The 243,793-nt window shown below is 38.5% G+C and overlaps 3 protein-coding genes and 2 long non-coding RNA genes across 12 annotated transcripts; 3 read left to right on the top strand and 2 right to left on the bottom strand.

The window, feature by feature from the left end:
• Window positions 1-317: 317 nt before the first annotated feature.
• On the top strand, window positions 318-27,942 carry LOC133206673 (uncharacterized). Its single transcript, XR_009723831.1, has 3 exons — window positions 318-1,829; window positions 17,581-17,716; window positions 27,865-27,942. It is a non-coding gene; the product is annotated as an uncharacterized LOC133206673 (long non-coding RNA).
• LOC133206674 (uncharacterized) lies at window positions 8,096-28,306 on the bottom strand. The gene is made up of 3 exons (XR_009723832.1): window positions 28,201-28,306; window positions 17,579-17,714; window positions 8,096-8,540 (listed from the first exon to the last, which is right to left on the bottom strand). It is a non-coding gene; the product is annotated as an uncharacterized LOC133206674 (long non-coding RNA).
• ASPH (aspartate beta-hydroxylase) lies at window positions 28,204-139,269 on the top strand. Of its 8 annotated transcripts, none has more exons than XM_061342822.1 (28): window positions 28,204-28,598; window positions 47,029-47,178; window positions 47,878-47,922; window positions 49,151-49,219; window positions 70,144-70,233; window positions 71,634-71,708; window positions 72,199-72,354; window positions 73,299-73,358; window positions 74,910-74,966; window positions 75,474-75,518; window positions 76,368-76,403; window positions 77,897-77,935; window positions 79,678-79,722; window positions 79,870-79,911; window positions 80,500-80,547; window positions 81,426-81,470; window positions 90,968-91,009; window positions 104,561-104,649; window positions 106,656-106,742; window positions 108,346-108,496; window positions 109,561-109,697; window positions 115,127-115,225; window positions 115,787-115,876; window positions 119,047-119,184; window positions 124,312-124,447; window positions 125,429-125,520; window positions 130,170-130,303; window positions 135,068-139,269. In XM_061342822.1, exons 1-28 carry the CDS (start codon window positions 28,538-28,540, stop codon window positions 135,216-135,218), a joined length of 2,409 nt encoding a protein of 802 aa, XP_061198806.1. In that variant the 5' UTR covers window positions 28,204-28,537; the 3' UTR covers window positions 135,219-139,269. The 8 variants fall into 8 exon arrangements, with proteins under 8 accessions (XP_061198806.1, XP_061198808.1, XP_061198810.1 ...); XM_061342825.1 differs by lacking the exon at window positions 28,204-28,598 and adding an exon at window positions 43,695-44,011; XM_061342824.1 differs by lacking the exon at window positions 47,878-47,922.
• Window positions 62,719-66,165, top strand: LOC133206672 (uncharacterized). Its single transcript, XM_061342832.1, has 2 exons — window positions 62,719-63,146; window positions 65,584-66,165. The coding sequence occupies exons 1-2, from the start codon at window positions 63,044-63,046 to the stop codon at window positions 65,925-65,927; spliced, it is 447 nt and encodes a 148-aa protein (XP_061198816.1). The 5' UTR covers window positions 62,719-63,043; the 3' UTR covers window positions 65,928-66,165.
• Window positions 139,270-139,733: 464 nt separating the features above from the next.
• Window positions 139,734-238,839, bottom strand: CLVS1 (clavesin 1). The gene is made up of 6 exons (XM_061342831.1): window positions 238,701-238,839; window positions 228,535-229,160; window positions 202,758-202,932; window positions 156,630-156,740; window positions 155,297-155,532; window positions 139,734-140,496 (listed from the first exon to the last, which is right to left on the bottom strand). Exons 2-6 carry the CDS (start codon window positions 228,921-228,923, stop codon window positions 140,409-140,411), a joined length of 999 nt encoding a protein of 332 aa, XP_061198815.1. The 5' UTR covers window positions 228,924-229,160; window positions 238,701-238,839; the 3' UTR covers window positions 139,734-140,408.
• Window positions 238,840-243,793: the final 4,954 nt, after the last annotated feature.

The raw sequence follows: 243,793 nt of genomic DNA, 5'->3' as shown, positions 1-243,793 counted from the left end.
CTCACTAAACAAATTCAGAAAGAAAGATAATACAGCGATTGTAAGGTGATTTTCAGAATGTTAAATTGTCTTCAAAATCAAGTTAGTGACATCTCAAGAAAGGTGTGGAAAAATGCCTCTGAAATGATTTTTCACATCAGCAGTTCAGGAAAGCCATTAATTCTTAACAGTAATTACAATTGATTATTAACCAAGGTCTGGCACTTTTAGGCCTAGATATACTATAAATATGATTTGTTACCATAATTATGCTGACAGGTTACCTTTTTACCTTACTCTTTCTGCTTTAAGTTCCACAGCTTTACTGATGCTCAGACTCAGGGCATACCAGTCTGAAAATGCGCTTCATCACTGCTGGTGACTTATAACCAATTTGTGGTAAATGCAGGCTAAATACAAAAGGAAGTATAAGTTGTGAGCCAAATTTTTGCAAACTGAAGGCAAATCTTGAAGTCAGGAATGTGGAAGTTGACTGACAGCTGGATTTCCTGACTCAGCAAACTGCAAACTTTTATTCCAAGGAGCAAATTTCTAACTTTTTCTTCACGTAGGAATGATGCTTTGAGCAGGCACAGTGACATTCCCTGCCATCTCCTGGAAATGCCTTGAAGGTTCTCATGCTGGAGGTATTCAGAGCACTGTTGGTAACATACCAAAGTGTTAAACCTACAGGGGAATCACTGATCTAATGCCAGTTCTTTTATAGAACCAAAACTTCCTTCCAAAATAGGAATTTTCTCAAAGCTTCCACTTTTATAAAATAAATTTTCCCACAAAAGATGACTGCAATGACAAGTCCCTGTGTACTTATTCACGTGTTGGCCCAATTGCTGAACAACTGTACAGAAAGCTCTTACAACAGCAAACTTTGACCTATTAATAAAAGTTCTATTGATAAAAGAACCTGTACAAAGCTCATTGCTGTGATTATATTGATCTGACCATTTTATTTTATGTACAAATGTAGTTAGAATGCAGCAAAAGCAGCACTCCCCTACAGTACTGCTAACAAGCATCATACAAAAAGAAAGAAGCAAAATATATATATAATTTGTAAGTTGCATACATTAAATGCATATATATATGAAAGTGGATATTTTTAGCTTCCTCATCATCAGGTCATTATTTCCTCATTAGCTGACTAAGTTCTTGTAGGGATCACGATTTAAAAAGGCCTGGAGGAGTAAGTTCAAGGAAGCTGTTCTGGACACGAAAGTCAAGGCTGCTATTAAAAGTCCTAGTACAAAGGAGCCTATGGACATAAAATCTATCTGCCCAATGTATTAAAAATGGCAAGAGCAAAAGAAAATCTCGTGTCCTGGAAACTGCATAGAGCTCATCTCTCTTGCACTAAGGTAAACAGATAGACACCACATGAGACCATGTTACCCTTCTGCTAGGGTCCTTTACCACACAACACCCAGATCCTCCTCATGGATGTGGGTGCCTACAGCTAAGAAGAGCAAACCAAAATCAGGGTGTAAAATGTCCACACCATCTACTGCTGCCAGCCTGTGAGGAGTCCACCAAAATAATAAACCAGCCACAGAATCTATGGCTTTTCAGTATACCTTAGCATGAAATTGTGCTTTCCCTCTGTAGAACCACATGGGTTAGGGAAGCCATGCTGGTTGCGTGTCCCAGGAGTCTTATTTCCAAGGGCTGGAGAGAAGACCAAGAAGGTGGAACAGGTGTTGGGTATCTTCACAAATAATGCTGATCCCCCAACACTGACAGAGCTTTCCATTGCTATATCAAAGTGGGGATGTGAGAACTTTTGCCTCCTTCCCTGCTCTCATCACTTCAGTGTTAAACAGGTACGGAAATTTGTAAAGTAGAGGCATAAAGAGATATATTTTTACTTGTTGCTCCCAACAGGTCTTACTTCAGGAGGCTGTGATTCCAGCCAAAACCTTTTATATAACTGTAAGAGAACCACACATATTTGGTTGTGGAAGTTGATTTTATTTTAAGGCAATTTTAATCGGAAGTGACTTTGAAAAAGAACTCTAAAAATATTTTCAGTAGGTTTAAACTTACCTCTGCATGTGAGGATGCCCAGCAGAAACTCATTATTTCAATTTATCAGGAAACTGCTGGTAATCAATAATGTGTTTTATGCCCATTTACATTTAATGCCCACTTAAACGTACCAGTTACATTTAATGCCCACTGCCTAGGCAGTGTGGAACACATGTGCTCTTTAATTATGGTTACAAGAGATTTATTCTGCTGCAACATTGAGTAATCAGTCATCTGTTACCTTCATGAATTTGAAAGATTTCTACGGCTAGTAATGAAATCACAGAGCAGAAAAATAAGTTTGCAAAAGGGTTTGTATTTTCTCTATAAGTTTGTTATCAAGATTGTGAAAGGTAAATGAATCCTGACTTGAAAATTTTCTCTCAACTAATTCCATAGGTGTCATCTAACAGAGCACAGTCAATGCAGGTTTTGAATGCTTAGATGCAAACCTAAAGCACAAACAGCTCAAATTTCACTTCAAAATCTACTTTACGATAGATAGATAGTATTTAAAACAGAATATTTCTTTTAAGAGGGCTTCTTCTTGGAGAAAACAAGGAGATTCCCAAAAGAAAGGGTTCAGTCATAGAGGGTTTACGTCAGCAATGTGAAGGAGGAAGTTATTTAGAAAGCATACATGCATTGGTAGTGAGTAACCACTTATACTGCTTAGTATATACAATGACACACATCAAACCCCTTACTCATGAACTCAGTCTAACACAGGCTGAGATATTTTCATATTTTTGATATATTTCACTTATTAAAATCAATGCCAAAGCTCTAACCAAATAAAGATGCTGCATCAGGTGCCTAAACCATATGCTTAGTTGTAAGAGCTGTTTAAATCTCCCAAAGCATTCTTTAGAACCCACAGTGTGGGTGCAGAGTTCAGCCCACTGATTGAAATATAAATATTCCTGATATTCTTCCTGATATAAATATTGTCAGGAAGAATTGAATATATATTTTACTTTTCCATATAGGAATTCAGGAAAAGTGTTTATACAAAAACACCATTCTGAGAAATGGCCTAAAAGTTCTGTACTTTCCAAAATTAACTTTTTAACTTTTAAAAGCATTTTAGTTATTCTTTCCAGATACTCCTATTCCCCAAACCTGGTACTCATCATGAACAATTTTGTCCCTTCCTAAACAGATTTTTCCAGTTAATTTACTTTTAAATGGAAACAGTTTTCCAGTTCTATTGGTGTTCTAAACAGGCACCAGTATGACCTTTCAAAATACAGAGGTTGATTCCCAAAAAGTTTGAAGTACAACTTTCAAGAGCAGAGCTCAGAACCTGTAAATAAGAGCTAAGAACTATAACTTTGTCCAGATCACTACAGGAAACATGGCATAAGGCTGACTAATGTCATATGTGTATTGCTTAATAAAAAGATTTTGTTGATTTAATAGTATGGAGTTACTTTAGTACTGCTATCATGTGTTTGTACTTCCTACTTATGACCAAGGATGCTGTCAGCATCCATGATTCAACATAGTTTCCCTCTGAAGGTTCGAATTCTGAGTTTGTGAAATGTTCCTCTGATAGCACTACTTCCTTCTTCCTCAATCTCAGAAAAATCATTTTCTAGAAAACTCTGTGATGCCCCAGGATTAAGAAGAAACAGCTTAAATGGAAATCGGCAAAAACATTAGCATTCTCTAATTTCTTGCTTCCTCAAACACATGGAGTTAAACTGCATACCACTATTCCACACATAAATGTGGAACAGTTCAAGAGGAAAACCTCAAAGGACTTCCAACTGTTTCTTTTCCTGTATGGACCATTTTTGTTGGATGTTTTGGTACATCTGGATTAACATCAGCAGCTTGGTAGTAATAGGATTTTAGTCTATCCCTGCTTGATGAGTCAAATGCTGCTTCTTTTTGCACTGCTGAAACTATGAAACCACCCAACAATTACATTTCCCCAGGACACATCAGAAACTGCCCATCTGGTTTGCTGGTTAACACTGGTGTGTGTCCTGCAACAAGATACTTTAAAAAAAACCTGACTTAAATTCCAATTGTCAATTTGGGCAAGGATACAGTCAGAACTGTTCTGCTCCAGTACTAGTCCCAGGATAGTGTGCCAGATGCATCTACATTACTCTATGGGCAGCAGTCTTTGCTCACCAAAATGCTGTCCAGCTTTTGCTGCATGGCCTGTAATGAATGCTTCAACAGTACTATGTACTTTCTGTCTTTTCTTTCTTTGAGGCAAGGGTGAACAAGTAATTTTTCAGCTGTCAGAGGTAGTCATACAACAGCCATAGAAGAGAGACTTTTTACATATTATGGATCTGTGAAAGGACTATTCACAGTTTAGCCCAAAATAGCTCCATATTGATTACTTGCGATTTTCAAGCTACTATTTAGTACACTAGTTTTGCCCCACTTTTGTACAACCTGTCTCTACCACAAAGATAAGAATACGCAAAACATCTTTAATCCTATACCAGAAGATTAAATCGATCAGGAGCATCCCCCTCAGACTTGTCTCAATGCTAGAGCCAGCCACCTGTCCTTCACAGAAACAATTATTCATAAAAGAAAAATTAAATGGATGCTGACTGAGAGTTTGCTTAAGCTAATGGTGCGATTGGACATTAGTGTAACTAATGGTAATAGGCCCTCTACATAAGTTACGTGTTAATATTGCTCCAGCTGCTTTGGCTTTCCAGAAACCAGTCAGCTAGCTAAGAATTACTTTTCTAGTCTTTCTACAATTAATCTCTGTTGAATGAAATGACAAATGAAAATTATGAGCAGTTCTGAAACTTGGTGGGGGGAAAGGGTATTACTATCTTTGGGTTAAGCACTAAAGGATGCTTATAATCACCTTGTCTGTTTAGAATTCAAATGATCACTTAGCAGCTTCTGAAGACTTACACTTAACATTGCATTCACTTGAAACAAAGGCCTGATATGGCAGTTCTTATTCAGCAAAAGGCCACTGTAACACACAAGTTGTATAATGAACATGGCAAATAAACATGACTATGACCCAAACTCCTTTGCAGTTATTAGCAATGTAAATGCTACAAATAAAACTTGTAATACTATTAAACTACATTGACATTATATTTCTAGTATGTTCACAATCATTTTCTAACAAAGGATTTTGAACCAAAACTGCCTCCTCTTTTTTCACTGCCCTATATATCTGACTGGTATGGGTTCTCAGCACCCCTGAGTTTCATTTTCAAAAAGCCTTTGCCCCCACATCCCTGAGTAAAGACTCCAGGAGTAGAACTACTTTTCAGATATTTAGGGAACAACGATATTTGGTCTAACTCTAGTGATCGTACAGATGAGCAAGAAAAATACTCTGCTTCAAAGATAACATAAACAATTTTCTTCAGGGCTACAGTGTAAATGACTGACAAGTAATGGTGTGAAGTCAGTATCTTTCAAAATAAAAATACTGATTAAAAAAAGCTGAAATAATTAGTGGAACAAATTCCACTGTAGTGTGGAAAAGGTATCTTGTCCCCAAAATGCTCTTACTGAGTGCCTGAGTATAGTCTGATTGCATATACAAGGGAAATTACCTCTGTGTTCAGTATAGTGATTTTGAAAAGACCATTTTATCATCTGCCCAGAAGTATTCATTTGTATTTTATCCCAACTCCCTTCCTTCCTGAAAACAGATGAAAAAGTGGCAAGGGAATTAGGACAGCTCTGGACAGGTTTTTAGATATATAACTAAACACAGAAACAATATTTGATAAACCTGGAGTGTCTTACAAATCTGAAAGTGTTGAGGTTTCCATTTTCCCATCAGTTAGGTGCTGAAAATATAAAAATATTCATGCAAGAATGTAGAGTGGAAAAAACGTTCAATGGTCTTTTATTCAGACATCTTATCATGACACAGATAGTTACATGATATTGCGAATAGGAACAAACCTAAACAGATTTTCTGGTTTCTTTCCATTACTGTTGTGCATGAGGTCTGTTTTGCCTCTAGGTTTACACTGTGAAACCACTTGGGAAAAATTACCCTGTAATTGGTGCAGAGGGTGTTCAGATCAGAACTTCCAACACATTGGCCTGTTTTGCATCATTTTACATAGATGAAAGTGCCAACAAAAATATAACAAAATACAAGGTCTGCAATACACTTGCTATGTTACACCATCACTGGAACATTTCCTGAAGAGAACAGCAGCACAATCACACTGAGCCAAACACAGACTGCCTGGGAAGGCAGAATTGTTTTTAGTGCAACCTACAGCAGTACCTGAAAGTTCAAATTCTCTTGACAGACCAGTATATTTCCCTGCTGCTTCACTGAAAGAGAAATAAGGATAAAAGACAAGTTATATTGTAAAATGCTGAAATTTGAAATCTAGTGTAGAAAAAAAAATTCACTGTGTTTCAAACTAAGAAATAAGGGTAGATACAGAATATGTCCTCCACAATTAAAACGAATGCAGCTCCAAGCTGCCACAGCCATGTGCTAGGAGTGCCCTTACTAGCTAGACCAGTGCAATGTTGCAAATCTCTGCACTACACTGTAGTCACTCTTGCATGTGCAATAGAAGCATAACATGATAAAGACTGGGGAATGATATTAAACTACTTTTGTGCCTTTTTGCTCCTTTTTCTAAGTACTAATGAGAAGAAGAAAGAAAAAGAAAAGAAATAAAAGACTCATTCAGAGGCTGATGAGCAGAACACCTACTCTGCTATACCTGCTGTTCTCCTTTCTCTTCCTTGCAGCAGCCCTGGACAAGGGGAACCCAAATGCCAATTTAAACCAATTTAGATCTAGCTGGCTACACAGGTCATATCTAGAGGAGCACAAAACCTGGCCTTCTATTTGCTGAATTAACCAAGATACAGACTGCGTAGCCGAAGCAGCCCAGAATCAGAACACAATGCCACATCATCTCTTCCCGTGCACCACATAGAGGTTCTGCCCACAAAATCGTAGACATGCTGGGGATAATCACGTATTTAGATACCTATACAACATTGTGCCCAAATGTACCAAGAGACTGATGAGAAGGGCAGATTAAGGCCTCTCAGTATCTAAATGCACTTCCTGTATGTCATGCAGTTCAGGAATAACCAGCTAGTCAAAGTCTACAAAGTCTCACAACTATGCTATTACTCACCTGAAAGGAAGAGAAGACAGAATCACACGATAACTATAAGGATTTCTTTTCTTACTGCCTCAGAATTCATGTTATGATTGCATTACATACAGTAGAAAAATAAGGAATTTTATTCTAGCTAGTTTTCCTGGGGAGGGGGCTGTGCGTCTGCTTCTCTAGAAACACTGCAGTTAATTCACACCTTTAAGGCCCATCTATTGGGTCAAATCCCAAATACTTTTATTTGTTTTATTTAGCTAGCTCCCTGATAGGATGCTTCCATAATTAAACCTTCATCTTGGGCCATCTTCTGCTGAGTAGGACCAACTCCAGCATCCAAATATACATAGACAGTCTCTGAGATTCTTTCAAAACTGTATTGAACTTGACTTACCTCACTGACATTCACCATTTCACTTTAAAAATGGAATGTCCCTGGGACTGGTAAACAAAACTTTCTCCTATGGGAATGGTCAACAGAATATGCTAATGGATTTCCAGGTATTTCAGTAAACAATTAACTCTGTCCTACCCATTGGAGCAAGTTTCAGTTTTGAGTGTCTGATTTCTTCAGCACATGTTTGTGCTGACTGTGACTTTTATTCTTATGTGTAAAGGCTGAAATGTTCAGTTGTGTCTTTGAGCAAAACCTAAAGGGAAGGCAGAGAAAGAGGATGCTCAACTGCAGAGGCCTATGGGAGCAGTTTACAGGGAACTGCCTTGGCAGCAGTTCACAGTAGCCTGAATGCTGAAAAACTGTGCTTTAAAAAAATTGCCTCAGTCCATGTTGAGAAAGCACCAGAATGTAGTAAATGCTTCTATTGATTATGCATTATTAAATCCTGAAAAATAACCCAGCTCTGCATGATATCTAATTTACTTGATTTAGCACGTTAATAATTCTGTCCCCAAGACTGAAGTGAAAACTGCAGCTATTCTTCACTCCAGAATTAGGTGTCTGCAGAGGAATTAATTGTTTTTTCAGATATGTAAATTATTCAAGAATATTAAAAAGCACTGGTTTAAAACTGTTAAACTGCTTCACCATCTCTACTGATGCTAGTCTCTTGGAGACTACTATTTAGGGTCTTGAACAAAAAGTCGGTAGGAGGCACTGGCATCTTAATGATAGTGAGGCCATAATGGATCTTAGAGGAGATGGGTCTTAATGATGCATATTGAAACATTTGTGACACTGATGACCAAGTGTGTGTTATATTGTGTGCGTTTGCACATTTGGCATCCACATTAAAACACAACTGCTGTCATAAAATCTAAAACTTTCAGACTATACTCATGATATCTCTGCAGAGCTGATTTGTCAGATCTGAAGATGACAGTCACACCTTAATATTTTCATATAGTTTATCTTGGTTTGGAGGTATTGTGAGATAATTATGACACCTGTAATTTGTAATTTAAATAGGCTGATTTTTCCTGCAGAATCATCTAAATTGCATCAAGTGATTGATACTCTACTATCAGATAAAATATGTATTACCAAAGAATTAATGACTTACATGTTCAATCCAAAGTTCAGTAACCATATTCTCAAGCAATGCAAACTGAAATCTCTTTTAAGAGAATTCATTTAAACTCCACTTCTGGAAACCAGATTTTTATTTTTTTTTTTTGGTCTCAAATACAGCAAAATAACTTTGGAACAGAAGAGAACTGAGTTCTGTGAACGACTGCTAAAATCTTCCTTTCCGTCATGCTTCACTACTGACCTCTAATGAGCAGTAAGCGCATTGCCTAAATTCTTATCCCTTTATAGAGAAGAAATGTGGTAGTAATGTAAGTTCTTCCTCATAAGGGTTTATCTTTTCAGAGTAAGCTTGCAGGCATTGCTGGGTTATTCTTCCTAAGAAGTTGCTTTTTAGAGGGACATATACTACAACTAGGACATGGTATTTTTAAACTCTGTTTGTTAACTAGTAAAATTTCAAATATACTAGCAGATTAAAGCCAAATTTGAAAACATAGTGCATAACACTCAAAGACCACAGCACTCCTGTAATCAGGCTTGAAAAACTTATGTGAATACAGTAAAACCTGAGTGTTTGTGAGAAGCAGCTGTGTAGTTCAGTGCAAAAATAGTACACTGTTGAAATAGCCTGACACATCTCTCCCTTGGTATGTGCTTGACTGGTCAGGAATTTTCCTCCTGAGGAATGCCAGACACCTGACATTGAAAACCATAGTACATTTGCAAAGTGCTACATAGCCTTCAGATGGTTAAGGTATTTTCAGTTTTAGTATTTATTTTAAATGCATGCCATGGAATCCTAGAAGGATTAGGGTTGGAAGGAGTCTTAAAGATCATCTAGATCCTACCCCCCTGCCATGGGCAGGGATACCTTCCATTAGATCAGGCTGCTCAAAGTCTCATCCAGCCTGGCCTTGAACTCTTCCTGGGATGGGGCAGCCACAGCTTCTCTGGGCAACCTGTGCCAGTGTCTCAGCCCCTACACAGTGAAGAATTTTTCCTAATGTCTTAGCTAAATCTCCCCTCTTTCAGTTTAAAGCCATTCCCCCTTGTCCTGTCACTACATGCCTTTGTAAAAAGTTGCTCTCCAGATTTCTTGTAGGCCACCCTTTTTAGGTACTGGAAGCTGCCATAAAGTCTCCCTGGAGCCTTCTCTTCCCTAGGCTGAAAAAGCCCAACTCTCCCAGCCTGTCTTCACAGGAGAGGTGCTCCAGCCCCCAGTCATCTTTGTGGCTGTTTACCTCTCATCCTAGTTCATAACATAGTTGCTATTGTATAACCTGACAGTCTTGTAAAAATGTATAGGTTAACAGCTCTCAGGTCTTCTAACAGTCTATTAAGGTTATCATATTTTTGAACTATGCAGCTATCTTTACATGGTATTGAAAGAACCTCCATTTAAGGGTAAGAATAAAACAGAAATGTTTCCATGTCCCAGACAACTTACAGTGCTAATTTCTCCAGGACTCCCACATCCTTTCACCCACAGTTCCAGAAGCCAGGAGAGTTTCACTAGCTTTAGTCCTTTATAGTCAGTGTAATACAATTTCCCTCTTTCTAATGACTAAGTAATTAAATCCCCAGGAAATATACCTGAAAATTACTATATTTCCTAAATTGCTGTTTTCATCTGTGTCAAAAATGACATTCCCAGGATTAAGAAATAAAAGTAAAAATAATTACAAAAAAAAAAACCCCAGAAAACATAGAGAAAGTTTTAACAGTTTCAGCTGTCATGGAAAAGGTCAAATGAGGACATAATATTTCCCCAAATACAATGGTAATAATTAGTAGAACAAGAAGCTGTTTTTAAGGCTGGACAGGAGAATACCAGCACAAGTGAATCACAGGGTCAGTTGGGCACTATGAATTTTCAAAGAAAATATTGTGAAATGTGGGTAAAGCTGCACTCCCTCCCAGAGAGCTGTGGCTACAGTCCCTTTGGACCAGCAACACACAACAGTCTTGACCAAAAGCAGATGCTGCATTAAAAGTCATTTTGCAACAGCTAGCACAGAACAGCTCTGCTTGCCCTTTTCTGGAGTAACCAAACACTGTACTGGAGAAAACATTTGTATTCTGGAGTAAGCAATCCTAACAGGGTATTATCTCAGAAGTGCTACTGAGTTTTATTTCACTATGTCACTGCATAATAATTTCTCCCTATTGAGGAGGCCATAGGCAGTTTGAATTTATGCATAGATTGAGGATTGGTAAAAGTTATAGAAAAAGGAGCCAGTTACTTATACTACGGGGAAAAGGACAAACAATACCACAGACACATATTAATGAGCTCTCTGCCTACACAGCAGACACTGAAAAAAGCTGAATCATTCAGCAGGAGCCAGGAGCACTCCTTTCCCTTGGTGCTGTCTGTTCAGGAGAGGTAGAAAGACTTGGACAGAGATTTTTGTCAGACCTATCACTCAAATTAACGCTTCCCAATTAATGCTGCAGTGCTGCACTACACAGCTGCAGCAGTACACCACTGTTACAGTCACAGTGTTATGGTCTCTGTGTTTCAACAACCACACATTACCAACACTTCACCACGGCAGTCATGTTTATAATTTTGGAGCCAACTTTGGGAGCTACCAAGTCTGCAACCTCACTGTACTCAGCAGGAGCTTAAACTACCAAAACCGGAATCACACCTTTCCTGAACCTCAAATTGAGTATTACTTCTGGGTAGAAATCTCTTCAGAGAATCTTCAGGAAGGGTTTTTACTCTGGAATTACTTTTTACTCTGGAATTACTCAGTCTTACTCTGCAATATTTTAGATAGAAAACAAATGAGTGGGTTTATGGAATTGTAATTGCAAATGTGCAGCTTCAAAAATTTGAATTATTTTTCTCCATTAGCAATAAAATCCATAGTCATAGCACAAAACCATCATTGTTAAAATTAAGTAAGTACAAAATCAATAGTAGATTAAAATCAAGTAAGTAGCATGAATTAAAAAGTTAACCCAAAAGAATGTTGGATATGTCCAACATATCTAATAACTAGGACACAAAGAGGATAATAACTTCTAATATATTTCTGAAAATAACAAAATAATAATTTTGCTCCTACTACAAATAACAGCTCTTTATGGAGAAAGATGCAACTTACATTACAGTGTTTTGACATTTTCCTAAAGAGACCATGAAAAACAAAACAGTTAATTCCCCTTTTGTTTTTAGAGACTGTTTAATAGCAATGTAATGTTTTTATGTATTTCTCCAAAACTCCACATTTTGTCAGCAGTAAGGGTGAATATTTATATTAACCAATCCTAAAGGCACTCAATATATTGAAAAAGCTCTTGATCAAGATACTTTTCCCCAAATAAATAACATTTCAACCTTACTCTTTATTAAAACATAAGCAGTACTATGTAGGTGTCCTATAACTTAAACACATGTCAGTTAGAATAAATAGGACTCATTTGTTGCCACAGAGTCAGCAGACTAATTTCACCAGGTAGTGACTTAGGTCTCAGCGAGGTGCTAAAGAGTAGATGAGATGTTGAAATTCCTTGGAGGTAAAAAAAAAAAAAAAATGATAGATTAAACACTGTTTCATATTACATATAGATTTTTATTACACAATGACAAGTGTTAATGCAAACGTGGCTTTGGGATTTCAGTGCCCTGTGAAGAATACATGCAGTCTCCTAAAGTTCTTCGTTACATACACCAGATCTAAGCTCAAACTAACTCATGTTCTTAATTTTGGGAACTGAAACCACTAATCACGTAAAGGAAAGTTCTACCCTAGGACAGAGTTATTGGGTGCAAGCTGGACACTGTCAACAGTCTCCTATGTAGCGAGGTAGTATGCCATTCCCTAGAGAAGCTGTTGCAAAACCCACTTCTGTTCTCAGTCTGTAATAGATACAAGTCTGTCTCCATTTCTGAGGTATGAAAGCTATCTTTTTGGCTCATGCTTTTTCTTTTAGTAGTCTCTAGTACAGGTTCCAAAACACTAGACTAAAGGACTGCCATTGCACAAAACAGAAATAATTCTGGAAGTATTGCTTTGGGAAAAGAGTTAATGTTTAATTAACAGCAGTGACAGAACACTCTTAGGATCAAAAGAAAATGTAAGACATCCTCTAACTTTGAGAGCCAGAAGTGATCACTCAGACTGATAAATACCTTCCTCTACCAGAGCCTCCCCACTGACAGCCCATGGAGGTAACCAGCTCCACTCATCATCATCTCAGGTAAAACCTTCTCCCTTCTGGCAAGAGTCTTTTTCTGATCTTTGAATGTAAGCAGCTCAGATCAAAGTTAGACAAAATGAATCCAAGCCTCCTTCTTTTTCTAATCCCCAGGAAGTCCAAGAATATCTTCCATGTTTCTTAAGAGAGCCATTCTTAAGCAGGAGCTTGAACGTGACAGCATAGCATCTTCAGTAACACCAGAATTCTTCAGGACTCTGCTGTGGGTCAGGTTGTGTACACTAGAACCTGGGCATCAGAGCACTAGCACTAGCAACCTAGCCACTCCTAGCAAAGAAACCATTGTCAAAATCTGGACTGAAGCAAAATGGAAGCCTCTATTAAACATTCATTTGCCCCATTATGATTTTTTTTTCCTACAAAAGCATTATGAATGGCCACAACTGCAAAGAAGAAAAAGTATATCCAGCACAAATGTTCAGTACATGGTAATTTATTCATCTCATTATTTTATTTTGTCTCCCTTAATGTTATGTTCTAACATAAGGATAATTTCTTGAAAGATGAATTATGTAAACAGTGATTTGAAAAATTTCACATCTCTCATTAAATTGCACTTACCCAATTACCCGTTAAAGCGATTCATAATGCAAATACACATTTTTCACATGGCATTCCAAAGCAATGAACTGGAAAACGACACCTTGTCAAAATGGCACATCCATATATGTGTTAATAGTGTTGAAAGACCAAAAAAAAAAAAAAAAAACAAACCAATCCAGACACCCCCCCCCGAAACCTCCACAAAACCAAAACAACCCCCAGAGTAACCCCAGTAGTTTAAACCAGCTTTTGCACTGGTTCAGAATCCAGTAAGGTGTATTCAATTCAACTTTCTCTAGAACAAAGCAATTTTATTCTTTATCAAATGCTGCTAAATCACAAGCCTGAAGAACATTCCACTTATTGTCCAAAAAGTTACTAGAGGAGCTCTACGGAGCAGAACAGCCAGACTCACCCAGAACTCATCTAAAGGATATTGAGAACAATGTCCTAAAATCACTCTGCACTGACTCCAAAAGGCTGTCACTGTTGAACATGATGCAGGGCCTAGAACGATGCATAGAAATTTAAGAACCATAAGTCCACTCCAGGCCGTGGAGCAACAAAGCTGAATTAGTGCAGCGCTGTGCTTCAGTTATTGTGCAGTAGCAGGAGTCAGAGCTCATTAGTTCAGGAACTATGCTAAGCTCATTTGTACACACACTGTCTTGAAAACTGAGCTGCTAAATCCTGTGAAATGCTGAACTGTATTTGTGAACCTACTAGATCAGACTGCAACTCTGCACTTTATGCCCCTTCTCAGTAATTGGATGTCCCCTTTGATCTCAGCCAAGGTCTGAGGAAGTGCAAAACAACTCTCCCATCTAAGCATCACATAGACAGTTGTACCTCAGAAAACAACCTGACCTTTTATCCCTATTCATACAAAAGCTCCATATAAAAACTTTCTACTAATACAAAGTATGTGACTACAAGAAGTCTCTTTTTTTTGGTCTTTTTTTTGCGCCACAGAGTTACTTGAAATAATCTCTCAAAGAAGACTATCAGACTAAAGTATAGCCTTTCGAAAAATATGAGACATTTTTAATACAGTGGCTGAGTGTGCAGGGGTATGTGCAGGTATTACTGTACAGATCTTCTGTGATGAGTGCCTTTTATAGATGTTTCACATTCCCTTGCGTGATCTGAATCCGTATCTGCTTTATCTTGGCACAAATCAAGAGAACTAAGCTCTTTGGTGCTTAGTTACATTGACAGTCAGCTAAGAACTGTTCTCATTTATGACAGTCTTCGAGTACTGACTATATGTCACTTTTACAGGTCTGAGCAGCCCCAAATCTCCAAGATGCTGCAGTAGCTGTCTTCCCAGAGCTACTTTTTGTTTATATGGGTGCTACGGTCACATAACACTTAAGAAAGTCTATCCTACTGGGATGTCACGTTCTCTATAACACTACTGTGTCACATCTTACACAACGATCAAACTGGGTACTTGAGTGAAAAGATAAGGCATATAAATATTGCTCATACAAGTGCTAGAACAATAAAGATGAAGTGCAATCTGCCAGAGGCTCTCTTCAAAAAGAAAAGATAATTAAATGCCCACTCAGAATTGTGCTTCTGGATTTGAAAAGCTAAATCACCTCCCCTACTGACCTTTACTCACAAATCCTGAGAATCTTTGTAAGCATGGACCCACACATTTGCTTGATAGTTCACTATGTCTCTGGTGACTTTATCTAGGTTGTGAGTCACTGATGTTCTTGGAAACAGTCATCTGAAGTGTCTTGAGCAGGACAGCTTTAGTCTAAAAGCAATACAGGCCACTTTCACTATGCACACCTACCAGTTTGGCTCTGCTAGAACATCTCTGTATTACATTGCCAATTAAGTTTTCTCTTTTTCCCAATCACATCTTGTGTCACAGGTTGCTAGGTTAGCTTCTCTATTAATGACATTTACCATGTTTCTGCTTTATCCAGCCCCCAGAAAATTGGAAGCTGGTACTACTTAACAAAAAGAGGAGTGAGGAAAGAAGGCACACAATCATATTTCTATGAAATGTGCACTTTTATGAGCCATACACGTAATAAAAGGAGCAAGATCTATGGCTCAACAGAAGTATGGTCATAATAGCATTCCTAATGCTATCTGGTTTAATGAGTTACAATCTAGCCATGAAACAGTTGTGCCTGTGGGTCCACTGAGTCATTATGTCAAGTTGGCTCTATTTTTTCACATCTGTTTCAGTCCAGCAACATATGTATCACACAGATTTACTCCAGTATGCTCTGACACGATTAATTTCTGTGACATAAACCCTGCCATTGCTACCTAGTTTGTAGTGTTCAGGTCTGTACTGCCTGTTCACATAAGAGAAACCATTAACTCCCTGCACTGCAGCACAACTACACTTCAGACCACCTACCCTTCCTGCAAACCAGCTCAGTATTACCATCAGGCAACTACAACTCATCTTCCTGGGCCTGACAGTGAAAATCCCTTCTGTGCTGCAGTAACTGCTCCTAGGCCCCTTGTCAGTGCAAGCCTGTAAGATCCCAGGGATCAAGACAGATCCTCCAGACCCATGGATCACAACTGCTGTGCTCCAGATGAAGGATTCAGAGCAAGAATGCTAGACTAGACTGCTATCATTGGGTTGCCCTGTGTTTTTTCAGAGAAGCTTTCATGGTTTCTTGGACACAACTCCCACCTTTCCCTAAAAATGAAAGAAAAATTATGTCTCAAAGAGAACTCTGGCAGTCATCCTTTCAAATTTAAATACCATTCTCCATTCACAATTCCCTGTCTGATTAGTCAGGATGACTCTCTAACCCTGAAACAAAACACAAAATTTGTATCTGTCCTGTCATTAGCACAAAATATTAACCTAGCCAGATCATCTAAAGCAGCAACAAAACAGTACTGTGTGAAATTAGGAATAAATAACACAATGATTTATGTAAATTATGCTAGACACAGTAGGATATTCCCCTTTTCCTTTGGTGCCAAACAGTTAATCTTCCCTCCCTGCTTTGATGTTTCTGTTCAGAGGATTAAACATATTAATATACAAGTCTGTTGAAAACATTTAGAGTCCTTTCAGTTATTTTAGTTTTAAATAAGTAAAGGCTTGACAGAAGACCAAAAATAAAGCCAGTGGAATAACAAGATTTTCCTACAGTAAAAATAATGAACTGCAGAATTTCTCGGGGGGGGGGGGGGGGGGGGGGGGGGGGGGAGAAGAAGGAAGCTACATTTCCAGAAAAATCATGACGTTCCTAATGAAAACAGACTTCTGTTTTGTGGCATTAGAAGTAATGAAGTTACTTTTCAAATGAAAGGATATCCAATTTACCATATGAGGGATTTATATTAGTAACATCACATTCTCTACAACATGAATACATCACATATGGATTGTAAGACCTTTTTAAGGTGTTGGATGATTAGTCGGCAACTCAAGAACAGTCACTTGCTGAGCCAGCTTAAGGTAATATGAGCACTCCAGGGTCCCATGTCAGGGCATAACCTGATCATCTACAGAGGTTAGAAAGGAATGTTCTTCATGCGTGTAGTCCTGACTAGCTGGCTCTGTTTATCAGGGATCATGATGCTTGCTTTTTAACCTTTTCCTTGAATACTTAATCAGCATTTCTAGATTAGGTATACAACAGAACTGACCCTGTATACTAAATCCTATTCTCTTTTCTTTTTTTTGTATCATATGCTGCTTTGGTGAAAAAGAAAATGGTCCCATTATATACTTCAATATGCAGATGTCTTCCAAGGTAATTTCATTTACATTAAATGTTTTGCTTCCAATTTATTTTTATCATCCACCAGACACTGTAAATGAGCATGTTATACAAAGTAAAAATACAAGCTTTACACTCAGGCAAATAAGCTCAGCATTATAAAGCTATTCAAATACATAAAAATACAAAATACTTTCTTGGCTATAATTTGTGTGTATATATGCTTCTTATATAATGTAATTAAATTTTACCTACTAGATAACAGGATTTAAGTGCTACCCTTTAAAGCTGTAGGCAGCATTGCTAATATTTTTAAAGCTACCTGTAATACATAAACAAGATACTAAACACTCCTTGGACCAAATCAGATAGTTCAGTAAAAACAAAGTAAACAGACCCTCCTAGCCCCTGTGGCTTCAATATTGCCACTGGTAACCCCCACTAAAAATCCAGCTACTCACAGTCATGGGGTTAAGCAGAAGGGCCAGCTTTGCAATCAGTCCAGGACTGTATATTTTATATGTCTTAGGTCAGGTTCCTCCTTCAGCAATATATGTTAGCATGAGACAGGAAACATTCCCAGACACACTTTGGAATCTGTAGGTCAAAATGAATACTTTACCATCAGTTTAAAAACTTGTAAAGATCTATGAGAAAAGGCTTATCTACAGGCTGTTTATAGAAAGACCAATATAGGATATAAATATAAATATAAATCCACACACATATACATACACACAAAACCACCATATACAATAAACAAATGGTATTTATATAGTGTCTTTTGAATGTTGTGAACAAAATAGCTATGGAAAGATAGAGAAAGAATAATTTTTAAAGTTCTGCTCCAAACAATGCTGAGCTCCCTGACAACAAAGCAGATGTATCAGTGACAAGTTTTCCCTCCTTTATCCTTTTTCCTCAGTAGGACATTTAAATCAAATTATAAACAGAACCTGAAATTAACAAACAGATGCCCTGTTTTGGAAAGAGAAAGTGACCACAACTAATGGTGAATCAATTTTGGTACAGAAAGATGACGATTCTTACAGCCAAGGAAACATTAAAATAGGAAGGAGCCGAATTGAAAAGGCATACTCCTAGACTCCTCTCCCAACAGGTACAGTGGTACTCATACAACAGGGCTAAAATACACTGGAAATGCAACAATACTTATCAGTAACAGTAGTTTTACAAAGGTAAGCTCATAACCACTTATTTGAACAAATAAAAGGTCAAAAGTTTAAGTGTATCAGCATTTTTGGCAACTTGTGTCACCTCACTGTCAATCAGACAGGTTAACTTCCAAATAGACTGATTCATTTAAACTGTATCAGTCAGCTTTTATCTGCTTATTTAGCAGAAGAGTAACTGCATTTTGCAATAACAGAAAATATTGATAGAACTCAGGCAAGAGGGCAGAGGAGGATTTAAGTGAAGCCTGGAGTGGGCTGCATTGAAAGATGTGAATCACTTTAAAAATGCTGGGAATCATTAAGCATTTGATCTCTGAAGGCAGAGCTTGTTAAGTCTTAAGCTATCTCTCATTCATCACAGGATTCAAGGATGAAGCAAAGATAAAAGTGGGCAGACCCATCTGAAGAAAGACACTCCAAGCATGCAAGGGAGTTTTTTGTTTGATGTGACCTCTGTGCAGTTTTCCTCCATGGGGCAAGAAAGGAATGATCTTCCAGGTAGACATGCAAACAATTCCCCTTCTTTCAGAAATAAAACTTCAAAGCCTTACTTGCTTCTACAGAGGCTGAGCTCCTACACCTTCCCTGGTGGGATCCCCCAGCCCATTTCTGTCTCTGCATTACAGTCATGCTGCTCCATCCTCCTCTTTTTCATTAATCCAAGTGGAAACGGCAGCCTACTATGAAGAAAATGAACTTAGCTGATCTGTGCTTGGATACTAGAAGTGGAGAACCTACAAATATAGGGATTTTAAAATACGGACTCAGTTCTGCTTGTGTGGTTAACCCACCACCTCTAGACTGCTCTAATTTGTGATGTGAAATTACGGTAAGAAAGAAACACCATGGACTTCTGGAACAGGCAGAAAACGTATCTATCTTACATTTTTGTCATAGCAAAACCCTCCAGCCAGGTCACTGATAGACTTGATGGGTCTATTTGTCTAATGGGATGTTAAATGTTTATTAATACTTTTGTTTGGATTAACTAAGAACAGTGTCATCAGTATAAGTTTCTCCTCAGCTTCACTTCATGTGAACTTGTCAGATGCCACTTCCTTGGTTCTCACACTCCCTTCACTGTCTCACTATTTTCCCTTTCAAACAGGAACCAACTCTCTCCCAAGATCCAGTTGAACACACCATGTTTGCTAGCATCACATTAATCTTGTATGTGGGTATGTTCTACTTATTTTCTTAGTTCTTACCACCTGTCCTCCCCATGTATAAGTTCTTGGAGTTAGGAACTCTCTGCTACCTTATATTCTTCTGGAAACTTCCACGTATGACATAGCCTCAGATTTTGTAAGAAAACCCCCCCAAACAAACAAAAAAACCCTAATTAAATCCACTTAGTAATGTATAATTGGGTTTGAGCAAATAAAATTGCTTGGACTATGTTCACCTGCCTAAACACATAAAATTGTCTTACTATCTTTCTTTACCTATTTGATCCCTACACCCCACCCTTCTACATTCTATTCCAAAATTCAAATACCTTTCAATTACTAAAATATTTTATTAAAAATATACCAGCATGCAAAACGTTCACAGGCTATTTTTCTAAATTAGCATTCATGTCGTTTTAATAACCAGTCATGAGTAAAGCAAACAAGCTCCTAAAATAAGATATTTTCTTTTCAATACTAGGCTTAACACTTCACTAATTCAGTTAATGTGTTGTGATAGGTGTTGTAGGTTCATATTACCATCTTGTACATCTGCATTTAAATCTTATAGTGCAGTGTAAATGGACCTTCACAACATTGTCTTCCACCTCTTGGCAACAGGTAAAAGGTGCAATTTGTAAAACAGCTTTTTACAAAGAAAGAAATGGCCTGATAAAATCAGAAATTTAAAGAATGACTGTGCAAATGGAAGTCAGTGGAAATTTTACTTCTCAGAAATAAGTTTGAGCTTGCATCAGAGAAATACATAATAAGAACTTTGAGGAAAAAGTATCAGAATTATCTTTATCCTAAGTGAAAATGGTAGTTTTCTCTTTGGTTCCACAGGATAGTTCATTCTAAAACAGTTAACATAATTTGAAGGCTGCTAGAGACTTTGCAGGGGTAGATCAGTAAGATTTCACTGAAACCAAGAAAGTTACAGTTGGTGTAATCCAGCTTTATATGCCACTTGATACCTTCTTGAAGCCATTTCAGGAACCATGCTTCTGAATTTCAGAGAAGAAACAACATAGGCCAAATTCTGTTGCTGGCATTATTCTATTATTTCTCACTCCTACTTACAGCTGAGAATGACAGTAATTATACAATCACAATAAAAGATGGAACTCATACTGTAAGGCAGCATAGAGGACCACATACTGACAGACAAGGAGTACTAGGAAACAGTTTCATCCCATTAATTACAGTGCACCAGTCCTTACTGTGGGCTTTTTTTTTTTTTTTTTTCTTCTTTGTGGACAAAAGTGGCTTAAGTTTGAATATGAAGAACAAAGGAGATCATGGAAGAAAGTACACCAGTGCTTATTATAAATTTCAACATATGGGCAAATGAAGTCAGCATGAGAAACAGAACTTTAATCCTGACATGGAAAGTCAGATGTCAGACAAATGACAGGCATCTGTCAGCTTGTGGAGGTGGGACCCACTCACGCTTTGAATATCAGTCTTCTGTTCTTGACTGTATAATATACAGAACTTGGCATCCTTCCTCCCTTCCACACAAAGCTAGTGAAGTAAAGCTGAAGGCCCTTGAAAAATGAAGTAACTTTGGCGTGTGTAATGCTGGTAGATTCTGCCTGAAGTCCTTCTTGATTTTATTTTTACTTTCTATTTTAAATGCCAGTCTTCTGGATTTAGTCTTGAACTTGGCCAGCTTGACTAATTGGATAAAAAAAGAACAGTTTTGAAGTTCATGATCACATGAATTATTAAAAGTGAATGACAACCTGTCAATGCAAACTTATTTTCTATATCCACAAACCAGAAAACTTTTCGTTAGGATGATGGTGTGCTTCCACTGCAAAGCAAACTCTCTTCTCATAATCTACAGGATAGACTATCATGACCAGTACACCTACCAGATACCTAAATTGTAAGGTGAATTATTACCACCTGCTCTCAAGAGGTAGGCACTTACTCATACCTGCCAGATAGAACTGACAGCTGGCAATTCAACACCCCATGAAGGCCTTCTGCAACTAGACTATAAACACGCATATTCTGGCTTCTTGTTCCCATTCCATTCAAACCAAACACCTCGGTCTCCCACTGCCCACCCTGGCTGGCTTTAGAACTTAGCCTTTGTTCCTGGCCCAGTTCGGACTGCTTAATACACACCCCCATGGTATTTTTCATATTTATATATTTCATCAAAGCAAATATTAACTACATTGGTTTAGCCAAAGACCTTGCTTCCCGTTTGTTCAATGGCAGCAACAAATGTCCTGTCCGGAAATATTATTACCCAGAATAAGAGAGAAATAAAGCACCTTTTTTCTAGAAAAAAAAAAGAAAAGGTGCCTACTTTTCTTGCTTTGGCTGTGTCACATCAAGCAAAAGAAATCACACATTTCTATGTCACAGACTCCATTCTTTTGATTACCAAATTTGTATACTCATTCCATCAATAAGGGAAGACAAGATTAATAAATAATACAGTAAGTGTAGATACTGGGGCACTGAATGTTCAGTACAGTCGAGGGTTTTTTCTTAAGTCAGTCTGCACCTAAACAAGAGCTAGCATGCCTAACTACTTCAAATAAATGAAGCAATAGCTCTTTTAATTTGAAAAGTTTGGCAACAAATCGAGTTTTACTTGTCAGTAAGTGCAACCAGGTATAAATCTTATCAGTCCAGTATAATTTTTAGTAGGAACTTCAGCAACTACTAAAGTTGCTACTACACACAAAAAAACAAAAACAAAAAGCAACAAACCAAACCAAACAACAACAACAAAAAACAATAAAAAAGGGTTATTCAAACAAATTATAAAATGAACCATTCTTGAAAGTGTTCTGCTCCAGTAGGAGAGAAAGACATACCTGTGAGAAGTCAAAGTAGAGCTAATGGAGGAATGCATCTGGGAGAAAATGCTTACTGCAGAATACTTAAAAAGCCCACAACTTAAAAAAGAAGTATTCAAATACACTATTTACAGTAATACACAGAAAGTTAACTAGCCAGGATACACCCAGGAGAACATTCGTTTTCTGTCTCAAAGGAGTCTTGAAATACCATGAGTTTTAAGACAGCTCCTGTCAGATATGCCCATATCCCCACTCATATCATCAAGCTCCAAAGATTAACGAATAAGACTCAGAACATTTTAACTCTGAAATTTACTTGCCTAATGCATATGGGTAAGATGCCAAGATCGTCTGATTAAGCTACATTACTTCAACTGCTATGTGTATCACTGGAAAGGGAAACAGGCTTTAAAGGCTTAGAAACAAACAAAGTTTACTTCAGGCAAACAGTAACCTAAAGGTACATTCTTTCACCTTGTAAAATTAAGGAGCAGGTGAAGGTCCTGGAAATGCCAGCTAACCTACCTAGGAATTTGGCTCAATTCCAAGTCACATTGTGTGTGTGCGCATGTGCACATGTGTGCGTGAAAGCCTCTGAAGGCTGCAGTGTATTTCACATGTTAAATAAGCATCAGTATTTTTTTTTAACTGAAGATTTTTAATGAAAGCATTAGGGAGCACTTGGTTCTTTAATTTGCCAACAGAATGACTAATCAGCAAGTATGTACTTGGCCAGCCATGCCAGAACATGCCAGCCTTGCAACTTTGCACTAACCAGACAGCACATGGTATCTAAACATCCCATGGGGATGATCAGAGTACTCAGTGAAAATGGGAGGGTGTTGAAGCAAAGGTGGGAGAGAGTTTTGAGAAACAAATCTCTAGAAATTTGGGCATCATGCATTCTGCTTCTCTTTAGGCAATTTATTTTCTCTTCTAAGATGAAATATCTACAAAATTATTATATTATGAAAAGTGAAGGCAAAGCAAGGCTAGTTCAGATGAGGCATCTGGGGTAAGCAGCAACGTGTGGTGGCTGATTTGATAAGAAGATTGGAGACTGATTCTGGAAAGCTGCTCAGTCGGTTACAGTAAAGTACAACCCATCAGGACAACCTGTTGAGTGCATTGCTATCTCTGCTCAGATCTGCACATTCTCCAAGTTTAAGAACATCCTAATTTATAACCTGTGCACATTCTTCTTTTATAAACAAACAAATCTAAGAATCATTATCTTGCTGCCACTTTAATGAGTTTTTTTTAGTCGAAGATAACTGAAGTAATACTGATCCTGGTTTGTTGTAGTATTCATCTGTAGCCAACCTGTGCTTTGCTCTATTTAAGCTCTCAGTTGCTCTCAATCCATCTAGAAGTTATGACTTACAGTTCAAAGATCTTTCAAGGCTTGTTTCTGATTGTCCTTTGAAGAATACACATTACAAGTAACTGTTAGAGGTGCACAAAGAAAGGTTTGCTCTTTTCTTCTGAGCCTCTCATGCTGCAGGAGACAAATCCACACATCCCTGTGTTGGTGCACAGTGACATGACAAAAGGCCTCACTTAAATTCCGAATAATCTTTGCAGTTTAGATCTGCAAAATCTAATCCCCAGAAAGAGAAATCTTGCTTGGAGAGGCTCACTTCATTCTCAGCTGTAATTACACTCACATGGATCAATTTAGCTGAATCAGGCCTGGCAAAATCTTCAGTAAGACCCACAGAATCCAAGCAATGCTGCAACAAATCCCAGACTACCAGGCCATACTACTCATCCAAAGGCCAAATGCTATGTGAGTTCCATGTTTGGGAAGGTCAATGCAAATCAGCTGAGAGCAAGGAGAACAAGCTTTTTTACCTAGACTTTATAATAGATAGCCTACATGTTACCTTAGCACTTTTAAACCAAACTTCAGCTTCAGCTTTGCCTGAACGAGACACGCTTCACCTGGATCAAGTTGTGTTCCTTATAGTTGGGGTAATTTCATGCTTCTGAATGTCTCCCCCAACAAACAGCTGCTTTCCATTTGTTACTACCATCAGTGATATGTTCTAAGTTTATATAAGAATGCACAAATCTAATAAGAGATGTACTGCCATAAAAGTATAATTAAAATAAATGGAGGGAATTCTTCCTTAAGAATAACTAACTCAAATACACCTTTCTTTGCTGCAAATTCATCTAGCTGTAAGTGGAACACCACCACAGACAATGCCATTGTTTAGGTTTCAATAACTGAGACACTCTTTACCTTCTTTCCCCCCCCCTCTCTTCCCAAAATATCTCTGCTTTTCCCTAAGTGATTGCTGAATTTTGGCTGAAAAATGCAATTGGCTGGATGTTGGTTCTTTGTACTGCCTGTAACCCCATTAGAAACCAGAAAGCTCACCATCAAGTGTCAACTTGATAATTCAGGAAACAAACAGCAAAGCCTGTTCATCACCCTCTTTGCCCTGAGTTCACCCAAGGCACATTTTTTATAACACAGTCAACTATCTTAGAGTTTTTAACATATTATGTTTACCACATCCTGCGAATTCCCTACATCTTTTCATTGCAATGTGTTAAGTCATAAAAACACTTTTCTCCTCTAGTTGGAGAATGGGCTTTCCCTTATTGATGAAATTGAAACTCACTTAAGGGAAATGTACATAATCTAATAGACAGCTGTAATTACATTAGAATAATAAACACAGGAACAACTTAGCTCAGGAACACCACCAGAATAAGTCTGAGTGCTCTAAGCCTTCAATTATTCTTTATACTTTTTTCATACAAGGAATTTCATGGCCTATTAGCAGTATAACAGATGACTTTATGGCTATTTCAGATAAAAACTGTGAAAGGAAATAAATTTGTCAATAGAATACACATCTTGAACTCAGGAAACTGTAATACAGAATTTGGCACAGGTGAAGGGGAATTTTAAATGGCTTATTCAGTTATGATATAGGAAGTGAAAAATAAAGGGCTAAATTAATAGCTGCTTTAAGTAGATGTCACTGATTCTTTCCTATTAATAATGCCTCTTTTACTCAGCATCTCTTCTCCCTGATACAGACAGGTCATATATTTGCAGGTTTTTTAGATATTAGAAGACTAGAGACTGAATCCTCTTCATTGGATTCATTCCTGTTTCATTGCTGCTTCTGCTTATCACCTTGGATGTGGGGTTGTTCTTTTTCTGTCAAATAGCAGAGTCACTGTGATATTGAATGAATAAGGCCAGCAAAACAGCTGTGACTGCATTAATGGTCACATTAAGGTATTTATAGAAGCAAAAAAAGGCACAGTAAAACCATGCATTTATTTTCCAACTAGGGCTCATTAATTGATGGTATTCTTCTAATACAGTTATTTATGATATGCAGTATTAATTCAAATTTAGCATAGCTGCAGTCTCAAGAAGCAATTAGGAAAGTTTGCAGTGGGGGTAAATGTGATTCTTGCCAATAGAGGTATTTTTTATTTTCTGTTTTAAATAAGCTTGGTCTAAGTCAAAAGACTCCAACAGACTGCTGTGGGCTCTCATACCTCGTGCCCTTATTGTCTAACTTCTGCTTTATTCCTCCTGTTTTTTCTTGCTCTTTTTCTTTGCCTGACAAACTTGCCCCTTTCTCACTGTTACATTATTTTTCTGCTCTGTTTCTTTTCCTCCTACAAACAAAACCAATGATATGTATCTTCTTGTGGATTATAATGTACCAAACAAGTAGCTCTCAAACAACTGAGTGGATTAAAACATGACAAGCTATTTCCATGAACATTCACCTACCCATGTTGTTTGCTTTCCTCTCCATCATCTTTCCCACAAGCACATTTAAAAAATTTGCTGCAGTTTTCATTACATTTCAGATCAGAAGGGATCATCAGATTGTTTGCTGCAATAGTCACCTTGCAAATCTAAATCAAATTAAGCATTACTATCACTTTTATAAGACACATCAAACTGTCCCAAGCTTCTTCAATGGTACAACATGGATCACAGAGCCTGTGAGGATTATCTTTAGGTGATCCCAGTAGGAAAATCTGATCTACTGCTTTCTGCTAAATTTGTCTGAAAGGCTGCTTACTCCAAAAACCATGCACAATCAAATTTTAAACATGTGATCAGACAGGAATATAAGACTTTCTGAGCAGTAGAAGACAACAGCCCCTTTTATTTAATGTTCCTCTTCAGTTTAGAGTTATCTTTGGATTGGGAGGAAGAAGTCTTCCTAATGCTACAGGAGATCAACAGAAACCTTTGAATAACAAGATCATGCAGAAGGCTAGCGATCAGCATAAGGTACAACACTGCTGTGAGCATTTGCACCTGTGTGTATAGTTTAATCCTGCAAGAGTCTGCTTGGACAGAAGAGCATACAAGCAGGTACTGAATACACCAAAACCGAAATGCTGGCAGCTGTGTGCCAATGAAAACAGAGGTAAGGGACTTTACAGTCTGTTTACAGCTGTAAATTTTGTTCACAGTAAATCATTAGCAATATCCTTTGCAAATGTCACTGTTCACCCAGTTGCCTCAATGTTCTTAAGATCTTTTTTAATCAAACTGCCACCTCCCATAGTGGTTGCAGGAAACTGTATCCCACATTAACCACTTGACAGCAGTCACGACTCGCAAGAATATAGCCACACAGGCAGTTATTCTCTACTAATTCTTATGTATACGGTAATCCCAGGTACAAATTATCTGTTTTTTTCTTGCTTTCCTTAGGACAATTTGTTCCTTCCATTGTACTTTCCGATTTGATGAAATGTTAATAATTTATCCTGTTAGCTTTTCTGTGATAAATTGTACATGGTTATGAGTGCATCTGCTCCTCCCTCCCAGGTTTTGAATTTGTTTGGCAGTTTCAGCCTCACTAGACAAAAGGAGAGAGTCTCAAAAATATTAAGTACTTATACATCATTTGGACACTCAATACTAATAAGTAGGCTTTATTTATTACAGTGTTCACAAAACTAATAGCTTTTACTTCTACTGGCTAAAGCACCCACACTGCCATCCCTGTTACCTGACTAAGCACTTCAGTTCAAATCTCATTCAAAGTTACTGATTAATGCTCTTCAGTAAATTATTATTTCTGGTTAGCTCCATTACCCTACTCAGCTCAAAACACAGTGCCACCTTTGTTTGGGAGAAAGCCCTCTCTCCCCACACATCCATTTGCAACGGTGCAAATTTCCAAACCTCTTTATTTTGATCTGAATAATAAATACAGGTATTTACGGTCAAGACTCAAAGGTGGGGTTTCTTTTTTTGTTTCATTTTTACTGTTACGACAAACTACTATTTTAAAAGCCTCAATCTAAGTAAGTAAAAAGCAGCATCCTGAATTCCTGTGCTAAAGAGGTTTATTTTGTCACAGACTATTTTAAAGCCTCAAAAAGCTTAAGGATTCACCCGTTGGCAGTAAAGCACTTCAAAGTCACCGCGCTGACAGAAAACCTCTCTCTGAAAGGGTTAACGAGCCGTTTCACATAAATTGGGCATTTAACCGAATGAGTTATGAACGCCTGAACACAGAGGAGGGCGACTTAAGAAACAGTACAGGATGCTGTAAGCGGAATCTCCATAGAAACAAACACCTCCCGCTCAGGCACACGGCCACCCCAGCACACTCCCACTTCCCACTGTTCTTTTCCTCATAGACCTAGAAGCACCCGGGTCCGCACAACCCCTTGCCGCAAGACGGCAGCCACCACCTCGCCCACCTCTGCTCCCTTCTCTCGCGCTCGGAACCCGATCCCCTTTCCCTACGAGCTGGGAACGAAGTGAGGCGCCTACCTCCCTCCACTCAAAACTAATGCAACCAGTGAGTGTGGCCCCGAACCGGCCATCATAAGGGGGGCCCTCAGCAGCAGCCCCACCTCCCGCGCGCGGCCGAACCCTCGCGAGAGGTCGTCGCTCGCTCCCGCGTTGCCACGTTCAAAGTCGCCGGCGGCGGGGAACGGGTCGGACACGCGCGCCCGGCACACGGCCGCCCCGCCCTCCCGCGCTGCCCGCCAATCGGAGCAGAGAGACGCCCCGCCTCTTTCTCGGGGCCGGTCCGCTATTGGCTGGTGTCGGGCGGGCTGGTCCGCGGTACGTTTGGTGCTGCGCTGCCGTGGCCGCGGGCGCTCCCGCACGCGGCGCTCAGGTGGTGGCAGCGGTTCCTGGCTCGCTGTCGCTGCATTCGTACGGGCTCCGCCCCGCCGTCTCGTGGCGGTGCGTGACAGGAGCTGCTATGGCCTCACGCAAGGGTTCCAGAGGCGCTGGCGGCAGCCCTAGCCCAGGCTCTAAGAGAGGTGAGCGGGGTCGCTGCGCCGTATCTCGGCGGGAAGGGGCGGGGGCTCCCACGGACCCTGAGGGGCGGCCGCCGGCGTGTAGCGCGGCGGGGCGGTGGCTGGGGACCCCGGAGCTGGGGGAGGGGAAGTGGTTGATGCCGCCCCTCACTGCGGGCAGGGGGAGCTCCCGGGAGAACCGAGAAGGTACTGTGCCTTTCCCTGTGTCTGTACTTCCCTTCGGGCTGAGGTGCAGTCTCCCCCACCTGTCCCTTCCCCCGGCCCTGAGCTCCTCCGGCGCTGCGGGGGCTGGAGAGCGGGCGATGGCCGCGGACTGTCTGTCCCTTGCTTTCCCGTCGTTCCCCGCATCGGGAGTTCACGTGGAGAAGAAACTTGGGCGGCCGGGCCTAAGCGGTAGGGACGCCCCTCGAAAGCTCACCAGAATGGCTGGGCTGGCTCCGGGAGAGTCCCGACATTTGTTGGTATCTCCGGAGAGTCCGCTCAGACCTTTTCCTCCAGAACCCTATGACAGAACCGTAATACCCAACGTCTGATGCTGGTGAAGTCATTGTTATTCTTGTGTTGAACTTGGATACTGGAGTATGTCCTTAGGCTGACCTGTTTAACAACACTGGTCTAAAGTTATTAGTTTTCTTGTAGATGTAGCATCTAGGATGATGGTTTTTGTAGGGATAGAAGAGAAATAATCTTAAAAAAATTGCAAGTGTAAGGTTTTTTGAGACAGCACCCCCAAGTAAAGGGCATCTTAAGACATCTGACTATTCGTAAAATACCGTGTGTGGACAGCTTAGCTAGGGAAAACTATGTGTAGTAGCTTTTATAAGCATAGCAGAAAGAGGAAAAAAATATATACTTCTGAAGTCACTGTGCAACCACGCACCACACTGCGCTGCACTGAAGAAAGGAAGTGATCTTATCAGAGACTGAATGTTTGCTGATTATATGTAATTTCTTTGGGTTTGAGCTTCATATGCACAGAGCTCCAGTGGTGAGATGTGGTGGTAACACTGAAATAATATCCGTTGATATTCTTTGACTATAGCAGTAATACGGAGAACAGTGTCAATTAGGAGAGGGACTTCTTACAAGGACATCTAGTGATTGGACAAGGGGCAATGGCTTTGAGATGAAAGAAGGTAGATGTAGATTAGATATAAGGAAGAAATTTACTGTGAGCGTGATGAGGCACTGGCACAGGTTGCCCAGAGAAGCTGTGACAGCCCCATCCTTGGCAGCGTTCAAAGCCGATCAGACAGCTTTGAGCAGCCTGGTGTAGTAGGAGGTGTCCCTGCCCATGAGGGGGTGGGGATAGGTGTTGGAATTAGATGATCTGTAAGGCCTCTTCTAACCCAAACCATACTGTGATTCTAATGAAAGGATGAATCATACAGGCTTAGTTTACCTATCACGTGATGAATTTAGGAGAAAAAGATTTCAAACATACTTAAGCATAAAAGAGTTTAGAGATTGTATTTCAATTATATTACAATATTCATAGAAATGTTTTTTTTATTTTTCATTTTTTAAAAGTAGCTTCTGTTATTGCTGGCCTATGCTGCAGAGTCTGTATTATACTTTTCTTGCTTGGACTGGAGGTGCTTTCATCCTCATCCAGTATTAAGCATCTAAGTACAAATTTTCAGTTACAGTGCATTGAGAACATGCATCCCTGGTATGATTTTAAATACTGAATGCAGGTCTGTTAATTCAAATATCACTGTAAAGGTTCATCAACATTTGAAAAATAACTTTATCAGGAAACTGAATCTCTGACTGAGTAAAAAAGTATTCTGTTGGCTTTCATTTTAAATCTGAGTAAAATTTTATCTCTCTGTATTGAAAGATGTCTGGTTTGTGTAATTGCACAGGGGATTCTGTTTACTGTTATCGAGGAGAGGATGGAGCAGTATGAGTAATGGCTTAGGCACTCCCCTAAGATGCAACTGCTTTACACAAATGTTTTGTTAGTATCAGCAACTCCTAGTTAGAATCCCTTGGACAACTGTAAAAATGACAGTGTGAAGCTGATGCTGTTTTCATAGTTGCAGCTGCAGAAGGGGGTAACAGATGATTACTCGTGTGCGAATAAAGGAACAGCTAGGGGAAGAGAGTCTTTAGAGCAGCCAGTAAGCCTTCCACAGCTGGGGGAAGTGAAAATGAGATAAGGAAGTAATTTTGAGACAGCTTTTAATTGAGACTGTGAAGTATAGAAACCTGAAGTTTGAGACTGTTCCTGATAATGTTGTAGTATTCACTTTCACAGCAGTCTGGGAGAGGATGTGGCTTCTTGCCAAGGCATTGCTCATAGCTCTGAAACCACTGAGGTTGACAGCACATCTAAAAATCTGTTTGCTGAAGACAATGCCTGCATCTGATTGTGATCATCTGCTTTTAGGTTTCTGCATCGGAAAATGTTGACAGTAATCTTACAAATAGATGAAGTCTGAGATAGATCTAACTCTAGTGTATATAGGGTTTGGGTGTTTTCTGTTGTTTTTTTGCAGATTCTTTGAAATGTCAGAACTGGAACTAAATATTTTTTAGAAATAGAACTCTACCATTTACTTTAAAAAATCATATTCTAGAAGCTGTCAAACCAGTCCTAACTAAAAATACTCAAACTTGTATATAAGCTTTGTATTGCTTATGATGGATACTTCTTTGAAAGTGACACAGAATTAAATAAATATGGCAATGATTATATTTGGAGTACAAAAGTGAAAACCAGGTCAAAATTTGACAGTTTGAGGATACTTGGAGAGGGAAACATGTTTGTTATTTACTGGAAAGTTTGGCTTCTTATCATTAGCCTACAGAATCTGTTGTAAAAACTGTGGCCTCTCTAAAGGAAGAAAATCAATTTTAGACATCTAGATGAAATAACAGATACTTGCTGGAATATTACTCAAAGCGTCATTAGATGAGGGACAGTTTTGGTACAGGAACAAATGCATGTCACCTGGTCATGAATTAACTCCCTCAAATCTCATGGGAGATTTGGAAATGTCTTGGGTATTAGCACTTGTAGAAAAGCCTTCCAGTAAGAGTGAGGATCAGCAGCCCAGCTGCTTTTGAAACACAGTGTCACGTGTTTCAAACCGAGGACACACAGATAGCCCAAAAAAATATGAATTACTTTGTAAGCTATCCTAACCTGTAGGAGTACTGATGATAAGGCATCTGTCATTATGTTGCTGTCTTTTATCTTACAGTATGTAAGCAAAGACTTACTTAAACATGATTATCACCGATTATATAGTTGGGCAACAATTGCTGTCTGTTTTCTTTGTGTTTCTAACAAGTGGGTGAGTGGTTCTCCAGTAAAGTAACACTACACAAACCACATTTCCAACACAAGGCATTGTCTGTATTCACAGACAACTGTATTTTATATTAAAAGAAAGAAAAAGAAGTCCTAGCTCTGCTAGTTCTGAGGCTGTGTTGTCATGATGCAGATAGACATCAAGGAACTCTACTGTTGCTTTGATAAGTTTTCTTTAATCTCTGTAGTAATGACTGAGATCATCTTCTGACATTCCTTACTTTACTCTGCAAGATCCCAGGTGTTTAACTTTTTCTGGTTTTAACATTGTAGCTTCCTTATATATCCAAATACAAAGGTACTGCCAAGCTTTTAACTCCTTTTACTCATCTTTTCGACCTTCTAATGTTCCTTAATCCAGAACTTTCACTAATTTCTGGCTTTTCAACTTTCTTAAAATTTGAATTGTATATTTATTTTGTATACATTAAAATTGACCTGATAATAATATTACTTCTTTTTTTTAGTTAACAGGATCAGTTCTAGAAAGATAGCTGTCTGTTAATTTGCATGAACTTTGACATTTTAGCTCATCTCTATTTTAAAGACTACTTTATAGTGTATTCTGTCTGGGTGAGACTCTCTTATTAGTGGGTGTTTTTGTTGTTGTTTTTTATTTACCCAAAGAGCAGAGAAAGTTCATTGGCTAAACAGGTTGCTCTTTTGTTGACTCTTGGGAGTGTCAAACTTTGCATCACTGCTTCCAATGCAGGTGGGACTGCTTGTGCCTTCTCTGGTTTCTCAGCTACCCAGCTGTGCTGTGATATAACATATCATCTTTTTGTGCTGTGGATTCTATGTAAATATGATGCTCCTATCTATCTAAAAATTCTGTCTTATCTAATTTCTGACCTGAGCTAGTGGGCTTGTTTTTATGCTCTTGGCTTTGCAATTGTGTAGTGTATTCTCTGATTTCTTGTACTACAGTTTATCCATTATATCCTTCTTGATTTTAATTGTAATCCTTAGGAAGAAGGATATTAAGGTTTTGGAGTACGTAAGTGAAGTGTAAATTTGAGTTGCTCTGTGGGGCTTCACAAATGTTTTGACTGGTCTGTCCAAGTCTAACTCATAGCGTTTGCTAGACTAATTCAGATCATTATGAATTCAGCTAGTACAATGCTCAGTACTTTGATTTGTCTATTTAAACTCAGTGTTACAGTGTTTTTATGTCGCATCTTTGGTGTTCAGGTGTATGCAACAGAATGTTATTACTTTGTTAGAGTTGCTATAGGCTATTGCAGACAGATGAGAAATTCTTTGTGTCTTACAGGTAGAATCTTTACATACTGTTCTAGAAATGTTGCTGTGATTTCTTCACTGAGCTTATCCTATTGCCTAATTTAGTTGCTTACAACTAGTTGAAGATCTTGAATTATTATTAGTGTCAGATATTGCTGGTTTTGTTTAACAGTTTGTCACAGACTGGTAAAAACCACCTCTGTATTTGAAACCAGATGGATTTAATCAGGAAAATTGATTATGATTTGTGGGACTAATACTAGATCTCTGAATTTTATGGCATCTAAGTGCAAAACCATGAAATGCAGGCAGCCACCTATTTGTGATTCATCTGTCTGCTTTGCATCTTGCTCAGGATGGCAGTTCTGGAAAACATGTTGACATATTGTAAAATAATCTGCCAAATTAAGTAGTGGTAGCGACAGTAATGATCCAAGCATCTGTAATTTACATGGTATGCTGCTGCAGTGTCATGCTTGAAATTACTGGTTCTCCTGAACAGGAAGTACCGTTTCAAATAAGTAAGTTTTCTTATCTCTGACTAAATAAAAGTGATGTAGATAACATTCTTACAATTGTAAGCACATGTATTCGCCTGTATACTTGAGCAGATTTGCATTGGAATAGTAAGTCCTTGATAAACCTCTTCGTTCATTCATCTAGAACTAGAGTTAAATGACTTCCATATTGCCTGATATTTGTTCTCTTTGATTTTTCTCAAAATATTGTTTTGGGTTTTAAGATTGATACCTAAGTATAGCAGGATTGGCTAAAAACAAAATAAGCCTGAACCTTTCCCCTCAATCAGCACTTTTTCTTCTTGGGAATTTTGGAGCGATGGGAAATGCTTCTAGAGATGCTGCTGCTTGATAAAAACATCAAGGAAAGCTCTCCTGTCCCTTGCGATCTAGTGTGGTCTGAAATCCTGGGCCTGCTCTGTTGTCTAATATATGTTACCTGCATGCAAGAAGTCATTGTGGGCTAAAGGGTATTATTGCTCATGGTGCTTCAATAAGGAGGAGCCTTATACTTGACATCTGCAAGGTTATCTGTGTTCATATATTTTTTTTAAGTATATCATCAAGAGTTTAAATGTTATGCAAGAGAAGTAACCTTTTCAATTGCCTTTGGAGGATAGGACTTGTTTAAAATGCTAGGAGGAGAACCTAAAGTACTAAAGTAATCTCCGGGAGACAGATGTTGGCAATTACTCAGAGAATGCACGTGAAAATTCCCCATCTGAGCTATATTAGGTTCAGACTCCAGGGATGTATATTAGACTGGGGGATTAAGGCGTTAAATTTTTTACAGTTCAATGCTATATGTCTGCATTCAGCTTAATCCAGTCAGAGGTTGTTTTGCAGTCTTCCTTTTTTCAATTCCCCTTCTCTGTACCTGAATTAGTAGTTGTGCAGTTCATAGGTGAACCACACAGGGAACTGGTAACCTGAAAGCCAGCTCTCCTTCCCCCAGACTGGCTGAGCACACAGCTTTATGGAAAGTCATTTAGGTAGAAGGGAAGATATGACAATGGGTGGCTGGGCACTGGGGCAAGGTAAGGTTGAATCTGGATTATGTTTGATTATGTCATCATGGAGCCATAGTGTGAACATAGAAGGTGAATGGTTTGGTTGGATATGTAAGGACTTCAGTAAAAACAACAAAAATTACCAGGAGTAAAAGATTTTTTCTAATTACAGAGTGCATAAAGAGGTGAGATTCCAATATTGCTGGTTTTTTTAAACTCAAAACCCTTTTAGTGATCATCTGTCTGAAAAAAATAACCCTTCATTTTCAGCTGGACATTTCTGAATCACTTTGAAACATGTAATAACTGTTCTTGTGCTAATTCTTATGTTGAATTCTTCATTATAGAGAACTTGAGCAGAGAAGTTCTGATTTACTCCAAGTGGTTCTTTCCTGATGAAGAGCACAAACTGGTAATTTGTGTGCATAGCCTGCAGCAACCTTTTTTCCTAACTGCATCCTACGGGCTAGCTCTTTGCATGGAAGAGTTTTGAGCTATGCTTTGAAGTGGAAACTATATTATGTGTCTTTAAACACACTGGAAATAAGTATGCAGATAAGCATATACTGAGTTTGAACAGACTGTGTGGTTCAGCTTTGTTAGAACTTTTAAAATGAAACAAATTTTAGTCTCCTTAATGTGTAGTTGCACTGTTATTATGCATGTGCTTAACCAGTGTAACAAATGCTTCCAAGTAGTTTGTTTGAAGATTTTCTTTATAAAATATTTAATAGCTAGGAGTTTTGTAACTACTGCATAGCAGTTTTCTTATTTTACATTTTTATTTCCTGAGGTTCTGTTGAATGACAGTTAATTACTAATGTAACAAATCTCACTTTTTGCACTAGTGTTTTATTAAGTTTGAATTGTGTTGTGCTTTTTATTTAATACTAAAAGAAAAAGGTTCGTGTAGTAATTTGTAACAGTGGTACTATTTCTTTCCATAGTAACTGGAGGGGACAGCTATATGTTTTGAAACTATCTTTGCAACTGGGATTTCCTAGCAATGTATTTTAACAAACATTTTTAAAACTGTAGGTGTGAGACTCTTGAACTCTGTAGAAGTTGCAGATGCATAGTACCTCTATGAATTAACACCTAGTTACCTTGATGTAGGGTATTGTTGGTTTGTTGCTTTTTGTTTTGTTTTTTGGGTTTGTTTTTTTTGTGAGCAAAAAACTGCAAATATCAAGAGTTGTAGGTACCCGCATGGCAGCTAGAGTTTTAGTTGCTTCTATTTGAAACTCCCTCAAACTATGCGAAAAATTGAAACAATATATCTGTTTTCTTTCTTTTGTAGCATAATTGGGACTTGTTGCTAAAACAAATTGATATTTGTCAATACAGTCAACTTGTCCCATATTACAAGATAGGAAAATAGAACAAGGAAAAATACTCTAAAATTAATTCCAGTGTGCTCCACACAATGAGGATTTTCAACCTTATGGAATATAAACTCTTTTAAAGGTCACTACCAACAGAATTTGCATGTTCTGGGCTTAAGCATTTCTTGTTTCTTTTCCACATTTACTTTTCATGATCTTTGCTCTGACCTAAATACCACCAAATATTTAATTAGCCTAGTAATTATGAAGGACTGTCGGCTGGCTTAAATCATTCAAATACAAGATGGGTAGATTGTGTAATTTTAGACCTTCTTATTTCCAAATATTCTGTGGGAGAGAGTTGGCTAATCAAAATAGCACCTATTAAAAATCTTTGTCATCTACACAGTTAAAATCGGTATTAATTTTGTCTCATCAGTTTTGTAGCTGATACATGTATGTTGATCCTGTAGCAGAAAGCAAACTAAATTTTTTTTTATAAGCTTGTAGTCTTACCCTGTAACTTCTTGGCTTCATGTTTAACTCAAGGAAGTTTGTAACAGCCAAGTTCTGCATTCAATTTGAATGTGAATTCTTTTTTCTTTTCTTTGTGTTTGTATACCCGTACAATAACACTTCAGAAAATTGACTGAAGTGTTTGGGACAAATATCAGACTGTAGGAAAGTGTACTTAATCTAAATAGATCTGTGTGGAAGAGTAAATAGGTAACACACAATATTTTTATTCTGTCTAAGACTTAATGCGTATCTCCTGAAGTGCTGAATCTTTAAGCCTGTTATTATACTATCTTTAAGTTTGTGGAGAAAAGGTTTTATAAAAAATAATAGAATTAATCCAAACTATGATACCTGAATAGTAATGGGGCATGAGGCCCTGGCACAGGTTGCCCAGAGAAGCTGTGGCTGCTCCATCCCTGGTAGTGTTCAGGGACAGGCTGGATGGGGTTTTGAGCAACCTGATCTAGTAGAAGGTGTTCCTGCCCTTGCAGGGGGGTTGGAACTGGGTAAGCTTTAAAGTCCCTTCCAACCCGATCCATTCTGTGATGGATGCATTAAATACTGCTGTAAATACATTCCTGTTGATAGTATTCATTATAAAACTCTTTGAAGTTGTAAGCAGTGTTGGTTTTATCCATTTAAACTATGTGCACATCTGTGTGTAGTTTTCCTTGTAATAAATCCTAATTAAAGAACTAATCAAAAAAGATGTTCATCTGGATAATTAAAGAGAAAAACCCCAAACATGGCTTGGACAAAATTTGACTGGCTTTTGAAAGCAGTCATATTTCTAGCATGTTTAGAAAAGAAGCAGGTGCAGGTTCAGGATTTTCTCTTATTAACATGTATCTGTGCATTCATTTTTACCTCATCTGACTTCAGCAGTTATGCTTAGATAAACAGAACTCCAGAGGAAAGTAACAGCAGCAGCTCATATGGTAGCAAACAGCTGGTCTCTCCAAACCTCACTGAAAAGTGCAGAGCTAGCATCACAAGTAGAATTCAGTGTTGTGATGTATTTAGATGAAGTGCCTTTGACAAGTGTTATGAAACTATGCAACCTTTCAGGGCAGAATTTCTCATTAAGTTTCTTTTTGTCTTTAATTTCTGTCTGTGTTTTAGAGACAAAAACTTCTGTTCCTTTAAAAAAATAAAACAACAGAGGTAGTAATTTTTCTGATGTTTCTTTTATGAGTAGATTACTTGTGGATAAATTTTCTTTTCTGTTTTCTGTTGTGGATGTAGTAGAAGAATCACTTGAATGGAAAGCAATCAGGATTTGTTCACTCTTTATAAGACAGAATGCATGTAATTGCATCAAAATAATGATTAAAACAAACGCTATCCTTGGAATGATCCTTGACATCAGTCAGCCTGATGCCAATCTTATTCTTGATGTGTGCTGGATTTTTTCTGACGAATAATTAACTCCATCTTGGTAACAAATCACCTTAGTTTACAACTAAAAAACTCTTCCCAATGTTGTGGTGCTTCCTGTGAACCAGAAAGGTATCTATAGGCTTAAAAATACTTGACTTACAACAGCACATATTCAGAAATAGGCTAACTTTTAAAAAGTATTGACCATCTCTCTTTATAAATTGAATATAAAAAAGAAAACTTGACATATATCAGCTATTTTACCTGAAGTGTATTTTCAGATAATAGGTTTGAGGAGCTGATGCTGTGTTGGAAAAGAGTGCCTTCGTACTTCTCAGAAAATATACTTAGATAATCGGAGCTCTTACTCAGGATAGAGTAGAAAAAGTTTTAATTTCATTTTCTTCTTGAAGAAAAGGTTTGGCTGTCTTCCAGTTTTGCAGCTGCTGTTTATGTGGTATACTTGAACAGAAGTGAGAGTGTATACTTTAAATTCTTGTTGTTGAAACTGTTCCTATCCAATGTGAAACGAAAGATTCAGCCTGCTGAGGGTGAGCATGGGGACAGGCCAGTTATGTCTGGAGTCCCCTTCTTTACCTAGAAAGGAGGGAATGAAATGTGCTTTAATCTCTGCTTTGCAGAGCTCCTCTCTTACAAATTCCTGTTGTGGCCACTTAAGATAATGACTGTGCATGAATAAATACCTTCATCATGAAGGACTAAAATGGCTTTGTTCTCATACCCTTGGGCATGCTTAAATATGTGGTTTAGACCTCCAAAGAAATTCAAACCCTGTTCCTCATAGGAGTAACTGAATCTCTGATTTTTCACATTCTGATTAAGTGCTGAATTCAAGGGGGTCGTTCAGTGGAATCACTTCATCTTTTGAAGGAAGGAGCTTCCTTTCACTAGGGAAGTTCAGCAAGGCACTTATGATCCTACAGTTCCTTTACATAATTTTTGGTGCATATCTTTTTCTTTTTTGTCTCTTTCAGTTGGCCACTAGCAGCATCTCTACAGTCAGCCTGCTTAGTTGTCACATCCTGAGTTTATGACTTTGCTTGTTTTCAATATTTATGTTCTTTGATTGTTTGCATAGTAGGATACTTCACTGTGAGAAATCTGACTGAAAATTAAGCACCTTAAAGGCTTATGTGAGGATTGATTATATGTGGAATAAAGAAAAATTTCTCAAAAACTAAAGTAAAAATCAGTCAAGTTGGCAGCAGGAAAGACAAAATTGCCTTTCACTTGGTTAACTTACTATTTTGACTTTAAGTTCTGGTCTTTGTGTTTTCTTTGATCTTTCTGTTCCATCCATTTTCCTGTTCTTCACTAGAAAGTTTCAGGTTTAGTTTATTAAAGTCCTTTGATAATGTGCACAGGTATATTTATAACCTTATAGACTATATTATAGTCTATAGTCTATTAGAGAAGAGATTTGGAGCAGCCCTGTGGAAAAGGACTTGGGGGTGATGGTTGATGAGAAACTGAACATGAGCTGGCAGTGTGCACTCACAGCCCAGAAAGCCAGCTGTATCCTGGGCTTCATCAAAAGGAGCGTGACCAGCAGGTCGAAGGAGGTGATCCTACCCCTCTACTCTGTTCTCATGAGACCTCACTTGGAGTATTGGGTGCAGTTCTGGTGTCCTCAACATAAAAAGGACATGGAACTGTTGGAACAAGTCCAGAGGAGGGCCACAAGAATGATCAGGGGACTGGAGCACCTCCCGTATGAAGATAGGCTGAGAAAGTTGGGGCTGTTCGGCATGGAGAAGAGAAGGATGCATAGAGACCTCACAGCAGCCTTCCAGTATCTGAAGGGGGCTATAGGGATGCGGGGGATGGACTATGCATTAGGAACTATAGTGATAGGACAGGGGTAATGGGTTAAAACTTAAACAGGGGAAGTTTAGATTGGATATAAGGAAGAAATTCTTTACTGTGAGGGTGGTGAAGCACTGGAATGGGTTGCCCAGGGAAGTTGTGAATGCTTTTTCCCTGGCAGTGTTCAAGGCCAGGTTGGACAGAGCCTTGGGTGACATGGTTTAGTGTGAGGTGTCCCTGCCTGTGGCAGGGGGGTTAGAACTAGATGATCTTAAGGTCCTTTCCAACCCTAACTATTCTACGATTCTATATAAAGTGCAGAGCAGTTATCTAGTTTTTAATGAGAATAATGATAATAAAAAGGCCAGGTTTGGGTTCTCCCACTCCCCCCCCCCCAATTTCCATTAAGGTTGCAGTGGTGAAGAAGATGTTTTGGATAGCAAAAGGAAGAATCAATTTCATATCACAAAGAATTTATATCGAATTTATTAAAAGTAAACCTTTACCTTAAACTTCAGATCTTGAAGCACCCTGCTGTCATGATTGTTTGTAAAAAAAACTCAAAAATTTCTGAGTATGGATATTTGTGAAAATTTTAGATTGGAATATTTTATATGTGAAACAGCAATTATTTCATTAGAAGTTGATGTCTTATCTGTAAAAACAGAGAGAAAACGATAATCCTGTCTTCCTTAAAAATGAAAGAGATTTTGTAAAAGCTCATCAAAAGTGTAGATTTGGCCATTAAAATTGTATTATTCCACTGCTGGTACACTGAATGAAAATAAAACATGAAAATCAGGAAAACCTCAGGATAGTACTTGCAATCATTGTGGTGTTTAGACTTCTCAGAATAGAGCAGTTAAACATAAATGCATGTTGACTCTAGATTTTAAAATCTGTCACAAACCTATGTGTGTATATATATGCATACGCATATGCGACAGTAGTGAGAGGGGAACAAAGAAGCTCCTTTTTTTAATAGGCAGGGGGAAAATAGTATCAACAGAGAATGCTGTATAATTCCCTTAGTAGATATTTTACTCAAAATACTTGTTACTGTAACCCTACCTCAAAAAACTTGTGAACTCCAATTTTATTACTGAGAATGACTTGCAGAAGTTGTTTTATTGTTAATCATATTGGAAAAGATAATTTGGCAAAAATGTCAAGACGTAGTTGGCCATGCTCATACATAAGCCAAAATAACGGAGAGGTTGTTTTCTGTCTTTGCACTGGTATTAGTTCAGCTCTGTTGGTGATAGGATGGTGCTACTGTAACTTTAATTTTTTAGTTCTCTCTTGTGTTTTTGTTTTATCACTTTGCATTTTGCTTTTAAAACAAGCTTGTTCTGAAGTCTCCATATGATCTGTCTGGTTGATAATTTTTACTTCTGATTTGCAACTTTTAGATATTTCTCTGAGATTGGTGGTTTGTTTGGTTTTGTTTTCTTTTAGTGTGCGTTTCTAAATTCTAGTAGATGCCTGTTGTTGTGCATCCTTCCCTTTATGTGATAATCCGTAATTGCTTCTGTATTAATACCTAATGTACCTTTGTGGGGCATAATTATACACATTACAAAGTTCAGCTTGATGTTTTGAAGCCTGCCTTTAGTTTTGTATTCGTAGTTGACATTTTTTTCCCCTCTAAGCTTCTTTGCGTGCATATTGGTGATGTTCTACATCTGGAATTAGTATTGCTAGTCTTGATTGTCAATTTTGATTTTCTAAAAATACCCTGGAGTGAATAGTTGTACCAAAGCTAACTCGAAAGTAGTTTTTAAATTTGAAACAGTTATGCAAGTGAGCTGAAAAAATAATAATTTTGAGTGTTAATGAAGCAATTTGAGATGCTTCAAAAACAAACTGACAAACCAGTAGTCATGGCATTTGAATGCAGTAGAATGAGACCTTTCAAGAAGTCCACTCTGTCTTGAATTGTATTTTAACTATATATGTATTCAGTTTAACCTTTTGTCTTCCACCAAACTAACCAAAATTCTATTGTTTGGTATTTAGTACCCTAGCATTCAGAAGAATATATGTGGAAGCTGTATTTTTCAAGGTGTGCATTAATGTATGGTGTGCATTTGATGTGTAGTCAATTTTGAGTCCCGTGGGTCTATCTTCCTTTTGGTTCATCTTATATTCAGTGAGGCTGAAGAGTTTCCCTGTTTTAGCTGTAGTCTGCCCTTTCAGGAGGAAAGGTGTTTGCCATTTCTTGAGAGGACATATTCTTGTGATCAGTTGATTTTTTTAAAGGGCACAAGATGGCTGTGGGTATTTGGTTAAAGGTCAACATTATGAGTGTTAGTTTAGATTGGGAGTCTATATTTGAACTGAATTTCTTTCCTGTCTCCCCTCACTTTGTTTTTATGTGATGCGCTGTTGTCCCTTAATATACCTACTTAGGTTTGAGTGAAATAAAACAGAAAGATACGCTGCAACCACTTACGGGCATTCAGCCAGGTAAGATCTAGTTTGGGGCAGTCCCCCCAGAATATGTGTTATGCGGACTTCAGGTTCTCAGCATCATTTGACTGCTTTATGAATCCACTTGTTCTGCAGACCTGGTATCTGCAAATGCAGGTGCCCCTGAGGTAAAGTTGCAACAAATTGCCTAACCAAACCCTGCCTGTGGAAACACTGTAGGTTTTATATTCAATAGACTACATATCATTGCATGTAGAATTACTTCATTAATGAGCTGTTGATTTCTCTCTGTATTAGGTGACTTTCACTCTTTGCTTAAATTTTCTTCCTATCTTGCTTTAAATTGCTTGCACATCACGTAAGTTGCTGCAGTGTACTCATTAGGAGGTCTTTCTTAAAGCATCTGTTCTGTTTGATGTATTCAAGTGGCTTTAAAGATAGTTAAAAGATACACTAGTTATAGAATCAGCTGTCTGCGGTTTGTTTGCATCCATTTTATAACTTTAAAACTCAGGTTTTATTTAATTTTTTCTCCCTTGAGCTATTGGGAATTGCATTTGGTAATTAGTTGCTGGGTGTTAACCATGGGGGGGGTATATGTTGTTTTTCAAAGTAGCCATGAGATCTTGCTGTTCACTCCACCTACCTGATGGTTATGTTATTTAAAGAAGCATGGGGGAAGAAGGGCATAGTACTAGATCCTAAAGTTTTTATTAGGGTTGCTGTTAATGACAGATGAGTTTGTTTCTGTCTTCTTCCCACCCAAAAGGAGCTTGCTTTTGTTTGAAATGCAGTGGGAAAATAATTGTTAAATAGTGTATTAGTGTTTTTTTTTTCCTCCTTTTCTGGCTCTTAAGAAGAGAGTATGTTGATCATTAATAATATGTGTTAGCTTTAAATTGCACAGGTTAGGTGTGTATTGTCAGAATTAAAAGGGGGGGTGAGTGAGAAGAGTTAGTGTTGCTCCTTTCTGGAAAGGGAGGGCAGCAAACCAAATTCAACAACTCTGCTCCTCTTAACAAGCAATAGAAAAATTTCCTGGTTTAGCTTTATGGGATTTGCTTTGGCAAAAACCATCAGTAACCCTTCTTTGGGTCTGCTACAAGCAAATATGAGGTGTACCGGGGGAATGGTTCTGATCTGAAAAATCTTTAACGAGAATGTGTATGGTTGTTTTTAAGAAAATTTTTGGAAGACTCAAAACTTATCTTAGTATCTTAGAAATTAATTGTCTTTTGCTCTTAAAGTAGTTTAAAAGTTTCAAATGATCAGTCTCTACAGAATACGTGGGAAGCCTGGTAGAGCAGTGCCAACATGGAGAAAGTTCCTTGGGTGAGGGCCAACTTAACAAATGCAAGCAGGCAAGCTTTGTGTTTAGACTTGTGTTTCAGCTTCCGCTGATGGATTTAATGTCCTTAGTGCTCAGGCACTGTGGCATATGTTGCAGGAGAAATACTACAGTGCAGTGTGTTCAGTTTCATTTGCTGCTGTGTTTGATGTTGGAGGGTTAAGGGGAGGGGAAAGGATCAGCTACCCAGGATGCCCTGTTTAGAGGAGTAAATGAATTTTATTGTCGTCAGAACTACATTGCCATATGAGTTCTGAAAAGCATTTGGCTCCTGAGGATAACTGCTCTAAAAATAGATTTGGAGGAGAGGTTTCTCTTGGGTCCAGTTTCAGGTTCCCGCTGAGCTGGCTTTAGGAAACTTGTTTGCTCCTGTTGCAAGACTAGTGAGGATAATTTTTTTCTTATTTTGCCTTCAACATTAATTTTTGGAGATATCAACATACTTGCTCTGTCCGTGGAAATCAAGAGCTATTGTTATGGCCGACGACACAGGTATAACCCTAATCTTTTTGTGAACAAATGGAAAATGTGTGATTGCAAATACTGGCTATGTCTGATTTTATAATCAGCAAGATAACTGTGGTATGTTTCATATTCTGTTTGCTGTTTTAGTCTGTGTTACAAGCTGCCTCTGTTCTTTGATTAAATGTTCTGTGGAGTAGTGGGATTTAATTAGTTTATGGCAGGCGGTCAGTAGTAACTTTAGTTTTAGCTTGAGTAGGGTACATGTTAACGGAAGAGATGTTTTGTTGTCAGATACCTGACTTTCAAGTTATTTTGGGAGTATGTGAAATTAATAGGTGTCCTTTTAATGTAAGGTAAAGTAAAAGGAATTAATTTCATACATATTTATCTAGGTGTGACTCTTAATGCAGTGTAGGTGGGTTATAGGACTTTTAGAGATTTGCCGTTGAGACATAGAGTGCACTTTAAGACTTCTGATGTCTGCATAAAGACATCTGGTGGTGTAAGCACAGGCTTACCAGATATGGCAAGTGACCTACTTCTGACATGGCTGGCAGCATGTTCAGGGAAAGGGCTTGAATTGAGAATTAACTGTCTGGAATGAGTGCTGAGCCAGCTTCAGTCCTTGCAATGTTTTGTTCTAACCCTGTGTGTAGGGTTATGCAGACAATGGGTAAATGTTAAGTTATGTAACTTCCATTTATATTAAAGCATGGCCTGATCAAACTGCCGTGCTTGAATTCGTAGGAGAAGTTTTCAAGAGTTTTGAAAGTAATGTTCCTATAAGATAGGAAGCCACAGCATAAAAATGCATCTTTGTGACTGTTGTGAATGGTATCTTTATAGCAAGATCTGGTTTTGAGGGGTTTCCATGAGCAGTCTTGTAGACTGGAAAAAATGTGGAAGACCATGCTTGATTACTGAAGTTGTATCTTCCTTCATTTTCCTGTTTTTTTCCTCTGATAAATGAAGCCCCTTTCTTCAGAGGTAACTAGCAGTAAACTGTAGAAAACAGTAAGGTAAATGAGTAAGTGAAACAAAACAAGGTTCTGTTTTCTGTTTCTAGCTTGCATAGGACAAAGTTGTAACCTGGAATAATGTAAAATGTTTTCAGCCTTAAGGTTTAATTTTAAATACACACAAAGCTTCCATTGACTGCATTAGAACACAAGAGTAACAAAGTTCTGCTTTTACAAAGTATAATTGTTTATTTCTGAATATTAACATCTCCAGCTCAGAGTACTTGAAAGAGTTTTCATATACAGTTGATCCTATTTCTGAGTGTAGTGGCACATGCTGCATGACTTTGCCTCTATTTTCAGGCTGTCTGTACATCTTTCTAAGAGAGATGTTATGATGGATTATGTATGTGAGCCTTGCACACATGTAATTAGGGTACTAATATAGGGTACATCAGGTATATATCACTTGTGCAGCAGCAAGTGATACATACTTGACGTGAGGCTAAGTTGTCTTGCTTTCTCTCTGAGTATTCTTGGACAGCCCATATACCAAGGTGATTTTGTGTTTAATGTAGAAAGGAAACTAAATAGTTGGTATTTCATCTTTGTACAAAGTATGCAATAAAAATATGTTCGTTTAAATTTTCTCTTTTTATAAAATGCTGAGCTGAATAAGAGCTGATGTGAGTCATTTTATTGGTCTGAACTCTGTGTAGCACAGTGAATGTAATGAAAGGCTGGTTTATTACAGCTGTGAACCTGATGGCAAGCAGGGTCTGAAAGTACTTGTGGTAATATCTATTACAGAAATAAGTAAATCACTCACCAGTGTCTCATTACTCATCTTTCAGAGCAATGTTAATATTTCAGGGCATTTTTCATCTTTTTCTATGATTAGTGTTGATAAAGGCATCAAACATTACTTGCAAGAAGTATAATAAATTTCTCTCCCTACTTTATTATATTATCACAATATTCATGGCAAAGTTCCTCAAGTATTTAAAAATCTGTAAGAAATAGTTTTACTTCAATAACTAGGACTGGATAGGGCTGAACAAGCAAAGGCTAGTGTTTGGGAGGAAATGGATTGAAATAGGCTGGTATCCGTGGAACTGTGGCCAAATGCCAGCCTTGCAGCACTAGTACCTGGAGGCAGAAGAGCAGACCTTGAGCTCTGCAGAAAACCACAGGCATTTTTTTGGATGCATGTTTATTTGCTACATGTATCATCCCTCTTTCATGTAAATGATCCTAAAGGAATGGACCAAGCAGTTTATTTTCTAGTCGTGATGTCCATTTTAATCCCCCTACCTATATGCTAGGTTGAGATCTTTCCCAGTGGTTTTTTTGTAACTACTGTATTTTTTTGGTACACATTTACTTTTCATATGTGCAGTTATAAATTAAGCTGGGATTTGCATTAAGTCTCTGTGTCATCCTTTTACTTGTATTTTTCCATCAGACTGGGAGTCTAAAGGCATGTAGCAAATCTGTTCTTGATTTTTGCAGCTTGATTCTTGCAGCAGGGGAGATATTTTTAGCTGGTACAGTATCTGAACATGAAGCCTTACCCTTAACATTGTTTAAGGTTTAGATCCTTCTTAGGCTATTTGAACTTTTCATGTTGTTTCTGTGAGTTTATTCAACTAGCTTTGAAACTTGCTTCCGAAGAAAAGCTTTTTTTGCAAACTGTTTCTGCTGGTCATGTTGCCCTCTGGTGGCAGTTTGAGAACTGTTGGCATAAATGTAAAGCATTTCAGAAATGTTAAGCTCTATATAAATATACACTAAAGAGGAGCAAGGGGGGATTTTCAACTAAGTTGTTAAGACAAATTGCATCTGGCATTTTGGTGTTCGGTTGATTATAGGGCTTTTGCTTAGACAATCATCAGGCTTTCTACTGTAATTCAGAGTGATATGAAAAGCAAGCAACTAGCGAAGTTTAAAAACAGCACAAAAATGTTACTTAAATGCTGTGTTCTGTGTAGTCAGAAGAAACAATATTTCTTATTGTATCATAAATCATATTTTTTCTAAAGTATACAAATCCACCTTTCCTATTTGTTTGCCTTAATTTTACAGAGACCAAACATGGAGGAGGTAAAAATGGAAAGAAAGAAGGCTTTTCTGGAAGCTCATTTTTCACCTGGTTTATGGTAATTGCTTTGCTGGGAGTTTGGACATCAGTAGCAGTTGTCTGGTTTGAACTTGTAGATTATGAAGAAGTTCTAGGTAAGAATTTTAAATATTAAAATGCTTCTAATATAATTATGATAAAGCCTTAAATGGAGGCCATTTTAAATAGCTGATTTGATTACTGGGGTGTTTGCAAATGGCCTACATGATAAAAATAGGCAATGTAGTTCAAGAAGTGTATTTTAATGCTGAACTCTATTATGATGTTAAAATGGGATTCTCGTAAGAGTGAAAAAGGTTATTAACATACTGCATTTATTAAAGAATTGAAGAAGTCTCGGAGGATAAATCTGGATCTCTTTGTAACATCTGTAAAACAGTTCATCTGGAAGGCTGGTGTTGCCAGTTCTGTGATGGATTGTGTTGCCTATAAAGTCAGGACAACTGATCAGTCATCCTCCCATAAGTGACTTGTTGAGTGACCTCGGTTTTAAGCTTATAAAGATGATTATTGTATCTCAATATGTCAATGTTAAAATCGTATTGCTAATATAATATCTAAGGGTGAAAATTAGTATCTCAGATTTCAGTATCTGTGTCCATAGGTAGGGCTATTGACCCCGATGTTGTAGGACTCAATGTGTGCTTTTGCAACTGCAGGTTTTACAAGCTTTACAAATCTGTTGGTACATGCTTCTTTTGATCTGGACTGATTTTAAGAGAAACTTCTGGTTTGGAACTTAATCGGGTCTAGTAATGCAATTAATGGTTTCTGTATTTTTACCATGCATGCAGCCAAAGCAAAGGATTTCCGTTATAACTTGTCAGAGGTCCTACAAGGTAGGATATTGGAGAAATAAGCTTGTTTTGCAGTCTCCTGGCTGAAAAATTTGTTGTTTTTTTATGTTTTGAATTTTTTAGAGAATTAATATTCTGCATTGACATGAAACAGTCATTTCTCATCTGTCTCATTCGTCATGGTTTTGAAGATGATACAATTCTTATTTCTGGAGAATTACATTTATTCCACCAGTCTGCGTGTTTATCCATAAGCTGATAAAGAACCTTTCTAATTGATTGTTTCTATACAGTGGTGATGACCTTATTTTTTGTCCATTCTAGACCCAAGTCTGAACTTTTCTTCCACAAAACTGTTTTATAATTTTCTAAGTACCCTATTATGAATTGTATTTATTTTAATTGTAATCAAGTTCTGCCTCCATTTTGAGCCTGCCAAGTGTTAATAATATACTGCAAACTGTAAGGACTTAGAGTTTTTTTTGCCAAGAGTGCAGAGTTTCAATCCTATTAAAAGTTATGTCTGAAGTTTGTCAGAACTAATTAGAAAGCTTACTACTCAAATGGTGATCCCAGGACACTTCTAATCCTGGATACCATGATTCTGTGCTAAAAATTCTTTTTGGGTGGAAGCTGGGTTCTCCTGTGTGTGCTTAGGGCTGGTAGAGTTGCAGTTTAAGAAAAAAGTAAGAAGTCTGATGTATTAGTTGCCTATAAGAGGATTGACAACTTTTTTTGTCTGCAGTAAACACCATACAGTTATTGATTAAAAATTACGAATGTTTTTTCTTTGTCCAAGAAGTATGTCACTTATGTAATTTTTCATGCCAAGTTAGTAGAAGGTATCTGTTTTTTTTCCTCCCAAGAATTGAGACAGGCAGGAAACCAACCTGAAAACAAATGGTGATTATTTGATTAGTTGTTATTTCTTTTCCATCAAACACGTTGGAAGTTCCTTGTGAGCTGAGATTTTATTCTGAGCACAGTATGTTCAAACGAAGTGCAGTACTTGATTATGGATTTGTTTTAAATCTGTGAGTACCATAATAATGTGTTGAAAAAAGACTAACTTGTGTTCAGTCTAAAGTCTAGAAATTGCAGAAGGGAACTTTCCAGGAAATTTAAAATGTAGATAAGAAGAGTATGGCTAAATGATTTTTAAAATACATGGCAACAACCTACCATCAGCAGTCAACCACTGCACATCGAAAACACTGTGCTGGGAACAAACTGCTGAATCCCTAATTCTCTCTTCTTTTTGCGTTTCTAGGCAAGCTTGGGATATATGATGCTGATGGAGATGGAGATTTTGATGTTGAAGATGCTAAATTATTGCTAGGCAAGTACAAACACAGGTGGAAAAATATATACAACTGTCATTTATGTTTGGTTTGTTTTTTTTTTTTTTTAAATGTCGAAACAGTATTTCTGGATTCTTTTTTTCCCAATTAGAGAACTTAAAATGATTTAATTGTGGTTGGGGTTTTTCTTAATGCAAGTTGTGGGATTGTGTGAGCAACTTGTAGCAAGTTGTGGGTTTTTTTTTACTAATATAGCAATGTAAGTGGGAAGCATTTAATTAAAGGATAATTTTGATGCTGCTGTATCAACTGTTGAAAAATGTTTGTGGTTATTAATAAATTAATTTATTAATTAATAAGAGTTTAAGATGTTTCAAGAGTTAAAACTTTGTAACATGTTAAGCCAGATCAATTTTCGAGTTACTTCCAACAGGCCTTTGTACTTCTTCGATGACTGTTTAGCATATTTTGTACTGTCTTTCCTCTATTCTGAGTTCTCCACAAGTCTGTTCATTTTCTTTGCCTTTCAGAAATCGTACGTGACATAAATTTATCTTTTTTGATGTTGAAACGCTGGTTTTAGGTTTCTGTTACTTGTAGTGTGGGAGAATGTCTCTCTGTTCACTATGTATCTTCAGAGAGAAATTTCAGTTATCAGACACGCTTTGTGATACTGCCCTTCTGCCTACATCTTCTAGCAGTTAAAGCCCTACCATCTTCAATCTCACAGTCAAGCATTGGATAGATACTTCTTGCATACATGATGTTAGAAAGTTTACTTCAATTTGTTCAAGTGTAAACTTACTCTGGGCACGCAAACCTAACAAGTTAAATAAATGAACAAAACAACAAAAATCCCGAGCATAGTAAATAGAAGCTTGAGCAGAGGGCAAAGTGGAATGTCTCAAACTAGTCAAGATTGTCAGTTACGGCTTGCTATTCAAAACTTGTATTACATTTAAAAAAAAAAAGTTTATAGTCAGTTTATTTTTCTCCACTTATGCTTGCAGAAATAAGCAACTCTTTGGGGGAGGGGGGGCTCATTTGTTTAATTTCTTTATGGTTTAAAGAAACCCTATGCAATCAGAATTATTGAGCCACTTTGCAGTGGTGTGAAAGCAAGAGTCACTCCAAAGAATCTCCAGTGTCTACTCCAGAATCTACAGATTGGATGTTAATTATAAATGGTGGATAAGATAACACTTCATATATTTTTTTATATATATTTGTATATATATAAAGTGTTATAACTAATTATAAAATCCTAATATTATATATTCCTAGTATTATAATCCTAATTTTTCTGTCTGCTGTGTAGTGTATAGAAAGCAGATATCAGTTTCTTGTGAGTCATATTAGTTGGAGTCAGATTGCCAAGGTGGTAGTTAGAAATATGCTGCAGCTTTGTGACATCTCTGTCACTTGATACAGCTGGGAATTCTGCCAATATATGACAGCGTTTCTATTACAAGCTTGTCTTATCACGCATTTAAACCTTGTACTTCAAATGTGACATTAAAAGGTCACAGATCAAAAGTTATCTTTATTAATTTTTGAATACTTGCTCAGGTCACAATTTTATCTCATTTCAGAATATTTGATGCAGTACAAAGGAAATGGTAATTTTTGAAAAGCTTCACAACATTGGTTAAAATTGAGTATAAAAATATTGTTTCTAATACCTAGCATATAATATTATGAACCGAAGTTCCCAGAAAAATATTTTGCTTGTTTGTATTTAGCTTTTAACATGAGCTAAAAATGAACACCACTATGCAGACCAAAATTATTTTATTGCTGCAGAAACTGGAAGATTAGACATTTGTCTTGCAAAATTAAGGATTTTGAGAAAGAAAGCCATATAGTAGGTCTATATTCAATTGCACTAGGGTATCATTGAATGCATAACTCCTTTTGTATTTTATTTTTGAGGATTTTTGTTAGCATATATGATGTGTGTGAAGACTTGCTATTTTCTGGGGTATTTCTCTGCGTCAGACTGCGATAACAGCAAGTGGTTTCTTTGCTGATTTAATATTGTCTTGAAAAGGAGATGCCACTGTTTGATGTTTAACACTAGGAAGTCATACGCTTTTTTCTTCTCTGCTCTTTAGCTATTAGTAAACTACTGTGTGTTGGGGTTGTGGCAGGTACAATAGTTTAATGTTGTCCCCTTCTGTAATCTTTAGGTTTTGCTACAGATTTTATGATTTAATTTACATATTGATGATAAATATATTTTTAAGTCAATTGAATTTTGGAAAACACTTCTACCAGCTTAAGTTAGTTTTGTATTTCAAAGAATGGTTTAGTAGCTGATAACTTAGTAGTTTTCTCTACTTGGGCACACCTAAATAGAAGGATTACAGTTTATTGTTTATTTCTTCTATGTATAAGGTGTGATAGGGTCTGTTTGTTTTTTTTAATTTCTTGAACTCAAAGGAGGTTAGATGGTTAAGTTCTCTAGGGATATTAGTATAATTCTAAAAATGGTGTACAAGAAATGTGTTCTTCCCCTCTTCCCTGCTCCCCCACTCTCAAGTAAGAGAGAGAGGACAAAACCCCACCTAAAACCCAGCCAGCTACTCAACCTAACTGTATTTGTTGGTTAGTTTTATATCTGTTTATATAAAAATTATCCAGGGTGGAAATGCAAACTTGTTGAAGGTAGCCTGCAGTTATCTTGGAGATTTTTTTCCAGAGACATTTGTGAGGTCTGTTTATGGAATTCCATTTGGTAATGAGAAAAGAGGTTTAATCTACTCGTTTGAGGGTTCCTGTTATTGATAACTCTCTTTGCACTTTTTGCCCTCTTCACTCATAATTGTTCTTTGAAGGAACTTGCTGTTCTTCTTAGGAAGAGTGTTGCATCTCTCTACTTGCTTTGCTCAGTACAGAGAAACAGTGGGTGTAGTAGTATTACCCCCAAAATCCTGTATAGAGACTACTAGTGTCTGTTGTAATAGAACCTTTGGAGCCGAGCCATTTTTTTGTGTTTCAGACCTTTTTTAACAAGCAACAATATCCTGAGAAATTCTACTGAAACGCTTGCAGTGTTAGTATAATTGTGGAACTGCAGCTACAGAAAGTTGTCAAAATACTGTTCTTGTGTGTTTAGTTCAGAGTAGTTTGCCTAAGCAAAAATGGGGGAAAAACCCTGCCTAAACAACCTGGTGTATTAGCAAACCAACGGGAGTGAACAGTAGAATTCAAACTTTTGTAAACCAACTTTTTTCCCCTGGTTCACCTATGGCAGAAAAATATGTTTTCAAGCAGTTGTCCTAAGATTTCACATTCAGGAAATCTGCAGCGAGATAATGGGAGTTCTGAAAAACACTTTTGTATGGCTCAGCTGTTTCGGAGAAGTTTCATACTCTTCTCTGTTTTTCTCATGTTCTACTGTAGCACCTTCAAATATTAAGGGACGTATATGCTCATTCTCATAAAAGATGTTTCAGGAGAAGAAATGCTTTGACTTGTTAAATGAATGTAGGCAAGCCCTATGCCCCATTGATTGTGGCTACACTGTGAATAGATAAGGATTTTGACTCCCTTGATCACTCTTGGGTTTAAATAGTAACATTTAGAGATCTCTTGAAATAAAGTAGTTATTTCCTCTGGGTCACTGATTTAGCATGGTATTCATTGGACAGTTCCATTTTAATCACCGTTTTTAGGCACTTCTTACCATGCTTATTTGTGCTTATCGGTACCTGAGTTTTACATTGAAAAGCAGTTCTTCTTGGTCATAGGAATGACTGAATAGGAAAAGCAGTTTGACTGTTAATTACTTTGGGGTTTTTTTTTATTGTAAGTCTCTCTAAGAAAGAAAAAAAGGTAAGTTTATGAAATAGTGTGTTGATTTGGGTAACTCAAGCTGAAGTGTTTTGTGTTCTTAACCCTTAGATTCAAAGGCCATTAATACAATCTTTGGTAGTTTTTGTAAAGAATTTGAAAGAAAAGGTCTGGGGGGTGGTTGTTTGGTGGGGTATTTTTTATGGTAAAGACTGTAAGACACATTCTTCCAGTTTGTCTTTCCCTTTGGTTACCTAATATTTTCAAGGAAAATACACTGGTGTAGTCCATATTACATTTTACAAAGATAATTGCCCAAGGGTCTTATTCTTGATTTAGTGAAAGGACATCTATATAGTTCTTCACAGTGCTTACAGAAATACTATCTGAAGTATGGAGTCTTTTTTTGAGTGGCATTTTGTTTATTGATTTATTTTTAATGCCAGTTTCCAGCAGAATATAATGATAAAAATATTTATAAATCTGTTTATAACTTAGGTTTTTTTAACTTATTATTTTTAGATTAATATTTCAATTCTTAAATTGAGATTTCATTCTTCAGTGAACGTACTTACTTTGTTTTACGTCTTTACATCTCACTTGGGCCAAAATCCGGAAAGAACTTAGAATGATGATTGTCTACCATGCATAAAGTGAAGTCTAAAAATTTAATTTTTGTAGAACTAAGCCATGGAAGAAGTTGGAGAGGGATATTTGTAATACCTTGATTGCCTCCTGGATTCAGTCTCTCATTTTTAAAACTTTGAGCTATCCTGTGAAAAAATTAAGGAGAATGGCTGATCACTCAAGTAGAGGTTCTGGACATCCAGATAAAGGATGTGGAACAGCATGGACTTGGAAGTTTCCTCAGAATTATCATTGATACTTTCACTATGTGCTGTAAGAAAAATGTGTTGAAATGTGCTAAATGTCTCTGCCATGAACTCCTCTATCTTGAATGTTTCATTAACCTACACCTAATATTGCTTTGCAGTCTGCATGTGCAACGTTTTCACTTAATCTTATGTCTCAACAATTTGTTTTCACCCTTAGCCTACTGTTCTGCTTCTCCTTCCAACACAAACCAAGGTTTGTTCTGGTTAGTAGTAGGGGAAGCTCCTCCCTCTCCTGTTTTGACATTTGTCATTGCTTGGTCATTCTGTTGTGCTTTTCTCAGAATGGAAATGTTGAATTATTATTTAGTACTGACTGTAAACCAGTGGATTTCAATTAAAAAACAACAACAAAAAAACCCAAACAAAAAACACCAGACAGGAAAAAAAGCGTAATTATGGCTTATTGGTATTTTGCGAGCACCACTTAAATCAGTGAATTTCATAGTCCAGGGTAGCAACTGCTGGTATCTGAGAGTTTAGAAGTGACAAGCTCTTTCTTTGCTGCTCTGACCATCTCTTCATCTGATTTTAGCCTGCTTTAGATCTTCTGTGTAACAATACACACTTTCATATTGGCTACATACTCATTTTCATCTAGTGTTCTGCATGTCCTCAGGTTTGAAAGTAATTCCTGGGGAGCAAGTATATAATGCAGAATACATACCATAGAAAAAAAACAACAACTGAGAAACATCTTAAAAAAACCCAAACAAGCAAACAAACTGCAGAACACTACCCCCCAGCAACTGAGAGTCCACACTTCTAATCAAAATTGAAATTCTGCATGGTGGAATAACTTGTATCTTTAATGGTATGTCTGTGACAAGATTTTTAAATACTGTTTGCTTTTGGATGTTATTTTCAGCTATCAGTTGCAAGCTCTCAAATTTGAACATGATGGGTTTAAAAAGAACAGGGCAAATTGGGTGATTGTAAGTAGTGTGAGGATAAATGTTAAAGAACTGCCTGCATTAAGGTAAATGCCATGGCAAGAAAACTGAATATAAAGGAATTTGGTTTTAGGGCTAGGAGCAAAGGAAAGCAAAGCTGCTGCAGTTTTATTTTTTTTTTAAGATTTTGGCATAATATTCTGCATGTTTATTGTCCAAATTGTAGTTTGTACTTCGAAAGGTTCAGCTTTCTTAACGTCTTTCTATTTTCCTGATTAGCATTCCTGTAAAGACTGCTGTCTGTGACATGAGATGTCTTTCACAGATCCTCCTTCTACAGTTTCCTCTTTCCACCTAACTGCTGTCTTTTTTTTTTTTTCTTTCCTTCCCTCTTTCTCCCTCTCTTTCCTCTGTTCTTGTGTAGGCCTGACCAAAGATGGCAGTAATGAAAATATTGATTCCCTTGAGGAAGTCCTTAATATTTTAGCAGAGGAAAGCTCTGATTGGTTTTATGGCTTTCTCTCATTTCTCTATGATGTATTGACTCCTTTTGAAATACTAGAAGAAGAAGAGAGCGAAGCTGCAGATGATGTTGATGGTACGTCACAGAATGAAGGGGTTCAGGGAAAAAAGACTTGTGTTATTTTGGATTTACAGAACCAGTGACTGAGAGACTAATTTGATTGGCTTTCAGAAATGTCCATGAAATCATCAGTCTTAATGTAACAAGAATTCATGGCATTGAGGGGCAACTCCCAACGGGACGCTATAAATATTGAACTTGAAGTCAGCTACACAATGTAGTTTTACTAGTTGAAAGCCTTCAGTTACCTTTCCATTTTTGTGACAGGATGGCATACTACACAGTTGTGTAAATATGTAGAATAAAACATATGTATCTGTGGTTGTGTAGTTGGTTTCTGTATGTGCTTCAATTTGTGCATTTTGTGCACAAAGCTTACAAAGCTGAGTGTAATAACCTCTATTAACACTGTAACATTTGTCTTTCTAGCAAACGTTAACTGAAACGTTTTGTAACAGCTTTAACTGTATTCTAGCATGACTGCGTTATGTAAATACATATTTATATGTTGATCCTTAATATAGACATGACAATGATAATTCTCTTGTGAAATATGATTTTAATAAATAACTTATTTTGTGGTTCACTGATTTCTCAGACAGATTCTTTTTACTTGTTTGAATAAAAGCACTCCATTTAAAAGTGCTTGAAAATTTTACAGAAGCATTTATTTCTAAGTGAGCTGTTATCTATTGTGTTCAGAAGATACGATGTCATCATATGGTTTGTTCCCATTGATTTTACTATTTTCAAGCTAAGTTTTCAGTCATTTTTTCAGTATAACAATTGCATCAGAAAGGCTGTTCTAAATTTGAGGTTTTCTTAAAGTGAGCCTTTTATGGAAGTGGGAGGCCGTGATTGTGTGTTTCTCATGTAATGCTGAATCTATTAAAGACAAATTGGAAATAAGATTGTCTTCTATTCCTTGCTAAATTCAAGAGCTTAATGCAGTTTAGAAAATTTTAAGCCTTTTCCTATGAAATTGTTTCATGATAGTTGTTCTAAAAATATTTTCAGTGTACATGAATTCTGTCCACTATCATAAAGATACTGGTCTAGAAAGGAGAGTTTATAATTGTGTTTTACAGTTTTTTTATCTGATACTAAAAGCTGAAACCAGGCTGTCATTTTAATAAATGAATACTGTACTCAATCAGATTATTATTAGAATTATTGTTTATTGTGATGCCTTAAGTTCATATGAGTTTCCCATATAAAGTTTATACTCAAGTTTTAACACTGGTGGATGCAGGATGAAATTTTAATCTTTTTAAATTAAATTAATTTTCACTTGCTCTGGCATGGCAATTTAACATGCCTGATTAAAGACAAAAACCCCCAACTTCCAGTAAGTCATCCAACTCAGGGTTTTACTTACTCTTTTAAAGGTAGTAAAAGAGAAGTGTTAGTGTTAAGCAAGAGAAATGCTTTAAAAAAAACTGCAACAGCACTGGGACATGTTAATACTGTTGCTTAAGATTTATGAATGGAATAGAGCCATAAGAACATTAGTCACATTTTCTTCCAAGTATTTTAGGATTTGGATATAAGAAAGTACTATGCAAATTTAGTATTTTTGTAGGATGATGTATGTGAAGCATAAAGCAAAGTGGGGGGAGCCCTGTACATTATGAAAATAAGTGGTAGTAGATCTATGGAATATTAGTGTCTTAGCAAGTGGAAGAAACTTGTGGAGTATCTGACACATAGGAAATAAGCAAGCTTGTTTTGTTTGGTTTCTCTTTTAATTTTAGAAGCACATTTGAATTAGAAATAAGAGTTTCATCACTATTGTGGGATAATAATAACAGTATGAATTAGAAATACTGTCATCGAATGTGGAATTCTTTTGTAGATGCCTCAGTAACGGAGCTAGATATCCTAGAAGAAGAGTAAAACATCTATGAGGATTCTGTGTCATGAACTTTATACCAAATAGTTAAAATATACATGATAATCTGGTGAAGTTTCAAGTGAAATAAACAGATTGCAGCTTTCAAGTAGTTGAAGCAGGCACTGAAATTGGTAATGGTTATATCAGTAAACTGTAAATAAATTTAACTTGGGCTGGGGAGATAAAATGCAGACCAGGAAAGTTCTACTTTGATATCATGGAAGTTCCTTGTTTTTATTGAGTGGAAATCCACAATTATAATGGTAATAAAGAATTTGTAGGAGTAAAAGGGGTGGAGAGTGGGAAGTGGATAGGATGCACCTAGGGGAAATATTAACAGTAAATAACTTCCTAGAGTGTTATTTCTGGAATGTAGGAGGTTGTTTTTTGTCTTTGTTTTTCCAGAAGTGTTCATTCTTGCCTCGTGTTGCTCCTGTTGAGGTGACAGTTAAATCCTCATGAATGGTTTTGACAGAGCAGAACTGTCAAAGCTCTCAAAGTTTAGGATAAAGTGTTTGATTTTAATGTATTGGATTAATTGTTGCTACTGCAAGCAGGAGGACTTGGCTAGTGAGGATAATAATAAGATTTAAATGAGTCTTTGTTTTATAATAGCGTGGCAGAGGTTTCTTTTGTGTGTTTGGTTTTTTTTGTTTGGCTTTTATTTGGTGGTGTTTGGGTGTTTTTAAAAGCAATTTAACAGCAAAAAGCTTACCCTGAGTATGACATGCACATGAAGAAGGAAGACTGAATCTGTATCTCAACCCTTGCTTCTAAGTCCACACAAAGTGTTTGAAATCAATTGAGGAATTTGAAAACTAATTTTTTAGTTTGACTTGTGACTGTCAGTTATATAAAATACAGTCAGAATATTAATGCTTTAAAAGAAGTCCAGGAAACTTTGAATGTGCTTTTAAACTGCAGTTAGAAAGCCGTAGCAGCTTTGCCTTCTGATATATTTCCAGAATAATCATTTTTAGAGGCAAAGCTGCTGCTTTCTACCTGCAGTTTTTTTGTTTGAGAATTTAAAATGGAGCAAATTAGTAGGAAACAGTGTTTTTAATGAAGAAAGTACGTTGTTTAAATCACAGGAACTTTGTAGCTAGTTAAGAATGAGAATTTAGTGATTTTATGTTAAATTGGACATGGAGTTTTCATTAGCTACTTTTGTTTCCCTTACAGGCTATTTATATTAAATTTTAGAGAGCTCCAGAAGTAAAAGTCTGTCTAAAGGAGTAGTCTTCCAGTTTGGACAGCATTTTTAGAAATAAGTGGGATGTTTTACTTTCTCATTTTCTCATGTTGGTAAATGTTTGATATTTTAACTGAACAGTCTTTAGCGGAAGTTTACAAACTTTAAACAAAATACTGCATGAACCTTTGTAGCTCTGCCTTCCTTTGTTGTGGTACTAATGTAAAGAAATTGTTGGGAAAAAACTTAATACCCTTATATCTGAAATGGTTGAGAATTTATGGAAGGTTTGAACCCCAGACTTCTGTGGCCACCTTCAACAATATGTGAAAGTAAGACAGTGTTTTGGGGGGGTGGGTGGGGGGATCACAGTGCTCATAATTTATAGAATTAACTTAGAATTGAAGAAAATAAACTCATAACTGTTTGCATATCTGTTGAAATTCTTACTGCAACAACTTCTTGCCAGTACTTCCCCCACCCCCTCCTCAGCCCCACACGCATAATGATCTTTGAGAAGGTGTTCAATCTTTTGCTCCTGACATTTGTTTCAAGGTCAGTCAGTGAATAAGGCTTACCACCTGTAGGTTTTGGGTTATGGTGATTTACATGATTTAGATAGTCTCAATTGACTGGCCTTAGAAGAAACTGAATTTTTATTGCAGTTACTCATGTAGGTTATGGTTGGATTGGGGGGTAGAAGAAGAATGCATTGAAGCATTAGGTTTTTCATTTCATTTCATGGTCAGGTGGAGTGGGGGAACCACCTATACTGTAAAAATTGCTTAGTATTTGAGAGCTGGAGAAAGCTGTTGTGTACAGTGTAGTAATTTGGGATGTTTTTCCTATTCACTTGCCATAAACAGCTATCATAATCGCACAACAGCATGAAATATGCTAAAAACTGTCTTTCTGGTCATAACAGATTTCTTGAGGCTAATAAAGGCAAGTCATGCCTATTGGTTTCTTGTATGTTCTCATACAAAATGCAACATACTTATTTGTGACTTCAAAAAAGAAAATGCTTTCTACCCTATGTCTTCAATTCAGGTTTTTCTTCTAAAATTATGCAATTACAAATAAGCAAGAGATATTAAAGCAACTTACGGAGAATGTATTGAGAGTAATTTTATTATTTTTAATGCTTCTGTGAATTAAAAAAAGCTGCATAGCATTTGCCCTTGCATTTGGGACAGTTACAGGCTTTGGTATGCATACAGGTAACGAGTTAAGGTAAGTGGGGTAAGATACTTTGTTTAGCAGAAGACCTTGTATATCCAATGTAGAATACTGTAAATGCAGAATAATAGTAATAGTTACGTGCAGGTGCATATGCAAACAATCATAGCTTTTTCTGACTTGCACTTCCAGAGAAAGAAAACAGGAGAGAAAAAAGGTTAATAAGGGTTTTGGCTTACAGATTTGTATTTCTGTTTTTAGTTGTGCAGTTTTAACATCTTTGCTAATTTTCTGTACCATGAAGAAAGTTTTCTATGGGAACTTGCTATTTAAAGCAAGAGTCCAAAAATAAGCCCTACTTTTTAAAGCTTGACACTTTGTTACCAAGGCTTCCCACAAATCCCGGAAGGGTAGCAAGTTCTGTCAGCTGCATAGTGTCAACCTTGACCGTATGCTTTCTATGGTAAATGTGAAGTAGCCTCTTCCCTTTTCACATGTAAGTGGGTAAGACACAATAATTAGCTCACATTTGTTGCGTGATGCTGTAGGTTAAGAGGACTTATGCTGGGAGATGATGTGGTGAAGTTGATTTATAGGATTTTTATTTCGTGTCAAAACCTGTTTTATAGGAAGGCTATCGAAGTTTTCAGTATTACTAAATGAATAATATGAAATTTATATATGCAAGAAGAAATGTCAGGTTTCTCAATATATTGCTAAATATGCAAATGTTACCTATCGACATCTATGAAACTGGTCAAAAAGACCTGAGTGCTTTGTATTATCTTTTGGTTTTGTTTTGCAGTGCTTTTGTATTTCCAAATAAAAGTAGTATTAATGTTTTTCTCTTGATGCTGAAATTCTAAAGCTGTGCTCTCACTTGGGGGTTCTTTTTGTGGAGGTTATTCTTGAAGATTTTTATGTGGTAAAAATAGAGGAAATGACTGGATTTTGTTGCAGAATCAGAATGCTTTGTAATGTTCTAAGTTTCAAAGAATCAGTTAAGATCTTATGTACCATTAAGCATTAGGTAAAAAATAACCACTTAGACATGAATAATTAATTTTTAGTGTGACTGCTTTAAACAGTTCTGTGGAAAATACTGGAAACCTATCCAGCTATGTTAACTTCGAATTCTACTTTTTTTACAATTCTATATTTCCTTTCATATTGCCAGCTCTGGTCATTTATAATGTAGTAAAAAAATAGTTCAAAAAGAAGTTTGAAGACACTTGAAATGAAACTTAGAATAAACGTTCACAAGCTCAGCTACATGATTCATAAAATTCTGGATGTTGATTTCTGTCTCCCAAGGCTGCAAGAGCCTTTGTCTTTGCCAGATTTTATCACATGCCCCAGGACATTGCTGTCTTGGGAAAGTGAAGTGATTTTGCACTCATGTCTGCTTCAGGCTCTTTGGGCTTCACAAATGAGACTTCCCTGTGTTGTAGTTTCTGTAGGGACCCAGTCCAAGTGGAAATCAAGATGCAGCAGGATTTCTGTCTTGTGATTATTACATAATATTGGGATTTTGAAATATTAATTTCAAAATGAATACTTTTCCTGTAAATTAGTCTTTTCATGGTATGTTAATATATGCATGATTTACAGAGTTAATTCATGCATTGATAATTTACTGAGAATCTTAAAACTCTTCATTGTATAAAAGCAGATTGAAAGAAATTACTGCTTGCCTGAATATTTAACAAGTGGAGTATCAATAATCAGCAAACAAGGTATTTCTTAAGCTTTCAGTGTAGTACATTTACTTTTATTTAAAATTTCAAACATAATGTATTACAATTTTTATGTGTACAGGTATTTGTAAAATTTTCTGTTTTCCCTGACAAGACGTGCTTTTAAGAGTATGTCTTAAAACACTCAGTAACATTTAGTTTTACTAGGAAAAGAGGGGAGGAGCTGGGAACTTAAATATGGCTTTGTGCAGCTTTGCTGTGTATCTATTATTTATAGTTTCATTAATGCTGTACTATAACAAATTTGAAATCTATTCTTTTATATGAGAAAATTACCTGTTATTTTTCCATGCACTGCCTATAAGTAATAAGATTGAGTAATGAATTTAGCTATATTAGAACTCTGGACTTAAGCAGTGATTGTAATCTGTGAGGGGAAAAAAAAGGCTTTTATATCCCAGGTATGAGCTTGTAAGGAAATTATTGTAAAAATTGTATTTTTACCTGGCTAACCCATTTTAAAGAAATATTGCCCATAATGTCAATGCTTGGTACTTTCAATACCAGGCAAGATAGAAATTTAGATGCAAGTTTATTACAATGACTTTAGTGGCTACATTCTTAAATTTATGTATGCATGTATTTATTTATTTATTTTAATTTTAGAATGTGGGGGGGTTTGTATTGGTTTTTAAGAGTAACTTTTGACGTATATTGTTACTGGAAACCTAAGACTGAGGTTCAGATGTCTGGCATAGGTGCTTTATATATCTGATTGAGAAGCCTAATTATGTGACATGGGAATATCTCTTCTAGTTTAGTAAGCTTATGTATGAGTTTTAAAAATATATTTAACATAACTTTTGTTAACTTTCTAGTTGTTTTTTAGGTAGCAATGCACAAGATTTTTGTTGTCAGGGTAGTTCTGGTATGATTTAGGTCTTAATCCTCAGCAGCATGATGATGATAGTCCTATATATTTTGACGGTGTTAGAAGATAAGGCTAATTTGGTTGACTTTTTTTTGGATGGGGTGGGTAGAAGGCTTTTGCCTCCAAGCCTTTTGTCGATCTACGTGTAAAGCACAATCAAGGTGTTGAATAACCTGTTTCTGTTAGTTACGGTGGGGAAATAGAGCAGCTCCTGACTTTGGAGAGTGAGGTTGGCTTTTTTTTTTTTTTTTTAATGAAAGTCTCAATAGCCTTAAATAGCCTTAAGCAAAACAGTATTTTAGCTGAAATGCTGAAATGAAATGGCCATGAAATATGAGCACTACCTTTGCCAAAACACACATTCTGCAACTGATAAAGAAACAAATAGAAATTCATTGTAAGAAAATACTCAATTTATATAACCTACATTACATATGTGCTTTCAGATCTTTATGTTAATGTTTATTAAATATTTATAAAATCATATTGAAACATAAGTTAGTGGGTTTGTGAGAGAGCTCAATACCTGGCAGAGAAATCAGCTGGGATATTGGTCATAATTATGTGGCATCACACTGGAGTGAACTGAGCTAGCTCTACGAAGTTAGAGAAGCATCTTAAGTAGCATGAATCTACTAATGTGATATTTTCTTGAATTATTAGTCTTCCATCTCAGTACTTGTGGTGGTCTTGCTACTGAAGATGCTTTATTCTTAATGAGTTAACATCATCTCTCCATTGCACTGCAGTGAGCTGTGTAAAGATAACTTTTTACATAGCATAGTAAAGTCGAAAATTTTATGTCATGTTTGTTGAACAGCACAGATGTGTTCATAACCTATTTCCATTTTGCAACGAATCAGGTGAGGAACCAGGAGGGGTAGCCAAGAAAAAAACTAGAGTCAAAGGTATTCTTAAAGTTCTTTTTCTTGTGGAACTTCATGCAGATAATGTCTGAAATGCATGCACATTGCAAATACAAACTGCAGATTATAATAATGTTTACTAATACTATCTATGTTGGCTAAGTGTTGTCTAATGGTACAGCAAACTGTTATCCTTCCCATTTTTCATTGTTTTGGTGGCTTTTTTTTTAATACTGATTATAATTTAATGGCAATGTGAGTGCTTTCCTAACTAGAGATTTTGTTTGTCAATTTTTTTTTTTACAAGGGTTGTTTTGTTTGGATTACAAGTAGTTTATGGTAACTTCATATTATGCATGTGTTTAAAAAGAAAAACAAAAGAAAAAACTGTTCTGATTTATGTGCATTTTTTACTTTGTGAAATTCTCCTTTAGTTATCTTATATGAATTCTTAATGCTATTACTATATCATAGTTGGACTTGAGCACCTTAATTTCTACTCAAGTCTGTACTTAAAAACTTTAATCTGTTTCTTTCTTATGGAAGGAAACTTTTAGGTAAAATTCAATAACTTCCCTTTTAATATCATTGCAGAATTGATTGCAGTGATGAAACTTATAATTTTTTTTCAAAAGCTTAAAGTAGGATACCTTGCAACCAATTTATACCATATATTTAGTTATAATTACATTTCTTCATGAGCAGGATATCATGGTCTAGATGTTTCACTGTAGCAGAGAGACTAAGAAATCTAATTAGCCTTAGCAAAACACCAAGGTACCAGATGTAGTTCAGGTACTTAATTTCTTAGATATGCTCAGCTATTTCCACACAGCATGGAATTATGTAAAGAACACAGTCTCTTTGTTTCACTAAAGGCATTTAGACTTTAATGTGATTTTTCTAGCAGTATGTGAAAAATGCACACTCTTTATAATATAAAATCTCACTGGGGAAAAAGTGCATTTCCTGAGGGAAGCTCTCATGCTCATGTATGAATGTGACTTCTCTTGGCATCTTCTGTGCAAGCTGAAATTTTCAGCCTTTGTTCCACACCGTGCTTGGTATGACTTGGTTGCAAATTGCTTCTTTCTAAGAATGTAATAAATGTAATTTAGCAAATCATTACTGAATTTTTCATTATTTGTATTTGATATAAGGATGAAGAAATGGCATGATGCAGTTTGCTTATTGTCAGAAAAAAATTTGGAAGAATAAATGGTGTTATTCCTTTTAGTTTGAGCTGTGTGACTGAATTGTTCATTCCACAGAAATGTTACATAGCTGTTAGAGGCAGATGTTACAGGAGAAATGTCACTTGCCTGCTTTTTACCTTCCAGACTGTGATTTCTCTCAGAAGTTTGAATAAAAACAGAGCTGTTGTATTTTATATATGAAATTGTGATTGCTTTTTCACTAATATGAGAGTATTCATTTTAAAATTAAATGTAAATACTGTATTTAAATTAAGTGCAAATGCTGCTGGTGGAATCCAGGACAGCTGCATACAGAGATTTTATGGAAAAAATAGTAAATTTTATTGAGTTAAAAATTATTTTGGAGAATGCTGCTGATGCTGGCACGTATTTTTGGAACTGTGGGCAAATTCCAAGGATGTTGTTCTGACTGTTCTTCAGATGTATTACCTAGATACTGTGTCACAGCCAAATGTGATTTGAAAGAGAGAAAATAAGCACAAAGAATACAACTCCAAAAGTAAAGCAAGCAAAAAAAAACCAGTATTACGAATAACATTACATATGGAAAATGTAGGAATTAATTTACAGTTGCTACTTTGATTTCACTGCATTATGTGTGAACCAAGTAAAACTTTTTGGAGTTCATTTAATTCAGCAGGACATTGCTGTTTCTTCTTACTTACGGTGTACTTATTTCTTGTTTTTGTAAAATATATACTTCAGATACATTTTTAAGTTTTGCTTAATCAGAGGTTACAATGTCAGTAGAACATAATACGCATTTGTGTTGTTATAACACTTGCATTTGTAGTTTTAGAAAGTTGAGAAAATTGGAAGAATAATTTTTTTGGTGATGCTCTTGACTGCTATAGATCCTACCATTGTATGATCTGTAGAATTTCTTGCCAAAGATTCAAAATCTACTGTGATTTTCATACCTACAGCGAAAACTGATTTTAGCATTCTGCACAAGTTAGTTAACAGTAAGCTAATAGAGGCATGGTTTTTAATGGATTAATGCTTTATTTGGATGCAGTTGCAGTAAGCTGAGGTTATTTATTGGCTGGCTGCATGGTGTGAGATACTGCTGAAAGTCAAAACTAATTGTTCAAATTGCTTAAAGCTCAAACAGTTAATTATGCAAGTTTAAATTGGTGCCTAACAAACACTAAGTAATAAATCAATTGAAGCTTTTAGATGGTTGTTCATAAGATGTTTTCTGATCTAAGAATGGTTTTCTTATTGAACATTTCCTCTTTTTTAAATGAAAAACTAAAAAGTAAAAGAAGCTGTTAAAGAACCACTCAAGAAATTAAGGGAGAAGCAGGAATCCAAAAAGGAGGATAACAAAGATGAGGAAGAAAAAAAGAAAGCCAGGAAAAGAAAAGATGCTGTTGATCGAAAGGACAAGAAAGCTGTTGATACGAATAAATTAAAGAAAGATTCTGACAAGGCTAAAAGAGACAGAGAAAAGGAAAAAAGCTTAGACAAAAATGTAAAATCCAAGGAGGCTACAAAAAAATCAGCCAGTGAAAAGGATGGTACTAATCAGGTGGGAAAAGAGAAAGAAACAAAAAAGGTAGCTAAAAACCCATCCAAGGAAGACAAGAAAGAGAAGAACTAAACAGAGTATCAGTTCTGCTACCGAGGAACAGACCTGAAGAATGAGAAATTCATCATATTTATGTGAATGTGGTAAATATGGCAATAAGAACATAATATTTTCTGGAAATAAGTATGAACAAAGGCTATCTATAATATTTAAAAAAATAACTGTTAAGTATGTTCTTGCAGTGTAAACACAAAGCAAAAAATGTCTTCTGTGAATCTCAAATACATATATATGTGAATATGCCTGTGTAACTGTGCATTGAAAACAATCAAATGTGGAATAATGCAAATTACTTCAGACATACTCTGAATCTCTTGGGTTGTTTTGCTCTTTCATTGTTTCCTCATATTAAAATGCTTTTTTCTTGATGTGGGAATGAATATGGGATGTTGTATATTAAATGCAAGTTTAAAAGCAGCAGTAAGAGGATTTTCTGGACACCTAAAATGGAAACTAAGAGGAAGATAGATTTCTGTTTCATAAAAACAACCAAGAGGAGTATTAATAGAATGTTTTGTCATAGGAACCTAGCAAATAAATGTAAGTTATTCCCTGCTAAACTTTTTTTTCCTAAGTATGCTGAGAAAACTATTTAATACACATTCAATCCAACTTTAGTGTTGTGTTAATTTGAGACTTCAGTGTCTACTCAACCAGAATGTTGCAATACTTTTGCTTATTGATCCTGTGACAATATGTTCTGCTTTCTTCTTTCATTTATTGATTTATTTATTTATTATTTAGGTCTGAAAACTTGATTCATTGGATTCATTGTCAGTGTTCAGTTAACTGTGTCCTGATTTTTCTGAGTTTCCTAAGCTTCTGGTAATGAACATTTCTAAAAATTAGGCCACCTATTTAACTATTGATGGATATCGTTGGATTCCAGTCACATTTTAAGTGATGCACTGCTTACTACTAGTGTATTCTGGTTGAACTTGATTGGAGAACACCTTACTGATTTTTGCAATTACTATTTTCTACAAACACCACTTTTCAAGTACATGATACTTCTGTAAGCAAGCTCCTGTGTTAATTTGCTCTTATAGTTACTGTATTTTTAGCACAAAAGAATGATTTATCCAGTAGTCTCATTAAAAGAGACAAAGTTACAAAACATTTCTGCAGAGGTATTTTAGTATGTTATTGAATCTATACTTGCTTTTATGTTTATATGGGAAAGCAGTATATTCTAATTTTACCAGACAAATAATATTGCTTGGTATATTGAAATACTGATTGCATTATAAAATTACACAAGATTCAGAATGAAATTTGTAATTAAAATTGAAGTTTTATTATTATTGTTATATTGCAGTATCATTTTAAAGAAAACAAAACTAAGTGAGAGTGAGCATGTCTGTGTGGGTGGTGGTGTAAGATTAGAGGCCTGGTGTTTGCTTCTTTTCCTAGTTTTGCTTAAATTTTGTCTATAGCAGTTGGCAGTACACTTACCTCAGACTTCCAATAAAGAACATACATGTCTGTGTAAGATGCTTTGATCCCTACAGGTAGAAAAAGTGATAGGGTAAGATCTAATCTGTTGGAGTTTTTTAGAGGAAACTTACTCGTTTAAATGAAAACTGGAGAAAATAGTGCTGTAGATTAAGATTCTAGCTGTGATATTTAACAGATTATATACTGAGCTATTTTCTAAATATTTATATATGTGTGAAGGAGGAATTAAAAGATGTGTGTTATTAACATTGTAATGCTTAGCAAAAACCGACAGAATTAAGATCTAATAAATGTACTTGCACAATGAACATTCTATTTTAGGTTGTGAACATGATAGACGTGTTTATTAATCTTTGGTCTGATAAGTGCTAAGATAGATATTTAACAGAGGAGCACTTAAATCTCACTTAAATAACTGTCTGGGAGTGTATTTGGAATGAGATGCCTTTCTGATTAACATATTGTTTTATCTATGACCCAAAGTTTAGGTGTTCCTAAAAGAAGTTTTGTTGTGGGTTTTTGGGTTGTTGGGTTGTTTTTAACTCCCCTCTTAATTTTTGTTTCATTTTGTTTAAGCAGCACACCAGGCTGTATGGATAGCCACACAATAAAATGAGGTTTTGCCCCAGGCGTCTGTTGTGCTGTTGTGTATATCCGTGAAATAGTACTGTCATTTAACTTACCATAGCAGGTTACCACATAAGCTCAAAGAATGCACCACACAAGTAAAAACTGAGTGTAACTTTATTTCAATAAAAATGTGAGACAAAATAGTATCTCACAAAAAGTAAATGACTTAACATATTACATACTTGACATGGTTGAATAAGAACTGTTAATAAACACATCATAGATGTGCCTGATAGCAAAGTTGAGAAACGTGCAAGCAAAACAACAAAAATACTCTTTCTAGTCTCTTTCCTTTCACAACACTCTGATGGCTGTGAAATATTGAGTATCTTTTGAAATACTTTGAATCCATTTATTTATGAAGCAAAGCAAGTGGTTGTCTGGAATTAGAGATGCAGGTTGTCAGAGAATATGAAGACTTATTTAAAGAGGTGTGTATGTGAGGGAACTATTTTTGAAAACAAGTGGCAGTTTCTATGCTTAGAGATTCTAAAGTGTGAGGCAGCAGCTTATGAAAGTAACTGAGTTTATCTCAATATGTAGTTAAAGATGACTGTGGAAGTAAGTAACTTCTTAATCTTGTAGCCCTTAATATTAATGCAGTAAAAGATTAATGTAAGTCTTCATAATATTTTTTAATGTTAAAGGGTCTTAATGGTGCAGAAAAAAACTGGCAAAAAATGGAGTCTAAATTTGGTGCTTTTTTTTCTAGCTTCTTACCTTGATTCCATAGTAGTGGACTCTTGATTACAGTACTTTTAGCTACAGCCTAACTACTTATCTTCATGTAACTTGAATAATATAAAAAGGTGTAAGTAGAATTAAGCCTGTTACTTCTGTTCCCACTGTTTACATAGAGCAGTAGAATAAATATGTATTTTTCTCATGATGCATAAAATATATAATAAAATCTCTCTAGTTTACATAAGTCATTTTGTGACATACTAGTCCTATTGATATTGAGATATGTTTGACTCCAGCATGACATGGCAATTAAAACGAAAACCCAAACAAAAAAAAAAACAAGCTTTACTGACTTGAAATATAGTTACTTTTCCAAGACTTAGCAGTCAGGGGTGCTCATTATAGTGTAGCCTCTGCTTTCTTAAATACTATTTTTCTACTGATTTCTGTGATACAGGCCTTGACAAACTACTTTGTGTGCTTAAGGTAGTTTTATCTTCATCTTTATTGACCTTGGAACTTAAATGTGAGCCTTAGAAAAATGGCCTAAGATAATAGGAGAATTCCATTTGGAAGGGACTTCAGGAGATCCTTATTCCAACATCCTGCTCAAAATGTGATCATCTCGGAGATATGACTAGTTTACAGTAGCTATTATCTAGTGTGGCCTTTAAAACCTCCAAGAATGGGAATGCACAACCTTTCTGTGCTGTTTTTTTTTCCACTGATTTGACTGTCCTCATGGGGGGTGTGTGTGTAAGTTTGCGTTTGTTTTGGTTATGTTTTTGTTTTTCTTACACCTGGTCTGAACATCCCTTGTTTAAGTCTTGCTTGAAACCTTCCTGAAGAATAGTTTAGGCTAATACCAATACATTCTTTCTTGAGGATGTATCTTAAAATGGGGCATAATCATTCAAGGCTATAAGTTATCTCTTACAAGGATGTTGATTATTGCTGTTACTGGTTCCTGTCTTTTCACTGTGTTTTGATCTAGAAAGGCTGTGGTATAAATAGTAAGTATCTTAGTGGTAAAATGCTGTCAGTCATATTTTTTTCTTTACTAATTTGGTTGTCAAAAGAAATTGGAGATTGAGATAACCTTATTTGACTTTCTGTCCAAAGAGAAAACAGTGAGAAAAGCCTGTTGTCTATTTTTCTTCTGGATACTGAATTGGTGTTGGGAATAGCATAATCATTTGTTCAATTACTTTTAAATAAAGGCATATGCTTAAATTTCTGTTCCTTTTTTCTCCTCATTATATGTTAGTCTTTAAAACCTATTTGTTTATTATCTGAATAATCTTTGAATAAATCACTGTGTATCAGGACAGCTGTGTAATTGAATACATTTTGGAGAGTTTTGGCATCAGTTAATTTAATTGAAACAGCTTTCTTAGTTTATAATTGAATGAGATCAAAAAGAGCATGAAGTTAACTTTATAACTGAAAAATGCAGGCCTTAAAGAAACATCTGTCCCAGCACAGCCAATATCACCAGCATCTGAGGAGACCAGCCAGCCTGCTGAGAAATCGTATGTTGAATCAGGTAAGGCCTTTTGTAAACTAAACTAATACATTGTGTTATTTCTTTGAGTAGAAAAACAACTCTTTTGTTGATTTTTATGTGTTGCTTATCCACTTCAATTGATTTAACGGGAATCACTGTTGATAACTTTATATAAATCATTGACCATGAAAAGCTTATAATTTAAATGTATAGAAGGTACTCTTGTCAGCTCTCGTGGTTATCACTGGAATCATATCCCATCAGAATAACTTTCTGTTGATGCACTGTTGTGGTTTTGATGTATATGCAACAGCAGATTCTCTACCTCAGAAAGCCCAAAACCAGCCAACCAAACATAAAACTAACAGTCAACTTCATAAGGTTAATCAAATACTAACTTTTCCACTAAAATGAGTAGTATATCATAAACACAGTAAATAGAAAAAAAAATCATTTAAACATTTTAAAAGCTCCATAGAATTAGTAAAATTCATTAGGTTTAAGAAGAATTCAAGAAAAAATACTTTTATATGTAAGATTTCATATATGTGATTGGCATTTTTGTGTTACTCAGAGACTGTGTTTTCTCCTATTCCTTGAAAAGGCTAATCCTGCTTCATGTTTATGTGAACGTAGCACAACCCACAAATGTTGAACATATGGTCAATAAAATAGAATACAGAATTTGTTTTTAAAAGACTCACATTACTTTTTTTTAAGTTATAATTTATAAAGTATGCAAAGTTAAAAATTTTCTTTCTTTCCACCCCATAACTTGGTACCATTTTGGGTCTTTATTTGAACAATTCAATTATTTGGTTTTATGCTGTTGGGTTTCTCAGTGTTAATTTCAGGACATTTATACAAAGGCAACACTTCATACAAATTCCTGTTGTGTCCTGGGCTGGTGTGTTAGCTGGTAATAGTTTGTTCCTGAAATCAGTTTGTGATTAATTCTGGTGTGACTTGATACTGTAATGTTAGTATGTATTTTAAGAAGCCAACAAAATCCTACTTCTGCAAGTGACATTTTGTTGACTAACGTGACATCCTAGTGCTGCTGCCTAAATTGTAGGAAAGTAATGGATGAAAATTACTTTGAAAAAGAATTCTTGGTTTGACTAGTTACCTAAAGTTATCAATGTTACTGCCACTGAGAAAAATGTATGTGCAGAGAATGCAGTGTAGATAAATTCTTCCGATTCATCTTCAGAATTAATTTAGTGTGATTAAGGCAATACTTCCCATACTGGAGAGTAAGCAAACCCAAATTGTTTTTTGTTATTGTGAGAGTTGCAGAGGTTCACCAAGTCTGACTCTGCAGAACTTTATGGAATGGAATAAGAACTTAATGGAGGCTACTGAAAGCTCAAGCCTTGACCTAATGGTTAGACTTTGCCTTTTGCACTTACCTTCACTGTAATTTATAATCCTTTTAGAGCACAAGAATGCTGAGGTAGAATTGGAAGAAGAATTTCAGTCTGTTCTTCGTGAAGCTCTCCACTCCCAGCCTGGTAATGCATTAATGCTTAGAAATTACTGAACAATTTATAAATACCACTGTAGGCTAGACTGTAGAATCTCCAGAGTCTGGTTTTGGTACGTACTTTAAGTACTTATGCCTGCACAAAACATTCTAATCAGCTAATTTGTTACTTACAAGAGAATACAGGAAGTTTAGTCACCAAATCCTAAAACTGTGGCCTCTTCCCCAGGGGGTAGCAGTAGCTCAAATCAGTCACTTGACAAAAACTTCTTCAAAATACTGGGTGGAATGCAAGAGTAGGTAAGCACAGATGGTTTTTACTGTTGGACGAAGAAGGCACTGGCAGGTCAGTGGAGACACTTTAGGTTTATACTGCTGCAAGGTGCAAACAAGTCATCTGTCCTCATCCCCTTTGGAAACCAGTTGAAAAACATGAAGGGTGTGCTGAAGGCAGAATGCTTGCTGGTGATAGAATTTGCCAGGGTATGTATTCTCTAACAATCTGTATGATTGATTAGGAGAGAGACATGAAGATGTAGATGAAAGTGTAAATGACCAAGCGAAGGAAGAAATACATGGAGAAACACTTGAAGCTACAACAACAGATGACTTGCTCACAGAATTAGAGAATGAACTGCCAGAAGCATATGAGACACCAGATTCAGTTCAGAAAGGTATCCGAATAATTAAATATAATGAAAATTAGATTCTGTCGAAAATAAGAACAGGCAAATGGAAGTGTCTCACTAAAAATTTGATTAATAATTTCTGCTTGCAGTATAGACTTAACTAATTATATATTATTGTTTAATTACTGCTATACTGGCTTTCAACCAACCAAATTCTCTTCCCAGTAAGAGAGACTTTTTTAATATCTGCATGGAGTCTGCTTTTGGGCTTCCTGGTTTACCAAACTAATTATGAGTTTATTAGCACAGCCTTTTATAGACACTTATTCTCATTCTACTTCTGTCATGGCCTAAGCGACTCTAATACAGCGCTCTAAAAGAATGTTATTCATGGACTGTATTGTAAGTCCTGCTGGGAACATAACATTTTATAGGAAGATGCTCATACTCTGCTGCTGTGGGGCACTGACAGGATGATACAACTTGTTTGTAATCAAAATATTAAAGAAGAATCATATGATCTAAATCCAATTGAGGAAAAAAATGTTTCTGAATGCTTTTTTAGATGTACTACTGAAAGTTTTACATATATCTTAATAACTTTTTTTTTTGAAAAATTCATGTCATTGATCATCTAAAAGTTTTGATTGCTAGAAATACACTGGGATTTTTTCTTTGCAACTGAAGTAATTAATTTCACTTTGTGTCTATTATATGACTTTGTTTCTGTATCTCTTTTATTCGTCCACAAGTTAAAATAGGGGAATAGAGGAGAAATTAAAATCCCAATTATTTTAAACCTTTAAAATGACTAGTAGGAAGGCAGAATGAATGTTCTGCTTTCTTTACATTTATACAGAAATTTCTGTGGAGAGTCATTTTTTGAGCAAATGTATGTAGTTTATATGTGTATACATATTCTCAGTTATGTGAGTACCATATATTGATTTAAAATTTTTAAATTTTGTAAATACATGTTTCTTTCTTAGATGCTGATCTTTTGGAAGATGACCTTGGAGCAATGGAGCCTGAACCGTATGAAGCACCAGGTATAATTCTGTTTTTCGAAACTTGGCAATATTGGTTTTCAGTCTCAAAGTAGCAAATTATATGAGAAAGCAAAACAGAAAAGGTTAGACTGGTTTAGGGATAGATAATTTTTTATTTTTTTATTTCTCCAAACAGCTATTCTTGATATTTTCAGCATATTTTCTTGGATATTTTCACTTTGAATGAGATGACAGTAGCATATTTGGTATTGCAAATGGTTCTTAAAAAGAATGATGGCAGGTATGGAAACTGTCTTCATTGGTGCAAAAACTTAATTTTACTTTTCTGTGTGTATGATTGGGATGTGGATAGGCAAGAGATCTGTGGTTGTACAATCTAAGAAAGTGAGAATGAGATTTATTGCTTATCTTACTATTTTCATACAGCCTACAACGCTAAGGGCTTTATAGCCTGTTATTTTTGGCATTAGAAACTTCTGTTCTCACGTGGATCCTCTCACCTTTCAGAGGCATCCAGTTTCTAACCTTTCCTTCAGGACCTTTTCTTTCTTTATTGCCAATTCTACTATCAGAGAGTGAGTCAGCACCAAGGACTTTGTTCTGAACTAGCCTTGCGTTGTCTTTCTGCACACCTTAATTAATCTTTAAAGCTTTTTGGAATTTTGCCTGGACTAATACAGTTAGATAATTCACCTTTGTATTGTGCTTGATATTGCACAGTGGTATTAGTGTTTCCCATTATAAAGAAACATAAGGTGGATCTTACAGTTTCCCTGCTACCTGCCAAGTATTTTCTTCTGGATGTTAATAATGCTTGTTTATGGTACAGGCAGCTTCTTCCATTTACATTAGACATTGATTTCTGTTTGCTACAGGCTTCTTATCTTTGGCTTAATGTTAGTTCTGGACTTTACAGTCCTGTTTAATGCCAAATAAGACAGAATAATTTTGTTAGATGCATCTAAAACTACTTATCCCTGTCTTTGTGGGAGACTGCTGCTTTCCAGTTACCAATTTAGAATCCAAGCTGCGGTGGCTCCAAGTGAAATAATAGTTACTTTACCTTCAGTAGTGTGTGTTGAGTGTATTAATAACATTGCAAAGAATTGTAGTGACAGAGGAAAATAATCCATGTATTTAGCTAGGCAGCAACAAAAAAAAAAGGTAAATTGCTGTAGATCTGTGATGCCAGAAGTGAACGTATATGTTTCCCAAGGTCTGATTTCTGGCTTTTGTCTTCTGTAGATCATCACCAATAGGTCCTCCTGGGCATCAGTAAAGAAGCTCCTTTAGAACTTTGAGGATAGGGGAAGATTACATTTTTTTTCTTCTTAAAGTAATTATTAAAAAATTGAGGGAGGGTAATGGTTTCTGTGGATCTAGTTTTCATAGAGAGAGTATAACAGATGACTAAAAGAGAGTGGCCCAACACCTTCCATTAGGTTTCAGTGTGTTAAGTTGCAAGTGTTTGTAAGTTTTTGTCAGTTTTCAGCTAAGGAGCTGCATTTAGCTATTGACAGACACATTATGGATGCAAGTTAAAATAATTTATTTTATTTTAACAATACTTCTTTCATATTTAATTTACAGTTTCATATGAATATAGTACGGATGTGGAAAATACATTAAGTGATCCAGAAGCTCCAGGTTTGTAAATTTTTATGGCTTCAGGTGACAACGTAATGACTTGTGCTTATATTTTTAAACATGCTTTGAAGTAATGTCATATTGACTGTTTCATCACAGTTTTATTTTCAAATGATTTTTGTTAGTTTCAAATAAGCCTGATTTTTTTTTTTTTCTGCTATGTTACTGTTACATTTGTGAGCTCACCACTCCACAAATCCAATCCAGAAATACATAAATATCTTGTTCTGTCAGGAATCTTACTGTCTAACCAATGCATTATCAAAGACCTTCTTATAAATACAGATATCGTGGACCTTACTATATTGTGTGACTTACAGTGTAGCTTCTTGAACGTGTTTTACAGTCCAGTTGTCACTTTCAAGTAAACCACTGTAATATTAACTCATTACATTTAGTTCTGTTATTCTTGAGATAAATATGTGATCTTTTAAACTTCTCTTGTGCTATTTAGTTGTTGCATGAAAATTTGATCGGAATATGAAATATTAAATATTTTTATTTAAGGTCACTCTGAATTAATGCTAGAAGATGCTGTGGAACATTATGCAGGTACACTCCAAAGTCTTACTTCTTCTTATTGAAGTTTCATTGAATATGGTCCCCAGACCAAGAGAAACAAAAAACCAAACCAAAATTAAAAAAAAACCCAAACCCCACAAAACAAAAAGCCCCAAAAAATATTAAAAAGGGCCCCTAAAACCCCAAACAAAGAAAACCAAACTCCTGGAGCTCATAGATAGCATCAGTTCCATAGTGAGTTACTACATCTGCATTTCTATTTCTGTTCTGAAAAAAATACAAAGACCTACATGAATATTACTGTAATGTCATCCAAATGGGCAGAATTGTATTTTGAGGGGTAGATTTCCAGTTTCTAATTTAAATTGCATAGAAATGTTTCTGTGGGTAAAGAATAATTTGAATTTACCAATGATGTTGAAGTTGGTATGATAAATGTCAGGGAAAAGGTAGTATCTGAAGAAAAAAAAAAATTGTAAAAAAAAAAAAGTGAGTCATAACAGGAGGATTCTAAAATTGTAGAAGTTTTCTGTATATAGATACAGTCTTACGAGTATTTCCATTATGAATTCTAGGTAATTTGTAGATGAGTTCATGAACTGCGTAAGAAAAGCCTACTCATAGTGTTTTATCTTTTTTAAGTCTGTCTCATGATGTCAGAAAAAGATTCAGTTCTTCCTACAAGATCTTTTAGAAATCTTCACCTTTGTTGGACGCTTAATAACTTTAATACAGTATAAAATACTGTAGTTTTGATTATCACATGTGGTCTGAAAAAAAACATAGATTATTATTTGTGTGTGTTTAACGTCTTAAAATTCAATGAATTTTTACATTTATTTTTTGGGGGGGTTGTTTTGTGTTTTTTTGTTTAAACAGAAGATAAAGTGCACGGCAATTATAATGAAGACCATGGTAAGACAACTGCTATATTTAGTGAAAAGATAGTATCAAGTCTTTCATTAATATGAAAGTGAAATTGCTTTGTCTTTAAATTTTCTATGCTGTCACATTTACTTTGCAAGTTCGAAGTTTAGGCTTTAGGGTTTTTTATGTTAAAATCCCCTGTGTATGTAAACAATTCACAGCACTAAATCAAGTGTAGAGTATGTGTATAGACTATATTACCATTTTGGTCCTCTTTTAACATACACAGACATGTCAAGTCTTCAACGTAGAATGGTAATACTCTTGTTTCTTTTCTATGTTTATGTTACCTGAGCAAAGGACAGAGATTCTTAACTTCAGAATATTTCAGACAGAAAACCTTCAGGTTTATTCTTTGCCATCAGGAAGGAAATTCTGTCATCCACCTTTCGGTTAGAAGTCAAAATCCCACTGCACGACTTTGAATGGCCCAAAGGTGTATTTAAGCCCTTAGTGCAAGTTTTTCTCAGTCTACAGAAAAGAATTATTTGCCTCTGCTATGGTGGCCTTGGTGAAATGCGTCAGCTTCAATAGAATGGAAAAGTAAAACAGACCTAGCTTTTTCCCTGGGCTAATGGTTTACTCTCCTTTCCACGAGATACTTACTTTACAGTTGGTTCCTAATCAGGAATCACTTCTCTTGTTTCTCACACCTATATGTGAATGAGAAATGCAACTTCTAATCTTTACTTTCCATGCTCCTTCATATGGAGTGACATGAACAGAGAACACTTACATGGTTCCTGCCCTTAAGAAGAGTTACCTATACCTGCTTTAATAGTAGGATGTTCATGGAGGTTCCCAAAGTAATCTGCATCAGTTTTTCATAGAATTAGTTCCAAAATCATTGCCTATTCTGCAGCTTCTTGTGGTGGTCCCGCACAATAACAGTGAATCACTCTATTTTGTAATTCATAATTTTTTAGTATTTAAAAAAAACTCATGTAAATAATTTTTTCATATGAGAGTTAGTACCTTTTGTAATAATGAAATTGTCCAAAACATTGGACGAACATTGAACATCTTCAGTTCTAAAATTCACAATATCTATATTGAAAATTCAGACAGTTAATGGATAGCATTTGTATATTTTCAGATACTAGCCGAAGTAAAACAATGCATATTCTTAACTTATTTCTTCAGAGTTACAAAAATTAGCCTGGCTCATTACTCAAAGATTAGGAGTGTGGGTGGATTTTATAACTGTACAGAATTATAGCTTTCTTTCTTTTTCCATATTTCAACTGTGTAGATGGAAATGCTTCAAATTTCAGCATTATGATCAAATTCGATATTTGGGTTTTGTATAGAGTTTCTACTCCAATCTCCAGTAAGGGTTTGTGTATCTATTCAGGCCCCCAAGCTAAAGAAAGTCTTTGGGAGCTTTGCATTAGCAGTAATGAACGGGATGCTTAAAGAACAAATTTGTAAGATACTCTGCACAGCGGCCACTCATAAACTCGATTCTTCTTTCCTTTCAGAACCAAAACATGAAGAGCAGACTGAGGCTCAAGGTACAGGTATATAAATGTATATATGTGTGTGTATGTATATGTGTGTGGGCAGGGTGTGTGTTTATTCCAACACGCATCCACCATCTCTATATATTTATATATAAGGAGCATATTAGAAAAATTTTTGTTTCCTATGTAGTTAAAGTAGAAAAACCTCCTAAAGAAAAGTTAGTGGAATATAAATTGGTTTTGAAGTCAGAGAAATATTTTAGTTGAGTTAGCATAAAAATCATTTAAATAATCCTGTTTTATATATATATATATGTATGTATATATATATATATATATATAAAATCTGTGTGATCTTCAATCACGATATATTGCCAGTTATACCAAAGGTTCATTGCAGTCTGTGTAGGTACAAAGTTAGGGTTTTAACTATGAACTTAGACACCTTCTTTTAATAGGCCATTCTTAAGGACTCATCTCTAAGGTCTCAAATGAAACGAAGTTCATATGTTAGGCTTTTTATGGACATTTAGAACACAGTAGTTCTGCTTAGACACTCAACCTGCTGCCTGCCATGAGCTTTGCTCGTAACCCTGTAACTGGTACTTAAGGTGATTCGAAATTTGCAGGCTGTCAATAGTAGGTCTGCTTTGATGCATACTTTTTGCTACTACCTTTGTGTAATAAGCAGAAACAATTTAAAAATTAGTTGTCTGCAGTGCTCTCCCTGGGTCCTGTATGCTTTGTGGTCTTGAAATAACAGCTCTTTTTTTTTTAAGGCAGTCTTAGAATCATAAAATCATAGAATAGTTAGGGTTAGAAAAGACCTAAAGATCATCAAGTTCAAACCCCCCTGCCCTGGGCAGGGACACCTCACACTAAACTGTCACCCAAGGCTGTGTCTAACCTGGCCTTGAACACTGCCAGGGATGGAGCATTCACAGCTTTCTTGGGCAACCCATTCCAGTGCTTTACTACCCTTACAGTAAAGGACTTCTTCCTTATATCCACTCTGAACTTCCCATTTGAAGTTTTAACCCGTTACTCCTTGTCCTATCACTACAGTCTCAGTCAAACTGATTGAAAAAGATATGATTGTTTAGTTTAGAATGAAGTCAAGAAATTCTTTAGTGTAAGTAAATTTTGCATACTGACAAAAACCTGTTTTGTCACCTTTGGGCTCAGAAGTTTAAGAGGACAGTCAAATGAGTTAGAAGGTGCCATATTCAAATAAAAATTAAAACGATTTATTTTTCCATGGAATCCATAACTTTAAGTTGAAGAACTTGCTCATTGTCCTTCGGGAAGTAAAGTAGGACTTACCAGAGAATTGCATGTTTATTAAATAAAAGAAAGCCTTTTAAAGGGAAAGTTTACAGAGGGCTTTTGTTTTTTTAATGGTTTTTAATGTGTAGCAGATGGAGTTCATGCTGCAAAAGGTAAAATTTGGAGTACTGATCATGCTTAGAAAGATGGAAGTGTTAAAAATTTCAGGTTTTAAAGTTACTGTGTCTTAATACAAACAACATTTGTTCAGAGGGTACAATTTTGAAATACTTACCTTCTTCAGTGAAAGTAACTTCACTTCACAGTTCTTCAGTGAAACAGGAAAGGAAATTTAAAAAGCAACTTGTTTGGGTTTTTTTTCACCTCAGATTCATTGAAGATCCTGTTTGTTTATAGCAGTTTATTGTTCATAGTTAAACATGCCTGTTTGCTACTCTGTTTTTCTGTTGTATGAAAGTTTCATCAGTTGAGGGTTTGAATTCATTATTGCTCTGAATTGAATGTGTTCTTAGCTGTTGAGGACCTTCTGGAGGAGCTGAATGATGCCACAGAGCCAGGTATGTATTTTGCAATTGTTATCTTAAAAGTTTTTTGATGAAACAATTTTGAAATAATTTTGAAATCTGTAAATGTAAAACTAAACAAACAAAACCCACATTATGTAATTTTTCTTTTTTGTTTTCTTTTTATACTGTCTTTTATAGACGAAATATCAGAAGATTTTGATATTGGTAAAGACCTGTCAGGTATGAGGTTTTAGTTTATGGAAAAAAAAAGAGTTCTTCCACTTATTTATTAATAAAATTTTAAAAAACAAGCAAATGAAAAAGCAGAAAAATGTGCTATATAGGTTCACAGAATGGTTTGGGTTGGAAAGGACATTTAAAGATCATCTGGTCTAACTCCCTCACCATGGGTAACCACCTTTCCCTAGACCTAGTTGCTCAAAGCCCCATCCAACCTGACTTTGAACACTTCCAGGGATGGGGCAGGGATGGATACTATATTTATGAGGTTATCCATTTGAAAAATGTGCACTACTATAATTCAGTGGGTGAAAAAAAAAATTGTTTCACACAACCAAGAATTTTAGCCAGAATCCCTTTTGGGTTTTGGGGGTGTAATAAGAATGGATGTTAATAACAAAGAGTAGCTAAACTTATGGACATGAAATGCATTCAATACTTTCTTTCTACTCTTATCATAGTTAGATGTTCTGCAGTTTAAGTATTTTGGTTTGATATTAAATTGATTGGGTGGCTGGTGGGAAATAAAAACAAAACTGTAGATATACTGTGTGTAGCTTTCAACACTTGTTTTCTTTCTAACCGTAGAAAGTGAGCATACAGAAGATCTTGTGGCCACTGAACCAGAGGCATCAGGTTTGTGTATTATCTTTTGCATCAGTTTGTTACTTAAAAAAAAAGTTAATTTAGAGTAATAGGTGTGATAGAGTGGAAGTCTGTGCTGCAATAAAAATATTTTTATTGCACTTATGATAAAAATATCACAAGTTTTCCTGCAATTTCTTTTTTTTAAGGGAACCATAACTGTGATGTTGGAATCTAAGATCTTGGGAAAAAAAACCACACAACACCCACAAAAAACCCCAACAAAAAACAACACAAAAAACCAAACACAAAAACAAACCACCCCACCACTAGTCAGTACTACATACTCATGGAAGACAGTATATGTTAGAAATAAAATGGAATGTCTCTCCAGTTTTGAGCACTTAATTTATGGGCTTATAAAGCCAGAGAATATATTTTCCTCTCTTTGATTCTTATTAACTACAGCCAGCCTCCTGGCTACTGCAAATTCTTTTCTCTGACTCCCTCTATGCATGAACAGGGAGCTATGTTTAAACTTTAGTTTATCAGCAGTAATGGCACTCAGTGACATATAACATGTCTAATTTAAACATACATATGGAAAGAAAGAACTGAATTTTGAAGTCAAGTATTTCACAGTTACAGTTGAGGACATAATAAGTATATGAATGTTTTCTAAGCCCTTACTGTGATAGCATGTTAAACTGTGGGAGATTTGTGCTTCAAATAGTTTACTTTCAGAATTTTAAAGTATCTTTTTTGAAACTCGTTGGCTTACTTAAGTATTAATCTGCAAAAGTATTACAGAGTAGTCTTGATAGGTCAGTGTTTTGAGCATAAGGGAGAAAATGATCGTTTTGTAAATTTACCTATTACCTATTTAGTGAATGTCTGGTTTGAATTGTTTTTATGCTTTTGACTTGCAGAAGTTCCTGTTCAAGCTGAGGATTATTCAAATGACAATCTAGTGGGTAAGTTTATCTTAAATGCTTGTTGTTTTCCCCAAAGAAATGTAGCTATAACTATATAGAAAGTTTGTAAATAAATTACATCTTGGAAGGGAGTGGAAGAACATCAGTATTGTCATTTAAAGTTGCTTCCTGTTTTTGAGGCAATAGTTTTTATCTTATACTGGATAAATGATGATAGTTCCAGGTTATATGGAAGCATTCCAAATGAAACTTCAGGCAGAGCTGCGTACTCTTTCTGTGTAGGGAAACAGAAAATTTTGGGTCTCAAAATATGTGTGTATTTCCTTTCCAGAGTAACTGATCATGGGTGGTGATACTGTCACTTCTCTGTGTACCAGTCAGATCCAGTGAAGTCTGACTGTGGCACATTCTGTGGGCACTGATCTGGAAACAGGACTGTTTTGTCATGCCATCACATTTTTCTTGACATAACTGATTTTAAGAACAAGAGTACTTCCAGCTTTTCCATCTGTGCCTTGACAGTAGTAAGCACATAGTTTACCAAACCATTTTAGATTAGACAAATTGCTTCTAAATTTGAAGATTGTATTGCTACATTTTATCCGCTTTTTGGAGATAATTGTTGCAAGTTGCTAGTTCTTCAAATTAGAGCAGTTCTGTTGAGTGGAACACTGAGTTGTATCTCTGGGCTGAGATATCACAGAAGCTGCAATACAAGAGCCCTGACAAGTATATTTCTGTTTTGTTCTGATTATCTTGAGCACCTTTCTGGCTTAGTCGATCTTTGCAATGCAGAAGCTCTCGTGTGGTGTGGTGCCAGGTAGTTCTGTGGAGTTTCGCTTTTCCTTGCAGGAAAGGAAATTTATATTTGGTTCTTGGGCATGTCAAAAATAGCCAGAGAAGTGAATAAACATAGGAGGCCTTTGTGTTTGCCCAGAACAGATTTGAGGCATGGTTTAATTCATGTTTTAATTTACATGCTGAACCTTAACTGAGGTGATTTGAAATGCTCATATCAGTACATAACTGTGTTGTCTGTGAGGCCTTTCTAACCTTTTTATCTTAACATGGTGTGTGTTGAAATGTTTGAAGCCACAGGTATTAATAGATACCCTGTCTAAAAAATGTTTTGTTTCATAATTAATAAACATTTTTAATCAAAGCTTATATTCGGCATGGGAGCAAGCTGTAGTTACCTGTGACAGCAAAGGCAAAAAGTTCAGGTCATTTGTTGTGCTTTAAGTTGAAAGTGTAGAAGAAAAAAAAGATGGTTTTGGCAGGAAATGGTGCTGCTTAAAGTTAAAATAACAAGTTCTTCACGGGATGATTGCAAAGTTTCAATAGTAGGTTGCTCTGCACAGTGTCAGTTGTATTGATATGAGGATGTTGAAATGATCTCTTGACTTACATACACTATTTTAAAACTAAATTCAGAATCTAGGTATCAACTTGAAATCTTTAATATGTGGCTTTGTGGACCATGTTCCTACCACTTCTTATGCTACAATTTACGGCTCGGTCTTGCATCAGTAAATACATTTCCTACCTTCACCATAAAAACTTCAGTGTATTGTACAGCAGTGGATGGTTTTCAAAATATTCCGTTTAGCTTCATAGAGTCATTTAGGCTGGAAAAGACCCCAAAGATCATTCAGTCCAACCATAAACCTAACACTGCCAAGTCCACCAATAAACCATGTCCTTAAGCATTGTGTGTACATGTCTATTGAATACCTCCAGACATGGTGACTCAACCAGCTACCACCTTACTACAGCCTCCTTTCAGGTAGTTGTAGAAAGTGATATGGTTTCCCCTGAGCCTCCTTTTCTCCAGGCTAAACAACCCCAGTTCCCTCAGCTGCTCCTTGTAAGACTTGTGCTCTAGACCCTTCACCAGCTCCGTTGCCCTTCTCTGAACCTGCTCCAGCACCAAAATGTCTTTCTTGTAGTGAGGGGCCCAAAACTGAATACAGCGTCCAAGGTGCAGCCTCACCAGTGCAGAGTACAAGAGGAAAGTCACTCCTTTAATTGTAGATGGACTTTCAAATAAGGTGGTGGAATTGAACCTAATTATCCACTCTCCTTTTATTGTATTGTGGTACAAAGAGAGTCCTTACTGTTTTCAGACACGATTAGAATAAAAAGTAACTTGTATTACTCTGAAATAGTATATATTTCTGATCCTTTTGAAAGGGTTTTTTAGATTTTATTTTTTTTTTCCTTTTCTTCCCTTCATGAGGAAGAAGTGAAAGAATCAATCACAGAATCATAGAATGGTTTTGGTTGGCAGGTACCATGTCGATCATTTAGTTACGACTGCCCCTGCCATGGGCAGGGACACCTCTCACTAGATCAGGTTGCCCAAAGCCCCGTTCAGCCTGCCCTTGAGCACTTCCATAGACGGGGCATCCACAACTTCTCTGAGCAACCTGTTCTGGTATCTCTCCACCCTCACAGTAGAGAATTTCTTCCTAATGTCATCTAAGTCTCCCCTCTATCAGCTTAAAGCCATTCCTACTTGTTCTGTCATTAAATGCCCTTGTAAGAAGTCCCTCTCCAGATTACTTGTAGGTCCCATTTTAGGTACTGGAAGGCGCTATAAGATCTTCCCTGAGCCTTCTCTTCTGCAGGCTGTTTATTCAGTTGTTAAACACAAAATAACTACTAGATGTAGTATCGTGTACGTGATTCTTAGTTTAGCAAGTAGAAAACGAAAATAATTCGATCAGCACAAAATCTGCGACAGTGTGCTGACATACTCAAGAATCTAGTAATTTGTGTAGTTATGTGGGAACCACTTTGAAGGCAGAAGAATCATTGTTTATCAGTTCATGTCAAAAGCTTATTGTTTTGGCACATAAAGTAAAATTCAAATAGCATCTCTGAAAATTAAGAGAAGAAGCAGGAGATGTAATTAAACTATTAATCAGGAATAAAAATTGTACTACTATTATTATGTTTTCCTGCTATTAGTTGTTTACCTGCCTTTTTTGGATGTGAAGAATTCAGTTTGAAGGCAACATTATTCTCACATATTCCTCTTAGGCTACAAAATTCATATTTATTACTTTGGGATTTTCATTATCATTTGTGTTGGAGGATTCGGTATGAGAAGTTTTTGTTAACAGAAGTCTTTTCTTTGTTCATATGATTTCATTTCTCAGGTATTCAAAGCTAGTATTTCCTGTTATGTCAGCAATAATACTAGTAAAGTTCATTGTACTAGAGACAGTTGAGAACTCTCTTCTGGATGAAGAAAATATCTATATGCATATATATATATGCTTTTTGCATATATGAAAGGTTTTAACTGTTTATATAATAAACATATCTTCAGGCAGCATAAAGGTTATTCAGAAATACCACTATAGAGTCCTTATTCTTCAGTAATATAAATGCATACAACTTTCTTTGAAGCATAATGGCACTAGTTTTTATCAGGTTAGAAGCTGTTGTTTGATTTTATCTGAAACATAGGATCTTAGTTGTCTTGGAAAGAAAACAGGAGATAGGATGAATATAGTTATGAGGAACATTCTCATATCCCCAGTGAGGAGATTGGATGTGGGACTTGAATATGCCAGAAAGCAATTGAAATTTTTTGCTGACTTCAGGGCATAGCACTAAATAAATACAGTAGGCAACTGCATCCTTAGGTATCTGTAGGTATGGTTTTCCAATTCTTTTGAGTTTACTTCTAGAACAATTACCAGTATTTCTTTTCAGCAGGAGGCTATTTCAAGTAGTTATAGACTGTATTCTTTTAAACTAATGCACTTAAGTGGTATGAGAGGTCAGCTTGAAATACTTCCTATTTAAGATTTTTTACTCATCCTGTTTTACGCTGGCAGGAAGAGTTACTTGCTGGAGACCTATTTTAGGGGAGTCATACTATAGGTTTGGGGATATTTGTACTCTCTCTTAGTATTTTGGTGTCCCTCTCATAAATGTTCAGGTTTAAAATATCTAAGGTTTGTTCCACCACCCCCTTCCCACTTCATCTACATTTATTTTACTGCTGAAATCCTTTACCTGTAGAGAAGTTTCCACTTTAGAACTTTGACCCTTCCTCATTCCCTGGCTCCTTTTTTCCTATTTTGAGTGTCCTTGACATAAAAAAAACCCTAGTGAGTTTAATGTATTTGTGCCATGGCCTAGATTTCCTTCACAAGGTAAATGAAATGCCATATACTGAGGAAAAACGTTACTGCTTAGGTAAATATTTAAAAGTTTACATTTCCCACCTTACCCAGCAACTTTGTGCATATTCATTATGATAGCTCCTAGAAATGGTAGTTTTTTCAAATTAACTAGTCTGATACAAAGTTGCATTTTTTAGCATTTAAGATTTTTTTTTCTGTGGTTGTTCTAGAGTAAGTTGTGTTTTGGTTGGTCCTTTAATATAGATTTCCCCTTATTTTTTCAGATACTTAAAGCTTCAAAAGAAAAGTCCCTACATCAGGAGGACCAGCCCTAACCATACGCTACAAAAGGGGAGCAGATGGTTGTAATAGATCTGATGATGTAATTACCAAGCAGTTCAGGGTTTGGAGAATGAACACTAAGATACTGTAAATGGGTTTTAGCCAACTGTCATTTTAGTAAGGTTTTTTTAACACTTGAATGTTTAATTTACATTCCTGTCTGATTGCTCCCCTCTCCCCCCTTAGTGAATTCATTATTTTTCTTCTGTGTTTGTGATGGAGTTGCAACTTTGAGCTACATTTCTGATGTGCTGTTCAAGCAATTGTTAATAATCTATTTATAATGCAGCAGCAAGTACATTTATTTTTTTTTTTTCAGATTTTAGGATATATCTTTCGTTGTGGATTCATACAGTATGTACAGAGCAGTTTGGTAACATGAGACATATAATATTATGAATTCTTAGATGTCTTATAACTGCTGATATAGCATACAGCCTAACTACATTTTAGTGAAAATACAAATCAGGCACACACTAGGCTGTGAAGTTTGGCTTGTATCTCTTTGCACTGATGTTATGTCAACAGTTACACTACATGAATTTCAGGCATTTTTAAAATAGTCTAACAAGGTACAAAATGTGTGTATTTAATTCATGGTAGTAAAAGGACAGTTTACGAAATTAGTTTTTTCAGAAAACTTTTATGTGTGAATTTGAACCTTTTATTTATTCACATTTGATTTTTAAAGCGAAAATGCATAGAAACTGCATAATAGCTTGGCAGGGAGTCTGTACATTGCAGTGAAACTGAGTTGCTGGAATCAAGTTGAATTCAGTAAAATAATAAAAATAATAAGAAATAATGCAGAATTTAGTAAGCTTTATATAATTTAGTAAGCTTTATATACAGGGAATTATTTGAAGTCAAATTTGCTTAAACACGACTTGTAAATTGTATTTTAAAAAATTGAAAATTCAACCTTAAGAAAACAGCATATCAAAATTTAAGACCTAACATCATAAATGCTCTTGTAAATGGCACATCTGATATTTAGACTTCAAGTTATTTAGAATTTTAATATAACAGGTATACTTTTTACCTGTTCTGTGCTGCTGTTCCACAATTACGAAGACTTTTTTGTTGTTGATGTTGGCATTTTGCATGTGTTCCTTTTTGGCTCAGGAATGACTGCTATAATTTTAGGAAATTGCTAAGCTTGAAATGGGAGGTTAGAAGAAATAAGATAAATTTTGAAGGATAAAATAAAAATCAGTTTGGTAACCCTAACAGTGGTTGCCTTTTGGTTGACAGGGAAATTTTAAATTTCTGTAGTACTGTTTTGAAGTCAGGTTTTTAGTTGCTTACATTTAAAGTGAAAGGGGCATCATATATGCTTGCCTTTTTTTGTTTGGCGTTTCAGTAAGACTCCACTTAAGTGAGTGGTACATCTGATCAACAAAGAGATGTCCCAAAGTGGTTTCTTTAGACTTTTCAGGAAAGCAATAAAACTCTTAGACTGTGATGTGGTTTGGGATGGGATATTCTAGTAAAATTACCTGTGATTGTGAATTGCAGAGCAATAATTTTTACAAAGCCATATTCTGTCAGGAAGCTTGGGAATAATTTTAGAATGGTATATGGAGGACTTTTCATATAACAGTGGCAGCCTATTTGTAGAATTATGGGACTGTGAGAATATATTATGCTGTGATCAACTTCTAAGTATTTTGTAACTGGGTATGTGATTTTATGTGCTTCATGTTTACAAAAATATGCCAAGCTGAGCAAGGTCAAGTGAACTATTAAAAAAACGTATATTTAATCTGTTTTAATGTTTGGCTGCAATAAAACACAGAAGAATATAATTGTCTTTCTAGTGTCATTCTTTTTTCTAAAAATGTTGTAGATATTAATTATGGGGATAAATACTTGCCCCATCTACTAATGAACATTATTATTTTTCAAAGTTACAATTTGGAGAAAGAAATGTAGCAAATGGAAGAATTTTTTTTCTGGATGGTATTATGTGAAGGAAACGGGCATTTCTTTAACGGCTCTGTCTTCAGTAATTGCATTGTGTTTCTTCTTTTTGCAACCAGTTTGGCCTGAGTTTTGCCCATAATGTCTATTTGTAACTAAAAAGGATGAGATATCAGTCTTTAACAGCCATAAATGTGTGCGGGAAGTATGATATCTACCTCTCATAGAGAAATATTTTGGGTTATGGTTCAAAGTTTAAACCAGAAATCTGGCAAGGACATTATGTCTTTGCAGTTCTCTGGTTTAAAGCAAAAGTATTCCCTAATCTTTTCAGTTTTCAAACACCTCCATATTTTTATGATGAAATGCTGCTGAATAAAGAACTGTTCAAGAAAAGTAAAAAGATTACATCTTTATATTTTCACATTGCTACATTGCTTCTTGCTATATCTCACTGAATCTGTGAAATCTTGGATTCAGTTGCTTTTTTGAAAATTGCAGGAAGAAATAGCAATATGGAAATCAAATTTAAATAAAATACTAAAGTTTGATTTTAATATTGAAAATTTAAGTGACTTTCACATTCTTAGTGATAGGAAAGGTATCGTATGATGACCCTATTCTTTCTAAGAAGTAAATTGATAAGGTTAAATATAGGAAAGAGACTGGAAAACGTCATGTTTTTACTGAATATCTTTATGTAATTTTGAGTTTCAAGAATTATGTACATTTAAATAACAAATTGTATTGTACACTTACAGTGTTGATTTGGTTTCTTACTACAAGGTCTGAAACTATTTTTAGTTGGCTAATCATTTGGGTCATGGTTACATGTACTCACAAATATTTATAGACATACTGTTATATGAAAGATAAATTTATTCTTTATAATATAAACCTTCTTAGGAATATCTGGTTATACGTTACACAGTGATAGCAGTCTTAGACTGTAGAGACTGGTTAAAACAATTTTGTCTGATCTTGAACTAGATTTATTTTGCTGGAAACAGAAGTTGAGTAAAGGGTGAGAGTGGTTTGAAGAGCTAAGAATTTTTTTTTGTTGAAGTTAATGACAAAATAGTCTCAAGATTTACTATCATATCCCTGTATCAAGATTATATATGATATTTGCTATCATATCCTCTTTGAGAGAGCATATTTTTAAACCTTTGTTAGAAATAGCAGATGCTAATTTAGGAGAATACAGGTTGAAAAAGGTCTGAGAATGTGGAGAATAGATCCTAGTACATAAATAGGTGCAGAGGTTATATGTTGCGTGAGCCTCAGTAAGGAAATGTGAAGCTAGGCAGGAAATGGGAAATAGGAGCAGGCTATAGAGTGATGAGCTCATACCTTGTTCTTCCTGTGATGGAAGAGAAGTTGCAGAAATAACATGGATGTCCAAGATGGGTGGAAGATGGTCGCTGAGTAGCAGGAATTAAAGAGGAGAGGTCAGGTGAGAATATCAACTGTTGCTGATAAAGATTCAGAGAAAATGGGTGGCTACGTAGCATGTTATATAACGGTTTACTGCCCTGTCATGAGTTGTTCATGGGCTTTTAGTTGGTAAAAATAGTAGAAATATGAGTATATAAGCTATTGTGTTTCATCTGGACCTGCATTATTGCTCTTTTTAAAAATACTGTATTTCTGATGCCATACAGATGGACATGAACATTTTATGTATTGTGTGGTATATGAGGAAAAAAACAACCCAAACAAACCAAAACCAAAAAACAAAACAAGCAAAAATAACCAAGCCAGTATTTTAGCAAGTACTGAAACATGGTTTCTTTAATACACCTTTATAGTAATAATATTCCTTCTCCAGGTTATCGCATAGTATGTAACTGAGTCTATAGATCTTTTTGTCATTTCTTTCACTTTAATTTACAATCTGGTTTCTATGATGCAATTGAAGAGGTGAATGACTTCCAATGTGGCTATATTTATTTAATTTACCATACCATAATCAAGTCAATACTTATTCTGCTTTGTGCTGAATATAAAAATCATTTGTACTGTCTGCACATTTTGTCGTAGTAGTTGTCACCTTGTAGTAAAGGGTCAAATTTAGAATGTGAAATCGTTTGATTTTTTGTGTGCGTATAACTCAATTTCTCCAGGAAAAAAAGCAAAGGTTCTCAGTGTTTATATCTGGTGTATTCACAATATAAAGCTTCTGAGTAGTCAGTTTAAAAAGCTCTGAAGATTGAATATCCTGACAAGCTGTCTTTAACTGACTTAGGAATGAAATAAAATGTTTTTTTTTAGGTATACGTATACCTCAAAATTAAAGAGTATATGTTAGAGAGGAAAAATAACTAACTGAAAAGTCAGTTGGCCTCTTGTTTTAGTGTTTTCACTTGAGCTTATTGGAAGGAAATATTGGAAGCTTATTGGGATGAAACTGGAAATAATAATAATGTTAGAATTGTGTGGAAGGATGCTTAAATTTTATAGAGTAGGGCAGGATCAAAAAATGCTCAGAGAGGAGAAAAAGAGGAGAACAAGCCTGTGTCTACGTACTGCCTTCAGAATATAAGTGTATGTGATTTTGGAACAGTATGTAGTCTATCTTTTGCTTAGTTAATGTTTACCTTAGACTCTTGTGCTTAGTTAATATTTACCTGTGCATTCAGATGCTTAGAGTATTCATGGGTTAAATTATTTTAAAAGGTGAAGAAAGACCAAAGCTTCTAAATTCCCAAGTCATTTCTGAAAATGAGACCTGGGTTCCCAATTGAGGTTAATATTTTGTGCATTTTAATCATATATATATGTAGTAAACTAGTGGTCCCAAGAGTTTTTAATTATTGAACGGGGTTTTTTTTTATTCTTGCAAAATAGCTTGCATTGTAAATGCATATCATCGAAATCTGCCAAATAGCTAAGGGGAAAAAGTTTATCAGATCTTTTGTGACAAGAGCAACAAGGTAATATTTGAAGTATCTGTAGAGAAAGAGCTTTTATGTAACTATGTAGTTCAGACAGTAATCTATGGTTACTTCAAAAAATAAAAGTTTTTGGCCAGTGATATTTTGCGTGTAAGCTGAATTTTATTGTATGTCTTATCATAAACAGTTAACATAAATTTATTTCAATGAAATAATATTTTTAATATTCTAGGGAAAAGTGAAAAAGAAACTGAACAAGACAAAACAGAAAAAGGTAAGCCTGAACCTAACATTCGGTTCTTCTGAAATTCAAAAGCATGCTTTCTGGGAGGATTGATTTAAATCATATTAAATAGGAGTGAAGCTTTGTTCCTGGACAATGTAGATAAACTGGAGATGAATAAACATCCAAAGCGTGTTTGCTTTTGTAAGTGAATAGACATTTCCAAAGCTGATATCAAGATATTCCCCTCTTACATTGTCACAGGCTGCTGTTAAAAACTTATACTGTTTCAGGAGTCAAATGTTCAGTGTTATACTCCTAGATTAGGACTCAGGAGGCCACCAACCTCCTCCTGCATCTGTAGGTGAGAGGCAACCTGGGCTGCCCAGCCAAAAAAAGCTGGGTCCAGCACTGTCTGCTGTATTAAGCCTGGGGAGAGAGGTGGCACTAAAATCAGTCCTTGTCAACCCGGGAAGGCTTAGGAACACGCAGAAGCAGGTTTGTTGGAAAAGTGAGGTTTTGCTAAGAGTATTTGTGAATTTGTTCTCCTTACAATCACATTGGTGATGCCACCATGCGTTCCCTGTAACTGCATGGAGCTCGCACGATCTCTTTCATTGGGGTCAGAGTCTATCTGACTTTTGCTTATATTGGCATATATTGAATCTTCATTTATATTGGTAAAGAATTTGTATAATAATAGGAAGAATCATTCTTTTGCAATGAGTATGTTTCTTTCATGCACTGAATATCAGCATAGGTAGTTACAATAATTTTCACTTTTCAGAACTGATAAAACATGAAAGTGAAAATGGAGTTGCATCACACAGTTGTGTTGTATCAGGGACAGAGGTATACATAAGGCAGGCTTAGAATGATGTCATTCCACAGTTAGCCCCACAAGTGTCATTCTGATACCAGGGTCAATATTCACCTCAGTTTACTATAGGTCTTTATCTTTTCATACAATATGTAGGATTTCCAAAGTGGTACCTGTAACCTGCATAACCTGTGGAGGCTATATGCAGTTCTGGCTAAATGTAGGGCTTTTTTGCTGTAGGGTGAGATGAATTGCCACCTAAACTTGACTGAGAACCTTATCTAGAGCTCCATTGGCTATGGGGAGAGCTTACATGCTTAGCTCACCTCCAGCATTATCAAGTTGGACGGGCTGAGTTCCACCCTTGTAAGCTCTACTTTTAAGGGTATACATACTACCTGTTGATATACTTAAGCATTTAGTTGTAGCCTGCATCAAAAATGAGCTCTGAGCAAAATGGCCAATGTTGTACTTCATAGAAATGTAGTTCTCAAAGCCAAAAACTGCTGCATAACATCATCCTAAACTAAATGTGTAGGACTTCAGAATATTAGCATGTATTTTTGTACAGAAAGTCAATGAAAAAATTTATTCCTGGCCTTGTCAACTGGTTGCTTGATTCTAACCTTTGAATGAAGCCAAAGGATTTCATGATGAAAGGGAGAAGTGAATGATGGAAATGCATGCCAAAAATAAAATTATCATACCACAATTGTTTCTTGCAATCAGCATCTAACCAACCAATAGTAATTTCAGAAGAAAACCCTGTAGAATACTTTTTACTGCAAGGGAAATTGTTCTGGAATAACTGCAGCTAAAGATTTATTATAGTCATTAGATTCCACAGCCTTATTAGTCCCTAAAATGCCTCAGTTTTTATTGTCTGATTGCTTCCCCAGATAAGCTGATTATAGAGGTATTGCCTGTTCTGCCAGTACAATTTAGAAGGATCTTTTAATTATTGTAGTGCTACTGGCTTTAAATTGTTGAGATGCGGTTACTTGTTTTTATACCTTCTAAGTTATCATTTATAGAAGCCCATAAACCAAGTGGATCACTTACACTATCTGTATCTCACCTAATGAGCTTCCCAAACAACAAGACAGTGACAGGAGTTTTTCATCATCATCAAATTCTCATTTGAGCACCCACTGAGAGGCAGTACAATTTCAGAAGCTAATTTGGATGACTATATGAGCCTAGTATGAGGAGAGAGGACAATTACTAGGGTAAATTTTGAATTGCGGGTAGAAGTGGTTGGTCAGCTAATGTGTAGATACATGTTTTTAAGCCCATAACTGAAACTGGAACTTGGAAGGTTGGAGTATTTGGGGGAGGGTTTGGGGGGAATTAGTAAAACAGAAGGTCACAAAATTAATTGGAAGTATTACAGTGACCATCTTTATCTAGTTATCTTTGTCTTCTAAGGCACCCATTCACAGGTTGCCAAGAGCATTATTACTAAATTTGTATCACAGCAGGGATAGGAGGGTGTTTAGAAAACCAAGCTCCCCTGGAAATGGCTTCCTTAGAATTTGATGGTTTAAGGAGAACTGGCAGGAGGAGCCTTTGTTAAGAAAGAGAACTGGCAGGAGGAGCCTTTGCTGTGAGTGGCTATGAGACCACATCACATTAAGAAGATTTTTATCTCAGATCAGGCTTTGAGATGGCACCCCCCACTTGTCTACTTCTGTCAATGTGAGAGAGAAACAGAGACATCGTTATATGGTTATGACCCCTACAGTTTAGAACTTAAGTGCTAGTCATAAGCACAGCTTACAGTTAGTGCAGCAGGATTGTTTCAGTGTATTGTTCAATGCAAAAACTAGAAACCATGTGGCCTCAAGGTGGCTGTGAAGACTGTGGTTTATCTTGAATCCTTATGCCTATGAAGTAATTAACTAAAAGCCAGAGTTGTAGCTGCTTTCTGTTTTGAATGCCAGTAGTCACAGATGCAAGATAGAGGAAGCTGCCAGGAAAGCTCCCTTACCATACTATAATGACAAGTGGAATAAAAAAACTAATCACAAGAGCTAAATCCCACTTATGTTAGAAAAGAAGCAGTGTCATTCTATCCTCATTTTCTCTCCCCCCACCCTCAGAGACTGTGACATTATGGCCTTGCTGTTTCTGAGGAACTAGAAGTTTAATTAAAGGCATGTTTAAGAAGAAATACTCATGCCAATTGTGTAATAGGGACTCATAATCACTGAGGAGTCTACTGCCCCTCTCTATTGACTATGAATCCTACAGCATTAGTTTCCAAACATTAAAGCAGTACAGTTTAGCTGATGTGGAAGGCACCCTTTTTCTCAGACCTCCGAGTTGAACCAACCAGGATGTCAGTCATCACTACCAATGTATGCGACAGGTCCAAGTTGCCAGCTCCAGTGCAGTAGATAAAGCCTGCCCTCCCACTCCACCACTTTCCTGTGCTCTGAACATAAGAAAGGGAGCAGAGGACTTAGGAAAGGTATTAGTGCTGAGAGCAAAAGATGGAGGAAGAGCAGAAAAGGGCAGCAAAAATGGGTGGAAAATGGCCTTAGCAAGTCCCAGTTGGGATTTTTTCCTGGCCATAGTTGCACATCAGCTAACAAGCTCATTGTTTGTGGTGTCCTTCTTCCTGGCAGTGCTTATCATGTCAGAATCAAATCACAGAATTGTAGAATATCTCCTCCCAAATTTTTACAAGGCACAAGAGCGAGAGATGATTTGTGTGAAGCGTATGGAAGTCCTTACTGTTTTTCAGAGATAAGCACTAATTGTTCTGAGATTTTTAGTAGCAGTGTGATATTGCCTCCCACTTACTTTGCTCAGGAGCAAAAATGTGCATGTGGCCTTTAATCAGAGGTTTGGAGGATGTCAGTGAGGAAAAATCAATTCATGCTGTGTGTTGTGTTCAAGGTATCCCATCCCTTAAATGATCTTTTCAGAAAACAACTAATTGAAGTCTTTAAGTGTAGACAATATCTGAGACCCAGTTAAAAATAACTTGCTTTTAAAATGCCAAATGCATGGTGTAACTTTAGGACATAAAGAAAGTGTATTGATCATGAAAGGTAATTATGATAGTATTCAATATTTTTGTTCTGTGCTTGTTAATGAAATTATTAACTCTTTTGAGCTATCGGGCTGATGTCTGATCAGTTTGGTCAGAGGTGTTTCCTCTTTTAGGAGAATGAGGTTTTCCTTAGCCTTCCTTTCAGGATAGGCTAGAAAGGGTTCATTTACTCCATTACAGAAATATTATTACAAGTTATTTCAGATACAATATTTCTACAACTTTGTTACAATTTTTATACCAGTTTGTTCTGTATTGTTTTGGAGTTATGATCAGATGTAATTAATTTTTTGCCACGTACGTGTACCAGTCACTGTTACTTTCCATACATTTTTTGCCCCTGGTACTTCATGTAATTGGTTTTAATGCACTTACCACATTAACATAATTGGCTTACCTGGCATTTTACACTGACTTCAAACCTTGTGTTCTGCTCAGTTCTACAGGAACATACAGACATTTGATCATTTGAAGACATTTGTCTAGAAATTTTGGAAAAGTTTCATTTCTCGACTGTTATTTCCTTAAGTATCTTTTTGTATTATAAGTTGTAAAGCATCCCAAAATCATGTTTGCTTTATAATTATGTGAATAAAATCAACATAAAAGTTGCAAAATTATTTGCCTGATGCTGTTTGTCTGGACAGTTACTTAAAAGAAAATACAGATCTGCTTCAGATGAAGATTTACAGAACTTGATTGTTAATGTTACTAGCCTTTTGGTTTTAGAGCAAAAGTTAATAATAGAGCCAGTAATTCATAGTGCTTTCACAAGGCATTGTTTTAATCACTTGTAGCTTTTCTGAAATTATATTTTGCCCTGGGAAAGCTCATCTTGAAAATGCCTTTCTAAAAATTGGGTTTTTTTGAAGGTTTCAAGGAAGAGATTCAGTAGCTTCACAAGATGTACTTTGCCCTGGTTGATTTGATATTTTCTTCCTCCCCCCCCCAGTGTTCAAATGAAAAAAAAAAAAAATAAGAGAAAAAGCTTTTCTTGTGAACTTAGTGTATGTTTTTTCCTTTGTAAGAATATGTAGTATTAACAGTTATAAAATACTAGCTCACACATGCACATGACAGCTAGTAATCAGTGGAGACACATTTGTGTTTGGCCTCTATATTTCATTATCCATCCCCTGCCCACTCCCTGTTTGCTGCTGTATCTCCATGTGTCTCAAAGCGGACGGCATATTCTGATCTAGATTTTCAGACCTGAGCAAGATTTCCTCTGATGCCATTCCTTGCAGCTCTGAACTTTCTACAAGATCAGGTCCTGAAAGGAAGGAATGAACTGTTTCCTCAGTCACACTTTTGGCTTCCAAACAGTCTGTGGAGTAAGTTAGTATCTAACAGTAATGTCAGTGAATGAGGAGAACAACCTGGATGGGTCTCAGTTCAAGATCAAGACATGTGCATGTGGATGCATGTGCTGGTGTGGTGTCCAAACTGCGTTATATACAGTGGCCATCTGTACAGTCAGTAGAACATTCAGCTAATCACCTAGTAGGTGTTTACTTCATGCTCAACTCACTTTTTAGACTCCATGGGCTGTAACGACTAGATTTTTCAAGGTTGCAGCAATGTATATGTGTCTACATAGAGAAACCTAAATTTAGCTGCCTTAATTTTCAGCTGTCGGAGCACAGGCAACAAGCTCAACTGATGACTAAATGAATGACCTTTTACCTAGAGAGCAAAGAGCTGCACCATCAGGTACTACAGCAGAGCTGAGTGGTTGTGCTGCTTCTTGCTCAGGGTATGATAATTTGCAGGTAATTAACACAGTCCTGCATCATATGTAGAAATAGGTGAAGTGTTTCTCAAAAAGGGATACTTAAGCTTGTCAGCACCATTTGGTATGGGGCACATATAATTATGGGACAGCAGAGAGGCTTTGTCACTTGCATTCATCTTTCCTTGAGTCACTCTCTTGACTGCTTGTAGACCTAATTGTTTTCTGAAGTACACAGCAGAGACTGAGAGTAGCAGCATAATAGGTGGTGAATAACCGGGATTTGGGGCAAAAGAGTTTAGGGGAAAAGGCCCTTGAAGAAGGGCATGAGCAACACATGTGGAAGAAGACAGTTCTCTTAGAACAAGTTGGGGATAATAGGAAGAGCTGGACTGAGGAACAAACTGAGAGCAAGTGTAGAAGAAAGAGAAGAAATTCAGTAGGGCATCGAGGTTGAGAAGGGAGAGGTTCAACAAGAGGATGACAGGAGAAGGAAAGAGAAAGGAGATGAACAATAGAAGCTTAGTGCATGAGTAGAAGCTGTAGAACATAAACACATGATTGTTAGCCAAATCGGATAATCTGTAACTGATCCATTTAGTTTTGAACTTCGATATTCTGTTGCTGGTATAAGGCTAAGAGGAATCTCCGTCACAGTGATGACCGGCACAGTGAGCTTCTGGGGGAATTTCTTTAATTAACAAACGAGAGAATGGAAGTTCCCTATGTAATTATAACCTTAGCACGAAAGCGCATTGATGTACAGTAGTATATTACAGAAATGGTAGAAAATAAGATTGGGTGGGACTTACTTTGGCTTACTTTGTCCGTTCTGTTGACCAAAGATCTTATCAACTGACTACATTGTTCCTGGCAAATACTTATTTGGATTTTTCATACAAATTTCTGGGAGTTAGAATCCCATCACTACCCTCAGCAATCTGTTCTGCCGTGCTTTCTCAGAGATACTCGTTCTGGATGCTCAATCCAAATTTTCTGCTCTAGCAATTTTAAGCCTTTTATTGTTTGTCCTGAGTATGGTGGTAGAGAATAATTTACTCTTCTAATCTCTGTAGCTACTTTTTACAGAGTGCCCCTCTTCCAGTAGCAAGCTCTTTACTACTACGTTTTCCCCCTTTGTTGTTGCTTACTCAGATGTAAATGTTGTCCCCCCACCCCTAACAAAATGTTTTTAAACCATTCTTCAAAAGTACGTGCTTTTATCACCTTTAATCATTTGGTTACTTTCTCATGTGATTTCAGACTTGGAGTCTGAAAGGTAGCTAGCAGTGCATTCATTATTTTTTCGAAAGGTTTTTCTCTGTCCTTTGTAGAAAAGACCATCACTGCCTTTGGTGATGACAAGGTGCCTTTCAACATAAAAGCATAAAATATGCCTTGTATTTTAGTTTTCATGCTCCAAAATAGGTATATAAAACAGCTATTTCATCATCTTTCATTGGATATGTGGGAGGCTGTTAACTTTATTGCACATTTAATACGCAACTACTTCAAAACTATTTTTCTTCTTGGGTTTGCTTTGTTGGTTTAGGTGGGTTTTTTTTCCTTCTCTTCTATATCTTAATACAGAGGAAGGTATGAAACAGCTTGTTTATTCTCCAACAGAAAAAAAATAGTGTGGAGTTCTTATAATACTTGTAGTTTGCTGCTGTGACAGTGGAAACTGTTTTCTGTGAGGTGGTCTCCAGCTAGAAAGCCTATCCTTACGTACAAAGCCATTATTGAAAATTCTCAGTATTACTCTTGCAAGATCATAGTATGATATATAAAAGAATTATTACCATTTTAATGCTCAACCAGATTTGGACTACAAATCACCCTAGCAGTTGTGTAATCATGCATTGCTTCAGCTACATGGTGAAATCTGTAAGTCATTAAAGGAAAACTGCATGTTTTTTTCTTCTGAAAACGTAACTTCTTTGTAACATTTAATGTAATATATTGGGTCACATCTGCTAAAAGATTATTACACTGGAAGGAGGCAATGGATAATTTATTAAAATACCCCTGCAGAGACATAGCAAGCTATCTGGTTAATATAGAGGAATACTTGATGGTTACACTGAAAGCTCCCTGGTGAATCCTTTAACATAGGAGTAGAATGGAAGATGAAAATGATTGCTCATTATATAATGTTTGTTGTGTTATATTGGTGCCTAGCAGCTGAATAATATTTATGTTAACAGCTCCTTTCCAGCTTTTCATATTGATCTCCTGCTGCTCTAGAGCTGATATATAATTGCACTGAAAATGGGAAAATAATACATTTTTTTGTAATGGAGGGTTGCAAAAAGGTTCTTCCAATGCATCACTGAAATTAGATATGAAGGGAAAGATGTCATAGCTTTGTGCCACAGACTTGTAAAATTTTCATTCTCTTTTTCTTCTGTTTCTGTCTCATTTCCTTGTAATGTCAAAGGAATTGTGGAAACAGTGTCCCATAGGCAGTAGGAGTTTCTTGGTGGGTGGAAAAAACATCTTTCCTTTGCCTCAGGGGAACCTCACTGGTGCTGTGCTTACTGAGTTTGAGAAGGACCAAATGACTCTTTGTCTTTCCATGAATAGTGGAAGTTAGAAAACTGACAGATAGCTTTCCTATATTACTGAATGCACAGCTTCTTAGCTAAAGATTTTCATTCATGCCATAAAAACTGAGAATTGACATATTAATTGTGACATCTTTTCTTTTATGTACGGCCTCCTACTTGGAGAACAGGAACAAACCAAGTGTTTTGTGCTGATGTCCAGCTGGAAGCTCCCCAGATCATGTATCCACAGGAACTGACATGCCTTAGTTTTCCTGCTAACAAGAAATGACACTTTCACAGTGTCAGCAGCTGTGAACTCAACCAACCTAAAAGTCCTCAGGGATAATTGGTTTTTGTTCACTCTCTGGGCTGATGCCTCTGTGTTCATCCACACCTACTGTTGAGCAAGCTGGACCTTAGAAGTAGCAATGGTTTCTTGTAAAACTGAGCTGGCATATTTTTAGCAAAAGACAAAAAAGAAAAATAAATCACAAAACCACATAAACAGATTTTATTTTTCAGGCCCATTGCCGTTATGTTAGAAACTTCCGACCATACCTGTCAGTTACTGTGGACTCAAGGTCTGGGGTGAAGGGATACTTGCTATCATGATAAGAGATGTTTCTATGGATTTTGCTGGATTCAAGGGGTATGAACACTTGGAACAGAGCCAGTGAAGTACTCCATAGTCATTGTCAGTGACTTTAATGAAGGGTTAGGACGCCTCCTCAGCAAGCTTGCTGGCAATATGAAACTGGAATGAGTGGCTGATACCCAGAGTGCTGTGCTGTTGTTCAGAAGGATCTAGACTGGCTGGAGAGATGGGCAGAGAGGAACCTTTTGAAATTCAACAAAGGCAAGTGCAGGGTCCTGCACCTGGGCAGGACAAACCCCATGTACCAGTACAGGCTAGGTGCTGACCTGCTGGAAAGTAGCTCTGCAGAGAGAGACCTGGGGGTCATGGTAGACAACAAGTAGTCTATGAGCCAGCAATGCACCCCTGTGGCCAAGAAGGCCAATGGGCTACTTCAGGAAGAGATTGCCAGCAGGTCAAGGGAGGTGATCCTCCCTCTACTCAGCCCTGGTGAGGCCTCATCTGGAGTGCTGTGTCCAGTTCTGGGCTACCCAGTACAATGTTGCTCCTGGAGCAAGTCCAGTGAAGGGCTGCTAGAATGGTGAAGATTTTGGAATATCACTCCAATGAAGAAAGGCTGCAGGAGCTGGGCCTGTTCAGCCTGGAGAAGAGAAGGCTTGGGAGGGGATCTGGTCAATGTATTTGAGTATCTGAAAGGAGGGTGTCAAGATGACAGGGCCAGACTCTTCCTAGTGGTGCCAGGTGACAGGACCAGAGACAACAGGTAAAAGTAAAACATGGGAAGTTCCAGCTGAACATGAGGAAGAAATTCTTTACTGTGAGGATGACTGAGCACTGGAATAGATTGCCCAGAATAGGTTGTCATGTCTTCTTCTCTGGAGACATTCAAGAGCTGTTTTGACACAATCTTGAGTACTGTGCTCTCGGTGTCCCTGCTTGAACAGGGAGATTGGACTAGGTGACCCCCAGTGGTCCCTTCCAGCCTCAACCACTCTGTGATTCTCATCAACTGCGTGAAAATGCAGTAAAGACATCAATTTCCTATGAAATAGATGAAATTAAAGTAAGATACAGCAAGACTGGAATCAACCACAGATTGAAAAGCATTTCTACTGTATTATCTGTGGAGAATGAATAAAGGACATTAAAGCCATCTATATTATTAAATTGGGGGGAAAAAATGAAAAAAAAAGAAGGATCAAAGAAAGCATCTCTTTGATCAGTTCAGCTTTATGATAACTAAATTTCTAAAGTATTTAGGGAAGCAAACCCAATATATTAAAGTGTGCTATTTGGCAGTTTATCTTGAAAAAAGAGTAAAGCCCTGTATGCCAGGAGGTTTTTTTCCTTCTAAACTTCTTGGTAGCTAATGCCTTGGAAAATTACAGTAATTTCTGCTATAAGAAGGATCAACAGGGATATAATAATCTTAATGCACTGCTTCTTTAGTACCTTTCCTTTATAGATCTTAATACATTTTTATATTTAATGCTTCATACGACCTTTGTGAATAAGTAAATGGAATTTAGTAGGATAACTTCAATCCTGCTTCAATTGTATTTATCCCCTACCCCTGAACAGCAATAGCATCTATATAACTGCATACCAGTGATGCAGAGTAGTTTATGCAGGTAATGTAAAAACCTCTCTTCATGCAGAGCTGTCTGAATCCAGTGTTGATAATGACAGTAAAGTCTTACACAGAAAGAACCACAGGTGCCCACGCTGATGGTTGTTTTTGTTTTGGAGGTTTTTTTTTCATCTGGTATGGAAGCATCTCAGATTTGTGAGATCACAAGATCCTCTAGTCTTGGATGGGATTAGCATTGGTTTAGCAGTAACTAAGTGCCATGGTTTAAGCCCGGCCAGTAACTCAGAACCATGCAACCACTTGCTCACTCCCTCCGTTCTTCCTCCTTCTGCTCCCAGAGGGATGGGGAGGAGAATCGAAAGAATGTAACTCCCATGGGTTGAGATAGGAACAGTCCAGTAACTAAGGTATAACACAAATCACTACTGCTACCACCAATAATAATAATGATAAAGGAAATAACAGGGGAAGAGAATACAACCACTCACCACCCACTGACCGATACCCAGCCTGACCCAACCAGTGATCTGGGTCTTCCAGGTAACTGCCCCCAGTTTATATATCGGACATGATGTGCTGTGGTATGTAATACCTCTCTGGCTAGTTTGCGTCAGGTGTCCTGTCTCTGCTTCCTTCCAACTTCCCCTCCACCCTGGCAGAGCATGAGACTCAGAAAGTCCTTGGTCAGAGTAAACATTACTGAGCAGTAACTAAAAACATCGGTGTTATCAGCACTGTTCCCAGGCTGAAAGTCAAAACCACAGCACTGCACCAGCTACTAAGAAGGAGAAAAATGACTGCTACTGCTGAACACAGGACAGTATCCACCCCTTATTCTGTACCATTCAGGCCATGCTCAGATCTCACATTTTTCAATATACCATCACTCTTGTCTCATATATATATATATATACATTCACACACACAAAGTGAGAGAGATATCATTCCTTAGTGCATGGACCAGTCCCTATAAAGCTGTTGAGTTCATCCGGTCTATGATGTTGGGCTCCATCTCTTGTAACAGTCTTTCAGAGCAGGAGAGATGGTGTGCAGTATTGGACTGTTGCTTGCAGATAACACCATGGAACTCATCTGGTCACTGCTGAGGTTGTTTGGTTTCGTCAAAGTTCATTCTTTGTTGGGATGGTGGTCTGAGGGAAGTCAGGGCCAGTGGCTGGTGACCTGAAGACATCTAGTTGGTGGGCTATGAAAGTGCTACATAGCAGGCAACAGCATACAGTTGAGTTCAATCTGTTTTCCCCTAAAATCAGATCCCATTGAGGTATGCATCAGACTTCCCCATCTTCCCGCATTACCCACCAAGTATATCCAGGTCCCTAAGCAAAAGCAATCCCATGAGTGGGTTTGCCTTTGCCTGAAGCAGGAATAACCCAGACCATCTTCCATTCTTTATGTGCACCACATCTTTGAAAGTAACATTTCTGCTCTTCTGTCCTGGTGTCTGAATAAGAGTGGTGTTGGGAGGGATGGGGAGGAGAATGGAAACAATGTAACTCCCATGGGTTGAAATAGGAACAGTCCAGTAACTAAGGGATAACACAAACCACTACTGCTACCACCAATAATAATAATGATAAAGGAAATAACAGGGGAAAAGTATACAACCGCTCACCACTCGCTGACTGATATCCAGCCTGACCCAAGCAGCGATCTGGGTCTTCCAGGTAACTGCCCCCAGTTTATATAGTGGGCATAACATGCTGTGGTATGGAATACCTCTTTGGCTAGTTTGCGTCAAGTGTCCTGTCTCTGCTTCCTCCCAGCTTCCCCTCCTCCCTGGTAGAGCATGAGACTGAGAAAGTCCTTGATCGGAGTAATCATTACTTTGCAGCAGCTGAAAACATTGGTGTTATCAGCATTGTTCCCAGGCTGAAAGTCAACACAGCAGTGCACCAGCTACTAAGGAGAAAAATGACTGCTATTGCTGAACCCAGGACATTAAGGCATTGTTTTTTCTCTAGGGTTTGAAGTAGCTGAAATGATTTGTCTGCTTCAAGTTCTGTGTAGCATCAGAGTCTCAGAGAGAAAGTACCATTTAATGAGTCATGAGCACAGCTTCCAGTAGCATGTGGGTGGCTCTTGTCATTCCTGAAGCATGCACCGAAGGAGTTAGGAAGCAGAATAAAACATGGCTAGTTACAACACCTTGTTATCCAAAATACTTGCTTACAGCACTGGAGCAGTCTTGTGATGTGAAGCTGTATGGTGTCTGGGTTCAACTTTACACATGTCAGTTAAAGCATTCCCTGTTTAAAGTTCTGCAAAGAAAATAATTTTACTTGTTTTCATGCTGTTAATGACTTCTTTTCCGTACAGGGGAAAAAAGCAGTAACGCATAAGTTAAACAACAATATGTGCTACTAATTACAGATATACATAATTAGTAGTCACTTGAATCAGGCAATATGTGTTTTCCTTACTTATGTCAGAAAAGGTTGGGTTTTTTTTCTAATGAAACCGGGTTTAGCTACAGCAAATGTGGAGAAAAGCACTTATGTACTGTCATATCCTTCAGTAGGTGTATTTGCATCTTTTAACCAAATAGACATTGTTTAAGAGTCAACTGCTATGAAGTAAATGGCTGTTTAAATTGACACAATTTACTTCAATTTGCTTCAAAACAATTTACTTCAAGGCTGGCTTGCTACATACTGCTACTGCTCTGCTACTGTGTGGTAGCATGCTAAACTGTGGAAACTTGATCACTTTAAGAGGTCTTGATCAGGCGTTTCAGCATTGAACATGTTTTCAGCAGGAATTTGGTCTACGTGACTTTTTGAGTCCCTCCTACCCTAAGTAACTGTGATTTCTATAAACTCTTTTAATTGCTTTAGATGAGGAAGTAGACATATATAGGCACAACTTTAGAAACTGATAACACGTTTTGGTAATGATATTTTTCATAATACCATATAAATATGAAAAAAATGCTTATTCTCTTTATTTTTCCATTTCAATTGTACTCATTGAAAAAAAAAATCCTTCGATATATGAGATGAAAAATCCTTTATCAAAACCTCAACTGCAAAGTTACTCAGTTGAAATCACTGAAGATTGCTTTTTCATACAGGAGTTTGTGATTGTAATAGGTAAAAAAATCAATTTCAATTGCCTTACTTGAAAATCACACACTTTACCAGCGCAGTACTAGTCAGTAATTAAGCATTATTCTAAACAACTGATGTGAAATATGAAAAAGGTAATAAACTGTGTGGTTGTTAAATCTCTTCTAGCTAAGAAGAAGAAGAAGCCAAAGCTCTTTAACAAGTTTGATAAGACCATTAAGGCTGAACTAGATGCTGCAGAAAAACTACGTAAAAAAGTAAGTTTTGAAATGTTTCGGTCAGGACTGTAGACAAAAATAAATAAAATAAAAAAAACTTAGAAAAAGGGAAAATTACTTTCAGGTTAGTTTCTGCGAAATTAACTTTTTAAAATTAAACTTTCAGTGCATATTTGTCCTTTAAATTTCATTTCTGCTGCATATTTTAGTTTAATTTTTTTGAAGTAAAAAATGCATGTCTGTTCATGCATGTTTGCACACCTTTAACCTTGAAAGTATTTAGCTTAACTGTTGAGTTCCTTTCATCAAAAAATGCTTAAATTAATCACATGGAACAGGGTTAATTTTGTCCTATCACTGTTGTCCTTTTGACTAGTCAACTATTATCAGAGAACTTAAATAATATAAGCATGTTAATCTCTCAGTGTTCATATTCTTCATGAGCATTAGGTGCACATCTTTGTAGTAGGCGCTGTGTTTCTGTTGCAATTCTGTGTGTGTCCTGTGTGTCTCAGCTCCTTAGAGCATGAAGCAGATCTTCCTGCCTGTCACCAGAGGCAGCAAGACATTAACATCAGTCAGTTTTGGTAGTTATGAATTTAAAAACTTGACTATGAAAAACAAATAAAAACCCCCAACAATAAATACTCTTCAGTCATCTCCTCTGATAACTTCCAATGTTATTCATTATTTGAGTGTTTCGGAAAACAAGACCTTTGCAGAGATGTCTCTTTTACAGATTTGAGGTTAAATAGTGGAGTAAGGCTATGTGACTGTTTGTTAGAAATGAGAGACCTTAAGTCTTTTGGATATAAATCTTGTAAAAGCTGATATGCCTCACAGACAGTCCTATCACATGGAGAACACCTGCAGGTCTGTACCCTGGGTTTGACATGGCTCAAACTCATTTCCAGTACAGTACAATAAAAACTATTCTGCCTACTGCAGATGCAGGAGTAGTCTTGATTTTCAGAAGACTGACTATGCATTTTTAGCTTTACTTTGCTGTCTGTGCAGCCCTGGAGTCTGTGATGAGGCTGAAGGGCTACTACATAGAGAGCACTAACCTCAGCCTGCCACTGCTGCTGCTCTTCACTAGGAGCCTTGTTTATGTGTTAGAATACAAAAATAAAAAGCAGTTTCATGCTTCTTGTGGCTTAAACAGTTCGTTGATCAGAGAAAGGCACAACAGAAATTTCTGATGAGCCTGTAGGGTCAGTTGGCTGACTCTGTTTTCCTGCCTGTGTCTCTTAGTGAGTTGCAGGCAGTCATGCTTGTCTTGTAGGAAGCAGGATAAATTTAGTAGCAAATAAGAGATATGGAATATTTTAAGATATCAAGACAGTTGTTTATGATAGTCTAATCATACTTATACAGCTATAAGTGTTGGAAATGGCAGCAAGACATGATGCCAAATTTTGCCAAGCAGTGCGTAGCTCCCATTTAAACAGCACAGCTGGTTCTTCTCAACTTCCATCCTTAGTTTGTTAGTCAGCATCAGTCATGAGAATATCATAGTTACATTTGGAGTTTATATGAGTCAGGAAAGAGACACAGAGCACATTGAGGTGTCCTGAGGAACACTGTTCTGCAAAACACTATTTCCTCTAAAAGAACTGTAGTTACAATACTGTTCATCATGTAAGGTATGCAGAGGAAATTTCCACATATGTCTAGAATTTCTGTTTTATTCTTTGTTACATTCTGTTTGGAATTTGTTCTTAACAACAGAACCTTTACACTGTTATATACACAGGTTATTGTCATTTCAGCTCTCTTTCCAGCCAACAAAGGGAAAACGAGTAAAATAAAAACAAAGCAATTCATTTTAACCATGGAAAATAGATAATATTGTTTCATAAATAATAATAACAAATTTGTCTTAAATAAGCAGGAATCCCAACAAAAATATGAATGAAAACTGTTGATTGTGTCCATCTCTTTGTTTTTATTCTGTATTTAAGTGGGGGAACTGTGCTGTTATGCTATACATCCTTCAGCGTTTTTCTTAGATAAAAGTGCTGATAAATATCTTTACTTTCCAGGGGAAAGTTGAAGAAGCTCTAAGGGCCTTTGAGGCTTTAGTGAATCAATACCCCCAGAGTCCTCGAGCAAGATATGGGAAAGCACAGGTACTAAAAAAAAAAAAAGCTATAATATTAAAAATGATAAACCTTTTCTAACAATGGAGTTCTAAACCCCAGTCAGACTTCATTTATAATGTTATAGATGTTCCTAGGGAAAACCAGAATTATGTGATCTGTCATATGGTATCTATTTCAGGCCTCTATCCTTCTCCAATTACTTTGGGAGCTTTTGTCTAACTTTAGTGGAAAGTATTGTAAATAACACAAAAATAAGATACAACCAGTACATTCCATGAAAACTGCAGGGGGGTTGGAACTTGATGATCTTAAGGTCCTTTCCAACCCTAACTATTCTATGATTCTATAATGGTAAGCGATAGATCCCAGCTAATGTCCCAGTGCAGGAACAACAGACAGAACTTAGCTGTTACATACTGTTTGCTGCATCTGGTAAATCAACATGCCATCTGTGGGCTAAATGCTGCTTTTTGCTTAGTGGGAGTAGAGAAGGAGACTTGGAGTTTTCATAGAGTGTTAAAAGGATAAAGAACATCAGTTGATCGACTGTTTGGCTGAGTAACCATGCTGTTTGTTTTTTCATGTATTCAGTTTCAAAGTAGATCAAGGATAAAAAGTAAAGGACAGAAGTACAAAAAGATTCCAGATGATACTTATTACAGCAGATGCAGCTCACACAGTTGAAGCTGTTTCATTAAAGTCTATGACTGATACAAGAGTGAACTTAAACAGACCAATAAGACCTTCTGCACCTGCAGTCCTTGCGGTGCATCTATACCTTGCTCTGCTAATTGACATAAGAAGGAATGTAAACCAAAAAGTGAAAGTATTTGGGAAAAATGCATTGAACATATGAAAATGCCTGCATTTGTATAAACAATTCAAACTAGAGCTTTAAAAAATTAGCGTTTGAGATACAGTCTTACTTTTTTCAGCTACAGAAACAAATTATGAAAATGCCATACCACAGGTGAAAACAGCTGTAGCTTCCATTAGCTTCACCAAAGCTGTAATTTCACAGTAGAGTTCTCATATACCCTTCGGTCTGCTCCTGAACTTGAACAAATCTAAAAGTTCTGAAAGACTTGTAGGGTAGATACTCTGTCAACATATGCGAAAGTAAAGTCAACTCCTAATTAGTTTTCTAAGGAATGGTGTAAATAAATTAGTGTCAGAATATATGAAAGAAATATTTGTTGGTGTGTTTTGATCTTTGTCTTGTTGCCAGTGTGAGGCTTAGCATACGAATAATCTGTAGTCACCAATTTGCATGTCTTCTATATTATTAAAACAGATTACTTCATCTGTTTTCAAAATCAGAAATTATGAATTCTATGAACAATAACCAAATTCCATGTTAATATGTGTTTTAGGTGCAAAATTCCTCATACTTATGATTTGAAGCAGTCCATAGGAAACAAGAAATAACAGTAATTCTGATCTAACATACCATAAAGCACAATCAATAAAGTTTTTCATTGTTATGCCAAAATTAGAAAGATTAAAGGCAATTCTGAGATTATTCCCATAATCTTAACAATTGTATAGTTTGCCTTTTAAGAAAGCAAAGTTATTTTTAAGCCTAATGGATTATTCTGTCTTCTAATAATGGTTTTGTGATTCTTTCTAGTCTGAGGATGACTTAGCTGAGAAAATGAGAAGTAATGAGATGCTGCAAAAAGCTATCAACACCTATGATGAAGTGGTTAGTCTGCCAAATGTCCCTTCAGATCTGATAAAACTCAGCTTGAAAAGAGAAGCAGACAGGCAGCAGTTTCTTGGTAAGATTCAAGAGTGGTGTGAATGTTTTGGTAGTTGTGTCAGCAAGACTTTTGGAAGATAACCAAGGATTTATAAGTGCCAATTACACTGAAATTTTGGTAGGATTTGTGATCCTAAGCTCTTAAATGCTTACAAAAAATATTTTAAGATTCTTTAAATGTTTTCTAGGGAAGTAATGTCTGTAGTTGCTTGTGTGGTGATAGTGCCTGTGAACAGCAGTTCACTGGGTGCTCTGAGAAGCTGTGATGGGAGGTGGTCAAAAAACTTTTATTGACGGAGAAAGAAGAAAATAATCTTTTTTTCCTACTGAAGCTGAGAGAACTCATGAGGAAATTAGTGGCTTACACAGAGTAAACATACCCAGAGTAAACTTTCATTGAACAGGAAGACTAATGAAATTGAACTCAGGGGATAACATCTGGAAGTTTGTATCTCAGTTCTGGGATGCACGAGAAGTGCTGAATAGACTATGAGACACAGTCAACTTTGCAGAAAAGAGTTCTGTTCCAGTCCGTGGGATTTTGTTATCAACTTGTTTTGATCTTGCTGTTCCTCAGAAAGACCTTATCTGGGAAGTCAAGGAGCATACTTGATTTTAAGCGTGTAAAACATAGTTAATGTCATAATGGAAATATGCTAGAGCTATTGCATAACACTAGAAATGCTTTTAATTGTGTAATCAATTAAGATTACATTTATTTTCATATGTTTACCTACTTTTTTGAGCACTCTGAAATCTGTGTGTGAAAGAGCAGCCAAAGCTTCAGTGATGTTGTTACTGCTACACTGTGAACAGTTCTCCACTAGAGGTTACCATAACACTGCCTGATACGCATTTGCACTGCTTTCCTGAAATACTCGGTGTTATGACTACACCCGCAATGACAACCAAGCAGCTGAATCTGCTCCTATCTGCACAAGGGTTTTTTCAAGTTCCGCTTCTTGATCATTACTGAAAATGCAACACCTGGCTCTGATTTGTGTTTTCTTAGATGTTGTGTAAGCATCTTGCTACTGTTACCTGAGTATGTAATTGTAATTGAGTCTTGTTCAATCAAATTAGGTCGCATGAGGGGTTCCTTGGTTACTCTGCAGAAATTAGTTCAGCTGTTTCCCAGTGATACTTCGTTCAAGAATGATCTTGGTGTTGGTTACCTCTTGATAGGAGATAACAGCAATGCCAAGAAAGTATATGAAGAGGTGAGTTTCTATTCTAGCCAAGGAAAAATATTATTTACATTTATATGTTCATTCTAAAGACTGCTTGCTTTTAACTTTTTCAGTTGTTAGACATTTTGCATGTCAGGTTTTGAAAGGTTAATATAGATATATGGTTTGTTGGTTTTCTGGGGTTTTATTTAGTGCCATTTTAAAATGTCTTCTAATTTTAATTCAGATTTCCTGATACTGTCATGCTGCATGTTTTTCCTCATAGAGAAATGCAGATGATTTTCATATGCTTAATAATATTTGATTTCTTATACCTTGTGGTAGGAAGGTTTGGAATATATTGACAACGCAGGTGTAATGTATAGTATTAAAAAAATATCTTAGATGTGGAAAGCAGAAGAAAGTGTGTTTCATTACAGAAACATTCTGTCTAATTACATGATGCAGGATTTCAGAGCTCACACAGCATTTAACCTTTGTTTTTTCACGAGTTTTGTAGGGAGCCTAAATTCTGTTTTTCTTTCCTGATGCTTGTAGTTTGGACAGCTCATTGGATTTGTATTCCCATCTTACACTATGGTTTTTGGGCTGGGGAAACTTCACTGCCAGGAAGGGCCACCCTGCTCCTGTTATCTGGAAACTCTGTTAACATCTGGAAACTTTGACAGATGTGGAGCTTGATGTCACTGGTAGAGCACAAGCCGTCAATGGCTTGATCAGAGATGATCTTCTTGATGTTGGCATGCTTGCTGCAGCACTCATTATTACAGGCATGGTACTGTAATTGACTGGTTATCTAGACCAAAGATAAGTCAGCGTCATTAGTACCACCTGCTGAGAATATAAGCCCAGTTTTCCATCCCCTACATCAAGTCTCAGGGGATTCTCATCTCAGGTGGTTCCTCAAAGAGGAAGAGGATGTTTGGCCACATGGTTGGAAGCAGAAGCCAAACTCTGATAATGCCTTTTTTTTTTTTTTCCTTGAGCTTCTCTGGTAGTCTCAGATTTTGCCAAAATAGTGTTTGCTTTGCTCCTTTGGCTACTTTGTAGGTCCCTCTGTAAAACTTTCCTGTGTGATAATCTTTGGCCTGCTGTCAGAATTTCTCAGAGGATTGGAAGCATCAGCTTTTAAAGGTAGACTGTATTAACAGAACCTGCTTCTTAAGCTGCAAAGAACTTGAAAACAATCCCATACTCCTTTTGAGCAAGATTTTCCTTTGCAAGTTTCCGCTATTTTGCTGCAAACAATAAAGTTATTAGAATTTCTCAGTATAGATAAACACAGGACTTTTTATAAGTGTAAGAATGTAATGAGTTTGATATATAATTACTTTGATAGCAAGTTTTATATACTTCAGAACTGCTCTGATTAAGAACAGATATGCGAAATAAGAACTAGTCTGCTTTTAATATGTTCTTTTCCATGCTTCCATGGTCTTTATCCAACGTAATTACTCTGTTTTGCAGTTTGCTAACCACAGAAATAGTATAGATCATAGTGATGTTCTGTCCTTGTAAAAGAGAAACAAATAAATACCTTTTAAAAGGAGCTGGATTTATTGCATTTAAAAATCATTCTGGCTATTCATCAGGCTGAATTCCAACACAGGAATGTCTTTTTTTTTTTCTTTCTTGTAGTTCAGGATCATAGAATAGTTAGGGTTAGAAAGGACCTTAAGACCCTGAATTTCCCCTGTTTAAGTTTTAACCCGTTACCCCTTGTCCTATCACTACAGTCCCCAATGAAGAGTCCTTCCCCAGCATCCTTATAGGCCCCCTTCAGATACTGAAAGGCTGCTATGAGCTCTCCACGCAGCCTTCTCTTCTCCAGGCTGAACAGCCCCAGCTTTCTCAGCCGATCTTCATATGGGAGGTGCTCCAGTCCCCTGATCATCCTCGTGGCTCTCCTCTGGACTTGTTCCAACACTTCCATGTCCTTTTTATGTTGAGGACACCAGAACTGCACACAATACTCCAAGTGAGGTCTCACGAGAGCAGAGCAAAGGGATAAATTTACATGAAGAATTTACGTGAAGAATTTTAAGAAGGGAGACATAGCCAAGGAAACAGAGAGAAGCTCATGTGTACCTGCTTTTATTCTTGTTTATGCTGAAGGCTTCTTACATGATTTTGGGCAGATTGCTCAGGGGCTGTATGGTCTTCTCTTGACAGCTTTGCTTAGCTGTTGCAATACACGTTTAGAAAGTGATAGATATGTTGTTTGGAGCTCCAACCGTAGTTACTCAAGTTCTCTGTATAGTCAGTAAAGAGAAGGACAAGCTGTGAAGGGTGGTTATGGAGGCTTTCAGGAGACATGTTCCTCTTCACATGATATTTTTAAAATCCAGAGCGATTTCTGTAGTGTAGCTGAATCCTTCTCACTAGTGTAGGACAAGTTAGACTCTTGATAGAAAAACATAAGAGCACAGATGAAAGCAGGAATTCAGTGTTGCACAGTAGATGACTCCAATATTTATAAATCCTGGGTTCTGGTGCCCACTGTAAGGATGTTTGTACATTTTATGCAAGTGTTCTTTAATGCAGAAGGCATGGACATCTAGAAAGAGAGAGCAGAGCACAGGATTCATCATCAAGAAAACACATCCCTTGTTTGACTAAAGGATCAGCTTTCTGTTGATTTCCCTCTGATTCCATTCCTCATGGATGTCTAACTTCTTGTGCACGTGGTACTTGTTTCTGCACCTCAGGCAAGTTCCCAAGTAGTTTGACACTCTTCTGTGCAGGAGAATCTGGACTCCAAATTTCCCATTTCCTGGGAAACTGCTAGATTCCTGGGCAAAACGTACCAGTTTCATCCTTTGCTTCCTGCTGTAACATTTTGATCTTAATTCAGTGTAAGCATGGGCTGAGCACACACAACTAGCTGGACCCTTCACGAGCACTGTCCCCTACATTAGGATATACCATTTCAGACCAGACTAACTCCAGCTTGCATCATCTCCAAGGAACTGGAATAGATGTGCAACAACTCCTACTGAATGAAACTTTCTTTACATTTAATAGCCAGTTTACTTGTTTTCCATTCAGTTGTTATTTTCCATTCCAAATCTGTTATGTTTTAGCAGATGTTGAAGTATTGTAATCACATTTTTATTTCAAAACTCTAAATATGTGCCTTCTTTTATCTGCTGAAGTGATGTGTATAAACACTGCACCTCAGATCAAGAGAGTTTCGTACTTAGAGCTATAATGTGGTACAGTCTAACACAAATACACTTTTCTAGTATGCATTTGCCAGAATTTATGCTGAACCACAGATGGAAAATGGTGTCCAGCTGGAAACAATTTCAGTTTTGCCTCTAATATTAGAGCATTTTCTTTCAAACATTACACTTAGGGACACAAAAACATAATGTTAAAAGTAGTCCTCCTAGAATTCAGAGCTATTTTTATTTTCAAAGAAAACATACTATTTAAAGTAGCCCTCATGGAATTTAGAGCTATTTTTGTTTTCAAGGATCTACAGATAATGATAAAATATAATGGAAGAGAATTTTATAAGACCAGTTACTCTGCTAATAGCACTTTTTCTGCCTGCCATGCTGAGGCATGTCTGCATGGCTCAGTGCAGCATTATTCTGACGTACACAAGCCAGCTCTGACTGAGCTATCTCAGGTACCAAAAGCAGAATACCCACATTAACATAGTACTTTGCCCTGGCTAATTAGCCATTGGTAGCCCCAGAGGTTAATTTCTATATTCATGATTAATATTTAATGAGCTATGAGCAGTTTAGTAAAACTTATTTCTAAACATAATTAATATTGCATGCAGCAACAGCAACAGAGTAATACAATTTACATTAAATACTTCCAGTGTAATTTCTGCTGATTGTATCTCTTCACTTCTCTTTAGGGGCTCTGAATGTAGATCATGCCTTAATGCAACTCGGCAGAGTTTAAATGAACCGTAATACAGAAAATTCTATTCTGTCTTAATTAATCGCGTAGCTTTATCCTATAGTTAAGTAAACTGCAACAAAATTATATGGCTAATAAATATTTCTGTCAGTCATTTTATTTCACCCTGCAGGTACAGATTCTTGGATCAAAATAGTTATGCACAGAATGCTATAGTCAAAAGGCAGGAGATGTGTAAGGTGGTATGCTATTCTTATACTAGGGGTCAAGCTCATCCTTACTCTGACCTGCCAGGTTCATTATTTTGCAAATAATGTGTCATATTATGGACTTCAGATAGATTCCCAAATTGATAGATCCTTCATAGTATCTCTTTTCTGTAAAAAAAAGAAAGTTAAATGCTGCTATTTTTAACTCAACATTTTATACCCACATTGTGCTGATTTTGGTTTTGCTTAGATGTGGTAGTAAGGTTTGAGAAAGCACAGAATTTGGCCCAGAGAACTTCTTGTTGTTTTCAATCAATTACTTTGATTGAAAGATTAGGTTAGACAGTGACTGGAAAAGGCAGAGGGAAATAGCTATAATGCATGCAGGCATTTTATCCATGGCATAAGTTTAGCAGCTTCAAAAATGGATTCAGGCAAGAGCAATTGCTCATCTGTCTGTTTTGTATTTAGCAGCTGTGCTAGACATTCAGCAGGTATTAGCCTCTGTAATTCCCCCAACTGCCAGGCTCTTTTGATGATCCTCACAGATCCCGATAAGACCATCCACCCTTATTTTAAGAAGAAGTGTAACAGCAGATTAACTTGACCTTGTAATTGATATCACATAGAACTACAAATGTTATTGAATATATACATCATAGAAATGTGAACCTGGAAAGTAGATCAAGACATTCTCTAATTTCGGCCTTGGATGAGGCAGACCAAATGCACTTAAACTATCTCAGTAATGTTGGGAGTACATGTTTTCAGAGCTCAGGCCACCTAGCTTCACACCTTTCCCTGAAACGCTCCCTCATACATTGATCCTTTCCTACAGCTGTCCCTCTACTCACAAATCTCTCTTGCATAGTCCCCATGAAATATCCTTTTCTGGATGTTTGCCTATGCATTTTCCTTTCTTGCAAAACTAAGCTGGGTTATAACTCCAATAGTGTCTAAATCTTGTTCAGGGTACAAAATCTTTTAGCTTAATTTAGCTTATGAGGTCTTGGTTTTGGTCAAAGAGCATAGCACACAACTATCATGAATGGTGTAAATTGTGTAATGTAGCATGCTGTACACCAAAAGAGAGGGTGGAGAAGGACAGACAACTTAACCAAAAAGCAGTTCAGAGACTCTGGTTGTAATACCTTTACTTCTGAGACTTTAAAGTGTGGTTTGTCGTAGATTTTTCTGGAGAAGCACAAAAGTGAATGGGGAAAAAAAGTACAGCCAAGCTAAGAATTCATCTGAGAGTCAATGGTGGAAGAAAATGTCATTGCATTACTAAATAGTAATATGTGCACAGGTGTGTTAATTTGCATAGATCCATACATGTGTGAATTTAATTGATTTGCTCTCATGCAGGTTCTAAGCCTGGCTCCAAATGATGGCTTTGCCAAAGTACATTATGGCTTCATCCTAAAGGCAGAAAACAAGATAGCAGAGAGCATACCCTATCTAAAGGTATTTTTCTTTTCTTGCCCACAGTAAATGTTTTACTAGTAAAAAAATATAATTGAAATGTATAAAACATGTCAAGCTAGGAGCATACGAATTACAAATCACAGTGTAAGCTACATTGCTGGATCTCTGGAGCAAGATTGTACACTGAGACTCATCAATTCTTGAATATCATGTATTTGTTTTATTAGTTGTTAACCGAAAGTACACAGCTGTGAGCTGTGATTGTGCTGAGGTTGGCAGTATGCTGCAAACTTAAGGTTCCTGAAAGATCCCGAGAGGGTTTGTGTATACTTCTGGGTGTTTGGGAAGAAAGTACTACAAAAATAAAGCCTTAATTCAGCTTTCTAAAACACTTGTGTATATGTTTATAGGGTGTGGGGTAAGTGTCCATCTTTGAATACACCTCTGTCTTGGAGGGACTGAGCGGAGGGGCCATGGAATTTGGAAAACATTTCTCAATAGCTTTTTACTGAAATGTTGTATTCATACATCCTAAGTTCCAGGTTACTTTTAGAGGTCCTATTGAAGTTTCTGTAACACATTTTTTGTTTCTATTAATAGGAAGGACTAGAGTCTGGTGATCCTGGCACAGATGATGGACGCTTTTATTTTCATCTGGGTGATGCCTTGCAGAGAATGGGAGACAAAGACGTACGTATTTAATGTGTTCTTGCTTGAAAGTCTAAACATCTGAGAGACTGCAGAATCCAGAAGAACCTTCAGCGATGGGCTCAATGTTGAAAACATGAGTAGTCTGTTGCAACAACTATGTGATATATGTGTATAGAGGTCAAGATGAGCAACAGCAAAAAATCTGCCATTGATGTGGCAATAAGACCTCTTAGCATTACTTGCTTTAGAACTAACCCAAACTTTTGAAGCTTGCATGGAACAGTTTGAACTGAGGGAACAGAAGTCTTTTGGAAATTCAGTGACGGTGTTTTTAGAGACTGTTTTATGCTCCTACCACTTAAAGATTTTAACCAGACTTCAAAAAATACAGTTATGTGTATATCACTGGATGGAAGTTCTGTCATAGCTCTGGTGTAAGAGTGTTTCGCAAACCTTTCTTCTTTCCTGAAGTGACCTTGAGCACCATCAAGTATGTGATAAAATACCATGAGAGGACTGAATGTGTGGGCTGAGTTATGGTATATGTTCATTAAGGAAATTAGCAAAGAGATCAGAAAAGCAGAAATTTGTGAACAAATCTGTTGTGTGCCCAGTGAAAACAAACATATGCCACTGGAAGCCATATGAATTTCTAATTTGTTAATTTAAAACAGTATTTCATTTTAAAGCCAAATTTGAATGTGTGAATTAGTCCTCCTAGGTAGGGGATCAAAGGGTTTTGCTAAAGAATGTTATTAGTAATGAACTTTACTACGGGTGTGAATTTAAAAACAAAACAACAAAAAAAAACCAAAACAAAACAAAAACAAACCCATTCAGGCTCCTCAATGGGAAATGTGGACAGAATAAGCATAAAAAAGCATAATGGAAAAGAGCCATGAAATGCACTTCTTTTTAATTAGTTATCTTGTAATAGTGTATACAGGGATTTCCCTTTTGGTTTTCTGTTGAGAGAAGGACAGTCAGACAGAGAGAGAGAACATGTGCAAGCAGACTCTGTGTATAAGTGTAAAACGAAGCCTACTGATTCTCACTTGTAAATGAACTTTTAAATTAAAAAAAATCCCAACTTAATTGGAAGAATATTTCAGAGAAAGCACTCTAACTTACAAAATTCAGATATTACTACATTTCAGTGTTATAAATCTACTGTACGTATAGGTTACTGCAATAAAAATTCCATGATTTATAAAAAAAAAAAGCTAACCTGATGGACTAGGCTTGAGAAAGATCACATACATAGACTTCGTTATAGCCCATCTATCTACACAGTTCATACTGGAGAACTTTCTGCTGACTCAAGAGGTCAACATTCTTTACAGTACTTTAGTATCTGTACTTTAGTATGGGGATGGGCTATAGTCATTAGGGACTGTAGTGACAGGACAAGGGGTAACAGGTTAAAAATTACACAGTGGAAGTTTAGGTTGGATATAAGGAGGAAGTTCTTTACTGTAAGGGTGGTGAGGCAGTGGCATGGGTTGCCCAAAGAAGTTGTGAATGCTCCATCCCTGGCAGTGTTCAAGGCCAGGTTGGACAGTGCCTTGGGTGGCATGGTTTAGTGCGAGGTGTCCCTTCCCATGGCTGAGAGGTTGGAACCAGATGATCTTAAGGTCCTTTGGAACCCAAACTATTCTATGATGCTATAATTTCTTACCTTACACCTGTGAAATAAAAGATCTCTGAGATGACACGTGGACATTTTTAGAAATGATCCATTACATGAAGAATTTCCAATAGCTTTTATTATGTCTTAGTAAGTCACAAACTGTTCCCATAGTTAACCTGTATCCAAAAAAATTTGTCCTTCCTTCTAGTTTACTGGCTTCAAGGTAAACATTAATAATAAGCTGACATGAATTGTTGCTTGGGAGATGTGTTTATTTGTTTATATAGTTTGCTTTCTGTTAGACACCATACATAAAATGTTTCTTATCTTAAGAGTTAGCAATGTGGTGTTTGTCTCAGCAAGGCACTTGGTTTAGATTTAATGTCAAATGTGGGCAGATAGATGGACAGCTGTCATATGCTTATGAGCTATAGGAGAAGAAATGACTCTCTTTGAAAAAACAAAACCCAATTTAAATAGTCATGCAGGGAAACTACCATACCAGAATACTTCTGGGGACAGTGTTCATCTTCAGATTTTTCTGTACTCCTGCTGGAAACAAAAGTGGAAGGTTTGGTTTGTTGAGGAGAACTTGGCAAGCACTGCCAGGGAAAGAAGCTAATGGTAAGAGGTGAGGAAAGTGTTATTAACTGGAAGCACAAGGGTGAAATGATAAGCTATTTTAAGTAGTGTGAGGTAAGAACAGGTATTAGGCTGGGTAAAGGAGTGTGAGAAAATGGTCCAAGTTTGGATGAGTGATGCTTAGGTGGAAGTGAATTTGATATATTGCAGGCTTGGTAGAGAGTGAATTTCAAGCACTGTAGCTAGAGAGGGACTCTGTGCATGACTCCAAGTAAAGAGGATTTTGGACTGTTTGTGTTCGAGGCAGGAATTGCTGCCTGCTTCAGTCCCCCTGCTCTGGACTTATCTTCATATCTCCCCACTTAGCTGTCCTGACATATCCTTTTTGTTTTTTGTGTTGTCTAAAATATTTCAGTTGTAGCAGTAGTGCTGGACAGGAAGAAGGCAGCTATACATATCTTCTCTGTATGTTTCATCACAGTGCTACTCATGTTGGACCTTTTCTTTCCAACCATCTCATTTTTTTTCTTTGCCGAACCTTGTTTTGCTGCTGTACAGGGGTAAAGCAACCTGTGGAAAGGCAGAGTAAGACAAAGGAAGATGCAGTATTTACCTCAGTAGTTTTCTACCGTGTGATCAGTTCTAGTGTGGCAACAAACATTTGAAGAAAGTCAAGTGCATATATGTATTAAATAATTAAGTAACAGTTTAGATCCAGAAAGTCAGCAGTGTTTTCATCATCACAGCATCTCTACTGGCAGCAGAAGGCAGTCATCTTTAATTCATAGATTGATAATTGAGAAACAATTGGATGTCCCAAATCCAAGGGGAGCAGCTAGATTACTGACCTGTGTTTGGTGTGAATGGTTGTGAGAAGATTATCCTATTTTGCTTATGGATTGGACAGCCTTGGCCAATGAATCTACTTTGGGAATGTTAGTTGGGTCTGGGAGCTTGGCTGATATGAATTTGGTTGTTAACAATTGTAATCTTTTAGGCATACAAGTGGTATGAGCTTGGATACCAAAGAGGTCACTTTGCATCAGTGTGGCAGCGCTCCCTCTACAATGTCAAGGGACTGAAAGCTCAGCCTTGGTGGACAGCAAGAGAAACTGGTTATACGGAACTGGTGAAGGTAAGGCAGTTTGTTTTTGTATACTTTGAATTTATTTATTTTTTTAATAATGACAACTATTATCCAAGGTATTAAACAGAGAAAATGCTAATCTGTAAGGTAAGCAAAGCAAGTGTAGATGCCCAGAGGTGGATTTAACAAAAGATAACAACATAGAATTTCAGTTCTTTAAAGTTCTTTTTCTATTTAGTGCAAAGCAAGTAGTCTGGTTGTTATTCATAATAACAGTTTTCATTTCCCAAGTTTCATAATTTTTAATATTTTAATAATGGTTATAACAATACTTAAAAAGTAAGAATTAAAATGGGGGAAGAACTTTTTTTCCCTGTATGTTTTAATTATTAGTATGTGGCTTAGCAAAATTATTCTACACAAATAATTTATTTGCAAGAGATGTTCTTTCAGTGGTTGTTTTTTCTTTTATACTTAGTTACGTAACATGATCAAAAACCTACTATAAAAGGATGATTTTATTAGAAAGAAATTACAAAAGGAAGATTGTTCTTTATTATGATTTTGATGGCAGCATAAATAAGACTAGGAAATTTATATTAAAGTGTGATTCTCCAGTGTTATCTTAGTCGCACAAAAAAAGCAATTACCTTTATGGACTGGTGTTTGGGAAGATCTGAAATGGTCATCTAGTGAACTCATTCTTGAGGTATGTGTAGGAATAGATACTTCCTGCCATAAAAGGGAGGGAGAAACAGGGAACTTCTTATCATACTTTTGCCAAACTAAAAGGAAAGAATATATATTATTTTATTGATGTTTTAGAGCTATCTGCAGTGATGTTTTACAGTAAACCATTCCAATTCTTAAATCACAGAAGGTAATGGTTTCCTTACCCTTGGCATGAGGAGACAAGTCAGCTTTGAAGGCTGAAAGAATTCAATTTCCTGTTATAAAATGGCCAGGGCTCCACCTACAAGGGATTTTTTTTTGATGGATCAGTCAATATATGGAGCTCTTGATTTGAGTCAACATCCTGTGTGGCTCCTAGAAGAGCTGTTCAGAAGACCAACAAGGGTGGAAATTCACCCCTGACCTCCACAGCACAGCTGGCTCTCTGAAATCCAGTCATACCTCTTCAATCCAGGCATTCTGTGATATATATTTTTAGCTATGTTACTAGCAATATGTCATTGAATCTGGTTGAAATTGTGACTGTAAATTTACTTATATACATGTCATAACTTGGGGGTGGTAAGGTTTGCATTCTGCAAGATAACATTCGCAGTTGAAAGTATAAACCTAGAAAGTAAGTTAAATGCATCAGGAAAAAAATATTTGTATTGTTGCGTTTCCCCCATAACTCAAGAAAGTTCCGAAAGAAAGCAGGCTTGACTCTAGTAACATACAATGCTGAAAGCAGAATTTGAAGCAGTGTTCTCCAGAAAATGGCAAAAGATCATTGAAGACATTGGGTTTATTAATTTCTGAAATAGTCCAACTTCTGTACATGTTTTAATAGAGAAAAAACAACAACAACAACAAAAACCAAAACCAAACCAACATTATTTCTTACCTCTTCATCTCATTACGTTCCTCTTACTTCTGTGTGGGAAATGCTACCAAATCCCAGTGATAAAATTTGACATGGAAAGTTGTTGTATGAAGTATTGGAGGCCCTGACCATCTCTCCCTGTGTTTCACTGATGCTTGTTAAATGTGAAGGGACAATTCTCAATATCGTGGTAGTCCAACAATGCTAACTGAAGATTTGTTTGTGGTTAACTGAGACAGCTCCAAAACCAGACTCTCTGTCATCTTTCTTTGGTTCATTCTATTAAGCAGCATGCCTGTGGTCAGTGGCATCTTACAGCACAGACCTGGCTTGATTTTGTTATAAAGGGTCATGTAGTTTCTTTGCAGTAGAGACAGAGATGTGAATTTTGACAATGCTTTTTCCACCAAGCCTGAAGATTGTCCTTTTTCAGTATTCTCAGTTTAATAAATTCCTTCTGAGGGGCATTCAGCTGACTTAAGTGTAGTCATACAGATGCAAGGCATACTGTCTGCTAGTGATCTAGTTTACAGATACCAAAGTATTACTAGAGGATGATTAATTTTTACTACGTTAAATAACTGTCTGAGGATGGCATGTCTCCCTTCCTGGTGTTAAGTTTCCTACTGATTTACTAAAAAACAAAGCCTAGGCAATTAATTTAGGCTTGATGTTTAACTGTCTGATGGGTAAGATTAAAGATGACAGTCTCATACTTTATTCCTTCTCCATGACTTACTTGCCTGGATGTCTGGGGAGACTGGGAATATGTCAGTAATACTTACCAGGATATTTATGATGGTGGTAAATCTTGCTTAGTGGTACTTTGCTTCTCTCTAGCTATGACCCATTAAGGCTTAATTTTATTTTTTTGCTTCTCTCTATCTGTGACCCATTAAGGCTTAATTTTTTGTAGTTTCCTTGAAAGAGTAAGAAGGGTTTCTCCCTGGTTTCACAGAGAGCAGAAAATATAAACCTTGAGTTTAGTATCAAGTGATGGATGTAGAAATGTTCTGCTGATGTTTCTGATCTATGGTATTTCAGGCCTTTGGATCTGGAGAGTCAAGAAAATTTCTTGTTTGAGATCAGCTAAAAGAAAACCTTTCTTTTACCTTTGAAAACCTGTCCTATTCCCTTGGAACAATTAGCTTTCCTCTCTTACCAAGTCATTGCATCGTTCCCTGGTACCTTTTGTAGAACCTCAGCATTACTCTTCTATTCTGGTGCTCATTTTAAAAAATAATGAAAGGGGTAAAATGCTATTGGATCCTAGAGCCTTTTCACCAGCCTGAAATTAATACATAGGTAATGACCTAGGTAACTTTGTCCTTTCCTCATGCTGTGTCCTTTGACTTTTAAAAAGGACCTGGAAGATGCTTTGCCAATAATGTACTACAGTAAACAGATGATTGATTAAAGTAGATCTTGTATCGTCAGTTTTCTCTGATGGCTTAGGTTTTGTTAATTGAAAGTTTCAAGTGCAGCAAGAAAAGCCCGAAAGAGAATTAAGCTACTCGCAACACCACATATCAATAATATTTTCTGTAGAGTGACAGCTAGGGCTTAATGGTTTATCTAATAATAGCTAAACATTCATATTTAATAGAGAAATTAAATTGAAATGTGCATTTAAAGTGTGGCTGGATGCTTTAAGGGGAGCCTTGTGTTGGAAAGAGCAGAGATGATGCTTACAAGTGCTGATGCTTAAGCATTGTGATTGACCCAATGTGTGCAATGAATCTATTTTGAAAGGTTTAAAATACTGCTCCTTACTTGGAGTTCATCAGCATTTCTCCAGCAGAGGCACAGTAACTGATCATTAATACTCTCCTCCTCTCTTTCAGTAACAAAGAGAAGTAAAGTCTACACCATGTTTTAATTTTATAGTCCAATGGATTAAAATGGACGTGCAGTCAGTAGTTATGCATTGAAAGGGTTTGACAGCACAGAGTAAGGATTCTTTTAATATAATAGTCACTCATAAAAATAAACAGATATTAAGAAATCCCTATTTAAATATAGTAATGCCTTTGCCAATAAAATCTACACTGTTTCCAGATGTAAAGCAACTATAAACTTCCATTATTGTTAGGAACTGTATTTAAAAAGCCATATGGAGGTTTATGGGAATCAGCTGCTAGGTAACGAGCACATATGTTCTCAATGCTGGTTGCCACCTAGTTCTTCACTTGGAATCAGGATATTGCACCAGATACAACACAGATTTGTTGCTCTAACCTGAGGCATGTATCCCTACATACCATGAAGCATAAGCATATTTAACTTTTTGCTGTAGGTAACGGCTCTCAGGTCAAGAGCTGTAAGTCCAAGGCATGGACTTAGTCATTATGTTTTAATGGTGTTTTGCATTCTTACCTGTCCAAGGTACGTTTAAGAGTCTGTAAAATCAGGGAGATTGAGGCTAAGCTGCGTTTGACCTTCCCGCTTCATTTCTACCTAGGAGCTACCTATTACTCATAGTAAAGCACTATCAGTGTGTTTTATAGATGGGATCAGGTTTTCAGGAGTACAGAGATGTTGTTGATCTCAGGGGAAGTTATGTCTAAAACCATTGAGGAGTTAGTTCAAAATCAATGATGTGATCAAATCCCTTTGTAGCCAGTAAGTTGGGGAAGAAGCTCTGAAGTGCAAGGACAAATACCCATCTCTGCAGTTTAATTTTCAGCCTGGGCATTAGTGAAAGATTAGAGGAGACAAAGCAGCAGAAATGCTTTGTTCAAGAGCACAAAGAGAAAATGAAAATTATTCAGACAAATAAGGTTTAGTAAACAAAGTAAGTAGCTGGGAAATTGAAGTTACTTTTATCCAGATCTGTTGTTACACTGTGGATTTTTCATTCATATTGCTATAACATTAAAATGATTTATAATTGGTAGAATAAAAGATTTTCTAATCTGTTTGATTTTTACAAATGTAATGTCCTAAGGCAGCAGAGAACAGAAATTCTAATTGTACTATTTTGTGGGTTTGGTATGTATGAAGTACAAGGCAGCTTACACATTTTGAATGGTTGTGTCCATTAATCATTACCTGGCATTTCAAGTCCTATTTGATCTTCTTCAATAGCATCAGCATGTGCAAGTGAATCTCTGCAAACCTTTCTGAAGGTTTAAATCATAGCTTTCAGCTTAAGTGGTGTGTTTACCTTTGTCCTCTTTGAACTAGAATGTTCTGCCAAAGCCTGGAGTTCCAGGTTATGACTGGTTTTGTAGTTGCAGGAGTGCTTCCAGGTAAGGTGTGTAGTGTTTAAGAAGATTAATACACTTGTTAGCTTACAATACAAAATGAGCTGTTAAAGAGCCCTTAGGCTAGTCAAAAAGCAAGTAAAAGTGAGGCCTAGCCTGCAAAGAGGCTGAGGATTATTGAAATTTTACAATCTAAATGTAATTGAATCCAAGGAATGCTGTGACAGTTGGGTTTACTGCTTTAATACGTCAAGAGGGAAATGAGGATAAAGAAACTTGATAATGATGATGAGCACTTTTTTTTTTAGTGCTTTTAAATTAAAAAAAAAAGTTAGTAATGGCAGGGAAAAATTAAAACAGTACTAAAACTGAATGCAGTAAGTTCTCAGTGCAGTAACTTGGATTTCACAACAGTCCTTAGAGAAAAATTGGAAGCTCATTCGGGATGAGGGGCTTGCTGTGATGGATAAGAAAAGAAGCCTTTTCCTGCCTGAAGATGAGAATCTACGAGAAAAAGGAGACTGGAGCCAGTTTACCTTATGGCAACAAGGTAAAACGTTTTGTATTTCTTCTCTTTCCCCTCATTTCTTTTCATTTACTCATTAATACAGTGTAATAAGGAGTAGCAACACAGTTTTTTCTAGAACCTTTTATATAATCACTGAATCTGCAGAAGAAGGGAACTAATAAAATAGCATCTGGGATCTCTGTGGCAGTGAACAAGAGTTCTTTATTCTAAACCATGTTGTCTTGAAGCACTTCTAAGAATCGCTTGAAGGTAATACTCCTTCAAGTGGTAAAAGGCTGCCAACATTTTGCATGGTGATGCATAGTAAAGAGCAGCCTGAGGGAAGACGGAAGTGTGGGAGAAGACACATCCTCAATATTGTATTGTCAGCGGGGTGAGGAATTGTATGAGCAAAAGAATATGACTTACAAGCTTGCTGCCCTATCCCTGAGCTGTGCAGAGGGAGGCCCATGACTTGTCTCTTCTAAGAGACTTATTTTTATAATCATAATGTTATATAAGACTGCATATGAAAGAGTTCTGTAAAATAAAATATTAAAAGCAATTTATATCAAAATATAATCTGGTGTTGAAACAGAATGATGTTGGTGACTTTTTCCATAATTTTTTTTTCTATGCAGTCTCATTATTGTTGATACTTTTAGAATCATGCTTAATATATTAGAAGCAACTTATATCCAAATATCATCTGTTTTCAAAAATGTATGATGTTGGTGGCATTTTCTTTTTCTATGCAGTCTCATTATTTATACTTTTAGAGTAATGTTTAAAAAATTATGGACATTCTAGTCTTCACAAATAACTTAAAAACAAGGATGTGCAGGCTGCTCTGATATTACAATGTTCAACTACTCTGTTTCACAATCTGTAAAATGGGAATAATAATCTTTACCTGTCTTTCAGTGTCAGCTTTTTGATAGCTTTGCTGTTTTCTGCAAAGCAGGAAACAAGGAAATATTTGGTTATTGCCCTTACCAATGCTCTGGCTGTTATTTTCACTAGGAAGAAAAAATGAGAATGCTTGTAAAAGTGTTCCAAAAACATGTGCTTTATTGGAAAGATTCCCGGAAGCTACTGGCTGCAGAAGGGGGCAGGTACCTGGCAAATTTCTTCTTTTTTACTAATTCTTAATACTGGGAGCAGGGGATTTTGAGGAATGTGTATGGAGAGATGTATGACTTTGGTATATTTAATTATGCCTCAAGCACACAATGGGGTTAACAGTAAAAATATGCCTAGCTTTAGCCCTCAGTAAATGTAGGATGATGTTAGTTGAAACTTTTCTGTGGACTCTAGCTGAGGCATTTTGCCTTGTAGCTCTTGAGAGCTCATGGTAGTTAAGTAGTTGTTTGCCATGGGTCAACCAATTAGTAATGATCCACTAAACCCCAGCCCTAAGTGACCTGATCTGGCTCATGGCTAATCCTGCTTTGAGCAGAGGTTGGATTACATCTTTTCTAACCTTAATTCTTTTTTTTTTTCTGATCTGAACCTAACTTTACAAAACTCATTCAGTGAGCCAGATGCTCACTGTCTACCCTAGCCTTGTTGCATTAGACAGGAGAATCACCTCATAGAAGCCAAACAAGAGTACTGCTGTCACATGCTTCTTTCCTAAAGGTAAAGAAATTTCACACCCATGGGATGTGGTCTTGGGTGCTAACCTAAGTGCCTGGTCTACTTGGCTACAAATTAACCTTGTTAAATCATGCAGTAGACTTACATGGTCTGGATTAATACATATGTGGTGGAATGAATGGCCCAGCACAGATACATGAATCTGTAGGACAGAATTTTTCATAATTTTTTTCCAAATTGTTATATTTTATATGTAATAACTACATGAGAACAACCATCACGTTGCAAAATTAAGGATGCAAAAGTTGGAATACACAGTGCTAGCATAATCCTAGTTCAGAGCCTTGGGAGTAGGTGTTTGCCAGGCGAGTACCTTTGATGTGCAGAAGAGCACTAGATGGCAGCTGTTGTGGGAATGAAGAAGGCTATTGTTTCATTGATTTGTTGCAAAGTCTGATTATAGGGAATATAACTAATGAGAGAGGTCCTCACACCATGTAGCTGACAGCAGGAAAACTGCTTTCTGTGGCATCCATAGCCAAAATTGACCTATCTGAGGGAGCAAAGTCTCTCTGAGAGCTACTATTTTGTTCATCCTTTTTTAGCACCCCACGTGTTATCACCAGGATTTGATTTTCAGAGACATTGTGTACTTGCAGTTATAGCTGTAGTCATGTGTTTTGAACATATAAAATGTACGATAATATGAAAAATGGTGCTCTAGAAGTCTTGAGTTCATACACTATTGGGGGATGCGTAGGACAATTTTGATCTTATGGTATCCATGCCTCAGATTCTTACTGGTAAATTAAGTTTAAAATATCACCTAGTCTGTACTCCCATACAGAAACAATGGGAACAAATCAGGAAATTGGGAGTTGTCTGGTGGATTGACTGTTAGGATGCTTTGGGCATGTCATGTACTGACAGAGGTTAACAAAATGTAAAATCACTTGCTTAGTGCTGCTGAGGAATGTGTAGAACAATAACAAGTGATTGTATTATTAAAAATTATGTCATTCTTAAAAATAACAGTAAAATAAAAGTAGCAGAGGGAGTTTTAATTCTGGGTGTTTCTTCATCTCTTTAGAGTTTTAAATTACAACCATAGTGCACTCTATTGGTAGATTGGCAAATAGTCCTATAAATAGGACTATTTATATGTAGTACTTTATACTACATATACTACATATAAATAGGACTATTTATATGTAGTACTTGAGGACAGTGCATACATTTAATTCATGGGCATATCCAGGCTGATCTATGTGGACAGATGAAATACATGACAGTAATCATTCTGCAGTGCTGGTATATTAGCATTAAAAAAATGTTTTTTTCTGGGATATTAGTAACTATCCTGCCTAGCCAGTTATTTGCATTTCATCTGGGTCTGACAGGGCAATTGAGTTAATGCACCTCAGTGTGTAGCAGAGGTGAAATCAGATTCAGGTAAGCTGAAGTCTCAGATGGTGGGAACAGCTAAGGCATTAGGCACACACTGTCTTCTACTGATTTTGTCACAGTTGAAGAGCAAGTAACACCTTAAACCCTAAGATTTATCAGTGTTACCCTGTCCCAGCCAGATGTGCGGATTTCTCAGTTGAAAAGGTGCTTCTCACCACTGCTGTACATTATTCACACTTCCTCCTGATCCAGTTGTAGAATTACAGAAAGAAGGAATGAGAAGGGGCGTCTGGAGATTACCTAGTCCAACTGCTTGCTCACAGCTTGATGAACTAGAGCAGGTTACTTAGGACTGTGTCCAGTCAGGTTTTGAATGCCTCTGGGGATACTCTATAGCCTCTCTGGGCAACCTGTTCCAGTGCACAGAAAATAAATTTGTTTTTAATGTTTAAATGGAGTTTCCTGTTTTTCAATATCTGTCCATTGCCTCTTTGCCTGTCACTGGGTACCACTGAAAGGAGCCTGCTTCCGTCATCTTTGCTCCTCCCATCAGGTATTTATATGCATAGATAAGATCTCCCCTTTGTGCTTTCTGTTCTCTAGGCTGAGTAGTCCCAGCTTTCTCCGCTTCCCCTTGTACGTCAGATGCTTCAATCCGTTGATCATCTTTATAGCCATTAACTAGACTTGCCCTGGTATATCCATGACTGTCTCATAGTAAGTAGCATAGAACTGGACCTAGCACTCAATAAATCTCACCACATCTGAGCAGAGGGGAAGGATAACCTCCTTCTGCTGACTGCTGCCAGAGCTCTCCTTAACTGCAGCCCTGGTGGCTGTTGGTCAGCTTTGCCGCAAGGGCATATTTCTGGCTCATGTTCAGATTGCTGTCTATGATGACCCCACAGTCTGTTTATGGGAAGTTGCTTTCCAGGCAGTTGTGCACCAGCTTGTATTGGTACTTGGGATTATTCCTCCCCAGTGCCAAACTTTACCTTTCTTTTTGTTGAACATCATAAGATTCCTGTTTGCTCCTTTCTCCAGCCTGACAAGTTCCATATGAATGGCTGCAGGAAAACCATTAGTGTATCAGCATTTTCTATCATCTGGAAACTTGCTGAAGGAAATGCACTCTTTCCCATCATCTGAGTCATTTGTGTAGCAATGAAACAGTGTTGTACCCAGCACTGAGCCCTGTGACCTCTGATGAGTGGCCTCCAGCTGGACTTTGTGCATCTGTTCACAACTCTTTGAGCCTGGCTTAACTGATAGTTTTCAATACACTTCATTGTCACCTTACCAAGTTTGTATTTCATCGGTTTGTCAATAAGGATGTTCATGGCAGGCTGTTGAAAGGCTTACTAAAGATGAGATTAAAAATATCCACCAATCTCTCCTCATCCACCAAGCTAGTAAAGTATAATTTCCCCTTCATAAATCCATGCTGACTGGTCCCAGTCGAATTATTTTCCTTTATGTGTTTGGAAATGGTTTCCAAGATTGTTTGCTCCATCACCATCCCAGGGATTCAGGTGTGGCTGACTAGCCTGTAGTTCCCCAGATTCTCCTCCTTGACCTTCTTGAAGATAGGAACATTACCAGTCCTCAGGAACTTCTGCTGGTTTCAGTGACCTTTAAAGATGATCAAGTGTGGATTCACAACATTGTCCAACTCCCTCAACACTCAAGTGTGGATCCTATCAGGACCCATGGACCAGTTCGTTTAAACGTGCCCTAACCTGATCTTTCTTCACAGAAGATAAGCTGTCTCCTCCAGTCTTTTCCACTGGTCTCAGTTGCCTGGGATTCCTGAAAGTCAGTCATGCTAGTAAAGACCGAAGCAAAGAAGGCATGTAGTGCCTTAGCCTTTCCCATGTCCTCTATCATCAGATCTCCTGATGTATTTGTAGAACACGTGTTGCCCTTCACTTCCATCTCCAGATTTAACATCAGGAGAGCTTTGACTTACCTATTGTCATCCCTGCATGCTCAGAGAATGTTTCTACAGTCTTCCTGGGTGACCTGACCCTGCTTCCACCTCTTGTATGCTTCCTTTTTGTGCACAATTTTGTCTGAGTTTCTATGACTCCTGCACATGGGGTGAACCATTCTTGAGCTTGGACAATGTGATACTTAAACAGTTGTCCTAGACCCCTTTTTTCTCCAGCACTATATCTCATGGGATTTTTCCCAGCAGATCACTGAATAAGTCCAAGTCTGCTCTTCAGAAGCTGCAGGTGGTAATCCTGTTTTTGCCTTTCTCCCTTGTCTCAAGATCCTGAATTCTGCCGTCTCATGGTTCCTCCAGACAAGGCTTACAGTCACTTTCACGTCACTTTTGTCATCCGAGAAAGACTGGCCAGTCTGGCTAAGACAGGCCTTTTCTCCTGTAGTCCATCCTTTTAAACAACAAAAGTGGCTGTAATCTTTTCTATAGTAAAAAAAAAATAATAATTCTGATTGTAGATAGGAGATAAGTATTTCAGATTGAAATATGAATACTGTTTATTTTAAGCAAAATGAAAAATATAGACTTTCACACACACGCCTGTATGCGTAAACATACCACAAGACACGTTTTCTATAATATTGAATATGGTTAGGATATGAGAATGAGCAGTTGTTGCTAAGACCATAACAAAAGATCACATTGCACTTTCGGCCCGTCATCAAGGATGAGATGCAATGAAGTCCTGAATTTCTAGCAGTATGGCTGTGAAGCTGAATGTGTTGAAGGCCTGCCTTTCTCTTCTTGCAGATCAAATATTCTATCATGCACCCGGGAACTCATGTCTGGCCCCACACAGGGCCCACCAATTGTCGACTAAGGATGCATTTGGGCTTGGTGATACCTAAGGAAGGCTGCAGGATTCGATGCGCCCAGGAGAACAGGTATGGTTGGATGTTTGGGGTTGTTTCTTTCTACCTCTCTCAAGGCTGAAAAAGGGATGGGATTGCATGTAATTAAAAAAAATAAAGTAGGGGATATTTTACTGTTCAGGAGGGGTAATGTGTTTCCTTAAACCAGCAACTTGCACACTAACTCTTGGTACAAACACATAAATATCAGTACTCAAACAATGCCAGAAGACTCTTCAGAGACAAAGCTGCTCCTCTTTGCTATGGCATGGGAATAACCGTGGGTTTAGTCCACAGATTCTCTATGTTTGCTTTTACAGTGCCAATGCCAGTCTAATAGAGTGTCAGCAGAGTTCCTCTATTTGTTTTGATTTGGGGGAGGCTTAGATTTCATTGTATGTACCTCCGTTCTCACCACCATGATGGAATACTCTTGTATTTTTGGCAGAAGCCTCCTTCTTAGCTGGTATTATTTGTTTTAATTTGGTTAAAAATATTCCAGTTGAAGTTGATTTCAGTCTGAAGACATCTGTATAGTTTTTGGCCCAATTACTTGCAGAAGTAGCAAATTTCTTTAAAGTGCATTTCAAGTAAGAATTCTTACCTCTTAGGGAAAAGTCATGTTGACTTGAAGGCCAGTTGTGTCTCTGTTTGCTTGGCACAAAAACCAAAATAAGATTCAACAGCTTATACATTTACAATCAGGATATATGCTCGCCTGGGAAATATGAGGAGATGTAAGAAAGGATAAAACATTCAAGCCTGTGCTGTAATGTGTTAACTTTAGCTGCTTTTGGCAAGAGCTATACATTCAGAATCAAAGGCAGGATTTTCCCTGAAAGCACTGAAAGTATGTCTACTGCTGGCAATGAAAGGGGTTTTTTTTACATCACTTCCCCCATAAAAGAAGAGTGGGGTGAAGTACTGTGGAAAAGAGCAGTGCCAGGAGGAAATCCTACCTTAGGCATTTTTTGTTCATTCCTCTCCTCCTGGTGGTTCAGAGCCATGGTAAACTGGTGGTTTCAAATAGGAGTGCTGATTCTAATATGAAGCTTATTGTAGGTCATGCCTTTTCTGGCCTTCTATTCCACTGCTGTGTGTGTGAGAACACAGAAACAATGAGAATTTTGTGCTTGGTCACCTTTGTGTCATCCAGTGTGGGTGTTTATAGGGGCAGTGTTACAATGCTACTCATACTTTGATGACAGGCAACTCAGCTCTGTCTAGTACTGCGTTCTACTCTTTCACCTGCAGAACAGTCTTTCTGCAGCTGCTAGGAGCCGTATACCTCACTATTATTCAGTACAGCTATGGTAATTTTAGGTTGTTGGGCCATTTTGAAGTCTCAGCACTGTAAAGTATAGGGTAAAATGCACAAAAATAGTAGGTAAATAATATCTAGTACTCAAAATCAAACATGTCTGTCAGACAAGGTAATCATGTTTTAAAATGAAAGTGCAGAATTACAGCCTTATGCAAAAGCCAGTCCAAGATCTCACCTGTAACAGGTCACACTAGAGCCCTGCAGGTGATATAAACTACTCCCAAAGTGGCTTAACACCAGGCCAGAAGAATATCGTCCCTGTGGTCCCACTGTGAAGTGTTTCTCACATCATGAAGGCTTCTAGAAAATATTTATTTGCATGCTAATGGTGGGGCTTGTAATCTATTCAAAAGGGGTGTCATGATTTAAGCCCAGCCAGTAACTCAGAACTATGCAGCTGTTCACTCACTTTCCCTTTATCGCTAATAAACACAAGTGATAAACTGGGCATGACATGCTGCGGTATGGAATACCCCTTTGGTTAGTTTGGGTTAGGTGTCCTGGCTCTGCTCCCTCCCGACTTCTTGTGCCTATCCTCACTGGCAGAGCATGAGAGACTGAAAGTCCTTGATCAGGGTAAGCATTACTAACAACTAAAAACATCCGTGTGTTATGAGCACTATTCTCAGACTGAAGCCAAAACACAGCAAACAAAAACCCCAAAACCCAGCAACCCCCATCAAAAGTAAAAAAGCTGCCAATACGAAACACCAACAAAACCACAAAAAAACCTCCACACACCTCCCCCCAAAAAAACCAAAGTCAACTTGATTTTCTTACTGCATTACAGTATTGAAAGTGGTTGATTCCCATTGAGTTGAATAATACCAATGTAACTTTAGTGCAGTAGCAGAGACTCAGAATCTGTAAGGCATAAAATGTTTTTGTTATCAGGTAATTGATATGGTAGCAGAAAAACGACATCATTATAGCTGGAGCCTGCAAAACGCTCATGATCTGAGCCTTCAAGGCTGATGTCTATGTGCAAGCCAGTGTGAATATTTTACTATATTATGCTTTATGGTTTGTGTACTCTTGCTTAAAATATGTTTAGATGATCATTTCAGTTGAAACGATCCAATTTCTGTTTCTACTTCTCTTCAGAACATTACAGCACAACCCTATAAATTTTGATGGTTAATTTTTGCTTTTGTGGAATTAAAAATACTGAGATTACTTGGGATACTAAATTTCATTTGCACCCTGTTTTTGAAGAAGAAAATTGTTTTCTCTGTGAGTGAACACTGTTGAATAAGCTAAGCAATGCATTTCCATGTTTGATGGCAAGACTTTTGTTTCATAGTTCTTAATTCCCTTTAAGAGCATCTGTCTTCTTGCGCTGCTTCAGCTCCTAAGGAATCCTGTTTAAAAACTTGGTTATGTGGTCATTGTAGAGAAGCTTCATCAGTCTCAACTGAGGGGGATAATGAGAGGTGTGCTTTTGTCCTCCTGCAATGCAAAATAAATTTGCTTTGCTCATACCACTACCTGACTCTACAATAGACAAGCCATGTAACACAATCAGCTGCAGTGTCTAAATGCTGTGGGTAAGATTGAGATCTGAGGGGCAGTGACAAATGATTAGCACAGTGACTTTTTCACATGTTGTGGCATTATCACTAGTGGTCACTGATGAGCTGCTTATTTTTTGCAGCGTCAGGAATACATTTAATCAGACACTAAACCTCTTTTCAAAACTAGAAATCCAGACCTCAGCAGGCTGGAGAAACTTCGTGAAATTCAACAGAGGCAAATGCAAAGCCCTGCAACTGATAACAACAGATCAACACCTTGCAATAGTACAGACTGGGTGATGATTGCATAGGAAGCAGCTTTGCAGCAAAGGACTTGAGGGTTCTAGGGGACAAATTGAACATGAGTCCTAATGTGCTGCTGTCTTGATGAAGGCTAGCTGTGCACAGGAAGCAGTTTGAGGGGAGCAATTGTTTTCCCTTTCTTTTGCACTCAAGATGCTACCTCTGCAGTGTTGTTTCCTGTATTGGGCTCTTCAGTACAAAAAAAAGTCATTGATAAACTAGAGGGCCTCCAGTGGAGGATGGAAAAAGATATTTAGAAGACTGGAATATGTGACACATGAGGAGAATCTCAAAAAGCTGGTTTGGAGTCTGTCAAAGAGAAAGCTAAAGAGGAGCCTAGTTACTGTCTTCAGCTACTAGTGAGTGACTGTGCAGAAGACAAAGCCAGGCTCCTCTGAGGTGTCCAGTTATAGCATCAAAGGTAATGGACACAAGTGACAGTGAAGAAAATTCCATCTAGGTAAAAGGAAATTTTTACAATGGGATTCGTGAAACACAGGAAGAGATGGTGGAATGTCTGTGGCTGCAGATATTCAAAAATCTACTAGTCAAGAATCTGAGAGATCTCATCTAACTTCAAAGTTGGATCTAACTTTGCAGTGAGTCTTGCTCTGAGCAGAGGCTTGGACCACATGCCCTGCCAAGGTTTCTTCTGACCTAGATTATTCTGTGGTTCTATACTTACAGTAAGTAAAATTGACAGAAACACTGATTCTTCCAATAAGCAATATCTCCCTTCTAAACTGCCTCTTGCCGTTTCTCTTAATTTTGTTGGCCAGTAATTTTGTTATTTTATCATAAGATGGAAGTGCTCAAAACCGAGCCATGTTCAATAAATTATGTGTATTCCTTTTTGTGCCTAACAAAGATACAGATCTTGGAAGAGTATCACTGTTTAAACTTAGCTCTTCCATGCTGTAGTGAACAATCACCCAGGGTATTTACATCTTTTCAGTGATCTGCTCTGCTAAGCAGTACTTAGCAAGCAGAAGGGCTTGCTAAGTTACATGGTCTCATGCTTCCAGTTTAGTTTTGACAGTGTAGTTAACCCAGTGTGCACCATGGCATGGCAACCTCCCTCTGAAGAAAAATCTTTGGGCTCAGTGCTTTGAATGGATTTATGGGACAAGACTGTTAAAATCTCTGGAATACTAAGCACGATCAGGGCCTGATTTTGTTGCTCTGGTTTTCGGAAAAAGCAGATTGATTCAACATAATTTGGTTTTGGACCATAAAATCAGATTACTGGTCATTCCCTCAGTTTCCATCGCTCATTATGTATGTATCTGATTTGAAAAGGAAAAAAGTCGATTACTACACTAGTTATTAATACTTGCTTCCTGCTTATTGGACTCAACTCATTAAAAGTATGTAAATAACAAATACTATAAACGTCTGAATGTGTATGTGGGCAGAGTGAGGGGAAACAATCCCTCAGTAATAAGAAGGCCCGTTAGACTGATCTTTCTGTAGTTTCTTTTAATTAAAACCCTGATACTTCAGTCTTTATATTAGCTAGTAAAGTCCTGACTGTGCAATATATACTGTATAAATCATTCTGGTATGTGAAAGAGCATCCTCAGAGCTGATATATAGCTTGTCTGCTCCATAGCACTTCCAATACTACACCAAGTCATGTTCTTTTTTGTGTTGCAGATCCTGGGAAGAAGGGAAAGTTCTTATTTTTGATGACTCTTTTGAACATGAAGTATGGCAGGATGCCGAAGATTATCGCCTGATATTCATTGTGGATGTGTGGCACCCTGAGTTAACAGCACAACAGAGACACACCCTTCCTGCTATTTAAGGGGCTCCTTCTGATATGCAGAGCAGAGGAGCTTTAACCCCCTTGGAGAGGGTGTCCTATGCGAATAGGATTAATTTATCCAGCATACAAAGAATACAGGTATTGTAAGGGTTAGCAGAGATAAGGACTACATCCTGCAGTCATGAAGGACTTGATTTAAAAAAAAAAAAAAAAAAAAAAGCCATGTTTTGTTTCATACTGGTACAGCACTGATGGAAATTTGAAAATATGAATCTTGTCAGCCAAAGAACAATAGGTCTGGATTTTCAAATTAAGGAATGTGCAGATGTTTTTTGCCATGACTGTATTATGCACGATAAACCAGTCAGCTATTTGCCCAGCCATGTTCAGGCACAATATTTGCAATTCTCTATCTGGGAAATATTTCCCAGGCTTTTATACATGTAAGATATTTACAAACATATGCACACAACCAACTTTGAAAATCAGTATGCAGTTTTAACGTTAGCTGCTTTAGGCCTAGAGCATGTCCCGATGTTATCAACTGTAGATAATGTGAATGGGTTATATGTGTTTGTATTTTTTTCTAAATAATGACTGTATTTTTCTAGCATAATTATGAACAAATCTTCTTTACTCAACCACTGTTTTTTAAAATGAACAACATATATGTAAGTGCATCTCTAGCTATTAGCAGAAGGAAAACACTACATATGATCATATTTAATGTTTGTCCTGTGTAGCCTTCTCTTGCCTTCCTGGAAATGCAAACTGAAACTTGCATAAGCAGCTGCTTAGTGAAGATTTGTTCTTCTAAAACAAAATCGTTCTCTTATTTAGCAGCAACCTTCAGTTTGATAATGTGACTTTGGATGATACCAAGCAAATGTGACATCCATAGGTTCAGACCTTAAACTTCTTAGGCTTATGTGGTGAACTGCTGTTTCTCCTATCCTTAGAAAAGTTTGTGTTATGATATCTGTTTTCTACCCAGCAGGGGTCTGGGACACCTCCTTCCAGGGGATCTTTCTAGGCTGTTCTTAGGTGTTCATTCAGCAGAAAAAAAATATACATAAAAAACTTCCTGTGCTTTGGGCAGGAGGACAAGGTCTGGCTTGGTTTTCTGCCAGAATGCAGAGCAGACAAAGAGCTTCAGGTTATTAACTTTTATTAACTTCTGCTGCCAGCATCGTACAGAGTGATAGAAAGATCCTTTAAATGACCTAATGGTGTTTTCCTTGTCTTGAAGTGTATGACATACCGCTGAAGTAGTCTTATCCCAGTACTGTTCACTGTATGTTCTATACTTGCCATACAGAATTGACGCTATGGTAAAAGGCTTGTTTTCAAGAAAGAAAACTGTTTGGATATTTAAGCAGTTAGCTGGTTTTGGGGGGATCTGTACTATTTAAATGGGAGATGGAGGGTGCAGCACCCTGCACTATTAATTTCTAAGAACACTAACAGGAAAGAGACCTGAGGTTGCACAGTTGATGCTTATGACTGGCTGTTACCTACTCTCCCACAAAACTAGCTGGGTGTGGATAGGTGTGCTAGGATGCTCAGGGCTTGTCATGAGCAGTGGCAACATTACTGAGGGTTTTGAGAGACAAACACTAAGGGAGGAGACACTGAGGTTACTTAGTCTCCACAGCTTCAGCTTTGCTGCCCAAAAGACACTGAACAGTCATCATACTTGTGAATGCTTAGTGGTTTTGTACTACCGAGGCTACATAACGGTACCCAAATATCACGACGAGAATGCCGCATTTGAGGGAGCAAAATACAGATAAGAGCTTTGTGTTGCCATAAAGTGAATGCTTTTCAGATTTTGTATTTTGCTAGGTAATTAAATCTTGTAATGCGATGTATCACATGATGATTGCACCATAAATTAGTGTAACCGGTTTCTGGAGGTGTGCACTTTAATTTCCTTTTTGAATATTAAACTGAAAAATCCTCTCTGGTCTAAGTCAGTTTTAGACCGCTGTGATAATTAAGCTTTAACAAGTTGTCTGTGTCAAAAATAACTCTGAGACTATGCACAATATACAAGAAAGTAACAGTTATCATTTAATCATAATGAAAATATAAAATATTTGGAGATATTTTTGCAGAGCTTTAGGAGAATCAAGTGCTAAGCTGGGAACAAGGTGCTTGTTATTGTGGGGGGTAAAGTAGTAAAAAGATCATAAGAAATTAAATCTGGTAGTTGTATAGTTGCGAGGTGTATCTTTGTAAGGTGATCAAGCAGTACAAATTATAAAGGATTTTGTAATTCTCTATAATAAAGACATAGTTTGTAAAGAAAGAATCAAGAACTGTTTAAATCAAAATTAGTGGTTTAGGAACATTTTTATTAATGTTGCATTTTAGTTTCTATAGCTTAGAGGAAATACTAAATGAGTGGTAAAAGCCTTGGGACTTTCTTTATGAAAATCCATGCCATCCTTCACATTGTTTCGTTGTTCCTTTGAAGGGTTATACTTTATCTTTTCCTATTGCAAATGGCGAAAAGATAAAATTGGCAAATAGATAAAAGTAATCTACCTGAGATGTGTGTGTGCTGCAGTAGCACTGTTTATTAAATTGTGTAGTGATATATTGGCCATTTAAAATCATAAGTGCCTTGAATATAGCAAAATATATTATGAATAGCTCCTGCAACACTGAAGTGAATCTCCTCAATGCCTGCCTGTCAAGGAGCTGAAAGCATATCTATTTGTTAGTTACAGTTACAGGATTAGTTATATACATGGAGGACAATACAGTAAACTACAGAAATCATGCCCTGAATAAGTCATATATTATTTAAGTATTCCTGTTTGCCAAATAATATTTCATCTTGAAAAAGCTTTTCAACATTGGAAATGCCAATGGAAGAGTGAATAGAAATGTTTTTAAAACTGGAGAACCATTGCATTTTAAATATTTTTTCCTTTAGATTTATTTGCAGAGGGAAATGCCAGAAAAGGGCAATATAGTATCTTCTTTAAAAGCAGTACATATTCATTACAATGATAGGAGCTAGATTCCTCCCTGTCTGTAGTTACCTTGCTTGGAAGCAGAGTCTGTACAAGATCCTACAGTTAAATACAGGCATCATACAGTTATATACAAGGCATCATATGTATGTATTCATGTCACAGCTAAAGAAAATAAATAATCCTCTGCAAGGTTTAATCCTCAAGGACAAGATTTCAGTGATATTTGCACTTCCTGGGCAGAACAAGTCCCACTTGAACGAACAATGATTGTAACAGTTCATCACAAAGATTCAGTGGTGAGTGTATTAACAGAGCAAAATTGTAACCCAAAGTGTTCTTCATTAACGCTGCAGTATAATAATCAGTGCCTGCCTTTTATTGTCTGTTTGTTTTTTTACTGCCTGCTTTAGGCAAGTTCTCTATGACAAATCCACATGCTTGTGAGACTTCATGAGCCAGGGGAGGCAGAGCTGTGTCCTTTTACCAGGAGCTGACATCTAGTTTTCTGTAATAGGTGGTAATGCCAGGGGAGGGTAAATGGAAGAAATCCCAAAGATAAATGGGCTCAGTTGTCTTATTTATTTAATGTTCCCACAAGCCTCTGCTGCTTTTTTCTGACTCCTGTGTTGCCTTACTGGGACCATTCACTGCCTTACAGATTCGCTGTCTACTGTGGAGGCCAGGCTTTGTGTCAATGACATGCTGCTGCAGAAGAAGGGTTAGCCTGGATGAGGCTATCCAGTACAAATACTACAGTGTGTGTTGATAGGATCTGGCAGGATGTCCTTTCTGCCCTGTACAGACATAAAATGTAGATAAAGGCAGTATTTTGTTAATCCATCTCTTAGGGTTATGTCCAGTTGAACTATATGATCACTTCAGTGTGTCACTTAGGAATTCAATGGATGTTCCAGAGGCACATTAAAAACTCTTGTGCCCATTATCATCTCATTGATATATATGTTTTACACTGCTACCTTTGATATGTTGTTGTTATCAACCGCTTGTTCTTGTAAATTGTCAAAGTATGGCAATTTAATTGGAGACTAAAGGTGTGTACAGTGGTTGTAACTGTTTTAGGAAATAAAGTCACTGCACATACAATTTGATAATGATTTTTTCTTTTATTTCTTTAATCTGTTTTCCATTTCAACGAAGAGATGGGGCTCTCTTTGCAGCTAGAGCAAACAGAGAAATAACAAACTGATCTTTGGCATTTCAGTTCTTCTATTCGCCCACATTTCCTTCTGGCAGAAGCTTGTACTGAATAACGAATTCAAAGTTTTCCTTTTTCATTTTAATAATGGCCCGCATCTGCAATAAGCATACCCTTCTGGCTACACTTTTCACTACACTGCATGAGGGAAGGGGGTAAATGGCTCTGCTGAGCTTATATTTGCTGTTGTGACCTAAATGAAAAAATCTGGATTGAACCATTAATCACTGTTGAATGTGTCCAATGGGTCTCCCTAGCAGCCCCCTTCCGCATATGCACACACGTGCACACATACACTCCTCTAATAGGCTCCCAAGTTGCCTGTGGAAAAACACATCGTTAAATTAAATAATTGCATTTCAGATTGTGTGTGTCTGCTGCCCACACAGCTCATTCCACTTAGCCGACAGTTTCATATGGGCTTTGAAAGTTAAGAGTAATTTTTGCTAGATGCTGAAATGTGACCCCCAGTAAGCAGCATGGTTGAGGTGGTCACAAAGTGTCATGTTGAATGGCATTATGCTCTCACTGATTTACGTTGTTTTCTTAATGTAAAATCTTCCTGTAAAACTTGAGTACTCTGTAGGTGCTGCTGTTTCTGCCCTCTGTGCCAGATTAAACTGATGATTACAGTGCAGAGTTTAAGTTTTAATTGTTTCTCTTTAAAACACACTTAACCTTTGCTTCTGTAAAAGTGAGCATCCCTGATGGAGTCTTCAGGAAAGCTACTGACACACCCTGGTTTCTTTGAACAGAGAATGCAGTCCCATAATTTCCAATGCTTTAATGTCATAAGTCAAAAGAGAAACATTTTTTTCCTATGGACAGACTCCTGTGTCAATAGAAACTTCTCAGTTTTTGTTCAGTGTTGGTTTCACAGACAGATGGCTGGTGACAGTTGTTACTTGTCAAGAAACATGAAGGACTTGTTCTCAAGCAAAACACGGGCACGAGTATGTGTGTTGTGTGCTCTGTGGGTTGGTGGAAGTCTGTTGATGTATATGTACATGTTGAGCACATGGGAGCTCAGTCCAGAGCCAGCAGTGGTTGGGTGTTCTCGCTTTCTCCTTGGTCTTCATGTTTCAGCGTGCCAGCTTCCACCACAGACTGGGACCTGAAAGCAAGAAGATATGCATGCTAACGAAGGGTGCTGCAGAAGCACTCACCTTCCTGGCGTCCCTTTGCTTCATTTTATGGTTTTTGCTTTTGTCCATTTTCATCTTAATGGCCTTTTAATTCTTTCTTTTCTGTGGAAGTCATGTGGAATTTGAGAAACATTCCTTTAAATATGAACAGGGATATGACTCATTGCAGATCTCAAATGCTTATAATTTAGCGCTTAGCTACCATCCATAATGCTGGACAGACCTAAGAATTTAAAGGCCTGATTCTGAGATACCATGAGATTGTTGGTGCTTAATGTCTTCCTAGGCAAAACTGCTTGTGCAACTGCTTGTTAGAAAGCAAAGTCATCTGTACAAGTGCTTGCAGAAGTGAGTCTCAGCTCATGCTTGTTACAGACCTAAAGTAGATAAATCACATTTTACTGATGCAGAGGTTTAAGGAACAAAACATCTATGAGTTACCCAAGATCAATGAAGAAGCTAACGTTAATACAACAATAGAGGAGCTTCTAGTGTGCCCAGTCCTGTGTTTTATCCATCTCCCTGTCTATGCCCTTGAGAAACTTTATTCAGGGGTAGTCTATTTAAAGTTCATTTCTGTCTTCAAGATGGGAAGCATTATTTACCCTTTGTTGTTACTGGCTGAAAAAATATAAACCAGACCCAACATATAAATGAATAAACACTAGAGAAAGTGGAGCATGGTGATTTTTTGTAGTGACAAATGCTTAACAGGTTTAAACTAGTGGGAAAATTAAAGACTTTCATTTTCTGAGGTCTCTGTGCTCCAGTGTTTGCTCATTGTGCTGTGGAAGGAGGAACTGTTGAGTTTATTGCGAAAGAGATTTTTTATCCTCCATTTTCTATGGCTTAGGCTAGGAGCTGCCTCCCAGTTTGGAGTGGGCAATAAGCTTTAGAGCAAAATTGCTATGTATATCTGGAAGATTTAAAAAAGGAACTTTTTCAAACATAGGGGTAGCATTTTCAAGAGCATGCATTTGCATAGTGCATAATATATTTCTAAAGAGCCAGTTTTCTCATGGATAGCTTTTAGAATTAGGGGTAGCTCTCATTCCCTATAGGATATGTTTGTACTTCCCAGTTGTTCATTATGGTAACCTCAGTTTAAGCCTTAGCTATTTCATGAGATTAGTTATCACCTCCCTTTTGATAAGAATCATTAATAAATTGCATCCTTTGGTAACTGCAGCATTTGGTCAGGAATGAATACCATGACTGTGAATAACTTGTGTAATTATTTTTCTTATTCTTATGCCTGGAGCTTTCATTAAAGCATAATAAAAAAATTTCATTTAAAAAGATGTCTCCGAAGAGAGATAACAAAAACCGGATGCTCAATGGGAAGATTTTATGCCAAAGTTTTCAAAGAAAATATGTTTGCTCAAGCATTTTTGCTGTGTATCTTTACAGTAACATGACATGCATGATGTTTATGACTGCATTTTAATATAGAAAGGCAGCTGGTTCAGGAGATTAGGCAAAATGGCAATTTACATATTTCTAGTATGTGGCAGCAAAAACATCCTGTGGCTTTGAAACTGGTACAGAATGGATACAAATTGCAACATCAACACCTCCTTATTTTCTTTTCTGAACAACCAGTTTATTATTAAATAGTACCTTATTAATACTTGTCACCAATATATTGTTCCTGTCTGATCCACTGCTCTACAATGCAGATCCATTGAAGCATTTGCCAGAATAGAATCACGGAATGGTTTGGGTTGAAAAGGACCTTAAGATCACATATTTACAAGCCCCCTTCCACTAGACCAGATTGCTCAAAGCCCCATCCAACCTGGACTTGAACACAGCCAGGGATGGGGCAGCCACAGCTTCTCTGGTCAAACTGTGCCAGTTTCTCACCATCCTCACAGTAAAGAGCTTCTTCCTAATGTCTAATCTAAATCTACCCTCTTTCAGCTTGAAGCCCTTTTCCTATTGATACTTCTTCTTATAAAAAGTCCCTCCCCAACATCCCTATAGGCCCCCTTCAGATACTGGAAGGCTGCTATGAGGTCTCCATACAACCTTCCCTTCTCCAGGCTGAACAGCAGAATGTTTTGCTCTAAGACACATGTGACAAATCTCACAATTTTGTGGTTCTATGTTCACTGCTGATTATCTATCTCATCTCATTACACACAAAAAAAAATATATTATTGCATCTATAATAGCAAGATACCAGTTTTCTCTCCATACTGGTACTCAGATGCACATCAGGTTGGGAACAACAGAGTCCCAAACCCTCTATGCAGGTCCTATGCTGTTCCTTTTCAGACAGAGCCAAAATATCTGGAGCATCAAACAAATGTATTGCAGCCCACCTGACCTCCAAGATCAAGATGCCAAATGATTCAAATGCAGTGTCCAGCCCTTCTGAATAATACAGTCTAGCAGAGATTTTAGTCATCTCCCAAGTTCTGCAGCAACAATCTTTTTTACTTTTCTGCTAGAAGCTTCTTAGACCCCTGTCCTAAAGCAAACAGTTCAGACATCTATCTGAGGGGCACAATTGTGATTTAAACAATCATCGGTAGTTTCTAAGACCTCACAATAAAAGACTTACTGTTGTGTTTGGATTTCCATTTTCCAAATGCATCAGGTTTTGGTCTGCTGAAATATGTTCTCGGTTTTGCTTTTAACTTTAGTTTTATATAGGAAAAAAAGAGAAAATTACTTAATTCTGAACAAGATTCTAATATAATTTTTCCATATTCATTTATGGTAAGTATTAAAAATGTAGATGCTCAGAAAAGTTTTTGGCAATATATATCAATGCAGCTCACAATCTACTGTAATAACTCAGTATGAAAGATATGTTTTATGGGCCTAGAACATCCATTAAGTATAACTTAATGGATGATATACTTAATGACAGAGAAAAGATGATTTGCAATAGGCTGCTGTTGCAGAAACCATTTTCACCTGACCGGTAACTGTATCTTGTGGTTGTAGAAATTAATGTAAGACAAATACTATTTGAAAGAATGCACCCTATATGTTGGTGTCATCTTGCCTCTCTGTATCTCACACATTTGGTTCAAGGAAAGCGGTCATATTCTAGGTATGTGCAAGTTTACACAATATTTAGTGGGATTTGTATGCTGACTCCAGTATTGAACCTAAGACTAAGACTAGTTTCTGTTTTAAAAGCACTGCTACCTGGTTTAACTGCATTAACATTTTCTTCAGAGAACTTTACAATCATGTTTCTAATTATTAAGTAGAATCTGATCATGGTACTTGAAAGGTCTTCAGGTATCTAATTCCAACGTAATTTCCCATAGAAAAATAAACTGTAGTCAGGCTCCTAAGCACCTTTCCCCTGACTAGTCCTTTTAATTTGCAACCATCTTTGCATTAAAGACCCCAAAGCACCCTCTTCTACTACAGTTTAAGCCATTTTGATCTAAAATCGTAAATATCAATGTGTAAAAATACCTGATGGGGTGTAGTAGAGAACCTGAAGCCAGACTCTTCTCGGTGATACCCAGTAATACTTCATTAGAGTGTATCTGCAATACATACATGGTATGTGGCACATTCCCTGTGTTTTCTGCAACTTTGGAATCCTAAATGAGTATATTTGACTTCAAAGCTTTCTGGTTGTCCTCCTTTCTCAGCTAAAAGTTCTCAGTAACCAGTTTGGAAGATGCTTGGGTGTGGAAGGTGTGGTTGGGTTAAAGTTTAACACAAGTAGATAATTCTATCACATACGATACTGTCACTGTGCGAGGCCCTGAGCTGGCTAATTCTGAAGTAATAAATAGACAAGTCAATGCCCACAGATTTTCCTCGTGTAGTTTCCAAGGCTAGGTAACCTTGCTTAGGAGAGCAAAATGAAAACGCAAAGAGAAATGAATTCTCAGTCTCATTTCTGAAGCCTTAGATACCATTTGAGTGCACTCCATTTAAAGTGTCAATCAAACCCCCCATGGTTGTTTTACTGTTCAGCAAGAGTATTTGGAAGTCTGGAAAATCAACACTACCCAGCTGTTCCTCCAGCAGATCAGCCATATATTTCAAATGACAGCACTGCATAGGTATGTACATCAATACCTAAGAGAGCAGATGGCTTTATGTGTGTGGTCATTTGAATGTAACTATCTCAAATTCAGTCAGAAAACATGTAAGAAGACTGGATGCATGCCTTCTAGCTGCACTGATTTCAGAAGGCTCCTGTCAAAGTACAGCTGGAGCAAATCAGCTCACAGGAATTGATGTCTGTTGGATATCAGTTTTGTTTCCCATAAAAAAATCAAATACTGAAATTGTGCACTGAGCTAACAGTAACTGCCAGCGTACCATGCCATGCTTGCCTTAGGACATTTTCCTGTTCTCTGATTCCTCATTTTATGCTTTTCATCACAACAATGCTGATGTGCTGCAGCCCACAGGAGCAAGAACATATTACATTGTGCTAGGATTCCTTTGGAGGGTCTTCTGGAGGAAAGAGGAGGGTGGCATGTCTTTTTACCCATGTGCAGGAGGCTTCAAGCTGTCAGAGTGACGCACTGAAGCCAATCAATCAGACCACATTGTGTGACTATTCATCCACTTCTCACCTCCCATCTGCTCATTTCCCTCTAGTTCCTTTCCCATTTCACCAGCAACTCAGGGCTGTTCATCTCCAAATTATTCATTGCCTTTATAGAACATAATAAGCATTTTTTTAGATAACACCTGTAAATGCTTGTATTGACAAGGCCTGACTGGCATTTCTTTCTCATCTTCCTCACTCCCCATCAGCCTAAAGAAGTGGGTGCAGCACCCCAGGGTGTGCTCTGCATCATACCTCAAGACTATGCCTTCATCAGGTGGCAAAACCAAGGATTTCCCCCCAGTATTACAGAAACAATGCAGATGTGCATGTGTGTAATAATTGTGCTAAAGATACTCTTTTATTATTGAAAGCACTTGAAAATGAAATGCATGGGCAAGGCATCTTGAAAGACATGTATGCTCCTGCGAGTGGTGCAGGCAGATGTAGGCAAGCTCTGCTCAGCAGTGCACAACTCCAGCCCAGAAGCCATGAAGTGTGGCTCTCTGCCCAGGCTAATAAGCCCTGCTGAAATCTCTTGCTAATGCAGCTGTGCAGCTTCTGCACTTGCACTGCCTCACAGCTCGGTATCAAGGCAGCGTGGCATTGTGCAGCAGGAGACCTGCCTGGAGGGGCAGCTTTGGTATACAAACCACAGCACTTCAAGGAGATGAAGCAGCATCTGTGTCTAGGGGCACAGCTGAGCTGGTTAAGTGATCCACCAACGTGGTGAGTCAGTGTGAAAACTCTGGCTTAACCTTATGCCAGCCTAGTGCTTAGCCCGCAGGACAATGGTGACAAGCTGCTGCACTTCCCAAATGGGAGCTGGTTTTGTGGGCACCATGGCAGTAGTGACAGTCTTTGTGCTGACAGTTAGCACATTCTAGGGAGAGGTCTCTGTCCGCCTTGGCACATCACAGCCAGGGGTGGCCATGGTCCAGATCTCTGTTTAACTGTGTGTGGTAAAGTCTGTGTGAGTGCATCTGCACTGCTACAGATGTGACTGCTTCAGAGTGAAGCTCATCATGAGCCCCCTCATGCTGTCTGTGCCCTTCAGCTCTCTCCACACCCTTCCTTTCCCAATAGCTGGCCCCAGCTGCTTCTCCTGATCACAAACCCTGGGCATACCTCACTGCAGGGTGTGCACCAAATAGTGGTAAGGATGATATTGCACCACATTTGGCTCTAACAGCCAGCTCTGTACCCTGTCCTCTGAGACCCAGAGGAGAGCAAGAGCAGGCACTATGCAGGCCAAATGCAGCCAGGCTACTCTGTCAGATGCTAATCCTGATCAATACAGACAGGAGCTGTCAGTCTGTGCCACCGACCTTGGAACTAGTGTGCACACTGGTTTTCTTCATCAGTGTGGTTGTACCTGATATCTCTCACTCCTAAATGCTCTGAAATTCTGTGTCAAGATATTGACTTGGTCACATCCCAAGACCAGGAGAGGGGAAAGACATGGGTGGGAGCTTGTTTTTTCTGCTGTAGTATCACTCATCCATATGCTTTCTTTTGCATAGAAGGAACAGGAGCACATGCTTCAGACAGAAGTTCCTGGAAGACCCTTAATCCCCCCAGGGTGCAGTATGTAAGCCTAGTTATGAGGCCAAATAAAGACAACACTGCAGAAGCAGTCAGCACCAATTTACAGCAGATTCAGTGAGAACTGCTAAAAGCTGTGCAGAATATGACACCCAAACAAAAGAAATTCAGGCCCACTAATGAAGAGAATTTTCTTCTCCCACGTTATCAGTATTACTCACACACATGCACTTTTCATCACCATTCCTGCTTTTCCTGATCATTCCAGTTTCCTTGCTCACCAAGCACTCTTTCTAGCCTAACATCTTCCTGTCTTTCTGCTCAGACACTCCAGATGTTTACACCTGCCTCATCTTTTTTCTGCCTTTTTTTGATCCCATTCCAGTGACTCGAGTTCCCAGTACCTCAACCGGATTTGTCACTGAATCACAGTCTCCTTGCTTCTGCAATAAAAGGGAAGAAGAAACCCCAAGAGCAAACAATGTCAGTATTCTTACCCTCCTGTGCTACATCAGAAATTTCCTGTCCTTAACAAGAACAGCAGTGCATCACGAAAGCAACCCTGCAGATCTACAATTTAGGCTGGAAAGCAAGCACCAACACAGTTGAAAGAGCCAAAATGGCTGGGTATGTGGGGGTGTTGTGACCCCCAGAGTGTGCCCTAGCCCTAGGAGCACTCCTTGTTCTTTCTTGGAGGACTCTTTCCTCCCTCAGTGCTCAGAGTATTCAGTACCAAGCTGGCAAGTGGCTATTTATTTTGCTTTCTTCTATCAGTTCAGCATGTGGCTCTGTGACACATTTGCTGCCTATTATTCCAAGCCTCAATCTGAAGATAGCCTTTGTTAATTCCCTCCTGAGCTTTTCTGTGGAGTTCATCAACACGGTACTTGTGTGCCTCTTAAATGCAAATTCATTTACTGCCATAGCATGACTGTGAGCATTTTTTTTCATTTCCATTTCACATGTGGAGAGCTGAAGCACAGTTAGATTAGGATGGAAGTATTCCTCTAATGTGGGGTGCCCATTTCCCAGCGCCGAGAGGGTCTCATTTTGCAGAGTGCTCAGCATTATGTGGCAGCTTGTGTGTTCAAAGCACATGTCCCTTTGATTTGTGTTGCAGGTGAGCGCTGAGTATTTCTGGAAATTAGACCCCAGAGTCTCTAGCTTGGCAAGCTGAAAATGAGCAACGTTCAATCTCACCATCTGTGTGAAGGTTGGTTTAAGTGACTCGCCAGGCCAATGCAGGGGCTCAGGGAGAGGAGGAGAGCAGGATCTGCCTCTCCAGGCCTGCACCCAACAGGCTTAACCAAAGCTCCGTTCCTGGCCTCCATCAGCCCTCCCCCTGCCATCCTTGTCTGCTGGTCCATCAAGCGCGCTTCCTAGCCCAGCTGCTTCCATTCCTTTATGCCTGCCTTATCTTTCAGTCTGCCTTGTGGCTCCCATCCCAGTGACCCAAATTCCCAATATCCCAGCTGGATTCAGTACTAAATCCTCTCCAATTCTCCTGCCAATGGTGAAGAAATGCAGCCCCCAGAGCATGGGCTGTCAGTCTTTCAAATCCTAGCTCCTTGTCTTGCTACAGCCTGGGCTAGTGCAGGGAAGGTTGTGATCACAAGTAGAAGTTGTAATTTCAAAACCCCTCTGTACCCTATGGCCTAGGCTGGAGACGCACGCTGTGGGCATTGAGCCATCAGCCCAAGCTGAGCAAGTTTATTTATGCTGGGAGGCCGAGCTAAAACACGAGGCAGTCCTTGAGGTCATTAAATGCTGAAATTAAATATGCTCCTACAGAGCATGTGTGAATTGCCTTTTCAAAGGCTTGTAACTCAGCCAGATGTAGGTGGGTTTTTCACAGGACAGCAAAAGACATAAGCATTGTAAAACCATTTGTTTTATTAAGTGTCATGTCTCTAATCTAAACTACAAAACTTTTGGCAAATTTATAGCCAGCTGAAGACATAATTTACAATGCAATATTTTAGGCAGCCTGAGCAGCACTGGTTCTACCATTCCCACCTCCAGCCTGTGTTTGTGCACCCATGCACTGGTAATTGAGTGCTGTGAGCAGATGAAACCTATGCTGTTAATTCCCTCAGAGAGCAACTGATTTCCTGCCTTGTCCCAGGGGACACCAACACCAAGCTGCCTGTCCTTCCTGTAACTGGATCAGCTGTGGCTTTGCAACTCATCTCCTCTTCAGCTTCTCTCGCTTCTGACTCCTGAGGATATTCTGCACCGTCTCCCCTGCAGCCTCCCTGGGACCTGCTAACATGCCAGATCCACTGGTTCCCTTCCATTTCTCTCTGATGTATTAGCAAAACTCCAATCAAAAAGTATAAACCCATTCAACAGCTAATGATCTATATTACTAGATAATGCATCCATTACGTGATATGCATGTCCCCAGGACACCTGCTTTACTATCAAGACATGTCTCATTCATAATCAGTGTATGGGGGAAGCATTTCTGCAGAAGCATTCAGGAGTTCTCTGTTTTTCCAAATAAATAGGTCATAATAAAACAGTGAATATAAGCCTTGCACCATAGGTCTCATGTACTACAGTGGGATATTTTAACTGAAAGCTTACAGGGAGTATTTCCCTTTTCCCCCAACACATGTGGAAATGCACCCCAGCTGCAAGCAGAACAATGCAGATGCCATCCACAGGCAGTGAGAAGTTTTCACACATTTTCATATTGATTTTTATTTGCTGGTATTTTACTACTTCTGCAGTAAATTGGTGCTGACTGTGAACCAGCATAAAACATGACCCATAAAAGCAGAAACATATGGTGAAGAAACGTTAAGGTCACACCAAGGATAACAACTAGAAAGTTCTGCCTTGCACAGCCCAGCCGGGAATATGGAGGAATCAGTCTGAATAAATAAAACCCTTGCATAAGTCACCCCAGTGAATGGCCCCTTTTGGATCTAAAGCTGTTCCAGTCAGCATCACTGTGTATCAGTTGGGATACCCTTCCTGTTGGGAGCAGGATCCCATTTCTGAGAACCAACAATTAGTTTCAGCAGGCAAGTTCACTCGAAGATCAATCCTTTTGAAAGCACACACATCAGGAGGCAATAATGGCAAACCCTAACCTGTACTTTAAAATCCTCACTCTAATCGAGGGCGTAAAATTCCACATGCTCTGGCTCAACAACATGAGGCAACTCATTCCAACAGTTTTTTTCACTGCATTTTCAAAATGCATAAATACAGGGGCTTTTGATAAACCTCTAGGCAAGTCACTGCATCTTTAGGTGCTCAAGTCCTTTGAGGTGAGAGCAGATGGCCTCAGGTTGTGCTAGGAAAGGTTTAGACTGGATATGAGGAAAGATTTTTTCACCATAAAGGTTGTCAAGCATTGGAACAGGCTGCCCAGGGAAGTGGTTGTGCCACCATCCATAGAGGTATTTGAAAGACGTGTAGATGTATAGCTTAGGGACGTGGTTTATTGATGGACTTGGTTAATGGTTGGACTCAATGATCTTAAAGGTCTTTTCCAACCTAAATGATTCAATGATTCTGTAAGTTTTCTACTTCACAGCAGGAAAAGGTAATGGTGTCTTGATGCATAAGTTGTACATTTTCACAATTACCTTTCTTGACTCTACTTTAAGTTTTACTCTAACTGAATTTCCTGAGTCTCTAATGAGCCCAACCTGGTGACAACAATTCTCTTCAGTCCATATTATCCTAAAAGTAATTTTGAACCCTAAATTTGATTAAAGTTACTCTTATTTAAACTTTGATTAAATAGAATTTATTAAACAGCACAGGTGGTTTGGCCAGAACATATGCGTAACTGTTGAGTAAAATCTCCTTTCTCTGCAGGGAAATTTTAAATTGCACTAGGTTTTCAGATCTGTTTGCACCAGCAGCAACTTAAAAGCAAGCACTCTTTTGATACCTGGGAGGGCAGAGAAGGAACATTCAGCTCCTAGGCTGTGCTTGGTGACTGCACAGGGAGCAAGCGAAGGCAGAGAACAGTTTTGTCGCTTGAACTGCAAGTTCAGATCTCAAAAAGTGACCCATATGCAGCTGCAGAAGGGCAGATATTCTAAGGGAAAGCAAGTCACAGGGAGGGAATGTGCTACTGCAGGTTACTTGCTGCTGCTGGACCCAAGTGTAGGAGTAGGGTGATACTAGGGAAAAAGGAAACTCTTCAAAGAGCTGAGCTCCTTCTTATCTTCTCTAGTCACTAAATTCATCCCTCCTATCAGGGATGCTCTCTCACTGAGGTTAGGTACCCAAATAGCTACAGTCATGCTTCTCCCACTGTGGCTGGCCAAAAGATTATGCCCTGTTGCACAGTGATATGTTGAGAGCAGTCCCTGACTCTTTAACTGCTATGCTCAACCATCCACCATAGCTATTCATTACACTGCACATCCAGATAAAACCTCCAGCTGTTCCAAAAAAAACAGCTTGTCAACAAAAGCCTGCATGAGTGCCTCAGGCAAATGTTTTGCTTTTATGTCAGCTCCCTCTTGACTAAAGCAACCCAAGGCCCCTTTCTGACCATCAGGGCTCCCTGAAGGTTTGGCCACAGCTGAAAGGAGGTGATTTTCTTCCCTGTGCTCTGAATTTTTCACACCATCTACATTGCTCTCAAATCCCACAGCTCGTAAGTGACAGGCTCCCTGCATGGATGCAGACCGTTCAGAAGACATGGCCTAAGAAGAGAAAGTGCATTGACGCTCTTATGAATATCAAATGGATGTGGCCAATCTCCTGGATTGAACCAGCTTTACTATTAGCGTGTTAATGCTGGTTTGCATGTTTATTACCTGGCCCATTTCAAACTTCACTGAGCTGAATCTTAATAAACAGATACATTCTGAATGGATTTTTGTTACTGTTGTTTTTGTGTTTTGGTTTTTTTTCCCCTGGCCATTAAGACTCATTATGTGGAGTCATCAGCTGGTTTGCTTTGTTTCCCATCTGTTCATACAGTACCTGGGTTCTGGGATTTTTCCCAGGGTGTGTGATAATACTGCAGATGGGAGTACAATTTCCACTGTTTTGATTTTGCCTCAGTGGAGCTTCATGTGGCCACTGGTGGGAAAATGCCAGTTGCAATGGTTTTGATTACAGATTTTCCATATTATAGAAACTTGTCAAATCTCAAGATTTTCAGGATCACGTTGCTAACTAGAGTCAGTGCCAGTTTTTTTCTGAGAGAATTTTCAATCTGTTCCCTATCTACAATGCCTCCATTTTTTGAAGTAAACAAGGACTCTTTTTTGAGAACAAATCTTGTGCAATTTCAAGTCACAGGGAAAAACCACCCCTGCCTGTAGTTGGGGAGAAGATAACGTTTTGATTCCATTGCTGTTAAGGGAAGCAGAAATTGGAATCTAATGAGAATTTGAGGGTTAAAGTCTCCTGTGGCTTCCCGTGATCACTGGTAGCCACCTCATATCAGACCTTTCACTCATGTATCAGTTAGGTTGTCAAATAACTGTTCTCTCTCCCCAGTTTTTATTCCTCCCTGTATTTGTAGAAAATTATCATATCCATTTCAGCCTTTGCTCTGTGAGACTGAATAAACCACTATGTCCTATAGCTTCTTGCTGGAAAAATAAGCTCTCCGCTCTTCTCCGCCTCCTCACAACTCTCAGGTGAAGCTGTTTCAGTTTATATGCATCTGCCCTGATGACAGGAGCCAAAGCGCTGCTGTCAGTCCTGAAGCCAAAGTGTGGGCACATACTGGTTCCAGCTTGACTCCCTCCCACTGCTGCTGGGTGCTGCATTTTCTCCTGATTTTCATTTGGAGACTTTTAACTTTCAGGTGATGACTTCAGTTTGGTCTCAGGTGCATCTTTAAAATGCCCTTTTTCTCCCTTCTGCATTCCTTTTCTAACATAGATTAAGTGGCCACAAAAGTCGTCCTTTTCCTGGCATTTTTCTTCCAGATCTGTAATACCTGTCTTGATTTCTCAACATCTCCACTACTAAAATCACTAGACACTGTATTTGTGCACATGGTGAACTTGTCTCTGAGTGTAGGATGGCAGTACTGCATTTAACAAGGGCATTTCTCTGTGGTCTTAGGGCAAGACTCTAAGCTGTTTTAGCAGCACTGAGCTCCAGCATTAAGAAAGCTTTAACACAGCACTGGTGCAGTGGCAGTTCTAGGAAGGACATGCTTGTATGGCTGTACAGCAAGTGGATGCAGAGCCAGGAGGGGCAACCCACAACCCTGCACCTTGTCACACAGCAGGATGGTGCTTCAAGTCGGGGAGTAGAACTACTACTGTCCCCCCCAACCTCTCAGGCAAATTCACCTCTCATAAGCATTCCCTGCCTCTGCAGCTAATTACTGGGCAGGTAAACCTTCAGTGATACCTGGGAAGTCAGAGAGAGGAAGACCCACAATTGTTCAGCAAGCCTTTTCGTCCTTAAATTACAGAAACCCAAGAAGGCTCAGTCTTCATATATTACCTCTTTCAGAGGAACATAAATGCCAAAGAAAAGGTCAGACACCTTTTTTTTGTTAAACCAAACATTTCAACATAGAAGCGCAAAATTACCACTTTTACTCAAGCATGTAAAGATTTTTACGCTGTGAGTGGAGGATGAGAGATTTTTAATGAAACTATAAAATCACATTAATAAGGGAAAAAATCATAGGGCATTTGTGAGGGAATTATACTTGAGATGACAACTAATGCTAGGAAATCACCTATGCCTAGTGCAAACCTTCCTGGAGTATCCAGGAACCTCAGCCATGGCCTGAGACTCTTGTTGTTGTGATGTCTAAAGAGGCAAGGAGGGTGATACATAAAGACAGGTAATGCTGTTAGAAATCTGTGGACTTTTCAATAGGCCTTAGAGATAAATCTTGTCTAATAAATCTAATAAAGCACACAATTATGCTTCTTAAGCATAGGCTTTTACCTCGTTAGGCCAAACTGTAATTTCAGGGGAAGGAGAATCAAAGCAAATACTCATAGGAGAAAATCTGTTGAACCAGTGAACTTTTCACCTCTAAGAGCTAGTAATGACCATAGGGTGCAAGATCAGATGGTTCACTTAACTGATGAGTAACGAAATTAGGCTAAAAGTTAGACCTAGTCTGCCCAGAGGCAACATGACAAATTAGATTCATCCGCTTGCCATATTTGTATTAATGCACTTTTGTACTAGTGAGCGGATTATAAAAGAAGGCTTTGCCTCAAGGCAGGGCTTTCTGGCCCTGAACTCAATTTCAAGCTGAGCTTCTCTCCTGAGGATACGATAAGATCGTCCCTTCTTTACAGCCAAGGATCTGATGCTCAGCAAGGATTTACGTGTGGATACTTGTGTTAAGAACAGTTTGGAGATTTAGAAACTGCAGATTTCTTTCTATAAGACTATATAAAATGTCCGATTTTGATACACGTTTTAGTAACAATGGAATATTTAATTTGCATCTTTCTAAAATCATTCAGTGTGTTCCACTGTTAATATTTAAAGAATTAAAAACAAACTTGTTTTAAAACCAGCTCTCTGAGATCGGCTCTGTAAATTCAGCCTGGCCTGTCTTGGCTGGCAGTCAGTAGTGAAAACTGCTATGTAGATGAGCACCTCTCTTTGTGCCATGGCTGCAACCCTGCAAAGGGCCATAGCCATGCAGTTGCATGGCCCTGTTGGTCCTGTGAGCTTTTCCAGTACAAGACTTCACTCTGCAGCTCCAGCAGCGTGGCATCCCTCTGACCTGAGAAGGAGCTGTGAATCAGGAGGGTATTTCTTTTTCCTCTGAAGATGAAAGACTTTTAAAATTAATTGCATGGCATTATGGCTTGTCTGTGTTGTCAGCTTTGATTTTGCTGTGTCAAAATGATGGCCGTTCCCTGTCACACAGAGTGACGCTGTGTCTGTGAGCACCACACTCATCAAGTGGCAGCAGTGAGGGAAAGCATCACTGCAATCTGCATGATGAGCAGTTTTGCAGAATGGGGCACAGAGGGTGAGGTGAGTGCAGATGTTACACTCCTGCAGAGAAGGCAACGCAGCCATCACTCACTGCAGGTGGTGCACATGGTGCTCTGCCATACCACCCACAAACCTGTGCCAGGTATGCAACTCTCCTCCCTCCATCCCTGCAAGTAATGCAAATTACTGGGGGTGATACTCTCGAGAAGCTTAATTTTAAACATTCAGAGCTGAATGCACAACCACTAGATCTAAATCCAGAGATCTTAAGAGAACAGCTCTGCTGCTTTAGCAGGGCTGGAGTGAGGAAGCAGGAGCAGAAGCTGAGGGAGGAGACTAACCCATTTTCCCTTTAGAGGGCAGTGGTGTTCATCGCACAAAAGCTGCATTTCCGATGAGGTAAACCCCTTCTCGTTAACTGGGATCATCATCAGCAAGCAATAGGGTGGTGCTGCCTGCCACACTATACCGGACCGAAGAACATCTCACTCTGATATACTTTCTGTAATTCGCTGTGCAGGGGCTCATTAATTTCCCCTCATTGTCATGCACAGTAATCAGAGAAATAATTATGGATCCACAGAGAGGTTTCCCTTCTCCCACCACACCATGAACAAAGTTCAGGGTGAAGTGCTCCTTACCGGCAACACTTGCCAAATCACAGCCTCTCTCTGAGTCAGATGAGCCCTTCCTGCTAGACTCATGCCAGATCTGCTCAGAAAGCCAATGTAGGAGGTGATTTCAAAGGCAGTACTGACCTTTTCATGGGTTTGGGGGAGGCCTCCCGCTCCAGGTTGGAGGATGCATGCTTCACATGCATGGCGTTGTAGGAAGTGTGGGTATACTCGTTTTCATCACTGTAGTCAGGACCGAGTAACGTTCGAGCCCATGTCCCCATGTCGTATGGAGGAAGAGTGCCCCCAAACTCAGAGGGCAGGCATTCAGGGTGTATTAGCTGGTGAAGGCTGTTCAGGTTGTTACCATGAAGAAAGATCTTAGATAAAAGAAAATTCAAAGTCATCATTGATTCCTTACTCTGTTAAGTACAGTAACAACAGTACTAATGAGGTGTGGAGCATCATTAGTTGACACTGGAATTTCAGGTGGGAATGCCTGAAGTGCTCAGGGCTGGCTTGGGTGGGGAGCAGGGTGGAGATTAGGTTTGGGGTGTGCAGCTGGCGAATTAGGCTGGCATTATAAACACTTCTGAAAACCCTGATCTACTTGCTTTTGGCACATGACACTTTCACTTTCTTAAGTACCAGATCAGGGAAAGTGAAAGTCAGTAATAATGACCATACTGCTACTGTAAGAAGATAGAGGCTTGTACCAAGAACAGTGAGAAGAAAAGGGATATAGTGCAGCTCACTGAAAGATGTGAAGAGAAGGCATTCAGTGTCCAGAGGGCAATCCAGCCCTGCTCCCCAGGACTGACATTTCCCAGGGGTGTACCAGGCTGTGTTGCCACTTTGCACTGCTTCAGCAACATTTGTCTCTCTGATTCATCTTTTCTTTTGGACTGATACGACCCTTGTCCTGCCTGGTCAATCAGACCCCAGGGCAGGCTCTGGGCTTCCTGAGGGATGACCCACTGCTTGGCTGATATACTGCTGAGGTCAAATGGCTAAGGTGACTGCATGGGTTTCAGTGGGTAAGCCCTACCTCTTCGGCAGTGTGAGCAAACAGCCTTCAGGTGGCTTTTTGCCATGTGAAAACAGCCAGCTTGCTGAAGGAATGAAATAAGAAATTTTACCCTCACAAAAAAAACTGAGCTGAAGGTTGCTTCACTGCAAGTGACCTCAGCCAGGCCTGATAATTTCTCCACATTGCCTATTCTCTATCCCTGAGCATGTCCCATTAAAATGTATCTACACTTTGCTAGTGGTAACAGGTTTCTGTTCTCTGACTGAGTTATTGATTCAATCCAGACTACTGCAAACTCCAAGTTTTAATAACAGCAGCAATTCTCTTAGGCCATATGAAAAATGCAGAGAGAAAAAAGGTGAAGAAAAGAAAGGCAGTTACAAGGCTACTTTGCCTCTGCAGCTTCCTACCCCCTCCCCCCCCCCCCCCCCATCCCTGTCTAATTACCCTTTTCCTTGTCTTGTCTTTGAGGAACGGCTTGATTAACGTGTACAGGGCATGGATGTACCAGGGCTGGTTGACAAAATGGACTCCTCCAAAACGGGCAGGAAAGCTGTCCTACAGGAAGAAAGAAAGAAAAGGAAGGCAGTTAATAGATGCAGTGCTTTAGTCCAGCAGTCAACAGGATGGGAGTCAGAGGAAGAAGCCTGCCTCTTTCCATCTGCAAACAAGAACTGGGCTTACTGGGAGGAGGCCAGGAGGGAAATGGAAAAAGAAAGATGCCTGGAAATGTTTGTATCAGTCTCCTCTGTTAGCAGAGGCAGTCTCTTCTCCCCTTCACACAGTAACACATGAGATGCTGATGATTTAAAGCAGGCTTTCCAGCCACTTCGCTTGAACATCTTTTAACTCCATCAAGGGCATCTGACTTGGCTGGGATGGGAAGAGAGAGGGGGTTGATGAGCCCCGCTCCCTTGAGGGGAAGCTTTCTAATTTCTCATTGTGCAGCGTAAGGCAAGCCCCGGTTCCCACGCACATAGCTGCACACAGCTCACCTTTTCACCCCTCAGCCTCCCTGCCTCCCCCCTGCTAAAATCATCATTACAATGGCTGACCTTTCAGGGTGAGCAAGCAGCATATTATGGGGAGGAGGATGGGTGGGAAATGCTGATAAGTGAAGGTGTGGGGAGAGCACACCATGACAGCACCATGGAAACTGCCGTCGCCCAGCTCTCGCTGCCGGGCTGTGCACAAACACCCTCGGCATTAGCATGCAGGTAGTGTCCCGCGGGGTGGTGTTTGCAATAGTGTCCTACTCCGCTCAGCCAGCCTGGCACACTTTAATAAAAGAGGAGGTTGCTGGCGTGTCTTCAAAGGTTATTGTATACTGTGATGGGTATTTTGTACCTACACTCTCATCTAACACATGTCAGGCAGGCAGGGACGGGCCCAGGATTTTTTCACATTGCATAAACGGGGGACGACCGCTGCTCCTGTGTGCAAATCTGCTTCCAGTGAGAGGAGAGGTACCTGTCTCTCCCTCGTGAAGGGAGATCCTGATGAGGCTGTCCTCGTCCTGCGTGTGCTTCTAACCCCTATGGCTCAGCATGGAAAGACAGGGCATAATCAGGTCTTGTCCTTCAGGGCTTTGGCTTTGGGACTCAGGCAGGTTCATTTCCCCCCACAATTAGCATAGGGCATCCTGGGGCTTTCTCTTACCTTCCTCTGGAGCATCAGAGATTGAACACAGCTGGTGAGGGTATGAAGTGGATTTGTGAGATGATACGGAGAATCCCCCTATACACTTGCTTGGTATATATCCTGCTCTGATTCAAGGTCATTTTTCCCCCCAGATTTCACACCTATGTAGGTTTCCCACCACCTCCTACCACCCTGCACAGTTTAGCAGGCACTGGCCATGGATTGCCCTGGCAGTCACCTTAAACCATACTTAGGTAATACTTGGGAGTGGCCACAGGCATTGATACTTTTTTCTTTTGCTATACAGTAGTATAAGACACACCTCAGATACATCAGCTGACCTGAAATAATTACAAATCTTAATATTGGGTGCTCTGTGCAAGACTAGTGGGTAGCCGAGCCAGCAGGTAGAGTGCCGAAGAGTGCAACAAGTGATCGCAGTTTAAATTTCAGTAAACAATGAATGTACCTTTTTAAAGGTGGTACATGCTCTGTTGAGGTGTTCACTCACAATAAAGATGACTGTATTTCCATTGCTGCTGCAATATTCATTAGAGTTTAGGGATGCAACTCTGACTGTCACAGACTGCTGCAGTGCTGCAGGTTGCAGTGACTTCAGCTGGGCTGTGCTGAGAAACAGCTGGAGGAAGTCTGAGACTACCTAGAAATAACCATTGACCAACAGAAGTGTGGAGCCCAAAGTGATTTTCTACCCTGTGATAACCTAGAATTGGGGTTTAGAGCAGACTACAGCCAAAAATGCCCAAGTCATGCAAAATTTACATCTTTCCTCCTACACGGGAATGAAAATCTGAAGATCTGAAGCTTCTTACAGAAAATTAAAAAAAAAAAAGAATTAAGAACTATTGGAATGTTCCATATTTGCCTTTTTTAATTTTCAATTCTATATTTGTCAAGCTGGCTGCCATCCCACAAGCTGTATTGCTAAGGGAGTTCTGGACTCCATTTTGGGGCTGAGCTGCCACAGCTGTCCCAAGCTGTACCATAGCAGTTTAGGTCAGTGAGGAAGACAAAAGTCTGAGTCTGAAACAAAGGATAGTAAAGAAGTGGGAGATGGGAAGCAGGGGGGAAAAATTAAGACAAAGAGATTTATACCTGGGAAAGAAAGAAAAGTTGTTTTGCATTCTCACTGGAATGCACAGGTGATACTAATCACAGTCTTCAGTTAGAAGTGTCAGTCAAACTTCATTTCCAAGGGGGAATGTGGGGATTGTCTTTAGAACATGTAGACCAGCCTAATGATAGCACATTACCCAGAAAGGTCTGAATGCTGAGAATTATAGGAAACAGCCAGAGGTTTAAACTGTCATACAGCCTCTGGAAAAGGTCAACTAAGGAGCAGGATGTACTTTCCTATATAGAAAATTAATTTTATGTCCACCCAACATAGATTGTTTAGTCCATAAACTAGATTCCGTCTGGTACATCAGTAGATTAATTGTTACATGGAAGTCCTTCATATAACCATTTTATTTAAAGGCAATTACTTTCATTCTGAAGGCACACCCGAAAATGCACAAATACCCTTGAAAAGGGAACATGATGGCCAGGGAAAAAAACAACCACCAAATAACAGGGTTTTTTTTGTGTGCAGCTTTCTGCTGATTTTTGTTCCCTGCCCTATTAGGCACAATAAGCTCAATTTGACCTTCATCCCTCAGTCCACCTGCATCTGTAAGGCTGTCAATTAGAACAAGGACAAAGACAATTTTTTTCTCTTTTTTTTTTAACCAAAGAAATTTGATCTGGGAATCATCCAGACACTGTTTGGAACTGCAACACACCAATTTTGCACAAGTCCCTAATTAGAGCAGAGCTGTCTTGGAAAGAAAAGCTCCCGTCTGGAGGTCTGCCTTGTGCAGTTCCAGGAAGATGTATGAGACATTTCCCACACCCCACTTAGTGTCTTTGCTGCTTTCCCTGGGGCAAGGTGAAAGTAGCTGAAATTGATTTTCTGCTGGAGAGCTTTTGCTTTTAGGAATTCTCTTTTGATTTTTCATGTCTTGTGATTCCTTGGGAAGGTGTATTTTATAATGAGGTACATTTTTTGGAGCCTACTGTGAAAAGGAGCCTGGGATCATGGAGCCTTCCCTTAACCTGATTCCTTGTTAAAAATACCCAATCCTGAGGATATATTTACATTTTATTCCAATGGCATAAATAAAATATAGCACGCAGGAATTGCTCTAATTATTTGTGGGCATTACTGTCATTTTCTCTGAAAAACAGGCTGGACATACGAGCGTGGTAATGGTTGGGCTTGATGATCTTAAAGGTCTTTTCCAACCTAGTTGATTCTATGATTTGATGTTGCTCAGAGATGAAATGGCAGCATGAAGAAATACATTCAACCCAGTGCTAATCTAGCCAACTTCTAATCAGCAGTAGAAGAGAAGAAACAGTGAAAGGGCTCCAAACACCTCCTTGGGCAGCTAGATCATGCCAGTATCAGATCTGTTCTTCTCCACTGGGACCTGAAATGAACTAAAGCAAGGACTGTATCTAACTATGCTGCAGTGGCACCTTCCCAAAGCAGTGTAGGCTAACATTGAGATTGAAAATTGTCCAAACACAGGGTTTTAGTTGTTCCTGTTGATTTAATGTAACTTGTGCAGTAGATGGGACTATTCTTTTGCCTGATTTGTCTTTTTTTGACTTTATATATTTGTTTCTTTACTGTTTTCAGTAATTCCCTTCCTATGCTCAAAGAAATGAACACCTGAGTGCCACAGTGGAGCTGTCACAGGCATCCCTAAACCCAGTACAGGCCTCAATACATCTTTTATTTCAGACTGGAGAACCCTCAAGCTTGCAGATCCAAGCAAAATGTTACAGAGATCATAGTTTCCCTTCTCTGCTCAGTCATCCTGTGCAAGGGAATTTCTGAACTGAGTCTGGGACTGAAGCCTCCCAGTACACAAAGTCCTGTTAAACAGCTCAGAAGCAATAGCTTAGGAGGTGAATGAGAGACAATTTTTCATTATTTCTTCCTGTTCTTGCCTTTATGACATCTATTTCTTTTGGCATGAGTAAGCATAAGAAACCTTTTACAGTAGTGTTGTTCTGAACTGCCTGAAAACTAAAAATCAAGATGATCTTCCAACATCTCCTCACACTGAGATGTGTGAGAAAAGCAAAGCTACGTGTGGAATACCAAAATTAGGAATAAATCCAACCTGATGACCATGGTTAGTTGTATTTCTGAACTGCATAAATTTGCCTCATAGACCAATGACCTAAGAGCAAAAACTAAATTATAGTATATTTCTAGGTTATGGCATGTCTAAATTTTGTGGCACAGATTTAAAAATCCTTTCACAAATCAAGAGAGCAAACACACATCTTGCCAATCAAATGCATTTTAACCTCAACCCGACTTGCCAGTTTACTGCAAATCAAAACATAGTTCCCTTTGAAAGAAAATAATTTCCCTTAGATTCAGGAAGACTTCATTCAGAAACAAAACTATTGAAAATGAAAGGTCATTTAAACTGAGGATAAAAACAGCATCTTTGTGCCTGTGCACTTACATAATCAGTCCCTGTGGTGGATTAAAGCTCCCACAGACTGTATTAATAGTTCAGGAAGATTTTATTAATAGTTCAGTGATAGTTTTTCCACAGAGAGTTTACGTGAGTGTGTGACTTTAATGGGTTGGCACCATAAATGAAGAGTGGCAGTGACTGAAAGTTGTTCTCCCCAGATTTTACAACTTTGTCATATTTTAGATAGGTTGTGCCTATCAAAAACACATTCCTGAGAATGTGAATACCAAATAATGCCCTTGATGTGGACAGAGCAGGCTGTCATACAGTGTGTGCTAGGAGAGAAGGTAAAGTGTCTCCCCCATCGCTACAGCTTCAGCTTCTAATTTTAATGCAGCTCCTAAGAGATGAATGCTTAGTTCTGGAAATCCCACAGGCAGGAGGAGGTGGGAGGCAGCAGCAGGCCTGGGAACCGTGGGGACTGCGGGACTGGGATGTTCCCGCACCTCTCCGAGGAGTCCGTGGGGCTGCGGGAGTCAGGGCTGCTCCTGCTTACCTGCTGTGGTCCCTGCTCTGAGCACAGGCACGTTTCAAACCTCCATGCGGGCGAGTTGCTCATCTTTCTGTTCTCTTCCTGCTCCCCCGTGGTTTTGTAAAGATGGGCATGCAAAATTAATGTTGCCGGTGGCAATAATTGCAAACGCGTTTGCTTCTACCTTGGCATGCCCTCAGAGTACACAGGGCTTGGAAATAACTGCAGAGTAGTGGAAAACCATTTAAAGAAAAGACATTAGTGCTAGGAATATGGCAGTCCTGACCTGCTCAAATACGACCTTAAAAATGATTTTTTGCAGTCGGGAAGAATTCATTAATTTGGGTAAGCTGTGACTGTAACTGCTCACACCAAAATGCTCTCTTTTCTTTGAAGCATACAGTAGCAAAGGATTGGAGCAAAATCATAGGAAAATATGAGTGCTTGGTTTATTTTTGCACCACATACCCACATATGTAGATGAGTACACTCTGAAGTACTGCTGTCAGGGAAGGTGGAACTGTAAAATGAACACTGGGATGCATTCTCCTAGATATTTTTCATTATGTTTGTTATCGCTCCTGCTACACTCGATAACTTTTAAAATTCAGCCATTTACAGTGGGTTCCTCCCAGTCATTACTGCACATTAGTGAGGTCCTACAGAGAATCTGCTCATGGGTGTTGGCAGATGGCACCAATAAATCAGGTTATAGAACAGATTTGCACAGTAAACTTTGATTTGTCCTGATAGAATCATGCTGTCATATCATCTGGTCTAACAAAGTAACTTATAACCTTCAGGAAAAAGGGGGATTTCTTCACTACCTTTTTACAAGAAACCCTTTGCCAAACCAGCTTGGAATAATTGAGGAACAGAAAATTTCCCATAAGCAGTGACTCTGTTGAATACACGCCATACCATGGTGCTGCTTTTTTGTTTGGAATGTGCCCCTGTTGATTTCAAAGTATTTCTCACACTTAAGATACAGACTGAGGCTCCCTCTAAAGCAAAAGGTTAATAAATTATATTGATGGAGAAACAGCAGGCTCATTCAGGGGCTTGCTTGAGGATGTATGCAGAGAAGAGAGGAATTCAAGACATGATTAAAAAATAATAATACAAGGAGCACTGATACACTGATTTGGAAGTAACCCACACATGTGTGTGACTGAGGTGCCACAGTCTGCTCTAGATTAGGTCAGATTAGGCAAGGACAGTTCAAGCTTCTGGTGGAGCAGGAAGAGTGAGTCAAACACTAAACTAAGAAGGGGCAGGTTGGGCCACGGGAACAAGCAGAGCCATGGGAAGGAACATGAATTAGCTGAAGGCTAATTTTCAGTTAGTTTAGGAACTTGATCTTTGTAGCCAGCTCTAGCAAAGTGGGCTAATTTGTCTCTAGTGTCCTGATTTTGGTGTAAACCATAGCTCAGTAACACATTTATATCCAGCTTCCCGAAGTGAGGGTGACTGCAAGCTGAGTCGCTTCTATTCCTGTATCTCACTGAACATGAATGTTTGAAATTAGTTGTGGGGGAAGAAAAAGAAGCAGGAAGATCACCAAAGCTGAAAGCAGTTTAGGGTTTAATTAGAAATGCGAAATGTGATGGGCATAGTACAAGCTTGGCTTGGAAGCTTGCTGGATGAACACAGGTGCTCCTGCCTGAAGTGTATGACCACAGGTCAACTGTGGTGCTTCACTCTCCCTTGGCTGGCTGTGACCTATGAGCTTTGGTTGCTCATTCAAAATCATCATGAGAAGAAAGTCTCCATGCAAATGTCAGGATTCCAGAAGAAGTAACCTCTCTCCAGTTCTTTCCCTAACACCAAAAAAAGCAACGCTGTTTGTCTCTGCTTGAGCCATTGGTGGGTTGTGTGGTGGGAGTTGCTCTCAGTTTTGGGGGTGTGATAAAGAAGTGGGGCATTTTTGTAGTCAGATTTTAATGCAAAGTGATCACCAGCAGAGTGAACATGTCAGAAATTGAAGTAAAATTAAGGCAGCTTTAAGGAAAGACTACCCTGATTCCCTTGCACCTGTGTCCCCCAGACACACTGGGGTTAAAAAGTTTGGCACGGAAAACTTGACCCCCCAGATGTTCAATTTTTTAATATGCACTTTTTGAAAAAGATCAACTTAAAGATTTTTAAGTGTTTTTTCAAAGCTAAGCTCTAAACAAAATTAATTAGGGTTATTAACCCCTGTATCCAAAATCTGCTATTTTCCTTAGCTGACCTGACTTAAACCTCTCCCTGGTAATTTCTATTTCCATAGACAGGTCTTGCACCCATCCTGAAGGATACTAGATCTGTGGGACGCTGTGGTGGAAAGCACAGGGACTGAAGGAGGTAGGAGAGAAGAAAATCACACTGAGGCAAACCCACTAGGATTTAAAAGGCTATTGAAAGGAGACACTCAAGTGCACACAAAAAGCCGGTCCTGAAGACGAAGAAGTATAGCACCTTATTTCCTGTTAGATATCAGGATTTTAAACAAAAAAACTCTGTACAAAGACTGCCTCTTTTGGTATTCATTGTTATGCATACACCATGTATGTAAGACATTTATTCTATATTTTCTTCACATCACCACTTGCTGTATCTGTGTATCTGCTCTCTGCCAAAATAACCCTGTATCTGAGTGAAGGGGCAATAAAGGCCAAACTGCCATGGTGAGGACAAATGCCCACAGCATTAGTTAAAGTCAACCAAAGAAAAGCAATCAAAAAAGGTCTTGTGGCACTTGCCTTTCTTCCCAGGAGACTTACTGACTTTGCAGAAAAGCGTTTCATCTTGCCTATGAAAGTTCCAAGGTGTCACACAGAAATCATATGGTCTTACTACACTTGCATTGTGATTGAAAGCTGATGGTGGAGAAAAAGAGGTTTTGTTATTTATAGTGCTAGGCAACCTATCTGGCGCTGAACACAAGTCTGCTGTAGCTTGGCTTGAACAAAGCATGGAATCATCTTAAAGCTTTTGCATGTGCATTCACATGCAGAGCAGCATGTAAAGGAGATTATAAACTGTTATTGTGATGAGGATCAGAAAAAAATGATCAAGCAATTTTTTTATAGGCATTTGTTGACTGACTGAAATAAGCTATTTGGCAAAGATTATTCCTTTTCCAGTAAATTTCTCTGCATTTAGCAAGAAGTTAAGAAAATCCTATGTGTTGACTTTTCCATACATCTCCTTGAAGGTATCATAGGCTTTTCACACCCATTTTCTCAAGGCTATTGGCTAAGCAGAAGCTATGTTCTCACCTTATTTCACTAAGAATTTAAGTTTTTCCCCTAATCTGTTCGGGATCGAATCCTCATTTTAAAATGGAAGGATGCCCTTCACCTAGCTCTTGCACAACACAGATGTGCTCTGATATATGTCCCCATGGTAAAGATATTTTTTCAGTTATTTTTAGTCTTGTGTGTATGTGAAAGTGGGTGAGGAAACCCTGTGACCTACTTTGTTTTAAAGAGTCAAAATGCTGCTGACTGTGCAATGGTGGAAAACCAAGTCTGGGGGATTCAGTATGAGGCAACTCGGGATGTATTAGATAAACACCTGACAGCAGCAGCACCTTTGCTTCATGTACAACCTCTTATTCTGCAAAAGAATAGAAGCCTGGGGAAAAAATAATACCTTTCATTAGTCACGTGATTCAGTCTCTGTCCTTGTTACAATCTCAGCAAGACTGCTTATCTTTCTTATCCCTCCATGCTGAAGGGAAAATTGTTTAATATATTTGTCCCACATAGTCACAAGGCTGATTTGGCAGGAGCAAACCGCAGTGCTAGGTCTACAACAGAATATAATCTCTTAAGTGTCTGCCCTTTTGTGATCCCTTTCCCTATTTTCATTTCTTTTTAGCAATGAAGGAGTACCTTAGTAATGATAAACCTGACCATAATTGAATGTGCTTGAAATAAGTTCTGAGAGCAAATAAAATTATGAGTAATGCTAAAGATATAAGGAAAGATATAAAGACACATTGTAGAAAATATATCTTTAGGAAAGCTGTTTTTACAGTGACAGAAGCATTTTAATTTTCATGACATTTCTGATGCTCCATTTGCAATTTGTTATAATTTTGCCAAAGGTTTACAGTTTCGGCACAAAAGTTTCAACAGGGAGCTAGACATTTCCATGGGGACACTTTTGGGGGCTGCAGGGTGGTGGTAAGGACACGATTTGAGTGTTTCTCAATGGGTTTGGGAGGAAAAAGTATTGTTTTCTGCACTTCAAAATATTTCTATGATTACTGGAGGCTGGAGATTTAAAGCTTGGAGACAGTGGCGCATGGACCCAACCTTTCACATAAAGTTTTGCTAGTGCACATGATTTTACTGGCACAGTGTGAATTTGCAGCTCCATGTGTGAGTATGCCTGAACTCATTCAAGGAAGTTTGGAGGTTGAGATGCTTAATAAAATGGATTAGTCATAGTGATACCCTCTTGTATTAAAACCTACAATCAGCCAAAATTCTGAGATCACTAGCTATGTTTTGGTTAGATATCAGGAAGAAGCTCGTTACTGTGAGGATGGTGAGGCACTGGAACAGGTTGCCCAAACAAGTGGTAAATGCTCCATCCCTGGCAGTGTTCAAGGCCAGGTTGGACGGGGTCTTGGGTGACATGGTTTAGTGTGAGGTGTCCCTGACCATGGTAGGGGGCTGGAACTTGATGATCTTCAGGTCTTTTCCAATTCTAACTATTCTATGATTCTATATTCTCCCACCAGAGCATCTGCAGCCCTGACACACGGATGGGAGGCAGAATTTTCCCTGCAGTGGCTGCTCCTAGAAGTATGGTAGAGTCAGGGCTCCCCAAAGCTGTAATTTGATTCTGGGATTTCTCCTTTTCCAAGTGCGTGACTTTGCCATTTTAATGTTCTTTTTGTTCTGTATTCACCACCTAAAACAATGCTGGGTGACAGCCAGTGCTGCTCATCACATAATCACTCAGAATCAGGGCTTTTATCAGTCTGGCAGCGTTAAATGCTGCATAAACTTTGTACTCATTGCTGCACAAAATACATGCTTATACTCTGCAACAGCTCTCTCACTTCTATGACACAACTTGCCTTCAGTTCACACTTCTCATTTCTGAGTACCTTGCTTTACTGTAAATTTAAATCTGATTTCAGTACAACTTTAACAGGTAGTGGTAGAAAAAGTATTTCTGCTGTCTGTGTAAGCTCAAGGAAAGCAGGGAACTAATCAGTGTAGCTTCCCAGCCTTTTCCTTATCATCAGCCAAGCACTGATATCAGACTATGGGGATAATTCCAGGGCAATGTTTCAGACCTTTGACCTCTTCTATGTTATCACCTGCTCCCACTACAGTCCCTGAACAAGAGGAGTCTGAGGGTCACTGGTTAAGAATACTGCCCAACTAGTGCTTATGCTGCCTGCTCAGAAAGGTTATTCTTAATTGTGTTTTCAGGCAGCACAGCATCAATCTACAAGCTAATGATTCCTCCATTCTCCTGTTATACTCTAAAAATTTGTTCTGATTTTTTTTTCTAAGGCCAAGAGCAGAAATGATAAAGACTTCACCGAACTTGCTAAAACTACAGCTAGCAGGAAGGTGTGACCCTCTATCTCACCCACCTCAGGTTAAAAAGGCATACAAATCTCCCTCTTCCTCTTTCTTCGTGTATTGGGTTAAAGTCACACTTTAAGTGCTGCTACACAGAATCTTAAATGACTTGGTTTTTCAACCCCAAGGCTTGGAGTATGCGGTATCATATCCCTGGAGGTCATTCAATTTCCTAGGTAGCTGCAGTCAGTCTGTACCTTCTCCTTTGAAGGCTTCCCATCGAGAACTGTTTCCACCTGAAGGCATGCAGCAGCATATCCTCCTCTTTAGAATCCAAGCACTTTATTGCTGTTCCCTGCTTCACTACCAGGGCAGTTGCAAATCAGTGGGTGTCATTAAGTTTGATTTTAACAAGGCTTTAGGCACATTGGCTCATATTGGCTATCCCGCTAGTGAACTGGAGAGATTTTGTTTGGAGAGGTGGTATACAGTGCAGGTGAAAAATCGATAAAGATGCCAAGATTCAAGTGTTGAGATAAGAGGTACAAAGTCTCCCTTGTGGTCATTGACTTAAATATTTTCTCTAGGGTTGATACTGGATCCAGTACAGCTTAATGTCTTTATAAATAACCTGGGTGATGCTAGGGATTAACTAACCCTCAGAAGCTTTGCTGATGGTAGCAGGATGCAGAGCACAGATGACATGCTGGCTGGAGAGATGAGTTGATGGGAAACCCCATCTGTGGAGATGTTCATATCTCAGTTGGAGTAGACCTTGAGTAACCTAATTTAAACTCAAACCTTGATCTAACTCCAAAGTTTGCCCTGCTTTAAACAATGAATGGGATTAGATAACTTTCAGAGGTAGCCTTCCAACCTTAATTATCCCTGGATTCTACTGCATTTTCTATATGTGCATCTGAACTTGTCAGACTGTTCCTGCCCTGTAATTTACTTAGTCATGTTCCACACTTACCACTGACTGATCTCTGGTTACTCCAGGGCTTCAAGTTGCAGTTTCCATTTAAAACTACAGCTTTTATCATCTTTAAAATATGCCTTAGACTTTATTACAGACTAATGGACAGGAGGGTAAGTCTTATTTATGATATGCTTTGTCACAAAACCAGTATTATGAGCATAAATGGCAGCAATAAACAAAATAAAATCATCTGTTCAGACCAGAAGAAAATCTATACCACTAACTCCCTGCATTCAACTGTTGTTCCAAGAATGAAGGATTTCCTTGTTATCAGGAATATGCTGGGTGAACAGAAGTCATCAGAAAAGCTGCATTGTCTATTAATTGCTACAGTATTTTGCACATCCCCCAATGCTTATTAATCTTATTTATGTCTATCAGTTTAATTAAAGCCTCTCTGCCATTGAAATCTATAACTAACACAAAAAGGTGTCACAGCTTAGGAAATGGTGTTCATTTATGCTGTCTGCTGGTGGACAGTAGAAATAGGTTATTTCTGGCAGGAAATAAACAGTTTCTGCTGGAAATCCAGCAATTTGGCAAATATTTGGAGGCTGCAACCAAAGACGACATTTGTCTGCACATGTTAATGGCAAGTTAATAATACTGCTGAATGTTTTACAGGCACTTGACCTGGGATTCCTTTTCTCCTTTTCTTTTGGCACTGACTGACACAACTTTGTCATGTATATGCAGGAGTGTGCCTGTACAGTACATCTTTGCCCAAAAATTCAGGACAAGGCCACTGACAACACACTTTTAATGCAGAGGTTGCACTAATACCCTGTTTCCCCGCTTCAATTAGGGGTTTGTCTGGGAAAATCAGTTCGCTGCTTATTGGCACCATCCTCTCCCATAACTTTTAGCAAACTTTCTTGGTTTTTCTCCATAATTCTCTAAACCAGGCTCAATATTGTTTCAATACTGAGGTTAAAACAAATCTTAGGCACACTGTGCTGCACAACCTGGGAGAGACTGCTTTGTTAAATAGGCCCTGTTGTTTGAACTATCTGAGTTGTGAAGGGGTTCAGGTTATGAAAGCCTGCTCCGTGTGAAATCCATGACTGAACACAGTGAATTCTTTACTCGAGGTGTTTTTTGATCAACTAATTTTTCCAAGAATAAACAACAAGAAAATATGCTGAACAGAAAAGTAGAGATGTTAAATGCCTTTCCAGCACCAAAAATTCTTTCAGACTACAGAACATAAATAATTTTCCTAGTACTTCAGTCTGTATCCACAAGCCAGAAGTGTCACTGGAAAAGTAACTTAATTTCTGACAGAGAAGTTCTGAAGCACCTTGACTGTTAAAAATACTTTTCCATTAACTTAGGCAGAGGAGGCTAATTATCACTGCAATTTGAGCAGCACTCTCAAGCTAAAGTGAAACATGTCAGATATATGTTTTCAAACCAAAATTACAAACAAGACTGGCAAGAATAAAAGCATGTTCAAGGCCAGGTTGGACGAGGCCTTGGGTGGTATGGTTTAGTGTGAGGTTTCCCTGCCCATGGCAGAGGGGTTGGAACTTGATGATCTTAAGGTCCTTCCCAACCCTAACTATTCTATGATTCTATGTTTGCGATTGATCAAAAGCAAAAATATTTTTTCAGTTTTTGAAATCAAATTCAGTTTGTGATAAGATCACAGTTAGATTCTGAGAATAATTCAAGGAAGTGTCTACTGAAATACCCAGAATCAACTTACAGCAAAGAAATAGCATTGCTAAAGCAGTGAAGGTCTTGCGAGAAGTTTGAGGAGGTTAGATGTTCTGATGTTGTGGACATGGAAATAAACTCACAGTGTTTCTTTGACTGAGACTGAGGCAGGAAAGCATAACACTGTCAGTGCAGGAGTCCACAGAGTCCAAGACTCTGAGAAATCCAGAGTGGACAAACAACTCACACAAGGTAATACCTGTAATTTGTAAAAGGATCACAACACTGAACAAGCTTTTACAAGCATCAGCAGAGATCTGTAAAGGAAGAAAGCAGACTTCTTCATAGTAGTCATGCAAAACAGCACAGTAGAAGCTGAGGGGACTGTCCACCTGAAGGCCCATAGAACACAAACTGATTTTCCATGGTGTTTAGATTCATCAGGGACAACAATATCAGTAGGCAAATCACTGATGGTAGGAGTCAATAAAACTCTTGTCTTACAGAGGTAAAATTTATTCCATTATAGGTTGATGCCAGTAAGTGTTAACGAAAGGATAACGAAAAATATGGAAGGGTTAAAATTTATAACAGTATCAGAAGGAAAAAAGGTGCATATTATTGAGATAAAAGATATCAGCTTCTGGACTTAAGAGAGTCAATTCATTCAGTGTTCAGACAATTGTTGACAGCAACCCAAGAGGATACTAAAGCTGCTTTTAGAAAACAGAGGAACCCTCAACAGAGTACGGAATAGAGATAAAAGGGTCAAGACGATACATGGTTCATCTACCCAGGAACGTTCTTCTTCCATAATCTAGGCTACAATAAGAGGAGGTTTTGCTCTAGGGAGAAAAATATAACTAAGAAGAACAAGTGAGAGTAGTGCTCTTAGAGATCAGTTAAAAATCAAGCAAAAACATTGAAATATTACATTTGCATATGAATGACCTAAAAAATGGCATCTATTGCAATGTCTGTAATGAGAAACTGAAAGGACAGTAACACTCTGGGAGGTGACCTCTATGAAACTGGGACAACCATTTGTGCATGATCATTATCTCTTTAGGAAACCATTTTCTCAGAATGCCATTGGGTTGTGCTTGGAGCCAGAAAATTTGTGCTTGGAAATACAGCACATTTGACAGTGTAGACAGTACTAAGTTATGCATAAATTATGCTGTTATGCATAAGTTATGCTAGATATAAGGGGAAAGTATAAAAAATCCTGTCTGGAGGCTTCAGGAAACTCAGAAAGCACAACAAATTCTGACATAAGCTAAACAAATTTGGATGTAAAGTGTACAGAATATTTCAGAGAACCCAGTGGGAAAGCCTCCCCCAGCAAACCCTTCAAATGGGGGAGATATAAGAAAATTTGCACCTAATCAAGCTGCCTGCATTAGCAACTGGAGGATACTGAAAAGATACATGCAGGAAGGGTAGGTCACAGCCAGGTCTGTGTTTAGCATTGTGGCACCAGTGATGCATTGGAGGTCACATGAATCCTGTAGACAAGACACCTGTGCTTTTCAGCCAGCTGTCAGAGTCGCTTTGGCCTCAGAAGTGTTTTGAGACAGATAAAGCAAAGCAGCAAGTCCAGTGTGGCTTGTGAAATGATGTTAAGAGTAATGAAGGTGGGAAGCAGTCATGCCAATGTGCAGTGGACTCATCCCAAATGCAAGAGACACTGCTGCACCAAATGGACACAAGCAAAGGTGGAGTGGGCTTTCTCAGCTGAGGCAGCTGAGCCCCAGACATGTGAAAGCAGGAACTGAGGGGCCTGGCAATGGCAGAAATGGGAACATGGATAGTACAGCTGAGGCCAAGGCTCCATGCCACAGTACAGCGCACCTCAGTAGTTAATCGAGCACTGATAACTGATGGTCTTTGAGATTCTGAATTGCATTAAAAATCAGTGATGGTGTGCCTAGAAATAGAAGTTGTTGGAAAATGAAGAACTTGCAGGAGGACTTTAAAATATCCACTTGGTAATAAAAGATTATTGATCCCTTCCCTTCTTTCATCAGTCTAGCTCTGACCACTTTATTACCCACACAGTTGCTATGCTCACAACTTGGAGTGGAAACGTGAAACACCACTTTCTTTGCATATCCTTTAAAAGTAGCAGAAGCAGTCTCTTTTCCCTTTCAGGGTATAGTATAAGGTCTCCCACGCTGTTTATAGAGACCAGGTTGATAGGAAGCAGGAGTAAGGAAGAGACGACAAGAAAGAGGAAGAAGGAGGTAGGAAATGTGTTCTCCCCAATGGAATTCTCACAACTGGATAATTTTTCTGGCTTCACATTTCCTGGTTATAATAGGAAACCATCTGCTCATGGAAAGAGCACACTTCAGGAAAAGATAGATGGTTTAGTCATCCAGTCACATCACAGCTCTGCAGGTTTTCTTTTCTTTTAGTAAACAGGGTTTCATTTTTAATCCTGTTTCTCCATTCTTTAAGAATATTTTGATGAAATTTGTATAGTTTAACCTGTCCATTCTTATAAAAAAAACAAAACAACAAAAAAAAAGACACACAAGACAAATAGTCAAGCATCCTACAAAAGTTTAAAGCTACCAGCAATAGCAGGAACAATAAAGCACAACTGAAATTTCAGTATTCTGTAATCAGATACGATACAAGACAGTTTAAAGTACTCATGCGGTCTTTGCTGTAAGAGTATCAGCCATGTTTAAAACCAGTAACAGGGGTATGCAGAACCCTGGTGCTTATACCAGGACTCAGCTCCCTGCAGCGGGTCTGACCCCTCTGCAAGACACATCCTATGTTGTGGACTCATGTGGGTTAAAACCAGGCCCAGCTCCAGCTGTGTGGCTGGACTTGTCCTGTGCTCATGGATGCGTACATGTGCATGTTACAATCCTACAGTTTCTCTCTGACCTTCCCCCTTGGCCTCTTCTGGCCTTTTGTCTCTGAGCTGCCCCTGTGATGTGGATGAGCAGGAGGCAGAGGTGCAGGTTAGTGGGACACTAATGTTTCATTACTCTGCTTTCTGCTGCCTTTTTCTGCTCCTCCAAGAAAGCCCCTGTATACTAGATAAGGAATATTTGTTTCTGTTGTGCTGCAAGTCTTGTCAGAAATTTCAGATTCGGACTGCAAACCATGACCTGATGCTAATGTTCTCAAACTGCCTTTTTGTGCCTTCCCCCCCCCGCAGTTGTTGCAATTCCTTCACTCTTCCCATCATCCATAGTCCTCTCCTGGCTCAGACAAGTTTGAAGCAAAATCCTGGACAATAAGCAGTTTCTCTTTCATTTTGATTGACTTCTAATGTATTTTTAGAGCCATAGGTCAAAAGCTTCATTGCTCCCTGCTGTTTATAAAGTATTCTAAATAAATAGTACATACCACAGAAGTATCTGGTTGTTCTAGCAAAACATGAAACTAACAATGCCAGCTGGAAGCTGAAGAAAACAGCACCTGCCTGCACACAGCAATTCTGAGTAATCCTAAAGACACAGAGGCTAAATGAAGAGCCTTGCCTCTGCTGAGACACAGGAAAATTTACTGTGGACTGAAACTCAATACGTGAGAACAGGAGTGTAGTTCTGAAAAAGCAAGAGAGGTTATTGTTCAATCACTGCTAATAATGTCCTTCAAGCTGCTGGTTGCCAACCTTTTGGGAACTGGGCCTTTTGAGAGTCCCTGTAGTATTCATTACAAATAAAACTTTCAAGGATGCCTTAAGTAAACCTGACATATTCACCTTGAGACATCAAAGAGTATTTCTGGTCCACAGCTGCAAAAAACTACAAGATGAGAGCTGGATACTACTATCAGCCCATTTTGGGTACTCCTCCAAGTGTATGCTCATGAGGTTTGAGTTTCTTAAATTAATCCCTGCTGGATTGTGTTGGGTTAACAACAGGTACACTGCCATTTTTTACCTCCACAATTAAAACATGGTAACATGTAAAGTCTTATTAATATACACCCTTTCAATCATATGTTTAGTCTCTAAGTTGTTTAGAAAATACCTTTTCGTGTGTTTGAACTTTTTAGAAGCCACATAATTAAAGACAAGGTTAAAATCTATCACTTGTGCATTCTATGCATAAAAGTATGGACGATGCTTTCTCTATTTAAAAGAAACACTGAATATAACACTTGTGAGTGTCTGCAGCAGTGAAATTTGCTGTGTGGTGGGTTTTCCTGCCTGATCAGTGTCTTGGCTTTACAGCAGATTTTAATGTCAGTAGAAAATGTAGCTCCAAAGTACAGTCCCAGCTCCAATGGCTTCAGATTACAGAACTGTGTCACAACAACAAAGTTCTGAATGACGCCGGCCTCAAGGGTCTGATTCCACTGAGGAGAATTGGGAACTTTCCCATGAATTCTAATTTTCCACACTAGTCTTTGTTTCAACTTTTTGCCACACTTGTTTTGTAATACCTAATACAACTGAGGTTTGTTTTCTGTGGAACTGGCAGCACAAGAGGGAAAATTTCAGCCGTCCACTTTTGCTGTGCCAGGCAGCATTGTGTGCATTGACTCCAGACATGCTGACACATGCAGCCAGCAAGTAAGATGGGTTTGCAATGGTGGAGGGACAGCAGATATTACTTGTGCTTTAAACATATTGCACTGGCTGTGTCTGCAAAAGCTTCACACACACACACACACACACACACACACACACACACACACATCCTAAAGAACCCGAAGCTTCTTTTCATACTCTGTGGTATCAGACTTTGAGGAAACAACTGCAGTATCATGGCAGTGTATTTTAAAAGCTGCCTTCACTGTCATGGGTTTGAGATGATGAAACAATCTGACATTTAAATGGAAGTAATACTGAATGCTGATTGTGTGTTATCTTGAAGGACCTTGTTTATAAGTGGAAGCCCACAAAGGGGAGCTGGCAGTTCACCTTAATGTGAGGTCTCTAGGGGGAATATTCATCAGACAACATGAAAGGGCATCAAACATGCCTGACAGGTGAGTCTCACAGTGGCTTGACAGCTTGGACATTGGCATGAGAATCTGCTCACCCTTTGCCTTGCTTTCCATTGAATAAAATTGTACATTGAACATTGACTTGCCATTTTAGCAATCTCAAACCCTCTCCATTGCACTCAGTGGTCTCATGTGAGGTGTCATGTGAGGCTATGTTCTCGAAGACACCTCAGGGTGTCTTCCTCTGTAAGGTTCCTCTCTAAGCCTACCAGCTTCTTCTCCCCTCATATTTCCTCCCCTGCTCTTCAAAGAAGATATTCTTCAGAGGACATGCTGCTCTGACAACACTTTAAGGTGGGCCTCCATATCTGATTGATAATCCAGGTGCCCTCAGGTTTGGTACCTGGTATTTTTGTATCAGTGAAAGCAGGAAATGGGGGAGCAGGAAATTCCCCCAATCCCATAGCTGGACCTGAACATCACTTCCTTCTCTTCCATCCTTTGACCTCACTTGCTTGTGTTAATAACTGGCTGCTGACACCAGTGTGATCTCTGATTGCCTTTTCCTTGCATCTAAATTATTAACAACAAGACAAATATTCAGGAACTTAACACTTCCTTGCTCAAATTCCATTTTTGAAGAAACCTTTCTTGAAAGCATAGGAAGATCCTTACAGAGTCAGATCCAGCTAGCCCAGTATTCTGTCTCTGGCAATGGTCACAGATGGACAGCCAGGAAGGAGCAGAAAAACAGGATAAAATCTGGTATGTTCCCAGAGCACTATCTCCAGTTAACAGTTTCCTGAATTTGCTCTTTTTCTGAAAGATCTTTCTGTCTCCAAAGACATCTCTTTTCTAATGAAAATTCAATCATGATTCTCCAATCTATAGGTAAAAAAAGCAAAGAATGAACTAAAGTGATGGGAACTTTGATGACTATCAATATCTCGGATGTCCAACTTGCTTGCCTGCGAATAGATTGCAAAGTTTAGCTTTCTCCTTTCAAAACATTCCTTACTAAAACAGGAGGGAGCCTGCCAGATGCAAAGCTATCCCTAAAAATCAGGGTTTATTATAAGAAGAGGATACCATAATGATTTCTGTTTCTCTCGTTTTGCCTTTTCAGCATATTTTAGCATTGTCAGTCAATAGCTCATTACTTGCTTCACTGAAAGACTATTTGGGGACTGTCTGTGTCTTGCAGGAGAATTTCTTATTGGGAAAAATAGCTAAAAGTATTGCTGTAGGAGGGGTCACGCCTATTATTTTATCCTGAGACCATGAATCAGGATAGCAAAGATTGCAGCAAAATGTCCTTCCAGCTGCTTCCTTTCCATGTCTCGGGTCAGGTACCATCCTGTGTGTATAACTCCATGTGTGCTATAGGAACATTTCAGTGCTAGCCAGGAAGGTTTTACATGCACTCCTCAGATACTAGGGAATCCGTGGGAGCTTTACTTTCCCATGCAGTGCTTAAGCAACAAGGCTTAAAGACTTGTAAAATGAACAAACAAACAAAAGCAGGATCTTTTTGATCATGTTGGTTACATTGCTTTATACAATAGAAAACTTTGCAAGTCATTCTTAGAGCTGAGACCTGCTGAGCGTATTTTGCAGTGTGATGATGACCTAAGGACCCCTATGTTAGCAGATTTCCTTGGCCTACCTGAGAACCTGACCTGGCTCAGCACTCTCTCATGTTGAATACTTCCAAGTACAAATTCCTGACTTTCCAAAACACTTGCTTTTTTTTCATTAGGTTGACATTTACTTTTTAGCTTCACCTCTAAGCCTGAGGCATGTGGGCTTTCTAAAGTGGAAAAGGGCTGAATAAAAGGTGATGATTGATAATAACAAAACAATTTGCAATGAAAGTGAGAACAACAGCACTTCATACAGAAGCTTTGGCTATTCTGTGACATTCTGCAGCAGTACTTCTGGATCTCCTGATATTGCCAAGTGTTTAGCAGTTCCTAGTGTAGAGTATAAGGGATAAAAAGGGTATTAAAGCTATCTTGGTTTACCAAAATATGACATATTTAAGAATCCCTTACAATTTGTTATACTTATCTGTCTAGATTGCTAGAGTAAAACACTGACTCTGAAGAGGTCACAAGGACTAAAGTGTTTTCTCGCAGGTATAATAGATCCCTCATTCCTGTGCTTTTTATTTTTGTAACTGTCTTTACTCCTGGGAATGCCATAGAGCCTATGTTCTAGAACTTCCACAGCATCAAACTAATAAACACTCAACATATCTTCCAGACAGTACTAAAACAGGTGAAGACAGAAACAAGCAGTCATTAAAAAGAATCTGTGCATGTAAAACAGAATGTCTCATCCATAAAGCCTTCTGGTTTTAAGAAAAAAACTACAACTCACAAAATCTGTGAAGCCTAATTCAGCCTGTTAGTGGAAGCAACTCACTGCAGCTACCCAGAATACTGGAAGGTCTCAATGCTTGCAAAAGTCCCTGACAAAAAAAGTGGCTAAAAGCAGGGAAGAAGTTTAGTCTGCTCTGCTTGCATAGGGTATACAGACCTGTGCACAGCCTTCCCTTAGAATCAAGATGTGAATATCCTCACCATAGGCCAACCCGCTGCCTAGGGATTTCTCTCTGTTGCCTGGCCTGCAGGAAGCACTTAAATACTCTTCCTTGTCTCTGGGAACACCATCTGTTCTGTGAAGTAAACAAGCTCCAGACTGGGAAACCACAGGAAGCCCTTTATAAACACTTAAGCATTCTTACATGACCATTTAATTGTTTAGATAGGTAAACAAGAAATTATTTTGCTGACAACATGACCAAATTGAAACCCTACGTCTCCCGGTGAGGGACGTCCACTCTTCCCTCCAGTGCTATGTAGTTTTTAACACTGCAATATAAGACAATTTGGTATCAGTTTGTTTCAGGTAGTAACAGGTGGACCACAGCAGAAAAAGTATTTCTATTGGAGGACAATTTCTGGAAATATCAGAAATTTGGCCATGAGGCCAAAAATTATTAAGAAAGCAATTTATTCACTGAAGAAGCAAAAGATTGACTGAAATTACTTGTATTTGTTTGATGAAGCATCTTGCCAAAATAGAATGAAGGAAAAAATAAAGCAAATGCACAAACTGAAGTATTTCCAGCTTTTATTTTGAACTCTGATTTTGTTTTGATATATAACTTCAGTGTGATATGGAAAGAAAGAAATAAACATTTCAAAATTACACAAAGCCTTTCTGAATGAACTGGATGTTTTCTGTTTTGGTTTGACCCACAGTGATTGGTGTTCCAACTTTAATACTGGAACAAAGACTTACAAAATCAGTTTCTGTCTCCAGTTGTTCAGTGGGTAATGGGGCTATTATTCACACCTGTATGGCTGATATATATTTGCAATCCAGCCAGAAACCAGAAACCCTTAGCAGAGTTAAGGCATATGACTTGAATGCATGTCAAAGAGTAAGTGCTGTTCCGGACATTTAACACAGAGGTGCCATGGGCTGTGAACTGCTGATTCTAAGCAGACATGCATAACTGAACACCTCTGAAACTGGAAAGCAATCCTGTTCCTCCTTTTGTTTTCAGTGTCGTAAAATATAGTCTTAAACAAGAGTTGGCCCATATGAAGTGAATGTGAACAGAAATTGAATACAAAACACTTCTGAAGTTTGAAAACTAATCTGCAAACATGTGAAGATGCAGCCTGGGTGTGACTGAGAAGGCAGAGCCACGGTCAGGTGTCAGTCATTGACCCAAATCTTTTGGCTGAGGGTTGAAATAAACAGCTTTTCCAAACTATTTCCTCCCTCCTCACATGACCAGGCTAAAGTCTCTCAAGCCCATTTGTAAACCACCACTGGAAACTGTATTTGCTATGAAGAGGAGCCAGATCCTCTTACTTGAATAAAAAATATAAAACTCTCTTTATACCATACACCCAGGCAGAGAGAGACCATAATGGAATGTGGGAAGGCTGTAAGGCTGGGGAAGACTCAACACTCAAATGCTGCATCTTAAGAAATTAGCTCTTACTGAAGAATTCATTACCATGTTCCAAATTATCAGAACAAAAGTGTATGTCATGTAACCTCTATGGAGACCTTAGAAGGGTATAAGACCTACCCTTGTGTGGGTTTCATGTGACCAAATGCCACATCCTCTTCTCATTCAGAGATGTAATAAAGGCAGCTTCAGTATGCTCATATAACAGGGACATACTGAGTCATACAAGGGGAGAGGGAGACATCAGAACCTAGGGAACTGGGAAGCCAGATAGATAAGAAATTGTCAGAAGATTTTTATCCCTGTTTCCCTCATTTATCTGAGAAGGCTATTGCACAGATTGGTCTGAAGTTAGGGTTTTTCGTGTCTGAAAAGTCCTACTTTTGTTTTAACATACAGTAGTCCCATTTGTAGAAGCAGCACAGCTTTGCTGTGTTACCTGGACAAACTAATTGTGAAATAAATGGATATTCTTAAATTGGTCTAAGTTTCTAAATTGTTATTTTAGAGTTGCTTGGTTGAATTGACTTGAGCAATCACATAATCCCATTTGCAAATAACCTTGATTGGAAATGAATGCAAACTTGCTCTTAAAAATCTTAAATGTTCTCTGTTGATACCAGAATCAGCTGCCCAGACATGGGCAGAAATTTTGCCTTTGTTATCACTATTATTATAAGACTTTAAATTAATTGTGCTAGTTATTATAATTTAAAAACTGTACCATCCCCTGTTGAGTTCAATTTCTGTTATAATGAACACATGTCTAAACATCTTCATTTTCCTTCTTGTCATGGCTGTTTTGCTTTAAAAACTATTTTGCCTGGGAAACTTCATACATTCATAATATTTTTCCATGTGTCTTTACTTAAGACACGAGGATCTAAAAATCCTGAGAAAAAGGTAACAGAGGTACTGGTTAAATTAATTATTTGTGTCTGAGTGTTTTATAATTTGCCATTCTCAAAGACAGCTCAAAAAGGAAGGTTTTCCTCAAACCTCACTAGTAAAAGCATGACACATGCCCGGGACAGTACCATATGCTTGATATTTAAAGAAACAATTTAACTTTTTAAAGGAAGGAAATGAGTCAATACAAGTCTAAGGGTACCAAAGTCATACCCACACCTCACCACAGAGTGCATGCCTTGCACACAAGTAAGTCCACTTGATGCAGATTGGATGTGCCACATCACACCTGAAGCAGTATTACTTCCTTCACGTCTCTCTTAGCTCCTTACTAGTTCTTGAATTGATTTTCTCAGACAGCTTCTGCCCTTTCTCTTGCAGTATACGTAAGCTATACCATGCACCTCCTCTGACTCAGACTCCAATTTCAAAGTACTTGTTTGTTCCTCCCAGCATCTGAAGCCCCTTAAACTGTGCCCTGCACAGGGATGGGAGGACCTCTGCATGAGAGAAGTGCTGATCGCTTTCACTCTACATCATTATTTTCTGTGTCAGTTTAGTCACCTTCATGCTAGAATAATGAGGATTTTAATTACATGTTGTTAAACCTCTTACTCTGATGTAGCCATGTATTGGAAGGCTCGTCATCAGTTCAGCAGTCGATTGAGGAAACCTTGGATAATGAGGGTTTATTAACCCAGGTTAATGAGCCTCAGGAAAAAATGAGGGATTTTGTCCAGCTGAAGAGGAGGACTGAACACAAAAGAGACTGCATGAGCAGAACTCAGCTCTCTTGAGGTCTGCCCGGGACATGACAAAGCATTTGGTAGAAATATCAACAAATGGTGCTGAAAGCAGAGCATTGGTGTTCTCAGGAGTTACAATTTTTAATCATGTCCTCCCAATCTCTGAGGAGAGGTAAATACCCCAGCAAGTGCACCGGAAAACAAGGGAAAAGGCTGAGAGGCAGTGAGCATGGTGGGTGTCGCTTAAGAAGTGCCCTAGAAACTTCCTTCAGGGTTTCCCTAATGGGTTTCTTTCTGTTTTCCACTCTGGAACTGGTAACACCTCTGATCCAGCAAGATGCTCTCAGTCCTCATCAGACCTCACTCTGTGTCCAGTTTGTGGTGCTGAACATAAGCAACAAGCTACCTGCCTCCCCTGGAAGACAGCCCTCAGATAAAACACTGGCCCTATCACATAAATTCACAGGCACATGCTACTACAGGATGACTCAATAGAGACAGGGAAAAGGGAAAATCTGATCTCTGAAACAACTATTTACAGCCATACAGCTCCCCTTTTACTCTGGTCTCTCACACACATCTCCACCCCTTCTATTCTACCGTGCCCTGATAAGACATCAATAGGTAAGGAGGTGAAAAACAGAACATTATAGCAAAAAGGACACTTATCTGATTAGGGTAAAGGACTCTTAATTAATAAAAAAGTTTGGCTATGGAATTGCTTTGAGTTTGCTTTTTTTTTCCTGCTCCTTTTTGAATAGCTGTAAACGTAGCTAAAATAACAATAATATTTCAGAGGCATTTACTTATTTGCAAGTTGCTGTGTCATTTACAGCTGGAAAGAAAGGCAGGTGTTAACTAACAAAGGAAAAAATGCATGAACTTCATGAACTCCAGGGATGTGAAATATTCCTCTTGTAATAAATGCATCACTCAATGAAATTATGAGTACCTGCAGTTCAAAACCACAGTAGCAGTAGTTTTCTGGATTCCCACTTTTGCGTTCAATCCATTGCGATTACAAACTCTGAGAAGAGCAAATACTTCAATATGACTCACTAAGATGAAATTCTTGGTTCTTAAGTCAGCAAAAGGTTTGCCCTTGTTGTCAGTTCTGGGAATTCATGTAAGCAGTACACTCACTCGTCAGATGTTGCTGTTGGCAAAATCAAATAGATGCAAAATCTTTAAGCTAGTGGAAATAAGACAAAATGGCCCAGGAGAAAATGGCCCTTGATTTTCGGAACTAAAAAATAGGAAGTTTCTATTTCATATTTCTGCGTCTATCACAAAATATAGCTCATGAATTAAAGTATATTGCTTCCTTCCCTATAGGGTATCTTTCCAAAGAAGGAGAAAAGGGCTGCCTAAAATATCAAGTGTAATGGAGTACCTGTAACTTTTAAAATGAAAACAACTGGGAAATGACTGAATGAATTATATATGGCCTGAAGAAAATTGGGTGCATATTGTTCTTATTTTCAATATATACATAAAATCGCAAAGCTGTGATTCAATGAAAATTATGTCAGCTGTGCCAAAACTGTATTTGAGACAAATTTGTGTAAGTACTGTAAAGTCTATTGCAAAATTTCCACTGTGCTGCTTCTTCAGAAGGCAAAACATTGCAGTTCTTATTAAACAAAACATACATACATAGAAATGATCTGAGGGTTTTGTCCCAAAATTAAGACCTTACTCAGCTGGGAAAAAAAAGAAGGAGCAGTGCTGGAAGAGACCTCCATTTAGCCACCATCAACTTATGTATATGCCTATATATGTACACATGCTTATATTTGCAAAAATATCTAAACAGAAATATCTAAACAATACCTACTGCTGTCAGGAAGGTTATTGCTATAGTGTCATCTCATGAGCCATGTGGGAAGGTTTAAAAATGCATGGGAGATTAATACTAAATTTGCAGTAGGGTTCCTGCAGCAGGAAATGGATCTTGAGTTTTACCCCTCATATTATTAATTCACAAGGTGGAAAATATAATCTCTTTCCAGTGTTGTAAGGCAAATCAAAACTTCACAAGCCTATGTGGTGACCATATTTTCTGCAGTCTGGGGTATGTGTGTAGCTTAGAAAGTCATGTTCTAGCTCCCTGTGAAAGACCCCTGCAGTGAGTACTGCTGGGAGGGAGGGAAGAAGAGAGGGATGAAGAGAGACTTCAGAGCTTTGACTTGAAGGATAGGAGGAGAAAAATAAATCATAGAGTTATAGAATGGTTAGGGTTGGAAAGAACCTTAAGGTCATAGTGGGCCTTAGCTCCACTCCCCCTACCATGGGCAGGGATGCCTCACACTAGACCATGTCGCCTAAAGCTCTGTCCAATACAGTACTTGTTTGTAACACAAGTGGTATTAACTAGTTTAGACTAAAATAGCCACTTGTGGCTTCAAATCTTCTGATGAACTTAAAGAAACATAGCTGCACCAAAGTACTGACAGTTCTAAAATTCAAAGGCAGATAAAGAGCTAAGGGTACTGATTAAAACAATGAACCAGAATACTGTTCCTGTATATTACAGCTGCAGCTACCAATAAACATGTCAGATGAAAGTTTCAACCTGTATATTGCCACAACCTGGAGAAGGCTCCAGACCAGCAAGTGAGGAAAACTAATAACTTAAGAATAGAGAAGCATATATAGCCTATTACTGCAGGATTTGAGATTTCAAAGGGGAATTCTTTCAATCTGATTAAGCAAAAAGGAAAATACAAAGAAATACCAGTTCCTTGGTGTCTACATTTAGTGGCTTGCAAAGTTGTGGGCTTTTTAATGGAAAGAGGCATTCACATTGTTATCCTCGGAACTTACTCTGGAGCTGACACTGCCTTCAACTCCAATTAGCTAACTCAAAATCATAGCCCTGACATTTCTTAAAAAGAACTGTCATGTCTGAATACACACAAACTGTACTAAAAATGATGATTCAGTAAAATACGATCCTCTAAGCTTTTGGTACTAGAAAGAGACTCCCAGAAGTGACCAGCTGGTGCTAAGCACTCTTGCCAGAACAAGCTTTGGGGAATGAGAAAACATGACTTTTGATATGGATGCTACCTACTTAAAATACTACTGGTATTTTCCTTTGGATGTAGTGATAAGATCCATCTGGCCTCACATATTAACAGAGAGTGAGAAAGGGAGGCTAACCACCCTTGTTTTATAAAACACTACTTTCCAAATTTTGGCCTATCAACAAGGCATAGATACAGCCCTTGTATAGTGTTATGAATTATTAAACCTGACTAAATGCTTAATTGAACTTGCAGACTTCTTGCAGGCCCCGGTGGTATGGAAAAAGACAGGTTCCTTTGCTGAAGGATATAGGGTGGTGTTATAGACATCTGTGTATGCTCCCCATCCCAAACAAGTATCACCACAAAAATGCCTAAGTAATGCCCCATAGCTATCCCCTCACAACCTCTAAAGCTTCATCCTTTTTGGCCTTGAAGACCTCTTGTCCTTCTCCAACAGCCACAGCTCTTGTCACTCCAAAAATCCCATTCATGGTTATTTCTAATTCCACTTATCTGTCTCAGATCAGAGCTTCCCAAAACTTCACAGTGTATAACAGACCATCCATCACCTGTCCCCAAAAGCTATCCAGAGCACCACCCAACTCCAAATCTCATCAGTTTTTCCAGTGTTCTGCCCATCCTTCTGCCCAAACTCCCCATTTTTCCTGCTCTTCTGTCACAGGCTCTCTTCTGCCACCTCTCACTGTTCCATGATCAGGATCCCCAAACGCTAATCTCCCAGCAGTGATGGGTGCTCAGCTCTACATCTCTTGACCCATCACACTTGCTTGAAGAATCTGTCAACATCTTGCAGTGGGCAAGGAGCTGAGCCCACCTTCCTTCATCACAGCACCTCCTCCCTCATCACCCTCCCTTTCCCTAAGGGAAAGACCCAGCTCCTGCATCTCACAAGGATTTCTAAAACCTAGATACAGGCTGCAGTTCCCAGCAATGCATTTTAAAAGGATGTAAAGAACAAAAAAATAACCAGATATATTTAGACCATTTATTTCTTTACTTTTTACTCTGCAATTAGATCTGCAGCTTCCATTTTTATAGGCTTTGGCAAATAAAACCAGAGAAAATGCACATGTAATTTTTTTCCTCTTTTTTAAATCTTTCCTTTAACTCTCTTTGTCAGAGGTTAACCCCAGACAGCATTTTTACCTTTATTTCCCTCTCTAGCCCTGCATTTGAAATGAAGGTGGGGGAGGTAAAAAGGAACCAAGATCCAAAGAATTAGAGGTTACTTGATCTTCTTTGTAAATAATTGCAGTACCATTGACTGAGTGCCCTGAAGCCCAGCTGCCTGCTGACAGACTGCTGCATCAGCAAAACTTCATCTCCTTTTGCAGCAGTCTTTAAAATCATCATCGGTTGAATACAAAGCATAGTACAAAAAAACCTCGCTACCAATCCTTGATGACACACAGTCACTTTCCACCAAATTCAAACTTTTTTTTTACTCTCCACTTGCACCAGGGTTGTTGCCTCTAGTGTGCTTATCCGTTCTTCCCTTCTCTTGGAGGGAGCAGTGTTAGTTGCTTCATTCTCACTGAACCACTCTCTTTCCATTGAGCTTTCTCATTGCAATCGAAATGTAGAAGGCTATTTAATTAATCACTTTATTAAACCTGTTTTCACCTTTGAAAAAAAACCACTTCATTCTCCTTCATTTATAGCGCACTAATTCCTGCAAGGCTCTGTGAAGATACAGCTATGGATCATCACTCTCTGTTCATCCATTTTTTGTGATTAAATAGCTGGGTGAAGAGGCACAAGGACAACCTGAATAACAAAACCCTGCTAGATGCCTTATTTAGACCTCTTCCCATTCAAACCTCCTTGTTTCAGTACAGGAACATGTGTGCTTCCTTGTAAACTGTACGTGTTAATCTGCTTCCCAGCCTCACTCTGCTGCCAGTGTTAAAAATACGAACAAAAATCAATGTACAAGGGAACTTAGAGCAGTAAAAGTACATTGTGAGTTTGAAAAGGTACTGAGTGGAATGAGACAAATAGGAGTCCCCATTTTTCAGTCATGCAGAACTTTAAAGGCTAGAATGAAGCAAGCTGGAAATCTGGTTTGGGCTATTGTTTAGCAAAAGCCACTAAATCTTCAGCAGGTGATTGCTGCAAACTGTCCCAGTAAATGCAGCTAGGGATAGCTCACAATGTGAAAAAAGCAATCAAGCCTTCACTAACATATCTCAGATAGTGGAAGATCTACTGCAGTCCTAGATGAGATACTGTAGCTGTTGATAGCACACATCACTAAGTAGAGACCTGTTTCCTGGTCAGAACTGGTCTTCCAACAACTTGATTAAGGGCTCTCTAATATCACTGAAATAATTTTCTGAATTTATGATCTCCAAATCAAACTGTGGCCATTTTGCAATGGACAAGATGGGGAGGTGGAGGGAGGTGTGTTTCTACCTAAAATGTGGAATCAGCAATAATGTGAGGCTTTTCCTCACTCATCCCCACTTCATGGGAGTTCAGGGGTGTGAAGTGGTAGTAAAATCAAGTTTGCTGTCTCCTTTCTGGCTTGATCCTACAGTGCTAGTGGGAACAAATGGCAACATAGCACTTCAGCCTCAAGTTGAACCTCATTACTCTGATTTGAAGGGGAAGAATGTGATTTCTCAAATATCATCCTTTCACTCTGAGCGAAAAAGGATCCCACATTGTTACTGTGCAAAATTAAGTAGAGTCTCTCTCTGTGCATCTTGTACACCACAATGAATTCTTTTGACTGCACCCAAAGGAAGAGGGAGGTGGTCTTTTGTAATTAATCATTTTAGCTGAAAATAAACAACATTTCCATGGGAAACATTTAGATGTGGACTTGGTGAGGAGGGAGGTGTTGGAGCTGCTCACCAAACCTTGCTTAGTGCAACAGATGCTATGTGTCATTTGGCTCAGAGAGGTTGTACTTTTTCGTTCATCCCTCCTTCTCCATCCAGCCAACCCATTCTACTGCCATCACAAACATATTCAACACAGCTGTCTATTCTGTAAGGGCAGCAGCAGCAGCCAGGTCACAAGTGAGTCTTGCAAGGGAGTGAGAGCATATGTAAACCTCCTGTTTTGTGGAGACACAGAAGGAGCACTGGCAATCAATCACATTGTGACATTCAAAGATTCCCTTAAAGCCCAGGCTGCTGCTCCTGTGGTATTGCTTTAAAGCTGAGTTTTCATTAAAATGAAAATTAAGATGAAAAGAAAATGGTTCTAGCCTTCATGGCAGCAGAGAAAATCCTGAAGACATTAACTGAATACCTCAGAGGCTCAAAACCTGGACTGCAAATGCAAAGGAAGAGTCTTAAATTTTCAGTTTGCACTTACATCTCCATTAAAAAAAATAAATCATGACGTTAAGGAGATAAAAGAGAGGAGGAATGTGGGGATTTTGGATGTTTCCAGAGGAAGGCTGTAGAAGTACTATGGAGCAGCTGCCCTGACTGACAGTCTCTTGCCCACCTGGAGGAGAGGACCTGCTGTGAGGTTTCCATGCACTCCTCAAAGGGAATGTCCTGGGTTCAGCAGTAGCAGTCATTTTTTCTCCTTCTTGGTAGCTGGTGCAGTGCTGTGGTTTTGACTTTCAGCCTGGGAACAGCGCTGACAGCACCAATGTTTTTAGTTACTGCTCAAATGTTTGGTCTGACCAAGGACTTTGTGAGCCTCATGCTCTGCCAGGGAGGAGGAGAAGCCGGGAGGAAGCAGAGACAGGACACCTGACCCAAGCTGACCAAAGAGGTATTCCATACCACAGCACGTCATGCCTTGGATGTAACTGGGAGTTACCCAGAAGGGCTAGAGCACTGCGGGGTTGGATGAGGTATCGGTCGGTGCTTGGTTGGGTGGGGTGGGGTGAGTTATCAGCCGGCTGGTGCTGAGATGTTGTATTCTCTTTCCTTGTTATTTCCTTTATCATTATAATCACTGGTGGTAGCAGTAGTGATTTGTGTTATACCTTAGTTACTAAACTGTTCTTATCTCAAAGTTGCATTATTTTGATTCTTCTCTCCATCCCTCTGGGAGTAGTGGGAAAGCAAGAAGGGGGAGAGTGAGTGAACGAGCTGTGTGGCTGGGTTTAAACCACGACAGGGAACCAGGTAGAACACCAGAATTTTGAATGAAACTCTCACCCCTTTTAGTCCTATGGTTTGTACAAAACTCCTGCAAAGAAGCTGAAAACCACTGCATGGTTTTGTGCCAGAGCACAGCTGGGGAATTCAGGGTTCCTTTACTCCTGCTGTGCTTTGACTGCTCCGTGGGACACTGGAGTCATAGCTGGGGAATTCGGGGGTCCTTTACTCCTGCTGTGCTTTGAGTGCTCTGTGGGACACTGGAGTCATAGTACCACAGTCCAGCTTCCACCTCATCCTCACAGTCACTGCTTCACCTGTCCCCAGCACAGTACGAGGAGTGGTTTCCTTCAGAGGGTGGAGAAAGAGGCTCTGTGGTTCTCTGCTCTTCCCACCAGCAATGCTCACTTCAGCATCATGAGAAGGGAAACAGACTTTCAACTCAGCACCTCCTGCCCTCACCCACCTTAGTCGGCCCACCAGGAGGGCAACAGTACTGGTTAGGAGCAGGTGATGGATCAATGGGAACAGCTGAATGTTCTGTGCTTCTGATCCACCAAACACTGCTGAGGTCATGCTTAGATAAGCACAGGGAGACATACAATCAGCTTTCCATTAAATTTCATAATTCACTGCAGTTTTACTAGCATCTTTTTTGCTTGAATATGTTTATTTTTATCCTTCAGGCAAATATTTCTTCCTCCTGTGAACCTTTTATGTAAATCAACGGAGGCATTTGGCAAGCCATATCAGAACTGCAGCTTTACATATCACTGAAGTGGAAAATAAATGGAAATAGTTACCGATGCCTCCAAGTACAGATTTGTTTCAAAATGAAACTTGTAGCTTGGAGGGTGAGGGAGAAAGAGTGGGCAGTACATATCTAATGATTTCCTGTTGTATTACATGACATTGGCTCAGACATTTTTATTTCATTCTGGGATGTGGTTTTTCCCTCTTTTTGGGATGTTCAGGGAGAGGTGGTGGTTGGTTGGTTGCTCATTTTAATCATATTGAACAAAACCAGATCTTCACATACTGGTTGTATGCCAGCGGAGAATTTGGGCCATTTTTGCTTAGTGTCTTTGGACTCTTGGAGGCATTTTTTTAAAAACAGTTACCATAACTAGGCAGTACTTGAAGGAATCACTGAGGACAGATGCAAAATTTTCTGCTTCTGGAGCAGTAGGCAGCCATGCAGCCAGGCCAAAGACCCTTCTGGGCTTGTATCCTTCCTCCAGACCACCTATCTTATACAGCTGCTGAGGGAGAGGAGGAATATGTAAGTCTGACTGACAGGGAAGCATGTCTTCATTCAACATGGTCTCAGCATTCAGTTATTCTCAGCTTCTAGATTCAGATATGATTTCTGTCCTCTTAGTCACCCTGACTGGATTTCTCTCAAAATAACCTGTCCAGTGTCTCCTGAAGCCATGTGGCATCCATATATCCTTCAAGACAAGGACATGAATGGGGTTTTGTGGATCTCTACTTATTCATTCCTATAGCATCTCATCATGTGCTGGTAGTACACCAGTCCCGGAAAAGTGTCTAGTATGAAAAAATGACCACCCCTTCTACCCCTCCACACATTACAACTCTTATAAAGCTTTTAAAGATAGTAAAAGTATTAAATACAATCTGAGCTTTGTTTACTGTAGATAGAAACATCTCCAAAGAGACAGTACCTTAAAGTTCAGTCAGAAATTACATGAGAAAGGGCATAACGCAAAGAATGTGGGAGATACGGCAACAAAAGAAACAGTGAAACGGCATGTTTTTTGGTATATTTAACAAAGCAAACGATTGTAAATATGCTTCCAGTACTACCTCCTGAATAGAAGCTTTTCAATGTGTAACATGTGGTGCTGAGATCATTTACATAATTCTGATACAGGGGGGGGGGTATAAAAAGATAGAAGGCAAAAGAAAAGAGAGATACAGCACTAGCTGTTCTGCCATCATGGCAGTGTAAAAGTTCTTCAGCTTTTAAAGCACTGCTGTGCATTAGCAATTGGAGAAATGCAAGGGAAATGCCAGCTCTTGACAGAAAGGGCAGAAAAATAGATCAAAACAAAAAGATAAATTAATTTAAAGTTGTTGGTTTGCTACATGTAGCATGTACAAACAGTATTTTGAAATATTTAAAGGATGCAAGATTTGCTTCACATGCTACAACAGTTGAATAGCAAAGAAAATCAGAAGGGTTTACCTTTGTCACATCTTCCAAGGCTGCTCCCTATTGAGGTGGCAGGTTTCTCAAAAGGATGAAATATACACAAAAATCAACAGATGTTTCATCTTTAGTGATATGTTCCTGCCAAGACTTACTTCACATCTTCTTTTAGTATGCCAACCAGCCCAGATTCAAAGAGGTTTTTGCCTTGAAAGCGCAGCCTCCAGGGTTTAGGGAGTCGTGGCAATAAGTTACTCTCTGGGCTTGGATACAACCTCCCAAATACACACAAAACAAGGGAGACATTGATTTTCGCTTGTGGTTACACAGACACGCTAATAATAGTGGTAGCATACTTGGAGATTCACTACACTGAAATCTTTGATCAGTTGCCCCTGTCCATGTCAGTGGCATGGATACTTCCTGAGGAAGTATCTGAGGAGACCCAGTATCTGAGATTACTGCTGCTGAGGGAAAACTGCAGCCTGACAACTAACTGTATAGATGCACACTGAAGTTAGGTACTTATTTCCAATCGTGTGCAAGCTCAACAAAACGCTCTGCTGTTAAAAGCATATTTCTGAAAATCATGTTCTGATGTTATTACAGAATTTGTGCTGTAATTTAATTGTAATTAAATTAATTTTAATTTCAAATTTAAGGAAAACCAGCACAGGGGACAAATTCTAAATCTCCTATAAGCATACAAGATTATTTATCTTCTTTTTTTTTCTTTTTTTTTCTTTTAGCCTATATCTGGAATCCTACAAGTGTACTTTCTGCATTAGCTTCAAAGAAAAGGAAAGCAGTACTACAAAGGTTTGTGGGGTTTTTGTTTTGGTTTTTTTTTTTTTCCTGTGCACAAAGCTGGGCAGTCCTTAGAAGTAGATACCAAATAAATCTACTCAAGCTAATCACAACACTCAATTATTTTGGTGGGGTTTTTTTTGTTGTTGTTGTTTTTGTCTAGAATATATTTGAAAAAAAACCCAAAATCAACCAAAAGAAAACCTCAAACAAATAAAAAATCCAAACAAAACTCAAAATTGTGTAAGCAGTAAAAGTAAAATATTTCAAAGATTTAAATTAATTTTATCACAGATGGCAGGAATTTGTTAAGGTTATTTCTACATTCCCAGGCAATATTGTTCAGGCATAACTTCCCTCTAGAGCAGAGACAAATCTAAGTTATTTTCATTGTCTCTTAAGACAATTCAAATGGAATTTATTCATTTCTTTACTCAGCAAACTGGATAAGAAGTCTAGCCCTTTAAATGCTGTTGTTTCAGTTTTTAAGGAGAAAGGTTATAAAATGGGGTGCTTCATTAAAATACCAGAGCTGGCACCTCTCAGAGGCACAGGAAAAAGAATATTCACTGAGTAAGTAACACATTATAAATTATAATTGAGATTCAATTCTCCCAGGGAGAAGAGAAGGCAACTTGTCATTTGAAGTGTTGTGAGTTTCTGAGAGTGGACCAGGAGTTTAGAGTGTATAATGATATCATTAAGAAATGCCCTTGCAAAGCAAGCAAAATTATACCATGCTGTTTCTTGAAAACCACAGGAACTCTTTATTGTTCTGTCAGCAGCAGTTCAAAGAGCTATGTGACCCCATTAACATTCACTCAGGCATGTATAACAAATTGAAAGAGGGAAATTTCTTGAATAGTTAATTAAATTTTGTGTGTTTGAACATCTAATGGTGTAAACCATGTGGGCTCAGCACCACAAAATGCACACCTTGCACACCTGGTTTACCTCTAAGCTTTATGCATCTTTTAATATTCAGAGGAGAAAGCAATATCAAACACAGAGAAAGAGCATGGAGTTTGGGAAGTGGAAAAACCTAGACAACTGCCAGCTGATCTGATGACTGTGGTTGAACAAATCTAATTTTTGCAGTAGTTCTGCTATGAACAGCAATTATTATTAGATGACCAGAGCTCCATTTGAACCCACATATCCATGGCAGAGGCTGGGTAGGAATATGTGGGGTGATACAACTATTAAGTGTAAGGTAGAATCTTGCAGAGAAACCAAGTTTCTCTCAGTTTCAACAAGAGACAGCTCTTCCAGCCAAACTATTTATTTATTTCTGTGTGAAAAGTTGTGGCCTTCTTATTGAAAATGTTGACTTTTTGTAAAGAAATCTTAGTTGCAGAGATTCTGCTGCAGCAGGACCAGGACTGCAGCTTGGCTGTTTTCTGCTTCCTTAGTCCTTTCTAAATCTGGTTGTCCAAGTGGCTCTTTCACACATGATGCCAAATGACTACTCCGTGCTGCAGTGATCGTTGACTCAGATTAGGCATAGTGCCCAACAACAGAAACTGAGGTTTGCCTGACTGGTTTTGAGTGCAAAAGTTCTCTTTCTGATACAAAATTTCAGAATTTTTCTGAAAAAATGGAAGGTAATTTTTTTGGCATAGTTAGAAAAACATTTTTTTCTTTTTTTTTTTTTTTCCAGAGAGAATTAGTAGATATTGTTTCCAGTGTTAGCAGAAACCCACTTACATAGATTAAGTCAGAATCTTTACCTGTACCAATTCATTAATTTCAGTTAGAGTACAGATTCAGGAATCCTTATGTCTTTAGGAGTGTCCACTTGCAACTTTTCTCACACAGTTTGATAACTGATATCAAATGATGTGATAAAGGAAAGGACCATCACAAAACGGTTAATGCTTTCTGTGCTATGCTGAGGAGATGTTATTTCCAGACAAACTTTTAAATTCAGGTTCTCTGTATTTCTAAATGAAATCAAATAAAGTTAGGATTGTCGGAGGTACTCTTCATGAAACTTCACACAGAACTTAGAGTAGAACTCCTTGTAACTACTGCAGATGTCCATTTATGTAAATATTCCCACCAACCCACCAGAAACCATCCCTTCCAGGCACTGAGCACACGTGCTACTGAGAACACTTCTACTGATCCAAAGATGTTCCTAAATTCTCTTGGAAAACAGAAAAATAAGATTTATATTAACCTATAAGCCTAGGCAAGCCTGAACTATATTTTTGGTTTATTGAAAGTTCTATTGTTATCATTCATAATTCTTAAACACCAACCAAGTATTCACTTATCACATATATATTCATGCTTCTGCCTTTGTTCTGAAAACCTGTCAGTTTGATGACATTCCAAATGCACCTGTTATTTGTAGAATATTTGCATATTAATTATTTGTGTTAGCTATGCTTTTTTCCTAGCTGCATTTTCATTGCATATAGATTGGAGTTGATCAGAAAGCCTCTTCTGAAATGGAAACTATTTTTATTACACCTCAGCTATGCTTTAGGCTGGTTCTTCTGCAAACAGTTTGAAACAGTGGGAATGTGCTCAGAATGAAAAGCAGAATGCACATTCAAATGGGCTAATACATGTCTACCAGAAAGAGATGTAAAACACATCCTGAAAGAATCATAGAAAGGTTTGAATTACCGGGCAGTACAGCCTCTGGAGGAATTTCCACTGAAATTCTTTTTTCCTCTGAAAATGCCCATTTGCTGGAATCAAAGCTTAGGAGGGGCAAGGGGTGAGAGGAGGGGAGAAGGAAGTAGGATGAATTATTCACTCAATGTTTTCATCTTGCCTTGGAAGACTGAGATGTTTCATGTTGACATTTTTGCATCAAGGAACCCCTGTTATTCAGGAATGCTTGTTTCAAGTGTTAGGCTCTACACAGTTAAGAAGAGACATAAAAATGCTTGAGAACAAAATGTTTGAATGCTTCAAGATCACCAGATGAAAAGTTCAAGTCGATGTGCAAAATTTCCAGAAAGTGCTTGGATGTTGAGGACGATTTTCTGCAAGCCTGGAAAACTTATAAAGTGGAAAATCACTTTCTACCATGGTGTAATAAGGTTGGAATTACAGGCTCCATCAAGGCAATGGCAAGATCCTATTCACATCAGTTGGAATTTTACCTCAAACTTTGTAAACATTGTACTCCTCTTTGACCATACTGATCATAAACCTACTGACCATAGGAATACGTTTGACCATACAAAGTATTAAGGAATTTATAAGTTACTTTGTTTAGGAGGAAATAATAATAATAGAGGTTTTCAAGAGAATTGCTGTGGTAGAAAAGTCCTGGTTTTCTGCACATAACAGGATTCAAAACATAAGGCAGACATTTCTCAAAGTCACTGTCTTTATTCACAATTTAAAAATGTTACTGTCTTTAGCTCTGTTAAAAACTTGTATCAGAAATTATGACCTTGCCTAGAGCAGCAAAGTGGACAGTGTGAACCCAGAGTCCTGGCCAGAGCCCTGTCCTGCATCCACACAAGCTGAGCTGCTTTCTCTTGCACAGCAGAGACCCACAGGCAGTTCCACTGATGCAGCACACCCTTGAAGGTGTGTGCTAAAAAGGGGACTGTGTAAAGGGACAACTGGTCTTACCCTTTCACAGCTGTTTTCCCAGCGGGCATGAATTTCACTGCTTCAGCATGAGCCCTCTCTCAGACAGTGCCAAGACCTTACCCGCCTGTGCTCAGGAGATAATCCATGCTGCATAGCACAGTGTACAGGGATATCATCACTCCTACTCTTGCTGTGACTGCCTTCATCTCCCTAGCCACACGTACCTCCAGCACTACCTCACATCACAAACAAAATAGTGCCCATTCCACCTCTGTTGACACATAACTCACTGAAAAGTCACCACTGTATATTTTCGGTCTAGTCTTGTAAATACAGTCTTTTTAATATTTTTACATAATTATACGTTTCTCATAGCAAGAATGTATCTGTAGTACACACACTTCAGGAAGCTTTCACTCAGTTTCTGTGCTAAAAAGGAAAAGGCTCTTGGGGTTGTAAAAGAAAGTACATAGTTATTGCAGATGCATCACTCCTGAAGTTCTGCAAAATTAAAGAGGATAGGAATAATGTAAATTAATGCACGTACATTTGGCCACGCTCACATTTTATGACACAACATGAGCTATTTACACATCTGCTGGTGGGAGAGTTCAAGGATGACTGGTTTTAGCTATAGCTGCCTTTTTGCTGGCTACCAGCAAGAAACAGCTGCTTTCTGTTCTAAGAAGACTTATTGCGATAAACTTTTTCCATTTCTTTTCTTCCTGTCTAACTCAGCAACTCAATGAGATCTTTACTGAAATACAATAACTGGCATTAAAAAGAGACTTTCCATTTAACATATCCAGCCTCTCATGCTGTCCACATTGCAGCTTATCCTTTACTCACAGCCAAAAACCCCAAAGCCTCCAACAGGCAAACATGACTGTGCTGATCAATTCTACTATGCAGCTAATTCCAATTTTCAAGTGACAAATGCAAGTCTACAGCTACTATGCTTTTCTTTTTCTTTGTTCCAGTCAAATCCCTAGAGATGATAGGCACACAATGAGCATAGGCCTTCTCTTGCAGAGAGCAAAGTCTGTTTATCTACTTTTATTTTATATATATTGAGCCAATCCCTTTTCTTGTCTCCTATAATTTCAAAGGCACCCTCACTGGCAGCTCAAAGTGCTCACTCTACATATCACAACAGCTGTTGGAGACAGATAGCATGAGCATTTATGGAATGATTCAAACTGACCTTCTTCCAGTGGATACTAAGTGCTCATCTTTAGCTGTGACTTCGTGTTCAGCAGTTCAACAGGGGTCTCTAACATGAAGCACATTACAATATTGAGGAAACGAATAACTACAGGACAGATTTGGGAACTTTTGTGACAACCTGTAATGGAAAAAAAATTGGTACAATTTTTCTGTATATATCCTGCCAATGGTTTAATCCCAATATCTGTGTAAATGTTCGGACTTACATCTCTTACAAGTAATGGACTTGAAATCAAGGAAGTTTTTTTGCTGAAGACATTTGGGGATAAGAGTATCCCGTTGCATTTTACAGCATCTGCTAAATTCTGATCCATAACCATTTTCAGATGCTGAACATCATTAGATCTTGAGGCTATCTCTTTCTAGAAACACTTAGATCATTCTTATTGGAAGGAGTTCTCTATTTTCTTCACAGACCTGATTTGTCCCCCTCTGCAAGTAAACCCATGTTTTCCATATAATCTTGCCTCTATGAACATAAACTTGAGTTATTAGCAGATCTTCTATAGTTATTAGCAGGGACTCTAGTTTGGGAAGCTATAATGCACCTTTTGGTCTTATCAACACACAATGATTATGACACAGGACAGCAACGCACATGCTTTTATATTCTGAGGAAATTGCCTGTCTTCTGGTAGGCCAGTACTAAAGAAACAGTTATCTACCCTCAAGAACCCAGCCTAAGCTATCCCTTTCTCTTCAGTTTCCCTATTTTGGGAAAGATAGTGGAAAGGCTTTTGCACAAATTTCAAAACTTATTCTCTTAATCTTTTACATATCTTTAAATTCTAGACATAAAATTTGCCTTCAAGTAGGTTTCTTTCAAACAGGGGAAGGGAAAGTGGGAACAATTCTCAGTTGTCATATATCAGTATTACTCTGCAGATGTGCACAGAGCCCCAGCCAGTTATACCACTTCAGCAACTGGCCTCAGCTGTCTGCTGATTCTGCATTTCAAGATTTTCAACATGAAAGACTGAGGAGCACTCAAAGCAATGAATGACTTTTGAGTCTACATTTAGTCTCCCAGAGATTAACAGCTGTAGGGTCTACATTGAGGGGCTTTTTACGCAAGGTGTTAGGGTTTTTTCACTTGTCCTTGTCCAGATCAGTGTATAGATGTGCCTATATATGGTTTTACCTGCCTTAGCTTCTGTTTCTAAAAATTTGATCTGTTCTCCCTTCTGTAGGCAATGAAAGAGCTCTCTTTCTGTTAATATGACCTGTTATAAATACCTAATGAGACATAACAGCATCATAGGATGTTTATAGTACAGACAGAATTCTCCCTATACTACAGGCTTCTACAGAAAGGCTGAGCTAGAATAGTGCCCTTTAGAGTGTTCTTCAGTTTGTTATAAAGTGGATTTTTACTCACTTTACATTTTCAAGTAATGATAGTATTATGTTCAGAAATTCTATGTAAAGAATGGTTGTATCTTATTCTACTGCATCTTATATCCTGCATCCTTCACATGACTAATAAAGAGTTCAACTGGAAGTACTAAGTCAAAGAGATCACATCTGCCTCAGGTTTCAGAGTACAAATGTGTTTAAACAAGGAAAGAAGGGTCAGTTCCTTGCCCCATGGTCCAGGCTGGTGAAGGAAAGACCAAGTTTGCAAAGTCTTCAGATGCACAAGGACTGTCTGGGCTCTGTACGAATCCACAGTTTGACCATAACAAAGATTTGATCATACCAATTAACCCAGCTTATGCTGATCTGAAATGTCTTCCATTATCTCAGCTTGTTTTCAACTTTGAAAAAGCAAGAAATTCTAACAATTAAGACAGAAGTCAAGTGCTTCTTACTAACTATAATAGAATGGAATATTAAGTATTTAGATTTCCAGATGAATATTTTGGAAACAAGCATATTTCCAGACTTCTTTTTTTTTTTTTTTCCCAAGGAAATTTTGGAAGTATATTTCGCCATAATACTTTTATTCTAAAAAAAAAAAAAACATGCCATTGTTCCAGAAAAAGATATTTTCTACTGAAAAACTTTATTAGCTCTGAAAGCTCATCTTTCATTTAAGATTTGGAAAAAGAAACAGCCCCAGAAAATTACACTTTGATATAATATTGAATTACACTTTGATATAATATTGAATTACACTTTTTTCCTTCAAGCCTTACATTATAGCCTGCATTTTGAGCATAATCTTTATATTAGGTCTCTCTTCTGAAGCACAAGAAGAAAAATATTTGATTGCATAATACAGTGTCAAGAGACAAATAATCTGCTGCTATAATTTAACTGATGTTAAGTTTCTCAATCCCACATAATTACAGTCAAAAGAAAAAAAATATATAAAAGCAAAACTAAGAAGAATAAAAACCCCAACTTTTAAACCTATTGCTCATATTAAAGATTGAAGAGCTTCTTATAAGTCTAAGCAGGCTGAGTTTTCTCTAATGTGGTATCTCATTTCAGATTTTGAAATGGGATAACCTCCAATAATGTCAAAAGACCCTGTTAGCTTGATTAGCTGGCTTGATCTCAGCATCGGAGCTATTCTGGACAAATGTACCTTGAACAATTTTCTAAGAGAAGCTTATACAAGTTTCCTTTATTTGATTTTTTTTTTCTCATAAGAATTTTATCAGTAGCAGTATCTGATTAAGGTGTTTTTAAGTCAAAAATAATTGATTTCTTTCCATTTTCCTTTCCTTCGAGAAATACCAGTTTCAGATTTTCACTGGATGATGATAAACTGAAGGCAATTGAAAAAAAAATAAAATAACTTTAATGGATCTCCTAATGGACATTGCTGGTCATAAATTATGTCAAGTTATTCACAGTGGAAATCTAGGGACAAATTCCTGTTTGCAGATCTTGGTTATTCCGTGTTGTTACTGCTATTTGCTGCAATAATTGTGAAATTTGAATCAAAGCCCTGTTGAACCCTGAAGATCACTCCTGCAGTGATTCATCATTGTTACAAAGAAGGCACAGGGCTTTTTTTTTAAGACTCACTGTCCTTGCATATGTGAGTACAACTACATGTTACAGAATTATCAGAGAAAGAAAGGATATAACCATTCACCCTACTTCTTGTTTTAGTACCTTGAGAAAGCCCTGGGGCAAGTTAGACTTTATGTAGGTACTCCTAGGTATGCTGCAGTGCAAACCTGATCTTCAGGTCAGTTTCGAAACCAGCTTTCTGATTTGGGCCATAAGCCACTCAGCTGGGTCTTGGTAGACAGTGGCCTTCTGGCTTTGTTTTCACCGAAGCAATGGCAGGAGAGATCATCCCTCTGGATGTTTTGAAAGTTTTGCACTATTTCTGGATGCTGTTGGGAGAAGTTGTTGCATTTCAACCCATAGTGCTAGCTGGGAGAATTTCTAAATTGATACATGCATGCATGTGCACATACTGCAGGACATAGCTCTGTATATATTCTGCTTTGGATAAAGCAGAAGCAAACAGTGGTTTTCTGTATTCACTGGTATTCCGTATTCACCCTACAATGAAAAGTCCTGTCTGGAGGCAAAGCAACTATATGCTCTGAAAAAAACCAAACAACTAGCATTAATAAAAACAGTCTGGACTTCACTGGACACCCAGGCTATGTTCCCTGTAACACATACACTTCAGACCTAATTCCCATGTTTATTAGAGGTCATCAAATGCAGTGGTCAGTAACAAACATCTTGCATACTAAGAAGGGACCATTTTTACATGCTTTACCTGCTTCAAAATTGGATCATGGGTTTCTTACCTTTGCCATTAGACTTTGATGCTTCTAAACTGTTATATAAAATGTCAAATGATCAGTCTCTTGTTAACTTGTTAGTCTGTAGTCATCTTGTTAGTCTCTTAAGCCATGATTAAATTTTGATTTCCATCATAAGATGATTATAAGATCAGCACGATACAGAGAAGTATAACTTCACAGATGAAGAGAACAGAGGGGAGGAATACACTGTAAATGGGAAAAGCTGTTCACGTTAAAAGAATGAGGATCAGAAGCTAAAACTCATTAAGTTATTGGCAAAATAGACTGCTTTTGTACAAGTCTTTCCCCACCTTTCCATCCACATGATAATTTTTTCCTTAGTGTGTTAAAACTCAAAAGATCAATACAGTGTAGGAAGGAGTATGGTATGAGCTCAAAGCATACAGTAGCAACTGTCTTGTGATAAAAGAGCTCAGTAGTTAGAGATAGTTTAGTCACTACAAAAACATTTGTTCCTGCACTGCTGTGGCATAATGTGAATTGCCATGCTGTACAAATATTTGTTTTGCATCTGCACAATACTTTTGTCTAAAGTGGAGACATGAGGCTACTTTTAGATAATTAAATAACATAACTGAAAAACATCATAGTTATAATGACCTACCTTGTGTGATGCTATATATACAGAAATCCAAACAGAATAAAGAGTAGTATTGAGCAAATACGCTTGCAGCTACATGGTGATGTAATTCATACTTCATCACTCTGAGCATTTACAGACTATACAGTGTTTGGAACTAAGCATCTTATATAATCACAACATATTAATCTCTACAGACAAGTCTATTAGATTTGCTTAGTGCTGGTCTTACAACACAGGATGAATTAATATATCCACCTGTGTAATGTTTGTTCTCTGTACTTAGTGATAATGTACTACAGCAGCAATTTGAGAATAAAAATTAAATTAAATACAAATGCAAAAAATGAGCTGCCGATATATTGATTGGCTTAAAGCAATTTGAAAGTAAGAAAAAAGAAAACCCAAATACATAAATTTAAATTTTCTAATACACTACCGTTTATTTTTTAGCAGTTCTATATTTCAGAAAATTATGTTCTGAGACACTGAATCAGATGAGAGCTAAACAAAGCTACGGAAAAATGGTTCAACTATGACATTAAAATTACTATTACATTCAGAGAGACTAGAAATTCCTGAGTCAGATGCCAACATGTGAAGATAAGGGTTCAACTCCACTAGAAATTGTAAGAGATAATTATTTTCACACCATCCTCTTCACTAGACTCACACAGGACTTAATATGACTCAAGATCTTTCCTTAGAAAGGAGGACTGGGACAGCCATGTAATCTGCCTGTCTGAGGATCTGTATATGCACAGTGCCTTAGCTGTGAGAAATAGTAAGGAACTAAAACAACCTCCTTTTTTTTCAGACATCATCATCTCATGAGAGTAGAACCTGATGGTTTTGCTTCCAATGACCTCCAATGCAATTCATATTGTGACTCTTCCTTTCCTGTATGCAGGTCTTGCTTGCATTTCAACATTTTGCATTAATTTTACATTAGGATAGCAGTATTTCTTTAAAAATAATAATACAAAGAAGTCTTAATGAAGGTATTTCAATAGCAATTATGGGAGCCCAAAATACTCACCCCTAATATAAACCAACACCAATATTGTTTGCTAAATATTAGCTTTATAATCATGAATGACTTGCTTCTCTATACCTGGCAAATTGGAGTACAGCATTCACAACTCCTACAGCTCTTCAAGCCAGCCAGTGGTTAGAAAGTCTAGGGCACATTATCCCAGTCTGTACTTTTTAGAGAGAGAGTTATATTTCTATTTATCACAGAGAATAAAACAGTAACTTAAAATTAAGTAACTTAAAATTAAATTCCCACCCACCAACAAGAAGGAGCCTCCTTAAATTGCAAGCACAGGAAAGTCAGGCTAATGATTAATCATAAAATCAGTTTTGGTACTCCCAAGCTTTGGTACTTCCAGAAACATATTGATGCCAAGAACTGCAAATAAAACGTAGGCAGAAAACCTGGCAGTACCATGTCCAGAAATCAGATGGGATGTAGGCTGGACTGGCCTCTTACTAGAGAGCTGGAAGTGCAAAATTTGGACAGGCACAAGGACACCTTGCTGGAATCTGGTTTTCTTGTGAATGTCACTTGGCCTTATCTTCTTTCTGACTGGAGGGTTTTTTTTCAGCCACAGAATGTTATTCTGTGAAGGAAGGCAGATGAAGTGATAGTATCAACAGGAGAAGATAACGTCCTAGAGACTAATTGCACAGCTTGACTTTCTAATTTGTTAAATAGATGAAAATTCCCCTCGAAGGGGAGCACAGGTTTCAACCTGCTAGCAGATTTTTCTACCTCATTTTTGAATAACACAAAGTAGAGACAATTCTCATCTAATTGTAGACAATTTGTTAGTCAAAAAAATAGTTGAATAAGTTGTTCTTTCTAGTCTGTAAGTTAAAGTTAGAAAACACACAGTCCAGGGAAGATTATTCCTGAGGTATTTATGACTGCAAGATACCTGAAAAGTACTAAAAATAAAATGAAAAGAATAAATCCAACAGCTTATATAATCTCTCCTTTTAAGTATGCAGCTACAACATGAAACTTGTGGTCATTAAGCAACCTGGTCAAGGACTATGTCAGCCCCACTTTGGCAGGTGGGTGGACAAGATGATCTCCAGGGGTCCTTCCAACATAAATAAACTTTGTATCCCATCACATGCCCAAAATTAATAAGGTTGTGTCAGACTACTTCAAACCTAAGAATCCATCTTGGGTCTAGTAGCAGAGGTGGGTTCATGCTCTAGTGGAAAGGTCTGAAGTGCTCTCTGAGCACCACATCTTACCCTCAGCTTCAGCTTATCCCGTCAGGCCCCAGCTACCTGGTCCTCATTTTCATCCTAACCCTGTAACACTACTTGGTTTAGCTTGCTCCTATTTATTTGCAAGCACCAAGTGTATGCACAGCCCCTGAAGAGTCTGAACCATAATGTAGCAGGATCCTGTCTGACAAATGAAGGCAGTCAGAATGAGGGCACAACAGGAAGCCTGTCCTCCCTTTTCCTTATTTCTGTCCGACTCAAATGTACTCACATGAACACAACAGCACACTTCCATCTGCTGAGGGAGCTACTCTCTTCTTCTGCCACCCTCTCTCTGCATACAGATGTGCTTGCGTGTGGACTGCACACTCCAGAAGACAGACTCTGCTGGATTTTAATCACCCTGAATTCTCTGATGGATTAGGCCTTAAATCCCTAACCCTCCTATTAATGCTGCAGTAAGCAACACATATGTTGCTTACACTGATTTACAGTTGAGATAAAAGTGGAAGACAGTCAAATTGAAACATCTGAAAATCAATCTGTGTTGAAAGTGGATGGGACACTAAAGCATTCTGGATTATTTTCTTCACCCTTCGTTCTGCCAACTGCCTGATGAGGCAAAAATCAATGTTTGCAGCAATAAGAGTTGCAAGTACATGTATTATTCTCCACCTACCTGTAGCCCTTCAATTGCCAGTTTGAGGATAGACGGCGTGAGCTTGGAGGCTTGCTTAAAGGAGAAGTTGCTCCAATCTATAATTAGAATGAAGCCATTTATCTGAAGCTCCTGATCTTCAATGAGCACTTCCAAGGACAGCAGGATAGCCCGGAGGATATCTATGAAGGAGTTCCTAAAGCCAAAGCAGAAAAAGAATTGATCAGTGGTTGCAGTTATCTTCAAACCTCAAGATACTCAGCTTTGCTGTGGATGAGGTATGAGGGAGGGATGGGGATTTATTCTGGTAGAATTCTCCTGAAAAGAGAGTTGTTTCAGAGGTGTCACTAAAGAGATCCTTCCCCGAAACTCACATCCTTCTGCTTGGTGTGATAAGTCCTGCACACTGCTGAATGAAATAAACCCTGAATGAAATAGATTTGATTCTTCTGGCATTCCTTACAATAGATTCTAGCTAAGCTACTTCATGAAAATATTTTTTCTGTGGTGACATGAAGCAGATTCATGCTATCAGTTTAAATCCCTGCTCTTTTGGATATATTTTACCAATCTGCTTGTTTGTTTGTTTTCCTTCTTTTCTTTCTATAAGAAACAGGACAATTTGAAAAGGAAATAAATCAGTGCAATATTAATATAAATGGTATGGTTACAACCAGGTTCATTGGCTTCCTGCTTGAGTGGAGAGAATTGATTCTGGGCTTTGCACTATAAATTTTAATTGTTGCCTTATTTCTGCAAACCAAATGCAATAGAAAAAAATAGCTGCATCCACTCAAAATAGGAACTCTTTATTAATTAGCAGCTCCCAGTAGGCTGGCTGAAAGGCTTCCCTCAGCTCTGGGAGAATAATTAGAAGGCCCTGAAGGAGGCCCTGGAGGAGATAGAAAGTGACAGTGAAGAAAATACTGGAATGCTTTTACTTTCATGTGGCAGAGAAACCTGGGCCCCTTTCTACTTCTATCTCATGCATTTTACAAAAGCAAGAGTTGGACACTTAATAACTAATTCCATATTCACACCTGACTAAGCTGAATCAGGCTGCCTCCTGATCTGTCCTTCTCACTAAGATGATTTACAAATAATAGAGTCTTTAAGAGAGGAACAAGAAAAGAAAGCTTCAGAAAGTTCAGATTAACCTTGTCTAAAATGAGATAACATACTGCTTTTGCAGTCTGCTTTACTTCTGCATAATTCTCAAATTTTGATGATGCCTGAGCTCTATTACAGGGAAGGTTCGCACCATGTTCTCCCATGGAGATTTTAATTTAATCCTCTTCTGTTGTTTTCTTTAATTTGAAACAAGTCATTGAAGCCTTCAAGAGCGGTTTTTCAAATTCTGCCCAAGAGAAAAAACCTATGTGCAATCAAAGCAAACTTCTCCACCATCAAGACCTCTTCCTGAACAGCAGCAACACAGGAAAGATTTCTTTGATGATGGTGAATCATAGAATCATAGAATAGTTAGGGTTGGAAAGGACCTTAAGATCATCTAGTTCCAACCCCCCTGCCATGGGCAGGGACGCCTCATGCTAGACCATGTCACCTAAGGCTCTGTCCAACCTGGCCTTGAGTGAAGTGTTTTCCTGTTCTTTCTCTTCTCTCTTCTCTCATCAGGTTTTGAGTGGAGTCTTTGTCTAAAGACACGGTTCCTTGAAAAAGCTGTTTCTGAGCTGTGTCTTTCTGCAAAAGTTAGAAGCTCCTCTGAAGTGTAATTGCTGAAGCAACTTGCAACACACAGAGCTTAAAGGTTTAACTTTGTTGCTGCTGGGTACCAGACTACCCCTCTGTCATTTGCAGTAACAGGACAAGATTGACCTTTTCAAATCCTGTGGGGAAACTGCTAAACAGACAAGCTGAAAGTAATTTCCTTAGCAACATAAGGTGAGGGCATACTGATTGGATTGGCAAATTACATTTATTTTTAGTCTAAATTTATTTCAAAAAACTATGATATGGATATATTACCCATCACCTAGCTGGTGAGGATTTTCAAGCAGCAGCACCAGATTACTAGGATTTCAGTGATGGCAAAAGTTAATGCACCCCTGGACCTTATCTACTTAATATATCCTACATGCTCTAACCCAGCATCCCTATTCAAGGGGGTCACCCTTCCACAAGAACTGCCCTAGGGAAGCTCCCAGTGGTTGTGCAGTGGCAAAAGTGTCATCACACACATGCCAGCCTTCTCTACCCTCTTAGTGGCATCAACACACAATGGTGTCATCATTGATGGATTGGCTTTCTGGCTAGATTGGAGAAGATGGACTAATCCAAAGCTCAATTTAACCCCACAATTGCAAACCTGAGAATGAACTAAACACTGAAGGCCACACTGTAATAAGGAAAAGCTTCATCCTTCATTTGTGGGAAGAAGTTTTCTTAATAAACCATTCAAACTCATATTCATGATCCTGCTACCCCTGATACTTTAAAAGGCTACATAATGATTTCAATAAGGCTGTATAAAAATGGCGCATAAAAGGCACCTTCTGTAATATGTTTAAACTCTAAATCACAATTAAATATTTTATTTGACTGAGTGCAAAATTTTCTTCTCAGACTCTATGTTGAGGAATTTCAGACTTTATTTGGGTGTCTACATAAATTGCCACTATATGAATCAATTACCCACCTGTGCTTTCAGTAAAATTATTTGCCTGGGATATATGGCCCTCAGTTTTCTTAGTATGTAAATCATTTGGCTGTGCCCTGCCCAGATTCCTCTCCAGTCCCACAAGTATTTGCACTTTTAAGACATGGTGTAGGAAATAATTCAAAGCGAACACAAAGACGTTTTTCAGATGAGGGCAAGGAGACATGAAAGCAGCACACAGGTCTTCCAGGTGGGCTGTTTACAGGCATGCTGTTTGGTGAATGTAGGGTCTGGATAGAAATCAGAAAGAGTGCCACTTGAGCCTGAAGCCCTCTGCTCCCTAATCTTGAGGCTTTGAGACAAATCATTCAGCTGTGTGACTGATTTGCATCCAAATCATTTCCTATGCATGAACACAGAACCACTTTCTATTAGTCCATCTCTTTTGTTCCTTTGATTAATATTCCCTTCCCTCCTCCAAACCTCTCTCCACCAATTTAACCCTCTCACACACAAAAAAAGTGAAATAAATTACTATTACACAAAGGGAAATGTGTAAGGTGCTATAAGGATTCAGCATGGAGCCTACTGGAGTGAGCCACTAATGAGTTACAAAAGATTTGCACAAGCTCCAGAAAAACAAAAAGGAAGAGGGAGGGAGAGTGCCTATCTGCCTTGGCTGAATGGAAAGGTACCACAAAAGAGGCTCTTCAAATATCCTTTGGAAAATGGGAAGTTAGCCCAACAGAAGCTAGTGGTAGGGAACAATAATGTAAAACAAAAATGAAGATGGTTTAGCTGAGGGATTTGGTGGAGAGATTAGCCAAAGGCATAACATGAAAATAAATAAGAAGAAATTACTTAATTATAAGAGGCGTAAGCAGGCTGTGAGAGAATCAAAAGGCTCGGTGGAGTATCAGGGAGCAATGGGAACAATTAAAGGGGATAAAGACATTGCAGGGAAATTAAATGATCTATTTGCATGTCTCTGCCACCAGTCATTTTGAAGAGATACATGATAATAAAGCTGAGGGACTGCTGGAAAATAAGGGGTCAAATAAGATATACTGCAAAAAAGCAATACATTTGGGAGAAGATAACATTAGTAAAGGCTTTTGACATTACTCTCTCTGAACAGTTTCATGCAGGCTTTGTTTTAGGCATGCTAGGGAAATTAATTGGATTATTCAGATGGTTAAGAGTATGAATATACAGAAGTACTGGCAGCTGAAGCCACTAAGGTACTCTGGCAGTAAGCAAAAACAAACTGTCACTAGAAGTCCTGGCTGTCCCACAAGACAGCAGGCTAACAGGTTTGGACAAGTATCATTATCTTGGCAGTTACAGCAACTCGGCTTAACATTCCTGAGTTAGTATGCGGTAATAGTCTCTCTCCTATATTTACTTAAAAGGTGGCCAAATCTGAATAACATTCAGCAGGCTGCAAACATGGCAGAGATGTAAATCAGGTAAGAGACCACATCTCGCTTTCTTCCCTCTTCAGACAGTAAATCACCAATGAAGAGCTTTTAGTGGAGTCAGAGGTGGTACTGCCCTGCAAGGAGGATTGCCACTGGGAGAAAGCACATAAGAGGAAAAGGAAAGCAGAAGAACTAGAAAAACATCTTCAGGTTGCCCAAATTATTTGAGCTAATCCAAGCTGAAGCATCTGGCTACACCTTGAATCCTGTGTTCAGTTCTGGGCCCCTCATTACAAGAAAGACATTGAGGTGCTGGAGCATGTCCAAAGAAGGGTAACAAGCTGGTGAAGGGTCTGGAGCACAAGTATCATGAGGAATGGTTGATAGAACTGGGGTTGCTTACTCTGGAGAAGACGAGGCTGGGGGTAGACTTTATAGGTCTCTACAACTATCTGAAAGGAGGTTGTAGCAAGGTGGGTGTCAGTCTTTTCTCTCAAAAAACAAGGGACAAGACAATAGGAAATGGCCTCCAATTGCACCACAGGAAGTTTAGATTGGGTATTAGGAAAAATTTCTTTACTGAAAGGGTTATAAAGCACTGGAACAAGCTGCTCAAGGAAGTGGTTTACTCACCATCCCTGGAGGTACGTAAATGTGTGGATGCAGCACTTAAGAGACATGGTTTAGTGATGGCCTTGGCAGTGTTAAGTTTACAGTTGGGCTCTATGATCTTTTCCAACCTAACTGATCCTATGATTCTACGAAAGCCTTAGAAAGGGAGATGCGAAGAACGCAGCAGATTAGTGCTGGTGGATGAGGGAGAGCCCAGGAAGGAACATATTTCATAGAATCACAGAAGCATAGAGTCATAGAGTCATAGAATAGTGTCGTGGTTTAAACCCAGTCAGCCATAAATCACGCAGTCGCTCTCTCTCACACACAAGCACACACACACACCCTTCTTGCCCTCCCCCTGCTCCCAGAGGGATAGGGAAGAGAATCAAAAGAATGCAACTCCCACAGGTTGAGATAAGAACAGTTTAGTAACTAAGGTATAACACAAATCACTACTGCTACCACCAATAATAATAATGATAAAGGAAATAACAAGGGAAGGGAATACAACACCTCAGCACCAGCTGATCGATAACTCACCCCACCCTGCCCAGCTGAGCACCAACCGATACCTCGTCCAACCCCGCAGTGTCCTCGCCCTTCTGGGTCCCTCTCAGTTACATCCTGGGCATGACGTGCTGTGGTATGGAATGCCTCTTTGGTCAGTTTGGGTCAGGTGTCCTGTCTCTGCTTTCTCCCGGCTTCCCCTCCTCCCTGGCAAAGCATGAGGCTCACAAAGTCCTTGTCCAGACTAAAACATCTGAGCAGTAACTAAAAACATTGGTGCTACCAGCACCGTTCCCAGGCCGAAAGTCAAAACCACAGCACTGCACCAGCTGCCAGGAGAAAAAGTGACTGCTACTGCTGAACCCAGGACAAATAGTTAGGGTTGTAAAGGACCTTAAGATCATCTAGGTCCACCAACCTGGCTTTGAACCAGGGATGTCCATCCAGTCAGGGATGGACTATTTACCACTTCTTTGGGCAACCTGTTCCAGTGCCTCACTACCCTCACAGTATAGAACTTGCTCCCACATAAAGACAAGATACACTGTTCATGGAAAAGCCCTTGGAATCTAGTCAGTACTGGGTTTTGATCTGTTGCTCATATGAAGTAATTTATTTCAGCAGATTAAATTCTTCTTTCTACTCATCAAAATATTGATAAGAAAACCCCAACATCTATTCATGTGTTCTTTGAAAATACCTGGGTTTTTTTAATGCATGAATTTATTTTAGAAATATAAAACCCACCTCAGCTGGAAAAAGCACTGGAAATTACTGGCACACAGTCCTTGGGGATGCATGTCTCAGAGGAGCTCACAGCTGACTCATGCACTGAAAAGGGCTTGTTTGTCTCATCTGTGTGAGGTCTGAATAGTGCATATGTGCACAGAAATTAGCAGGGCTTTTCTGCGATTCACAGAGAAAATGGGTTTCATTCACAGCAAATGTTCACAACAAGTATTTTGACCAGGCACAGGTAACTTCCTTCACAGAACAATCCAAAGCCATTTAAACTTGTTAGTTGCAAAAACATGAACAATTCACTAGCAGGCAAAATGGAGAAATTCTTACACAACACTATGAGATGTTTTTGTCTCATTCTGTAGGGTACCAACCTCTTGTTTGTCACGGCCAAGTTAAGTTACAGAATTTTCTATTTCTTTGTAGAACCAGAATATATGCACATAAAACTCCTACTGAGTAAAGCACAGGTTGCACTAAGTTAATGTCATAGCTCCAAATTATTCTTCTGTCACATCCAGTGTAGCTATCTTTGGTTGTTCCAGTATGTCAGCTTCAGACAGGCATCTCTCCTGTTTTGTAATGAAAAGATAACAAGTTTTTCCCCACAGCATCTGTGTAAGACTATAAATAAAATTCCCAAGTAACTTTACATCCAGGATAACAGACTGGATAGATAAGTGTACTGATTTTTTATTTCTGAAGTGCTTAGCACAACAATGCGCTAGATACAAAGAATATCATAGACTAAGCTGAGTCCTGAACTGTGTTTAACAACATTAGAAAGCTACTGCTTAGCTTATAACTGAACAGAGGCCAGTTACCCACAGATATCTGTCTGGCCTTGAATTCCTGCTTGGAGTGAGCTGGAAGCCTCTGCCATTGCCAGTGAAGGGGAAATGTACCAGCCTGCAAAAAGAAACCTCATTGGTTTATTCTTTTATCATGCAAAAATTGCCTCTCAGTGTCTTTCCTAAAGATATAAAATTATTCATCTTGTTATATTTCTGTGGAGGTTCTTCTATATACAAGTATTACGAGGTTTTTTTGCTGTCACTTTCCACTTCAGTTGAACTCCATAGCAACCAATAGCCCCTGAATTTCATGCTCTGCATTCAAGTCTGCATTACGAACCTCCTCCTACATGCACTCATTCATATTGTAGGCATCCTTGCCAAATGGATACCTTGTTCCTGATGTTAATGTGACTGTGCAAGGACCCTTTCTTTTGTGGAATCTGGCTGAAAAATGGGGACCTTCACAGCCCCTGTGCTTGCTGCTGGAGAGTGCAGGTGGTTGGGGCTCTTAAAACCCATAATAGGACCAACTTCCACCAGAGAACTATGAAGGGGATGGGGAGGTGACACCTACTCTCCCCTTTGCCTCAGCCCAGGGAGGTGTCACCCTGTCTAGCAGGGAATTGGACCAAGATAAAGCACCCTTGAGAGTTTCAAAAATCCCTACTTGAGCTCCCCAGGGACTTGATCCCAGATGAAGCAGCCAAACGACTGCAAACTGTCACAGCACAGACTGCTCCTAAGGGGTCCACACGAGTACAGTAGTGCTGCCCAACCATCAGGCTAACAGCTTGGCTGGGCTCCAGCCTGAGTGCTCAGTGCCGTGCAGGGGGAAGCCTCTCAAGAGCAGTGTGCAGCTCTTCTTTGTAGCCTGCTACTGAAAGGAAAGGCCAGAGCTGAATCTCAGGTGCAACACAACTGCTCTTCCAGCCATGGATTTGTTTTATTCCTTCAAGAGTTAAGTATTTCTGAGCTACACATCAGAGATTTTCTTGCTTTTTTTTTTGTTCCTAGAGCAATGTCATGGTTGCAAACTGTGCAAATTTCTCTGTTGAGAAGGAGTAAGTGACAGTCATAGGCAGTGTTTTATAATACTGTGGGAATTATCAAAAGCCCTGTGCTACACCCCCTAAATGCAATCAATAAATCAGTTCTACAGCAGAGCCAGTGGAATAATTTTGCTGGATACTCCCAAATGCAATGTCCCCTGCGAGAACCATGGGAAAGGTGAGCAGAGAATGCATTCCAGAATGAGCACTGTTAGCGAGCCCGTGGTAGTCTCAGGTTAGTTGTCTCCACTGTTAGTTGGAGACATGGGGGAACAGACTGATAGTCACAGTTAAAGACACTGTTAGAGAAGTAGTTTTTATGCTCCTATTGAGATCTTACTGATGTTATGATACTGTCCCTTGAAAGCACATCTGCAGCAATACTGAAGAAAATGAATGCTGGTACAGGAATTGCTTATGGTTAGAAGCGTTAGGATTGATGACCTCTGTTGTTTTACTTTATTCTGTGTGTTTTCATAGCCTTATTCTCTTCTGGCACTGAAATCCATCCTTGCATCATACTAAGCTATTTGCTCTATTTCTTGCACCACTGAGTTCCACAAGTTAATTTTTCATTACTGAAAGGGAAAGGATGTTCTTTTGAACATTATGAAGCTACTGTTTAATCACAGAAAGCAATTACACAGCTGCTTTGTTCTGTTATTAGAAGGTACAAATGGCACCACTGATTCAGTCCCCCTGCTATCACGTTTCTCTAGGTTATGCCACTATATCTCCTCTAGCTATAACTCTATGGCATCTTCAGCATCTTTCCATCTGAACTAACCCTGGACTTCTTGCTTCCTCCTGATGTGATTACCTCCCTTGTTCATAATGTTAATGAATTCCTTGCATTGCCCTATTTTCTTTTCTCCTTTTTTTTTTTTACAATTATTTTTTACATCCCCTTCTTTTTGAGATAATACAATGTAAAATTAATTCAGTATTCAAGGTGAGTTTGAAATACCAACATGCATGAAAGAATGTGTTATCTTTTCCTATTTGTTCTCCATCTCATTCTTAATGCAGCCTAACATCTAATTAACTTTTCTGACCACCTCTGCACAAAAAGTACGCTTCTTAATTGTGCTGTCTATAGTGACATGATATTTTTCTTAAAAGGTTAAAAGTAGTTGAAAACACAGAAGAAACTGCACAGAGTTAAGAGAGGATCTGCATACTAGTTTTGGCAACATATTAAAATCCAACCTGTTCTTGCACTGCACTTAGACTTCTTTGCATATTAAATGTTGATTTAATAGGTCATTCTAGAGTTTTCCACAACTTCTGCTAATCTTCACTAACCTACACAACTTTCCATTTACTTTTTGTCACATCACCACCCAAAGAATATTACTGCTGGATATTATATTAACATAATTTTGCCACTTACAAATCCTACTTTATGCCTGAAGTATCAGCTCTGTTTTTATGTGCAAGACAAGAATTCACCTACATATTTATTAACTTTTCTGAAAAGAGTTTAAAACAAGCTTCACAGGAAGATTTTTTTATTAGCTAACTAGACAGAATACTTAAGCCTTTTACTTCTGCAATGCTAAAAAAATTATCTAATAGTTTTTTTGTTTGACAACAGTCATTCTTACAGCAAACCTTACTGATGATGAAATAGCAAAGTTAATATCAAATAACTGCTTACCAATGCATATATTCTGAGAGCTCTGAGTTCATAACTACAAAAATCGTATAATCTCTTGTGGCTATTCAGACGGCACCTGGTTATTCACACAGCACTTATCAGTCCAGAAAGATTTGAAAAATGTAGCAGAATGCCTGGAATTTCATTCAGAAATCCACTTTTCTCTATCTCCATTGGAAAGTTTGACTGTTCAGCTAATAAAAAGACTCCTTCTGTGCACTTGAGGTTACAGTAATGAACTTTCAGTTGGTAATCCTAAACCAACCAACCCAAAAGGTACTGTGTGAAGCCACCTCTTTCCTTCTAGTACCTAGTCTGAAATTTCTATGAAGCTCTAAGGTCAGAGGAGAAATCTGGTCCTTCTGAAGCTCAGATTTTCAAAGCCAGTGTAAAATTGGTGTGCTTAAAAGATTAAAGTTAAAATATGCCTGTGAAAGCATTTCATATTTTGCAAGAAATTTTACTGAACAGTCCCTTTTTCTTCTGTTTGGAACTATGGGAGGTACATTTGATTCTAAAGGATTAAAATAAGTCATAAAAACTCTTAGGAAAACTGGAAAACTAAGTGAGTCTAGGCTGTCAGTAACAGGTTGCATCAGGCTCAAGAAATAATGATTTATCCAGTAGAAAGAGCAGATCTGAGCTGATTATGGTGAAAAACCACAGTAAACTGAGACTAAGTTATGGGTAGTGCACTGGACATGAAATTTCAGGCGCTGTGCATGACGGTGACAGTTGTGCTCTCTTATTTCCCTAACAAAAACAGAACATGAAGAAGAAGAAGAAAAATACAATATTTCATTGGACTTTCATTCAGTGTGACATCATCCTTGGCCTGTGTGAAATGCATACACACACAGACTGTTGCAGACCTCTCAGCAGTAGCATGTCTAGAAATGGTTCACATGAAGATGCTGGAAAATGGTTTGTGCATCTTCATCAGCAAAATCATCCTGTGGCAATAATGTGTATCTCCACATACAGATTTATAAAGTAAGTTTGTTATCACCACAAGGTGTAATGGAGAACCAGAGAAACCATGTTTTGTCTCTCCTTTCAGGAGGAAAAAAAGAGAAAAACAGAGTAAGTATGGGTAGTCAGCAGCAATGCCACAGCGAAAACAAAGGAATAATTTGCAAAGAAAGCAATCAATCAGAAACATCACAGTCTCTAAACTTATAACCTTTCTCCAGTTAAAAATGTCATTTTAACTATCATAAGATAAAGTATGATGTAAAAATGATGTTTTTAAAAAGGTTGGAGAAGCTCAGCGGTCCCTGTGCCTGTTTGGTGGAGAGCATAATAAGGGTTTTGCTAGAATAGCAAGAACAGACTGATGAAGCCATGTTGGATGTCATCACCAAAGGCAAATAATTGAAGTTGAATCTCTTTAGAGATATTGGGTAAGAGATTATCAAGACATGAGAAGAAGTGGCAAATAAAAGAATTGCAAGTGCACCTTATCAAATATCTAAAATGTCTATTAAATCAGGCAAATAAGCATATACCTGCGCTTATGCTTGTACTTAAATCCGGACAGTGAAAATAGCAGACATTAAAAAAGGGTACAAAAATGATGTTAATCTCAAAAAGAGTTATAAATTATTTTAGTTGAAGCCCTTCAGGGTAAGTAAGGGACAAGACATATTCTAATCATTTCTTATAAGCTAATGAAAAGGTCTGTCATGCATTACATATCAAAGAGATTTCCCACTCAAACAACAGGCAACTTCGATATAGCTGGTAAAATGGAGGAACTTGGTATTAGTGGTGTAGAAACAATCGTTGGGGAATTCCAAAGAGGTGTTATGAAGATTCATAAGACAGTAGCCTAGGTAAAATTAACTGCGTATCTCTTCAGAAACAACAGTGAAGAAAATTTGCTGTAATGATTCAACTGAGCACAGGAAAGAACCAGAAAATAAAATGAATCTGTGTGGATTTATGAAATAATCTGTTAAATGTGTATTGGATCATGGTGCTGCCAGCCACAAAGAAACTTCTTTGCAGTTATGCTGAAAAGGATATGCAGCTCAAGAAAAATGAGTAGTTTTCACCCTAGCCACTTTTGAGTGCATCGTGTTTCACACAACTTCATTGAAGAAAGTGAAGGTATGAATAGCAACAACCATTCCCTCTAAGAAAGCAGATTTTGTTTGTTCTCAGGAATCATACTGAAGGTGCAAAAGAGCCAAACCTGTTGAAGACACCAGAGTTTACAGAATCTTTAATGGGATAAAACCATGATGCAACCAAAGCAACAATGAGAAGTCTGGTCAAATGTCACCAATGGCATTAGAAAAAAGTATGTCTTCTCACTCACATTGTTCAGGCTTGTCTCAGACCTCACTGGGTATTGGACCTCCCATGTGGAAAATAGATGACAGCAGTTTCTTTGAGACATCTGGATTCCACAGACACATGACTCTCCAGTATGTCAATCAACAAAATACTGATACAGAATGAATTTTATAAGTAGCTATTAGATAACAGAAGTTATGGAAGACACCATGAGTCTGAATCATACTACATTGTAGTAGAAACCTTAGGAATTTAATTCTATAGGCAGTATGAATGATAACTGCTTCCGTAATGACTCCAGTGAGTGAGGTAATTGCTCCCTTTGAAGGGCAATTGCTGAATACAGAAATCAAGTGTCATCAGCATTATATTATGTAGCATTACTAGCTTTTTACTGTGTATTTTTGTGTGGATGACAGCAGTGGATCAAAAGAGGTCTGCCTAAAGGAAGAAAGAACTCTTTTTCTGTGTATTTTACTAACACTTATGCAGAATAAGCTGGATAAGAAGAACAAAAATTGCTCAGATCCAGACACTTTCCTTGGATGTATGGGGTTTCTTTGACAAAATAGTCCTTTGGAATGGCCTTTTTCTTCTTTTATTTGTTTTCTTTTTTCTCTTGAAGCTGCAAGATACAGTTTTCTGAGAAAATTGCAGGACAAAAGGAAAAGAAGTGACCTTGGAAGGACTCCCCTGAAATTCTTCCGAAGGAGCAACGCGAACAAATTAATGTGAATGACGCAGCTCACTTACAAGTGTGTTTAGACTGCCTTTCTCAAAGCAGATGAAGCAATCATGGAACAAAAAGTATTAAAATGCAGGCTGAAAATTGAAAATTAGAAACTACCAGAGTTACAGTTGTTCTCAAAATGCCCCCTGTGAAGGATCAGTGGACAAAATGCGCTTTAATAGATTTGTAAAGTATGATATCATGATCGCAAAGGGAAAAGGGAAAGCATATTTTAAAACTCCAGACTGATTCTTCATTATTTGTGAGTACTTCAATTTCTGTGAATGCAGTAGCATGGTACATAATTTGCTCATTTAAGAAAAAAAAAAAAAGGAAAAGAAAAGAGCAGGAAATCCACCGGAAACATTTAATCAATGCTTTACTTCTATTTTATTGTCAGGTTTTGAAACCTTGGGTTTCTGAAGCAAACACTGCCTTTTAACCAAGACTGCTGCCTAAAGAGGATCAGCACACGTTGCAAGTCTAGTCACTAGGCCTTGAGAAAAATGCCAGAAGGAAAACTTCAATATTTGAGGAAAATGAGGAAGCCTGAAACAAATAAGTCACTCCTTATTATTTACATCTTCTTTGTTTTCTGTAAAAAAGTTCCATGCAGTGATTGGTACAAGCTTGTTTACAAAGAAAAACAAAAGTCACAATTAATTTTCCTTGAGATCTAATTGGTTTTATGGTCAGAAAGTAAGGGAAGACAGCGTTTGGAAGAATTAATATATAAAAGCTACAATTTGGTATCAAGGGATGACCTGTTAAAATTGCAGGGTTAATACTACATCAGGTGTCCTTTTTTGTCTGTTTTTGTCTCACAGTTTAGACTGTGTTGAAAGCACAACTTTACACTTGTCAAAACATCAGAATTTGTGTGCTTAAAAACAATACTAGTACATCCTTTTATTCAATGCTTTGACTTCACAAATACGTTACTAAGAAGGCCTTATGTCAATATCAGAGAAAAACCACAAGAGTTCAAGTCTTTGCAAAATGAATCCCAATATGCTGCAGTTAGTTTCAGTCCACAAAAATGCACAAAAAGCTGAGAAATTCCTTTCTCTGTGGGTTTTTTCTCCCTGATGTGGCAGAACTCTTCAACACTCCATTCTGTTGCATTCAGTTGACTTAACTTAGGTTATAATTTTGCAATTTTATTATCAGTCAACAGTCCTCAACAGTCAAGTAAATGCACTGGATTTATTTCTGCACAATAGGTATATTAAGCCATAAGGTCCTTAAGCAAATGCCTAATGTGAAGCATTTAAATATTCTTATTGCTGCATTTTGCCTCCATAGTTGAATTTGCTGGGGTTGCTCACATATATGCATTGCTGCTTCAGATTTTATGAAAGAAACTTTTCTTTGTCTTCTTGCTCTTTGGAAATGAGTGAAGCCTTTTACATATATGCTTTTGAAAGAAGAAGATAGGGAGGTTCTCTGGCTTCAGCCATGCAATCTTCTAACTCATAGTTTCATGCAAGTCAGAAAACAGACTTTTAGTTCACCTATTCTGACCTAGTCATGTGCACTACTTTTATTAAAGGCCCCACAACATGACTGTAGGCATGAATTTGGCCATTTTTTATGCCAAAAAATTTTTTATGCCAAAAAATTTTGGCCATTTTTTATGCGCTGGCACAGTGGGACCTTGTGTGAGCAGGACATTGAGGAACACATTCCTTCCCTCTGAGTGTCTGCGGCACTTCACTCCTGTACCCTGCCAACTACTCTGGTCCCAGCCAGAGCCTCTCCTCAGATGACACAGCTAATTAAGGTGCAGTGCTTTAAATCACACCTGCTTCACGATGCTGGGCACTTCTTCCAACATAACTATTTCCATTTTCATCCTTTGTTTCATTTTCCATTATCCGGCTGTACTCACACTGGAGCAATTTCCTGCATGCAGAAATTAGTCCTGAGTGCCCTTCTTAACTGCTCAGCACCACCAGCCTGGCAAATGGTTGTTTTCTTAACATACCATTAGTATAGTATCACGTTATCTTTATGAGTACCTCAGGGTAACAAAATAACCAGTTTTTAACTGAAGATGCATTTGCAGACACTTACAGTAAGCCATACCTTTGGTCTTTGGGAGACATAGAGCTTCTTTTATTCAGAGGAACCCTGCATTCAAAGCAGCCCTGCGGAGAAGGACTTGGGGGTGCTGGTTGATGAGAAAATGAACATGAGCCAGCTTCAGTGTGTGCTCTCAACCCAGAAAGCCAACCCTATCCTGGGCTGCATCAAAAGGAGTGTGACCAGCAGGTCAAAGGAGGTGATCCTGCCCCTTTATTCTGCTCTCGTGAGACCTCACTTGAGTATTGTGTGCAGTTCTGGTGTCCTCAACATAAAAAGGACATGGAACTGTTGGAACAAGTCCAGAGGAGGGCCACGAGGATGATCAGGGGACTGGAGCACCTCCCATATGAAGGTAGGTTGAGAAAGTTGAGCTGTTCAGCCTGGAGAAGAGAAGGCTGCATGGAGACCTCATAGCAGTCTTCCAGTATCTGAAGGAGGCCTACAAGGATATTTGGGGAAGGACTCTTCATTAGGGACTGTAGTGATAGGACAAGGGGTAATGGGTTCAAACTTAAAACAGGGGAAGTTTAGATTGGATATAAGGAAGAAGTTTTTTACTGTTAGGGTGGTGAGGCACTGGAATGGGTTTCCCAGGGAAGTTGTGAATGCACCATCCCTGGCAGTGTTCAAGGCCGGGTTGGACAAAGCCTTGGGTGACATGGTTTAGTGTGAGGTGTCCCTGCCTATGGCAGGGGGGTGGAACTTGATGATCTTAAGTCAGCAAAAGGTTTTGTCCTGATTAGCCTCATGCAAGATCTGGACCAGGACTGCAGTGTCTCTGTGGCCAATGGAAGCCAGTTCAGTTTCCTCCTGCTTTATTTTTTAACCCTAGTGTGTTAGGACTCAGTTTAGAGCTGACAGCAAAAAATGGAAAAATTCACGTAGAAGATTGGCTGCTGGTGAGCACAAGTGGCTAGTACAAATGCAATATCCACTTAGATACATCATGCAGTAAGCATCAGCCACTTCAACAGCCGTGGTCTGGATTGACTAAAAGCTTTGATGCAGCTGCATTTTATATCTATGCATTTTATTATGTTTGACATTTGCCTGTACGTTACCTCTCTGCATTATATGTTAATATAACCTTTGCTACTCACTTGTCTTTCCCTGACTTTAATGTTGAATGAGATAGCACAGTAAACCTCTTAAAATTCAAACCCACTCTACTAAGACAGTATTTTGGGCTTGATAGGTCCACTAGTATTCAAGAACAGCATTTAATATCCTGGAGACTACATGCTCAGTCAGCTGTGCCAGTACCATACCCTCGTGTATTTCTGAGCTAAGATGAAAGTGGCTTTACACTAATTAAATTTCCTTGGACATAAGGATGTGGCTGTTGATCAGCAGGGCCAACAAGAGCTCTGAGGGCCCTCCCTGTGCTATTATTCTTGACGGCAGCCAACAGGACAGCCATTGTGGCTCTTGCATCAACTAAAGCATTCCATCCATGAACATGTAGGCAACACTATGCTTGTACTGTGACGTTTCACAGCCAATCTCAGTACTTCACAAGCTCCCTCCCATAGGAAAACTCTGAAAATGTCTGAAAATAATACAAACACAAGAAAGTACCATTCTCACTGGCTGCATCTGTGTACTCCTGAAAGAGTATACGCTTACCAATATTTCCCTTAATTCTTAGAAATTCTTTTACTGAAGTCATGTCAGAAAGTCCCCTTTGGAGAACTATTTCCAAATGGGCTACATCTGGTGTCTCACAAGGCTCCTTGGCTTTTAACATGGAGTCTACATCTGATATGCCTTTGTGAAATGAACCCCCAGATGATCCTGGATTACTTTTAGATGAATCATAGAAAATGTTCTCTGAAAGAAAGTGAATATACATCTACCTGCACATACATTTTAGCAGAGAATAGTAATAAAATGCTGGAAAAAGGAAAGGCATTCAGCGCCAGCTAAGGCATACACAAACTGCCATTTTCCCTAGACTTGCAAAGCTCTATTCAAACAGAATTGAAGGCTTTATCAGAGTGAAACTGAATTTAAATTGCAGTAGCCAGCTAGAAGTGGCTTACATGTAAATGGGAACCTAAGAAACAGAAAGATTTCCTGCCATCCCTCCCTAGGTCAGTTTATTCCTCCTCCTTTTTTATCTTAGTTTTCAAATGAATATTGCTGTGCATTTGGAAGCAGGATTTTTCAGCAGTCTCTCTTTCAATATAAAACGCATTTCTTCTTTTGTACTTACACAACAGATGAGTAGGATTATCCCTGGGAAAACAAGGCAATGCATTCTTATTCAGAAACCTCTCAAAGTGAGAACAGCTTAGAGGATCACAGGTCCAAGATAATAGTGGAGGGTGGAGATGCCTTAGATAAGGTCATCACACTCTGGTGTCAAGTTTCCTTGTCAGAAATACCTATATGAAATAAATTTTGTGCGCTAACACATACTCTAGCACTCCAAAGGGGTATAGGCACCATATATAATCAGTAGATTGATCTGTGCATATTTAATATACATGACTGGCATCTCTTGGATTTGCTGTGAAAGGAAGCCAGAATGAAGGAAAGAGTGAAAGGTTTAGCACTGATGTGGGGAGTGCAAGCTGCTGATCACACCATAGCAATGGCCTCATTCTTGTGACCACCTTTGTTACTTCTTTCATACCTGAATGTACAGTATTCAGTTCCTCTACTGATGTGGTATAAACCTGAGAGGCTTTGTGACAGGTAGCATAGCATTATCTATGGGAAAGAACAAGGAAGGCGTGGGGGTGGCTTATAACTGGAACTCAGTGAAGAAAGCCATATTGGTCCAAAAATGTAAAAAAAAGTCTTCAGCTTCCTGCTTTGTTAATTCAGAGCATCAGCTACATGTCTTGTTAAGTATGTGAGAGTACGTGCCTTGCAAAATACATGTGAGAGTGGTTCTACTGGATCAGACCAAGGGTTCCTCTCCCCCCCAAATCCTCACTGTGATAGTGGCCAGCAGCAAGTCCCTAACAAGCGGTTTGACACACAGCTGGTTGACAAGGTTAAAACATAAAACATACTGATTTGCTTTGAAAACCAAATATTTCTTATATATATTGACATGTTAACTTCAAAAATATGATAGTCAGTAGCTTAGAATCTTACAGTTTCATTCAAATCCTGTATTTTGGCCCTTTAAAGATGCATCATGGAATAATATAGAGATAATCCATATAATTTTCAAATACATTGTTATTGATCACATGGCATCATAACATTACTTGGTGCTGTGATTTTTGCTACATACATATATAATGGGCACCACACATTAGTGAATGCTCAGGCATGTACCATCCACTATGTGTCTGCAATAGAAAAGTGGAAAAGTTATATATTTCAATAAAGGAAACGCACAAATGACAACATTCGCATATTACCTTTCCCTTAAAAATTAATCTTTACTGATGCAAAATTGCTCAGCATGGACGTAAAATAGGCTGCTACATACGAAATAGTTCCAGCAGGAGTCTAACAAGGCTGATGTTGCCCTCTGTGCCCTGCTACAGATAGAACCTCCAGGAAGTTTCCAGAGCTGAGATTGTCATGGCCTGGAAGCAACTGATAGTTGCCTTTTACTGCCTCTGTGGTTGCTGCACTTACTCAAGCTGAGAGAGTGCAGTCAGAATTTGAGACAAAAAATACCCTTTTCCTCAAGGAGTGATTCCGTTTTCTTTAAGAATCAAGTCATGGCATATGAATTATTATGCTCCACCTATTCTATTGGCTTACTCATGGCAAAAGAGGTAAAACATCTTTTAGGGAAGAGCTTTAACAATTCAGTTTTTAGGCTGGTTTACTGCAATTTCTTTACTCCTTCATCCTCCTCTTTACTCCTCCATCCTGGTCTTCACTTCTGTCTGCTCTGTCAAAATTTTAGGTGCCTGTGGCCTGTACTACTTCTTTCCTCACATTGTCGAGAGCATTCCAGAGATACATGGTCAAGTCACTCTCACCAGTACAACCATGGGTACTATCTAGCTATCTCCCTCATCCTCCAGCCTCACTACATCAGACAAACACTCTGAAGCAGAATGACCATGGTGGCAGGGTAGAACTTACCCCAACATGCTGTTCAGCCATTTTATAGAGATCAAGCCCGCATACCATGAACATCTTAACCAAATTCATGCTGTAATTCCTCTGGGATCACTCAGCCTACTGACCTGTACCAGTTCCTAAATATCCCTTGTGCTTCTCTAAGTGTGCTGGAAGTGGAAGACGCTGAACACCTACCAGTGTGTGCTGAAAAAGACAAAAATTTTTACGTGTAATGCAATTGATACAGAGGGCTCAGAGTTCAGAGAAAAGAATCTAAAATGAATCATGGCCTAGGGAAATAATGTATCAAGAAAATGTAATTTTAAAATTTCAAATGTATTTAACGATTCCATCTCAATATCTCCACTCTTTTCTGACATTTCTACTGTATGCAGTCTATTAAATAGCTAGTCAGAGAATTATGGTTTCTTCCTCTACTGACTCTATGCAGTTTGTTCCTGCTGCAATGCATGAATTTGCCTTAGCTGATTTTAATTAGGTTGGCAAGCTAGAAACTGATAGGAATATTGGATATTTAGAAAACTTGATGTAGGAAACGCTCCAACGAAAAATATTCTTACCTCTCCCTACAAAGTCTTGCCTCAAAAACCTCCTGTTTGTAAGAGCATTCAGTCATGGTTACTAGTTGTTCCCAAGGGTCAACGGGACAAAGAGCTGAGTGGGAGGTCATATTGTTTGGCTTCGCACTATTCTGTTGCTATAGCTCTGTTCAAATGTTGTTTTGCAGAACCCAGCTGTGAGGATGACGTATACAACTCACGTAGGAGTGTGGGTTATTTTCTAGGGACAAGGGACAAGTGTTACCACCACTGTATACAGTTTGTCTTTTCTGCCACCCAAACATAAACCTCACACAAAATTTGGGTATTTTGAGAGTCTGGGAAGGAAGAGGGGGTGTGAATGCGTGTGTATGTATTTGTTGTGTACATGCTTGTGTGGTTTTTTCTTAATCAATTGTTCTTCACTTTGGTTCATAAAACTTGGACGTTGGATTCATTTTTTCCCCACAGGAAGGAGGTGGCACAGAAAACCTTTCTAGTCTGCCCTTCGTTTCCCTTTGGAAAGGCCAGCTCCAGCAATTGCCTGTCTCACTCACTGATACTTCACAGTGCCCACTTCTGCCCTCAGCTTCTTCACGGCTCTTCAGTCATCCCTCAGCCCAACATGATCCAGTCACCTCCTCTTCCCTCTCAATATGTGTCTGATAGTCTTACCCCCACCCCATTGATATTTTTGTTTTTCACTGAGTATGGCTTCTCTAAGTCTTCAACATACGCTTCATAACTTCCCCAGCTGCTGTTTTTCTTTCGCTTTTTCAGACATTTTCCTTCTGATTCGCTTCTAGCTCTACCCAGGACTGTCATTTGCGCATGTCATCCTTCTGTCATTCATATGGACTACAATTGCCTTCCCAAATGCAGCTTCCGTAATAAATGGTACTAACCAAATTAAGTTGCTGCCTGCAAGCAAATTAAAACATTTCAAGGCAGACCTCCTTTTCACCTTCTTTGTCCAACATTTAATTTGCACATCTGTTACTCCTCAAAATGAGTATTCTTCTTATGCTACTCTTCCTACCCTGAATTTGGCTACCATTTCAGACTAGCTCAGTAATGTAATAATATTAATTATTTTTTAATACAGTGTGCTTCTAGGCTATTTATTGGTCAATGCAATGCTTGAAACACAACCTCAGTCTGCATTACTGTAAGGATCTCACAACACAGAAGCACTACCTCCTAAACAAACCCAAAGACTTGCTCTGTAAAAGTTATCATGGTCTCAGGGCTGGCTGTATTTCAGCTGCAATCTCTCATAATAAACAGCTGTGAGGATGAGTTCTTGCCACAGTTTGCCTGTGACTGTAAATCAGTCTCAACAGATGTTTATTCCTTCATATTCTATTAAACATCTGAGATTATCCTTGAAAAATATTGGAATAATCAGCATTTGAGACTTATTCATTTATACCAACAGGATCTGCTGATGACAATATCCTTGTAGTTACACAACTATGAGCATTCTCAGCAAGGACATAATTTGTTCTATTGTGATCCTTGAAAATATTTATAGCTGTTGGTTTACCACTATGTCAGAGTATTTCCTTGCCCTTTAGCATATCTCAATACACTTTCCTACAGAATGACAAGTATCTGGCATTTGAGATTCCTTGGTTGATAAAAGAGAATTTATGGCTAGAAGCTGATATATCGGGAATATAGTTTGTATACAGAGCAGCAGTTTTTTCCATCTGACTGACTTACAGAATTTTTGGAGCTATGTGACAGCTTCTAAGACACAACAGTGTAGACATGAAGACAGAAATTAACTACCATTTTACTGCAAATGGCAATGGCAACCTTCTGCCCCCCTACCCCCACACCCTATTCACAGATGATCATGATTGGAGGTAGCCCTTCTGCTGTCTCTCTGCACAGAAATAAATTTTATTCTGGTTGAACAACCTTGAAGGAAATACCTTTACTTGGAAGATTAATGAATACCTTCTTCTGAGTTACTTGTTCACCCAAATCCCCATTTTCCCAGTGTACAAACAGGATGTATTAGAAGGCAATAGCAGACCTAGGAACAGCTGTGGTAGTGAAGACCCCTCAATCCAATAGTTAAAAAGGCCCTCTTATCAGACTTCTTTAAAAGCTTCAGTTTTGCTGGAGGTTCATCAGAGGAGTGAAGGCTTAGGTTTGCTGAGACTGATGGAATGAAAAACTGAGAGAAAAAGTATGTGCAATGCAGCATATGGCACATTTGTTTTTATGAGAAATCCAGGGCTCATCAAAACTGTACATTTGTATGCACACATGTATTTGTTTTACAAAGTAGAATTTTTTTTATGACACAAATTATTTAATTAAAAACGTTCTTGACAAGATCAGGTTGACATCCTTCTCTACCTGTATTACTCCACAATTACCATTTAAATATAAGGCGCTCTCTAAGCAGTGATACATGTGAACACTTTGTGGATTTGGGGTGAGTTCACACCTTGAGCTCTAATCAAAGAAGTGAATGATGACCATCCCCTGGGTGGATGGCCTAATACAGCAATACAGCTCAGCATTTTTCTGCTCCCTCAGTGTGGAACATATCTGATGCTTTTCTATCCATCTGCTCATTTAACTTATTCAATACCTCTGAAGTTTTCTGTTCTGTATCATATGTGATTAACATTAATGAAGAGTTCCAAAATATACTATGCAGGACCTAGATAGAAAGTGATAACACCATGTCTAAAAAATCTGTCTAAAAAATAGAAAATCAAATCAATGCCCCACATGCTAAATGAATGAAACGCTGGCACCCTGAATAGGTCTCAGATAGTGATTAGCAATAAGAATTATAATTACTTTTTTTTCCTAGTCTTCAAGGAGGTTTTGATCAAAACAATAATCATTATATTTTTCAGCGATGTGGAGATAAAAATAAAAGTCTTGCCGGTGAACTTTGCAGCTGTCACAAACCCCATGCAATTATAATTTATGAGGAGGATGGGTTTAGCACTGCAGAAGAGTGTGAATCACATGCTAGACTATGCCCACATTATGGATGGGAATGTATGACACATTTACCAGTGGTGTTTGTATTTTAGGCAACAGTGACTTGGAAGCAGATCTGAGCTGAACATGAGCTCAAAATGTAGAGAGTAGCTAAGAAAACAGTGACAATCTTATATCTAAAAGGAAGAAACTACTGATCAGAAAAGATGGTGTTACCACATGATGGTTTATTAATGAAAGTTCATATTCAGTTCAACCATCTGTACATTAGCAACAATGTTAAAATAATAGGAAAGATCCAGAAAAGAATGACCAAAAGTTGAAGCAAGCTGGAAAAATCTTCCTAATTCTGAGAGTAAAGAAGCCCAATCTATTTGAGGTTTGGAAGCAGAAATGTATTGCTAGACATTAAGCTAGTGTAATACTTTGCAGAACATTACCTTTGCTCTGCTGGCTGCCACAAGTGTGTTTTTTACCTTGTAGACAGCAAAAGGTTGTTTTTTCCCCAAGAAAAATGGGGAGTAGCTGTTTTGCATTCACCCTGGTTATAGGGTCATAGAATCATAAAATGGTTAAGGTTGTAAAGAACCTTAAGATCATCTAGTTCCAACCCCCCTGCCATGGGCAGGGACACCTCACACTAGACCATGTCACCCAAGGCTCTGTCCAACCTGGACTTGAACACTGCTAGGGATGGAACATTTACCATGCCTTTCGGCAACTTTCTCCAGTGCCTCACCACCCTCACAGTAAAAAACTTCTTCCTTGTATCTAACCTGAACTTCCCTTGTTTTAGTTTGAACCCAAGTGCACACAAGGATCACTGCTGTAGAGCAGCTAATGTATTATCTTCTTGCTGTCTAACAGTAACCTACCCTACAGTGCTGCACCCTCAATGAATTAAAAAGTAGGTTAAAAGATGGCACAAAAGTACAAACATGGGAAGCTGTCATTTTTATGCTCCCTTTAAATTAACAGAAGCCAGCAGCTGGAAGCTGAAGCTGAAAACATTGAGACTGGAATCTGAAACCTAGTTTTCTAGAGATGTTAGATCGATCAATTATATTCTTGAAGATAAAATCACAAGTGTTTCTAAAAGCGCACATAGGAGTTTTAACTTTGATACAGGGAATCCCTTAAAAACATTTTTGATTCAATTTGTCCAAGCAGTCACATTGCACAAATAATGACATTTCCTTTTAAAAATCCACACATTTGTAAGACCAAAAAATCTTGAGGCTGCTTCTGCCTCCTTGAACTGCCACTGTTACTCCCAGGAGTATAAATGATAAGAATGTCTGGACTGAAAATCAGTTTATGGATTATAGCCATGCCAAATTTAAGAAGTCCTCTGTAAATTATTATTTTTTTATAAATTATGATTTAATCATACGGAAAAAGAAGGCATGGATAGCTGAAAATGAGTAAAGTTAGGAAAGGCATGGTGAAGGCTGAGCTCCTACATGGTGATGTGCACGTCACTCTTACATGATGATGGGCATGTCAGCATCACAGCCTCATATGAATTGCATTAGCGTTCAACTGAAATACAAGCTTGTACACATCTTGCCATCACTGAAGACACATGTATAGAAAGGTTGCCTGAGACACATCTGTGCAAGATATACACAATGCCTGTTTGTCTGAGGGTTTTTGTGAAAGGTATATGAATACATATTTCCTCTGGCCAATAAACTGCTTCCCAGCTGCTTAACAAGATGTTGCACTCGTCATTTTTTGTTTCTTGAAAGCTTTTTCTCTTCTTAATGCCCTTAAACAGTCAGAGGTCATCCCTCTATTTGCTTACAGCCCAAATCCCTGTTGCATTTGGAGTGTTACAAAAGCCCACAGAAATGAATCCATAGAGGAGTCAAGCTTCAGTGGCTCAATGGAGGTAAAATTTGCAAGTGGATTTTAATTTCACTGAGGAGCCTTAGGAAAGTATATCCTATCCTATTTTCCTCAGCCTTTCTTCTTTGAAGGCAAAAATTACATTTCCAGAAATGAGGTATGTTGCAGGCAGGATCACCTTAATTTTTGAGCCCACATACATGCATATACATGGATGCATATCAAAACATTGCAGAAATTTTGAGGCAGAATCTTACAGGAATCAATGTTCTGTCAAAATCTCATTGCAGGAACCTTAGACAGCAGCATTCTCAGCTTCCAAAGAGCAAGATGGTGTTCAAGGTTAATCACAAGGACTCATTTTATTGAGGGATCAGAAACCCAAAGCTGGCTCTATATAATACCTAAATCCTTTAATGCAACCAGCAGAACCACAGAGCTTCTGTCATCTAAAGCTGTTACTTTCTATTAATTCAAGATACCTGTTCATTCATCTTTCTTTACAGGCCAGTTGCTAAAGGAAGGGGTTTATGGTTGGAAGAAAAGCAAGCTCACAATTCAGAAAGACAGGAAATAAACTGCTAGCCACTTTGTAGTCAATAAGACTTTTATCACTGTCTTCAGTTCTAGGTTTTACCAAATACTTTCTTATATGCAAAGGTACATTTCTGTAACTTTTTCTGTATATTTATTTACCAGATCTGTACATGCAAATGAATATCAGAAACAATTCTGTACCCTGTTTTCACACAGAAATTAAATGTTCTCCCAGAAAACAACTAATATGAAAAATTGCATATATTGTATATTGTTCTGTAATAATTTCCATAATATAAATTCAAAGTTCTAATCAATTGACTCCTAAAGATGAGACACTTTGTTGGATAACTTTAGACCATGCCGAGACAAAACCCTACCTGGAACTCAACAGAATTTGTAATACTGCAAACCTGAATGTTAATTTTGTTTTCTGATCTGATTTTAGTCAAAAATCAGCAGAACACATGGCAATCCTACAGCTGATTCCATTTCTCCCTCTCACCATGAAGACGGAAAATGGGATAGAATGACTTCTGGTGAAAAGGACAATGTGAACACGATATTCCTGGACTAGGCCCTTTTCTCTGTATTATTTCAAATAGGTAGTGAAAGCTGACTAATCACATTAACATTTAAGGACATCATTTTGTAATAATGGCTGGGAGATATCTTTGTTCATACCATTCTGTGAAGAAATGACCTGAACAGAAAATACACTTTGTATGAACCTCCCATTTATCAGACTATATACATAACATATACGGTGACCAGAATGTGTAGAAATTACAATGCAGTTTGTGCAAATCTTGTAACACAGATTGTAACTCCTGAAATGGTTAAAAAAAAAAATAAAACAACCAAATTATCTGTTAAAAAGTCTGGAGACAGAATAAATATGGTCAGTTCCTTCTGCACCAGAAGATCTATGAGAACCCCCATATGTTTTGAGATGTTTGCTTTCTGTCAACCTATTTGGCTAGTCTGTGATACTGATGAAGTAATCACACAATAAGCATTAATATATTTATAGCAAACACTATCTGGTTAAAACTGGGACATATTTATGGAAAAAAAAACAAACCACAAGCTACTTATCTGACACTCCGATACACCCTTTATATGGCGTATCAGTGATGTTATGGCGGAAGAATGAGAGGATCAGAAGAAAGTTTAAGTGAAATGGACTCATTGTTACAAAATGTTTCCATGAAAATGGCCTTGCTGCTTCAAGCATGGCCACAAATATTCCATTGCAAGCTGAGTGTGAGTGTATGTAAAAAGATAAGGACACTATCTACATTTACCTACTCTGATCCCAGTTGGCTGCAAAAAGCAGAAGAATCTTCCTGCCACAGTGGTCACGATTTTCCAGTACTCCTGGGAACCCATCTGTCAGAGCCCGTTTGATTCCTGGATCATCAGCTTTGAAGTTTTTGAACATATCCAGATTTAACTGGCGGTACTGGAAGTACTGAGCCAGCAGTCTGAAGGCCTCAGTTTGGTGAAACTTCCTGGCTCGGAGAAATCTCAAGATGAAGGCATCATCTGTACGTAAAAACCCAATGTCAGGCCTCGTGATGATCATGTCCCTGACTTGTTGGATATCCTGATGCAAAATGTCTGGGTTTTCATTCAGTTCCAGGCGGGCTTTCTCTATAGTCTCTGGACTAAGTCCAGCTTGTAAATGGGTCATCTCTGCAAAAGTATCTCTTCCAAATCCTTAACTTCAGATATTTCAGTAGGAGAAGTGCTGATCCCATTCAATTGATGGTCTGCTGTGAGTGGGAACCATTCAGAAGCTTTTTGCTGTCAAGCTGATATTTAACAAATGAAAGCAAATGGCTTTTCTTATTCTTGCAAGTAAGAGTAACAGGCAGTTCACATGTAGTGTAATCCATCCAAAGGAAAGTGCTGTTTATTCCATCACTTACTAAAAGAAAAAGCAAATATATAAAAGAAAGATTAAATACATCTGTAAAGCTTACAGGAATGAATTTCTGAATTTTATATAGCAATAAAATTACTTTGTGTGTTTCATATGTAAGAGGATACCAGTCAAATTATTTCAGAATGGGTGAATTTAGGATAAGGCGGTCACTGGCATCTTGAGTGTATATGTTCAAGCTTTCAGAAAGGCAATCTGATCAATTGTCAATTCATACTAAGCTGCATCAATTTACAATTACAATACACTTTCCAAAGTTGTCTTACTGAAGTGTGGGAGTTCCAGTATCTCATAACATCCAGGCCAGGATGACAAAAGCGGAAATAAAGGTATTCAGGATCTTGTAGCTTTCCTGAATGCCTAGTTCTGAATTCAATTTTTATTCCTTTACTTTACTTAGAACTTGTTTTTACAGGTGCTAGAAGAAAAGCTGCTTAAGCTGTTATGTATGAGCAAAATGGTACAGTGTATCTCTTACATTTCACTGACATAATTAGCAAGAGGCTGTCATCGATGTCTGTGTAGTTATACTTGTGTGAGATAAGATCAAGGTCTGTTCCAAAGAGACATGTGTGTGAGGAAAGATCAAGATCCATCCAATTTTTCAGTCATCACAAAAACAGACAAGCTATCAAAAAGCCCCACCACTTAACTGATCTCTCTCTCTAACTTCTGAAAAAGAAAAAATGGTTTTAAAAATTAAAAGGGAATCCCTCAGTGAACGACATACTGCATTAAAAGAAAGCTGTTTGGAAAGTTATGAACTATTTATAGCAAAACAACTATTTTGCTCAGCCACTCTCTGGGTTCAGCATTATCAGATTAAACAAAGTGGAGAGCAGCAGCCAGAGCATTCCTTTGTCCAGGGGCTTCTAAAAGTCACATTGCAGGACCTGGATGTTAATCATCACAAGGGACACCCAAGTTCCTTGTTTCGTGAGCTTGCATTTCATGCGTTGATAAAAGCTACATTTTAGATGGCACAGTTGCAACCCCAGGATGAGATCCCAAAATCTGAATACAGAGAGTTTCTGCATATTTGCTTAAAGGACATTTGTGACAAGATAAGCTTTTCATGTGTATTAGACTTGTCTGTAGGTGATACAAAGGAGAGTTTGTTAAGCAGCCTCCTTCTGTATTCACTGTGGAGTTGGAGATGAGAAAAGCTACCTGCAGGGCAGAGTATCTGGTGATTGATCAGCCTAGGAAAACCTGGGAAAAGGAAGGCACTACAGAAAAACAAGTCCTGAAGTTTTGAGGAGTAATCTATGGGTCCAGGTTTTTCTCAAAGAAATTAGAGTTGTGTTAGAGGTAGATTTCAGATATAGAAATAAAGTAACTGTTATTTGCTTTGCTCTTGTGTTTACTAGACCATATTAGGGTAATTCTGATGATATCAACCGAATTCCACTGATGCAAAATTGATGTAGGCCATTGGAAAACCAGGACAATATTTTATGCTTAAGATCTCAAATTAACGGTGTCATTAGCATTTTCTTGCGTAGATCATGTTTTTAGTTATATGGACTAGCTAGGGGAGCTAGGCGTATTGTCACTGGGGCAGTGTAGTATAAGGATTGGTTGCCTCCCTAGCTTTAACAGCAGGTAGTACAGTAAGGAGACTGTGCTCAGGGGTGCTCAGGAGAAGACTGAGACCAAGGAGCTTGTCTGGGGTCTGCATGAGCTCCAGCTCAGGGCTTACTATGAACTGGAACAGCTTTGGAGCTCCTGTGACATAGAATCACAAAAACATGGAATCACAGGATGGTTTGGGTTGGAATGGATATTTAAAGATCATTTGGTCCAACCTCCTTTCCCTGTGGGCGGGGACATCTTCCACTGGATCGGGTTTCTTAAAAGCCCCATACAACCTTGCCTTAAACACTTCCAGTGATGAGGTACCCACAAGTTCTCTGGGCAGCCTATTCCAGTGTCTCACCACCCCATCATAACAAATTTCTTCTTTGTATGCGATTTAAATCTATCATTTTTCAGTTTAAAACCGTTAGCCCTTATGCCATTGCTACAGTAAAAAGTCTGTCCTAATCTGACTTTTAAGCCCCCTTTAAGTACTGAAATGTTGCAATAAGGTCCCCTGGAGACTTCTGTTCTGAACGCTGAAAAATCCAACTCTCTTGGGCTTTCATCGTAGAAAAGGTGTTCAGCTATTTCTGTGACCTTCCTCTGGAGCACTTATACCAGGACAAGTGGCAGGTAGCTGTGACCCGCCAGCTTCCTTTCTAAGAGTTTATGGAAGTTAAACTGTCCCTTCTACTGCTCCTTTTCTGACTCCCACCTCCACTAAGATGCTTTATTGGAAATAAGGCAAATTCTTAATAGGTCAGTTGCAGTCTGCTCTAGGAGAAAATGGGATTAGACCGAGGAGATAAAATCTGTCCCTTCAGGTTTTCTTATAGGATCCCAAAGCATTTAATGTCACAAGTTATGCCATTTATTTTCATTAAAGTTTCCTACTTTTTTTTTAAGCTTATTTAAGTGGATTACCACCCCTTATGCCCAGGATGATCCCAAGGTGAGGGAGATACAGTCCTTTTGTCTCAGACATTGCTGTCAAAAAGCAATTTACCAATATTCAGTTTAACAAAAAACAAAATTTTTTAAATGCAATTCAGAGTTTTCTGATAGTGAGCTGAGCTATAGCCATGGGTTACAACTTACAGGACAGCAGTGATGACACTATCTGAATCATAACCCAGATCATGGGGTTAGCAATCCACTGAGTTCAAAGAATCTGATTTACATCGGTAGATAATATGGTTCTCCCACTGCTTACCTTGACAACATAGCTACCCAGTTTGTCATTGTGTTTTCTCAGATGATACTGATTTATCCTGATTCCCAAAGGTACAACAGAAGTACCTTCTCAATTTTCACCCCCTCCCACACATGGCAATTTCACTTTCTCTTTGGGTTCCATCTGCCCATTTTTCAGAGGTTTGCATCTTTGTTCTACTTTGATTTTTTTTTTTTTTCCAGTGAAGATGTTGGCCTTTTCCCCCTATCTTGAATATTTGTTGCAGCATGTTGGCACACTGGACTCTTTGTTAGTCTCAACAGCTGTTTTTCTGCGTTATAACTCTTTGTTCCCAAAGGACTATTTGCTCTCCTAACGTCTTTTCACAGCCACTTACAATAAATCATCTGTCTAAAGAAAAATGCAGCTTTTAAACAAGGAAAAGTACAAAGGTTTGAAAATCAACATATTAATAAAAAAAGAAAAAGGAAATTTTCACTGAAATTGTGATGTCACCTACCAGTTTGATTTATTCATGGCACTCCTAAGAAGAGAATGAGAAGGGACAGAGAGTAGCTTTAGGATGTGTAAAATACTGAAAATCTTCAGACTAACAGATTCTATTTTTCCCTGACCCTCAAAGACAAAATTTAGTTAATAATAAAATATATAATAATACTTACTAACCAAATAAAATTAAAATAATATCTTTAGGAAGCATGTACAGCACTTCCCAGTGCTGAAGATCTTAATACGCTTTACTGCTCTCTCTTCTGTGACAGCTTTTGGATTAACATTCAACCCCTATTTGCTCTACATCCCCTGGAAAATTGGCCAAAACCTGCTCTCAGTAATGATGACGCTTGTCTGAATCATTTTGTTCCTGCCCACTTAGCTGACACTGCAGCACCATTTGCCTCTTGAAGCACTGTCCTCATGTCCATTTGGCCCTTCCCCGTCAACTCCAGTTCCAGAAAGATTTTGGTTGCCTCTATCTACCAAGTGTTTTCCATTCGATCTAAAGCTATATGCCATGTGAAATTTCATCCACAGCTTTTAAATGGGAAGACACTAGGGTTTGATCCTCACCTGGTATTGGTACGCATCACTGTTATGATTTGTATCATTATATAATACCTAAACTCCTAGCATTCATACAGATATTAGCTGCCAAAATCGTGCCAGAAAAGAAAGGAGTGGGCAGGGAGGGAGGGAAAATGGTAATCTAGAATGATTTCATCTCAGAGTGTGGGTGTCATCTCATTAAATTTCTTTTTAAAAAATATTTTGATGTTAACTGTGGAAAACATCTTTGAGCTATGTTATTCTTAGTAGGGCAGGGTAGGATGAACTTGTAGATGTATTTATAGGAATGGTTCTTAAGGCATTTTGTGGCCTTGGGGTACCTTGGTAGAAACCCACACTGGAAATGGAGTGGTCAAACATAGAAAGGGACATACCCAGCTTCATGAACTAATGTCAAAAGAGTGGTGAGAAAACTGACTCTTGTCCTTGGCTGCAGCTTCCTGGCATCCTCCACAGACAGCAGGGAGAAGTACAGCCTTGAGTGATTTGCCTGAGATTATGAAGGACACATTTCACACAGTTGGGAACAGACCATATGCCTCCTGAGCCACAAGCTTACACGTTAACATCTGGGCAATCTTTCCCCGTGTGCATAATGCTCTGCATCCTAAGAAAGATGTCAAGCCATGTTGCACACAAGAAAACTGAGAGGTAGACTGCAATGTTGTCAGTGTCCTGAGTGTAATTCCCCTAGGCTTCAAGAACACAATCAACACCCCAAAAGTGTATTATTTTTTATGTTTTTTGTAAAGAACAATCCCTCTATGCAGGTTCCCAACAAGTCTTTCTCATATCCCAAGTCAAATAACCTCACATAGATTATTATAGGATCACAGAATGGCTGAGATTGGGAAGGACTTCTGGAGAGCATCTGGTCCAACCTCCCACTCAAGCAGGGCCTCCTAGAGCTGGTTACCCAGGACTATGTGCAGACAGCTTGTGAGTAGCTTGTCTCCAATAGGGACATTACACAGTCTCTCTGGGAAACCCACATTAGGGCTTGGTCACCCTCACAGTGAAAAAGTGTTTCCCAGTGTTCAGGGGGAGCTTCCCTCATTTCAGTTTGTGCTCTTCGACTCTGGTCCTGTCATTGGGCACCACAGAAAACAGCCTGGCTCCATCCTCTTTGCATTGTCCCTTCAGGTATTTGTACATATTGATAAGATCCCCCTCAGTCTGCTTTTCTTCAGGCTGAATAGTCCCAGCTCTCAGTCTTTCCTCATGTGTGGGATGCTCCAGTTTCTTACCCATCTCTGTGACCTTTTCCTAGTCTTTCTCCATATGTCCATGTCTCTTTTGTACTGAGGAGCGCATACCTGAACACAGCACCCCAGGCCTTACCAGTCTTGACTACCATGAACATCTCCTGCTTCCCTATAGCCCTTCTCTAAGGTACTATATTCTCCCAGTGAATCTAAACTAGTTGAATATCACAAGTTTGTCTCCCTCAAATCCTGGTGCTCCTGTAAACCTTCACTAGGGAGCTGTTACTTCTCGTCAATATGAAAATAGTGAATGTTTGTGACTGTAACAGCTGTGTGGGGAATTTGATGGCTTCACACACTTTCCCAGGGTGTGATCTCCTTGCTCAGGTACAAAGAGTAACATTTCTTTCAGTTCACTAAAAACAGTACTTTGCACATTCCTACTCCCCTCATATAATAGTCTTCTTGTTAGCTTGAGTCAGTTACAGTCTACCCTCAGGCCACATCTAGCCATCCAGTGGTGGTAATTTAGCTGTGGCACAGCACAAATCACAGCAGCAATTTAACTGGTCTTTGCAGCTCTGCACAGTATGTAGGACAGGCATGCCTGCAACACCGACCTGCAATTGTCCTGTTGTTGCTACAAGGTAGCAGGCATGAGGAGAGACTGAAAAGGTTTTCTTATAGATGTAAAAAGAGCCTCATCATCTTTTGACCTGAAATATACAAAATGAGCTGCCTACCTGGATATTAAGAAACAGGACCACATGCTGAGGAGAGTAACTTAACTTGTAAAGAAAAAGGATTAACAAAACATCTGTGAACTTAGTGACACTACTTCAATTTTTATCCAGACCACAGTTTAAAGTTTGAAGTATTCACTAGCCACTGCAAAGCCCTATAGGAACACGAGGCCTGACCTGTGGCGTGTTAAAGACACAGCAGGCTTCAAAGGACTTCCATGTCAGTCATCATACTACTCCAAATGTCACCATGCAAAAAATTCTCCAATAATATAGAAGCCTCATGCAGCAGAAAGTATCAGCAGCAGGCAAAACATTAATTCTGATCCCCCAAGCCTCATAGTTAAGCTCTATGTAGAAATCTGATAGCACAGGATAATAACATTGTGCCTTAAAATCCCTAAATGCACTGTAGAAGTTGTGTTACAACATCTGCATAAAGATACGCAGAAGAAACAAAACGTGTTGTCATGGCATTTAGTCCTATATTCTTAATAAAATGGCATTCATGTAATTTGCTCCCCATTTTAAAGATTAAGTTCCTTTTTAAAATGTAAAATGCAATGGTATTGTATTAGTGCCTTAGTGTCCGACTTCTTTCTGCTTTATACATGATATCAGAGAAAGACATCCATGGCATCCTGTGGAGTGGCAGTGGGGGAGGAAGACAAAGAGAGAAAGTCAGGGGCAGAAAGGAAGGAAGAAGGAAATGAATGCAGGGGTGAAGGAGGGAGGCAGAGAAGGAAGGAAGGAAGGAACGAGAGGAGGGAAGAAAGAAGGGAGGAAGGAAGGAAGGTTAGAAATGAAAAAGGGAGATATTTCTGCACCCAGGAATCTGTGAAATTCTCCTGTTTTTTTCTTTCCTTCCTGTGGAAGTCTGAGCACAAACACAAAGGCCTCACACAGATGCTTCTCCCAAAACTGTAGAAATAAAGTTTAATATAATTTGATGATACCTTGTGGGTTTGTTTTCTCACTGAAGGAATGTATCAGACTTAAGAAGTTTATTTCTATAAATCCTATTGAAGGAAAAAAAAATCAAAACCGCAAACCTGTTTGGAAATTCTCAAGCTAAATCCTCAGAGCACTCAAGAGGGAAAGGACTCACAACTCATCTGCCAAAAACTATGTGAATTCTGCTCATTGAATCTCTGCCTCCATAAAAGACTGATTTTGTTGCTTTGGTTTTTTTTTTAACTAGTAGGACCCAATTGTCTTATCTTGTTTGTGTATGTACCAGACACTACAGTGATGGGCTGTGGGAGAAAATAATACTCACTTGCCAAACAATAGCACAATTGCTTCAGTAACTGCACATTTAAATCAAGAATTGCATTTATTTTCTCCAGCCTTTTATGGCATTGCTCATTTGCATTTTAACTGGCATGGTCCTCTTCTGGAACATGAGGAGGCCGCTCTTACATGTTCCAGTGAAGCCACCTCTGTGTTCAAAGCACATAGAGCTTAAGGAATTATGACCCAGTGTGATGGGTGGATTCTACAGTTTCTCCATTGCTCAACTCAGTTACACAGCTTACACTACTACTCAGCAGCATTCGGTGCTACTCAGTATGAGTATCTGATCTCTGCAGCAGATTATAAGTTATAAATGATGATGTAAAAGAGTAAGAAGGTTTTTGGAAAAGGCTGTAATATCTTTAATTGGTTTGTATATGCCTTACAAAAGACTGTTTTTTAGGAAATACTCAATAGTTTTCAGTTGGATGAATCAACAGAATTCTTAAAATGATCAGCAGCATTTTATAGCAGATACACATCAGACCTGATTATGTTAACAACACAAGCTGCCCCTATAAACTTCGAGCTGGAATACAGACTTCAAACCAGGAAAGCTCTATAAGGTTATCTGACTGGTCATTGTAACATTTTTGCTATGCAGTGCATGTAATAACACTGTTAAATAATATGCCATTTAAATGTTGGCATTGCATTAACTTTTAGTATTGGAGAAAATCCTTGTTGCCATTTTATTACTGGGAAAGCACACGAAAGCAGCCTTTCTGTAATTTAATTTTCCCTTTCAAATATGATTCAATCATGGTTTTGTGATGGACAGTGAGTAACCATCTGATCCTTTACTTCATTAATCCTGGAGCTTTTTTAGATTGAGGAATCAGAATTTTGAAAAGGGAAGGCTCCTTTTTCCCTATGACCTTCCCCATGCTCCCAGGATTAAACCATTGCAAACAGAATTAAGTACAGGGCAATAGCACACATGGTGTTTTTCCAGATGTTATTTGCTCTCTGTTTATTATCTGTATGAAATTGTCACTGAACACCCTCACTGCTTGCAGTGATTACAACTTAATTCTTGACTTCCTGCAGCAAAGGATCCACACGGTAGGCACAATTCACCTCACTTTTTCCCTACATCCATTATTCATCACTGCTTGTCACTGGAAAACCAAAATATTTGACTGACCCTGCACATTCTCTCACTCCTCGTTCCTCTTTGGGTTGAATATACCTGGTCAAAATATGTGCAAATTTGCTGAGGAGCACAACTGGTGTCTACTTCTGTTCAGCAAGCTCCTATCTGTTGGCACTTGGCTGGAGTCCTTACTTGGTTCCTTAACACTCTCCACTCCATGCCTCTCACCTGCCCCCTGATTTCAAATTGTATCTAGACTTTCTCTTCCAACTTGAACTCTTTTCCCTGCTTGCCCTGACCCTGGGCTGCTGAGCTGATTTTTCCAGCTCTCATGCCCACCTTCAGGAAGAATTGCAGCTGGTGATGGAGAAGGAAAACAGAAGAGGAGGAAGGGGCAGGAAAGTGAGGAATGGGGGAAACAGGGGTGGGGAGGAAAGGAGGCAAGGGACTAGGGTAGGGAGGAGAGTAGACAGGAAAGGCAGAAAACAGGAAGACAGGATGCAAAGAAGCAGGACAAGGAGAAGTGAAGGCAGAAGAGGCAGGGTAGGTAAGAGGCAGGAAGCAGGACAAGCAGGGGAAACAAGGGAAGGAGAGGAGGAAGGGGAAGTAAGAGAAGTAGGGCAGGCAGGGCAGGGAGGAGAAGCAGGAGAGGCAGGGGAAGTAGGACAGGCAGGGAAGGCAGGGATCAGGGTGGGAAAGAAGGGCAGGGCAGACAGGGAGCAGGGGAGGGAGGCAAGGAGGCAGAGTAGTGAGGTAGGACAGGCAGGAGAGGCAGCCAGGGGAGACAGGGAGCAGGATAAGGAAACAGGGAGGGAGAAGGCCAGGTATGATGCAGAGGAGGAGGGGAGCAGGACAGGAAGGGAGCAGGGTGTCAAGGCAAGCAGGAGAAGAAAACTGTAGGCACGGGACATGGAGAGAGGGGAGGCGGTGAGCAGGGGAAAGAGGCTGTCAGGGCAAGATCAGGCAGGCGTCAGAAAAACAGGCAGGACAGGCAGGAAGCAGGAGATAGTGTGGGCAGGAAGCAGGGCAGGCAGGGAAGTGGGGAGGCAGGAGGCAAATGGCAGGGAGCAGGGCAGGCAGCAGGGTAGGAGGCAGGGAGCAGGGCAGAGAGCAGGGAGGGAGCAGGCAGGGAGAGTGCAGGCAGGGAGCGGGGCAGGGAGCAGGGCAGGGAGCGGCCCCTGTCCGCAGCGCAGCAGGGCTGCGGCCGGAGCTGTCCGCCCGGCGGTGCTGAAACGCCGCAGCCGGGCCCGGCGGCGCGGAGGTTGGGGGGGGGGGGGGGGCGGGAGGGTCGGGCATCGCGGAGAGCCTTCCTGCTGCAAACCGAGAAAAGACGAATGCAAATACCTGCACAGCGCCAGGCAGCCTGCCGTGGTGCCGAGGGGGCTGCGGGGGACGGTCGGATTTTTGTCCCCCTGTAGGTGTCCTTGCTGTCGAGCTGGGTGGGTGAGAAAGCTCTCCCGGCTCCCAGGTTCAGGCTCAGATCTCTCTAGAAAACTGTGAATGAGCGAGCGCCAGCTCCACGGGTATGATTTTTTTTTTTTTTTTTTTTTTTTTTGGTAGGAGGCGTGTGCACCAAAGCCTGGGTCCTTCCACTCAGCGGCTGCCGTCCCCCTGGGTCCTAAGCCCTCCTGACGCACGCCCGATTGCCTCCCGGCTCTCCCCGTCCCCGGGCTCGGCGCACCGCCACCGCCGAGGGACGGTGACAAAGGAGCTGCGGGCTGCTGACAGCCCGGAGAGCCGCAGCAGCAGCACAGCCGGCCACTGCTTGCTTAGCAGCGACGGCTTTCACCTCGTGGCATGGTCTCCACCGCCTGTTTTCTCACATCACCCCTCTCCCAGCGAAACTCGGGGGGAGCAGAACCTCCTGCGGCATTTACAGAAGCCACAGAAAGGGTAATCCTAATGTACCGTGTGTTATAGATGGGCTGCCTTAACGAAAATGGCAGCCAGCGTTTGTAAGAGAAGTTTGGCTGGGTCTGACTACAGGTACACCTAGCTCAGGGTGCTGTCACCAGCAGCAGCCACAGCAAATTACTGGTGAAGAATACAAAACCAGGACAAGCTTCACCCCTGCACTCTCTCAACACCTCTCCCAAGCATTTTAAGTTCAGGGATTTCCCCAGCAATGTGGTACCTGTGTTTTTAGGATGAGTTCGTCCTCCTTGAACTTTCACAGGGTCTCTTAGGACGCTTACAGATCTCTAGAACATCCTTCCCTAATGTCCCTTGACAAGGATCTTCACAGGCCATCTGCCTGCTTCACAAACTATCACCTGTCTTTCATGACAGGGATCTCTTAAGCTTCAGCTGGCATGTTAGAAAGGACAGGAGAGGTGTAGGTGTCTCATTAAGTTAGGTCCCAAAAATCCCTTTTTGTATGAGCCTTGTGAGATCTCTTCTAAGCTGTACTTAGAAGATATTGGGTGACTTAATGGCTTTGGCAACCAAATTCACATGCAATTGCTCTTAGCAACACAGCAAACAGATGTACCAGCAAAGCACGTTTCTTCTTCTGCTACCCCAATTCGCTCCACATTGTGGAATATAATTCCTGGGAAGTGGTGGGTTAATGTCAGCTGTCTCTCTTGGTCTCTTTGCTTTGGACAGCCCTCTTGTGCCAGTTACTGAAAGATCTTGCATAGCAAAGAACCAGGTGATAAATAATAAAGACAGGAAACTACTTCTACTAAGATAGGAAACAACTTCTACTAAGAAATGGCTGAACAGTAGGATTCTTGGGCATGGAAAAAAAAGAGATGAATAAATGTGGATAAAAGAGTGGTGTGGTTTTTTCATAATTCACAATATTTCATAATAATGAGTAGCATGAGGAAGATAAATTGGAACAATATCTCAGTATCATTTCCAGTTCAAGGAACTGGGGAAAAGAACTCACAAGGGGCCAGTTTAAATCAAACCAAAGGGCATACTTCACAAAATATTCAGTGAAGCTGTAGAACTCATTTCCACAGGAACTCAGGATTAGAGATTTGTTGGACATATTCATGAAAGAAAAATACATTAAGGGCTTTTAAACGTGAAGTCATGACCTCTGGCTCAGGAAGCCCTTGTTCCACAAATTGCTGAAGGCTGGTGTGATATGTGGGAAAGAATTACTGTATCCTTGCCCTGCTCTTATTCTTTGCCTTAGCTGTCCACTGCTAATCACCACTGGAGACTGGCGCTGGGCTAGATGGACCTTTGCTCTGAGCCAGTACTGGCTGCTCTTATATTCCTACATACAAAGTAGACACAGCAGGAGCCCTTTCAGCTTTTCTTTCCCTTGAAAGGGGAAGAGCCAGTGGTTTTGTCCTATTTGAAAGAGCGTGCATCCAGAGTCACTTGCTTTTTAAAGGAAACCACACAATATTCATAAACAAAGGCAAAAGGAATCTGTGGGGAAGATGCCTTGTGCTTTTAGAATGATTTCCGTACACAACTACTGTTTTAACTCACACCAGGTCTGAAACTGCCATACAAGGTGTTTGCATCCTGTGACTCAATCACATTGACTGGAAGAGATGAGGCAACAGCTCAAAGGCAGAGCTCAACATTCTCACAAGAGCATTTGTCCCAGCACTTGATGGGAGAACATTTCTAGCCCCAGGGATGTTAGTAGTCAGTTAGTGAGTAGTCTGGTTAGATTATTATTTTTTTCATAGATATCAGTTTGGAAATAAAACAATAAGCACTCCTTTTTCATAATCCTATTGCAAGTTTCCACTCTTGCACATATGAGAAAGATTAATGTACTAGCTACTGTAACTATGCAGAACTTCCCTGGGAATTGTTAATAATATTAAGTGGAATGAACATGAGTCTATAAACCAGGTTCCTTAGGCAGTCAAATTAGTTGCCAAATTTGATGTATGCTCAACATTTAGGGATTTAATATTTTTATTTGGTTTGCTAATTGAAGTTGGGGTTGTTGGGTTTTTTTCCTTTTGCGTTGCTTTTAGGTGACCAGTGCCTGCTGATCCACTGGATGATTGACATGTAGCACAATGCTATGGTAGAAGCAAGTCTATTACAGCAGGACCTTATACTGATTCCCACTGCAAATATTCTCAGGTTTCTTTCTTATCACCACTTCATCACTTTCTTTCTGCAAAGTCTTCTGTGTACACTGAGGTCATGCTTCAGGTCTTCTCATTCGTTTCTTTGCCCTAGTCATTACACTTTGTCTGAAGTTATGATCTCAGAAACAGCAGGGCTGAAGGTATAAACCCTTCAGTTTTATAAAGTTATGTCAGGGACATTAGGAACACCCTTGCTGATGTGCACAGGTTGGAGCTGCATCCTTTTCTCATCTGCAGTGTTGAATATGCATAGCTAAGGGGAGAAAAATGTGCCTGTAATCATGGTTTGTCACTGAAGACATTAGAACTGACTGAACACGTGGAAAGAACAGATCAGTTTGGAAGGGGGAGGGTATTTTATGCAGCCTTTTCGGAAAGTGAAGTAGAACTTTGATATTAAATGTATTCTAACCTGGCCCTCCCTGTCATCACACATCTTGATTCCCTGTTTTAATGAAGAGCAGTGGAGTAACAAACTTGGATAGAGAATATTTTCACCACCAGTAGAAAGGATCCATGGAAGAGCAGAGTGGTTGGTTGCTCCACAGTGTAGGTGTGATAAATAGTTTCTACTGAATCTACTGTCTTAGCAGCAAAACATTTTGTCTTCGCTCAGTGACACTGCTGTAATTTTGACTCCCAAGAAGTGCCATGAAACTAGGAGCTAGTTTGCATTTTTTTCACCTCTGATACTTTTTTCTCTTTGATACAAAGTGCAAAACTATTGAAATATTTTAATTCATCACAGTAAAGTAGAAAACTGTTGTCACTCTGCTTTCAGACTGAAACTCATATATATCTCTACATTACACAAAAGCATATTGATATTCAGCATCTTACAGGTGATGGTGTGAATTATTGTGAATGGTGTGCACATATAAGGAGACAAATCTTTGGTGTAATTCAGTATATATCTAGCATCACTTATTTTTTTCAACATGATTTCTCTAATATTTAAAATGTTCTTTACAACTTGTGAATAGGGTATTTGAGAAAAAAAGAAATAATATAGGATATTCCTGTATCTTTAAATTTTCTTTAATGAACAATTTGCTGCAAGTTTCTAAAATTAACAGTTAATTTTAATAATTAATTGGGAGCTCATTCTTTTTCCCTAATCTACAATTACCATCTGGTTTTATTTCCTTTGAAAGTAACTGCATTGAAAACCCCAGTAGATTAAAAAATAATAATGCTAAAACTGCTTAGACCCAATAAATCATTATTCTTAAGGGAGAAGTAACTCTTAGATCACAGTTCAGAGAGATTCATGTTATAAATCCTCCCAGGTTTTCTGAACCTTTAAAATATTTAATAATTTATACCCAAGAATGCAAAACATATGCAAATGGGTTGTTCATATGATTTATTAAACGAGAAGGGTCCAGTTTTTTATGTTTTCACTCTTGATGGAGAGAATTCATTCTTTTGCTGAGTTCACAAGCTATCGCCACTTCTGACACTCTCAGAATAGCGTGTAACTAGGACACAAGCAAAGTTTAGGCCCTGAGTATGTAGAGGGGTGAAGCAGAAATGTTCCCATCTCCATAGGAGTCCCAGGAGCTGGTAGTGAGAATCAGCACAGAGCTGGAGGCCAGCAGCACGAGTCAGGTAAAGTCAAGCTTTCAGAACTGTGACACATAATTTCCCCCCTCAGCACTTGCCTAACTCTGAACTGCTCTAAATCCCATAGCTGGCTTATTGTGGAATCATAAAGCTCCTCATGTAGATCCAGCCTGAGTAGCTTGGTACCAAAGATCAATCAGCATTCAAAAAACAAGTGTCTCTCTGATGGCCTAGTCATTTGGGTGTTGTAAATATCGGCTTTAGCCCCAGATGTGTTCTATAAGTCAGGTGCAGGTTTGGCCTTGCTTTTACTTGGCAGCACTCGCTGTGCTGACTTTAGTGAGATACTTGTGATTTAAACCACCTGGGGACCTGCTTCTATTGAGTTCAAGTGTTCACAAAGTCAGTGCTACTCTGTCTAAACAATAATGGTGCTGACTTGCTAGACCATTAAGTGTCCTTTTGCAGAGGGAAGTAAATTATGAGATGTCATGTTTTGCATAGCTGGCACCTAAATGATACAACCTTTTAAGAATAACACATCAAAACTTAGCCTTACTGCCTGAGAAAGTGACTGTCAGAGCTAATGTTCTTCCTATCCAGGAGTAAGACAACCTGAGATAGGCAGGAATGACAAAGAAAAACCCTCACAGAGAGTCAAGCGGTGCAGAAAGTAGATGGGTCTAGCAGGCAGGTGTAGGATGGCTGTTACAGAATTAATTCAGAAAAATCCTCTCGGGAAAAACCTGTCTGCTTTCTGGTGCCTTAATATATTGCGATCAACTGTATTTG

The sequence above is a fragment of the Neopsephotus bourkii genome, unplaced genomic scaffold (assembly GCF_033783945.1).
Source record: "Neopsephotus bourkii isolate Nb327-2 ecotype Australia unplaced genomic scaffold, CSIRO-AGI_Nbou_v1 NB_1820, whole genome shotgun sequence".
In the NCBI taxonomy this organism is placed as follows: domain Eukaryota; kingdom Metazoa; phylum Chordata; class Aves; order Psittaciformes; family Psittacidae; genus Neopsephotus; species Neopsephotus bourkii.
This window is presented reverse-complemented; position numbering and strand designations above follow the sequence as displayed.

Coding starts and splice junctions, on each gene's coding strand:
- ASPH (XM_061342822.1), top strand. CDS start 28,538: ATGGCCTCACGCAAGGGTTCCAGAGGCGCTGGCGGCAGCCCTAGCCCA. Junction 108,497..109,560: donor AGACAGGCAGCAGTTTCTTG/GTAAGATTCAAG, acceptor CAATCAAATTAG/GTCGCATGAGGGGTTCCTTG. Junction 109,698..115,126: donor CCAAGAAAGTATATGAAGAG/GTGAGTTTCTAT, acceptor GCTCTCATGCAG/GTTCTAAGCCTGGCTCCAAA.
- LOC133206672 (XM_061342832.1), top strand. CDS start 63,044: ATGTTTGTTGAACAGCACAGATGTGTTCATAACCTATTTCCATTTTGC. Junction 63,147..65,583: donor GAAAAAAACTAGAGTCAAAG/GTATTCTTAAAG, acceptor AAAACTAAAAAG/TAAAAGAAGCTGTTAAAGAA.
- CLVS1 (XM_061342831.1), bottom strand. CDS start 228,923: ATGACCCATTTACAAGCTGGACTTAGTCCAGAGACTATAGAGAAAGCC. Junction 155,533..156,629: donor AAGACAAGACAAGGAAAAGG/GTAATTAGACAG, acceptor CTTTTATCTAAG/ATCTTTCTTCATGGTAACAA. Junction 140,497..155,296: donor TCCCCCAAACCCATGAAAAG/GTCAGTACTGCC, acceptor TCTTGCTTTCAG/GTCCCAGTCTGTGGTGGAAG.